The 286,432-nt window shown below is 43.3% G+C and overlaps 9 protein-coding genes across 18 annotated transcripts; 5 read left to right on the top strand and 4 right to left on the bottom strand.

Annotated features, from left to right (window-relative positions):
- Positions 1-3,569: 3,569 nt before the first annotated feature.
- LAS1L (LAS1 like ribosome biogenesis factor) lies at positions 3,570-16,677 on the top strand. Its single transcript, XM_056491755.1, has 13 exons — positions 3,570-3,804; positions 4,508-4,633; positions 4,820-4,889; positions 6,125-6,206; positions 7,294-7,491; positions 8,085-8,131; positions 8,505-8,614; positions 9,282-9,367; positions 10,265-10,480; positions 11,635-11,770; positions 12,357-12,736; positions 13,645-13,786; positions 16,291-16,677. Exons 1-13 carry the CDS (start codon positions 3,608-3,610, stop codon positions 16,379-16,381), a joined length of 1,881 nt encoding a protein of 626 aa, XP_056347730.1. The 5' UTR covers positions 3,570-3,607; the 3' UTR covers positions 16,382-16,677.
- Positions 16,678-18,769: 2,092 nt separating this feature from the next.
- ZC3H12B (zinc finger CCCH-type containing 12B) lies at positions 18,770-43,501 on the bottom strand. Its single transcript, XM_056491754.1, has 6 exons — positions 43,190-43,501; positions 28,283-29,048; positions 26,422-26,561; positions 25,478-25,712; positions 25,282-25,388; positions 18,770-24,719 (listed from the first exon to the last, which is right to left on the bottom strand). Exons 2-6 carry the CDS (start codon positions 28,882-28,884, stop codon positions 23,299-23,301), a joined length of 2,505 nt encoding a protein of 834 aa, XP_056347729.1. The 5' UTR covers positions 28,885-29,048; positions 43,190-43,501; the 3' UTR covers positions 18,770-23,298.
- A 3,439-nt stretch (positions 43,502-46,940) lies between these two features.
- ZC4H2 (zinc finger C4H2-type containing) lies at positions 46,941-59,267 on the top strand. Its single transcript, XM_056491760.1, has 5 exons — positions 46,941-47,153; positions 50,014-50,185; positions 51,520-51,692; positions 52,844-53,006; positions 54,836-59,267. Exons 1-5 carry the CDS (start codon positions 47,101-47,103, stop codon positions 54,947-54,949), a joined length of 675 nt encoding a protein of 224 aa, XP_056347735.1. The 5' UTR covers positions 46,941-47,100; the 3' UTR covers positions 54,950-59,267.
- Positions 59,268-78,495: 19,228 nt separating this feature from the next.
- Positions 78,496-122,556, top strand: MAP7D3 (MAP7 domain containing 3). Its single transcript, XM_056491752.1, has 20 exons — positions 78,496-78,603; positions 91,454-91,549; positions 92,344-92,424; positions 93,808-93,971; positions 96,668-96,782; positions 97,678-97,710; positions 102,106-102,207; positions 103,919-104,017; positions 104,391-104,489; positions 105,538-105,663; positions 107,470-107,615; positions 108,010-108,140; positions 109,524-109,768; positions 114,062-114,197; positions 115,298-115,478; positions 116,596-116,700; positions 116,934-116,987; positions 117,760-117,853; positions 118,264-118,462; positions 119,557-122,556. The coding sequence occupies exons 1-20, from the start codon at positions 78,525-78,527 to the stop codon at positions 119,864-119,866; spliced, it is 2,595 nt and encodes an 864-aa protein (XP_056347727.1). The 5' UTR covers positions 78,496-78,524; the 3' UTR covers positions 119,867-122,556.
- Positions 122,557-123,304: 748 nt separating this feature from the next.
- FHL1 (four and a half LIM domains 1) lies at positions 123,305-153,140 on the bottom strand. 4 transcript variants are annotated; one of them, XM_056491758.1, is made up of 6 exons: positions 153,021-153,140; positions 127,518-127,699; positions 126,433-126,610; positions 125,773-125,942; positions 125,049-125,235; positions 123,305-124,281 (listed from the first exon to the last, which is right to left on the bottom strand). In XM_056491758.1, exons 2-6 carry the CDS (start codon positions 127,671-127,673, stop codon positions 124,127-124,129), a joined length of 846 nt encoding a protein of 281 aa, XP_056347733.1. In that variant the 5' UTR covers positions 127,674-127,699; positions 153,021-153,140; the 3' UTR covers positions 123,305-124,126. The 4 variants fall into 4 exon arrangements, with proteins under 4 accessions (XP_056347733.1, XP_056347734.1, XP_056347731.1 ...); XM_056491759.1 differs by having other exon boundaries at positions 123,305-124,284; positions 153,021-153,122; XM_056491756.1 differs by lacking the exon at positions 153,021-153,140 and adding an exon at positions 133,661-133,814 and having other exon boundaries at positions 123,305-124,284.
- Positions 153,141-167,056: 13,916 nt separating this feature from the next.
- On the bottom strand, positions 167,057-191,848 carry SLC9A6 (solute carrier family 9 member A6). Its single transcript, XM_056491455.1, has 16 exons — positions 191,573-191,848; positions 185,054-185,253; positions 184,612-184,689; positions 183,892-183,968; positions 182,865-182,977; positions 181,235-181,340; positions 178,352-178,493; positions 178,020-178,125; positions 177,712-177,800; positions 177,382-177,495; positions 175,706-175,817; positions 174,510-174,663; positions 174,356-174,386; positions 173,133-173,212; positions 172,459-172,564; positions 167,057-171,259 (listed from the first exon to the last, which is right to left on the bottom strand). Exons 1-16 carry the CDS (start codon positions 191,832-191,834, stop codon positions 170,987-170,989), a joined length of 2,043 nt encoding a protein of 680 aa, XP_056347430.1. The 5' UTR covers positions 191,835-191,848; the 3' UTR covers positions 167,057-170,986.
- Positions 191,849-192,836: 988 nt separating this feature from the next.
- MMGT1 (membrane magnesium transporter 1) lies at positions 192,837-197,531 on the top strand. The gene is made up of 4 exons (XM_056491304.1): positions 192,837-192,941; positions 193,375-193,427; positions 194,255-194,358; positions 195,375-197,531. The coding sequence occupies exons 1-4, from the start codon at positions 192,860-192,862 to the stop codon at positions 195,535-195,537; spliced, it is 402 nt and encodes a 133-aa protein (XP_056347279.1). The 5' UTR covers positions 192,837-192,859; the 3' UTR covers positions 195,538-197,531.
- Positions 197,532-207,249: 9,718 nt separating this feature from the next.
- On the bottom strand, positions 207,250-246,703 carry LOC130253055 (integrator complex subunit 6-like). 4 transcript variants are annotated; one of them, XR_008840503.1, is made up of 19 exons: positions 246,457-246,703; positions 246,288-246,365; positions 228,418-228,567; positions 227,909-227,998; positions 227,425-227,608; positions 226,514-226,642; positions 224,590-224,753; positions 223,366-223,518; positions 221,663-221,795; positions 215,775-215,869; positions 214,907-215,017; positions 213,016-213,231; positions 212,416-212,539; positions 211,712-211,854; positions 211,166-211,397; positions 210,146-210,538; positions 208,680-208,773; positions 207,881-208,255; positions 207,250-207,520 (listed from the first exon to the last, which is right to left on the bottom strand). XR_008840503.1 is itself a non-coding variant. In XM_056491309.1 (18 exons), the coding sequence occupies exons 1-18, from the start codon at positions 246,700-246,702 to the stop codon at positions 208,156-208,158; spliced, it is 2,835 nt and encodes a 944-aa protein (XP_056347284.1). In that variant the 5' UTR covers position 246,703; the 3' UTR covers positions 207,794-208,155. The 4 variants fall into 4 exon arrangements, 2 of the variants coding, with proteins under 2 accessions (XP_056347284.1, XP_056347286.1); XR_008840504.1 differs by having other exon boundaries at positions 207,956-208,255; XM_056491309.1 differs by lacking the exon at positions 207,250-207,520 and having other exon boundaries at positions 207,794-208,255.
- A 20,559-nt stretch (positions 246,704-267,262) lies between these two features.
- On the top strand, positions 267,263-281,469 carry MOSPD1 (motile sperm domain containing 1). 4 transcript variants are annotated; one of them, XM_056491088.1, is made up of 6 exons: positions 267,263-267,676; positions 272,581-272,837; positions 273,017-273,092; positions 275,759-275,985; positions 277,899-278,060; positions 280,425-281,469. In XM_056491088.1, the coding sequence occupies exons 2-6, from the start codon at positions 272,684-272,686 to the stop codon at positions 280,454-280,456; spliced, it is 651 nt and encodes a 216-aa protein (XP_056347063.1). In that variant the 5' UTR covers positions 267,263-267,676; positions 272,581-272,683; the 3' UTR covers positions 280,457-281,469. The 4 variants fall into 4 exon arrangements, with proteins under 4 accessions (XP_056347063.1, XP_056347061.1, XP_056347062.1 ...); XM_056491086.1 differs by lacking the exon at positions 280,425-281,469 and adding an exon at positions 278,617-280,418; XM_056491087.1 differs by lacking the exons at positions 267,263-267,676; positions 280,425-281,469 and adding exons at positions 268,510-268,685; positions 278,617-280,418.
- The last annotated feature ends 4,963 nt before the right edge of the window (positions 281,470-286,432 follow it).

Raw genomic sequence — 286,432 nt, 5'->3', positions numbered from 1 at the left:
CTGACAGTATTCAGGGTGGGTAAGAATATGGATTATTTGTCTGAAAGTGCTCTGAGTGTCAGTGGCCCCTCTCATCCATTTCATGGCTACAGGAACTCTGACAATCCCTTCTGTGAGCAGTATTCACCTCTGTCATAGCCTTTGTAGGGAAAAACAGAACAGTGGATCAGGTTTGGCTCTCCCCATAATGAAACATTTGACTAAGAGTTTTCTTGAAGGGACTTAAAACTTTTTTGTTCCAGCCTGGAACAGGTTGGGTGTAATAACCACACCATGTTCAGAGCATAGGAAGCACAGATGGATGCTAGGGAGTTAACATGGCTAAAATCACTGGAAATCCCAGCCCACTGAGTGTAGACAATATTAAGAAAACAGAAGAGAGGGAAAGGAGTACTGAACTTCTGATTGCTTTCAGGATGTCACTGGCTGGGAAGCAAGTAGGAGGTAATATTATTAAACCGTGATGAATGGCCACAGTGAGCAGTCCTCTGCCTCAGTTCAAATTCTGCTCACCTCACAAGCTCTGCAACTGAGCTGAAGTCACAAGATCAAATTGCATCAGCCAATTTGGTGCCACTCTGTGGCAAAAGGGGTGTGAGATGGAACTGCAAATCAATGCAAAAAAGGATGTTGGACACAGCACAGTTAGTTACCTTAGTCAGGCTTCCACTTGCAGTAGTAGCAAAGTACCTCACTCTGTGCAGTTACACCCTGAAATCTCATTTGAACAAGAAGGCTGACAGACAGTGTAGCTCATTATGTCTTGTTGCAGAAGGCTTGAGTCCTCCTCTCTGCTGCTGCTGATGAGCAGACAGTGCTAGTCTGGAAGGGCTTGACTGGCATGGGAAGGCAAAAAATTCACTTCTTTAGAAACCTAGATAGGAAATCAAGCTCACAAGGTAGTGCCAAAGGGTCTAAGGAACTAGCAGACATCTCACAGCTGTGAATTTATTTAGCAAGCTGGGTATCAGAAGCAGCTTAGTCCTTAACCCACTGTGAGACAATTTGTATTAAATATGTCATTTTAAGTGAAAGAGGACAGAGTTTTGGAATAGGGTAAGAATAAAAGGATTGGGGGTGAATGTAGCAAACTAGGAAGATAGTGACTTCTAAGCACAAAGTGCATGGCCTGGTTGATTAAGGAAACCATACAGCTAAAAATCCCATCTGGGGACCCAGTATCATTCATTTTCATGCCATTGCCTACCTACCCCTAGCTTGGATATCAAGAAAAAGCTTTTCACCCAGAGGGTGGCTGAGCACTGAACAGGCTCTCCAACAGGCACCAGGCCTGTCTGAGTTCAAGATGCATTTGGACAATGATCTCAGGCACTTCCTGTGGTATTTGGGGTGTCCTGTGCAGGCCTAAGAGTTGGATTCACTGATCCTTGTGGGGCCCTTCCAGCCCACTGCATTCTATAATTCTATAATTACAGCTGTCCAGCAGGTCTAAAGGACCCAGTCATAACCACTAAGTCCCTTTCTTTCCTGGGCTGCACTGGAGTCATCAGGGAACCATACCACAAACTGCTCTCATAATGGGTAATACCAGCAGACAGCAGCACTTTTCCCTTATCATTCACTAAAGCAAAATACCTCATAGTGCTCCTCTTGCTTGGGAAACATGCAGCTAAGAGACTCCATGAGACAGAAGTGTGGTTTAGAGAAAGGAAAGACTCACCTTCTTGGCAAAGCCATGTTGCCAAGCACAGGCCCCATCTCCCCATCACTTCTGTGCTCTATGAAGCTGTGTTGGTGTTTTCCAGTGACAAGCAACTCCTCATGCTTCCACACTGGGGAGTGCTGGCAACATGCAGAGGGAGGGGGAGCTGTACTTATTCTGTGCTGATACACAGGTTAGTTCAAGTTAGCAGGACTGATCAGCAGGCATGAAGTAATTTTTTACTGAAAAATCCTAAGCCATTTTGCAAGAATGTTCTTTTTACTGATACTTTCATTACAGGAGGCAAAAGTGCTCTTTATCATATGGTTTAGTGTCATATGATAATCCTGCAAGGAGCAGGGAGTTGGACTTGATGATCTTTATGGGTCCCTTCTAACTTGAGACGTTCTATGGTTCTATGAAAAGTGGGTTTTTTCACTTACTAACCAATAAAGAAGGTAAGATTTTCATGACCTAAAAACACCTCATTACATCTTTCTTGTTTTGGACATTACTTCTGTATCAATATATTATTGTATTTTCATCCTATTACCAACTATCATTGCCTCTTCAACTTCTCATTTGCTTTGTGCCTGAAATGTTTGCAGTGTTTTTTCTTTCACTTTAGACAAAAACTAATTCATTTTAATTGCACTGGAATAGAGGGAAGTTACCTCATGTTTCAAAAAAAATAAATCAGCCTTAAAATGCTATTGTGAACAGAAACATCATACATATAGACAAAACTTAATCAAAACTGAAATAAAAATACAACTTTCATTAAATATAAAAACTTTCTTCCTAAACAAAATAATCTGAGCACATCATCTTGCTATATAAACAAATACTCTTCTTGTATCTCAAAAACTTCAGTTATTTCAGAATTAAACATATGTAACAAGATTATCCAGTTAAAAGAGGAATATTCCTAATTTGTATCTATGCCTCAAGAAAGTCAATTACATCAACATAGTATTGAGTAGTATAGATTATGTTACTTTTTTTTTAAGAAAACACCCCTCATAGATATTTTGGCTAGTAGCCCAGTGACTTTGTAACATAAAAATCAAGAACTGGTGAAGGGCCTTGAGGGGAACCTGGATGAGCAGGGCTGAGGTAATTTCGTGTGTTCAGCCTGGAGGAGACTGAGGGGAAACTTCATCAATTTACAACTTCCTCATGATGAGAAAAGGAGCAGGCACTGACCTCTTTCCTTTTACCAGGGACAGGACACAATGGGATGGCCTGACCTTGCGTTAGGAGAGACTTAGGTTGGATACTAGAAAAAAGTTCTTCATTAAGTGTGCTTGCCCCACCTTGGGTACTCTGTGCTGTTTCGGGCATCCAAAGGAGGACCAGGAGGAAGGGGAGAGGTCTGGAGGGGAAGCCTCGTGAGGAGTGGCTGAGGTCACTTGGTTTGCTCAGCCTGGAGGAGACCGAGGTCAGACCTCACTGTGCTCTTCAGCATCTTCATGAGGGGAAGTGGAGGGGCAGGTACTGTTCTCTTCACTCTTGTGACCAGTGACTCAAGGAAATGGCACGAAGATGAGTCAGGGGACGTTTAGGCTGGCTATTGAGAAAAGACTTTTCACCCAGAGGGTGGTTGAGCCCTGAACAGGCTCCCTAGGGACGTGGTGACAGCATCAAGGCTGACAGAGTTCAAGAAGCGTTTGGACAACATTACGGGGCACATGGTGCGGCTGCTGGGGATGGCCCTGTGCTTTGTCGCAGATTCAGGACACACCTCGCCGTCCCTCAGCTGCCCGCAGCCGCCCAAGGAAAGAACGCGCCTGTTTTGCACTGCCCGGAGCCGCCCTCCCTCAGGCGGGGGTCAGCCCGGCCGCGCCCAGCCCGCGCGGCGGGCGCAGGAACCGGAAGCGGAAGCGGCGCGGGCGGGGCGGGCGCGGCCCGCGGGGAGGCGGAGCGAGGAGCGGCGCTGGCGGCATGGCGGCCCAAGCGGGCCCGGCCTGGAGCCGCGGGCAGCCGGACTCGTCCCCGGCTCGCAAGCGGCCGAAGCCGCTGCGGACGGTGGTGGCGTGGAGGGGCCGGGCTGAGTGGGACCAGGTGATGGTGGGGCTGTACTGCGGAGACAGCCGGCTGCAGCAGGACGCGCTGGATCGCGTCTCGGCGTGGAAGAGCCGGTACGGGCCGCGGGCGGGGAGCGCGATGCAGCTCTCAGGGCCGCCCCTCAGTCAGTGAATGGGGCTCTCGGGGCCGCCCCTCAGTCAGTGAATGGGACTCTCGGGGCCTCCCTCAGTCCGTGAATGGGGCTCTCGGGGCCGCCCTCAGTCCGTGGATGGGGCTCTCGGGGCCGCCGCTCAGTCTCTGGAGCGGCCGCTCTGTGCTCCTCTCACGGCCGCCGAGCCCAGGACCCGAGCGCTGCTCCCACCGGAGCGGCTCCGCGGCCGGGGCTGTGTGGGCGGGCCGGCGGTGCAGCCGGGCAGGCTGACCGGTCTTGCCGGGCTCCTTCACTCGGGAGTGCTCCGGACACGTAGGGTGATGCCGAGAGCTCGGTGGCCCCGTGGGAGCAGGGGAGGCAGAAGCCGTCCCTGCATGCCCACAACTTCACGCGCTGATTTCTCGTGGCAGTGAGCATATCCGGGTTCCCTGAATTGCCTAGGTAAAGCGTCTTGTGCTTAGCGTATCAGTAAGTGCTTAGGAGTAACCATGTAACCACTCTGTTCCAATAGAAGCTTTCTGGAAAGAGCCTTTGATGCTGTCTCAGTGTACCATTTCTTAGGCATTTATGTACTGCAGAGCACAAAATGTGTAGGGAAAGTTGCCCTTTTCACAGCATGAGTATATTTGTGTGAGCCTCCTCACCTGGTTTTCCTTTGCCTCCAGGTACGGTATAAAAATGCCTCTTGCAGTGGACTGCACGGCAGAACTGATTCGCTGTAAGGTCCTTGATTCATCTGGCAAATTGAAGTCACACGAGCTCATCCTTTCTTATGGGCTGGCCATTGTAAGGTAAGTGCTCTCACGGCCCTTGGGCTTTGAGAAAGATCTGGACAGATGTCATTATTCTACTGCCTGAGTTCACTTTACATCTCTGGGACCACAGGGTTATACAGCATATGGGGAGTTTGTCTCTGGAGTTCTGAGTTTCTCTGCAGCTCTGGACAGTAATTTATCCTTTCTGTAACCTGCATGCAGATTTGTCAACTTGATCACGGAAAGAAAGCAGAAGATGGCCAACATTCCTCTGAGACAATTAGCCAAAGAGGTAAGTATTTAATAAGAGTTGCTTGATAATTTATATCTATACAGAAAGCATATGCATGGGTTATTAGCAACACTGAGTGGATGAAATTGTGGAGTGTCATTCTTTTGTAACCAAAATAACAGATATAGATGCTTGTTTATTCCAGGTGCAAAGTTTTAAACAGGTTTATTGCAGCTGGATCTAAAACTTTGTTCTTTGGAGTCACAATAAGAGTAACAAAGGCTGATGATCACTAAAGGTTTTTGAATCACATGTGATCAAAAATCTTGATTTATGTATGTGGAGTCCCACCTGACATACTGTCATACATTTTTCTTAGCTACTGAGGTAGGAAAAAGCTAAATCTGTGGTTTATAAATCCTAGTCTTTGACAAGCAAGGCTATACATAAAAAACACTCACATTTGCAGGTATTTTCATCTTGTATCCCTTTCTTTAGATGAGCTCTTCCACTTGTGTGTGGAGGAGGAAAGGTTCAAGCTGTAATTGTAGCAGGACCAACCTGGGTCCTTTTACTGCCTGTTGCACTGAACATCATACTTGAGACTGAATAAGTTTTGACAGTGAAGGACAGACAGTATTTGAGACTCCTCTGTATATGTTTGGGCCTCTGTGTAAGAATGATGAATTGATTTTTATTTTTTTCCTGGGTTTTTGAGAAAAGTTCTGCTTCTTACCTTTTGATCAACCTTAAAAGCAAAGGTCTTGCATAGTTAAAGGTAGTTGTCCTCAGGAAAGTTGCAAAACTGCATGCAAATTACCATGTAAATTTCAGTGTTATATATGATATTATTTGTATCTTTGATATATAGTTATATATGTCTCATCCATTTAAATATAGTTTAACTTCTTCTCAGTATCATTAAATCACATGTAACACCTCTGTCTGAAAAGAAATCTCTTGTTGCATGTAACACTGAAGAACTTAAACTGTAAAATGCAAGTATGTATGAATCCTAGGCCACAGAAGGAGTGGCATCAGAGAGCTGGGAGATATTGGTCCACTCTTGAAGTGGGAAGCAGAGGAACTACAGTTCAGGAATGGCCAGGAAGGTGCTGTTCCCAGGGGAACTACAGTGTAGGAATGGCCAGGAAGGTGCTGTTCCCAGGGGAACTGCAGTGCAGGAATGGCCAGGAGGGTGCTGTTCCCAGCTGGCAGAGGCTCTGTGCAGCTTTGCAGTGCTGCCTGCAGGTGTGGCCTGATGCAGAGGGGTCACATGCTGGCTGTTTTTGCAGGTGAACATCCCTGAGTGGATTGTGGATCTCCGCCACGAGCTGACGCACGGGAAGCTGCCACGGCTGGCCCAGTGCCGCAAGGGTGAGTGCCACCAGCAGCTGCATGGGGAGGGCTGGCCTGAGGCACATTGGGGTGGCAATGCCAGTGCTGCAGGTCCTGCAGGGAGCACCCCTGCTCTGTTTTGGGGTGCTGCAGGTCCTGCAGGGACCACCCCTGCCTCTGTTTTGGGGTGCTGCAGGACACGCAGCGCACTTGTGCTGGCAGGGAGAGTTGTGATGTCAGACACCGACAGAATTTGCCACTGCCCTGTCTGGACAGCTGAGCTGTGTCCAGTGGCTCCAGGTTGTGCCTCCTTACAGGGCAGATGTTCAGATGTTTCAGATGTTTTCTCCTGTCCCTGAAAAAATCACTTGAAACAACAGCTTGTTGCAATAGTTTGGTGCTTTTTCTTTTTTACAGCATGGGAAGTTCATCTTTGGGAAATAGGTGAAAGCTTTTCCTGATAGTTTAGCGATACCTAAGACTCTTAAAATTTCCCAGTTAGAGAGAAATATGGATACTGCAAGCCCAAGTGAATAACCAACTCATAGCATTGAAAAGATTCCTGGGAATTTCGGGTTAAGGCTTGAGAATCCAGTTGCATAATCTTCAGAATGGTCTTTAGATTGAATTGGGAAAATGCTGATGGAAGGCATTTTCTTTCCATTTTATCTAATGTATGTATAGTGTAGTCCCTGCACAAAAAAAAATTGTTATTGTTGTAGATGCTGTGTTGACCATGGTGATGATAAAGTACTGACTCATTTTCTCATCAGAATGCCACTGCAGGGACCTAGCTGCTGCTTAAATTTGACTTAGCTTGAGCAAGGTGCAGTGCCATAGCAGTGTCCAATCTTCTGGTTCTTTTCCCTCCCAAAAAAATGATAGGTAGTTACCATGCCCATGATACTGGATTTTTTTTTTTTCCTAGTTTCTTTCTGGAGGTTGGTTTTGGGGGGGTTTGTTTATTCACATTTTCATTAATGGAGTTTTTTGTGCTTTCAGGGTTGGTTCCTAACTGTTTTAATAGCACTTACTTTCATAATACAAGTTAGCAATATGCCCCCTGTTATTTTTTGCTGTAACAAAGAAATCCTCATTGAGAAGAACATTTTCTATTCTCCATTAGGTTGTGATGTTGTGCTGGACTGGCTACGAAAGATGTATTGGAACCGTCAGCTGGGCAATAACTTGTGTGAAGAAGATGAGGATGAGGATGAGGAAGAAGAGCAGGAAGAGGTGGAAGCATATGCAGAGTTGGACAGTGATGCATGGGAGATTCAAACCCCACAGCATGAGGCCTGTCAGAAACACAAGGAATTCCATGGCAGGTGTTCCTAGAGCAGTAGCTGATACAAGGATTAGATATGCTAGAGAAAGCAGATTAAATGTATCATTTTCTAGCATAAAAATATATCTTCAGCTCAGGTTTTGGGATTCCTCTTTGGGTCCTGGTTGATTCCTGGGGTTTCCTGACTGGTTTGATAGTATTTCTCCAAATTTTTAGCACTTTGGTTTGTAAATAGTTGTAACACTGTTGCAATTGATGCAAAATGCAAGTATAATGCATATTTATATTCCTTAGAACATAAACTGCATATGGGAGCAATTTCTTCCTACACTGATCTATTTAGGAATTTGTTTTGGAGCTGTCTGGGTTTATCCAACTTACCTGTCTTTGGCTACTGGTAGTGATAAAATATGGAAATTGTGGCTCAACCTTTGAGAAAATTTATATTGCTGGAAAAATCTCAGAGTTTTGGGGGTCTTCAGTGTGTTGTCTGAGCTGAATTGCTGGCTTCATTTGACTGATGCCTTCCTTGAGTGTAAATTTGGCAAAATTAAGCAGCTTCCTTAGATAGAAAATTCTCTTACATTGTTGATCTTCTGCTTAAATGATATATTTATGTTTATTTCTAGAAAAAGTCAGAGATGTTCTGATGTCTTACAAGAATGAGCAGTTCCGGGTAAGTGCACTCTGATGATCAGCACTTTCATTAATTCTCTTTTCTTTCTTGGGCAAAATGTTTTCCTTGTTGCCTTGGTTAGTTCCTTGCTCAGGTCTAACTGCTAGTGTTGTCATATGTGGCTTGCCAGAGGAAAACTTCTCTAGAGAGAACAAGCAATTTGAGCTGTGGCAGTTCCTAATGTGGGCACTTTGTTCAGGTTTATAAAGGAGATCTGTACTTACTGGAGATTCCAAGAAAGGGGAACATTGGTGAACTTTTCCAAGTGCTGGTGATAAGTACATGAGGCGTGTACATCTTGTCATAGCAATAATGTCTCTGTGTTTGCCATGGGAGTATATTTTGTAAATGCTTGAATTTTTCCTTCACTCAGCTTATGCAGTCAATGCCATCTCTTTCAAAGTCTCGAGAACTGTGGTCTGATTCCTCTTCAGAAGTGGACTGGATTTTGGCTCAGATCAAAGACCTGAGGCAGGAAAATAGGTATGTCTCTATAAAGAACTGAGGTGAAAGGTATGGTGCTGAACTGGGCTGTAGACCTGTTAAGCTGCCTTTTCATGGTAGCTGATCATGGAGAAAGAAGTTGATTTCCTCAGCATCTTTGAGGACTGAGTTGTTGATCTGTGCTAATGATAAATGGTCCTTGTGCCACATGGTCTCCATGGTGTTGTCCCAGACTTAGCAATGCAGCATCTTCAGTGTCTTCAAAAGCTCCCAACAACCCTGTAGAGATTTTGATTTCACAGTAACCCTTAGAATTCTTAAACATTGCAGGGCAATACTTGGCATTTTCTGTTGCTACTTGGCATGTTCCATTACTACAGAGCCTCTAGGACCTAGTGTATTGAGACTTCCTAATTACCATATAAATTTGCATGGAGATCTTGACCTGCTTTGAGAAATCTAATCAGTGTAACTGCAGAGGGGAGAGAGTATCATGTTACAGATAGGAGCTATAACTCCTGATGTTTGAATATGAATATATATGCCATACAAGAACAGCATTAGCAGGTCTGTTGTTCAAACAAAAAATTCTCCATTCCCTCCTCACAGTCCCAGGTATTTGGCAGTCAAACTTGTTTCAAAACTGTGCAAGAGGTGTTTTGATACATAAAGGAAGAATGGGCAGTAATAAGTCTCTCTGCTCTAGGGAGACAGTGGCTGAAGCTCTTCTCAGTGATGGCTTTCTCATTCCAAAGATGGATTGTCTGAAGATGCTAAATATCAAGTATGAAGGTGAGTGTTTTATGCATCACCCAGGTAGAAAATGCATAGCGAGTGTTATGACCAAATCTGTTCTTTTTTTCTCATTGTATTGAAATCTGTAATTTGCTGCATATTTTTTATATATCTGGATCCTTTTGCCCTGTTCTCCAGAACCCCTTATGGCCATGCTTAGCTATTGCTTTTACATAAATCTCTTGGGATGGAAGGATAGCTTTTCAGCACTGAGTATCTAGCCAAAATATCTTTCAAACCTTGCATTTCTACCCTTTTCTGCAGTAGTTGCTAATTTCAGGAATTCCCACTAGTCTCTCTTCTACACTGAAGATTTGAAGCAAATCAAAATGGGTGGGGTTTTTTGAACCTCATTCACTAGCTGCATCTTAGTTCCAAGCTGCTGTCCATATGTGTGGAGTTGCATTTATTGTTTGCAAGAGGACTAGGCACCTAGAGGGAATGAAAAGAAATAAATTCCCTATTTCACAGCCAAAGAAGTTTCCAAAAAAGATTCTCAAATTTCCATGACTATATTACAGTAGAAAAACTTAAAAGCTTTTTGATTTTATGTTGCTTTGTTCAATGAACCTACTCTTTGCAGTAATTTTTTAGATAGAATAGCTCTTAATTATGTGTGAAATAAGCTGAAACTGGAAAGGGATTAGCAAAACAGATAGATATTCCTGTGTTAATAATTTCCTTGTGCTGATTATCAAATTGCTACTTATTTTACTTGCCTAGCATAAGAAAAACAATAGTTTCAGGTTCAATGAGGACTTCAGGAAATATCCAGTAATCAGGGATCTGAGAACAAACCTCTTTAGTTTGGAGCAAATGTCACACCTGTATTTCATTAAAAAATTTCAAAGCACCAATTTCTGTCTTCTCTCTTTTGTTTTTTTCTTATTGCAGCAAATAAAGAGGTATGGCAATTCAAAATTCCCTCAACATTTTACTGCTTTTGGCAGCCTTTGCTGTCAGGCCTCCTTTCACGAGGTTTTACACAGATCCTAATAGAGAAAATGTTTATAGAGTTGAAGGAATGTTCTGACTCTTCAGAACTCCGGGCTCAGTTCTTGATCAACTGGATTTCTGAGTTGCTGAATGGCATTGCCAAAGTAAATGCTGGTGAGTGTGTCTGGAATTTCTGTGTTCAAAAAGCATAAGAGTTTCTTTTGTACTAGTGTGAAACTATACTAGTGAAGTGGTGGGATCTTCATACATAAAATGCAGTAGCCAAATTAGTACATTTGGTCATGTGAACATAAAGCTTTTATTGTTGCATTTCTTAGACTTTTCAACCTGCAGCTTGTGCATGTCATGTATTTCCTAGCAAAAAATTGAAATTGTTATTGATAAGTTTGCTGCAGTCTCCTCAAGATAGGAAAAGCAAATCTCTCATAGGAAAGATCAGCCTTTAAGTGTTAATTTCTCCAGATATCAATACTTGTAGGAAATAACATCCTTATATGCTATCTGCTACTGTTTTATGTGGTGTGTTATGAGATCCCTGGTCCCAGTTATTTTCTCCCTTAACAGAAGCCTGCCTTTATAAGATACTAAGTAGTGTTGCTGTCCTTTATTGATTATCACAGGATTTTTATGCCTTCTAAAGTTATACACAAGTAATAAGTAATATTTTGCTTTCAGTTCCTGACTCTGAACGGTTAAAATTGACAGACTGTATGTTTCATACCAGATGGACACTGAAGGGCCCTAGTTATTCAGTGTCACAGATTTCTGCTAATAGGATTTTTATACTATGACATACTCCATCCTTGCAGAAGTTTGCACCCCTTAATTTTGGTGCCTCTTCTGTCCTCTCATGGTCTAGCTCAGAGTGCACAAAGATTCTGGCAGAATCTCAGTCATAGGTTAAGATTTGGTGCTTTCAGTCAGTGCTGAGCTTATCTATGATGTACCAAGATCCCTGAATGCTGCTGGTTCCCAGCTGTTAAATCTACTGCTTGCAGAGCTATCTGGAATGGTACTGGGTCCCAGATACAGCACAGTGCATTTATTTGGGATAAGACTGTTCAAACACATCTTGTGGCTTTCCTGTCTGGGGTGAAGTGCACGGCTTGGGAATGTCTGGACTTCTTTGTCCTTTATAACAACCTTTATGTATTTTGTTGGTACCTCTGGTCATGCACTTGGGTTAAAATTAGAGGATTAGCTAATTAGCTTATTAGAGGATGTGTTCCAGTTAAAATGCAGAGGGATGAAGGGTGTATTTTTGATGAGTTTTGAGCCTCCTGTTGTTTTCCTTATCTTCTTTGAAGGGAAGAAAAGACAACGGTGCAGCAAGCAGATGTCTGTGAAGGAGCTGTTCCTCCGTAAAGTTCCTTTGCAGTGGCTAAGACTGACTGACAGTTGCTTGCAAGCTCCCTGCTGGGCAACCCCACATCTTCTTCAGCTGTAAGTTTGATGCTGTGACCTAGAAAAGGAGCAGCAAACAGTGCTTTGTAACAGCTTTGGTTCCCTAGTGATACGCTGAGCTATAGCTGTGTTCCCTTGCCTTTCTTTGCATCTTGTAGAAATTGTAACTGGTGCATATAAAGCCATGTTTGCTGCTATTCATCTTCCCATTGAATACACACAAGAGAAGAAGGAAAAGAATTTAAACAGTTGCACCTTCAAAATGAAAGCAGAGGTTATCTGGGGAGGTATTTAAAGAAGCATCCTGTTCAGAAGCAAAGTGACTTGGTAGAGATGAGACCCTATTCAGGTCTCATAGGATAGGAATTTACCACAGCTCTTAACTTCTATACATGAAAACAGCAAAGCAAAATTCAGTTAGAAGTAGCCCAAGTCCTTAATATTGATCACAAGGACAGAGTATTCTAGCATCCACAGACCAGGGAATAATCAGATTTTGCCTGTTAGATGAGCTGTGTGAGTCACTTGTCCTGGAGAAAACAAACACTTAAAAGCAAAAAATGCTCCAGATAAAGATTTATCAACCCTTTTAAGACTTTTTTCCATTGTTCTTTTTCCCTTCTAGGATCCTCACAATCATGACACCTCGCTTGCGACGTTCTTCTCAGAAGAACCTTCTCTATCTTGCTTCCATTTACACAGAAGGAGGTGCCTCTTTGTCCAGTCCAGGCCTCTCTTCAGATGGCAGTGAACAGCCAATTTATACTCTAGAGAGCTTACAGTGGAGAGCCAGGCAAGAAAATCAGGTTAAAAATCAAGGGCAGACTACAGAGAAACAAGAAGATGTGCCAGAGAGAGACAATGGTGTAGAGGAAGTGGAAGAGGAAGAAGAAGAGATGGTGACTGAAACAAATCCTTTGGAAGGACTTGCTCATTCTGGTACCATGGTGGCTATTGCTGAGAAAAGGGCAGCACTGCAAGGGTCTGCCTGGCAGATCACTGCAGGTAAAAAGTGACTCTAAGACCTAGACAGTCTTCATCACTGACAAATGTTAATTGAAATTGAAAGACATCTCAGCCCTTTGGGCCTGGATACAACTAAATTCTGCTTCAAAGTCATCTAAATGCCAGATTACTGAAAAATGTGGGTTTCCCAGTATTTTGTTTATGTTCAGGAGTCATTTCTCTTAAGCCTGTAAAATACTGTGGGTGTGTTTTCCAGGAGCATGCTATTACTGTCTTTTTTTTTTTTTTAATTTGGCTTTTCCAAACTGTTTAAAATTTCAGTTGTTTAAAATTGAGTTGATGGGGCAGCATATAGCTGTGGATGGTGAAGAAAATATGGGTATTTCTTGGACTTCTGTTTGTCAGACTTGGGGGTATTTGAAAGCACAGTTTGTGAACCTGAGTTCCATGCTCTGGGAAAATGGTTGTTATTACATGGTGGCAAACAAAAGGAAGGAGCAAGACAGGTTTTTAGAAGGAATAAACAGTATATCCAGTGTTTGTTAGCTTTGTTACAGTAGCTGCACTTTCTTATTGAGGCTGGAGGTCTCTGTAGCTAAGAATTTTGGATGAGTCATGGAGGGACTCAGACACAGGAGGAGGAAGTTGGTGGAGAGGAGTTGGAGTCAAAATGACATTTAAAGGAAAAAAAGCATCCACTAGAAGACTGAACTCTTGTACTTCATTCACTGGGAAATTTTCTCAAGAAAAAACAGACATTTTAGGTATGCTGATGTGAACAGCTTGTTAGAACTGGGTGTTTTGAGAACAGAAGCAAAATTATCCTCTGCTTCTGTGACATTGGTTCAGGCTGAGTTGCAGGAGGCAGTGTTTGTGGACTTGGGGAGGGTGATCTTGTGTTCCAAAAATCTCTTTGAGAAACTCATTTTTTTACTGTTTTTATCTAGATGAAGTCCGATGGAAAGACTTCCCTCTTGGGAAACTGCCAGGTCAGACAGATGACCCCGATGGTCTCATGCTGGATAATTATTCTATGATGTCCCTGCTTGATCAGCCAGTGAGGGATGAGTGGAAGTCTCTCAACACAAAGTGAGTAATGGTGTGGGTGGGACTTTGCCCTTGAACCATGAAATGCATTTCTCTCTCTGTGCCTTTTACCATGTGAAAAATTAGGGCTGAGATTTCCTTTTTACTTTTATTTAAATAGTTTGACCCAAATATCTACTGCTGTCTCTAAACCTAACCCTAATAGTATCCTTTGAGGATGCCATCTTCTATTATTGCTATCTTCACTTCTGCTTTTTTATGAAGGAAACCATTCCAAGGATTATGAAATGCTGCTGTTGAGCAGGTATCAGCACAGCCCCAGCAGGCTTGAAAATTAAAGTTTATATTTCCTGGGGCTTTGATCATCAATATGGTGGCAGTGCCCAGTGACCTTTTAGAGCTGTAGCTAATAATTTAGAGCTGCAGATCTGACCTCAGTCAAGAAACACAGATTGTCCTGGGAATAATGGGGGCATTCTAAAAGGCATTAGTCAGATCACCTTTGTTACTAAATGAAGCTTATCCAGATAAAGCATCCCATTAAAGGTGTTTTAATAAGGTCATTATTTCACACTTTGAAGTCATAGAACTTGAATGCTGTAAGCTGTCAAATCAGTTTCATCACATACATGTAAACCCATCTCCTGTTATTTTAATCCAAGGAATGCTGCAGAATATAAATGAATTGTAGATATTTTCCTTAACATTTGATTGGACAACTTTCTAGTCACTGATTCTTTTCTGTGGTTGGTGGGCCTAATCTAATAGCAATATGAAGAACTGAGAATTATGCAGCCTGGTGTATTTCATTGAGAGGAAATATTACACATGTTCATATTGTCACATATTCAGAGTTGTGTTCAGATTCCCAGCTTCCAGTTTCAAATCTGACAAGAGAAGGGCTTCCATTTTTCTCCATCCTTTTGATCATCCTCCCTGGCATCAAATTTTTGACATTCCTTTATTGGTAACATTCTGTCCCTTTGGAGAAAGATGCCCTAGACTGCATTTTGAAATATGATTTAGTCATAGTGAGGACTGATAATATATTAATTGCAGACTAAAAAGCTACAAGCCACATAAGTAAATTTCAGGCTGTGTTTTGAACAGTGTAATTTTTCATGCAGCTCATATTACTAGAAAATACTCATGTAGAAAATGAAAAAGCACATACCTGGCCAAAAGTAAGATGTGTTTCTGTATTTCTTTGTGTGGGGAAAGGGGCAGACAGTTTGTTCCACTCAGATTACAGCCTGGCAGGATGCCAAGGGGAAAAAAAAATCATAGAAAGAAACATGAGGAAAACCTGTTGCTATCACAAATAGAAAGGAGCAGAAGCTAATTTATTCCTGTAGCTGTGCCAGGTTTCATCAGGAGTGCTACAGTAGCAGCTTCTCCATTATTCTTATTTCCCTTGCACAGCAGCTTTTGCATTTGCCCAAGGACATGTGGTATTAGGAAGGTGGTCTGACTTCCCCAAGGCAGAGGGAAGAAGATTTTCTTGACTTGCTTGTTTTCTTCTGTGTAGAAACCTTGTCCTTTGTCTTGTAGCTACATGGGTTTTTTGCTGCCCCCATCAAAGGTGTTTGTATGGCCTGTTCCAGAAGGGGTGTTTGATATTTACATTTTGGTATTGCCCTCTAAGTTCTCTGTCTGCAGAGAGCTATTCTGCCAGGTTCATAAAGGAAGTACTAAAGGATGGTATGAGAGATTGTGAAAACTTGATGTTTTACTTTGAAAATATCTGTGAAATGCTTGAAAAAAGTATCTGCAGCATAGGCAATGGGACACATCCTTTCTAAAAGCAATGTTCTTCCTTCTTTGTTTTTCTGCAATTCCTTCCTCCAAAAGATTGTGTTCATTTTTTGGTGGGTGTTCTGGTTTATGCTGTGCATGTTTTTATCAACATTCATGTTTAGTGTTGCTGAGGCAATCTCTGAAGCTTTGGATAGCTGCTGTCATCCCTCAGGCAGGTGGTTTGGGTTTTGTGATAAGCATATATGCTTTTTATTGGCTCCCATTGTCAGTTTTACCTAACAACAGGAACAAATTTGGCAAATAATGACCACTTGGAGAGTTTCCTGAGGGTGGAGTTGCTGACATGCTGTTGCTTTTGGGGTTGCATCCTTGAATGTCTCTGTAAGTCCCATGATTCATTCTAAAGCCATAGAAATGGGTAATATTGTGAGATTAGTAACTTGTGAGAGGCTGTTCTCACATCAGTTGCTTGCTGTGTTAGCATTTCACCTGAGCTTGTAGTCCTTGCAAAGGACAGATGAAGGTTCAGATGAGAATTGTTCTCTGGTTATTTTTGCAGTCATTTCTCCCTCACAATTGTTAGTACCTGGTCAACTTACTTTTAGTTTGTGCCTTGTACCTTTCATGTTTCAGGACTATTGATTAAAACTGAAGAACATCTCAGCAGATAAATGTTTCAGAGCTAAAAATGAGAAATGTTTTGGTAATAAAGTGCTATCAAAATTACTTTGGTGACATGAGCTTCTGAATCAGGCCAATGCTAATGTGCTTTTTTCTCTTCCTCACAGCTCTGCAGAATTGAATAGTCCCATGACAGGAGGATTGTTCTGGACCCAGAATGACTTCCATAAAATAAAAAGTGGCCTTCAACTTTTCTGAGACAGCAGCAGAGTGCTCTGTGACTTTTACTATTGCACAAGTAAAGTGGCATAGAAGATACACTAATGGTGGTGAGAAAACTGTCACTCCAGGAGAAGTTGTTGTTGCTGTGATTTGATTTTTACCATGTAAAATCAATGTTTTATACAGGTGCTGTGTTTTAAGTTGCATGTACAGTAACTATTGTCTTGCTTAACCAGTTGAAGTTTGCCAAATACAGTTAAGAGTACTTTGGAATCCCTCCATATTCCTTAACTTTTTCATAAAGAAATACATCTGACTGAAGGCAAACCTTGCTCCTGAATGCTGTTTCCCAATTTTCACTCTGAAAAGTGTGCTCTGGTCCTCACTAGTGACACTATTGAGCCCTTCTTATTTCAGTGATGCTGATACTGTCCTGGGGGAGTGATTGTGCCAGGATAAGATTGTGCTGCAGTTTTCACCTGCCTACAATTTCACATGAAGCTTCAGGGATCAATCCTAGCTCGAGCATGGCTGAATGTACTGTGATACATAAATACCTTCAAAATGTTTTTGTCACGATGTTTTTCAAGTGATAGTCCTTCAAGTCACTACTGTCTCTTTTTGATTGAAGTGTTTGGCTTCATGTTACTTCTGCTCATGATTTTGCTGATATTCATAACCAATACTGTGGTGTTTGCTGAGAGCTGGTCTGATTACTGCAGAAATGGACTGAACAAGTACCTTGCTGGAAAGTTGTGGAGAAAAATGGCTTCCAGATAGTTCTTCTTAAATTCAACTTTCTTTACCTGTCTTAGAGGTTATTGGAACTTAAGAGGCTTCTGCAGTTACAAGGCAAAAGCCCCAGGAGTTTATTTATTGCAGGACTCCTCAGTAAGAATTTGTTAAAGTGCATCTGCTAGAGGGTAAAATAGAGGCTTTCTCTGAGTCCATCTAGAAATTTTCAGATTTTACAAACAAAAGAGAAGTAATAACACGTCAGTAGGAAGGGATATAAAAAGGGATGTACAACTTCAGCAGCATATTGCCTGGGGTTGAAATGCATGTTTAGAAGAGCAGCTTCATGGGTGCTTTGGACTGGCTCTGAAGTAAAGGCTTAGCTAGCTGTCCCTCACAACCCGAGGTGTCTCCTCAGACCTGAGATCACCTCAGGAGGACATGCAGGTGCTTTGGAGCCCAGTTCTTTCCCATGCCTGCTGATGAGAGACTGCAGGAGCTGTTCTTAGAGGTTTTCATGGTTGTTTGTTGTTTCTTATCTCAGGAATGCTTTGTCCAGCAAACAGCAGTCTGCTCGCCAGACCTCCAGGGCAGAATCTGCCTGAGAAAGGCAGGACTTACCTTTTATATTCTGAATTATGTACTAGGTATTTACACTTGACTCCCAATACACTTCAGTCTTATAACATGGTCCAGCTTTGTTCACATCCAATCTGAAAGTGCCAGCATGTCACCCAGCATGGATGACACGGAGAAGGAGGAAGAAGTATCCACGCCCCAAATTCTCCATTGGCCACGAGCCCCGTAATATAAACATTCTAGAAATCTACTAATTTTACATTCTAACAGTCTAATTTACACTCTATTTATTTTTGCAGCTTGCATTTCTTCTCTCAACGTTGGTAAATTGTTCCAAGGAGCTAAATCCAGCCCCTGAGACACCTGGGTCTCATTCGAGGGTCTTTGGGGACCCTGCCAGGGGGGTCTTAAACCTCCCAGGGAAGCCAGAGGAATACTCTGGACTCTCACAGCTGTCCAGAATGGAAGTATTATTTCTTCCTTCCTCCTTCTTTAGTTTTTTGTTATCCTGCTCTGCTGCAGTTGCTTGTTACCACACATCCAGAAATGGAACATATGTTACATATTTCCTTCTGTAAAACCAAGCAGTGCCAATGCAAAAGGAAATGAACTTTCTGTTACGAGGGATTTTTCATGGAAGCCCTTCCCCTTTCAAGTATTTTTAGAAATACTTATTTTACCCAGTAGTTAATTAGGCTTATTTATGAAACTGAGTGAAAGGGATTTGTTTCTCTATTACTGCATTTAGCTGAGTTTGAAATTACTTTAATTAAAATACTGTATTTTGTATTGCAAACAAGCATAACAGTTCAAATAGGGATGTGTGGTGCTGGCACATACTGTACCATCTGTAACTTTTTTCCTTCTTGGAGGAACTGCACTTGGTAAAATCATGTGCTGCTACTACCACAATACCTTGATCAGCTGTAGTTACTGCCCTCTGTCTCTGTCATTACCCCACTTAGAGAATCTGGGGGTTTTTCTGTCAATCAGCTAAAAAAAACCACCAAGAAATAACTTGGATAGACTACAACAGTTGTTTTGGGCAAAAAGGCTTTTTGGGGGACTTGTCTAAAGAGGGTTGAAAAATAAAAAACTAGAAGCAAATAATCCAATGGCTCTCAGTTTTATTAAATAAGCAAAAATTTTTATATATATAAACTATAACATATTTCATATTATTAAATAATTGTGCAAAACATTTACATAGCACAGAGGGGAACAGGTGATAGCCTACACTTCTTTTAGATTCTTGCAATTCTTTTAACACATTTACAAACTTTAAATACAGCCCAAAATCAGCAGTATTGTATAATGACTCTTCAAAGGCTAACCAAACACTGGCAGAAGAATAATTTATGTGATGGTGCAATTGTATTTTTCCAGTTGAAATATTGCAGGAAATACACTTAATGAGGGCTCTGTCACACAAACAAGCAGTAGGTACATCAGAGGAGTGAAAGCTGAATTCTCACCTGGAGGTAACTGTGACAGATCTAAAGGTTTGAGTGTTATGAGGTCTGGAGTACTAATGCTTCAGGTAAACTTTCAGCAAGTCAAGATCAAGTAATATTTCAACTTTGTAACAAAGTTTCACAGAAATTATGTGTGATCCTTCCCCTTAGCGTGGAGTTTTAAAAATTACAATAATTGAATGTTCCTGTTTGCAGGTTGATATAGATCAGGTCTGCATACATGTCACCAAGGATTTTTAACTTTATTATTTGAACAGAATGCCAAAATGCATAATTTGAGACAAACTGGCATTCCAAGTATGTAGGGGGAAACTCACCTACTTAGATGGTTTTGTTTGGTTTTTTTCAATGGAGCTCCTTCTACTTGTTCTAAGCAACCATACTCCACACCTATTTTTAACTTTACAGCTAAAGCATTTTTACAAAAGCTGAACAGACTCATGCTAGTAAATAAATTACATGCTGCAGCAACTCGAGCAGTGCCCACTTACCACTACAGAGATTTAAGAATACCACATACTGGTTTAACATCCATTTTCACTCATTTTGTCATTAAGACTTACATTATGTTTGGGTCAACCAAAGAAACCCAAAGAGATTTATAAAATTTTACAACAATTAAACAGTAATGTTTAATTCTACAAATGAATAAAGCCAACTACTGCAGCTCAATATGACAACAACAGGACTAACAGCAGTGAAATCATGTACAATTTACTATATTACTGACATGTAATTCTTACAAAAAACATGAAATAATTTAGACTGACATCCCATAAAACATTTGGTTTTTGATTTATGAATTTAAATTACACACTTTTTAAGTGACAAATTATGTGAAAGTAATATAGCTGAAGATGAAAGATAAGTAAATCAGAACTCCCAGAGAATGCTCTGGCCCCAGTAAAGCACTAAAATCTACTGCTCAACTCTTACTAACTGCAGTAGTCCATGATTTTACCTTCACACCTTTTCCCCCCTCATCTAGAATTGTTTTTTTCATGGATTTTATTAAAATATAGTTTCTAGAACTGTTCTTTTACAGTTTTAAAAACATTTAAATACCATGCTCTAAAAAAGAGCATTTATACAAAGTCTTTTATTTACAATATAGACAGTTATGATCAGGTGTTAATAAGATCAACTCTTCCATGTAAGAAGAAATCCAAGCTTATGCGCTAAAGATTAATGAATGTGTCAGTGTTTTGAACTGTCTTGTAAACAAATCTGAAAACAGGTGTGGATGACCAAATTATCACTTAAAGTAGTTGATCAGGAAAGACTACATCACACAGAAAAGTTTCATTACCTCTAAGGAGGACTAAACAAGCACAAAATTTGCAGGTTATTTCCACAAGGCCGCACTGCCAATTCTGTAACTAAGCAGGACAGATGCCAATAGCTTCTCAGAATAAGACAATTTGCCTCTGAAGTGCCTTAGGGAAATAGTATGCTGGGTTTGTATTCTCACAGCATTCCCGTTGTTTGAAAAGGAATTCTTCCATCAGTAAAACAAAGGTTAGTGAAAATTAAAATGACTGGACAAATCCAACAAAAATGGGTATCTCCATAAGCCACTCAGCACTTCATACAGAAATCTCTGTTGAGTTTTCCACATTAGGAAACATCAAAATCACCCTCTCTTAAAATAGCTTATCTTTATAAATGGAGAAAAATGGAACAAACATTTTTCTGCGTACAAATATTTAATTCCATGCAAGATGGAAAACATGAGTGCACAATAAACTTCATCTCATACCTAAATAATTTATAAATTAATTGGTTAGAATAAAATAGGGTCTATAGCAATTACTGTTACATTTTAAACACATGCAGATGAGTTAACAGCAACATTTTTACATAAAGTTTAGTGCAAGAATGTATCTGCTTAATAAATAGACTGAAGATACCTATGTAATGCTTTGAGGTGTACACACAGTATTTGTGCACATAATAACCTGGTTCTGAAAAGTTGTCCCTGTTTGTCTATAAACTACAAGTGCCCATTTTAAATAAAAAAAATCCATAATTACTCATGGGCTACTTCCCTGTGACACATGGTGTCACAAACATTGTGGTGAAAATGTAATACTGAAGTTAATCTAGAGATTATTTTTTTTTTATACACAGTTTTTATACAATCAAGAAAAAGAGATACAATTTGTATCAACAAACAAAAGGTCATTTCTGGTTATTTGAGGCATTGCTCTCAGCTGCTTATACCATGCAAGAGAAGAGAATAAGAATTAATTGCAAATTAAAAATATGAAATGTTTTTGAAAACTGGTCAAGAGTTAAATCTGTTTTCCCCCAGCTATTTAAGTGTTTGAATTATTCTCCCCATGAACAGAGTGAATAATTAATTAAAACTTAAATTATTTTTAAACACCAAGTGTAAATACAGAATCACCTTCAAGTTACTTCATTTCAAATACATAATGACATAGTCATTATATACATCACCTGTACCAACACAAGAAAATTTATCCTGTGTGAAATGATACAGTTATCAAATGTCAGTAAATTAACTGTAGTTGCACCCATAATTGTGGTTTCTTCTTGGTTCACTTGGTGGGATTTTTAATATGACAGGAACCTATTTTGCACATGATAAAGAGCCCACAAGATATTTTGAATCAAACCAACCACTACAGTAACACAAGTGGAGGAAATGATAAACTTTGTTTCTCAGACAAACAGATAACTAGAAAGCAGCATGCAAGCCATTATCAAAACACCAGAAACAACCCTGACTGCAGCCTCACGTTCTGTGTGTTTCACAGTAAGAAACATTTAGGCAGTGTCACACCTTCTCATGAAGAAACAAAAGGCCATAAACCAGGCCTTCTCAACTTTCATGAAAAAAACTACAGTAGAAGTCAACAAGTCCTAGCTCGAGACATGTCGAGTTAGTCATGGTTCAAAATGCTGAAATATACAGTGGATTCAAAAAAGGGCGTACAGTCAGTGCAGCTTAAAAAAACCAATAAACGCCTCTTTTGGAGACATTTAGCTACAAAGGTTCCCACCCTGAGCAAGATACCAGTTGCGCAAACAATGCCACACAAAATTATCTCACCTGTTGAAACAGGAACTCTAAAAGCCTTCATGAGGCAAATGCACACCTTTGCGTGGATCTGAAGAGCAAAAACCAGGACAGCTTTGCCACAAACCCAAACTGGAGCATCTCTTTTCAAGAAGCAGCCTTCCCCCTCCACCCCTTCTCAAGTTGTTCTTGTACAGCCACCTTGAATGTCAGGCTCACTCAAACATCATCCTAGCTCCCAGAGGAAGGGCTGCAGTTAGTGATGAACTTCCATGTTAACATCTAGTTTTTGCTGCTTCAAGTTGAGTAATCCAGTTTACGTAATACTGACAATTTATTTTCAGCTTGTTTAGTCATTTGGGCCAGCAGCTGCTTACTGCATGTTTGAGAGGAGATTCTGGAGAGAAGCTATGTTACAATTTCAGTTTACTCAATGGCACTCTTGCCTTTACATTCCTTAATGTTTTGGTCCTAATTTAATAAAGTTTTTGGCTTCTGTTGGATTGAACCAACATATTGAACAATGTAATAGTTACTAAAACTCTTGAGAGACAGTTCTGATGTTTAAGTGCCAACAACCATGTTGACATTGAAAAACTGATATCAGTTTTTCCTTTTATAAACAATTTTAATTTTTAGCAAATTTTCTTTTTCTTCAATACTTCAGATGCCAGTAGGCAGTGTCAAATGACAAAGCTGAAACCCTAGAAGTCATCTGGGTGTGTATTGAGCTTACTTTTAGAGGCCGATTAGGTATTCATAAGCAAATTGTAAGTGTACACTAATACATGCAATATAATTGCTAACACTAATTTTGTAGTAACAGCTTTGAGACACTGATTGTGACATTATAGTTCTTAGTGAGCTATCCATGCAGCAAGGTATGCATTTCCTATAAAATACTATTAAAAGTCCCTATATTTAAAATCTTAAAATTTGCAATACAATCAACTTTTATATAGTGCCTCAGCATATATATATGATTGCTACTGTGTACAGAATTTTAAACTATCTTAGTAGAAAATATGTACAATAGGTTGGCCTCTTCCTTCACGTAAGTTTTCCTCTGGGTCCTATGTGCTGTACAGGTTCATTTATCCAAAAGAGGCTGTACTGCTCTAACGCCCTGTTCTTAATTTGGCAACAATCATAGCTGCCAGCTGTTGTGCATCTGTCATGTGGGGATTCTTTTCCATCACAGAAAGGACAACGCTTGGAGGGAAAATATTGCAGAGGTTCTTGTATGTTTGATACTGATGTTCTGGGATGATATGAGGTTCCCGTGGCTCACCACATATCCCAATCCAGGGGTTTCTCCAGAGTTGCTCCATCTTCTCAGGCATGCTTCTTACCATGACAGGCTCGTAACAAGGCTGCATGAGGTTGTTACTCAGTGGGTACGAGTGGTAAGTGTACGAGTCTGATGCACAGGGTAATGGATCCCAGCTGGCGTGCTGCTCTCGACAGAGAGGTGGTCGTCTCTGCCTCGTGGGGTTACTTTCATAAAGCCGTGAGTCAGAAATGCTGTCCATTCTCGTCATCACCAAGGCACGGCTTGGCTGTGCAGTTGATGGATGAACGTTTTGAGGCACAGGGTATTCTCCTGGACAACTGGACCGTGCTCCAACAACTGGATGCTGGGCATGTAGGCCTAAGTGGGAAACTGACTGTTTGCGAAGGGATTGCTTAGGCTCTTCAGTTCCGTAACTCTGACCTCTATTTAAGGCTTCATGGTAACCATGAGGGAAAGGCTGAAGACGATTTTTCGATGGCAGTCTGTGGCTCTTCACATTGTCTTCTGGACTGGCATCTGCTACACCCAGATACAAGTCATTGTAAGAGGAATAAGAATCATTACTTGTATGGCTTAAGCAATTGTCAGGACAGGGGCTTGAGTTTCTAGAATACATCCCCTGGTCCATATCAGCCCCGTAATAATCTGAGTTACGGATACTACTTATGCTTAAGTTGGAGAAATCACTGAGTAAGGAGTAATAGCCATGGTCCCCCAGTGACTCGTATTTGGGATACTGGTCAATATAGCTAACTGAGGTGCCATGGCTATTGGTGACTAGTATAGGAGGATATTGCACACTGGACATATGTTCCAGTGAGGATTTCTGATGTACGAACTGTGAGGAACCTGGCACCGGACTGCTTGCAGAACGAGTATTTAATGCACCAGCTGCATGGCTTTTTGGTGGAGGGAGCGTTGGTACACTTAATGCAGAAACCAGAGACGGGACTGAGCTGGCCTCGGACTTCCGGGCTGCTGATAACTTTTCCTCAGGCTCCACAGCTACTGACCTAATGCTTGGATCTGACTGACGTTTTGGGGCAATGCGTTTCACTTCAGAACTGATTTCTCCTTTGGAGCTGGATGGCCCTGTGCCACATTTGGCCAAGGCTCCCTCACTCATAGTTTTCACAGCAGATAATTTGGCACTTATTCGAAGCTCATCCGCTACTGACCTTTGAGGCTGGTTTGCACGTTCTGGGTGGTAATATTTACATTTGTGCCCATAGGTGCACTTTTTACCTGGAAGAAAAGGGTTTACAGGTTAAATAAATTAAAAACTCATTAATACCACCAGTTGCTATCTTTTTTTCTTTACATCTTTCACCACTTCTCAATAGTAGTATTTCTATATTAAACTCCTAAAGAATAATGATGTATTTGATATATACAGGCAGTCACAGACTCTGCTGTCTGTATACATGTCTATCTACATCAAAGGCAAGACATACCATTTTTCTTCCTACTGGCTCATGATTCCAATAATGACAACATACACACAGTGCTACATAAAACAGAACAGCTTTAAGAGAGTTTTATTAATTATTAATCTCCTCCCTCGAATACAAACCAGAATAAAATAGCAAAAGGATGTATTATCCACAAGGTGTATCTGGTAATCCTTAATTTTCTGCTACACTATTTTTATAAAAATGTGTATGAAGGATATAGAAGTGGACATTGTGCCTGGATGGCAACATGAAAAGTGGTAAATTTTTTTTGTTCTGGTAATGACAAGATGTTAATTAATTGCTTGCTTCACCTACCTTTAAATGCAACAAATGGATCTGACTTGGCTACTTACCATAAGGACACGGTTGTTTCTTATGTTCAGGAATAACAGGCCTTTTTCTTAAGAAATTTTCAAGGCTTGGACCATGGCGTCCTAAAGGATCATCTGGAGGCATAAATCTAAGGTAAAAGAAATGAAACATGATCAGTTTTTTTCCTGAGAATGCCGAATTAGCAAATTCATTTACTTTTGAAGGAAAGCCCCATACTTGTCATTCACAAAAGAATACATTAGCAGCCGCTCCTCTATGAACTTCTTCCATTCTGGTTTTTCATTCTGAAGATCACGATAGTTATCATTTGACACAATGATGCCATCCGAGTCGAAAGCGAGTTTGACAATGAATCGATCATCATAGCAAACTACTCTTCTTCCCTGAACTCTTCGAGACGGGGTGAAAACAAGAATTTTTTCTTTCTCCAATTTCCGTAAGATTTCTTGATCTGTAAAAAAATTTTAGTTGAGCAGCTTTTTAAAAAGCTTTGAAAGAAAGAAATGCAACCTTTTTATTATGAAAATTCATGCCTTTTTTTGTCTGACAAAGTATCTTGCAGTTATATTCACACACATTCCTGATTAAGATTAAAAAACACCTAGATGTGGATTTTATTTCTGAGGTTTCAAAGCTCTGAGTAAATATTCAATATTTGAATTTCATAACCACTCTGTAGCCAAGTACCTTGGCTCAGTCTTTCTGAATATGTCAGGAACTCTGTATTACAATAGCCTTGCTAGCCTGCAGTAAAATACAAGGACCTTCTATGGGTCAAAACACATGCTGCCTTTTCAGTGTTCAAGATAACCCTACTAACTGAGTCCCTGGCCTGCTACTACTTATTTTATGCTCACCCAGCAAATAAGACTCAGTTCCTGTATGCTCAACAATGTTTGCAAATGGGGAAATTGCAACTACTGCTTCTCAAAAGTGTTGAAACCATCCAATAATGTTACAAATCCCACATCATAGTTTACACATTCAGATATTTAAATGCTTGTTTCCTCACCAGTGAAACTGTTTTGCTTTTCAAACAAACAGTTGAGTGCAACATAATCATTACCACATTCACAGCCCAGTACTGGCACCAATCAGAAATATGAAAATAAGTTTTTTTTTCTTTTTAACCAAGGGGTTGAAGAAGATTTTGATGTTACCTGTAATTGGTGCATCAGGTCGAGACTGTTCTTTTCTCCATGCAGGTACAAACACAGTGATATCTTTATGTCCTTTTTCCAGAAACCAATCAACAGCTAGTTGAATTCCCCGGCAGGAAAATCCTTCTTTGTTCCCATGGCTGAAGAACATGCAAGTTTTAGAAACAGCAAGGACAAAAGTTACATTTGGTTTTGGTTTTTGTTGTGGTGATTTGATTTTATTTTTCTTCTAAAGCTGCCATGGTCAAAGGACATAATGAAAACAAAGTCTGTAAATTTTTAATTGGCCTCCTTACATAATTGGAAAAAGACAACCACACAGAGCTATTCAGTCATCAGATTGCAGCAACCCTGCTATGTAAAAAGTCTATAAATGGTGAAATTTTACTATCCCAGAGCAAAAGCAAGTAAACATGAAGTTTTTCAGTTTTTTTTTTTCATTTTATTAGCTGACTTAATGAAAAATATCACTTTCCTCAACAAACTGAGCTCACCTTAAATAGCACCATAAAACGCTATCAAAAAATAGGAATGAACAATGCTGACTTGCCATGGATGATAAGTGCTTTTAAATATCCATATTAATAAAATATTTTCCTCTGATACTAAATGTTCTGCATCTTTATTAGAATTTTTTATAGGAAAGAAATAATTGTGTCAAAGTTTAAGTTCCGTCCCCATCAAAAATTTGTTTTCTGAAACACAAAGGAGTCTCTAAAACAGCAAACAATTCAAATAAAATAATTTAATTTTTCAAAAGGCCTAAGAAGGCCTTTACAAATCATTGGCTAGCTGAATTCTGTACTCTACAGACATGCATGGGACAGGTATCTCTTGGGTCACTGTTGACCTAAGCAGCCAAGTGTACATAGAATATCCTGAGTCAGAAGGGACCTACAAGGACCATCAGAATCCAACTCCTGGCCCCATGCAGAACATCCCAAGAATCCCACCATGTGCCTGAGAGCATTGTGTAAACGTTTCTTGAACTTGGACTGGCTAGATGCTGTTACCACTGCCCTGGGAGCCTGTTCCAGTGCTCAACCACCCTCTGGGTGAAAAACCTTTCTCTGAGATCCAACCTGAACCTTCCCTGACTCAGCTTTATGCCATTTTCTCAAGTCCTTTCACTGGTCACAAGAGTGAAGAAATCAGTATCTGCCACTCTACTTCCCCTCATGAAGATGTTGAAGAGCACAATGAGCTCTGACCTCGGTCTTCTTTCCTCCAGGCAGAACAAACCAAGTGACCTCAGCCACTCCTCATCAGGTTTCCCCTCCAGACCTCTCCCCTTCCTTGTGCCCTCATTTGAATGCCCCAAACTGCACTCAGTACTCAAGGTGGAGCAAGCAGCATAGCTGTGCAGGTCAGCAGGTTTAGATCATGCATTATCACTATTCTGACACAGCTAAATTGCTTTGAATACTGAGCAGGCACAATCATCAAGAGCTCAAATATCATGAATTCACTGTATTTCATTACAGTTTTCATACAGTGCACGTCACTTTAGAAAGAACAAACCTATCCTACTTGGTTACTTTCCACTAATGTCCAGAAACAATTTTCAGTATTCAGTTCAAGGACTTCAAAATACTAAACCCATCCACACAAAAGCACATTGCTTGAACAAAAGATTCTAAGTGAGAACTTGGATTTAAAACAAGGGCAGGGGAACTGGAATAGGGATTCCATATAAAGGAGTAGCAGCATAATTAAAAGCCTAGACTAAAGAGTCCATAAAGTAGATGTATTATCAGTATAATTGTCTATATGACTTAAAATTACTTTGCCATCAATATTGTTGTTTTCTTAAATATTTTAGTGATTTATTATTTTCGAATATCATGACAGGGAGACCCACCTCATAGCAACATTGCTTCCATCAATGACAATTGGCCTCAAGTTATCACTGTTATCCACCACTTCATCTTCCAGTGACAATTCAGGGCTTGCTATTTCCTTTGGGCAAGGGCCTCTTGGCACCAGAGTACCAGTGGTACTGCTGGCAGTGCTTTGTCCCTCTGATTCACTTTTGTTGCCAAGTCTCACAAGCTCTGCTAGAACATCATTGATGAGCGCATCTGCTCCCAACTTGTTCAGTACAGCCTGGATCTGATCTCCTGCATACCCAAGCTTTAAAGCAAAATCCATTTTAGCTTGGTATTCCTTGTCCAAATTTGTTTTGCATTCATCTAGCTTCAAGTCTTGTGTGATACTGCTCTGTGAAAAACTTGGGCGATCCAGACACGGGGAGCGGCAGAGCGGCCGATGCGGTTTGGTGGAAACCTCCTTCTCTCTCCACTGAGTACTGCTTCTCAAGTATGGTTGCTCAGGCTCACTTTCTGAGCTCGTCCATTCCTCAGATTCAGCACTGCATTCCCCTGCGTCTTGTTCCACATTTCTGTCTTCTCTGGAGTGCCTCTTCTCCATTTTTAGCTTCCCTACCATAGACCAGGCCGTCATCACGTTCAGCTTCCAGCCAGAGCGCTCAGTTCTCTTTCATTTCCAAAGCCACCTGGAATTCATGCTCAATTGCATCATGTTGGCCAATTAAAAGTTTACACAAGGCTGGAGCTAATTTGCCTTGCTTACTATATCCTGTCATAAGAAACACCAACATGAAGTTCCTTTAAAAAAAGAAAAAAATAATAAAAATTAGGTTTTGATCAATTCTGCAAAATACAATCAACTACAATGATTTTGTTTACAAGTCAGTAGATGTCCCTAGTCATTCACACTTTTATGTAAACTGATTGTAATAAGGCATATAATTTCACTGTCTCTGTAATCACAAATAAAACTCTCTTTCCCTCCCTCAGTTACTTTACCTACAAAAAAAAAAAAAAAAAAGGACAATTCCCATACAATATACATAGAGCTGGAACAAATTATCTCAGTAATAGTTAAAGATAATAGAACGGAAAAGGGTGAGCCACCATTTCCACTAGAAACCTGTCTTCTCCTGGAAGAACAGCCTGTCTACACTAGGAAGAGCTGTGCAGTGTTCCAGTATGCATAAAATTTGACACGAACCATTTCAGCCTCTTTCAGTAGGATTTATCAGAATCAACAAGTTTACCTACCAAAAGTATCTTCTGAAAACAAAACAGACATTTAACAAAATAATATAAGCCACAAAAGAAAATTAAAATTATCACCAGTATGCATATAAGTCAAAGCTTATTCTTTTTAAGTTTTCATATCCTTTTGGGTTTAGGTAATAAGATGCAGAAAATCACAGCACATAATATACCACCCACAGAATCACAGAATGGCCTCTTCACCATTTGTCAGAGGTCAGCCCTAATTCCTTTGGGATAATTTACAGGTGTTTCCTGGGTCCTCTCTGACACTCAGAAGCACTTCCCTTCCCCTGATGAATCTAGTTCAAAGCTCTGCTAGTAAGTCTTAGAAAGGTTTCTTTCTTGACTATTTCCCCACATTAAATGGTTTCTGTTGCCTATGGTAATATTTCAGAGAGTCTAGAAGAGTGATAAAATTTGATAAGCAAAACCATACAAATGTCAAAGGATCTCTGAGACAGGTCCATATTAGCCTAACAACAACCAAACCCCCTAAAAATGCCTCAAAGTGAAACTAAGATTATTAACCTGCAAAACCTTTTTACAGTAATATATAATTATCATAAACAGGCAAACCAGTAACATTCTACCGGACTGCACTCCAATTTATGCAAACAAAAATATATACGTGCAGAGACAGCTGCACAAAAAGGTGTTCAAAAAATAACCAGACATGGCACTCAATGCTCTGGTCTATTTGACAAGGTGGGGACTGGTCAAAGGTTGGACTCTACGATCCTGGAGGTTTTTTTCCAACCTAAAGAATTCTGTGATAGTCTAAGTCCTTTATGCCATATGAAATAAAAACACAGTTTTCCTGCATTTGAATGGAATTTCCAATCTTGATTAGTTAGGTTTAATTTAGACTTTAAAAACTGCTGTTCTTTCATGTTATTTATTCAAAGACTATCCCTCTAAATACTCAGGTATTATTTTACAGTACTCTATTTTCATTCCAAGTGATTTTTCTCTCACATAGCACTAATAGCAGTATGTTTACAACCCAAGTACTTGCCAACATAGATGTATTAATAGCTTAACCTGGAATGGATTTTAATTAGGTCTCATGCATAACCTTGTACTTTGACAAAACTTAAAAAAAAAAAAAAAAAAAAAGGATATATAAAAGTGATTATAAAAGAAGGTTAAAAAAACAGGTTATCAGCACACTGCACCCACAGCTTACAAAACATTGCAGGAACAATTGAAGCAGTGAAGGAACACTTTACAATGCATGTGGTAAGACTAATTTTTTTCTGATTATTGAGACTGTACTGCTTTGGCACTGGACAAAGAACAGCATGATTGTGTTCATCCAAGTTTAAAGAGCTCCATTCTTCTTTCCCAGTTGTCTAACTGCTCTCTAAGCACAATGTCACAAGAATGTTTTTGGCTTTTGTCAAGCTTATCATCGTGAAACCTTCATTCTCTCCCCTGACCCCTCCAATGCCTTTGATGCTTTCCCAGACTATCCAAGTCATAAGAAATCACGAAACACTTTTTCCTTGCATCCCACACTCCCTGTCTCTGGGAGATGGCCCAGGCAGCCCCAGGCTCAAGGTGTTGGGTGCCACCCCCATTTCTCTGTGTTACTGGAGTTCTCCCGCTGGTCATTGTAACCCCAAGCTCCTTTGTGGTTCTGAAGGTGAGTTTTTATCACAGACTGTATCAGTTTATTACAAACATTTCAGGCAAGATGCATTTTTATTACTATGTGTAGAAAAATATCTGCATTTCTGCTACTTGAACTTCTTAAGGTAATTTGTTACAAGTCTTTCTCTACAATGTTTTCCATACAGGTGAATGAACTGTGACTGAGAAGACAATCAAATTATATTCTAGCATCACAATACATAAGAGATGAGAAAGTTCAAACAGCCAAAGCTTGATACACATAAAACTTTATATTTCAGTTCTTACATATAAAATGAAGTATTACATTAATATTATACACATTTCTCAAATATCATGTTGTGCCCAAACATTGTCATTTTAGCTTTAATTGAAAAAAGACTTAATAAAGTGCAGAATGCAAAACTACAATGTAAAGAACTCAACATGTGAAATAATGTACCCTTTTATTGAGTTTAAATCCTCTCTTTGTTTGTAGTAACTGTACAGAGCATTCATTTCATGCAGTGTCCTTAAATCTTCAAATCTTCAAATTACATCTTTGGCTAAAGCTATATGTATTCAATTTCTTTTCTAACAATAACTATATGACTTAATGCTTTTAATTGGCCAAATCACTTCTAAATTTTTAGACAAAAAAAGAGAAGTGATGGTCTACATGTAATATACTTAATTTGTATACATACAATCTGAAAGAAAATATTTGCAAAAATAGATATTTTTTTTTTTAAAGATTATTTGGTAGTTTGTATTTTCCACACCCAAATGAAAACAACTCCTGGTTATTAATATTCCTCCTGTTTTCCACTTTAAGTGACAAATTCCATAATTCCTTTGATACATGTGAAAACAACCACCACAATTATAGACACATCTCTGAGAGTACTTCCAGTCAGCAGGAACACATTTATGCAATTAACTCACTGGCATTTAGACTTTAAAAAAAAAAACAAAAAAGACCCAGGAGCAACAGCAGTACAGTTTGTTTGTTTATTTGCTTTTCCACACTGTACTTGTCAGTGCAGAGTACTGAGAATAAGAGAGAATTTCATTCCTTTCTCATTTATATTATTTAAATACCTAGGGATCTCTATCTGTTCCAAGCCTATTCTAACCATATAGTCCCTTGCACAATGAACATACAATCTGGAATTATGATGGAGTATCACTAAAATCACATGGATCAGTTTGGTACTGCTTGTCCAGACATCTTTAGAATGTAGTACTTTGTGGGCACACTAAGGGAGTTTATGGTGGGAAAAAAGCCCGGTAATTATCAGCTAATAGAACTACTCTTGTATATATTTTTCCACTTTTTTATTTTCTTACTGCTTATACTGAATACTTTTTAAAGTTAATACAGATGCACTAAGGGGTTACCACAGTGGGTAAATTTTTTTTTTTTTAAATCCTCTTACAACCAAATTCAGAACAAAAATTTAAAAACATAAATAATTTGAGTAATGCTTGATTTTGCTGATATCTACAAAACTGAGAAACAAGTCAGAAAATATTTTCAAAGATAGAATCAAACTTCATCTTGCAGATCATGAACAGCATCTTCTCACTGAAATTTCAGAATTTGTTTATTATGAGTTACATTTCCACCCAAAGACAGCCAAATATGAACACACACTTAAAGGAAAGAAAGCTATTACAAATTTCTAATTTAAAGCTACTACAACTCAGAAATACAGACACTGCAGCTTTAAAATTTTAATTCTCATGATGCTTGCTGCTAAGCAACCAACCAAGTTTTCTTCCCAAACACCTCTTTCAGCACAGTCACGAGCAACTAGTAGAACTGATAAGTGATTCAGAAAAAAGAGTCAGACAAAATCATGTATATTTTGTTCATAAGGGGCCAAACTGAAAGCATCTCTTCAATTTTGATGATATTAAAACAGAAAGGAAATATCTACACAGTAATAAAGTACTGTAATATAAATGAAAACACTTGCAAATTATTCAACAATCACTATTCAAATGACAATGACTATTACAGACTATTCCTTGTTACACACACACCAACTATTTTCTAAAGAGTCCAAACCCACAGAAACAATATAAAGTACCGACAAAGAGAAAGAGAATACTTTCTAAAAATTATTTTAAATTTTGTTCAGGAACACTACAATCAACAGGACCTCCAGCATTGTACTGTGCTAGAGCACAGACCAGTGGTTACTCTAAAGAACTCTAAAGCACTTCCAAGTACTTTTTTTCTGAGCTTTAAAAACTTCCCCAACACACCAATTGCTATTTTAAAGGCATTGTGATTTGAGCCTGCAGTGCCCATATACAAAACCCTGACAAAGCAAGCAGCACCAAAATGCATTGCACACATCTCAGGAATGTGACAGAGCAGTATTTGCTAGGCAGTGTTATTGTCAGGGGACACAGACCAGGGGCAGCTCAAGATGCAGAAATGGCCCTGGATTTGGGATTAGCCCTTGATTTTAAAAATCAGTGCTTATGAAAAAGGCAACACAGCTCAACATCAGTGTTTTCATGGCATTGAAGCCACAACTATCTTGTTGTATTCTTATCTCAGGGGCAGCACAGATATTACACACTGCTGCCTTCTGCTTCGAGTATATTCTGAGGTACCGAACTATTTTATCTAAGAGAGTGCTCAAATCTGACAAAGTATATGAGTCACAAATGAAGCCAGTAACTTTTTCTCATTCTAATTATACACTTAGGTGGCACACATCTGCTGGGACAGAGTCACAACTGAAGAAAAGCAGAGAAATATTCTCAAATTAACAGTTGAATATTTCAGAACGAATTTAAAAATTGGAAGAGCTGTGCTGCATGACATTACTGATGTCGTTTAGGTTTTGCCTTTTTTTCTTTTATATGTTCTCTGTGTTCTTCACTCATATAGTTGTAGCTCTGTAGCCTATTGTATTAGTGACTAGTTTTCCCAGTACTTTTCCATGGCCTTTCCTTAAGCAGAAAGACAAAACAAATTCCAGAGCTCCAAGCCCCAGAGGGTACAAGACCCATGTGCTATCTTGGGTCTCCCTGGGAACCAAGGCTGAGAACAACTCTTGGAGAGACATTCTCATGGACAAAGCACAGCCAGTGCTGAAGGGGGGCTCCAGACAAGGGGCTTGAGCTGGGGAGGAATTGCATCACCACTTGTCCTCCTAATTGGTGCTTTTTATCAATTATGCTAATTTTCTGAAACCTATAAAAATGTACTCACACCTGGGGGGATGGGATGTGCTTTTGTGGACATCTTTCCATAACTTCCCCTGAAGGCCTTCAAATAAAGATCTCCTTTTATATTAACTCTGTACTAAAATTGTCTCAAGTTTCATTTCCAAGTTGGGCAAAAGGCAACATTATAGGCAATTATCTCCTGTCCTTAATAAAAAGGCAAAGAGCTGGAGATTAGCAGCATTTTGCCTATATGTATGCACACTTTGAACTACTAGATTTTCATACTTATGATTATTTTAAATAGAGGTAACAAGAATACATTACAGTTTACATATGCATATACTAATACTAATACTAATAAATACATTGCAGTTCAACAGGAATTAATCACTGTCATAAATTTCTTTTTCTAACCTTAGAATGAATTATTTTCAGTACATAACAAATGAGGTAGCTTCGCATATTTTTCATTTGCTGTGTCAAATGTTGCATGACTGTAGGAAAGTAGGACAAAATAGGCTTTTTTAGAAAATTTTCCTATTTAAGTTGGCCATTTGGAAATTGAAGTGACACCAAAATTTGGTGCTTTTAGAAAACAACAATATTCAAAATTTGTAGTCACAGTTTAAAACTATTTTATATCATTTGATTAAGACTGACTTAAGAGCTTCCATGCTTAGCAAACCACTCTCATATAAGCAAATCAGTGAAGATGTATAGCATATATATTCTGATATAGGCTTCCATAAAAAGTCCAAAATACATATAAGTGAAGGAAAACAAGTATATAAGGTTTTAAAAGCAGCTGCTTTTTGATGTAAATATTTGGCATTACCAATCCTTACAATACCATGCTTGCTGAGGAATGAGGAATCTTATTTAAAAGGAATCCTTTAATTTTAAGATGCTTAAAATGAATACATGTTCAAAGAATTCTTGTATTTTTTAATCTAATAAATTAGATATGGTCTAAAGTAAGATCTGAGCACAGATCTGCAGCTCATGTATACATTTAGAGACATGTATAGTATTCACAGAATATGTGCTAAGTCAAGCTGCATTTTTAACAGAGGTGTTAAAATGGCAGATCAGGCTTTTCAGTCCCTTGATAATTAGAGCCATATAAATGACAGCATTTTGATTCAGATTAATGGATTTTTTTTTCTTATCTTACTATGCAATGTCAGTCTCAACACATTCCTGGGAAGTCTCAACACTGTCATTTTGATGAACAGAGAAACCTTAAATTTACACAAATCAAAGGCCTAATATTGTATAGTCTTTTATCAAGTGAAATTCAGTAAATGTCAAGAAAAATATTTTACCTTTTTTACTTATTATGGCTTCTCTGAAATAAAACACTCATATACATTAAATCTAAAGTACTAGCTGTTTGCACCAGCAGTGAACACAGTGTCCTTAAAATTAATATCAAAACAGCAATTGAAAATAGCCTGCTAGCTATGGCTAGTAATCAATTTTATTTAGAAGCTTCCTATTTTCTGAGTCAATTCAGATAAAGTATTTTAAAAGAAAAACAAATTTGCCATTGCTGTTTCTCCATCTGTCTCTCTCCCTCCCTTAACCATCTTTGGAGAAGAACTATAAGGAATGTGACTTAGCATTCTTCTATTTCAGAGGCAAAGGACAAAGGAAGATTTTCAGTGTTGACTCACCAGTCAAGCTAAATGTAATTGTTACCACCACCCATCCCTGAAGGGGATGTTCTTCTTGACAAATGCTGATGGAACACTTGTAATAGTAGGAAAAGTTCAGTTGTGCAGAGAGGGTTGAATTTCAGGAATTCATACACCAGAATATATAGAACTGGAAATTACTTCAGAAATACCACTAGGCTTTACCTTTCTGATCTACAATCTATATTGTAGTTCCTGTCTACACTGAACAGTGATGGAAAAAACCCACCAAATGCACACACAAATAAATACAGATAGATAGAAATGCCCGTACATACATAAATGTGCAAGTTCTAATTCTGCCAGTGTATCACTCGATACATTTCACAGATCAGTTCAGAAAAGTGAAATAGAGCTCTTACTCCCCAAATGCTGCAAACACTAAAAAGTTTGGTTGTTCTTCCCCCACCAAGCTCTAGCCCACAGTTCCTGAAATCCTGTCACCACAGTTGTCTCAGTGTAAGAAAGTTATGAATGCTGTTTGAGAACCATGGAAATGCAGGGCACTGCCAATAATGTAAGTAAAACCCTGAGTCAGCAGATCAAGTAATTTTCAAAAATCATGAGAATATCACTGAGTGGTATAAAAAACCAGATTCATGAAATCATGCCATGGACTCTTCACCAAAACATTTAATTAACTAGAACCTACTAATTCATGACTCCCTAGAGTATGAAGAAGCTGATGGGCTCATAATGACAGCTGGAAAAGGGATTGGGTGGGAATTTTTTGAGGGAGGAATTAGTTTGTTTCTTAAACACAGATCAAGTTTACAGTGCACCTCAAAAAATAATTGCACCTGTGCAAAGGGGAACAACATCCTGCAACACAAAGGCAAGAAAGAATAATCACGACAGACAAAAATATATAAGCATTGTCATGCAATAAAGTTATTGTGCAAGTACCACTCTAAGGACCTAAATTTCTCACTTCCCTTTTCAACACTGCTGAATGCAAGTTATTGGTGTTTGGCTGGATTATTAAACAGGAACCAGAGAGTGACAGCATCCTTCAGCAATGACAAGACATTCAGCTGAATTAGATTCTTCAGCAATGACAAGACATTCAGCTGAATTAGATTCAAGAGCCAATCCTTACTCCCCACGCTGTGAAAAGTAATGAGCCCAACTCTGCCTTTTAATGGTCTTTTTATTTCAGGAAAATTAGATTAAATACTGCATTTCTAGTGATCACGACTTAAAAAAGATCCAACCCAACAACCTTAAGAAGAACATCCCATATTTGCAACTGAGTTGCCACACGTTTCAAATTTAGATTTTTTTGGGTTTTTTGGCTGACCTTGATGAAAACTTCCTCATTCAGCATAGCAGAAATTGTAGTGAGTTACTATGTTACTATGCTCAACCTCCCGATAACAAGCAAGAAACTAAACAGAAAAGCAGAGTACTTTGCTGCATCAGAAATAAACCTCAAAGACGGTTCAGAACTTCACTTTATTTTTCTAACTCTGCTCAAACTGTAAATCTGTACATCAAACACTAGGTGTTTGCCCTGCAAGATTGACAAGAGTATGACTAAACATTTGTGGCACCTCTCATAAAGGTACAGAAATTAACCCAGAGACCTTTTAGAAAATGCCAGGAACAGAAAAACATCAGCCTACCAACAAACACCAGGGAAATGAGAACAAGCATTTTGATTAGTTATATGTTGGAAAAATCATGGCTATTTCTGAAAACCCAAAATAAAATATATGAAATACTAGGGTCACAATAGATTTGGAACATGAAATAAAACAATGTTTTCTTTGCTGTGCAAATACACAATTAATCCCTTGGCCCAAATCCACAGCTTTTACCAAATCTAAACTTGCCAAGAAGTTATTTTGTTTTTTTGTTTTGATTATGACTACATAATTTAACTCAAACAACACCATCGAATAGAAAACTTGGTAGGAGAGAACCCATTTTTACTGCACTCTTAGCATATTGTGGAGTTTTGTTAAACTGAAAAATTGTTCTAAAGAACTACAGCAACACCTCAATGTTTGAGGTATTTCAAACTTACTTCAGCAAATACTTTCAGTGATCACTGATATATGTATTGGACTATAGATAAAAGCAAGCTGTGTCTAGCACATCACATGGAGAACTTGAAATTGCTTGTGAAGGAGTCAACAGGGGAAGTTTAGGTTGGATGTTAAGAATAGGTTCTTCCCCCTGAGGGTCATGGTACCAAACCCCAGAGCTCAAGGAGCTTTTGGACACAGTGGGATTCTTGGGGTGAAGGGCCAGGAGCTGGACTTTAATGATCCTTGTAGATCTCTTCCAACTCAGTATATTCTACAATTCTGTGAACTACAAATCAAGTGTGAACTGAAGAGAAATGCAAAAGTAGTATAAAATTTAAATACCTTGCCTCAAAATTCATTAATTTTGTCATACTCTTAAGTATGAATTCAAAGGCATAAGATGGACATGGTTGGAATTATAATCAGGAAGCAGCATTTTAGCTCTTTCCTAAGTTACATGATTCCTGTTTGGAGTTAACCTAACCTAGAAAGAACAAGTAGTGCTGAGCACAAGACAAGCACCAAGTACAGGCCTTCTGAAAGAAAGGAAATGGAGTATTTCTATTGCATTAGGTATTTAATCATTATTTCCTAAGACAGGAAAAAGAAATAATTATACAGTACATATACATTTATAAACAGGTGGTCTAACAATTATATATAACAACCTTTTCCCACCAATTTTCCCTTTCAAATAATCTTAAGGAGCTACAGCTAGCATTATTGCTACTCAAAAGTAAATTGTTATCCTTATTAAGGCAACACTTACACTTCAGTTGACAATATTACATAAAATAAGAGCAGACATGTAACTCCTAAAGCTTATTTGTGGGCAGTTCCTTATAAACTGAAAAGATTTATTTGGATCTGTGACCAAAGGAATACACTAATTCTCCTAATCCACATTCTGATAGGAGGCCATTTGGTACTACCTACTCTGCAGATATAAATGACTCATTAATGCTCTGTGAAAGGAAAAAAAAAAAAGTTGTGATTGCAGCTAAGTCAAAGACACATCAAGGATGTGATGCATCTTATCATCTTATCTTACACTAATTCAATTTGTAATTGAATATTTAGAATACTGCTCTGACAGACTAAACCAAATGTTCCTCTAACCAAAACTCTCACCCAGAAACAACTCTGAGAAACTTGAAAAACAAAGGGTATTCAATTTCTAAAGACCTCAATATACTGGATGGACAGTATATATATATATATATATATAATATACCCTCACATCCTATGTCATCCAACAAGAGGCAAGATGGACTCACCTGTTAGGACAGGTGGTTTCTGATAAACTGAAACAACCCCTTTATAAACTACTAAAAAAAAAATCTGAAACTGAGAAAGACCCCTCACTCAGTAAGTATCAAACCTTTATGGAAAGCAGCAAGAGAAGCTTGAAGGCATCTTGCGACTTTATATTTTCACTGCAATTACCTTGCTTTTGCAAAAACAAAGTCAGTACATGGCTAATTAAGTCTGCCTTAAGCATGGTGCTGGACTAAGTGATCTCCTGAAGGAAGTCCAACACCAACTAATTCTTTTATGCTAATATTCCTTTATTCATATAAGGACAACACTGCTCATGTCCAAGGTGAAGAAGCTGGAAAGTCATCAAGAAAACCAAAAAAAAGCCTATCACTCTGCTTTTGAAAATGAAAAAGCAAATCCCTATGCTCCAGCAACTTCATCACTCCCTTTCTAAAGGGAGATCTACCTATGGACAAGACCTGAGGAAGGAAGGTTTTTTGGTGTGATGGATTATTTTGTTTTGTATTATTTTGTATTTTAAATCAGGACAACATAGAAATCAGAAAGGGGAAAGACTTGGTGAAGAGATGGAAATTAGCATTTGATCTTACAAAAAAAGAAAAGCATTGTGTTAGAGGGGGCAATAGCACGTGGTTTTAGCTGGAAATTGTCAGACTTAGGACTTTATGTGATTTGTCTGAGGTGTCTGTGGGCTCATTAAAGGAGTGCATATTTCTCGTGGATGTCTTCACTAAATATAAGAGTCTAAACCTTTGGCTTTAGCCTAAGGTTGATACTTTGCCCCTGTTACAGCATTCAACTAAAATAGAAGTTGAGTCAGCTAATGAGAACAGATATTCATCTTGATGAGGGTCTCTCTCCAGACAGAATGAATGCAGAAAGGGACTCTTAAATTTGTGTAACAAACAGGTGCCTTGGCCTTGGTGGGATTTGTAAAAAGCTTTAGTTCTACTGTAGAATGATTTCCTAATGAAATTCTAGAAGAGCCCCACAACAATGATGTAAAGCCTGGGTTTTATTTTGACATGGTAAATCAATCTGCTTTCTAGCAAGCCATGTCAAAAATAACCCATGAAAGAAAATCAAATACAATAGCTACCTTTACAAGTCAAAGATATTTAGCTAAGTACTTATTTAAATATAGAACATATATATTTGAATCAAAATTGCCAGCTAATGAAGAGTTTTTCTTATTATGGCCAGTCTCATGAATAAATTTGTCACCTCAGAAGAATGAAGCTACATTTCAGATGTTAGACTGCTTAGCTCTGCACTTCCAAATACGTTTCCTAACTCTGAAATATATCTCATACATTACTACATATCATGGCACCAGACAGCCTGGATCTGTAAAGGTGACCATGGTATTCTTATTTCCACATGAATTACTTGGGACACCACAGATATATCATATAAAATACAGCTTTTCAACAAAAAGGGACAGTTCACAGGAAACTAAAAACACCCCACATTAACAGATGGTAAAGCATTTTAAAAATACCTGTATTATTGCTCAAAGAAGCTTTTTATTTACAAGGTATAAAAAATAGTATTTTATAATAAAATTTAAAAAAAACAAAACCTTGATATATTAAAAAGTACATAGTTGCCCAGCCATGAAAATATGGCTCTTCAAAGCCCTTTATTGTCTAGCAGATTCCATGATGCAAACAAGGACAGCATTCTAAGTATGTGCAGCATTATAGAAATTTGATTGTTTAAATTATTTTTTTCACATCATGAGATGGACAAATCAATATATCAAACTAATTTCCAATGTGGCAATAGCTGGAAACTTCTTCCAAATTTATAAATTGCTTTTCTTCATCTCCCCAAGCCCTACTTTCATACCTGAACTTAGATGCTGCCTTCCTTATTCCCAGAAGTCCCAGTGCTTCTGCTCTTGATTCAAATAGTAAAAAAGTGCAAGTGATAGAAGCAATTTGTTTTACTTCTATTATTCACAGATTTATAGCAGAATTTTAAGTGTTCAACAAAATAACATTTCAGTTGCAAACTATAAAATGGCTAGGAAAGTCAAAAACCAGCAGATGTCTGGAATAATATGCATTGGAAAAGGCTTCCAGAAAGACCAAAGAACAGAAAGCCAGGACTTACCTCATTTACAGCTGGGTACAGTAAGAATTTACTTTCTTACTAGTTCATCAGCATATAAAGTGTTATTGGTATCCCTTCATCCATCTCAACCCTTTTTCTTGTCATTCTTTCCAAATAGTGAGTTTGAGTTAGATTTAGATTTAGCAGTTAGATTTCCTTTTTTTTAAATACTTTTTACTGAGATCAGTCAAATGAAATTGACTTAGGAAGCTTTATGGATCGCTTCTATTAAAACTTGCTATACATTAGATGATTTTAGAAGGTAAACAGATCCAGAAAATGTTAAAAGTGACAGGATTGATATATGGAAAACATGACATTGAAGAAGAAAAAACATATTCCAAAGACAGCTAAATTGCTCTATATTTGAAGATGACCTTGAAATTCCCACTAACCCATTTTTCCATTAAGAAGCAAAAATAATTTCATCAGTGACACTAGCCAAATTTGTGAAATATATCTTCCAGTCCTACATACCATAGTTCAGTTATAACATCTGGCAAGCAAAAGATATATCAACAGAGGATCCCTCCTACACAAAAAAGACTACTTGACAGGCTCTTCCATTTCAATAAACAAACATACCAAGCATAAGAAATCTGATGGACTGGAATGCTGCATATTCCCAAGCACTCAGAATTACTGATATGCATAATGCAAGTTCATAAATGACCAGCATTTTAATATGCTTCCTATTCTTACTTCACATTTATGGCAATACATACTCATCACTGCAACAGATCGTAAAACTAAAACAAAAAAACAGTAAAACAATATCAGATGTATCTCAGTAAACCCAAATAATTTAAATTCACGTCTATTAGAGGACTCAGTATAGCTTTTGGTTCAATTTTACTGCTTTGCTAGGTTGTGAGGTAAACGCCTCCTGTGAAATACAATTTCCAAATGATTTAATGACAATTAGAAAAGCAGACATCTATGAAAAAAAACACTTTCAAATGAACTGATTAAAAAAGTGTCTCAAACCTCAAGCATACTGCATGAGTGAGCAGTTCCTTATCCACAGTTGCATTATAAAGCAAAATGGAAGGATGCAAGTTGCAATCATCAGGTATCCTCTACAAAAGTATTTTCCTTATTTCACCACCTTTCTTCGTTAACGCAAGTTTTTTGCATTGTTCTTTTGTTCAGACGCGGAACACCTTCTTAAACAGCGTGCTAACGCAGCCTTTGCGATCTCTCCTCGGAGCTTTAAATTACTAAATGACGCCAGGAGAATTTCCCGGCTCCGTGCCCCACTGCCCAGGCCGTTCCACCTGCCCTGCCCCACCTCCAGCAGGCTGGGCGAGGATGCAATGGGTGCCCCCAGGGCCTGGCGTCCCCTCGGCCAGCGCGCCGCTGCTGCGGGGCAGGCGGCAGCGACCAAGGGCAGCGGCCCCGCAGCGCGGAGGGACGCGCCGGACCAGTGCCGGTGCGCGGAGGGCGGCGGGGGCACCCCGGGGAGCACCGGCAGCAGCCCCGGGAGCACCGGCAGCAGACCCGGGAGCACCGGCAGCAGCCCGAGCAGCGGCTCCCCGCGCTGTCCCCGCAGCGGAGCGCGCTCGGACAGCGGCCCAAGGCCGCGCCGCGGCTGCCGCCGGGCCCGGAGCGCGGCCGACGAGCGGCAGGGGGCGCCCCGCAGCCCCGCTCCCCCCGCCGCGCGGACCCCGGGGGAGGGGAGCGCTCCGCCGGGCGCCGCCGCTCCCCCGCTCCGAGCCGCCCTCGGCACCCCCGCCCCCGGCCGGGGCCTCACCCGCTGCTGTCGCTACGGACACCCTCCGCGGCTCCCTGCGGGATCTGGCGGCGAAGAGGCGAGGGACGGCGGGGCTCGGCGCGGCCGCGGCACGGGCCCCACTCCGGCCGCTCCCGCCGCATGGAGGGGGAAGGGCTGGCCGGAGCGAGGGGAGATGAGGGGGCGTGGAGGAGCAGAGCCAGGACGGGACGGGGTGGGGAGGGATGGGGGAAGTGCGGGCGCGGAGTTCAGCGCCGACGGGAGCGCGGGGGCCGCTGCCGCCGCCTCATCGCCGCCCGCGCCGCACCGGGCCCGCGCCGCCGCCCGGCCGCCGTCGCCCGGCAACGCGCGCGCCCCCGCTGCCGCAGGCGCGCGGCTCCGCGCGGCGCCCCGCGCGCTCCCGACCGCCGGCGCACGCGCAACCGGCGCGCGCCGGCCTCCCCGCCCCCTCCCGACGACAGGGGGCGCTGCCGGCGGGAACGGGAAACGGGGAACGGGGAATGGGGAACGGGGAATGGGGAACGGGAACGGGGTACAATGGGAAAAAGGGGAACGGGGAATGGGGAACGAGAACGGGGTACAATGGGAAAAGGGGAACGGGAATGGGGAACGGGGAACGAGAACGGGAATGGGGAACGGGGAACGAGAACGGGGTACAATGGGAAAAGGGGAACGGGAATGGGGAATGGCGAACGGGGAACGGGAACGGGGTACAACGGGGAACGGGGATGGGGGTACGGGGAACGGGGAATGGGGAACGGGAACGGGGAATGGGGGATGGGGAATGGGGGACGGGGAACGAGGAATGGGGTACGGGGAATAGGGAATGGGGATTGGGAACGGGGATGGGGAATGGGCTACGGGGAACTGGGAATGGGGAACGGCAACGGGAAATGGGGGACGGGGAATGGGGAACGGGTAACGAGGAACGGGGTACGGGGAATAGGGAATGGGGATTGGGGAACGGGAACGGGGAATGTAGCATGGGGAATGGGGAACGAGGAATGGGGACAGGGAACAGGAACGGGGATGGGAAACGGGAACGGGGAATGAGGACGGGGCACCGGGCACCATCAGCTGACCGCTGGGGAGTACCGAATCAGGGCTGGCTGTATGGCCGGGCTCGGGTAGAGAATGGGAAAAGGGAGACAGTTTCCCATGGCATTGTCCCCATTGGACACCGATCCCCCTGCTGAAACAGGAGGAGGAGGCAGATGGGTGCCAGGCGGTTTATAAAAATATTGTGTTTTCCCAGTTGTGCAGGTCACGGGGTTGGAGGATGAAATAAAGGACATGACCAAGTGCAGGTGTATTTAGGCATACCTTTGGGATGGGCCAAGATCAACATATGCAGGCACTTAAACCTTTAGCTAGGTAGGATGCTCCAGCAAAGGATTAAGAAAATTTGCAAATACTTTAGGCTTTGCTTAAAACATTGATATTTAAGGACTCAATCTTTGAAGATCTCAGGGCTAGCATGTAGTTGTTCTTACCAGTTTCAGTGTTGTTGTACCTTCAGCTTCCCAAAGCATTCTGAAACCAATACCACCTGTCTCTTAACATATGAAATGGCCAGTGCAATTGGGGTGACCCATTCATAGTAAAAAACCTGGCAAATGTGAAGAGTATATGTTGAAAGCTCAAAAACCCCAATGGGATACAGAAAGAATCTGTTTCCATTTAAGCAACTCAGTAATCTAAAGCAAATTTCATGACTTGGGATGCACCACCTTGACTCATCCATTTTCTGATATTTAGGTTTTACAATATTGCTACACATTCTGCTTATGGTGGTGACTTATACCTAATCCAGCAGTATATTAACCCAAGTTCAGTTCTGTTGTGTATTTTACTGGGGGCTCTTCTCCACTAATCTTTAACCTCTAATATTTCTTTAAATGCTATTTATTTCATAAAACATGTTGCACTTTTTAAAAAATGCAGTTAGAATATTAATATTTAATAGTTCAGTTATAAGGGCCCTACATTGCATCACTACATCCAGACTTGTAGAATTAATTGCTGTAGCTGAGATGTTTATCTAGGGAGAAAAAAATTCTTCCAGTTGGAATTGTTCTGAACTAGATTTGTTGTCCTAATGCTAAAGTCTGTGGACTGATGTTAGACTGTTAAATGGAAGCAGATGGAGATTTTTGCACAAAAATTCAGTCCTGTGCTCAATGAAGTAGGGGAGTATTTTAGCCTTGGCTTCGTTCTTCAGAGTACTGCAACTTGTTTTGAAATCTATTTACCTGTTAACTTTTGGTTTTAAAAGGATCAAACAACAACAAGGTTGAATTTTTCAGGATCAGCTGAAATATTTTTCAGTGTCAGTTTAGTCCTAAATCCTTTCACTTTCTTTGAAAAATCTAGTCTGCATGCTGGGAAAAACAGATTGTTATTTGGATCCCACATATCAAAGTTTATAAATAGCTCTAGAATAAATAATACATATCAATGTGGTGATTTCAGATCATATACAGAACTGTCAGACCCACTTTGTTTAGGAGAAAATACAGGCATTAAAACACTCAACCAAAGCCATGAAGCACAAGTTGAATGCAACCAATTTGTATGTGCTGGGACTGCAAGTGTCAATCTTTTTGACCATTTTGAAGTGCTTTGAAATGTGGAGATGTAATATTTTCTCTCCTTTTTTTAAACATGGAGAGAAAAATAACTGCTAAGGCTTGTGGGTGGGTTTACTTCCTAAGAACTTCCAGCTGATTTATAACAGTTTGTGAAGTGGTTTTCTTGGTGTCATTCAAAGCAGAGTAAAGGAACAAGTTGAACTCGCATTTTCATTTTCTGCTCTCAACCTCCCAGCTTAGTGTGTAAAAGCAGGAATCAAAAAATAGGATAAACAGTGCAAAAGTAGGCTGGGATTCTCATCACTCCTGTTCAAGGGCATTTTCCTTCTCTCCCTCTTGTCCTCACCCTGCCTGCTCTCACTCCCTCACCGTCTTAGCAACAGGATTCACTGGCTGACTGTAGCTAACTTGTCTTCTACCCCCTCAAACCAATTAGTTCATCTATTTAAATCATGCACTGAAGAAGCCTGCCCCCTTTGAGCACACAGCTCACTTAGGGCTCTATCTTACAATCTTGAATTTTTAAGACATCGAGAGTTTGCAGTTGACTCAAATTACATGAGGATAAGACCTTTTATGTTCTAATTTCTTTACAAAAGCTGTAGCATGATGAAGAAGGTGCTGGTGCTGTCACTGTTTTCCTTCATCTACCTTTTTCTTTATTTGAAGAACACAACAATATAGGGAAAAGTCCTTAAATAATGGAGGAAGTAACTAAAACATCTTCTATTCACAAAACATCTTCTACTCACAAAACATCTTTTATTCACAAGTGCTGCTTATTCATTATCTGTTCCAGAAAATAGCAAAAATTGGATTTGTTGAGGAATTAGAACATTCTGTGAGAAAATTCAGATCATCCAGGAGAAAACAGCGTTGTAGTAGTGACTACAGCATGCCTTTTTGTCAAAGCTTTAAATCAAAATCATGAACCCATCAGCAGTCTTTTAGTGCATATTTTAACGAAATGCTAAACACTGCACAGATCTCAGAAGGAAACCTTCTGCTCTTTTTGCACTCCTAACAACCTCTGGCATAATGAGGTGTGACAAATTGATTTAAAGTGTAGTTGCAGGAAGAAGGGCAGGCGAGCTTTGCTCTGCCTTGTGGGTGTTGTAGTCGTTCTGCAGCCTCTGTGCCTGGGCAGCAATAGGAACCTGGACTCTAAGTCCCACAGCTCCCACTAGAGTCTGCCGCACAGGCTCAGAGCCCACATGCGAGGAGGGGGTGACTACATTGTGTCTATTGTATGTTTTTTTGTTTTGGTTTGGTTTCGGTTTTTTTTTTACCCCCCTGACATTTTGCACGTTTCACGGGAGGTGTAAATCGGGAATAAAAAGCATGGCAGATGAGCAAGAAATAATGTGCAAACTCGAGAGCATCAAGGAGATCAGGTATGTTTGCTTTGTGCCCCATCGGTTTCATGAAGCAGCTTTTTCCTCGGGGGAGCGGAGGAGTTGCATCGATCTGAAAGTAGCTATTGTGCTACCGAGGGAAAGAAAACTACCGCTGGCTTCACGATGAGAGCTCAAAATACATTTTTCTAAGCAAGGGAGGGAGCATCTGCTGCTGGGAATCGCCGCTGGAATGCGTAGTGGAGGGCGGTAATGGTCGTGCATTTGCAGAGCACCAGCTCGGTGATAACACGGGAAGGCGGAGTGCGCGGGTGGGAAGGACCGAGCGGCCCCAGCGCACCGGGGGGAGTGGTGTCGGGCACGGCTGCCGCAGGGGTTGGATTGTTTGTTTGTTTGTAAGTCCTTTGAATTAGTATTTCATATTCATGAGGCTCTGAATCTGTTATTTTGCCCCACTCACTCCCGCGCAGGAGCCTTGTCGGGATTAGAGGAAAGGAGGGGATGGCGAGGAAAGCAGAGTCTGACACCCAGTTCGAGGGCGGACGTGCCCTCGGGCAGGACAGGGCTGGCAGAGCCCCACCAGAGTGCGGGACAGCCATCCATCCATCCATCCATCCATCCATCCATCCATCCATCCATCCATCCATCCATCCATCCATCCATCCATCCATGCCCCGCGGAAAGCAGCCTTAGGGCGCTCCGGGGGGCGCTGGGTCCGTGCGGGTGATGAGCGGGGAGTGGCTGAGCCTTAGCGGCTTCTCTGCCCTGCCCTGCCCTGCCCTGCCCTGCCCTGCCCTTGGGCCGAGAAAATCCCGCGGAGATCTCCGTACCTGCCGCTCCTGGCCACCCCCGGGGCCCTGGGGATGGGGACACACGGACCGGGGCTTCTTCCCCCATCCCCTCCTGCCACAGGGCCCGAGCTGCGGTCCATGCAGTGCAGAACACCAGGAATTTGTCCATAGCGTCCTTTGTAGGGTGAGTTGCAGGATGCTCTGGAAGAGGGGGCTCATGAAAAGCCAGGCAAGGTACAGCACATGCCCACCATCAGGAATGCTTTCCATGATTTTGGCTTAGGGCACTGATTTTCAGCTTTAGGCCTGAGCTGTCTGTTTAGCTGGAAAGCCAAAACACCTTAGGACAACAGCTGATTTTGAATGAGGCTGGGAGGTGGAAGGCATCCTGACTGGGAAACCCCAGAGTGATGAGAAGTGTTTTGGGACATGACAACCAGAGAGGGGCTCTCAGAGAGAGAGGAATCACAGTTCCCAAGTGATCACAGGGACTTCTGGTGGTTCCAGCATCTCTAAGAGGCACAATTTATACATGGAACATGTGAATTAGGCAGCAGAGTATGGGCATCAGCCTTCTTCACACAATACCACAGAGGTGAACAAAGATCAAGCAAAAAATATTTGTCTATCCTCAAACTATTCATAGAAAGACATGTGACAGTGTAAAAACAATGATTTTCTACTCGGCTGGTACACAGGCTCTGTTTTAGAAAACAGATCCAAGTATGGCCTACCTACCCTGTGTGGTCCAATAACACATAATTTAATTTTACTTTTTTTTTTCAGTGAGAGTGGTATCCTATATTTGGAAATGTACAGTGCATTCAGTTTTTTGATCACATATTCAAAGGTGATGCATAAACTGCACTTTTTTGTGCAGATTTTTGCTATTATTTTGTGGCATAAGGTAGAGCAAGGGTGATGTTTAGCTTTGGTGTACAATGAAGTACCAAAAAAGTTGCTTGAGTGTATTTTAAATTTAAAAAAAAATCAGTGTCAAAAAGCCAGTCCTACTTGCAAAATTGATGTCCATTTTAAGTCACCTTTAACAAAATCTGATCAAATAAACCTATTTGTTTGTTCTCAAAACTTTTAAAAGAATCTTGCATTCTATGAAGAATTTCCTTCAAAATAAACTTGAGATTTCCTTATGTTTACAGATTCACCTTTGACAGATTTAGCAGACTTTATTTTAATCTGCAGAGATTAAAGGGGACAGACAGAGGGGAAAGAAGTCTTGCTGAACAAAATCAAAGAACTTGCACATTTGTGTAGTTGATCTCTATCATTTATTAAAGGCAGCTTAGCTGGATTTTGAAGGGATATGGGAATCTGATTTCGAGTCTGGAATCTGGTATCTGTATCCATATCTGTATCTATAGATAAATACATGTAATTTGTAGTCAAGGGAGTACTGCTTTCAGTAAATCCATTGTATGCCCACAATCCAAACATATATGCACATGCATATGCATTAAATGCTTCCACAAAAATAGCCCAGTCATAAAATTAGGTAAATACCTAAAGACTCAGTGTTCTGACTGAAAGGAAATAAAAGAGAATGAGAGTGAATTTACTGATGAGAGATGCAAATGCATATCGTAAATAAAAGAGAGGAAACAGGAATTTTTAAATTATTCTGTTTAAAATGTCCTTTATTCATATTATCCCTGCCTAGACTGCCCACTTCTGAATACAAATTATAGAAGTTATTTATGATACTGTTTTTATCTCTTGGAGCTTTATAAACTCCTGAAGTGAGAGAGGGAGGAACCCAGGTCATATTCCTAGCTATGATACTTGGAATATGTATCCATAATTAATTGTCCAAGTGACTGACCCAGCTTTCTGCCATTCTCTGTTAAAACCTGACAACATTCTATTAATTTCATAATTCAGTACAAGAATTCTCTTACCTCTGAAAAGTTCAGCAGAAGGCCTGGCATTAGAATTCAGTATTCTCCTTGTACCTCACCTTCTCTCAGACACATTTAGTCTCATTCTTGTCTATTGCTGCTATTACCTTTCATCTATCTAACCCCATATAAACTGACACCTCACAAAAATGTGACTTACTGTTTCCCTTTTTAATTATCACTGGGTTTCAGGAATAAGACTTTGCAGATGGAAAAAATAAAGGCAAGACTGAAAGCAGAGTTTGAAGCCCTGGAGTCTGAGGAGAGGCACCTGAAAGAATATAAACAGGAAATGGACCTGCTGCTGCAAGAGAAGATGGCCCATGTGGAGGAGCTGCGGCTGATCCACGCTGACATTAATGTGGTATGTGAGAGCCCAGCTCAGTCTGACTGACACACAGCTGGATGTGAATCATTCCACAGGTTGTGGAATTGCTGACATTAATGTGGCATGTGAGAGCCCAGCTCAGTCTGACTGACACACAGCTGGATATAAATCATTCCACAGGTTGTGGAATTGCTGACATTAATGTGGTATGTGAGAGCCCAGCTCAGTCTGACTGACACACAGCTGGATATGAATTCCACAGGCTGTGGAGTTGTGCACAAGTGAGCTGTCACTGGTTCAATAATGTGAACTTTACAACACCATCATAGGGTCCTACAGAGTGCAAAGTAAATTTACCTCAGGATAATTGTTTTTTCCCTTTGTAGGGCAGGATATATTGTCATAATAAGTTGTTACACAAAGAGGATAGATGACCAAGCCTATTGTGGCTATGGCTTACCAGTAGCCACAGTGATACCACTCCAGCTGTCTCACAGAAAACAGTTCCTCCTGTTAGTCTTTTCTCATTTAGCACCCAGAAACAGAAACTTTGGCAGCTAGGGAGGACTTAGAGATTTTTGAGACAATACATTCAAGCCAACCTTCATCACTGAGTGAAATTACCAAACATCAAGAAGCACCAGCCTGAAGGGAATTAATACCAATAAGAGAAAAAACAATTTATAAGCAGGGAAGATTAGACAATTAGAGGGGCATTTTTTATGTCATGTTAGGGCACTTACATGGGGTTTCTAGCTCTGAAGGTATCTCTGCATTGCACTGGAAGAAAAAAGCTCCAACAAGTAAAAAAGTCCAAGCTATGTACTGTGTGCAGACTGCATTTATTTATGACTTCAAATGTCTGCTCCCCTGTCCAGCTGCATAACCTCAGCCTCTGTTTCATCCTCCTCTATTTTTTCAGTCAGATTGTCTTTTTCTCTGCTGCTATTCCCACTTCCTGCAGTAGGAGAAGCAGAAACCTTTCCTTAGCTTGTTTGTTAACTTCTGCCAGTCAGTGTTCAGGTATCTCAGAAACACAGAAAATTAGTTTATGCTACTTTAAACTTGAGAGTTTTCCATAGCTCCTCACTTGCTGACTTTATTCATAGCCTGTCTCTCTGCTTTTCCTGCTGTTCAGAAGGTCCTATAGGTTGAGTGCACCTTCTTAAAATTCAAATGCATCTCATATGTCACTTTTATTGCTTCTTCTTTGCTCATTTTCATCCTCCCAATACCTTAAGTCTTTGCTTTACTCTTGCATTGCCTCAAATCTCTTCCAACTCGAGTGAGAAAAATCTCTTTTGTGGTACAATCTGTTGCTCAGTCAGAGAGGAACAGTTCTTTAAAAGCATGCCCACCTCCTGTTTCAGATGGAGAACACTATCAAGCAGTCTGAGAACGATCTTAACAAGCTTTTGGAATCTACTCGCCGGCTCCACGAGGAGTACAAGCCCCTAAAGGAGCACGTGGATGCCTTGAGAATGACTCTGGGGTTGCAGAGGCTGCCAGACCTATGTGAAGAGGAAGAGAAACTGTCCCTTGAGTAAGTCTCCAAAGCAAACATTATATGGCTTTACGCTTTCTTTCAATTCTACTGCTCATTTTCTCATTTTAATTTTGTTGGTAGGCAGGAAAAAAAAAAACAAAAAAAACAAAAAAGCCAAGAGGTAAGCATGAAAAACAGAAGTTAACAAAAAAGGGATGTGGAGGACATGTATTTGATAACATTCAGTCTGAATTTGTTCCAAGTTAAATTTAGGTTATTCCAAGCTACAAATTCTACATACCACATGCAAACATTCAAGGGTGATTGGCCTTCTAGGTTCTATACTATATGTTGCTTTTTCTATCTTTTTCTTTTTCCCTAAAAATTGCTTGTTTAGCAGGCAGTAGTAGGAGGCAACACATGAGAGGGATACAAACCAAGTATTCTTCAGCGGGGTTGTGCTTCTGCTAGTCAGAGTTTTACTTTTTGCTGCCTGCACATGGGAGTGGCTTTTAGCCAAATACCTGTGACTGTCAACAAGTTTCCCTGAGGCGTGGAACAGATTTGGATAATAAATCACAGTCTCATTTCTACATATGTTCTAGGCAGGGGAGAGTGACAGAATTAGCTACTATTCAAAGAACAGTGTCTTTTGTTTAACAGATCAGTTTTAAATGCAAGAGATGTTTTAATAAGCTTATATTTCTCTTATTGCCCAGCATAATTAGCATAGTTTTCACAGGCACACACAGTTTTCAAGATTTCCTTTGTATTTCTATAGAAATGTTGCTTTACATTCCAAACACCTTGACACTACAAAGAATGTATTAATCTGTTTATTAATCTGTTGTGTACAAAAGTTACTCATTTTAACAGAATAAAACAGAAAAACTGTTTGACAGAGGTGCATCTGAAGCTACTGTTGTCTATTTTTCTTCTACACAGGTTGTCTGTTTTTCATCTTACTAGTTTTATATCCTGTCTGGAAACTGGCTGAAGTGTAGAAATGCAGAATAAAACAGAACATATTCTGTTTATGAGCTAGTCAAAGTGTAGGCAATTTGGCAGTTGACTCTAGTGGAGGAACATGATAGTGAAATGTGATCCAGTGTATTTTAACACCAAATATCCTTTATAGAGTAATGAAATACTCCAGAAGGCGGTTACATTTTTTTTTTTTTTTTTTTGTTTGTCATTCCTTTGTCTAGCTACTTTGAAAAGCAGAAAGCAGAATGGCAGACAGAACCACAGGAGCCTCCCATCCCAGAGTCTCTGGCTGCAGCTGCTGCAGCTGCCCAACAGCTGCAAGTGGCCAGGAAGCAAGACACAAGACAGACAGCAACTTTCAGACAGCAACCACCTCCAATGAAGGTCAGGAGATGGAATGTGCTGGGTTTTCTCTTTTGTCATTGGAATGCTTTATGTTTAGAAAGTGATCAGTTTGTGAAAAGGAAAAATTACATGTCCTGATTCAAATTTTCCTTGCAGTGGTTCAAAACAAGAGCAAGCAGTAGACTAAAGTAGTAGCACCAGTCATAAAATGTTGAGGATAAGAATCTTTTAGGACTTAAGAGTAACCCTCAGCAGAGATGCAAGCAATTCCCACTCCTCTTGTGTTTCACGTGGGAGCAAGGCATGTAAGAAAGAAAAAAATCTTGGCAAAAGAAAAAGTAGTGGCTCTTAGTTAATGCCATATGGAGTCATATTAAAAGCAATGCATGTATTTTATGAGGCAAATTGCCAATGGTATAAATTACCAGGGAAGGTGATTGCTTCTTGGAAAGAAGCACTGCTTCTTTGATTGCACTTGGGATCTTCAAGAGTGGATTAATGTAACATAATCACAGGCACTTCAGTGACAGTTCTACTCAGCTCCTTATGTAGTGAGAGGAGTTAAGTAGGGGTATTCATCCCACCCAGTTCCAAAGAGTCACTAAGAAAGCAAACTGATGTAGGTACACCCTAAAGTAATACATTTACTATCTGTAGTTAGGCAATTGAAAAGCCTTTCTGCAAGTAATAGGCTTCAATCAAACATAAATTAAAGGGCTTAGTCTGGAGCAAAAGGGCAGAGTTCTGTACCTTGTGTTAAATATGTGGAATTCATCCAATCACCTGCTCCTGCCTTCAATTCTGTGACATTGCAGTTGGCCATCACTGTAACTTCTCTGACTCAGTGAGCTATTAGGCAAGTAAACACCTCTAAAACATCACTTTAACATTTAACACAAAATAGAATTTAAAGTTACTGATCCGTGTATGAACCACGTCTGTGGAAATATAGTTTTAATTCAATGAGAAGCTCCTGTTTTTCAGTTGGCCTGAAATTACAACCCACATACCTAGATGGCACAGAATGTAGCAGCAGTTTGCCTTGAAGGCAAGGAGCCTTGTTTTTGTCTGTACTGTAACTTGGAATGTGATACTCAATAACCCCTTGTCCTGGTTTGAAGGATAGGTGTCTGTCAAGAAAGGGAGGAGCTTCTCTTTGAAATGGAGAATGTAAACCCCCTCCCTCCAAATTATTATAATTTTGATATTAAGGGGCTCTCAGGCAAAGATATGGGAATTAGGAATAACAGTTCTTTACTAGGAAAATTAAAATAGAAATACAGTGTTACAAAGAACAATCCCAACACTGCCAGAGTCAGAATCCAAGCTGACACCCGTCAGTCAGTCAGGGTGTTGGCACAGTCCCATTCAATGGTGGCTGCATCCTCCTGCAGTGGCAGATGTGGTTCAGCTGGAGCAGTGCTCCTGGAGAAGGTGCAGTTTCCTCTGAAGGTGCAGGGATGATGTGGAAAGGTCTGGCTTTCCTCTGGAATCCAGTGGAAAGAAGGTCCCTTGGTGTCCAAAATCTGAGTTTTTATCTGGGTAGGAAAGGCTTGGTTCCTCCCCTGGCTGGAGCATCTCCCAGTGGGATGATGGAATTTTATCAGTCATGCCCTGGGACTGAATGGGCCAGCAGCAGATGATATCTCCTGGAGGGAGGATGGGCTGTGGGAAGATAAAGATGATTGCCCCAGCTGGTTTAAAGATGGCCCATTAGCAGATAATATGTGCCAGGAGATCAGGGTCATTGCCCCACCCGGCTGCAGCAGATGGTGACAGAATTCACATTTCTGGCCACATCAACACAACACACCCCCGTACCAACCCCACTCTGATGTTTGTAACAAGAGGCTGCAATTGCATTTCAGGCGTGTTTGTCGTGCCACCAACAAATCCATCGGAACGCGCCCATCTGTCCACTCTGCAAAGCAAAGAGCCGATCTCGGAATCCCAAAAAGCCCAAGAGGAAACAGGATGAATGAAATCCAGAAGACTGACAAGTTGTGTGACCTGTCCCAGTACTCTTCCAGTAGAATGGCAAATTTGCCCAGACTTTACTGAATTGCAGACTCAAGTATGACTGTCTCATTGTTTTCTATTTAAATGCAATGTAAGCACAATGTTCCTGCTCTTAAGTTCCTTCCAGTCTTTAGGATTTGGTTTTAGGTACATTAGGTATATATTACTGGTGCTACAGTTTAACATTTCAATTGTTCCATTTTTTCTACATCATTCTACTCCTAGACAAACTGGAATTCTTTGTGCAAGTATCCAAAATGTTAGGCTATTTCTATTGATCAAGTGTGATTACCACAAATGCTTTTATGTTCTCTTTTTGAAAAACAGATGTTACTAAAAGATTGTTCTGTTTTCTCCTGATGACAGGAGACTATTTGAAGTTCTGAAATAGCAGACTGCCTGTTTGTTTCACTGAAGAACAATATGTTTTCCAGTCTCATAAGACTGGGTAGGTTTGGGTATCCAATTGAACTTTTAAACAGGTAATGTTCAGGGAAAACAAGATTTGTTATGGAGAAAATCAGTGCATTAAGAACACACATGGGTTTTGATTTACAGAAGTTGATTGTACATTCCCTCAAACTTGACTTAAAACTTGGAAAGGTGCTGGCTGTGTATGAAATTCTAAAAATGATATAATTTCTCATGCTTTAACATCTTAACAAGTTATTATTTCCAGCAGTCAAAAGACTGATTGACTTAAGGACAAGGCTGAAGTGAACTGTATTAGTGGTCCTCCTAGGCTCTATGGCTGACCAGCACACTGTGGTTCTCTAGGAAATATGCATGATATAGCCCAGATCTCTTTGTTCACAGACTGCACATCAGCTATTCTGCATTCTTCTGTTCCTGGTTTCTTCTGCCAAAATCTGGCAGACACATCCTCCACTGGAGCAGAGGAAAATTCAGGAACATGTATGAGGAACAGTTCAACTAAAAGTTATGTATTTCACCAGAACCAACGAGCTTTGGTGTCATAGTCCTCCCTCAACCTTTCTGGGGTTTTGTCTTTTAATAGGTCAGTTTCAAATAAGCTTTACTTCAGGTCAGTTTGTTTTCTTGTTTCCTGTGTGCCTAAAGAATCCTGACTAAAGCATCTGGAGTAGATCACTCCCTGTATGTCTTCCCTTTGTTTCATGTAATGTAACAGCAGTTCTTGCAATGGGGAAGATGGCAGTGATTCACTTGCAGAACTGGCACTTGGAATTTACTCATTTCTAATCCCAGTTTTGTGACCACCTTTGTTGCCTAAATTGATCTCAAGTGTTAAATATTCTTTTCACTAAGCAGGAACTGCTTGTTCACATTCTTCTCTCTCTAGCCCAGGTTTGTGTCTGCTATTATGTTAGAGTGGTTATATTGAGAATTTGGCTTGTTAGATAGGAAGAACAGGGAAGCCCCAAGTGTCTGCTCCAAGAACTTTGCCAAATGTTGACAACTGTAATAAATCCACATAATGCAATTTTGTCAAATCATGTACATCACCATTAATTTCCTAAGTCTGCCACAAAGAACATGAGTGATTTACTGAATATAGTCCTTAAACTTAAGCCAGGTTCAGGAGATATTCCCCCATTTTAATGTTACATTGTCAAATCAACATCTGTCAATAGCAGACAGAATGTGGACCACTTGCCCCTGAAATTATGTGAAGAGCAGATTCTGCTAGGTGAATTACAGGGATTTGGTCTCTCAGATAGCAATAATGGAAAATAGTCTCCATGCTCCAAATGGCAATAGTGTGTTATGCATGTTCTGTAGCACAAATACTGGATTCTACTGTTTTAAATATCAGAGTGGTCACATGCTGTGTGCCCTGTTCAGAGCAATTCCTATGGAGTTGAAGGGAAAATGCACAGAGTTCAAAGACAGCATGTGGACTTCCCAAAGTGCAGACATGAGAGCAGCATACTTTGGTGGTAGTTGTACATAAATGTAAGAAGTAGTGCCAATGGAGTGGGCGAGTGGTCTGCAATGAAGTAGTGTGAATAGAAGGATTGATTTGTAGAAACTTTGACTTACAGCTCTGAAATAGGTAGGGTTAGTCATAGCTGTTCTCACTTCACTGTTACTTTGCCAGGTTTTTTCTTTCTTGGGAGATCCCTTAACTGAAGCATACTTAAGGATGCACCATTTACTAATTTAGTACAACAGTTTTGTATTTTTACTTTTTTAAACTAGTCTCATGTGCTCTTGTGTTTTACAAGGTTAGGGTTTGTTTTTGTTATTTTAAACTGAACGTGACATCCCGTGTTTGGATCAATTGTACTAGTATTTACAAATTTTCATGTCCTTTATGAAGTTTTGCCATATGAATAGCATGCATTGCTCAGAGTGAGTGTCACTGGAGATAAGTCAGCAGGGCCAAACAAAAGGGCCAAACACAACCTGGGGTACATCAAGCACAGCATTTCCAGCTGATTGTCTCACTCTGCACTGCACTGGTGAGGACTTGAGCACTGGGGGCACTTTGGGATGCCTCAATGCAGGAAGGACATCAGACTACTACAGTGTCCTAGAGGAGGTGTGTGATTGCAGAAGGTCTCAAGGACAAGATCTCTGAGGAGCAGCTGAGGACACTTGGCTTGTTCAGTTTGGAGAAAAGAGGGCAGAGGGGTGTCCTCATCACAGCCTACAACTCCCTCGAGGGGGAAGCAGAGGAGGAGGTGCTGATCAGCCTCTGATGACCAGCAACAGGATATGAGGAAAGAGAATGAAGCTGCATTGAGGGAAGCTCAGACTGGACACCAGGAAAAGCTTCTTCTCTCAGAGAATGTTTGGTCCCTGGTGCAGTGACCCAGGGAAGTGGCCAAGGCACCAAGCCTGTCAGGGTTTGAGGAGCACCCAGGTGACACTCTCAGCCACACAGTTTAATGCTGGGCAGTGAGGAGCAGGGAGTTGGACTTGATCATCCTTATGGGTCCCTTCATACTTAAGATATTCCATGATTCTAGCCATTTCAAGGAGATAAAATGTGTATTATGCATTAGGGTAGCATGGGGGTGGGGGCAGGGAGGGAGGCAGTGTCTTTCATAGGAAAGAATATTCTTCTCTCTCACGGAATAATCACAGAAGTTTAACTGAAGAATTCTTCTCGTGACAGCCCCAGGCTTTTCTCTCCCAGGCAACTCTCTCAAGAGACTGGAGGAATCATTATGAAATATTGATTTCTTGGTGTTCAGACAGAAGAGGAAGCTGTCTGAAGTACTGCTCTTAACACAAGCCTACTGCATTTTTGCTTCATGGAGCAACAATGGCTTCTTCCTTTGTATCTAAAGTATTTGTGGATACTTCTTCACTTCGCTTAAATTTATTCATATTTGGGTCAAATTGTCTGAATAGGCACAAGGAGACCCTCCTCAAAGCTTAGGAGACTTTAATATTACTGAAGTCTGGTTTAACCCTGTCTTTGTCATTCTGTTTTTAAAAGGGTATCCAAGTAACAACAAAATAACTCTTGGATTCTCTTGGTATAGATGGTTTCCAGGGTCTTTTCCTGGTTCATCACTTGCCTCAAAGGATGATCCTGTTGTTCTGCAATCAAACAGAAAAAAACCCAAATAAAATTCCAAGTCTTTTGCCCTGCCATCGACCTTAAGCTCATCAGTAAAAGGATGCAAACACTGTACTGTATTTAAATGCTTTACTATAGAAATTTTCATACCCAAGCTGGGGTGGATCAGTTGTCCAAACTTTAGTGCCAAGGACACCATTAACTATAGAGAAAATGTAAGGCAAATTTAAATACTTGCACTTCCTGAATTCAACCTTAGCTTTTTGAACAGGACCCTGACTGAACCTGACCGTGGATTCAACTTACATAATCTAAATTTGAAAGAATAGACATTGATGTGTTACTTTAAATAGCATACTATTCAAGAAATTGAGACTTCACTAGCACTTTAAATAAATAAAAAGTGCTTTATTAATTTCTTTTACAGTTTTATAATTCCTCCATATACATTTTCATTTTAGTATTTAGGTATTCTAGCAATATCTGGTGTTTTCACTGACTTCTGTGTTTTAAGTATTTTACTCCTGTGCCTCATAGGAGTAGCAGTGTGAGATCTGTTTAATTTGTCTGTACAGTCCTTTTTAATAAATGTTTGTTTCACGTCATGCTTTCCTCCTGCAGAGTATTTTCACACTTCTTATTTGCTTATGCTACTAAGAAGCCCAGGTGGTAAAACTCAACTCTCTGATTTTACAGAATACACTTACCCATGATTCTATTATACCATTATAGAAACTTTATGGAAATAAACATGGGGAAAAAAGATCCCTTCTAATGAGCTTTAGAGAATAGAAAGGAAAAGGAGATAGCTCATCAGGTTTTAACCTAGCCAAATTCTGAGTTTTGCCTTCTAAAGTTAAATTTGAAAGCAGCAAGAAATAAAATTCCTTCTCCAACTTAAGGTACAGGTTAGCTGTTTTCTCCTAATGCAGGGGCACTGCTTTGCCATTAGGAGATAGTATCTACCAGTGCTTGCTAGAAGTTGTTTCTCTCATCAGACCTGGGGACTGAGGAGTTTGTGGGAGCACTCCCTAACCCAAGTCTGTCAGGAATGCCCACATATAATGCTGTATAATGCTGTGTAATGCTGTATAATGCTGTATACTGCTAGCAAAGGAGGTAACCTACTGCATGGTAATGAAAACAGTTCTGAGAAGCAGCACAGTCCATTGGCTGGATTCAGAATGTCCATCCCAGACCTCCCAGAGCCTGGAACCTGAGACTGATTAAATATAAGAGGCTTTTTATTTTATTAATTCATTTTTAACAGTGGTGCTGTCTTCAAACACACATTAACCACAAAATCAAACAAGTACTCCAATCTACCATAACTAATCCAAGACAAAAGAAATAATTTTGATATCCGTTCATTTTGTTTAGCAATATGACTTGTTCAGACTTTGAAACAACCTGTCTTAATTTCTGTTCATCCTGCTGCTTTTTTCAGTTCCTTACTCCTAATCTCAGTTTTAGTTTACAGCTTATATTTACATTTAGTTTACTGTTACATTACTTGTAACAGTAGTTGTAAAGCCCATACACATTCATACCTTCCTAAGAACTAACCCTGAAATATTCCCTGTACCTAACATCAGCTTCCATCACATTTTCCTGAGCTTAGCAAGATTCTGCAGTAAAATGAGCTTCAAAGCCCTGTATCTTCCTAAACCTAATATTCAAGAGTAGCATTAAAAATCTCCTAATATATTTCAAGGGAAAAAAAACCCAAACAAAGCACCAAAGCTTGTCCCGCCCTTAAAACTACTACTTATAAATTCTTTAGTGTTCTTCAGGCTTTACTCTCACCAGCCTTACTCTTAACTTCCCCTCTTCACTCTATTCAAGTGAAGTGGTTTAGTGCTGGACTTAGCAGTGCTGGGTTAATGGTTGGTCTCTGATGATTTCACAGTTCTTTTCCAACCTAACTTATTCCAAGGTTCTTTATCTCTGTCCTGTTCTCTTTCCCTGTCACTTGCTGTTCCTCTCTCCTTTTTCTTGTCTGTATTTTCTGATTTTCTCTGTCCCATTCCCAGCCTTGTGCTTTCCCTGTACCCCCCCACCACCGAGCTGGTTTCCTCTTCCTGTTTCTTTTCGTCTTGCCCTGGCCCCTTCCCCTTTTGCCTATCCTTTTCCCCTTCCCCCTTTCCCTTTCTCCTTACCATTCCCCCTTCCTCTTTCTAGTTCCCTTTACCCTTTCCCCTTCTCCCCTCTCCATCCCCTTTCCTCTTCTCCTTCCTCTTTCCTCTTCCCCTTCCTCTTTCTTTTCCTCTTGTCCTTTCCCTTTCCCTTTCCCTTTCCCTTTCCCTTTCCCTTTCCCTTTCCCTTTCCCTTTCCCCTTCCTCTTTCCTCTTTCCTCTTCCTCTCCTCTTCCTCAATGGCCTCCTGTTGCTGCTGGGCCCAGCTGTGAGGCCTCATGGCATCTCTGCACCTGTACTCATTGTTCTTAGACTTTTTATGTCTCTGAGTCACTTTTTCTTTTTTTTTGGTTGCACAAATACAGACACGTAGGGGCTTGAAAACACAGATACAACTTTTGTACAGGTTAATTGTACAAATGAAACAATAAAGTGTCTGAAAACGGAGGCCCTGGATCGCTGCTGTCCCCTGCTGACAGTCTGTGGTACTGCAGTGCCATTGGCACTCACTGCTGCCCCCTGCTGACAGTCTGTGGTACTGCAGTGCCATTGGCACTCACTGCTGCCCCCATGCTGACAGTCTGTGGTACTGCAGTGCCATTGGCACTCACTGCTGCCCCCCTGCTGACAGTCTGTGGTACTGCAGTGCCATTGGCACTCACTGCTGCCTCCTGCTGACAGTCTGTGGTACTGCAGTGCCATTGGCACTCACTGCTGCCCCCACTGACAGTCTGTGGTACTGCAGTGCCATTGGCACTCACTGCTGCCCCTGCTGACAGTCTGTGGCACTGCAGTGCCATTGGCACTCACTGCTGCCCCCACTGACAGTCTGTGGTACTGCAGTGCCATTGGCACTCACTGCTGCCCCCACTGACAGTCTGTGGTACTGCAGTGCCATTGGCACTCACTGCTGCCCCCTGCTGACAGTCTGTGGTACTGCAGTGCCATTGGTGCTCACTGCTGCCCCCCTGCTGACAGTCTGTGGTACTGCAGTGCCATTGGCACTCACTGCTGCCTCCTGCTGACAGTCTGTGGTACTGCAGTGCCATTGGCACTCACTGCTGCCCCCACTGGCAGTCTGTGGTACTGCAGTGTCATTGGCACTCACTGCTGTCCCCTGCTGACAGTCTGTGGTACTGCAGTGCCATTGGCACTCACTGCTGCCCCCTGCTGACAGTCTGTGGTACTGCAGTGCCATTGGCACTCACTGCTGCCCCCACTGGCAGTCTGTGGTACTGCAGTGTCATTGGCACTCACTGCTGTCCCCTGCTGACAGTCTGTGGTACTGCAGTGCCATTGGCACTCACTGCTGCCCCCACTGACAGTCTGTGGTACTGCAGTGCCATTGGCACTCACTGCTGCCCCCACTGGCAGTCTGTGGTACTGCAGTGCCATTGGCACTCACTGCTGCCTCCTGCTGACAGTCTGTGGTACTGCAGTGCCATTGGCACTCACTGCTGCCTCCTGCTGACAGTCTGTGGTACTGCAGTGCCCTGGATCGCTGCTGCCCCTGCTGACAGTCTGTGGTACTGCAGTGCCATTGGTGCTCACTGCTGCCCCCCTGCTGACAGTCTGTGGTACTGCAGTGCCATTGGCAGTCACTGCTGCCCCTGCTGACAGTCTGTGGTACTGCAGTGCCATTGGCACTCACTGCTGTCCCCTGCTGACAGTCTGTGGTACTGCAGTGCCATTGGCGCTCACTGCTGCCCCCCACAGGCCAATAGCGGCGCTGCAGCCGAGGAGCGGGAATGGGACCGTCACAGCAACCAGGCAAGCGCTGGGAATTCTTAGACTTTGTACACTTTTTTACACTTTGTACACTTTTTTTTTACACCTTTTTACTCTTTTTTCTCTCTTTAACCTTTCTACAGTTTTTTACCCTTTTTACATTTTTACACTTTCAACCCTTTTATCACTTTTAACACTTTTTTACCCTTTTTACCTTTTTTACTCTTTTATCACCTTTTACTTTTTTTACCATTTTTACCTTTTTAACGCTTTTTTACACTTTTTATGCTTTTACCCTTTCTACACTTTTCAAAACTTTTCACCCTTTTTCCACTTTTTACCCTTATTACACTTTCCTTTTTACACTTTTTTTACACTTTTTTACATTCTTAACCTTTTTTACCTTTTTTCAATTTTTACACTTTTTACCTTTTTTACACTTTTTACACATTTTACCCTGTTTTTCACTTTTAACCCTTTTATCACTTTTTACACTTTTTTACCCTTTTTAGCCTTTTATTACTTTTTACACTTTTTTACCCTTTTTTTATTTTTTACCCCTTTTACGCTCAGCACTGCCGCCTGCAGAGAACCCCCTGAGCCGGAGCTGGCCCTGCCCTGCTTGGGATCAGCTGTGGCAGCGCCACGTTCTCTCTGAGCAGCAGAAATCCAGCACCCAAAACCCACAACTGTCCCCTTCCAAAGCCAGGCAAAAAGTGACCACCCCCAGTTAAGAAAATACCAGAACAACCCCGCTCCCCATCTCCCCCAGAACCATTTCAAGGGTATATCGAGGCACTTGGCTTCCTCTTTTGTCTGTTGATCGCTATTTTCCATCTCCCTGACAACAAATGCAAAGAAATTTCCTGAAAAAACCTAACCCCCAACACACAGAAACTCACATAGAGAAGTGCCTTAGCTGAGATTTTTTCCACAGCTTGAATTCAGTGTGTCACATCATCACTGCTTTTATCATTCCCTGTGCCTGGGGAACTTCTTAAAGCAACATTAACATTTTCACTAGATAGGAGCAACAACTGTGCAAAAGCTTTGCAGTTACACATGGCAGGATGAGAATGAGCTCCCATAAGTGGATTTAAACTGCTCCCTGCCACTAGACCTGGTTGTGCAGTCAGGGACCCAAATCCCAGGGAATGTCACCAGCAGGACACTGAGCTGTCACACCAGCCTTTGCTTCTCCCAAACAGCTGCTGAGATACTGTAACTCATCTAACAGGCTGTGATTTATTACAAGGTTTTATTTTCTTAGTGAGCAATGATGGGTGTCTTTCTTGCTCATGTCTTGCTAAGAGGGAAGCAATTTTGCTCATTAATTACAGGTGCTAGATGTGAATGGGAGGAAGAGCTTTTGTTTTCTCTCTGTTCCAGCTAGTTAACCACATATATCTGGTGAAAAGAAAAGGAAAAGGACTCATGCAGAAGTAGATCCTGGGAGATTGAAATGCTGCCTTGTTGCCTGCCTTGAAGATGCTGGGGATGCTGGTACACCTCTGATGCAGAGAGCACAAACTGACACAAACTGACAGCACATCCCAGTGAGTCCCCATTTCACAAGCTGGGAAAAGGAGCCATGTCTTCACCAGGACATCCTCCAGATTGGGCATGAAGTGGCCTTCAAAGGTAGAAAAAGAAGATGGGATCCTGCAGAAGAATGGAAGGATGAAGGCCAGAGCAGCTGGATGTTCTTCAAGTATGTCTCAAGCACCCTCACCATCACACTGGGAAAAGGGGTTGGTCCTGGGCAGGGCTCATGTCCTGGCTGCCAGAGGGATTCCTTCACCCAGAGCATGGCACAACAGTGCCCACATCACCAGTGTCTGCTGAGAAGGGTTTGTCCTGTGGCTTCTGATTCCTGCCTGTGGCTGTGGCTGTTTTATCCCAGCCACCCAGGGCAAACCTCAGGCAATTCTGTGGTTCCACTCAGACACAATTGTTCTAAGTGCATCCTCACGCCATCCACACTCTGCTGAGGATATTTTGTTTGGGAATTTCTCCTTTAACTATTTGAATTCTTCTGTAAATAGGCAGCTGCCTTTACTTAGCGACTGCCTGAGTCATTTCCTCTCTGAGCAATCCTCTGGGTTCACTCTGCTGTACTTCCTCTTCACATTTTCTGCATATTCTGATATTTTTCTTTTTTTAGCTGAGGTAGGCTGTTAAAAACAGCAACAGGATTTCACTGTGTATTTGTAAAATCGATACAACTACCCCAAAGATCTCTGTATGTCCTTTCTCAGAATAATTTCCATTTTCAGTTGTATAATTATTAAGTCTCGAGGGAGGAGAAAGGTTGTATTTCAGTGGTCCTAAAAAACCCCCCATCTTAATGAAGATATAAACTGCTTCAATATAATTCAGGTTTCTGTTTTGAAATATTACTGAAATAATATTCTTGTCAGAATAGGAAAAACAGACTTAAGGGATGAAAGCTTTTTGCCACCTTTTCATTTTCACCAGATGCCTGAAGATATCAGAGAATCATAGAGGTTGACATTTTTAGGGCTGGAAAAGACCTCTGAGATGAGTACAACTGTTAATCCTGCACTGCCAAGTTCATCACTAATCCATGTCTCCAAGTGCTACATTCACACATTTTTTAAGAACTCCAGGGATGCTGACTCCACCACCGCCCTGGGCAGCCTTTTCTGGTGTCTGACAATCCCTGCAGGTAAAAAAAATTCCTAATATCCACTCCAAAATCTATATACATACATTGGATATATTGGTTTTCAATATACTCTTCTATATTAATTGACATTAATTATCACCTAGATCTGTCCTAATATGAGTTCATTTTTCACTGTAGAGACATACCAAATACCCTGTAAGTCAGTGAAATGAGATGTGCTGTGCCAACCAAGAAAAAAACATTAAAAATCCCTAGTTTTAGGTAAAGGAGGAGTTTGAGATTTACCAGCTGCAGTAGCATTGCTTTAATGAAAAACTGTCCCTGTCCCATTTCAGGGCAAAGACCTTGCTCAGACTATGGAGAATAAGGATTAAATATGAGACTTCCCAACATACATCCAGTAAAATGTCCTTCCTGAAAGAGGAAAAGCCACACCTGACAGGCAGTGGCACTTCTGCTATCACCATCCATGCTGCCAGAATCCCCCCTGTGCAGGTCCTGGGTCTAACCCTTCCTCAGGAATGGCCAAGGAAGCTTCTCTGCCAGGAACACCCCATCCAGCCTGTCACTGCTCTGGGCAGAAACAAGCCATGGCCAGAAGTGTGTCTGGAATTCCTGGGGCCCAGGAGTTGCTTAAATCTAAATCTGGATCTGACCCCTGCTGAAGGATGTCCCATCTGCTCTGCTCAGGGCATTTGGGAACTGAAGCAAGCTTTTAATTGTGCTCTTCTAGCTCACTTCTAATTGAGTTTTGCTTTAATGTTTGTACATGAGAAGGAGTGATAATTGAAGGGGTGGGGATGCTGCTGGAGTCAGAAAAGTGTATGTTCAGCTGATTTATAGCAGGTATTAACCAGGGCTTCACTAGATGGTTCCTGCTGGGAAGGGAGGCTAAAAAAAAGGAGATTTTTAATGATACTGAACCTTTCCTTGAACACAGAAGAGCACAAAGCCCTATTTCCAAACCAGGGTCATTACACCTAAGTCTCTCCTCCTGTTATTTCAGGAGTCCATTAGATGATTCCTTTTCTCACTGACATAAACCACCCAAATCCTCTACCCTCTGCCTTTGCAAGTACAAGCTTTGACATGCAGCCCATTGTTTTGGCTGGGAAACCAAAGAGAAACATCCACCCTCACCTCTCATTACAGAAATAGGTGGTAATTCGTCTTTTTATTCAACTTCCAAGATCCCAGTGGTAAGTAAACCACCAGCTTTAACCAAGTCTGCAGTCAATGCACCCTCCTCCTCACTTGAAGCATTCATAATTCCTGATTTAATCTGTTCTGCCACAGCCCACTGGAGCCAAATTCCAGGTATTACATAGCATCCTTCTGTGCTGTATCCTACATTTAGTCACTCCACACAGGCTTGCATCTTATTTCATTTCCAGTGTTCAACTCTGCAGTGTGTTCAAGTGGATGATTTCTGAAGGGCTGTACTGCATCAGAGGCTTTTAAGGAAAATAGTCCCATGAAAGCAGGATGAAATCTGAATGTAGAGGACAGCTTTGTGCTTGTATCACCTCTCTCTGGAGCTGTTTGTCAGAAAAGCAGCAAACAGGCAGGAGTAGTTCTCCTTTTATTTCTGCAGGTGGCACCAAGCATTTAGTTCTGAGACATGTTTGCTCTTTTACAGCTATTTTGAACTCCTAAAGGATGGTCTGCTGCTGTGCAGACCCTCTGTGGCTGCACAAGGCCTCTCTGCAGCTCTGTGAGCTCTCTGTGCTCCAGGGTCAGCTGGTCAGTGGTTCACCCATCCACCTCCAGGGTCAGTTGGTCAGTGGTTCATCCATCCATCCCTCAGGGCAGCTGGTCAGTGGTCCATCCATCCATCCATCCATCCATCCATCCATCCATCCATCCATCCATCCATCCATCCATTCATCCCCCAGGGCAGCTGGTCTGTGCTTCATCCATACATCCCCCAGGGTCAGTTGGTCAGTGGTTCACCCATCCATCCCTCAGGGCAGCTGGTCAGTGGTCCATCCATCCATCCATCCATTCATCCCCCAGGGCAGCTGGTCTGTGCTTCATCCACACATCCCCCAGGGTCAGTTGGTCAGTGGTTCACCCATCCATCCCCCAGGGTCAGTTGGTCAGCGGTTCAGCCATACATCCCCCAGGGCAGCTGGTCAATCTTTCACCCATCCATCCTCGTTGTCTCTGGTGGTGGGAGCTGGGGTGTGAGACATGGATAGCCCCAGACAGGCTGAAGACTGGACAGGAGCCAGTGGCACGAGTGAGTGTGGGATTTCAGCTGAAGCAAGCCAAGAGCTTGGCAGGGGTGTCACTAACCAGACCCCTATCCCAGCCCTCTAGCCCTACCCACGTCCCATCCCATCCTCCCAACTTGTCTGAGCTGCTGCTGTGCCCTCACACCGTTCTCACAGGGCCATTTTTCTGCTGACTTCAGAGACAGAGACACCAAAGGGCTGGTGCTGCATGGCCAGGGCACCCTTTGAGAAGTGAGGTCTGCAAAGCAAGGACCACACCTGAGAGCCCTGTTCTGTGACAGCTCTGGCTAATCCACACCCACACTGGTCTGGTGAGCCAGGAAAAGACCCAGGACTAAAGTGGACAAAACACAGAAACTAAGTAACCATATTCCTAATCACTTTCCATCGCTGTAAAATTTCAGTGCTGCAGTCACAACTCTGAAATTCACCAAGTGTAAGCTCCCACAGGCTGGGTGCTTTGAGTTTTTGGGGTTGCTGGGGATTACCCAAGTGAGCCAGTTACTTTTTTGGGTGCTCCTTCCTGCAGATGCCCTGACTGGCTGCCCCATGCCCCATCCTGATTGCATTTCACCACAGCCTTTGGAGCTGTCACTCTATCCCCAGGATAACATTTCTGCCCTGCTCACGTGCAAAGCACACAGTGACAGCTCCCTGGCCCCAGCCCAAAAACCTTATGACTTATTAATTTAGCAAGGCTTTTAATTCACCACTGGCAGCACTGGCTGAAGAGCAGAATGAGGAAGTCAGATTCATCCTTGTCTCCAATGCATCAAAATAAAAAAACATCTATAGTGTGCACACCACATTCTTAGCAACCAGGAGCTCCTGGGCTGGGCATTGGAGGAAATAATTGGAAATCAATGATGCTATCAAAATGATAGTAATAATGTAATCAAAACCTGCTCCATCTGCCTCCAGCCCTGCCCTACACTGTCATCAGATTGTGCAGAGGTTTTGCACTACATCAAATATTGTTATACCTGGCAGCTATTTTGCACTCTGTTTTTCTTATCTGGGCTATCCATGCTCTGAAGGTGCACACACTATAAATTTAAAACCGATGAAGATTTTTCTTGATTTCCTTGCGCATGGGGAAAGCAAACTCCTGGATTATTTCCCTTAGGAAGCATTTCTGGCCTACCACTGAGTGTGCAGCTGTGTACAGAAGCATGTACTTGTTAGAATATGTTATAGAAACATCATAATACTTAAAAGGTAGACAGTCTTACAATTTCAAAGCACTGTATAAGCACTGACTAATTCAGGTTCATGGCATCGCCTTCAAGCAGATAAGGAACTACTACTGAAAAGTAAGCAGCAGCCAACACTTACTACCCTGAGGTCTGAACTACAGTAGTTATTTTTTCAGGTGTGGAAAGGCAAAATATTTTAATTTGCTCAGATGCCACAGTACAGTAATAACTGGCAAATATCAGTATTTAAATGAAATTTCAGATGGAAACCCCCCACCTCCATCCACTCCCCCACCCACTCACCAGCCAAATTTGTACAGCTGAAGTGCTGCCATGACAGGATTTGTCACAACTTGTGTTCTTTTCACATAAGTTACACAGTCTCCATACTCCCCTGAGCAGGCTGGCTGAAAATCCTGCCCCCAGGAATTGCCTGAGAAAAGACAAGGCTCCAGCCCTGGTAGGATGAGCAGGTTGTTGTCATACTAAGAAGAAGAACCAGTATTGCTGGTGGAAAGCCAGCACCTCATGCTCAGCCCTGCCGAGGCACTGGCTGCTCGTTTCATTTTCATTTCCTGTAGCAGAACAAGCTTCAAAGGGCTCCTCTGACAGCCAGCAGCTTTGATCCAGGGTAAAACACCTTGGAGGTGGGAATCTCCAAAGCAGGTGCTGCATCACCATAGTCAGGCAAAAGAGAATCTCCAGGGCTCTTCAAACTTCTCTGCTTTTTCTTTCTTCACTGAACAAGCCATTCAACCTCACCAACATGCTTGCAGCCCAGTTCATGCACACATGGGTATCATCACACAATGCTCACAGCCATTTATACCAGGCCTCTCACCACAGGATTTCAAACCACTGCTGACTTGAGACAGAAACCTTCACACGTGAAAGCTGAAGTTGTGGCGAAGAAACCAGTGGAAACTCAATTAGCAATGCTGTGACCTGCTAATTAGCAGTCATACTAAAAGCCATTAACTCCCAGAAAAAGAGATCTAGAGGTTTCTTTTAGCTGAATGTGAGCTGGAGAGTACCAAGACTGAAGGGTTTGCCTTGAAAATCTCATAGAGCATGTGCTCAGTGCTTGACTGAAGCTGTTTTTCTGGTGTTCAGGTGGTTGGTGGCTGCTGTGCCTAGTTCACTGTGCAGGAGTATGGAAGAGAATTTCCCTCTGAAGGGCTCTTCTGGACATAATATAAATTATCAACCAGCATTACCACAAAATGTATCTGAAGGATTCCTACATGCTATACTACATCTCATTTATTTCAGAAATACTTAAATGTCTTGCTAGTCCGGCCCTTAAATTTCTACAAGGAAGAAATCTGTGTCATTGCCAAAGTTATAAATAACTAGATCTAGAAGACACCAGACTGCACAGAGTGGATTTCATGGGGGGCTACAATCCTTCATGTTGCTGCCCACAGCATCAATTTACTCATCATGAGGAACTTACCTATTATTTTACACTCACAGTGTTTCAAGAGCCAAGCCAGTGCTCATTACTGACAGCTACACTTAATTTGCAGAGCACATCCCTGATTGCTTTTGAAGGGCTGGATAACTGACTGGCTATACAGGCACAGTGCCACTGCCAGACTTCTAGCATCTGCAGGATTTGTGTCTCTGACTTCCAAAACTCCAGATTACACAGGAAGGACTCACAGAGATATATGGCCTCAAATTGATCATCTTCACACAGTCCACGTGGGGACCTCTTGTAACCTGCCCATTAAAACTGATCATTTCATAATAGTAATTTTGATTAATTAATTTTCTTTTTCATGAATGGAGAACATGTCCTTTTTCTCTGGTGTAAACCTAACTCTTTTGCAGCTCATAGCCACATTTTGAAATGTGTTCTGCTAGAAAAGCTAGAAAATGCTTTCTTAGATTTTAATCTTGAAGACGTCACAACACTGACATGAAAGAAAAACATGAAGCCAAAGGAACCATGGATGGTTAACTTTTTAATTTTGAGGGAGACAAAATCAGAAAATGCTCAAGGAGAAACATCTAGCCTTTCTCTTCCTGCCCCATGTCATCAGTCAGAGCTTTATATGAAGAGTAATCCAAATGGGAAACCTGCTTGTGACAGATGCAAGTGATTTGTTAGGGCTGTCCCTGCAATGCAATCCACAGTGTCAAGAATAAATGGCACTGCTGTGATTCTGTAGAAACAGCACAAAACAACCCCACCAGGCAGGGAAACTGGCCACAGATGGGCTGATGCTTGTGTTTTAAGGCTCTCAGCTTCAAATCTGGCCAGCAATCACTCCTTCTGGAGTCTGAGGTCCTCAGTAGCACAGCTCTTGTTGGGCTAGTGTTTACAAAGAGCTGCCTAGTGGGTCCAAAAGTGATTTATGGGTGAAATTCAGAAAATAAAAAAGTGCAAAAAGAGAGTTTTGTATGCTTAAAATGATCAGAAGTCTGATCAAAATCTGACCCTGCATCTCTCACTGTGTGTGCATGGATGTGTAGGAGCAGGGAGGCAGAGGAAATATGTGAGAGAAGCCATAAAAGCTCCCAGATAATGCCTCCAAAGTATTTCTAAGCCATTGCACAAGGAACAATATACAGAGACTTAAATTCAGACACAAGGGATCTATTTAGGTGGATAGAAGAATCCTCATGTGGAATACGCTTACAAAGAACCTTCTTTAGGCAAAACAAACAAACAAACACTGCAGCCATTTATCTCCTTGCCCTCTTTCTGTGCTGGAACACAGGAGCTTCACAGTGTTACAGTCCCAAACCGTGGCAGGGGCCTCCTGCTGTCCCTGCAGAATCCCACTTCAGTTCATTCAGCTGGGCAGGAGCAGAGGGCTCGTTTCATGGGAGGACAAGGTAGGGCCTATGGTGAAGCAGCCTGTGAGACCAGGGTCTTTCCCAGCCATGTAAGGAGCCAGTGGGAATTGCCAAGGCAGCAAACTCCAAGCCAAAACAGGAAGCAACACCATAGAGTTCAACCACACAGCTAAAGCTCTTCTCCAAACACATTTTCTTACAGAAAGAAGAGTTGCTGTTTGCCTAAACATTATTTCAGTATTTCTTCTGGAACTGATTAAGTACTCCAAGAGTTGAAAATTTTTCTTGATGCTGCTGAATAGGACCCAGAGACTTTACTTCATAGTGAACTTGGTAAGACTGGATTAATTGAAGGGGGGAGAGGCAAATTCAGCAGCAGAATTAACAGGTTGTTAGTCCCAGGTGAGAAATGGACTCACAGCTTCTCAGCATGGTGAATGCAGCCAGCACTTCCCTGTGCCAGACTCTCTAGGGGCCTTTATGGTGCAGCCCCAACAGCATCCGTCCCACACCCAGAGCATCTCTGACCCTGGGGAGAGAGGAAAGCAAACTGCAAGAAGTCATCCTAAAACACAACTTGTTAGTGCCCACCCTCCTTACAAGCTGCTTGGAACAGTAGCTAGAAGGCATTGGGATAATTGAGGGATTTGCTGGTATGTAAATGCCAAAATACTGCAGAAAGTCAAAATTTGGATTAAATTAGCTCCAGCTATCAAGTGCATTCATAAAATCAATATTAGATTTTTGGTGGATTTTTGCTGCTGCTGAAAAGCCATTTCTTTGTCCTCTCCTCCCTTGTGAGCAGGACAGTGTAACCATCATCTCCAGGGCTCTCCCTGGCTGAAGTTCACTTTCCTTTGGAATGGGAATGGCTGGCCAAAGGCAGCACATTGCCTGTACCAAACCTCTGCAGGGAACCCAGACAACAACAAGGCTGTTAAACCCAGGTCTGTCAGGAAATGTAGGGAGAGCAGAAGAAAAAGTCTACACTGAGTCTGGGAAATGGGAACTCTTCCTGACATACCTCATTCGTACTGCAGGAAGAGCCACTCCTCAAACCCCAAGCAAATATCCTACATCAACTTAGGGAAGAAAATACTTCAGACCAAGTTTCTGTCTCCTTGTGCCAAGAACCTGCCCCATCATCCCTACAACCTGCTCTTTATTCTTGCTTTTTCCAAAGGCAGTGAGGCAGTTACCAGGGACTTTCCTGTTCTCTGCCAAGGAGCTCTGCACAGAATAAAATTTGTATTACTGGCTTTTCTTCTTTTTTGTCCAAGGAGACTTCCTGGACAACTGATCTTCCAAAAGCAGCGACCTTCAAACTGTTACAAAGAAAAACATCTAAGCATTGCTAAGTTACTTAAAAATATTTTCATGCTCAAACAACTGAAAAATTATTCTATATTCTCATATATCCCATAGGGGAATAATCTAGGCAGGGATCAATCAGACAGATTTTTAGATCATTACATAGATTTGAGAAGTCATTTGAATCTTCAGAAAATGTCCTCTCAGTCAGATGCACAGCACTGCAAATAAAATATTATAACTCACATCAGAGATCTATCTCAACAGCACTTGGAATAATAAAATATTCATTAAAAGCCCTACTGAAATATATTATCTCATCAGCACATAGTGATAAGATTAAATTGTTTGGCATTAGAAGTGATAAGGATTACCATATCAGTGTTTAGCTTGTTGAAATCATATTACCTAGTGCCATTGACGGTAATCACATTGAAATTCTGGATAATTTCAAATGATTCAGTAATAATTACCACACTGTGCTGTAGGCAAAGGGAGATGCTGGAATCTGCACAGCCAGTGCTGAATTTGTACAATGACTCAGTGTGATGGGATTTGTACCTCAAGAAAATTGACTGAGTTGATTCCCCTTAGTCTTTCCTTTGGGGAATCTATTGCTCCAAATCAGAGCAGGACAGGAGGGAAAAAAGTATGAAAATAGCTGCTCTACAGTTCCTGTAGCAAATTCAGGACCAGGTTTGGGCTCTTTGGATTAGGGAGCAGCCTACTGTGGTTATTATTCCTGCAGGCTCCCAGACCATGTGGCAACACAAATAAATAGCCAGTGATGACACATGCAGTGAGAACTTGAGCACAGAGCATCTCAGTTTGGTTGAACAGATGCAGCTTTGACACACACTGTTAGGCAGCCACTTTCACAAGAAGTGGCCTAAGAGCTTAACTTCTATAATTTATTTTTATTTGTTTACTGTCTTCAGTGTGCTCAGCCTCCCAGGCACACCCCTACACATGTACACAATACAGCAACTGCCAACCCCAGAGAGAGCTTCTGCTTGATGGAAAGCCACAGAATAAATAAGTAGATACATAAACACTGAAAAGATGAGAGATGGTGAGAACAGACTTACTTACCTCTATTTTGACCCCTGCAAGAACTGAAGTTTGTATGGGAATATGTTTTCTAAGACAACACACAGGTGTAATTCTATGAACTAAGAACTGGTAGGCAGGCACAGGATGGCAGATAGGAAAGCAGAGGATCTGTTTCATATGTTACATGTGCCTGTTCTTTCTCACTTAATTCCTTTCTGTATAAGTTGGTCTCCTGCCCTTACTAAACCATTTTACAGAAAGGATGATCTCAGAAACAGAATTGGTGTCAGATACTGAAGCATCATACCCTTTCTGCCAGCCAACCAAGCAGCCACATGACCACCATGTCTACCCTTGAACTCATTTATCTTTTGTCACTGCTTAGAACACTCTGTCTAATTTTAGAAGGCAGTTCTGCAACCCTTGCAGCGAATAATACTTGTTCTGGCCAAAAGTCCCAAAATGCACAAGTAGGAATGCCAGAATCACAGAAACACAGAGCTGAGACAGAGCTTGAGGTCATGGGGTCCCTCTGATCAGACCTGTCTTTCTGGGCTGACACTCACTAAGACAGAGAACTCCCATGCTGGAGCTTTACTGTTTGCCCAGCAATCTATCCCTCTATTACTTCCCTACCTCTACCTGATAATATTTTCCTTGAAATCAAATAATCTTCCCTGATTAAAATCATGTCAGCCATCTTTTTATTTTTTCTATTAAAAAAAAAAAAAAGCCAATTCTTTAACTTTCTTCATTCATCCTCTCATTATTTCTTCTGACTTGCTCTAGATTTCAGTTCCCCAGCTGGCTTGTATCTTCTCAGGCAGCATCATGCCAGGCTGATCCCCAGCACTGCTGAGAAAAGGGGCTGTGTGTCCCAGAGCCCACCCTCTGTCCCTGCTCTCGGGCTCTTCCCTTTTCACAACACCAGGCCAACGTTGACTCATGCTCAGCTTGTGACATCCCAGATCATTTTCTGCTCTATCTGCTATTTAGCAAGCTGTCCTCTGTCATGCTTTTCCACAATGAATTGTTCTTGTCTAAATGTTTTCTCTTGCATCAGTCCCTATTTACCCTCATCTTCTCCTGGACTGTATCTCTAATTTTCAGGATCATTCTAATTCTCTGCTTGTACTCTACCGTATCAGCAGTGCATATAAATGATAAAGGAATGCTTCCCATTCTATCATCCAGATAACTAATAAACATACTGGGGCAAGGACAAACTAACAGCTGGATTCTGTATCTATTCTGTTAGGCAATATTATCTGATAACTTCACATCTAAAGAGATATTTACCCAGATAAATAGAAGTGAACTTGAGCCAGAGCTGAGAAATGAGGTCCTAAGCGTACAGATGTATTAGTAACACCAAGGTTTGGAGGTATTTGTCCCAGTAGGAGAGTAATAAACAAGAATGTGAAGTTAAAGCCCATTTGGAAAGAATATTGGGCAGCTACAGTAATTTTCATGCCATCAATTTTCTTTCCATCAGCCATGACAGTTACATTCACCACAGGAAACCCACTATAATCTGTCACAATACAGGCCTTACACTTTTGGACTTAAAACATTTTGAAATACTTGTTTATAATTTTTCAAAATCCTACATATGGATATAAATATAAAAATACATTTTATTTCCCTGATTTCTTATTTTAGCTCTTACTCAGCAAGACTGACACTAATAAAGTTGAATACACACAAATATTTTACTGTTAGATTCTTCAATGACTGAAGGAATTAGGTTCTGTAGTCTCACAGAAAAATCTGGGGGCTGTTTTCTTGAAGTAGAATATAAAAACCATTATACCAGATTTCAGACTGAATCCAGACAACCACAACATCTAATACTGTGTAACAATGGATACTTTGGAAAACAGGCTAAGGAATAAATTAATAGGTGGGTGCTTCTTCCTCTGACACCCTCCCCAGATAGATCAGTGGCTTTTCTGAGCATTTCTTTTTGCACCTGGGTCATCACATGTGCAAGCTTCTACCTGACTAATTTCAGCCACTATTATTCCAACTACTTGCAGAATTCCTTAAACTGAAATGGATAGTGTAACCCCCTGGAATCTTACATTGCATGCAGTGCCAGGGCTCTATTGATTCTGAACTCACAATGCCAATACAAAACCATCAGTGGTTGGGCCTGAAACATCTTTGAAAGATTTGTCAGAATCCATCACATGGAAACTAAAAGGACAGAAGAAATGACTGTAAAATTAAATTATTCATTTTTCCACGGGGATGTGGAAAAAAGGACAGTCTTTCAAGGATTAGGATAAATCAGCTACTACAATCAAATCTGCAAATGCTGCAAAATTGAAAGGCAATTCCAAGTGCTGCTGAAGCCACGTGAGGTCAAAATTTTAATGAAGTTCCACCAAAAATGCAAAAGCAGTAATTGCATGACTGAACTAAAAATCTGAGAAACAAGGTCTAAAAAGAAATAAGATGGATGTCACATTTGCAATTGCTGCACCATTAGCTCAAACATTCCTAAACTGCTCATCAAAGAAAAAGATAACACATTTTCCACATCGGGACAGATTTTCTCTGCTGAGTTCCTGTGTGCCTAAAGATAAAAGATGTGCTTATCAAGCAGTATGTAGATACATGGAGAGCAGGGAGGGACAATGCCCCACTTCTACCTCAAGAGTCCTTTTATCTCTCATGAATTTCTGTGTGCTTGGCCTTTTCATTTTAACTTTACAGCCTCCACTGCACCACCACAAACATCCTGAGAGTGCAACACTTGGTTTATTTCCCTTCCTGTAATTCATACCTTCTATTCTGAAGCTTTGCACGTGCAGAATATCAGGCGTGTCAAATTGCAAGGAGTGAGACCACTCATAGATGTGTGAGTTGAAATGGAAAGAAAAGAAAATGCTATGTTGTTTGAAAGTGAATTTTAGTTGCCCATTCTGTTTGCAAGCATCCCCTTCAGTGTGATTCCTCCCACACCAGTTGTCTCATCTTTCTCAGAGGAACAAAAATGTATAAATAGACTCTGACCCCTTTTATTGTAGAGTGTAGCAAAGAAATGGGAAAATTAGGGAAAATAACTGTAACCTAATAAAAATTCAGAGGCACCTCAAAACATCAATGAACATTTCATTATTACAGATGCAGAAAGTGCTAACTTTTAACATAACTACACATTTCTTTTGGGGCTTGCAAAACATAAAAATTACATTCTATCAGTAGTTTGACAATTTCTTCATACTACACCTATTGTAATTTATGCTGTTAAGAATGAACACAAACCATTTTGGCGATATTTTCTGATAGGTGCTGGTTAAAGGAAGATGGAAAAATACATGAATACAGAACAAGGAATCACAAAACCTGGGCCAGGCTTTTTTGCTGCACTGCTTTTTTCATAACCAGAGTCTTTGATTTCCATGACTCAGTCTTCTCATCTGTAAAATGAGGATAACATCTGAATGTCTCTCAGCAAAATGGTGAAATTTGATTTCAGCATGTGTATAAATGACATGGAGATTGCTAAGTGGCAAGGTGTTATTACCATATATTATAAACACAAACCTAGGAAATTTGGCATTGAATGTGTAGGGGTTTTTTCCCCTTTAGATGCCCTTTTGTTTTAAATACTACTGCTAATAATTGACATTCTATTAACACTGGGAGGAAACAACAGACAAAGGATTTTCTGCACACACATAGAACAAAAATAACTAAAAAAAAAGAAACAAAGAGCAGGGTAGGTCTGTGGTCTGAATATTCAAGCTAAAATGGAGCCCTGCTTGGAATATTTAAAAGGTTCCCTTTTTGTTCTCTGGAAATACTACCTGATCTTACTGCTACTTTTCCTGCACTCAGCACATTTATGGGATAATTTTTTGGCCCACTGGCAGGCAAGCATTCTGTTCATGGTTGCAAAGGGACTTTCCTGCACAAGGCCCAAAGAGCCTGTCCTTTAGTATGGCCATGGATGCTGCTTCACCTTCACTCTGAGAAGAGTGTAAATGCAGAGGCAAAATGAGATTATTCCCAAATTTATTGATAACCAGCCAGAGCAGCATCTCTCCTTGAGAACTCTCCAACAGAAGGCAATTCATCATGGTTAATAACACTTTAGTTTAGGCTGGAAGGGACCTTAAAGACCATCCAGTTCCAAGTCCCTTGCAGTGATGGGATGACATTTGCATTGTCAAATGTGTTGTGGGGACACAAATGACTCCTGGCCCGTGAGGTATCAGGAGTTGTCCCATGGCCACCCAGCCTGGAGCAGCAGCAGTGCCAGGCTCCCCTCAGCCCCGGCCTCGTGGGGTGCGACGGCTCCCGTGGGGTGGCCGATCCTATCGGCCCCTTTGCCAGATGTTCATAGAATATTCAAAGTATTCAACCCCTAAACCACCAAACCAAAGGTGTATTTAAGAGGTTTCTGGATCTGGCACTGGGTGATGTGGTTTTGGGGTTGCATGGCAGCGCTGAGTGTTGCTGGACTCGATGATCTTTAAGGTCTCTTCCAGCCCTGACGGTTCTGTGATCCTAAACCGCATCACTGAGCGCCGGATCCAGACACCCCTAAACACCTCCCGGGATGGTAATCGCACCTCCTCCCTGAGCAGCCTATTCCGATACCTGCCCACCCCAACGATGCCTTTTTTTTTTTCTAGTATCAAATCTGAATCTGCTGTGGCAGTTTACAGGTCCTCTCCCTGCAGACGAGCCCGGCCCCACCGCACCGCACCCTGTCAGGAGTGATGAGGCCCCGCTGAGCTCCCCACGGGACTCGCTCCCAGCCCCTGCAGGAGCCCGCTGTCCGTGCGGCAGCGCGGCCCGGCGGTGGCGGCAGGGCGGGAGCGGGCGGAGCCTGCGCACTGCGCCCCGCGCCCCGCGGCCCGCCCGCCACTCCCGCGGCCCGGCGCTGAAGATGGCGGAGGGCGGTGCGGCGCCCCCGTCCTGCGCTTCCTCCTCCTCCTCCTCCTTGAAGGGGCTGCGGGAGCAGATGGGTGAGAGCGGGCAGGGAGGGGTAGCACGGGGGGTGTGTGTGGCGGGGGGGGGGGTCCGGCGGACCAAGGGCGCGGCTGGCGCCGGCTGCCCCCCCCACTCCCGGCCGTCCCGCTGAACGTCCGGCCCCGTCCCGGGGCGGGGAAGGGGCACCGCGAGTGGAGGCCGCCGGGGCTGCCCGGCCCAGCCCCGCTCCCCGGCCGGTCCCTGCTTTTCCCGCAGCTCCGGGCGAGGGTTGCTGCCTCGGGAGCTCCCGCAGCTCGTGGGCAGCGGCAGAGGCGGCTGCGGGAGGATGCGTTACACGAGCCGCCCGTTTTTCACCGGTTCTCCGACTTGTCGGTGTCTGGGCTTGCTCCAGCGCTGTGTTGGGTCCCGAGTACAGAAGGGAGACACAGCCCTTGGTACTGATTTCTAATCCAAGGTTTAATAATGCCCTAGTTTATTTTTTACTTTTTTAACTGCTGTTATAAGAGGGCTAAAGAAACTCTGATTTGGTTTGGTCTTTGGTTGTGTTTATGTGCCTATTTTTATTTAAGGTCCTTAATATACTCTGCAGCGAGTATTGTGCATGCACTATAAGTGTTTGCAGCAGAATTTCATGTGCATCTCCACGAGAAAGCTTTGTGGGTGAGCCATTAGAAAAGATAAACATTTTCTTATCCCAATCACAAAAAAAAAAAAAGTAAAGAAACTTGTGGTTTGATCTAAGCTAACTAATTAGGACTAGGTGCAGCAACTACTCTTGAGAGCCTCTTTCATGATGGTTTTCAGTGTATCTGTGTAATTACATAAAGAAGAGTCCTGAATGCACAACTCTCACCTGGCATTCTTCAGTGTGTTGAGTGCTGGAAACACTATTTAATTACCTCTTGTTTCTGTTTCAAAACTAAGACAGTTTAGTGCTCCAGAAGGGTAAAGATCTGCCAAAAGATAGCACTTCTCACCTGCACAAGCTATGCCTGTTTGAACCTTATTCTTCCTGCTAGAACTGCTGAATTTTATTTTGCATATTGGATGCACTTTCATGGTGGCTGCTAAGTTTTTCTAAGGATGGGTGCCCATATTTGCTGACAGTTGTCATGACCTAGATTTAGTCCCAAAACCAGAGAGGAAATGCTCCTTGGGCCAGGCAGCTCCATCTCCCTTCAGATATGCACACGCTGTAATATGCACATCATGTTGCAAAAACAACCCCCCCTCACTCGATCCTGGAAAGGCTAGACCTTGAATTTTTTTTCCCTGGGGGGGGTAGAAGTCACTGAACCAGAATCTGAACTTTAGTGTACATAGAATGCATTTGTGGCAGTTATGTGCTCAAAGATAAACTCAGTGCTAATGTGCAGTGAATCAATGCTGTCTGTGAGCTCACAGGCCACTCTGCAGCTCTGCTCCTGACTTGTAGTCAGTAGCACTCCCTGGAGAGAGCAAATAATGTTTAGAAATCATCCTTGCAATCCAGTGGTTGACAGTGGAATTTGCAGGATAATTTGCCACACTGTTTGCTGCTCTTTGGAGAAGTTGTGAGCAGCAACCAAGTCTGATATCGCAGCTGTTTGGAGAAGATACAGAAAAAAAAAAAAAGACTTGAAGGAACCTTGACGTTCAGTCCCACGCTGCCCTTCAGCATGTTTGGGGAGGGATATGACTTCCTGCTTCTCTGAGCTCAGTTGGCTGTGTGGGGGGACTCCTCAGTTCCAAAATACCTGCTCACTAGAAAGCTTGCACCCAGTTTCTGCTGCTCTGTGGGCAGTTGTGTACTTTGCTGTCTTAATCAATCTGGAGAATGAACAGCTTTGCAAAATAAATACAGTGTTGTATGCCTTCAGTAGTTTGTCAGTGAACTTCTGTCTGGGAATCTCACATTTAAAGATAATAAATAAAGAGCATCTTGCTGAGAAAGCACAGCTCTTTCTGGCAGCTTGGCTAAGAGGTGTGTATACATAATGTTTGTATGGTCACCTTCTGCATAGGTACCTTTGTGGGTCCTTATTAAAGGACACCTCTGGGTTCTTGTTCTGTTCACTTTTCTCTGTGACCAGCCTCTTGATACTGCTTTTCTCTGTGATTTTTCTCTGTAATTGGTAGTTGTTAATTTTTAGGCCTTACACACATGGATTCCCATGGTGTCACTTGTAACTAACTTCCAATTTAATGTGTTTGACAAGAAAAATATTCTATTAAATTCAGTCTAGTGTTGAAGTAAGGAAAAGGTGTTTCTCCTTCTTTGAGTATCAACTGTAATTAAGATTCTGCAGCCAGCTCATGCCTGCAGTGCCAGTTCTACAGTTCCTTTGTAATAATTTTCTGTCCTGACACACTTGTCCAGCCTTATTTCCTTTATGTGGATGACAAAAAGCAGAATTTGCTACGACAGCTAGAAGGCAGTTAAAGTACAACTAGAATGCAGTTAAGGTTTCTGAATATCACTTAACATTAGAAATGAATTTCAGTTTTACACTGAACCAGCAGTGCATAGATGGCAGTTGCTTACCCCATTTTTGTTATCCATGCTTGCTGCTGTCATCCCTCAGGGATGAAGAGGAATTTTTGATCCTATTCTAATGCCATAAGTACTGCTGAGCTTGTTAAGATGTGAGAAGAGGAGAATAGTCGGGTACTTGTGGTTTATCCAGTAAGTGAGGTTTTCCTTGAGTGGTGTGGGTAATCAGAGGAAAAATACCTGTAATTTAAACTTCTGTAGCCTACATTTATTGTCTTTATTTTCACTGGAATGCTGAAAACTCTTATCTTTTGTAGTGTGGGTGGTAGAGAATGTTGGGGGTTTTTTTACCAGAGCTTGGTAAGCCTGTGCTGTTGCCAGAATTTCCACTCCTGTATTGAATAGCTGTTGCAAAGGTTGTCCAAAACAGTGTATTTAAGTGCTGTTCATATATATCTTTTCCTTTCCAAGATTTGCATAATCTTTTGGGAAACCTGTCTCAGATTTGGGGGGAAAAAAAATAAAGTGCCTTTTCTACAAATCTAGCTGCAGGCATAAATCCCATGACCTGCAGGCCCTGGTTTGATTGGCAGTTTTCTAGTAAAACAACAGCTTTATTCCATGTAATCAGTTTTTTCTCCCTATGTAAGTGACACTGTCTGACTGTCCATCTTGCCCAGACGACAGTTCTTAGCAACAGCTTTACCAAGTGCATGTACACAGAACTGGCATGAAAAGAAAGCTGGATGGATAACTAACAGTGCAACTTCATTGCTCAAACAAGTAGTCAGGGACATGCACAGATTTACCTGGTCTCTAGGTAACAGTTATAAAACATAACTTAAGGATATAAGGTTGTACCAACACCTGTAGGAGTACCAGAGAACTCCTGATCCCACAGCAGAAGATAGTCAGAGCTGTCTAGAAGAAATTACTTGGGATCCAGAAGCATCTGTCAGTCAGACAGTTGTTGAATTGACCTGTGTATCAGAGCTGCTTGCTGGAAGAGAGAATTTACTTAAAAATTTGGATCCTTGAAAGCCTTTGGGATTTGCAGTGTCGGTAGAGGTGGGCTTCAGATCTTGCCCGGGAAGCAGCAAGACCAGGAAACCATTTCTTTGCCAGATTTCTCACAATGTGGGAGTGCTACATGAAAAGCATCTTGAGCATTCAGTTGTTATCCTACTTGGTGATGTTTGAATGAGTGACTGGTACAGGTTCCATCTGCACAGCAAAGGCAGCCCGTGACTGGCTGATGGTCACTGGGGCTGGCTTCAATTTCTTGTTTTATCAAACTCCTCAGAACTTCGGAGAAAGTTTTAAGGGTTGTTTTTATGTTTCATCTTTTTTTCCCTGCATAAAATTAGTAAGACTGCTCTGCAGAGTGCCAAGGGGATAAATGCAAAGAACTGCACAGAAATTGGATTTCACATAGATCTCAGTGGTGAGAGAACATTCCTAAATCAGGCTGAGAACTTAATGTAATTGTGATGGCTATGAGCCCTAATTTCATTTTCTTTTTGTTCAGAGTAATACAATCATACAGGGTAGGGATAATTTCATGTTGATTCATAAAGATGAATGCTATGTATTTAGATGCTTAGCATTCTGAAGATTACTTCCAGTTATAAGTGATTTATAGAAGTTTTTATTCAAATTTAAAACTTTAAATTCTTGAGATTTCTCCAAATGCATTCAGGAGAGATATCCTCCTTGCTGTAATGGGAAAAAACAAACAAAAAAACCACCCAAACCATGTGCATTAACAGCATTTTTTTTTCAGTTTCTTATGGAGAGTGTTCCATTCTCTGCATATTTCTTCATGTGTTGAAATTGCAAAATATAAATTTGGCTTCCATGCTTCAATTGAGATGAAACTATTTAGCAAATAATGACTTGCAAAGGTCATAACTCCAATGGTGAGAGCCCAGAGATGCTGCATAGTCTTCAAATGTGACTGGAATTAAGGACTGCTTCTTCTTCATACACTTGTGTTTTTCAAAGAGGAAATGGGAATATTTAGAGTACTGATATGCTATTATTATTTTTCAATTCTTAAGGGTGATAAGAGAGTAAAGAAGGGTTACTATGGGTTATTATAAGATAAATGGAAGAAATAATCTAGGTTAGTCATAATAATAGGGGTGTCAAAAGCTGCTGGTGGTCTTGAAATTTGATTAAATAATTGGAGATGCTTGCAGGCCTCTTTTGAAAGGACACCCTGACAAATAAAATTCTGAGCATGCAATTTTAATGAGTTCTGTGAATATGACTTATCAGATTACTTGTGGTACTTTAAAATCCAACTGGGACTGCAAATTTCTTGTCTGCCACAAATAAATTAGTGCCATTTAGCTTCCAATTATGCAGCTTACAACCAGGTTAATCTTAATTGATTATATGCTTTCAGTGTTTGCATATGCCTGTCCAATAGTCAAAACCTTTCTAGATGCTGGTGTTTAAATTTTTTGGAGTGTGGGATTCATGGAAGAAAAAAATTTTGCTCAGAATTGTTTTTGTTAGAAGGAGACAGAAGCTGTGCTACATAATGCCTGTGCATAAAGGGACACAAGCCCTTGCTTTTAAGAAAGGCTGACCTAGTTGCTTGACATTTGTTTTCATCTAAATTATTTTTATATTCCAGTCAGTTTGGAACTTCAGCTTTCTAGGTGGAGAATCCCCAGCTGATGTTGCTTTTGAAGAAAACAGTTACCAGTAGCCATGCTCAGAGTACCTCTCTCTTTTCTCATAGTGTTTTTTGCCTTCATAATTCACAGGGAACTTCTAAAATACTCTTTTATGAGTACTTAACTGACTCTTAATTTACAGACACTCTCTGTTGTTTAAATGCACTGACCTGAATCTTGGGAGGGAGCATAGATATTGTAGTGGCTTGTTCTCTGGGCAAGTGTTTCAAAGCTTCCAAGTGTTAAAATTCCTCTCCCAAGCCCAAGAAGGGTTGGCTGCAAGAATCTAGAAATGCTGCAGGGATCTTTATACTTAAAGAACATAATTTAATAGAATTCATTAATTTATTAATTTCAAACTTTATCCTCTGTTTAGTTTTGCCAAGAGAACTTCTTAGAGGAAAATTTTTGCAGCCAGAGTTGATCAATAATATGTATGTTGTGTTCTGGACATTAAAACCAAGGACATTCATTTCCAGACCAGATCAGTGAGTGTCACCTTACTCACTTTGAAATTTCTTTAAAAGACTTTCTGCCACTGAGTAATGAATTTAGAAAAAAATACAGTCTTTTTGTTTGTCTCTTTAGCTCTTTTTTCCTACTTGCTTTTTTTACACCATTTGCCACTTTTCACTTATCCTTCAAGCTCTTTGGGGCAGGATTGATTCATGGTTACTTTGCTGGAGTCTTATATTGCATGTAGTGGAGTGTCCCAGAGCTTTCATTTTTTAATTAGCTGGGTGAGCTGTACAGCTTTAAGAAATTATTTCCTTTTACATTTTGCACCACCCTGTTCTGCTTTAGACAGAGGTTTTGCTGGATTAAACACACTGTGGACCTGTCAGTGTCCTGCAGCACTTTTCTGTATTGAGTGATTTGATTTGAGACTGGCCTGTTGGGGATGAATGCCAACACCAGTCTCTCTTCCTCTGAAACACACAGACAGTGTTTGAAAAAACTCTAAATTTTCCATGAGAAATTCACAGAGTGTAAAAAGCAAAAGCAGTAGTTTTCACTGCTGTCTTGTAAAGGAACTGCTATCCTTCCACCAAAAGAAAGCTCAAAATGCTGTTTTCACAGGGTTTGTCTCGAGTCGTTGTGACTCCAGTGCTAGGCTGTGGTCTGGGCTGGCATTGTTTGGGCTGGGTGAATTAAACAATGGCCACAGACTGCAAACAAGAAGACAAAAGCGTTTTCAAGGCCATGCTTCTAGCAAGCAAAAAAGCTCAGACTGTTCAGGAAAGAGGGAAGTCATGGAGAGAAGTTAGCTAAAGCCAGTGTTAGGGATAGTCTATAAGAGAAAGAAACAGTACAATGACAAAAACAGATGTGAATTAAGAGAAGAGAGCAAGAGTTTGTCTTGAAGTTACTTTTTGCCGTGGCTGTGCAGGAGTGTGAAGAGGAGTCAGCATTAGGCAGCCTCTGGAGCTGGAGGAGTGAAGCAGAGATTTCTGTCTGTAGCTTTTGCCAGTGCTTGAGCTAGAATTCCAGTGGGAGCAGAGCTGTGCACAGGAGGTTAAAGTGGGACTGCACTGGCATCTGTGAAGCCAGTCCAGCATTGAGGGACAGCATATGTACTCCTGAGGCACTGGACAGTGCTCTTGAATAGAGAAAATTATTTGTACAGCAGACTGGTTACTGGTAATCTTCCACTCTGTTTAGAATTCCATCATTTTACCTTTTGGGTTTTTCTGTAGCTGTTAAACCTGTGTCTAATTCAGTCTGGTTAGGAGTGTTAAATCTGTATACACATATATATAAGCATTTATGCCACATAACTAGTAAAGTTCACAATGAACCCACTTGAAATTATATAAGGGCATATTCATTGCATAGACTGCTTTCATTTTAGTCCTGTGTATTAGGATACTTTGGAATTTCCAGTTTGCAGAAACAGGTAAATATTTCTGCTAAACTTGAGAAGATTCACAAGGGTCTTTGTGAGAGTAGAGTTTCTGCTGCCATTCCACATAATTTCTTTCAAGAGATTAATAATAATACACCTCACTAATAAAGAACCCCAAATTGTGGAAGCCAGTGTCTTTTCTAGAGAAGGGGATAGGTTTAGCTTGTCAGCCCTCTGTGCATGGTGCAGGCAGTGCTTCTTACTTATGATGGCTTCTGCAAGAGTTGGTGACATGTCTTTGTCTTTCTAAGCATTGTGCTGGCAGCTGCTTTTTCCATTAAGTAGCAAGAAGCATAACTCATGGCTGAGCAGTGTAAGTGAGGTTAAAATAACAGAGTACAGTGACAGTGGGAGTCAGTGAGACTCCACAGGTGTGTTTTCAGTAGTGTTCAGACAGGTGAAGGTAGCAAGGATGGTATGTCTGATGTGGCTGTCAGGGAATGGTGTAGCATCCCTACTAAAAGTTTCTGGAGATGGTTGCCAATTCTATTAAGGACAAATTTCAGTGCCTTGGTCTGTGCTTGTATTACAGTCAAGTTTGGTTTAGATTATGTGCTTCCCCTAGGGCACAGTGTACAGAGATCAATCAATGCAAAAATTAACTAGCAACCTTCTTGGTGCCTTTCTGGTCATGCCCTAGGCATGACCATAATATGTCTTTGAGATTATTTCAGCTGTATCTTCGCAGGTTTCCTAATTTTGTTAATTATGTGAGTTAAAAAAAAAATTCTATGTCTTAATCTGAATGTGGATTTTTACAGATAAGTAAAAACTTAAGTTCTTGCAAATATGTCTCAAATGCTTGTGGAGCTGCTAATTCATGTACTGCAAAGGAATGCCTGTGTTGGGTTTTCCAGTGGGATCAAAACATTGTGATGGACTGAAGAAATCACCCTGAACTGCCTTGAACTTTGGAAGCAAAACCAGATTGTTGTACAGAAATGGTCTTAAGTGGGGGAAAGCACATAAAAGTAGTAAAATAGGTATCCCATGTAAGGAATAAATATAGGACAAAATTCAGTCTGGGGTAGGGATAAGACAATGGGAAGCTCTTGTAGCCTGCTGAAGCATGCTCTGCTTTCTGGAGATCTGTGTGTTTTCCATCTGGTGGCTGCCCAGACAAAACAGGAGAACCATCTGCCTTCCAGCTGGTCTGTCAGAAGGTGCCTACCAGGAAGCTCACGTGTTTGCTTATGGAGCCTGTCAGTCCTTGCAGCCCAAAGATGGGATGTGAGGATCAACGGGGAAAGACAGAAAAGGGGAAAAGAGGAATGCACCCAGAGAGGGCTTTCTCTTCATCATTAGAAACTTTGTGTTGTCCACTTGTCTGTGTGAAGGTGCATCTGAACAAGGAGTAGTGGTGTAAAAACCAATACCTAATTTTCCTTAAAGCTTCAAGCATATGATCTTGCATCCATTTGTCTTAAACTGTGTTAATTAATTGAGTGGAGATCAGCTTAAAAGGCAGTGCATGGAAATCTCGAATATTGACCTTGCTCATCTTTCCTGAAAATATGTACAAAACTTATTAAAAGGATCTGAACACTTGCTGGCAAACAGTAGCTCCCTGTAGTGGAGCAAGACAAAAATGGTATCTTGCAGAATTGGCACAGTTTGCTATAAAATCAGAGGTATTTTGCTGGAAAGTTCATTTTTGATTCATGGATTGCTTATTGGCTTCTTGTTGCCTGTTTTAAACTTTTATGGAAACACTTAAAATCATAACAATGGATAACATTCAAGAACTCTTCTAACACCCCCTGTCCCCCTGTTTCAGAGGCTTAGTCTGGGATTTCTTTGTTTGTTTGCTTTGCATAACAAGTCATTAAATCATAAGAAGCGGGAGGATTGCTGTGAAAGTCAGCACATTCTGTGGGAAGGGAAGGGAAGGGAAGGGAAGGGAAGGGAAGGGAAGGGAAGGGAAGGGAAGGGAAGGGAAGGGAAGGGAAGGGAAGGGAAGGGAAGGGAAGGGAAGGGAAGGGAAGGGAAGGGAAGGGAAGGGAAGGGAAGGGAAGGGAAGGGAAGGGAAGGGAAGGGAAGGGAAGGGTGAGTGGGGCTGGATCATGGACACTGGGGAGATGATGGGGTGGGAGCCCTTGGGAAAGGGACAGAGCCACTTCAGTCCCTAATGAGGTTTACTAAGAGCAGCAGCAGGTTCTCTGCCAGCCTTGGCAGGGACCAAGGGTATTAGCTGTGTGCAGGGGTTGAAATAGAAATCAAGGTTTATTTTTAGCACCGGTCTCTTCAGGGCATATTGGAAACCTGATCAGGGAAGTGCTGTGGTGCTCAGTGTGAGGGAGGCACCTCAACACCTGCACTGGCAGTGGATCGTGAGCTGGAAGTGAATTTGGAGAGTTGGATTTATCTAGAATGTCACTTCCTAGTGCTTCTGTGGGTTTGGTTTATCTCCAGTTTGCTTGGCTAGACCTGGGGTGCTAAATGGTGATGAGGGCACAGAAGGAAAAACTGCTTCCCAAATTACCTAATCATTTAGTGGTTCAAATAGCTCTATTTTATTATGCATGAATGCAGACATTATTGTTGGCCTCATGCATGGCTTATACTTTTATTGATTTTACCTGGAGCGTTTCAAGGTAGAATTCTGTAAAATAAACACACACATTATGCTGATCACAAAGTATTGTTGTGAAAGGCTACTGTGGGAGGGCAGGCTCAGAATAGAAATGAGATTTAATTTGACTCTAAGTGAATTTTTCTTCTCCAGGGAGTTTGCTGAGTATGTCCATGCAGGCACCCCCCAGTAATGCAGCATGTGACACAGATTTTAGTGAAATGGTTTTTAACTGGTTTCCTGTTCTGGGGTATTCTGATTCATTACAGAAGTATTAGGCTTATTTTACAGAGATCTGTTCTGTGGAAAATTCTTTTCCATGAAGCTTCACTCCATAGCAGACTGCTACATTCATTATGGAAAACTGGGCAAAGAAGTTATAGGTATCTGTGCCAAAATACCATTTAAATATATTAATTATTAAGGTTTCTTTCATCATAATAAAGCAAAATAAGACAGACATTTTTTGAAGATTGTGTAGTGCAACAATATGCAGTGCATTTTCTTTTACAATAGTAAAATGTGGACTTTGAAAATCACAGTTTGTATTGTAAATTTTCCATGAAATTGTCAAGGGCCATAAAACCTGTCTGTTGATCAGGGACTTGGTGAAATTGAGCTCACATATCTCAGGGTTGTATCTAATGTGATGTATGTTCCCTTTTTATTCATCTTTTTTCCAAATCACCAGTTCACATTTGATTCTGGCTTTCTGTTGGTTAAATGGATCATGTCCATGTGACACAAGGGTGCACACCTTGTGCCTTAAATCTGCTACTTTCAAATGTGTAAACACATTGTTTCTATGCAAATAATGAAGCACTGAAGGAGTGAACATGAAATATTTTATCTGACATACAGAAAAACCCTTGATGTGCAAAGTCCTCTGGCTGGGTATTTCTAGCCTTTTTTCACCTCTGTGTCCTCTGCAAGCTGAACTGTTTCTATAACCCAGTTCCCTGTCTTATAAAACCTCAAGTCATCTTTTGCAACCTTAATTAATTAAAATAAACTGATTAATTGCTTTGCAGATGTGACACATTTTTAAATCAGTGCCTTCTAATCATGAACATTATTCCAACTGTATGTTTATTTTTGATTGAGTAAATAAATACATAATCCCCCATATCCATCATGGCTGGTTTGTTCAGCAAGATTTCTAATAGTAAAATACTTCTGCAAGGAAAATACAATTAATATTGTACCTGTTTAATTGCTTCTTACTATAACTTCATTATGGAAATTTGGATATTTAGACTTGGAGTTGAGGCAGAATTCCAGTGTTGGTCTTAACTGAAGCTGGTTTAGGTGCAGAGTGAATTTGTTCTGTGGGGATAATGTCCTGTCTGGGTTGAGTTGGCTCAGGCTGCCTGAGCCTCTCTGTCTCCTCCCTTGAGGAAAGATGTACCTGGATTTCTGTATTTGCCTGAAAATCTAAGTGGTGTTTGAAGAAGCTTGTGTTCCTTCAGCCCTTGTGATGTGTAAAGGTGTAGTTGGCTGTGAATGTCCTGGTTGTGCATTTCTGCTCTCAGAACACCTGCAGTGAGCTGCTTTTCCTCTGTCTCTTTTCAGTTTTATTTGTGTTAGAATAGATAATTCTGTTGTACTCCATTTGGTGTTTTTTTGGGCTGGATTCCCATCCATGTGACATGCAACAGTGTACAAAAATCGGATTTTTGTCTGACTTGTCTGATCTAGACAGTGAAAATACAGTGAGCCCTTTTTAAGCTGGTTTTTTTTTGCCAATTGGTAATCTCATCCTGTTGTAGTATATGTGGTCTCTGACTTGTTTGAAAAGAACCTCAGAGATGTATAGGATGGGATTGAGGAAGACTTTTGTTTGCTGCTGCAGTGAAAAATTAATTCAAGACATGGCAACAGCTGCGGGTGACAATTTAGAGTTGCTGAATAAGTATTGTAATCAGCATTTATCACTGAAATCACATGGGATTAAACACTTTGAGGTGATTGTTCTTGGGCACAGCCTTAGGGAGGGTTATTACCATGACACAACTAGTTGTCATGGCAATGCATGGAGAAGAGGGAGACTCTTCCTTCCTCTTTTGCATTCTGCACTACTCCTATTAAAGGGAAGTCAGATCATTGGCAAAGTTGTAGTCTTCTTTTTTAAAATAGAACAGCAATTTGTACTATTGGTCCTTCATGTTCTGGTTGAGATCACAGCACATTACGTGTTCCTTTTGTGGATTTGCCTTTTCTGTGTTAAACTGGCCCCAACTTTCTCGTGGGTGGGTGGGTGTGTAGTGTGTTCCCTTGCTTGGCCTGAAGTTGGGCTTTTCCATGGAACCCAGCTGAGCTCCCAGTGCCTGTCAGCCAAGGTGAGAAGAAGGTGGCAGTGGTGAGGACTCTTGTGTTTGAGCTGTGCAGGGCACTGGCCAGTGCTGTCCTACAGGTTGTCCTGCCTGCTTTCCCTGCAGTGCTTCACCTTCACACCCTGCAAGTGATTAGTGAAGGTTGATACAAAAACAAAGAAAATCTGGGTAAAGTGATGCAGTAAATTAGTCTCCCTGACTTGTTAATGGGTTTTGTTATTTAGTGAAATTAATATTGGTAGCATTTCCTTTCTGTGTGATTATCTGTGGGTTGTGGCCCTGCATTTTGCTGAAGTTAACTTGGTGGAACTCAGATAATGTGAATGGGTCTCTGCAGAAATGCTCAAATTATTGTTTTGGAGTCTAATTTATAATTAAAATTAATTTTTGAGGATCCAGTTTCAGAAGTATGTTGTAAGCATCCCTTAATGGTATATTTTATGCAGCTAATCCCCTTTCTCTTTTATGTCATGAAGTAATGACAGGTCTTCATAAACCTCTCCCTGCTTGGGTCTCATCAGAATATGATTGTAGCAGTGCTAATGGACTATTACATACCTCTGTCCAGCCCACAAATGTTCATGTGGTAGTGAAGAATTTTTATTATTAAGTGTAAGTCAGACATAACTGCAAAATAATGGGATTTGTCTTAGAAGAGTTATTAAATAAGTTTCATCTTTGAAACTCTGTAGTCTTAAAACATAAGGTTTGGTAAATGTTTTTACAATGAAAAGCAATTCCAGGTCTCAAGTCTTATTTGACAAGTTTTTCCTTACAAGTTGAGCAGCCCTCACTTAGTTATTTAACAAAAGCATCAGCAACCTCAAATAGAATTTTATGTATTTATTTTAGATATTTATTTAATGAATTTTAGTTGTAGAGCTTTTCTTAATATGGATTCATTCTTTTCACAGTTGCTGCAGCCCAAGCCATAGCAGAAGAAAGAAGAAGCCAAAGTGGCATTAGCCCCCTTACAGTCCAGACCTCAATAAAGACAGCAACTAAACCAGGTAATAATTACAGGTCATTGCTCTTAATGAAGTGCTGTGCTCACAAGGGAGAGTTAGTAGGAATTTAAAAGAACATATTTAGAGAGAAGTTAGTTGCTTTTTCTTCAGGAGGCATCAGAGCACCTGGTAGATGGTTTGTAGGTCTGGTTTTGATGACAGATTTCTGCTTTTGACTGGCTTAGAGTTCAGTTGAAGTTGCCTGTCTCGTAAACAGGGCATGACAGCAAAGATAAATGATGGTAGCTGGGCAAGTTACCAGCTTATTTCCTGCTGAAATTCAAGTTTTCATACCTGCAAAGACTGCTTAAGTCTTGGTTCTGCTTAGTCTGCAAATGAGCTGTCCTACAGTGCTCTGAATTTGTCATGAGAAGTGAATTATCTGTTCCCAGATGACATTTTCCTAAATTCCTGTCATTCTTGTTCATGGGAGTTAATATGTACAAGAATGAGGATCAGAGCTGAGTTTGAATAGGATATGTTCTCACACATCTGACTTCTTAGGCTTTCTTTTGATTATACCTATTGAGCCTTTAATATGATGTCTACTCTCTCTTACATCTATTAAAAATAGTGTTATGAGGGAATGGAAAGGGGAAAAAGGAGGATGTTCAGCTTTCTTTCAATTTTTCAGATGGTATATTTAATCTCTATGTAGAATGTGCAGTAATTGGGTGGTGTGTGCATCTCTCAGGAAGTTTCATTCTCCTTTTGATAATAAAGACTTTCAACTTTTTATTTAAATTTGAATGTTCAAAGTCATTGACAATTATGTGTCTTCAATTTTGTTTTGACAGTGATAGATGGTTCCATGCTAAGAACAGAAGAAAGGCAAAGACTGGCCAGGGAACGTAGAGAAGAGCGGGAAAAGCAACATGGTATTTTCATGTTTCACTTAAAATATAATTTTTTAAAATATTTCTGTTAAAGGAATTACTGTCCCCCTTACTCCATGTTCTGTCACTTTTTGTCAACTTGCTGGGGCCAAGAGACAAGGTCTGCTCTTGGTCTTGCATCAGTGTCCATCTGTGAACCTGAATGAATTCTTGATTTGAGAGGAAAATGCTGTGGAGTGTTTAGCTTGTTGAAGCTCTGTGTCATTTCTGATCTTCTATTTCTTAGAGACCACCCAGCAAATTTAGTTAATTCCTTATTGAAGGTCTTAACAAAAACACTTTGGAAAATAAAACTTTAACTTAGATCTCCTTCCTATAGCCCTGAAGACTGATGTTTGGAGAATGCTGATTCAGAGAAAACAAAAAAGATTTAGCTACTTGAATGGCCTGTTTGCCTTGAACACTGCTTCCCTTGTTTCCCAGCACACTGAAGTGACTCCTGTATTGAAGTGTCAGCAGTATACACTTTATCTTAGCAGGGAATCTGAGACTAGAGAACAGCAGAAAACTCTTGCCCAGCTTTGTGCTGTTTGTGATGTGAATCAGTGCATGTGTGTAGCAGGAGATGAAAGGGTCACAGTGTGCCCTGCAGTCCTGGGTCTTGGGCTCCCAGCTTGTGAGGAGAGATGTCTCTCTGAGCTGTAAGTTTGTTTCTTAACGTAAAAGCAAAGACCCACAAGAATAGGAATTGTTGTGTTATCCTAATATGGGAGCAGGGTACATATAAAATTTAGAAATATTTTGGGGGTCCATGTGTAGAAGCTGCCTGTACATTGTTGTTGTGATTATCTGGTCTCTTTGTTCATTTCACCTGTCTGGCCATGGAAAATACCCTGTGCATTCTAGCTTTGTGTCACAGGACATGAGGCTTCCTGTTGAACTGCACACAGCTGTTCCTTGGTGGAGGCTGCAGAGAATAGTGATACAACCATTTTGGACTCTGATGCAGGAACTGTTGGGTCTTCCCATCTTGTCACTCAGTGCCTTAAAGAAAAAAAAGTGCAACAGAGAAAATTCTACTTTTTGATTTTTAATTTACTGCTTCCTTACAGAGACATCACTATTATGTTGATAAGAGAAGTGTATGCTTAATATAGGGAATATACATATCCTGATATTCCTGTCTAGACAGTAAAGCCTAGTGGCAGGCAGAGTTCTAATTCCACTTCCAGCCTGGGGACAGAATTAAAGATGAATCTGTTGTCATGTGTGATGCCATCCACCTCTGCAAGCTCATCTTCCTGTGCATGTTCACTTCAAGTGTTAAAAATTTTGCTTGGATAGTCTCTTGCTTGTAAGTTGCCTTGCAATATCAATGAATGGCTAAGTTTGATTTTAATTTTTTCTTAAAAATAATTCTTACAGCTGCCAAAGAGACACAAATCCTTGAAAAGGAGAGAAAAGCAAAACTCCAGTATGAAAAACAGTTAGAAGAAAGGCAGAGAAAGCTAAAAGAAATGAAGCAAAAAGAGGAGCAACGGAGGGCAGCAGTAGAAGAAAAGAGGAAACAAAAAATAGAGGAGGAAAAGGTAACACACATCCAAGTTCTATAGTTTAAAAGAACTACATTGTTTTCCTACATTACCATGCTCTGAAGTGGTGTGAATGAGAAACTCAGGGAAATGATGAATGTGTTAGAACATAAAAGTGTTTTCCTTATTTACAGTGGTCTGTGTAGGCACATGTCCACCTTCCTCACAGAGCTTTAGCCGCAGCTGAGGCACTTGGGATTTCAGGAATGTGGCTGTTTAGCCACTGGCTGTTTTTCACACGAGCAAAACCCCACTCCATATTCCTAGATGTCCAGATGCCTTCAGAGCACTTTATAGAGTCTGTCTGTAAATCAGCATGGGTGACAAGTCTTAGATTACTTCTCTTATTTCTGTCTTGCTTCCTTGGAGCTCTGCTGAGCCTGACTCACATTCTCTTAATTTTTCTAAATCAGAATTCATTTCTGTATGATGAAAGGTGGTGATGTTATCTGCATATTTGTCACTTGCTGCTTTGAACTCTGTAGTGACTGTTCTCACTGGCTTTTGTTCTGACTGCACATGGATGGGCAGAGTAGTGTTTGAGTTTGGGACTCACTGCAAATGGATAGAAGTTGACAACAGAAACAAATACATGAAGTTATTCCATCCTTTTGACAAGTATCTCTGTTAATGCATATTAAATGTGAAGGTTCTGAAAAGGTTCTTTTCCAGGGTGTCAGCAGTGGTAACATCACCCATCTGTGCTTTCATAAGCTGGTTGTAAGAACTTGCTGTGGGTCTGTGGTGAAGAGCTTGTAAGCCTGGCTGGCTGCTGCTTTGGAGTCCAGTGTTGTTATACTGTTCTAGCAATCCATCTTTGCTGCCCTTTTTCACTGGCAGTATTCTCCATTGATGTTTGGTGTTTTGTAATCAGCTCCTGGGTGTGGTCAAATTGATATTCCATTTGAACTTCATAGAATAGTTTAAAATGCTGGAGAACAGAAATGTTTGGGTGGGCTGTGACTGCAGTCTGATGCAGTGTCATTTCTTTAGGCAACTACTTTATGCAAGAAACATCCCTTATGCTTCAAAAAAGATGTTACATTTGCATTTATTATGTTTATTCATGTAGCTTTGAGGGTGGTAGGTATGTTTAAGTGAATAATCAAGGATGACAAGGACTAGCAATGAGGTGTTAACCTTGTCTTTTGCTCAGTCCCTGGACATGACCTACATGGAGAGTTACACGTGCAGAATCTGGAAGGTGGGAGGACAATATGGATTTGACCTGTAAAACCTTGTCTTCAATCAGAAAGTGAAAACAGATCTTGAGTTTGGTACTCTGACATGAGGAAAAAATACCAGCAAGATACCATATACAGTTGTAAATTTGGTAGATAGAAGTGCTCAAAATACATGGTCCCCAAAATTATTACTAACTTATTCAGCCAAGACTTCTTTAGTTAGTTACCTAATCAGGTAGAGGCAGCAGCACAGTAGCAAATACTGTGGGAAAGGAAGTGGTTCTAAGAATCTTGAAGAACAGTAGCCATGGTGAGGATTCAGAAGCTTGTCTCCCCACAGCTCCTCAGTTATTCTGCACATCTCTGCAGCTCACTGTATTGAGACCTTGAGCTCATTTCTGACATTTGTAAAGTGAGGCCTATGTCTTTAACTCTGACTGAAGAATTACTGCACTGCAGATACTTCCATGGAAATACAATCTACAGATTACATAATGTCTGGGTACTTTGGCACCTTAGGTAAACTCTAGTTCAGGTTTCTCTAACAGAGGGGAAGCTAAGCTTTATATTTCAAACAAAAACTTTTACTTTTATCTTTTTTCAATGAGCAGAATCCTCCCTTTCTTCCAAGTTTACATAGTGTGTTTTTCACAGCAGCTTCTTTAGTTTGTATTGTGAAATGGTGTTGAAAGAAGGTGAAAATCTTGTGTCCCTAAGCAGGAGAAATGGCTGTATAATGAGTTCCCTTGACATCTTACTGCAGTGTGTCTGCAGCAAACAGTGCTTCAAAAGATCACTTGGGATATAACTATTCCAGAAGAGAAATGTGTTGTTGACACGTGTGGAAACCTGGCTGGCAAGAAAGAGTCTAGCATGGTTACAGTTCATCTTTATGCACAAGAGCTAAAGCTCCCCTGCTGGCAGTTACTAGTTCTGGAGACAGCAGCAAAAGCTTCTTTCAGCCCCCTTTGTCCTGTCAGCTGTGGTTGCTGAGGCCTGAAGTTGATTCTTCCTTTGCAGTTTTGACTTTGTCTTCTTGTTCCTGGTTTCATCACATCTCTCATAATGTCAGTGTCTGTTAAGACCTGAGTCATTGTTTTTATACTTCTTTGAAAATACAAATAACTTTATACTTGGTATATTATAATGGAGAAATTTTATCACCTTTTAAAAATAACTTCATCATATAAATAGTTTCAAGGGTAACTGATTTTTTTTGTTCAGTTTGGGGTTCATCCCTGTTTAGAAAATAAGTAGTGCTTATAGGAATAGGAATCTGTTTGGTGGCTATTTTAAGTAAAGAGTAGAATAGATTATCTGTGCTTTAGCTCTTCCTAATCATGTCTGCAGTGTTTTGAAGCCATTAATTACCTTCAACATTCTTTGCATGATAATTTTTGCAACAAAAACCTGGTAAAACAGCTTATAAATCATACTGGGGGGTCTGTATTTTGTTTCCTGGTGTGGCAGTGGTTAACAGTGACAAGCTTCACGAGCTGTTGTTTGTAGGAGCGCTATGAAGCAGTTCTGCATCGCACCTTGGAACGGAGTCAGCGGCTGGAAACACGCCAGAAGAGATGGTCATGGGGGGGCTCTGTAACTCCAGACTCAGAAGGCAAAACAGGTAAGCAGCACTGTTTTTAGTAGGACAGAAAATCACACAGTATTCTGTGTCAACACTGGCAGATGCAGCAGGGACCTGGGCATCCTTTCCTGTCTTGGATCTTAAAGCGGGATCTATGGGTAGCTCATGGGAAAGTGTCATATCTGTACTTGGCCTGAAATGCTGCTCAGACTTAGAGCTATTTTTGACCTTGGGAAGAGCTGGAGAGAAGCTCCATGGGAAATACAACACATGACAGCACTGCCACTCCTCAAACATCAGATGAAGGGAATTACGAACTGTAATACTAATAATTCAGCATCCTTCAAATGCAGTCCATGCAATGGGGTGCTAAGACTGTGATAAAACAAAAAATACCCAGTTATACTCTAATGTCACATCTGAAATGTTTTAAACACACCCTTGGAGTTACAGAATGCTGACTATGTGAATACCCAGTAATGGGTAAGGAGATGTAGTGGACAGTTTTGGAGCATGGTTTCTGTTGTGGGTTAGGTGATGCATTTTAAGAGTATTGAATTTGAGCTCAGATATAATTTCATGTTTCACAATTAACTGTTTCTGCTTGTAAATATTGGCTGGTCTGATGTCAGAATGAAGATTGCAGTGGAAGGCATCTTTTCATGTACTTCCTAACCACCAGTAAATAACATAAGTTAATGGCCAGGAATAAAACAAAACAAAAAATGCTTCCATTCAGCCTGTCTTCTGTATTGATGGAATTGTACAGAGTGTGGTACTGTCATTTTCTGTCAGCTTGAGTGTGTGTTTGTAACATGTTTGAAAGTGCTCTGATATTAGTTGTCATGATGTGCAGCATCCCCATTTTTTGATTAACTTGAATTTTTTGCTCTTTGACCTCATGACTTAGCTTACAAACCTTCTTCTTCTACAGAACAACAGAGCATGGATGAAGGTGGAGCTGGTGGTATTGATATCTAAAATTTTCTTTTTCTGTTATTTTACACTCACTACTAATGTTTTAAACTTGAGTTCTTCTCACACTAAGGAAAACCATCTTCTAGATCTTTTCCTGGATCTTGGCCAGCTGTGCAACAAATGTGATCCCTAAGTAGAAAGCAGCCCCCCTCATTTTGGCTATCCCTCCCAGCTAATTCAACTACAGCTTAAGTCATGGCATCCTGAGGGAATTTTCAGGCAAAGGCTATGTGCATTTGGGTTTTTAAAGAGATCTGGATACAGCACAGGGAAATGAGGAATTCCTGCTGGCAAGTATTTGAATATAAATTAGTTCAGTGGTCTAAGATTTGGAGGGCTTAAGGGCAATTTCAGACTGTTTCATTGCTTCCTAATTTGCAAAAAGGACATGATATGGCTTGGTTTGTTTCCTTCTTGCTTTGGTTTACCAGTAGTTGAAGTAACATTTGCAAAATCAAATTATATTTTGGTGAAACTTTGTGAAAGGGAGTGAGTTTCTTCCACACTTTGATACTTTTTCCATGATCAGAGCTGTTCCAATTATCTAAAGATAATTCTCTACATTAAATGTGTTCTTATTGAATTTCTGGGACTTCCCAGTGCACAGACTGAGCCATTCATAGAAATGCTTTGGATCACTGATGCATATGTTTAATATGCAGAATTATTTCTTGTAGCTAGATTGAGATGAAAACTCTCAGCTGAGACCCAGCTGAATCTGAATCCTGACAGTCTGTGCATGCCCCCAGCGTTACTAATGCAGTGCAGCTGTCTGTGACACAGACAAGTGAGACTTGAAAATGCAGTGAAGGTCTGACCAAGTATGATTGAACCACTCTGGCAACACAGCAGAAGCATGTGTATTTTAGTTGACTTTTCCCTTGCCCTATCCCTAATTTTCTCCAAAATCAGCCAGTTTGGATGGGATGGTTTATCCACTTTACATGTGTTCCTTGGATACATATATAAATCCATTTACTGTATCTCCCACTACCAAATATCATTTAACCTTGAAGCTGGGAAATCACATTTTCCTTACATGTTTAGGAAAGCACTAGGTTTTATTCTACTAACAAACACAAAATAATGTTCTTTGTTCTCTCCTGATTTATGTGAGAAAATGAGCCTTGTCTGTCCTTTCCATTGTGGAGGAAGATCTTCAGTGCTGCTGAAGCACATTTAAGATAAAATATCTTCCAACACAAATGCTCCTGCTATAATAATAGGTGCTTAAACTGTGATTTATGCATCACAAAGTAACTGTGCAGATAGTTCAGCAGTAGTAGATCAATTTGGATAACTTGGCACCAATCTGGAAAAAAAATTGCTGCAGAGATAAACAGGTAAAGCAATGTCCTGGTCAAACTCTTGTGCACCCACATTGTTTTAAAATTGTGTTTGAATTTTATGTTAATGTTTCAAACATGAAGCTGTGATGTGTGGGGTGGATAAAGTGTAACCATGACTGGTTTTACATTTCTCATATTTATTCCTATTTCGGGGTAGCTCTTTTTAACTTTGAGAGCTCATGACTTAATTATTATTAAAAATCTGCCTAAGCCACGTGGGGTACTTAAATCCCGCTGGCTTTCTAAAAAATTCTTATATGGTCCATTTTGCTTTATATTTGCATATTTTCTGGAAAGGCAGCAATTACCTTTTTATTTCCACTCTGAAAAATGACACCATATGAGCTCTACTCCATTACACCATTGTGGCTGAATAGTGCACCTTCTCTAACTGCATGTCTGGAGCAAATTTCAATGCAATATTATATTTCCACTATCAAAATCTGTGGCAGATTTGGGATTAAAGCCCCATTTCTTAAAATGAGAACCATTTGGGGAACTGATTTCAAATATTCTCTAATTATTTTAGGACAAAAGGCATTTGTGTCTATTGTAGTGCTGTGCAAAAAAAAAATGCAGAATCAAATATGTCTTCCATGAACTGGGTGTGTCAACAGTAATATTTAGGAACATTGAGTGGCAGAGCAGAGGTTTGGGTGATGGTGTGCTCTGGAAAGTGAAGCTTGTGTAATGGAACATTTCTCCAGCCATCAGTGGTTCTGTGGGTTGTTGAGTGTGATTCATGAGACCACAGCAGGGATCCTGCTGATGGTGAAATGTAAAAATGGATGAAAGCCCCAGAGTCAAGTGTTACATTAATGGCATTGCTGTCAGTGCTAAGATGAAGCAGGCAGGGTGTGGGTCTGCCAGGAGAAATGGCCAGGCTGTGCAATAAAGCATCCTTGATGACAGTCCTGGTAAAGGGAGTGTTTTAGTGGTGCCTGCTGAGCAGAACTAGAGGTTCAGGTGCATCAGGACTGGAGACATGCTATTAGAATAGAAATGGGGCTGCCAGAGTCTCTCCTTGCTGAATAAAGACCTTCCTTGTCCAAGTAGAAATTCGGAAGGAAGTGAGAGACAGCTCTTCTTATTTCCTGTAGCCTCAGGCAATGCTGCAGCACCCTCTCTCAGTGAAACCCTGTGAGGATTGAAAGCTCCTCACTCTGAGTGTTTTTCTTTTTTTCCCGTTTTTTTTTTTTTTTCCCGTGTTTCCCAGCTCCTTGCCCAGTTCCAAGTCCTGGTGCATGGCAGACATGCTTTCTTCAGCTCTGCTTCCATTCCATTAGAAAAATAGAGAAGTTGGTGTCACATGGACTGTGCTTCTTGCAATTCAAACCATTTGATGGAGATTTTCTAACTTTCCCTCAAAGAAGATATTACTTTTTCAAATGATGTTTCATAAATAGATACATAACCAAACTGGCTGGTTATACAGGAATATCCTGCCTTTCCTCTAAAGCTTTTTTTCTCGAGAAAGGAGCTTTAAAGTTTGCAGAGGCTGTTCTGTGAATGAGGTAGGGAAAAAGTTGAGGGCATCTGATCAGGCAGATGTATCAAAAAATCACTGACCTCTGTACCTGGATCCAGTAGGTGATAGACCAAATCACAGATTTCATGCAGATATTGAAGTGCTAAATTGAACCAAGAGAAATTTGTGTGAAGTGTCTCTGTGATGTTTGGAGGCATTGGACTCAGTTGAGTTCAGGCAGGAGCCAGGATTTCCTTTCAAGAGCAGACACTAGAGGGTAGCCTTCCCCTTCAAAAGCACCCAAATACATGAATTATGAGCTTCCTGATTTTCATATATAAAACCTCTTAAGGCTGTTTAGTTATCCCAGTTCTCAGACTCCATTCATAAAATGCCTCCTTTTTTTCTTCCCCCTCTTTTTTTTTATGTTGGTAAAGATCACTAAGATCAGGTCTTCATTTCTAAACTAGTTTTAGTAGATCCCCCTCTTATCCCATGGAGACTTTGCTCTTGTTCACTGTCACAAGAGCTTCCCCTAGGGCTGTCCATAGGAATCCTTACATCCTGGCTCTGCCTGTAAGGGCTGTTGTATCATGCTGGCAAAGGGAAAAGATGTTGCCTCTCTGGTGAGTAGTGCTGCTGTGTCCTTTGGTCCTTATGCACTAATGAGTTCAGATTAATCATCTTTGCTGTGCAGCATGTCAGTAAAATCAATTACTTGTGTTAGATGTATAGAATTTCGTGTGTTTGTTGTGCTGGTCTGCACCACTCTGTGTACATTAATGTTTTCTGCTTACAGAGTTTCTATAGCAACAGGTACATGCTTTTCCAAGGCTTTCACACTCTGGAGTAGTGTTCATCCTGAAAGCACATTATTTGAAATTAAAAAGCAGGTATTTATCTGCCTTGTAATAAACTTGGAGTTCTGCCACGTGAGATGTGATTTTTGTGTGTGTATATACATACAAAAAGAAATTAATGCCTCTTGTGGCAGTTTTTTTCTGAAAAAATGCAGATTTGATAGGAAACATTAACTAAAGAGTAGCTTTTAGAGAAAAATTGGCAATTTCTAAAATACAGCAACATTTGTGAAGCAATCAGAAATAGGAATGCTTGCTTTCCTTTCCTTAGGACTTGGTTTTATTCTTCCAAAATAATTTGTTTTTGTATGGATTTATTAACTAGTGGTTAAAAAACTGTTTTGACATACCTATGTGGCAGGAATGAAGAAAGAAATTTTCCAGATTCTGTTATCATTTTCTGTGTCTTGCCAGTCTGGTAACAACAGGCAACCTCAGTGGCTTTTGTGTTTGCATGTTAGGGGCATGGGGTTTAAAAATCTCTTGTTTGCACACACGTGCATAAATCCTGGCATGACTCCACTAAACTGTCCCAACTGGTGCTAAAGGTATCAAGCCTGTTTGAAGGAAAACGAAATAATTTGTGTTTGTCATTGAACAAAAGTGGAAATAGCTTTCAGGATGTAATACTTGGAGAGTGAGCTCTCAGCAAAGTGCGAAAGGCTCAGTATGAATAAGAGTTCTAAAGTTGTCACTTCTCTCCACAGCCAGCAAACGTTCACCCTCCACAGCCAGCCTCAAACAGGCAGAGGCTGCTGTGAGCAAATGCCTCTCATCCTCTGGAGCTCTTGGAAATGCCTCAGATAGAAGTAAGTGTGGGTGTGTGGCTGCTGGGAGCAGGGCACTGCTCAACTGTGGCTGGGGAGGAGACAGGAGGTGGAATGAAACTCCTTCCTCCTCCCCTGCTTTGTGACTCACTTCATATTTTGATCTCAGATGCATTTCATGCAATTTGTTAATCCAGCTTGACTGCTCAGGGTTTTGACCCAGTTGATGTGATCTCTGTTAGAGGAGAAGAGCAATGGTAAAAACTCCTGGTTTTTTATTTTTTATTTCTGTAATTCTGTTACTAAAGTCAAATCTCGGTCAATGATTCACAGATAATTTCCCATCATCTCTATGGATTTGCATGCCTTAATTCACACCCTAAAATTTCAGCAAAATATAAATAGTTTGAAAATAAAGTTTACCTTGTTCTGTTAGACAGCTTCAGTCATTTGATTGTCAGTGGGAAGGAAAAAAATCAAATTTGACAAGGAATTGTCCTAACATACTTGTTAAGATAAATTAAAACTATTTGTAGGGGCACATATTTTGGCTTGTTTTAGCATGAGATTTTGTTATTTGGAATCTTCCTAGAGTTTCATAGGAGCCTGCCTGTGTTGCAAAAATGGAGGTTTTTGCTTTTGTTTTTTGTTTGCCTAAAATGATGAATAAGCTAAAAGCTGTTTAATACAGATCTGTTTAAAAGCAGATTCAGCTAGGTCTGTGCTGCAATGTTCTGCCAGTCTGCAGCCTCTGATCAAGCAAACTGTGCTAAAAGAATTCCTGACATAAACACAGCTAAAGGTGGTTTTGCTGGTTCATGTTGGAAGGTGATGCAGCAGAAAAATTTGTGCTCATACACTGTGTGCCTGGTGGGGAAATCAGTGACTATATTTATACTGGCAGGGGCTCTGAGTCACTGAAGGCTGCTTGTGATTTTAAATTATATTTATATATTATGTGTCTGCAGGGTTCAGCTCTGGATATGAGTCAGAAGCAGGGCTGTAAAGTACGAATTAAACCTCTTACAAAGGGAGTCACTAATTATCAACTAATTGGGATTGCTTTCAAACTTATTGTCATACCCTGAAATCCTTTGTGAATCCTTAGTCACTTTGGAGGAAATATTCTCAGGTGACCTGAAATATAAGAAATTTGAGCAGGTCTCCAAGTGATCTACGTGGTCAGGATGTAGAGGTTGACTTAGAATGATCCTGTGCTCTCAATCTGATATTCAGGGAGAGCTATCTGTTTGGTAAAATGATGAGTAAATTCACAGGACAATAAATAAAGTCACAGAATGAACCACATTGCTTCTGTTGTGCATGTGTGCCTGGGAGGGTGAAAGAGCAGAATGTGGAAATGAGAAAATGATGCTTGTCCTGGATCAGTGAAGTATCCCCACTTAACCCTGTGTTCTGTGTTAATTCTAGGCTCACTCATACTCATAGAGAATGTGAGCAGTTGTATTTTACAATTCTCATGTATTTTAAAAGGTGTACAAGGATGGCCTCAGTAGGTCTAGCAAAAATCAGTTGTGGCTGACATCCTGCTGCTGTGATCAGAAACATGCAGAAATAAAAGAAATAATGCTTTATATAAAGCGGTTCTTCCCTGATCCAGTTTTTCTGCTTCTGAGAATTCAATATTATAAAGCAACTTAATCATTCCTCTCTCTCTTAGGGAAGTGGGGCAGGTGTTGGAGGGGACCTCTGAGCTTTTCAGCATAATTAATCCATGCACTTTCACTTCCAGGTACCACAAAGAGAAGTGCCTCATTAAACAGACTGAATAACAAAGTCCCTCCACATTCCCAGCAGTCAGCACCCAAAGGTTCGCAGGTGGAACAGAAAGGTGCTAGAAACCAGTTTGTTTTGAGAGTTGGGAGGCAGTAAATGGGATATTTGAAGATTACTTTAAACCATGTCCCAGTTCCATTATGAATGTTTTCACTCAGGCATTCATTCAGTCTGTGCACTAAATATCATTATGCACGTTGCAGTGCCAAGTATTGGGTAACTGTGTCTAAACCAGCTTTATTCCTCTGAAAAGTGGAAGGGTGGGGGGAAAGTAGACAAATGGTAGCCAAACCATTTAACTCATGAGAAAATAGTGCTTCATAATGATACATTGGTGGTTTTAGCTGATTAGTAAAAGCAAAGCATGGGATGGCAATTCAGAAAATCATGTCTTGTTAAAAATAATCTTCCTTGCGCTTGGTCTCTAGGAGGAACAGAAAAGAAGAGGAGCACATCTTTGAGTAGAATGAGTAGTAAACCCCAGTCCTCTCCAGAGCTAGAAAAAGTGAAAAAGGAAGAAAAACCAGGTGGTTGTTTCATAAAACTGAATATTTTTTTAAAGCCTTTAAAGTTTGGATGGGCTTGATTTCACTACTTTCCTAGGTTCTTAAATTTCTAGGACTTTTTAATGGCTTGTTAGTTACCCAGTGTTAAAGGTAAAATGGACAAAAAAAGAAATCCTCTAAGAGGGCCTTTGTTAAATGGCACTACATGTAGATAGCAACTTGTCTCTCTGCTTAGTAAAGCAATCTGTTTGAGAGCTGGTAGGTTTAAGGGTCAGAAAAGGTAAAAATGTCACTGATCTGTTCACTTCTTCATTAAATCTTACCTTTGCTTTTTAAAGTTCCCTTTCATTATTCAGTTTTAAAGCAACTTCTGTGTTCCTGCTGCTGGTGTAAACCACATGCATGCAGAAAGAAGAAATCTGCTCTCACTTCAGTCTCTTGTGGTCTGTGTATTCACCACTAGGTTACAAATAACCTCTTTCCTAGGAACTCCTCCTAAACCTGAAGAATAGCACCTTGTCTAACGTGTTTTTCTCTCTGAGTTAACAATTCTGAAACTTTCCTTTTTAGCAGCTGTTGCCAACAGTTGAAATTACTTCTGCTTCAGAATCTTTCCTGTATGAGAGAATGATGGGTGCTGTCCATGTGAATCTGTGTGTGCAGGCAACGCTTGACCATAACTGCTCGCTTTGACTTGCAAGTCGTCTGTTTATTAAGTCAAAACAGCTTTTCCTGCAATCTAGAGAATGTAGCTCTGAAGAGCTCAGTCAGAAACATCTCATACTTTGACTGCATTCAGCATTCACCTCTCTTGTATATGTGCCAGTCTCTGCACATTAAAATGACTTGTTCTAAGCAAGGCAAGAACAAGAAGTGCAACATAAGCGATTGCAGTGTTTAACCCTTCTATGCTTTTCATTTGGAATTCCCCCTCCATGACTTCAAGTACTGTTCTTCCAAAACTGTTATAATTTGCAACAATGCTCAGTCTTCCTTTGCTTTGTACTGCTTGTCTTTTCCATGATATGATTTGATGTTGGATCCTTTTTGATTTGTCCCTGTCATCCAGCTCGTCGCTCCCAGCTCAGTCCCCTGGACAGTAGCGTAATCAGCCGCCTCCTGGCCCCCACACAGGCCTCCCTAGCTAGGAGTAAAAGTGCTGCTACCTTGTCTGCTGATGGACAGGACCCCTCAGGTAACAGGAGGGCAGAAAAGCCTCAAAGTCTTACACAGTTGCTCTTCAAGCAAGAACTTAGATGACAGCTGCTAACTGTGCTACACTTTTGTCTGAATCAGACAGTTAATACGTGGTTATGTGTAATACTACTTACCCAGTATTTTCTGTGGTCATTAATACCCAATTCATATGCTATGTTGCATGTTTACTTTACAAAACCATAGAATAATACTGGCTTTTAAACTCCAGTGCTGGTTTACTTGCTCTGCAGAGAACCAGATGCTGGTGTTCGTTCAGGGGCTTTTGTATGTGTTTTTTTTAACTGACAGAGATCTGCATTTGTCAATTTGAGACATTTTGGTTAGAGCAGTACTAGGTGATGAAAGGAAAACAAACAAACAAACCTATAATTTCAAAGTGCAAAAAACTTATATTTCTTTAGGGAAGAAACTCTTGCAGGAACATGACAATAGAGTTACCTTAAGATAAGTACAGGGAACCCTGAGCTGGCTTCGTTCAGCTGATAGGAGAAGTCAGAGTATAATAGAAGAGAGAAACCCTGGCTGACTCAAGCAGTTTTGTGTTGGCCCAGACTGACCTGATATTTCCACACCAGGGCTCAGTTTACTAGAGCAGGAATTTGCATTGAGGGCAAGTCCCTCTAGCTGCCTCCCACATGTCCTGGAGTTGTTACTGGTTAATTAATAATGTCCCAGTAAATGCATCTCTGGAACCAGTGTGGAATCCTTTCTCTTCTTTTACCTTACAACTTGTGTTTCTTCTTAAGTATGAAATCCCATCTTTATTTTTTATCTTACACCATTTTACTTGGTCCTTGTCAGTACCGGGGAAATTTCCACACTGTTCCCCTTGTCTAAGTTTTTATATTTTGGTTTGTATTCAGTAGTCATATTTTTACACACCTGTGTATGTGCTTCTCTTATTTTACCATGAATACTTCAGTTCATGTCATGTGGGGAAATGCCTTTTTTTTTTCTGTTACTGTTAGCATGTGACACTCACTATTGCTGAATTAGATATTTTTTAGAAGTTTACTTAGAGGTACTTTTTCATTTCTGTAGAAAAGTACTTGTGCTTTAACACAAGCTGTGCACAAACAGAATGCAGGTCTTCTTGCAGAAATGCTGCAAATACAAAAATAAAATGTATTTTCCATAACGTTACAAAACCACATGCTGCATTTGTCACAATTTATTTGAATTATAGAATCCAATATCTAGTTTAGAATATTTTTGCATCATGTTAGTAAAAAAGTAATAAGATAAAATTTCTTTCAATATATTCTATGTGAAGAGATTGACACTTTAGATAGTAAAGGTATCATAGTTAAATAGTTGACTTTTTTTCTTGATAGATTGCTTTTACACCACCTTTGAAAAGAAAGGAGGTTTCCTCCTTGTTGAGGAAACATGCTTAAAATCTGAACCTGTCATGAAGAAATTGTCAGGAAAGATGCTAGGCCATTAAAACTGAAGCAGTTGTGATCAAATGCAACTTGACTAAAATTAAAGTAACGCTGGTGTACTGCAAATTTGGTCCATTTTTGGAAAAGCATTTTATTTTTATCTGCTCCAGACTGCTGCTTTTGGAGTGTTTATTCTTGGTGCTGCTGCTTCCCAAGTACTAATTGTGTGGTGGTGTCTGTCCCTGCCCCGTTGCACTGTGCACTTCCTGCGGTGTTTCCCTGTATGGTTTCTAACACACACAATCTCTCTTTCTCTTTTTCTCCCTTTTCCTTCTCTCCTGTTTTTATGCTGTGCACTTGGTTCTCTTTTTGTCTTGTCAAATTCCTGACTTTTATAGAATCTCACCTCTGTCCTCGTTCAGCTTCAGCCAATTCCATCAGTTCCCCAGTCCCAGCTCCTAAAGTGCCGGTGCGCAGCCGTAGCATCGACAGGTTGAAGTCCTCTGTGTCTTCATCTGATGCAAGTTCACCTGATTCAACCCAGGTTTGTTGAAAACCCACAGGAATTAAGTTTCTATTAATCTGGGGGGTTGGAACAGCTCAGGATGGGATCCTGTTTCACCTCTTTGCTGTTGCTTTCAATAAGCATTAATGAAATGTACAATAGCATTTGCCTAAAAAATACAGAGTATTAAAATCAAATTGGAATTCTATGATACTTGATCTCTTTTGTATCTTGAAGGCATATTGTTTGCTGCTTATGGTTCCCAAGTTTAATTTATGTAACAATTAAACACAGACCAGGTCTGTTTTTTGGAACATAAAAGAAATTCAAAGTGCATCTTGTTGAGCACTTGCTTGTTTGTTGGAATAGCAGCTCTTCTGTCTGCAATGTATTCTAGAGAGTCAGCAGTATTTTGTTTTTTTGTATCTTCTAGAAATCAGAGACAGAAAAACCATCCCCAGGTTCTGGTTTGAGGCGCCCTCCCTCACCATCCATGTCTGCCCGTAGAAGATCCCCCTCTCCTGCTAATTTGGTGAAGCGTCCTCCGTCCCCTTCTGCAGTCAGGTACGTGCCCAGGTTAAACATCTGCAGTCAGGTATGTGCCCAGGTTAAACATCTGCAGTCAGGTATGTGCCCAGGTTAAACATCTGCTGCAGTCAGTTATGTGTCCAGGTTAAACATCTGCTGCAGTCAGTTATGTGTCCAGGTTAAACATCTGCTGCAGTCAGGTATGTGTCCAGGTTAAACATCTGCAGTCAGGTATGTGTCCAGGTTAAACATCTGCTGCAGTCAGTTATGTGTCCAGGTTAAACATCTGCTGCAGTCAGGTACGTGCCCAGGTTAAACATCTGCAGTCAGGTACGTGCCCAGGTTAAACATCTGCAGTGAGGTATGTGTCCAGGTTAAACATCTGCTGCAGTCAGGTACGTGCCCAGGTTAAACATCTGCTGCAGTCAGGTACATGCCTGGGTTAAACATCTGCTGCAGTCAGGTATGTGCCCAGGTTAAACATCTGCTGCAGTCAGGTACGTGCCCAGGTTAAACATCTGCTGCAGTCAGGTACATGCCTGGGTTAAACATCTGCTGCAGTCAGGTATGTGCCCAGGTTAAACATCTGCTGCAGTCAGGTATGTGCCCAGGTTAAACATCTGCTGCAGTCAAGTATGTGTCCAGGTTAAACCCGTTCTGCAGTCAGGTATGTGTCCAGGTTAAACCCTTTCTGCAGTCAGGTTATGTGTCCAGGTTAAACCCCTTCTGCAGCCAGGTACATATCCAGGTTAAACATCTGCAGCCAGGTACATGCCCAGGTTAAACCCCTTCTTCAGTCAGGTATGTGTCCAGATTAAACATCTGCAGACAGGTATGTGTCCAGGTTAAACCCCTTCTGCAGTCAATTATATGTAAACATCTTTTATTCAGCATAAAATAAAGGCTTCTTCCTGTCTCAATGAGCTGTTGGATGACCTATGCTATGCCTTGTTTGTACAGAAAATACTTAATTTTGGGTCCAATTTCACTTTTTCAAAATAGGGATGCAGCTTTTACTTCATTCTTTTTTGGGCAGACAAAATACACCCTAATTTTCTGTGCAGTCTGTGCACTGAAACTGACAAATCCTGCGAGCTTTTGAATGAACTGATCCAGGTGTATTAGCATAGGGAGTTTATTGGATTGAAGTCATAAGGTTCGTCCTATATGTGGAGTAAATGGAGATCTGGACTAGCAGTTCTGTTTTGGTGTTAGGTCCCAAGTAGCTAGGCTGGGTGCCCAAGGTGTCTTGGAATCCTGGTTTGAGTTTTATGGGGAAGGTACCAGTAAATTGTGGGTGGATTTATTTTTAAAAGAAAGGTATGTGATATAAACTAAATAAAGGAGACTAAGGATCTCCTCAGGTGCGTGGTTGAGGTTTTCATTGTTAGCACTGAAAAATTTTCTTTATTTCAACAGACAGAAGACTCGCCCACCTTCACCTGGTGTGTCAAAACAAAGGCCACCATCTCCTACTCCAGTCTCTAAATCAGCACCCATCCAGCGTCCATCTCTCACACCAGGTGTTATAAACATTACCAAAAAGAAAATTGAAGCAGAGAGCAAACCAAAGGATAAGAGCACAGAAGGAATAGGACAAGAGCAAGGTGCTTCCCCAGCCTTGGAGAGGGATGCAGGAGCAGCTAGCACAAAGACCAAAGAAGGTGGGTGTTTCTCAGTGTCTGACTCACTCCTTCTGAGGCCTTTCCAGTGTCTGCTGGGACTGGGGAAACAACTGGCTCATGAAGCAGAGCACTGGAGGATAGGATGCTTTAAGGCAGAAGCTGTTCATTGCTGATTAAATAATAATTTTACATGGTATGATTTTGGGATGTGAATTTTAATGCAGTAGTTGGTTTATTTGACTTGGAGATTTAGTCAGGAGCTTTCAATAATACTGTTTGTACTGCAGTTTTAAGAAAAGCAGGAATCCTCTTTGCCTTTTGGACTTCAGCTGCTCTGGCTGAGGGATCTACTAGCTTAGGTTTATAAAGTCTGTAGTTAAACTACACAAAGGTCTTTCAGTTCAGTTGGTAGTTCTCAAAATGCTTCTGTAGAGACCTTCTTGGAGGACAAAATCAGCTCCTGTTCATCACAGGCTGAGAGAGTTTTCAGAGTGCTTGAAAGCTGCCTTGGCCTAAGTTCCAGTGAATGTGTCATCATTGCTGTCTTGAGAAGAGTGATCAGTTCACAAGTCACACTAAAAAATTATCCTGGTAGGGTAAGGAGAGCCATATACCAGATAAGCAATTAGTGTTCTAGTCCTCTTCGTTGTGCCATGTGGGCCCAGCCTCTGTCCCTCACTGGGAAAAATGCCAGCTGCCATCTCCAGCAGAATCTGGGAGAGCCTTCTGATGAGGTCTGGCAGGCAATTCACTGTGCAGGACTTAGAGGACCCTTGACAGGAAAAGGGGGGATCTTTAGGATGTAGGATACAGCCAGTGGGCTGAACTGGGGGTGAATCCCTCAGGCTCAGGTAAGTGGGAACGTGTGCTTGCTGCATGTGACTGCATGTGCGGTTCCTGTGTGCTTTCCTGGGCTGCTCCTGGTCTCTGCCACTCCTGAGGCTCCTCCTGGTACTGCTTCTGTTGGATGTGAAGAAGTGTTATTCAGCTGAAGAACTCCATGGTACAGCTCTCTGGGCATGTGTTCCTGTGGAAGGAAGCCTGGCTGGCAGAGGTGGATGTTTGTACAGTCTCACATCCCTCTTTGGTGTCACGTCCTTTGTCTTTGCAGTCAGAATGTCCATCCCTTGATGTGCTGCCATACTGTTGATAAATGTCTTGTGTGCCTCAGAGCATCATCACTTCTGATCAATGTCATCAGTTGGTTGAAACCTCCATAACAGTGTGTCCTAGTCCTGTATCTTCCAGGAACATCTGTCCTTGTTCCTTGGATGCCTGACCTGTCTCCTCTCTACACTGACTTCTGAAACTGTATTAACCTAGTTTATCTGTTTCCCTTTTAGTTTATTCTTAATCTCAAAATAGTCATCTTTGTAGTGATTCCTACTGGGGCTGAGCAAAGCTCTTTTTCTTTGACACATAGAACAGAATGAAGTAGTGGGCATGTTCTTCAGAATAAGAGATTATTTAATTTCTCTCTTTGAATGTTTTGGTACACTGCAATCTTGCTATATAAGGCAAAATCTTTTTTCTTAAGGAGTTGCTTTCAGTTTTCAAGGCAATTTTCATTTTAGACATCTGTGTCAGCAGTTCACCCCATGGGTTGGTGCAATTCCCTGTCCCAGACAGCTTCTGAAGTCAGAGCACACCATGAATGGCATGTGGCAAACCAGTCTCTAGATCTTGTAGGTTTAGCCTAATTTTAGCTTTGTGCACTTGTATCTTCATCCCATCTCTTCTTCAAACTGAACTTGTTTGCCTGTTGCTGACAGCAATCAAGTTTTTGTCTTGTTTTTTGTGTCTTCCTACTGCAATATACTGTTCCGCAGTAAAACACTTTTTATTTTTCAGTGACTGGAGCAGTTGTCATTTCTGGCAGCAGCCTCTGCAGCTTCTCAGAGAATTAAAAGGCTTGTTCAACTTAAAGCATAAGAAGTGCTCCTTCATGAGCTCTCACCTTATGCATGATGATAGGTAATAAACTATCATGGAGCCTCACATTTTCTATCTGGGTATTGAAGGCTTTGAAATATGATTCCTAGATTAATTGTGAATTAATTGCTTACCTTGAAATCTGTTGGAATCTTCCCTCCATTCCAGCTAGTACTACATTTTGCACGTGTTCAGAGATTGTTTCTCTTGCCTCTTTCTCTCTTTCCCCTTCCCTTACAAAAAGATCCTTTGATAAAAAGACTGTTCTTACCAGTAATGACTAGGAGTACAAGGAAAAGGAAACTGAGTGCAAAAGACTGTCAGAATTTTCTTAAGGTGTGTTAGCAGTCGTGTTGGGAAGTCTCATGTCCTGCCCTATGGAAACAGGCTTTACAGGGCTACATGGAGATGAAAACAGTATTGAAGTATCATATGGAAATCATCAATAAAACTGCAGAAGTAAAAATGCAATGGGAAGATCCCAAACCCTTTCTTCTTTTCTTTTTGCTCCCTATTCTTTCTGTATCTGCAGTGTTCTGAACTGTTGTGACTAATTTTCTTCTGTCAATACCACATACCGTATTTGAGCTGTCATTATCATGTTCTAACCCTAGGACTTAAGTCTAAAACCTTTAGGCTTCTTGCTGAGCATTAGGTTGTATTATTTAGGTTCAGTTTTGAGGAGGGGAAATAGGCTAAACCTGACATTAAATGTCAACCAGATTTGATACAACAGAGATTGCAAACAAGCATCAAAAAGTGACCTCTGCTGTAAAAAGTGAGTAGTCTGAACAGAAAGTACACTCACATGGCAGAGGAAGAGAGAGACATTTTGATTTCTTCATGGCTGTACACTGGCAACAGTAAATGAAACCTAGGAAGTTACAGAGAATAGGAAGAAAAGCATCTACCTGTCTTGAATAGGCAGATCTGCTAATGGTTTTTATAAATGCAAAATGCTCTTGCTCAGGAGGAGGAAAGCCCCTTTTGGCTGAGTTCAAATTTGGAACAGTCATGGCTGATTTTTGTTAGTACCAACATGACTGCAACTTTTTCCCACATCTGAAGCAATGTGTTGTCTGGGGAGCTGGTGTTTTCTCAGCTTTGGATAAATCTAAATGTTAGAACACTCTCTATGCCTGCACTACATCAGTGCTGAAATGCTTTTCCTAGGACTGCAAGAACCTTTTTTATGCACAAAAGACAGCCATGATTCAGCTGCTGAGAGTTTGCTGTGTGTAGTTATACCCTGCAGCTGCAGGTAGTGATTACATGTCCATAGGGCCTAAGCAGCTTTTCAGGTGTTAAAGTTCCCAATGATGACTTTGTGTTTCGAATGATTTGTCTTCAGGTCAGAAGTAAAACAAGTGGTCAAATCCTGGTGTTATAGTTCATTAAAATTACCTTGTCTTCAAGGCTTTATAGATGTTAAGCAAACATGAATGTGCTGATTTGTGAAATGTTCAGGAGAAAGGTTGATCCTCAACACATTACAATGCTGCTGCTCTACTGACATCAAGAGCTGATTCTCTGAATATTCAGATGATGAATTCTTAAATTACATTCAAACAGAAGTGTTTCTAGGGGTTAGGAATAACTGATAGGAATCAGAGTTCTTTCAATATATATATTGAGAGCAGCTGGATGGGAAGATAGTTCTGTTTTGAGTTTTTTCCTGATGTTAATTTGTGATAGTGCCTCTGATGTTCAGACACCAGAACACCAAGCAGGGCATGAAGAAAGATAAACAGCAAGACCTGCAAAAATCCACTTGCCTGTTGGTTGAAGCTGTTTTGATCTCCATGTAAATTGGAAATTGATTTGTTGCTAATATACAGGAATATGGTATTACTGAAGTCATTAGTATATGCCTTCAGGGCCAGATAAAATGATGATTATTTGCACTCCAGCATACTCCATGAATATAAAGGCTTGAATGTTAATGTTATGAAAAAAGAAAAATAAAAGAATGATAATTGCTTCTATAGGGCCCTGTATGTTCAGATTTATTAGAAGGAAGCAAAAGATATTTCCTGAAGCCATTTTTTCCCAGTTTTCTTCTCAGTGTTCAAGCAGAACAGAAATAAGGGTGTCTTGTCAGAGACATGTTTTTAAATGCTGTGATAATTGGAGAGCATCTTTAAGTGTATCACCTGGAATATGGCTGGATCAGTGTTGAAATGAGCTGTTGCTATTTAGCTGTTACTAGTGTCAGATATTGTGGCTTTGCATCTTCAGGGTTCTTGCAGGTCTTCAGATAAGGGTGCAATCACTGTGATGAGCACTGATTGAAAAGACAGTGAATCAGTTGGCCATAAGATCTCATCTCACAGAGATAACATCTTTCCTAATTTTAAGTTCCTGGAGCTTTCTAACAGCAGATTCTTTTAACCTTTGCAGAATCAGGTAGCAAAGCAGTAGCAGGGACCACCACAGCTGAAGAAGCTGCTAAAATCTTGACAGAGAAACGACGTCTGGCACGGGAGCAAAGAGAGCGTGAAGACCAAGAAAGAATTCAGAGACAAGAAGAAGAAAGGTAACAACTGAGGGGAAGAAAGGGATGCTTTCAGTGGTGGGGTGTGGCTGGAAGGGACCCTCCAGCTGCATATGTTTTCTAAGTTTTAATTTAAGTTCCTGCAAATGTTAATACAGTTCCTGAAGCTGAGAGGCACTGGCACTAACCTGGGGCAGGTTGCTGTGTGTAACTTGAGTTTATATCTCAGTATATATATATATGATTTCACAATCCTTGTGAAATCACTGCTTCTTTTTCCTTCCAGACACCAGTGGGGCTTTTGTTTCAAAACTAGAATGTACTTTTTGCATCACATGTGTTTGGTTTGTTTGTATTTGGTTTGAAAGAGTCAACCTCTCTGTATTAAACTTTCCTTTGATCAGCTTAGGCAGTGGTTTGATGGTACATTAAATCCCACTTTAGTGATATGAAATATGGATCAGGAGTATTGCAGGCAAGTAATTCAAAGTGTTAAGTCAGTGTGCATTTGGTTCACTGCATAGAAGTTGTTAAAAATAAATGGCTACATTAGTGCTGACTAACTTTATTCAGATGAGGGGTCACTTGTCTGCTTCTGTGAACACAGTGGAATGTCAGATTTTGTTTGTTTCCCAGTTGTGGATATGAAGCTGTCAGAAACTTGCATATAATCTGCTCTAGGTATTTTATCAGAAATATGTCATCAGATCTGCTCTGTATGTCTGCAAGAGCTGGCAATGTGCACCTCATTGTATCTCTGAATTCAGGCTGTAGAGGAAACAGTCTTTTAGAAAATCCCACTGAATTTACATTTGACAGTGATTATAAGCTTCGTTCATGTCATGGTTGCAAATGGCTTTTGCTAAATGGTCGTTGCTTAATCCAGTTCTCAATCAAACATTCCATTATTGGAACAACCTGCCTTGACTTAATCAGCAAGGAGCATTTTCTCACAGACATTTTGTTCCAAGTTATTCTGATTTTCCCTTTGACAAGTCTGGATGGTGGCATTTGTAAATCATCTTTATGCAGTTATTTTTTGACTGGACTGCCTAGAACTTTCTTGCTTTCATTCTGTCTCTTGTTTATGCACACTTTTAAAGAAATAAAATACCCAATGATCTGTACCTTGGACACTCTAGAATCAGAGAAGAAGAAATGGCCAGGAGAGCAAGTGAGGAAAAAGCACGACGGGAGGAGGAGCTGCGGAAGCAGGAGGAGGAGAAGAGACTGACTTATGAAGAGCAGCAAAGACAAGCTGAGGAGGAGAGGATCCGCCGGGAGCAGGAGGAGCAGGAAAAACTGGCAGAGCTTCAACAGCAGGTCTGTGGCTCCAGCTGGGTTCCTGCAAGAAGCTGCTGCTGTGGTTTCAAGAGGGTTGTCTTGTCTTTGATTCTTCTTTCACAGAATGGTTTTGACAAATCTCTGTCAGGCATGCTGTGAGGCCGAGTTCATCCTGTCTTAGATGGATTTGAGACTGTCCGTAGGTCTTTTCCTTGCCCTGGTCTCTTGATTTATTTTTTGTTTCCTAGCATTTAATACATTCAGGTGTGGGCAGAAGCAGCTATTTTAGAGTATTTTTTTTTAGCCATCAGGAATGCTTCTTTACATATGTAAAATATTTGTACTTAGCCTACTTTACCAGTGGACTGCTATGAGTTACAGGGAGATGGTCTGTCTGGCTTACTCTGATTCCTCTCAAAGAAAGATTGGTAGTGTTTCCAAGTCTGCTTTTCCTGTTGCTGAATAGTCTTCCACAGCAAGTATCCATGTACCTTTACAAAGGCATCCTTTGAACTGAAGGGAGCAGTTCTGCAGAAAGCAGGCTTTCCTTAAATTAGATTAATTCTGAAAACTAAAGCAGTTTTACATTGAAATATTTGTGTTCAGGGGGCTGGAGATTGGGAATGGCTTTGCTATATGTCTGGATATTTCTTTAAGTGTTTGTTAACAGCAGTTACTCTGAGTGTTAACTGTGTTTCTATCTTCTTTCCAGTTATACTGGAGAAGATTTCCTAGTGTAGAAGGCACAGAAGATGTTCAGTACCAAGTGTCTTGGTAGCAATACCTGACTGCCAAGATTTTTAAGTTAACCTTGACACATTTAGAATTTAATTGCTGTCTTGTTACTTTATGGATTGTCCTTGTTAGCTAAATGTTCATCCCAAAGGATAGTCTGAACAACAACATTCAGTAGCTCAGCAGCATTCAGAACATTTGCATTACCTCAATATAGTTGGTTTCACTTTCTGAATGTCATAGTAATATATGTTTCTTATCAGTAACTGGGTAATTGACATTTATTTGTAATGTGTGGTCATATTAAATAGTGATTGTCTGATGTCTTTCTGTGTTGACCCAGATTCTGCAACTGCTTTGCTTTTTACTGTTGGGAATGAGTTATGCACTGGGTGCTCTCTTCTTTTTGTTTTATTTTCAGAGAGAAGAAGCTGAAGCAAAAGCTCAAGAAGAGGCTGAAAGACAGCGACTGGAAAGAGAGAGGATTATGCAGCAAAATATGCAGGAAAGGCTTGAAAGAAAAAAGGTAGCCTGTTTTGAATTCTCAGCCTAAAATGAGCAGGGAAATGGTCTAAGATGCAATTAGATTGAAGTGTATTTTTTTAAAGACTGCCAACTCTGGTTTGTGAAATTTAAAAACAGTGATAAAAATAGCACACAAATGAAATATGAAAATATATTGTGATTGATGAATTTTAACCAGAATGCTAAAATAGAAAGCTCTGTATGTCATTTTAAATGTTCTCCATGTTTTAACAGAGAATCGAAGAAATAATGAAAAGAACACGAAAATCGGATCAGAACGAATCCAAGGTACTTTTTTGTTTGGATCTGTATAATGACAGAATAGGATTTTTTGCCTTGTGTCCTGTCTTTCTCTGTTACCTTTACACAAAATGTCTTCCACAGGAAGTGCAAAGTTCTTGTGCACCAGAGTAATTGCCAGTAGTTTTCCATTGCACAGATTATTCTGCTTGGCTTGCTGTGTGAAAAGTCTTTGTTACATTTTTGTTCAAGGCCCACAGACACAAAGTTATCTGGTGTTACCAATTCCAGATTGGTTTTTAAACTACTGTTTTAACCAAACAATGGTTAGTAATGGATTTTTTCTTTAGCTGAATGCATTCTGTTTTTTACCAGAAAACTTAAATTTCTGGCATCATCTGTTTGCTTAAAGCAAGTCTTGGATTCTCTTTGGATTGCTATTGCTGGAGTAAACTGGATGTATTTTTGTTAATGCAGTGACCTAAGTTTTGTGAAAAATTGTGCACATTGAGGAATAGTTGTTCTTCTTTGAACATTCAAATATTCAAGTCTTCCAGTATCTGAAAATCAATAAAAATTTAGCACACACCTTAGAGAAATGAGGGGAAAAGGACCTCAGGAGTAATAGGTAGGAGGTGGAAGTGGGTCCCACAGGCTCTGGCTCAGCAGAGCACATGCTGGGTGACCTGGTTGTCTGTGAGCCTTTGAACTCATGTGGCCTCACTTCTGGGCACACAATGGTCTTGTGTGGGAGCTGTGACTGAATTTGTGAAACTGGAGAGGACAGGGAGTTGTTCCAAGTAACACTGTGGCAATTCAGTTGCAGAATGAAGGGAAGTCTGCCTCGGAGGTGATGGAGGGAGAGGATATTGAAGAGGAGGAAGAGCTGGGTCTTGAGAAGACTGATCAGCCAGGTAAGGAAGCTGAGTGAGTCAGGCCTGGGTGGCAGTGAGTCTCAGTGATGTTTAAGCTTTGTTGAAAAGGTCAGTTCTAACAGCACTGGTCTGAGACACCAGTCCCAGAGATGCCAAGGGAACTCCTTTCTTGAGCAGAGAATCAAGTCTAAATGATTTGAGAGTGAAATGCAGGCAGCATGCTTTCATTTTACAAGTGGATTTTTAAAGGATGAAAACAAATTTCCTGTTGGTATAGGCAGTTTGTCTATAGACAAATAAATCTGATGAAGCCAAGTGCCTCGGGTTTTGGCTAGGAAAGGTTATTTTGGCACTTTTATTTTATTCATTCACAACAGCAGTTCTGCTACTCAAGTTCTTTTTTCCCTTGTATTTCATTTTTTCTCTCCCCCTCCCCCCTCAATGTTCAGGAAAGCTAAATGGTGTTGACTTGCTCCAGGAAGTCAAGGGTGAGGCAGAGGATTGTTTAGAGACTGCACAAAGCATGATCTCTGCAGAATCTGAAGCACAAGATGAGCCAGACTTGAAGGCCAGTGAAGTGTTCATGAATGGAAGTGACTTGAAAAGTGATGAGGGGTGTCTGTCTGTTACTGAACTAAAGGATTCCAGGTGAGTCTGCTGTACTGTGGGAGCACCTAGCTGTCACACAAGAAAGCTCTTGTATGTTAAAATTAAATTCAGTGCTGTCTGCAGCACCTTGCTGGCTTTGTGGTGTCTGTTTGCCTTTCTCCAGCCTTGTGCTGTGTGCTGTCAGCTCAGAGCCTCACACAGAGCAGGCAGCTCAGGATAATTGTGTAGATGGCACCATTTTAACAGTGCTGCCTTTGCTGAGAAGTGAGCCAGCAACATGGCAGTGTTGATTATAAAAACTGACATTGGCTCAAAACCTTTTCCATTGAAATGCCTTGCAGTTCTTCTCATTAACAAAACATTAAACAAGAGGGAGGAGGATAACACTGGAAAGGAAGAATAATCTACAGAAAGCTCTAGAATGCTTTTGGTTGTGCTAAAACATTAGATACAATGCAGAAGCCTCCCTTACTGAGGAATTTGGTTCTTTTACTATTTTTAATTTTATTTTTTTTCATCTACTAATGGAAAATTTGTCCTCTGATGCTTGTTCCATTTGCTCATCTAAATGCTAATGATTTAGAAATGACATTGAGAACACTATTTTAAAGTGATGATAAATTAATGTCATTCCTCCAGTGATAAAGACATTTCCATGATTGTCCTAAGCATGAAAGAAAATAGATCTTAATTTGGGTTTAGCTTTTGAATCTGTCTTAAATATTGCTGGTCTTCTGAGATTTAGTTTTATGCTTAAAAAATCATAGCTGGAGACAAAAAAAAAAAAGGAAAAATGCACCCTATAAAAATGAATACTCGATGATCAAGGCTTTGAACTTGTTGCTTTCTTATATCAAATTTCTAGAGCCAGAAGCCTTACCTGAGAGCTGTTAGTGTGGTAAAAAGTGGATGTATATTGCTGAGTTGTTCTTCCCCATTGGCTCTTGGAGGAGAAATCCTGTGTGGCAGCTGGAGCTTGTCTGGGAATGCCCTGTGGGCTGTTCAGAGCTTTGCAGAGTATGCAGACTGTTAATTGTCTGTCCTGGAATCAGTGTAAAGGTTAAACATGTGGAAACTGCAATACAAGTACCCATTATCTTTTTTTTTTTTTTTTTTTTTTTTTTTTTTGGTAGCCATCCTGCAAAAGAAATGGTTCTTGATGACTCGCGGAAGTTGGGTGTTCATGAAGCTGATCATACAATTGGACTCATTCAGAACCTCAATGGAAAATCTGGTTCATGGACTTTTGAGGAGTTCATTGATGTTGGAGTACATTCCAAGTCAACCAAACTGAGCTCGGACAGCATCTCTGCTGGTAACTGTAATCAAAACTTGAATGATGCTGCTACAATACCTTCTAGTCCCAAATTGGTTTTTGAGGAAGATGGTTCAGTGAATTCATTGACCAAACCTATAGATGCTTCATCAGGTAATCCAAGCTGACTTCCCTGTCTCTCTTCCCCTGGCTAGGCAATTCACTTCCTTGCATTTTGCTCTCCTTGCCTTAACTACAGCTTCTTATTTTCAAGGCACTTTTTCCAATGTGTAGACTGGAGAGAAGGCTCTTTAGTGCTTTTAACTTGAATTCTGTCAAAAGGAGTCACCAACTGATGCCTTTTTAGGGACTTGATAAGGCCCAACATTAAGGCTCTTCCAAAGACACAGCTGAGCCCTTGTGAATTTCCAAACAGCATTGAAGCTCCTATGTTGTACTTTAAGGTTTTTCTAAGATATGTTAAATGGCACATGTTACTTTTGAAGATACAAAATAGTTTGAAAGGTGTCTGATGTAACTATTCCTAGGCATGTTCTGGTTTTGATGCTGACCTGTGTGGTCTTACAAGGTCTCTTCAGGCTCTTAGCAGTGTGTTAGCTGCCCTCTCTATTTACTGTACAACAGTCTTTCTCTTCACTGAGGCAAGTAACACCAACCTGAAATTCCACAGATGGCTGTGTTACATTTTGGGAGGAGTAATAAAGCTGTACACAAAAAATATTCTGAATTTTCTGAAAGAGGCAGGGCTGCATCTCAAGCCATACGTACTTGAGCAGCCAAGCCCTGAGGCAGTGCAGTGCATAGTGTGTCAGAGCAGCTTCAGGAAGCCAGTTCATGTCACACTGGACTTCTCTGGTGTTGGAGCCAAACCCCAAAGGGCTGTTTTCACAGGAGATCTCTTTCCATGGGATAAATGACTGTGTGATCAGTTGAAGTGAATGCTAGTGGAAGAACAAGCCTTGCTATCCACATTTCCTTCCAGTGATGTGTAGCACTTTCTTTGATTAAAGTGTAGCACTTTTCTAGACTGAACTGTTTCCCGAGTCTCCTCTGTCACTCTGCGTCTTGTGAATTTTAATTCCATGGGCACACCCTGATGGAGGCTTCCCTTGAGGCCCCAGCAGACTGGGCCATGGGAATAGACAAATTTATTGTGGTTCTGCTGATCACTTTTTGTTGTGATCAGACTCATTAACTTTTTAGTGAAGGAAGTGTGGCCTTTTAATTTTGAACTTGAAAACTTTTAGGCATAATACAGTTTAAGAATTCTGTACATAACTTGGAAAACTAATATTCCTGTACAATTAAAGAAAACCTACTGTGCTGGTTTTGGACTGTGAGTGACCAAGTGGTTCTGTGCTCACTCCTGGATGTAGACTGACAGTGATGATGGATGCATGTGGCATAAACAGTTATGATGGTTAAATGTTTTCTTCTCTTTGCTCTTTGGACAGAACTGTGAACACTAGAGACCTGGAAATAATCTGATTGCACTTCAGTAATCCAGTGTTTTCTCAAGTACCGAAGGCCTTGTTTTGAAAAGCTGCTTGTTTACTTTTATCCATCTTCAAGTTTGCAAAAAACACCAGGGGAGGGATGACAGACTTAATTTGCACCTTGAAACATTTCAGGGAAACTGTTGTGCTAATGTTCTTTTTTTTGTTCGTTTTGCTAATTGTTAGATAAGGTTTCCTGGTTCAAATATTCCTTGTTTCCCCTTTGCAGTAACCTGATTGAGTCTTTTTTTCTTTTTTCATATCAGTATCATGTAGAACATGCCACTAGGGGCTCCTCACTTAGCTGCAGACTTTGCATATTTCTAAAATGACCTTGATGAAATAAAAGACTCACTCAGTTTATGTTAAAGCTGAACTCCCTTTTTAATGTCTAGAAAAATGTTTTTGCTTGTTGGTTCATGTGCTATTTAAAAATGCAAAATTGAGTATTTTGGTTTTGAATGAAGAAAAGCTCATTATTATCTAATATGAAAATATTAGCAGTTTCAAAATGCAAGTGTTGTACCATCACTAATATGTTTTAAACTATTGGCAAACATCAAAACATTTTTCAGCATGTGCTCTAATATATTACAAAAATGTTAAGTCCCTAGATTTGTCTGTTGGTGTAGTTTAAGGTGTCAGGTTTTTAAAAATGCTTTCCTTTTGAATTACTTATTTATCTACACTTATGGAAGTATTATTTTATTGTGTACATAACAGTATTAGACCATTGAAGTCATGTTTTGTTCTTGTTAATTATTCTAAGTGTTCCAGTTCCAGCTTTATAACAGTGGCTGCAAGCTGCATATATGTTTCCCTTCCCCTAAAGTCTGCATTAAATAATCTATTTAACCTGAACTTGCCTGCTTTTTTCAGCATGAAGAGATTAACGAAGCATCTTCTGAAAATTGCTACTAAAAGTAATAATGCAGCCTTGTTCTGATGTCTCCTGTACCAGATAGACTGGATAGGTGATGACTTTAAAGAGCAGCTGTCTCAAAAGCTGCTACAACCCACTGGCTGATCCCTCAATTCCAGTGATGCATCGAGCAGCAGCTGTTTGCAGTGGGTTTGCTGGAACCACACCTGTTCTCTCCTCGACACCTCAGTTGCAACAGGAGCCCTCAGCCTTCTCCCTCTTGCTGTTCAGAAATACTGTAGAACTGTTTTAGACTTTAGAGCAGTGCCTTAGGTAAAAGGAAGACCGTATTTTTGTATGATAGCTGTTTGTTCTGGCAGAGACAATCATTCTAACAAAGATGCCGATATTTTTTCTGTGCTGAGATTTGTTGGATGATCTGATCCAGCCCTGTGTAAATATGAGTGCACAGTTAAATAAACTTTGCAGTTGAACAATGCTTTATTTCTGGAATGTTAAATGTGACCTTACTAGGCTTCTCCACCCCTTGCCATGCTGACCTGCCTTGGGATGCACTCTGGTGCTGCTCTAACTGCTCCAGCTGCAGATTCCCAAACTAGCAGCCTCTGGCAGCTGCATCTCTGTGGTTGAGAGGGGTTTGCACTAACACCTTCAGCTCTTGCTGTGTTGGTCCATGTTGATGGCATGATCTGAGCTGAGGAGGAATTCTTTAACCTGCTTTTCCCTGCCAGCCTTTGCCTTTCCCCTGCAGCAGCAGCAATATCTCTGTGTTGGGAGGGTGAGTCCAGCAGTGGAGCAGGGACCAGCAAGATGCTGCCTTTTCATTTTTTGCAAGGGTTCTCTATCAGTAGTTGAAAGGGAATGGCTGGAGAAGATCCAGTTGATAAAATTTTACTATTGTGGAAAAAACCCTTTCCTTAAACCAGCATTCAGGTTGCTGAAGCATGGTAGATCTGTGCATGAGCAGTGGCTGTACATATGCTCTCCAAAGGGCTTTTTCACACAGGCTGTTTCTGGCAGATGGTCCAGTGTCAGTTATATATTAAAAAAATTAATTAGTTTATGGAAATTGTTCCTTTAGTCCTCAGATATTTAAGGGTGCAATGACAGCTGACTCTTACTTTGCCAGTATCAATGTAGTAGACTTGGTCTCAGTAATTCACCCCTTAGGCACATCAATCATGTAAGAAGGCAAAATGAGAAAAAGGAAATGTCCAGACTGTAGATTCCAAGCAGGCACTAGTCTCACTTTTATTCAGTCACTAAACATACACTGACATGATAGGAGAGCTAGCCTTGTCTAAGCTATTTTTAAGGCACTTGTAAATGCATGTGCATGTTGTAGGTGAAAGATTTACTACTTGTTAAAGGATTAATAATTGTACATAGACAGCCTTGTTTAAACAATGATATAAAAAAGCTGATGAGGAAAACTTGCAGGCAAACCATGCGGAAATCAAGACTGAAACAAGTTTATGGAAACTTAACTAAGCTAAATGTCACTGCCAAAACATTGTTATCTGTAAGATGAAGCCATTCCGTACATGTGCTGCAATGTGGTGTTGTAGAGTAAGCTAAGGTATTTATTACTTATTAATGATGTGGTGTTTGTTGTGTATCTGTACTTGTAGAAGCATAACAATGGATCCCTCTGATCCCAGGTACAATCTTTGCACCTCTGTGTTGGAGTTGCATGCCTTGTCAAACCCACTTCAGTTAAGTGCCAAGCTTAATCATATACCAGATAAGTTTAAAACTAGATTTGTTTTAGTTTAAGCCACACACAGATGATGCAGTGTGTGGATCTCTAAATCTAACAGCATTTCAAGCCTTTATACTAGGAGTTACTTGGAAACAAGGTTAGATTTTTGCAAGGGTACATGCTTTTGTACTGCAGGAGCTTCAAAAGTCAAACCCAGTATATTGAGGCTAATTTAGTTCTTACACTAAAATGGAAAAAGTTAAAATTCTCAACATGCAAAAACCTGCTCTTTTACCAGGACTGTTTGGGAAAGCAGGGCTTTAAAATCCATCTTACATCTGCTCATTTACAGTCGTTTGGGACACTCAGCACAATAAATTTTTCCATTATGGCAAACAAAGCGCTTGTTGGCCAGACCACGGGCACACTTTGTGCATTTGAAACAGTAATCGTGCCAGGATTCATCCTCGTAGTTAACCACACTGGTTCCTCTTCCAAATCCTGCTAGGAGAGAACACAATTATAGGACGGCGATAGTAGCTTTGCCTTGGCTGGGTTATCCCACAACCAGCACAGGCTGCTCCTGCTGCCCCAGAGTCTCCCAGGCCTGCACCACACAGGCTGCCTGAAGCACCAAAGTGGCAGCTCAGGCCTGGTTTTGTTGCATTTTGTTTCTTGGAGAAACAAGTATCTTAGCATAAGGCTTGCATGGCTTGTCTCTGCAGTGAACTCTTTCCCTTGGCTCCTTTCTCCAGCAAACAGTCAAGGAGAGATGTGGAGCAATAAGAGGTTGGGCTAAACACTTGTGGGCTCTGAAATGCAGGAATGAAGGTGAGCCTCATGGGACTGGCAGGACAGTGCTCACATTTCAGGGCTGAGCTCTGTAATCCAGTGAGTTTTAAGTGTAAAATACATCTTTTTATTGAGGAGTACAAGGGGTACAAATGTCCCTTTGGGACAGTGAAACACCACTCGTTCTAGACTTAAGGGTTCCAAACTAAGATATGGGTGGGAGCAGTTCTGGCTGGGGGAGTTTTGAAGGAGGTAAATTTGAGACAGGCAGAGGGTGAAGGGCTCGGTTACTAGCTCAGCCTCCATCCAGCACAAGCACGTGGCTCAGAGTCAGATCACATGTAAAATGCTGGGATTGGGCTTGGGTTACCAGACCTGCCTCTGATGTTACCCATCCCTGGGCTCCCTGACTTTGGGGGATCACTGTTCTGACCTTCAGCACCCACTGCCCTCAAGCTGCAGTTAACCCAACATACCTGTAATAGGATTCTTGCATCCAGCACACTTCTTGGCAACACACTCCTTGTAGCATTCAACGCAGTAAAACTGATCCTCCACAGCTGTGAAGCGCTTCCCACCCAGTTGCTTCTTGCAGTTGGAGCAAATGAAACACTCGGAATGCCAAGGCTGTTCCTGGTAAGTGAGGCCTCCAGAAGTGATGGGCTGGGAGAGAAAGAGCAGAGGTGTGGTTTAGAATCAGCAGGGGAGAAGAGAGGTGACACAGGCACGGGGTGTAGGGTAGGAAAGCTTTGTCATGGAGACAATCTTTCCAAAGTTTGCATCAAAATTTAATTTCACAGTGTACTTGAGTCCCTCTAACCTGAAATCCCACATACCTGGCACTTTCATAATACTTTCTTTTACCTGCAGTAACTGAAATTCCACACTAATCAGTTGCAGAAGTTGTAAACCAGCTACTGTTTCACTTCTTGACTATTCATTAGCACTACAGAGCTTAACTATCCCCAAGGCTGGTATCACTTGGTTTCAGCTACCCCAACCACCCCTGCCCAGATCCTGCAGTGCACAGGAACCATCAGCTCTCCCATCATTCCACCAGCTGCTGGCACCAGTATCTCAGGAGAACATCAGCATTGCTACAGCTTCAGCATGGTCTGCCTGCAGGTTCACCCTCCCAGCTCCCAAAAGGCAAAGGAGGGCTGGTTCTGGCAGCTGCCTCTGCAGAGGGGAAGGACTTACATTCTTGCACTTAGCACAGGTCTTGGCAAACTTGTGCTCATGGCAGGAGACACAGTAGAATTCATCACCCTTGGGGAAGAAGCTCCCAGATCCAATCACTTGCTTGCACTGGCTACAGGTGAAGCAGTCCTTGTGCCAGACCATCTTCTTGTACTCAACATTTTGGTCTCCTGCAGCAGATAAAAAATCATTTGTGAGATTTGAGGCCTGTGGCAAACCCTTCCCCTTGTACAGTGTAATGTCTGTGGCAAGACCTGTTCATAGCTATGCCCAGGATTCCTCTGGAATGCAGGCAAGGGATGAGCTTGTAGTTTCTGTATCTGATTTTAGCCAGGGCCTGCTAGATTTTCTTTAAAAAGTTATCAGATCAGCTGCCTCAGCCTTTTAGGAGCTTGGTTAACAAGCAAAGCTTTTGGTAGAATTGGTTTAAGACTAACATAAGAGCAAATTATCCACATGAGGGTTAATTACAAAGCAGCCTTTCAACACCTGAATAAAGTGGACAGGTGAGAGCAACAGTCCAAATTTACTACTCTGAGGTGCCCCAGCCTCCCACTGTGATGCCCAAACCCTTAACTGCACCCTCCACACCTGATAAACCACCCTGGTTCTGGCCTAGAGCACAGCATGGCCCTCAGCCCCCTGCCACTGGCACAGTACCTGCAATAATGGGCTTGAAGCAGCCCTTACACCTGGGTGCATCCTCAGCAGCAGTGCAGTTGCTGCACCAAACCTTGTTGTTCTCCCTCAGCATGAAGGGCTCGTTGACCAGGGACGTGTAGCACTTGAAGCAGCGGAAGCAGTTGTCATGCCAGTAGCGGTTCTTGAAATGCAGCTCCTGGAATGAGCAGAAAAAAAGGGACAAAGGGATGAGAAGCTTTTCCTTCCCCCTGAGCAGCCCTAATCCACCAGCCTGGGCAGTAAAGGATGGATTTGTTGTTCCTAAGTTTGTCTGATTCAGTGGGTAGGGCTACAGCTGCTCTTCAAGCACTTAAGGGAAATGCATTTAACCAAACTGACACAACCACATTCACTTTGGACTTTCAGGGGGGCAGAAGATGCTTCAAACCAACAGCTTGGAGATTTGAAGTTCTGCAAGTGTGTGCTTCTCAGGTTCTTACATTCCCTCTAGTTCAGATGTACATTATTATTGCCATAATAGTTTATTTGGTCCTGAAGGTACATACTCATGACTTCTGTAATAGCATATTTCTACACATAAGCAACAAACCAGTTTCCAGTTTTCATGGAGATCAAAAGTTTCAACCACTAGGCTTGCAGCTATTTGCAGGTCCTGCAGTTTGTGTTTCTTCATGTGCTGCCTGCTATTAGGGTGTCTGAACATCATAGATACTATTATAAATTAACATAAGGGGAAAAAACCCACCAGAACCATCCATCTTGCCATCCAGCTGCTCTCTCTCTATATATATGTATAAAGAACTCTTGATTTCCATCATGAAGCAATAAGCATCTGACAAACTGACAAAAATCAGATGAGTTTTGCAGGCTCTATGCAGGCTGGCTCCCTGCAGTTCTCTCTCCAGGACAATTCAGCATTTGCAGCAGAATCTAGACCCTGAAACGGGCTCCTGTGCCAAAGCAGCCACCATGAGCATCCCAGCAGCGATTTTGCCCGATGGGCACACAGCTGGACTCCCAAAGAGCTGCTCTTCAGCAGCTCAGAGCAGACAGGAGGGGCTCAGCATTTCCCTCTCCTCACCCCCTGAGGTGCTCACACTGACCTTGGAGTCGGCCCCGATGGGTTTCTTGCACTCGGTGCAGGTGTTGGCGCAGAACTTCTCGAAGCACTTGACGCAGCAGTGCCTCCCCTCCTTCTGCACGTACTTCTTGCCCTGCAGCGGGTCCCGGCAGTAGTGGCAGTCGAAGCGCTCCGACATGGTGCCCACGGTGTAGCTGCCAGGACCTGCGGGAGCACAGCAGCTGAGGGGACAGCCCTGAGCCCTGAGCTGCTCCAGCTGCCTGGGGCTGTGCTCAGCACTGGGAGGAACGTGCTCAGGAATGAGCTAGAGGTGCTGGTGGTGTCACACTCCTCAAGGGCTCTTGGATAGAGCAAGCAGCTCCAGTTGAGGACAGCAGACTCAAACCAGATTTTTCCACATCCCCTTGTTAAGTGCAAGGATGCTAGACTGTTTATTTACCAAAGGTAATGGCACCTAAGCACTCCCTGGGAGCCCCTTAGTTCATTACCACAGGCCTCAGTGAGCTCCTGCTGAGGCACCACATCTCTTGTGTGCAGAAATCACCAGCAAACATGAGCAGAGTGGAATTGTTTCCATGTTTCCAGCCTGAACCCGCAGCCAGCTGCAGCCCTCCAAGGCCTTTTGTGCTGGATAGTTGTGCAGCTTCCAGCTGCCTCTTTTCACCAGGCTTTCACATATCAAATCATAAGGGAAAAAAAAAAATCTGCCTCCATGGAGAGATATTTTTCAGTTCACACCATCAAGGCTCTGCCAAGGTCTGATGTTCCACCATGGCCAGGGAGCTGTCAGCGGGTGTGGGGAATCTTTGCTGGAGGATTTTCCACTTTGGCTCACACTTTCTCCCCAGACACCCATCCCTTCCTGCACTCCCATCCTCCTGCTAATGGCTCCCTCCATTCCATCCCTTCCTCAGCAGAAGCCACCAACACTCTTGTGAGGGGCCTACAAGGGCTCAGGGAATCCTGGACTGGTTTGGGTTTGAAGGAACCTTAAAGATCATCTTGTTCCAACCCCCTGCAATGGACAGGGGTGCCAGTCACTACATCAGGTTGCTTAAAGCCCCATCCAGCCTGGCCTGGAGCACTTCCAGGGAGGGAACATATGAGTTACAGAGGCCCACAGAGGCATCTCTCCATCTCTTCCTCTGCCACTCGTGTCCCCAGCACTGCAGAGCCCATTTCCCAACACAGGGGACACAGCCTTGAGCTTTCTGCATCATCACCAGCTGTGTGGGAAATGTGGCTGTGGTCTGGCTGGGATTGCCAAGAGGAAAGGTCCTCTCTTCCTGATAGAGCAGCAGCATCAGCACAGAGCAAGGAAGGGAGAGGACAGAATTGTTGCTGCGTCCATCACCTTGGACCACCCCACCCAGCCCTGGGGGCTGCCTTGGAGCCTGTTCCTCACAGAGCTCATGGACACTTCCCCACCCCAGTAATTCCAGATGTACCATCAGCTATAGGGCCCAGCCTCACCAGACCACACCAGGAACAGCCCCACACTGCTGGGTACAAACCAGAGGACTTTGCCATCATAACAGAGCCTCTTCCTTATCTGGGCCCAGGAGGAGTGGGACTCACACTGTCACCTTGCAGGCTTTAAAATCCAGGAGTCCTCACACTGACTCCTCTCAGTAACACAGGGCCACAACAAGTTGAAGGATTTATATTTCAGAAAGTAGGACAGAGAGCCCTAAAGAAAAGCATCACATGGGGAGGCTGCAGCAGAGGTGGAGGCTCTGTTCACACCCTATTCCTTCCCCTAAAGCTGACAGAGGCAGCTGGTAGGAATTGTACTTTGTGGTGGGGACAAGGTCTGGAAATATTCCCTTGGCAAGGCCAGGGAATGCCATGTCCTGCTGACAACTACACCAAGGGCTTTGAGGTACCTGCTCAAGCAAATGAAACAGATAAACAGCTGAGAAACATGGAAACTATGTGAGCCACCACCAGCTCTGCAGGGCTCTAGCAAGCAGGTGGGTTTTATTTGGAAGAAATGCAATTGCAGAGTCCAGGGCAAATGTTACAGAAATGTCCCTGATCTCAGGTTTAGGCTTGCTTTCATCCTGAACACATAATCTTGAAAGTATGGCTCAGGGAGCAACACAAGCCTGTGTTCCCATGTAACTCACCATGTGCTAATGTGAGACACATTTATCACAGCAGCTCTGGAGCTCCACAGGCAAATTAACACTGGGGCTGGCAGCCCCCAGCCTGGGCTGTGCCACAGCTCCTGCCTGCCTCCTGCATCTCACACACCAGAAACTCCTCTCATACTCAGGCAGGAGCATGAATTTGCTCCCAGATTTCCAGAGGCTTTCTGCCCTCAGCACTGTCATTCCTGAATTCCTGATCTAGAGCCAGGAAAGGCACCTCTGCCCCCTTGCCTGCAGTGAAGATGCAGTGGTGGCACTGCCCCTGTAAATGTGCTGGCTGCTCATGGCTCTGCTCACCTGTGCCAGGTCTGGAGCTCCCATCAGCCAGACTCCCACAGCAGCAGGACCAGCCCACCCAGGGTATGGTGCACAAGAGCCCTGAAAGCCACCAGAGTGGAGCCCCAGGCCAGTAGCAGCTGTGCTGGGACCACCAGATTATTTTCTCCAAATGGAGTAAACATCTGTGGACACTTCAGAGCTCAGCTTCATTTAGTATCTCACAGCTGGTCCCCTCAGCAGTCCTGTCCCCTCTCATGGAAGGTAAACAGAGCAGATATTTCCTGTGCTCTATATAAAAATAAATGTATTTCTAAAGCCTGCCTGGCAGCAGGTCATGGATTTGGAGTTGTTTATCTCTTTAATAACCTGTTCACCCTCCAGCTGCACCAGGTCCCCACAGCATAACTTTTCAGAGTTCCAGGTATAGTAACCCTGGCCTGTCTTTACTGTCTGAGAAGTAGGCAAGCTATGAAACTAAGGGTACACTGGGTATATGGGAAAATCATTACTTCCTCAGGGTCTTTATTTAGTGCCCTCATCATCCCTTCCTGTATGAGCAGTGCAGCAGCTGCTGAGCACAGGGTAGGGATCCACACCAGGGTACAACAGTGCTACAGCAACCCAAAACCAGGGAAGACATTCACCAAACTACCACTAAAACCCAGAGCACTGAATCTCTGTGCCTCTTTTCACACTGCTGTGTTTAAAATGAGAGTGGTACACACAGATGTTTTAGCTTGGATGTCACCTGAACATGAGTTTCTGTGGCTGCATCCTCACACCAGACTATGGCCTCTCCAAGGTGATAGCCTGGTCAAGTGTCTCTTGTTTAGCCCCAGGAGAATCACATCCCCTGAGGACATGCACGGATCCAAACCCCATGTCAGCTTGACACTGAGGCCACAGAATGGGATTTAGAAACCAGGGAAGTATGGACAGGCTGGAACTATTCCCCCTGCCAGGCATGTGCAGGGATTGCTCTGCTGGAGAGAAGCAGGTGGAAACAGAGAGCAGAGGCAGCTGGGGAGAGGGGTAAATGCAGAATGTGCCATCCTAAAATAGCCTAGAGGACCCTCAATAAGAGGTGAAGTAAAACACAGCCATACTTCCAGAAACTAATCTCTCTCTAAGCAAGGGACCCCTGTCCCACCAGCCCTGGCAGGCTGTTCTCTAAATGTAGCTCCCTGATGGATTTGGCTACAGCTGGAGGGCAGAAGGCCAGGCCAGTGGCCTTCTCAGATATCAGGGTGTTTGGCACTAAGACCCACTGGAATACAACCCCAACATTTACCTGACCACAGAGGTGCCAGTTTGCCACTTGTCCCCTGAAAGCATCTTCTACTTGACAAAACCAGCCCTTGGACAGCCACACCTTCCATCCTGCAGAGATCTCAACACCCAGGCTCCAGGGGCTTCCCTGCACCTCAAGTGGTGCCAGCACCAAGCAGTGCCAGGGCTCACTGGGGGCCACATCTGCACCCTGCAGCATGGCCAGCTCTGGGATGGAAAGGGTGCACACCTAGGGGGTGCCACCCCACACAACCCCTGCCTCCCCCTGGGCTCCCATCACCCTGGCTCATCCCACTACCAAAAACCCAAAGCAGTATCACAGTGGTTTGCACAATAAATGGAACCAGAGCTTTCAGGGAAGGGAGCTGGAGCACAGCTGATAAGCAAAGCACTTAGCACAGGCTCTGTGTTAATGTCTCTGGGGAATATGTTTAAATGTGATAAACCACTAAGGAAGAACTTGAAGTGCAGTCTCTAAACACAACCAGAGAAACTGTACTTACACTTTACAGATTATTCTGCCACTTAAGAAAGAAGATGAGCTTGGAGTTGTTAACCCTCTGCCCTACACACAGTTGCACATGGAAGAAAAAGTGCTTTTTCACTCTCCATTAATTTGCTTTTTTCTCATCAGACTGAGTGCACAGCCAGACACTGCCAGGCACTGGCTGCACCTGCCTGTTCCAGATCAGTCCTGGCAGCCCTGCTGTCACCTGAGTTACTATTCTTAGCATTCCTCTATGCAATGTCTCATGGTTTGCTATAAATACCTGGGAAACCCTTAAAAGAAGGGCCCTGCTAATCCCAAATGCAAAGTGACACTCAGGACTGAATTGGCACAAACATTTGCAAAGCCCAAGGAAAGACAGAAATCTCTTGTAGTTCGTTTTTGCTGGGAGGGCTGAAAATACCAGAGCTGTGCTCTCCCATTGCCAGGCTGGGGCACGTGCGAGTCTCATACTCTATAATTCAAAAATTAATCTCTTGATAAAATGAAAGCTTCTTTTTTTAGAGCAAGAACAGCTCCAAGTTCCTCAGGCAGTTGCCAAAAACATTCCCTACAGTCCTATTGCCACCATGTCTGAGCACATCCCAGTCATTACTAAATCTTCACAGTTCCCCAGGGAAGTAGGGACATGCTGTTTACTAAAAATCACTGGCCCAGCCCCACAAACACTTCCCCAGGGATTGCTTTGGCACTCAGTGCAGAGCCCAGTGAAGGCTAACAAGGCACCACTGCCTCGAGTAAGGCTGAGCACTTTAGGCAGAGTTTAAGCAACAAAGTCCAAACCTTTCAAAACTGAACAAATCCTGTTCAGTGACTAACTGTGGCTGCATCAATTTTTTTCTTTGAGACTCCCCTATTATGTTCCCAGCCAATGCCCCATCTCAGCAGCTGGATGCCCTTCTCTCACCCAGGTGCTCCCAGATGCCAAAATGAGATTTCCTCCTGCTCTGGAGGATTCAGCCCCACCCTAGCAGGCACTGTGATACCCCCACAGCTGCCCTGGGGTTCCCAGTGGTCTGCAGGATCAGACACCATGCTGTGACTGTTTGGCAGCAGCACTCCAACCTCAGCATCTGCTCAGAACACCCTGCAGCATTTTCTATTACAGCACAGCATCAAGTCTGTGAGTTCTTGCCCCAGGGGACATCCCCTGTGGAAGATGAGAAAGAAAAAATTATATAGCAGGGAGTATAATGGAAGGATGTTACAGCACTGGTGAGTCTTCTGGGCTGAAGTTAAACTTCTTCTTACATCAAATGACACCACAGATGTCAGATTTTACTCACAGTGGTGCCCTGCATAACAAGTATGGGCATCCACACAAATCCTGAGTAGTTATGTGCTCTGCAAGCAGCCTCACCTGTGTGCCCTGTCCTGGGAAGCTGAGCAGCAAGCTGAGCAGCAAACTGCCTTTTCTCCCCAGTTTTGAGGAGGCTCCATGTCCGTGTTAATGGAAAAATTAACATTTTCTTATCACTGATAAGGGTCAGTCCAAAAGACAAACAGACAAGAGAGACTAGCCACAAATTTCCCACCAGAGCAGAGCAAACCTTCAAGGTTTACATGCTGATCTCCCCTCTGCTCTGGGTTTTTCTGCTCACTGCAATAAACTTGAAGCAAGGAAGAGCATTGTCCCCCCTTTTCACCAAGTCTTGCTCAAATAACAGCTGAGCCCAGCCTTCCCACAGCAGCAGATACAAAAACATTTACCATCCAATGCATTTTACAGAATAACCAAGGCCACCACCACCACTCCTCCAGCACCAGTCTCTCCCACTGGTTATCAGCCCATTTGCCATCAGGAGTTACAGCTGCAGGTTTCTAGGTTTAAGTTGCATTCAAAGTTATTTCTCTGACACAGGAGCCTCTTAGCAAAACCCTCCTTCCCATTTACCAGGAGTACTCCCTCAACACCTGGCAGCACATCCACTCTACCTGTGTGCCTGTGGAAAGCCATGGTCAGCAGCCCAAAGCCACCAGCAGCCCCTCAGGTAATGGAGTTCAGAGTCTCCAGGCTGATAAGGAGCTGCCCCATTTGATAACATACATTTAAAGGGAGGCTATTAATATGGACAGACTCCTACCAGATGTCCACTCCCCTCCCCAGAGATCACAACCTTAATCCCCCTTGGAAATTCTTACCATTTTAGGTGATCTGAGAGAGAAGAATAGGATCCTGAGACCTCTAGGTCTCTGCAGGCAACAGTCAAATACCTGCCCAGCTACTCAGCACCCAAATTAGTCCCAAAGGCAGAATGAACTCATGAACTTGACCCCATGCTGGTAGTATTTGGCCTTGGCTTTAGAGTGAGATTGTGTCCCCTAACAGTCCTGAGCTAAATTACAGACCCAGCATTGCTGCTGCTCTGCCATGGCTGAAGGGAAGGGGAGGATCACAGCCCTGTGGGGGCCTGCAGCCCCAGGAGCCAGCAAGGGGATGTCTTCTGGCCCAGAAAGGATGTGGCTGTACCCCAGGGGCTCAGCTGGCAGCCCACAGAAGTACCAGCACATCCACTCATGGTGGGTTGGATTTGCTCTTCAACATGGAGGCCGTGCTGAAGTTTCACTGCCATTCCTGCTCCTTCCCCAGCTTCTTCCTTAAGGAAGATCACAGCAATAACTGCTCAAAGGGAGAAAATCCCTGAAATGCAGCACTTAGGGAGATGGGTGCCATCATGTGGGGCTTCTCCAGCATCTGGCAAGGCTTTAGAGGAGCTGGCTCGTGCCTCTGTCCCCTTGGCTCAGGGAGATCCCAGCCCCACGGCTCCAGCTGAGCTGTTTCCACCCAAGCCACAGGAAGGGAGGGAGCTCTGGCTCGGGGTCCCTCCTGTGGGACCCCCAGGCTGCAGCAGCTCTGCTCTCCCTCTGGATTATGCAACTGCTGCTGGCAGTGCTCAGGGCTGGGGGCCAGGGACGCCCAGCTGCTAATCCTGCCTCCCCACTGACACGGGCTGGGAAAGTCACTGAACCTCCCTGACAGCCACTGGGAAGAGCCCATGTTTATCATTCCTTCCAGGGAGCCCATCCTGCTGCTGTCTGGCCTCTGAAGAGCAGCCCTGCTACAGCCAGGAACAGCTCTGGTCCCAGGGGCTCCTCAGCCACACACACGTGCACAGTCCCCATCCTCAGTGCTGGCCTTGCTGACCCTGAGCCTTCACACCCACCTTAGCACCCCAACTCAGCATCTCACCAGCATCCTGGTGAGAGCATCCTCCAAGTTCCCAACATGGCCTGGAAAAGGCTTCTCTTGACAGGATGCCATTCCAAAAGAGCACAGCATGGATCCACTGGTGCAGCAATCGAGGCTGGGAAGCATGCTAAAACACTAATGCACTGAAACACTATGGTGAGGAAAAACCCAATGTTATTCTGCCCTGTTATTCATCTATAAACTCCAGCAAATTGTTTGCATAATTCAGATGGCAACAGGAACCCTAACAACTGGTATTTTCCTGTTCTAATCTTGCTGTGCACAGTGCAATATTTACAGACATGAGTTCATTTTTGGCAATGCACATAGAGTTTGCACCATTAACCATCCTCATTCCTTTCTAGCTCCCTGCACAAAGCTCTGGCACCCTCCCACCCAGCTGCCATTTCCTGCTTTCCCCAGAATCCCCAGGTATTTCCATCAGAACCTCTGCTCCCATCCTGGTGATGGAGCAGGGCCAGCAGTGCCACGCCCTGACTGGAGGTGGCTGCAACCAGCAGTGGTTTGGCAGCTGCAGAGGGGTGTGGAGAGCAGGGATGGACACTTGGACATCACAACATTTCATGTGCACAAACACACGTGTGTCCACGGCACCACAATGGGATTGGGCTGGAGGAGAGAGGAGAGGGAGAAAGTTTGGCCAAGAAGCAGGAGGGAGACCCAGACCTTTGGAGCTCCCTGGCACAGCTCACTCTGCAAAGCCCCTGCTGATCCCCCAGAGCAGACCTGAATTCAAAGGCCATTTTGGTTGAATCTTTGACCTCCTGGTCCAGCAGCAGGAATGGAACAACCCTGCTGCTGCTCTTGGTTTCTTGCCTAGTTTTAAGCAGATAACTTTGGGCAATTTCCCTTTCCTTCCCAAGCCCCTCCTCACCCACACAAGCCCAGGTGATCAAACACAGAGGTGGTGCAGGTGTAGCCCAAGTGCCAAGGAGGGGCATCAATGCCCCATGAAATGTATCAAGGAGCAGACACCTCCAGGAAGGAGAGGGTGCCCCAGAATGGAGCTGTGCCAGCCCTGCCTCAGCCCTTCTCTGAGTCCCAGAGGGAAGAGTGCTACAAATACACCAGTGAGTGCACAGCAGGGCATAGCAGGCTTGGGATGTCATGTTTTTAACATTAAACCTGTCCTGTAGGTTTTCCAGGGAGCTGCCCTGGACACACTGATCCCACCCAGCTGCAGAGCAGCATGGCTGGGGCATAGTGTCATCCACTCTGATAAACAAATGATTCATGTTGTGATTTCCAGAGTATTTTCTTGCCCTAAGAATCCTGCCAGAAAAGGTCTGGGTCTCTCTCATCTTGCTCACACATCCTGCTGTCATTCAACAGGCAGAAACTCCTAAAGAGAGCTGTTCTAAGCCAGGCATTGATGAACTATTAGTCACCAATATCAAAGAAAGCAGCAGTAAATACCAGCAGCAGAGCACCTGTGCTCCTCCTAAAGTAATGCTGTGCCTCCTGCTCCCATACATGCTGCTGGCAGTGCTCAGTGCACCTGCACAGAAGAGCACACTGCCATTCACCAGGCTCCCCATAAAATGAGCCCCACACTGCTCCCTACCCTTCCTGTCCTGAGGCCAGATCAATTTTTAATTTAATATTATATGTCTCAGGTTGCATGCATGTGTCTTCCCACAACAGAGCACTCCTGCCCAACAGATCTCAGCTATAAATTTCCTTGGCTCTTCTAAGGCAGAAATAAAACCATTTTTAAAAAGCATTTCTCTGTTTGTTTTAGTATAAAGACAAAGTTTGCAGGAAAACTGCTATTTAGAGAGTTGGGTTTGAGAGGAGAGAGGACACAGATCCAGCTGTCTCCAAAGAAAAGATCTTTGCAGTTGTAGCTGATCCATCAGAGAGGCATAAGAGGCAGCAGTCCCCAGTGGCTCAGAAATGCTGGGCAGGTTTGGCACAAGGACTGACCCTGGGGGCTGGTGCAGCTCTCCCAGCACTCAGCATCCAACTTGCTCCCTGCTCCCAGTACTGGCAGTAGGCACTGCAGAGCAGTGTTTGTGGCTCAAATCCAGTGTTTGGGGCTCAAGTCCAGTGTCTGTAGTTCAAATCCAGTGTTTGTGGCTCAAATCCAGTGTTTGTGGCTCAAATCCAGTGTTTGGGGATCAAATCCAGTGTTTGTGGATCATCTGGAGAGGATTGCCAGGGATGACAGCCCTTGGTCCCCCCAGCCAGAGACCCTGATGACTCAATCACATCTGAACCATATTTTCCACCTCATCTTTTCAAAACTGGACGTTTTCTCTTTGAAATATCCCAAAAATGCTCCAGAAACCTCAAATCCAGCTCTGTGTACAAGGATGTGCCTCAGCACCCCTGAATCCTCCCTCGGGCACTCACAGGAACCCAAGGCAGAGACAGCCAGGGTGTGCCACATCCAGAGCAAAACCAGCAAGGACATCACTGCAGTGACAGGGGAGCTCCTGGTGTTCTCAGGGAACCAGCTCACAAGGATAAGCAGAGAAGGAAAGTGGCAAGATGTGGCAAAGGCAGGATTCTTCCATGCTGAGCTGAGCCTTTCAGTGCCAAGGGAAGATTTTTGGATCAGCTGTGAAGGCTGGGGTAGAGGAGCTGGGAATAGATTTATAAGGAAGTAGACACAGGGTGGGCAACACTCAGGAGCTCAGATGCAGCATGAGTAGAAACAAAAGGTGGAAAAGAAGACAGGATAAGAAGAGGGGGGGAAATGGGATAAGGGCGAAGTTATAGGAAGGAATGGTCAAGAGACAACAGAGCTGGAAATAAAGGCACCTGAAAAAAAACAAAACCAGGAAGAGATATAAACCAAATCTTTCCCATCTGCCTCCATCCACAGGCTGGACAGTTTCCAGGACTATTCCCATGGCAGCTCCAAATTTATTTCCCTGCTGCCATCTGCTCTGTGGCTCCCCTCCACACACGCTCCCGACTGGCACTTCTTCCATCACCTGTTGCTGACATGGCAGACCTCTCACTGCTGCTGGGAGCCAAGTGACACTGAGCCCTGGGGGGAGTGGCTGTGCATAAATCAGGAGCTGCTTTGTAGTCCCAAAGCTTTGTTCAGCCCCTGTTCCCATCCTGGCTGTGGCAGAGTGGTGGGATGCAGGCACCAAACAGCCCCATGGCAGCCCCAGGCTCCAGAGAAGACTGGGGAGAGGAGAGGCTGCAGCAGGGGCTGGGCAGAACTGGTTTTGAATCAACTTCAAAATAAAGGCAATTTCCTCCTACCCCTGCTCCTCTTTCTTGCATTACAGGTAAGATGCCAAGGCTGTATCTCCCAGCACCAAGGATGTTCAGTGCCTGCTGCAGTCCCAAGAGTCAGAATTAGACCTTCAGTGCAAACTCAAAAAGGAAGAGCCCCAAAAGGATGAACATTTTTTTTTAAAGACAGTCTCAGTCTTTAAATGCTCTTCTGAAAGGTGAGCTGTGTTTCTCTTCCCAGCTCTGTCTCCCATGTGCTGCTGTGGGTGTGCAGGCAGTGCTGCCCACATCACCCTCCATGGACTGCAAGATGAAGACCACAGGTGTGACCATGGCCATGAAGGTCATACAACCCTAAAAGGAGACAAAGACTTCTTCTACTCCTCTTGGAGACAGGTCTGCATGTAATGCCAAGACTGGCCTGATGATTCAGAAGCCTCATTAGAGCACCAGGCCCATAATTGGGCTAAAAATCTTCAAATACTGCATTGACCTCTTCCTCCCCAGCAGCCCTACAAGTGGGTCATGCACAGACCACCCAGCAGGGCTGTGGTGACTCTCAGTCCTTCTGCCAGGTGATGTGTCCTGGCAGGGGCCATGGGGCCAACCAGCTGCACCACAGCTCAGTTATTCCCAGTTTATTACCCCAAAGCTTCACCCTTAGGGCACTGGAGCTCCTTACAGCCATCTTGGCCATCTTTAGGTCTTTCTTTGTTCAAGTTTAGTTTAGCTCTCATGTGAGAGCCAAACATGAAGCAAATATTTGCCAGTCACAGCTTTCCCCTCATGGCTTAGCCCTGGCTTCAGAGCTGAGAAAAGTAACTCAAGTCCCTGTCAAATAAATACCACAGAGATCCAGCCAGGCAGCACAGCAGTCTTTCCCAGGACAGATGAGGTGTGAGGAGCAGGCACAGCAATATAATCCTGCCATACCCACACAATAAATGCTCATGCCAGGGCTTCACCAAGCAGTGAGTGAGCCATCACTGAAATAATATTTCACAGGGTGCATCAGGCTCTCTGCACTTGTAACAGCTCCCAGTTCCTCCTCATGGGCACAGCAGCAGGCTGGGCAATGCTCTGCCTCAGTGAGGTTAAACAGCTCACTGTGGAGCTCATGGAAGGAAGTTCAGCTACCAGTTTGTTTCACTGCTTGAAAAATGGGTCATTCCTTGGAAATCTACCCACTAGGAGTCCAAAATTAGCAGCTACCAGACATCAGCTACAACACACACACTCTCCAGCATCCCCTCCTGCTCTCATTCAACAGGACCTGGCACAAGGAAAACTCACAAGGTGGGTGCTGCAGGCTGTGCCCAAGCTCTTCCTCCAAAGCCTGGGAATGCTTTCCTTGGCATGTTTTCTAGCAAAATACCAAGTTCCCAGGAAGCTGCTGGGCAGGTTGTTCTGCAGACCTCCATCCTCTGCCCACACAGGACAGTGGCCAAGCCAAATCCCCCACCAGCAGAGCTCTGTGGCACCAAGGAGCTTGATATTTCCCCTTTGAGATCTTGATTTTCAGAGGAGGAGAAAGGCTGTTTGTGGATGGATTGTGATTCTGGCAAAACATCCTCCTGAAATTCAGCATGTGAGAGATAGAAAACTTCAGCTCAGCTGGTCAGAGAAGGGCAAAGCAAAGCTCCCAGGAAAGGTTTGCCTGGCCAAAGGTGAAGACAGGCCACCTCTTTGATGAGGACATGCCCTTCCAAGCATTGGCATGCCAGCTGGGAAGACTCCCTGGCATCCAGCACACCATCAAAGCACTGCCTGAACTTGGCACAGGCCTCAGCACTGATTTAGAGCTGGCAGAGCCAGCACTGGCACATGCTTTTAGCAGGAGAAGCAGCCCAATACCCTGGGCAGGACAGTTGCCTCGAGCAAGATTAACATTTGGCTGTGTGCACCCTCAGCTGATAGCCAGAGCTGGTGGCTGAAAGGACCAAATCACCCTTGTTATGTGGGCATTTTAAAAATAACCTTTCCCAAAGCCCCCCAGTGCATAGCCCTGTGTCTGTCTCAGCTCCAGGAGCTGAAGGGGATCAGCTTGCAGGGCTGAGGGGTATTTTTGGGCACTCTGACTAATTGTCAGGACATATGCTGAGCATTCTTTACAAGGAAAAACAAAGCTGCAAAGTCTCCTCCAGCAAGGCCTAAGGGGTTGGATTAGTCTCCAGAGTTATTTTCATAAACCTCTGCTTCAGGAAGGTTTGATTTAACCTCCAGCTTCAGATAAGTTTAAAATGGAAGAAGAGATCAACTTCCTTGCAGCCCAACATTCACCACAGAGGCTGGGCCACATTGCAGCAACAAGGGCAGGAGAAGTGGAAACTCTTCACCTTGGAGGGGCTTGAGATTCACAAATGCTTCCTTGGCAGCACACTGAGCATCCTGCCAGTTGTCCCTCTGCCTCCTGGCTCTCAGGAGGAGGGTGCCAGCTCTGCCAGCTCAGAGGCTCCAGACCTGGTGTTCTGCAGCCCAGTGTGAAGGTGATTCTCAAAGGCCACATCCCTGAGAGGAGCAGAGATCAGCCAGCTCTTGCAAGTTTTCTCACCATTAAATAACTTTTGTTCTAAAAGCAACCTGGTTTGGGTGGGTTTCTTGGTTCCTTGGTGCTTCTTTCACCAAGCTGAGCACCTCAGCAACACTTCACTTCTCTCTTCTCTTCTCTTCTCTTCTCTTCTCTTCTCTTCTCTTCTCTTCTCTTCTCTTCTCTTCTCTTCTCTTCTCTTCTCTTCTCTTCTCTTCTCTTCTCTTCTCTTCTCTTCTCTTCTCTTCTCTTCTCTTCTCTTCTCTCTTATACAGCAAATAAAGTACCTGTGTCCAGCATCTCCATAACAGCCTGGGACACAGAAGCCAGAGCAGCCCATGTTTCCCCACCACTTTGCTCTCCCTTTCTAGCCCAGAAGATCTTTGGGGTGTTTTGAGCCCCACTGCTGTCTCAGCCCATGGATTTGTGCTTTTCCCTTTCTCTGGCATACATCAAACTTGCTCTTCTCATTCAGCAGACACACTGCACCACAAGCACACACATCTCAAGATGACAAGAGCTCTCTGAAGTCTCCACCAGTGCTCTCTGTACATTTTCCCCTGAGCTGTAGAGCAATTTCCACTGAGGATAAGTGTTGTCAATTCAATTTCTAATAACTGCATTAAAATGTATGAGCCATTTCTCTGGAGTCAGGGATAATATTTTCAAAGTGCCTGTGTGATACAGGAATGTAAATCTCATTTTTCATAAAGTGATAAGGATCCTGAGTCTCTCTGGAAATATGTCAGATCAGAGCTGGGCAAGGACTGCACAGAAAAGCTTTACCTGTGGGGTCGGTTAGAAAACACAGATCCAAATGTTTAAAAAAGGAACAAATATCTTTAAATCTTTAATCAGGGTTAAGTTTCAATTTCAGCCAAAACCCCAGAGTCCCAGCCCAGAATGGTTTTCAGAGCCCTGCCCTGGTTTGTGGTGTCCAGCTGAGTGTCATTATCTGCAGGATAGAGGCTGTTTTGGAGAGGGGAACAGGGAATTCTCCTCCCCAGCATGCTCCCACTCTAGTTTTTTGGTAACCTAGCAAAATTTGAGTTCCTTTTGTGTCTTGGAAATGTTAAGATCAGTTCACTAACACTTGGTAAGAGACAGCTCAGGGCAGAGGAGGGTGGGGAGGGGAGGTCACTGAAACTGCTAAACTTAATTCCTTCATTCCCCTCCACCAGGCCAGGGCACTCAGAGCCAAGGGAAGATCTCCTCTCCTCTCCTGTGTTCCTCCAAGAAGCATTTCTACCAGTGCTTGGAGCAAAGTCTGTGTGTGGGTACACAAACACAAACTCTGGAATAAGTAAAGTGAGATACTTAGAAGAGTGTTTGATTTTAAACAGAAATAAACCAGCTGGAGTTGGTAAAAGTGCTTGTGTGTTTGATTAAGCCATCCCAACTCTGGGACTGGATTCAGGCCCAAAAAATTATTTTGTTTTCTTCTTCAAGTAGCAAGGACATAATAAATAATGAATAAATTCAGGGACAACGAGCAACACAGTCTGCAAAGAGAAACAGCTCTTCTCAATACAATCACTGCAAGCTCTGCAATTCCTGCCCACATCCAGCTATCAGAGGATGGGCTCCATGGGACAGAAAATGGGTGCTAATTGCACACAAAAGCCAGAGAAAACTGTCAAAGAGCTAAACCAGATGTGAAACAGTGGTTTGCTTTCTTTTAAAACCAGCTTGTGCAACCACATTTCATGAGATCCCACAAGCTCCACGTTCCTCTGGGAAAGCTGCAGGACAATGGAGAGAGGATGAGGTTTCCAGATCACTGGAGGGCTTTTCCTGCAAGGACTCTGCTGTCCCTTTGGTAAAGTTATTCCCCTTGAGACAGTTTCTCAGCTATGCTGGAAAAGCCTGGTAGGAAGCCTTGCCTGCTTTGTGCCAGTGCTGAGCAAGGTTAGACTTGGATCTGCAAAGAGCAGCAGTGGGTTTAGTCACCCAGAGACAACCAAAAGGCAAACACACCTTGATACCAAGAGGGTGGAACACTGGGGGAGGACACAGGTGAGAGGAATGTCACATTTGTCTTTACAAACCAGCTGTGGATCTGCTGGTAGATAAAGCTAGCACTGAGAGATAAAAGAAACAATGGGATAGATTCCACTGATTGATGAATGGGAAAAGAGATTTGCCTTTACAATGGAAATATATATTTGCCTTTACAAAAAAGCTGTAGGTTCACTGATAAATGAAATTGGATATTGGGAGATTAAAGAAGACGGGGTAAAACTATGAATTGTATAAGAATTAAAAATTAAAAGGGAGGGTTATACGTTAGAGGGGAATCTCAGGTACCAGGCATTCTGGGAACTCTGTACCTCTCAAGTACCTCAGCTAATGAGGAAAGAGAGAGGGAAAAGCAGCTGGGAAATTGGGATAAAAGGAGGCTGCATCCTCCAAAAATTTGAGAGATCCCAGGGGAATGCCCCATGGCCTCTCCCTTTATTCGAATAAAGCAAAAAGGACTCTTCTGTCTCCTTTTTGGACACAAACCTCGGGTGTTTGTGGATTAATTTTCCTGGCACAGGGAAGACCTGCAGAGATGCCTGTCCTGCTCCCAGATGTGCTGCACCCCACAGAAGAGAGGTGGCACAAAGGAATGTCCCTCACTGCATGCAAACAATTCACACCAGACAAGCAGTGCCTCATCTCCACAGAGATGCTGAAAGCAGAAGATAAAATGCTCCACGTGGCATTTTTTTTTAAAAGTATTTCAGCACCCTGCCCAGCTCAGTTATGGCAGTTTGGTGTCCCAGTGGCTGGGGCAGGGCTGTGCTGTGCTGCAGGCTCACACAGACTCAGCCCAGGCACACCAGAGCTCTGCCACCTTGCAGCTATAAAAGGTGAATTCATATCTGTCTCACCCACATCTCACTCAGCTGTAAGCCTTCCAAATGCCAGGCTGCTCCAAGAACCAGGCTTTCCTGAAGCCTGTCCCAGAAGCTGATGGCTGAATGCACTGGTGGCACTGAGAGCTGCCTGTGATGCTGAGGGGCTTGGTCATGTCACCAAAGCATCTCCCACATGGCTGCAGAAAGGAGCTGGAAAAAATCCACCCACAGCCCTGGAAGGGACTTGTAAGAATACATAATTTACAGATCTCTCATGATTGCAAAATTGTAATAAAAGACTTCCAAAATACAAAATACCCCTGCTGAAACCAATCTCTTTTTATAGATGCAACCTCCATTCCTTGTTTCAGAAAGCTGTGAAGTTAATCCAAAGAAAGGATCACGTTTTTTCATCATGTGAGTGGGTTCACAAATCACTTTTCAGGGCTCAGCTTTCATTTGCTTTTGTGCTGTTGATAATTGTTCCCTGTTTTCATTCATTAGTAATTATGTCTTAAAAGATTTGCTGAAATCCATCAGTGGTAAGGGGCTCATGCATTGTTTCATCAAGACAGCTTCCAGGTGATGTTCTCAAGTATTTCTACACAACTTCATGTCTTTGATAATTCAGCAAAGGGGACCAAAACCCAAGCAGAGACCACTGCCACAGCTTTGTCAGCCTCCCCCTGCAGCAGTACTCCCTGCTACAGACAGAGCTTTAGAGTTAAAAATTGTACTTCTTCAGAAGATGCAGCTCCATTGAATGAAGTGCATGTGGAAACATCTCTGTCCCAGCAGAGAAAGGTGCAGGAGGATACAAAGCCCTTCCTGGGCTGCCAGGAGACTGAGTGCAGCACAGCCTCCTTATCCTGCCTCTCTCAGGCACAGCTGGCACTCCACGAGAGCCCCAGCCTCCATCACCTCAGAAATGGCACCTCTGCTCCACAGTGCCCTGGCAGGAGGTGCCTCCAAAACTCCAGCCCTGACCTGCTTAAACTGGGGTCACTTCAGGGCAAAATAATGCTAGAGTCCAAATTTTCAACCTCCTGCCCCAGGTACATTTCAGAAGAGGGTGAGGTTTTTCCAAGCCCTTGCTCCAGCCCCTGGAGCAGCAGCAGGGAGAGGCTTGGCCTGTCAGTTGTCCTGCTCCACCAGCTGCTCAGAACCCACCCTTACCTACAAGTCAAGCATCTCAGTTTCCCCACAATCCTGTCACAGGGATAAGTTTCCAGGATGGGGGGATGGCAGAGAAGGCCACCCTTGCAGCATCTGAACCCACCCCAAGGCTCTCCAGCCCACAGTCCCACGAGGAATATCACTGCCTTACTTCCAGGAACTGTAAATCCCTGTCTCAGCAGGCAGCCTCACACACCATCCCCTGCAGGATCTCGTTTACAAGGCAAAGGCTGTTTGGCAGAACAGCTCCCAGAGCATCCAGTGTTGGTGGGGCAGACAGCATTCCTGCCCCTGGCTCCCTTTCCACCCATTCCACCAGCATTCCTGCCCCTGGCTCCCTTTCCACCCATTTCACCCATATTTCTGCCCCTGGCTCCCTTTCCACCAGCATTCCTGCCCCTGGCTCTCTTTCCATCAGCATTCCTGCCCCTGGCTCTCTTTCCATCAGCATTCCTGCCCCTGGCTCCCTTTCCACCAGTATTCCTGCCCCTGGCTCTCTTTCCATCAGCATTCCTGCCCCTGGCTCCCTTTCCATCAGCATTCCTGCCCCTGGCTCTCTTTCCATCAGCATTCCTGCCCCTGGCTCCCTTTCCATCAGCATTCCTGCCCCTGGCTCTCTTTCCATCAGCATTCCTGCCCCTGGCTCCCTTTCCACCAGCATTCCTGCCCCTGGCTCTCTTTCCACCAGCATTTCTGCCCCTGGCTCCCTTTCCATCAGCATTCCTGCCCCTGGCTCCCTTTCCATCAGCATTCCTGCCCCTGGCTCTCTTTCCATCAGCATTCCTGCCCCTGGCTCCCTTTCCGTGCGGCTGCTCCGGCTCAGGCACCGCCCCTGCTCCAGGGATGAGCTCATCCCTATTTCAGGTTGGATTTGCACTTGGCAACCTCCCTGGTAACCAAAACAAGTTACTCCTCGGTTTATAAGAGATGTATTGGTTGTTTGGTTCAGTGTCTGGTGGAGCACACAGAACTTCCCTGCACCAGAGCAGTGGGACAGGCTGGGAGGGCAGGACGTGCTCACAGCAGAGCTCTGGAGATGGCAGAGGGAAAGGGGAGAGCTGCTTCGACATGGAACTGAGCAGAGGAGGTGTGAGGCACTGCTTTCACTCACACACACCACAGGTGAGCCTTTATGGCAGCCCCCTGCCCCCCCAAACAAGTGTTACAGCCTCCCCAGCACAGGGATGCTGTTTGCAATCCTCTCCAGCCAAAAATCAGCATATCTTTCCCCAAACAGGAATGGTGTGTCCCTCACCCACTGCAAGAAACCCACTCTAGTCCAGGGACAGATCCAGTGTTGAAGTTTCCACCTTTGGCTATAAATCATTAAGGTGATAATGGCTAAGAGAGAAGGGAATATTGTGACAAGGCGTGGATGACATGTTTTAGCATCCACCAAAGAAAATCCAGACAGAATTTGACAGATTTGCATTCCCACTGGGTGTCCTTGTGCTGCTGTGAGGTGAACATGGGCTGCTCTCCAATCCTGATCCCACTCTGGAACCCTGGCCATTTCCAGAGGCAGCACTGAAATAAATTAGACATCAAGTGGCATTCACCTGGCAGGCTGTTTCCTGGGGAAGCATGACTGGCTTTCAGTGGGCAGAGCAAGAGTAGACAGGAAAGTGTATTTGCTTCTGTGGAGTGAAATATCTAGCTGTGTGTATTTTTAAAATTAGATGAGACCAGACAGAGAGAGGGAAATCCTTGCACGCTGGGAGGTTCATTAGTGCCTCTCCAGTACTGTCAGAAGCAAGATCACATAAGGACAATGTTTAGAGATCTCCAGGGAATTTCTAAATGGAAGCAAAGCCACTCAATCTCAAATTACTCAATCAGGACCACACACCTGTGTTCTGGAGGTCTGTGTTTGCATTCCCTCAGACCACTGACTGCCCTGTGGTTAATGCTGTACCAAAGAGCAGGACATGGAGCCAGGCCCCTGGAATGCTCTCAGGATCCTGACACTGCATCTGTGGGATCTTCAACTGAACAGGCATCAGTCAGAAACTCATCAAACTCATCCACTGGGTGAGGTGAGTCAAGCTGGAAAAATCTCTGTAGCACACAGCAAGAGCATTGTGAGTGCACACAGCTGTCCCAAGGCAGCAGTTTCCTGGGATGTGCAGCCCTGGGATGACACACCTACCAGGAATTTTAAAGAGCTCTTTGCTATCTCAGTGCAAGGAGAAAAGGGGAAAACCAAGAGGCACAGAATGAAATGGAAAAGGCTCAAGAGTCCAAAAATGAGACTCTAAGACAGAAGCTGGGAAGGGAGGCAGGCAGTGCCTCAGAAGTGACTAATTCCAAACCTTTGCTCCAGTGTTTATTATAGAAAAGAACAGATAAGAAAGGCTGATGGTAACAACTGCCAGGGGCAGCCAGTCCCAAGGTAAACAAACAGCAAATGCTTTGGGAGCAGCCTGCCAAGTCCAGATGGTTCCCACATCTTGGGGCATTTCTTTAAAAGAAAGGACATTATTTTCTCCCACCCCAGCATCCTCCAGCAGTGTGGGGGCTGTATTTAGGATAGTGGCATGGTTAAGGGGATCTTTGGTCAGAGACCACTGGAAGCAGATGAAAACTGAATATTCCCATATGAAGGCTTTGAGGGAGAGCTGGGAGCCAACTCCCTGCAGGAAAGTCAACTAACAACCACTGTGGGCTGGACCAGCCATGGCTTTAGTGTGATGAACCATTTCTGTTTTTCTTAGCACAAGAAGAAAGGCATGTCCAGCACTCTGGTTCATATGAGAGAGCTTTGGAGGGTTGAGTGGATTTTTTGCTCAGTCCAAGCAAAACAGCAAGAGCAATTCTTGCTCTGCCAGAAGCTCTGAACTCCTCTGCAGCTGAGAGCTGGTGTAACACAAGAACCCTCACACTCTGGGACAGCTGCTGCAGTGCTCAAGGGACCCTGAAGCAAAATAGGTGGATTATAAACCCCTGTACCAACTGTGCCTCCCTGCAGGAGTCCCTTGTAATATGAAGCACACACAATTTCTTGTGAACAGGGGTCTTTTTAAACCCATCATTTCAGCAGACAGACACCACTGGAACCAGCCAGTGTCCATGTCAAAGCTTCATAAAGCATGAAGGTCTTGAAGACCTTCTTGAAGACCTCCTTCATCAAGACCTTCTTGATGTCTTGAAGACAACTGGGAGGACTTCTAGCAGAGAAAGTTTTCTATTCCATTCAGTCATTTTAGCTATTTTTCCTGTTATTTTCCTCCCCATCCACATCACAATAAAAGCAGAAGAACAGATTCATTTCACCATAGCTCTGCAGTTCACCAGGTAAATTGGCTCTGAAACATTTTGATCCAAACTATTAAAACTTGAGCTATGCCTGTTAGACAGCCTCTTGTGAGGCAGATTTTAGTTTCCTCTTTTCCATTCTACTCATTTCCCCTTTCAAGGGGTGGAAAAGGATTAGAAACAAGGAAGCCAAAAAGCTGCCCTGCAGTGCTTCTTCCCAGCAGGAATAGTTTTCCCCTGTTCTTCATTAAATGTGACAAGTGGCATTTTATATTTGACCCCAACAGGTCACAAATGCAGCCCTGTCCCACCACTTTCAATCCCTCAGCTCCTGGCCCTTGGCTGCCAGCTCACACCCCAGACAGCTCTGCAGGAGGGATGCATCCCAAATAACACCAAATCACTGGGGTCAGCTCAAGGAGCAGAAAAATGATGAGGCACATCTGTGGAACAAGTGGCTCTTCTAAAAACATCAATCCAAAGTCAGGAGGGTTTGAATTTCTTATTTACAAAAATAATGCAACTCTGTAACAGCATCCAAACCAAAATTGTAACTCTGCCTGAAAGTTTCCAGGCAAAATAGCTGCCCTGCCACCCTGGATTGCAGCTCCAGGAACTGCCAGGAACCCTGCCCTAGCTCTCCAACTTCTTCAGGGAACTCTAGCTCAGCCTTTTTTGAAAGAGTGCTTCCAATCCTGTCTGTACCATTCCAGCATGGCTGTAATGCAATCCTTGCCCTACTTTGATTTTCTGCAAAGCCTTAAGTGCAATTTTAGCCCTGGCTTGCCATAGGACACAAACCCCATTTCCCATCTATTCTGATGAAGCTGGAGAGGCAGAAGAGAAGCATCCATCCATCCATCCATCCATCCATCCATCCATCCATCCATCCATCCATCAATCCCTTTGTCCCACAGAAAATGCCACAATCTGCTGCTCTGAGAGGAGGGATTTGCTCTGGCAGCACTATTGGCACTACCCAACCCTGAATCACTCTGGAATTATCCAGGGCCAGCTCCTGCCTCACTGTGCTGCAGGGAGGGCAAGCACAGCCCCATCAAGGGTTTTTCTGTGGCTTTCCAACAGCAGCTTGGAGCAGAGCAAAGCCTTTGCAGGAAGCACTCAGAGCACTAAAATGAACCATTTCTGGTAGGAGAGTTTTGCCTACAGGCCTGGGGAGGTTTTGCAGAGAAAATGCTCATCATACACCAGCCTCAACCTCTTGGCTTCAATTCATTCCTCCAGAAACCACCTGGGGTGATATTCCCAGAGCTAGCTCTGGGCTGCTCAGCTGCAGGAAGTCCCAGTTTAAGCACACTGGGGAGAGGAACAAGCTGGGCTGTGTCCTGTCTCTGAACCCCAGGGAAACCCCAATCCCTTGGACCTACACCCAGGGCAAGTGGCTGGAAACAGGGTTTTTACTGGGCCCAAGGAGAAAAGAACTGAAGCCAGTTCTTCACATGGCACAGTCCTTCCAAAACCACACTACAGAAGTAAAAATGCATTTATCTAAATAACATTTAATTCTTTAGAGTCCCAGTGTCACAAGAGCCATCTGCTTGAAACTTCTCTCCAAACAGAGTATCTAAGTGAAATATGAGGTCTCTTTCTTCCTCCAACACTCCCTGTGCCAAAATCAGACATGAAATGGCTGATCTCAGACATTTCTGCTTTGTTGCTTTCCCTGTCTGCATTTCTGTTACAGAGAAATGAAATAAAAAGAGATCCTAGAGAATCAAGCTGCAGTATTTTGACTTACAATGAATTTTTTTAAATGAAATCACAGGTCAGTTCTGGGAAGGTTCATTGCATAGACATGATTTCCATTACCTTTTCTGGTAAAAGTGAGTCCACCCTGCTGAAGCTATAGAATTGAATCTGAAATCTCAGCTTTGCTACCTTTGCTCTCCTGCCAGCAGGGCACAAGGTGACAGTGGCTGGGGACCATGAGGGTGACAGGCAGGCAGTGGCTGCTTGGCTCAGCTCTCTCATCTGCATCTCTGTGTGACCCTTGTGGGGTCACAGCCCCAGAGCCTGCCCATGGCTCTCCAGGGAGCTGCTCTGATTTAGGAGCAATCAAATCAAAACCAATCCAAAGCCTGAGCAAACTTTGCACCTTGCTGGTGGTGAGGCTTTTCTTGCTGCATTTAATGCCACTGGGACTTCAGGACTAAGCAGACCACAAAAAAGGAAATGTTAAACACAGGCTGGGGTGATGCTTGTCTCATCAGCAAAGATCAGAGGAATTTTCCACCTAAATCCCCCAGTGATGGTGAATAAACTTAAAAGAACAGGATTCACACAGGCTGTTGATGAGGGGACAGTATTATTCCTGGCTGGCATCTGCCTCTGCCCCATTTTGTGAGACCTGCAGAGCTGCAGCTGCCCTGGGTCCCAGCACAGGGAGGACAGGGAGCTGCTGGAGTCAGTCCAGAGGAGAAAAGGATGATGTGCCCTGGGGGATGGAGCATCTCTCCTTTGGATTGCTCAGCCTGAAGAGGAGAAGGCTCTGGGAAAGCCTTATTGCTATATGGGATTTCAGCACTTCAAGGGGGCTCACAAGACAGATGGGAGCAAACTTTATCAGAGCTCACTGCAGGAGGACAAGGGCAAAGGTTTTGAACTGAAACAGGTTAGATGTAGACTAGATACAAGGAAGGAGGTTTTTACACCGGGAAAACCAGTAAGACACTGGCACAGATGCCCAGGGAGGTGGTGGATGCCCCATCCCTGGAAGTGTTCATGGCCAGGTTGCTCAGAGCCCTAGATGAAGAAGTCCCTGTGGACTAAGTGGCCTTTAAAGCTCACTTCCAACCAAACTATTCTGTTTGTAAGGAAGGAAGTTGCTTCTTGGGGGCAAGGAGGTCAGTTCATTAAAGCTTTTGTTGCATCCTAGTGCAGTGGGTGTGGACTGCAAGCCATATTCACGTGAAAGGATTTAGATTTCAGATTAAATGCATCCCATAGCACCACTCCCCCATCCATGGACATGAACAGGGACCTGACCAGGCTCCCCCAGCTGCTTCCTGCCATATATCTGGATTTTCCATCCAGGGTACAGTCCAATGGAAAAGCTGCTTCCGAAATAAAGGCCAGCCCAGAGAGGCAGGAGAGTGTTTATTTTCAAGTGTTGGAGTACCCTAAACATTGCCTCCCTTTGAGCAGCTGCCACTGTTTACATCCAAGCAGAGAATTATACCAGCATACAGGGAGACAAGCCATAGCTCACAGGGGGAAAAACTTCTGTTAGAAACAGTTCAAGGACCCAATCCTAAAAACCTTCCCCAGCCAAAATTCCTGAAGAGCAGTGAATGTCAGAAACCAGCTGTAAAATCCCAGCCCTGAACTTGTTCCTCAGAGCCACAGTCCAAAATCTGAGCAACTGGCTTTCTGCTGCACTGAGATCTGGAGGGGTTTGGGGTTTTCTGCACTTGTGGTGCCAGCTCTGAAACACCTACCCACATTTTTCTCTCAGGTATTAGTCAAGAAGGAATTTTTATATACTGAACCCCTTAAGGAAAAATTAGGAACTGGTTTATATTCAAGAATGCTGTGTTTGGGAGAAAGGAAAGGGTGTTGTCACTAAAGTATGTGGGTGCTTTTATCATTACAAAAGAAAGTTGAAGTTTCAAAGCCATATTTGGTTGCTTGATCAGCTATTTGTTTTGTACATCATGACTTAGGCATTTAATCAGTTTCCTTTTGGAAGTTTTTTTGTTGTTGTTTTTAAAAAAATCACTCTTCCTCTCAAAACAGGGTAATAGGCTATTTGGTAAGTGCATTGTTTTTATAATTTTCCCCATTCCACGTGCTAGATTTCAGTAGTTTAAAAAATAATAACATCCTATTCTCAACCACAGACAGACTCCTGCTTACACAACATGAACTGGACTCAAATCCCATTCATTAACTTATCTTTTGACCAATTACTAAAGAAAAGATTAATGACAGAAACACCCATCTTACAAACACAAATATGGGCAAATACAACTTCACTGATGCAAGTGACTTCCCAAATCTGTATTGATACAGAGGTGCAGCATTTGTACAAAGCTAAAGGTGTTTGCATCCACATGGGTGCAGCTGCAGGAACTCTGCAACTGCCTGGTATTCCATAATAAACAAAGAAAGAGGAAAGCATGATAATTATTAGGTAAAACTTGCATTTCCATATTCCCCAACTCTCTTACTGCCAGCCTGCTCCCAGGATTGCTCCTCACATCACCTGAGAGCCCACAAAACAGCCTCTGCTTTAGTTATTTCCTCCCCAGCACTCATTAAAAGTTTCAAAGAGGCACATCTGATCACCTGCCCAGGAAAGCACAGAGCTGACAGCTCTTACACAGCTCAGGACCACTGCAAATGCTCCCTAAGCACCAGTTCAACTTGAAAGCAAAGAGAAAAGTTGGATTTATACCCCAGTGTTTCAAAGCAACCACCTTCCAGGGGGAAACATGCACATCAGAAAAAGAGGATGCAAGAGAAATCAGGAGCAAGAATGCAGATAAATCCCATTTCCAAAACAAGCAGTTCCTGAGGTTAACTCTGTGAGCCATGGAGAAGTTGCTGGCTGGAGATTGTTTCAGAAGTACATTCCACACTCACAGGCTCCCCAATCCCCATCCCTGCTCTCACAAACCCTTCAGAGCAACCACAAGGCAGAGAGAAGCAGCAATGAAATCTGAATATTCAAATGTATGGGAAGGGTGGGATGCTGAAAGTCTCCGTGCCCTGCCGGATGAGAGGATGCTCGGGAGGGAGAGAGGGGAAAGAGGGAGGGAGAGGGAGAGAGGGGAAAGAGGGGGAAAAGGGAGAAAAAGGGGGGGAAAAGAGGCGGAAAAGGGGGGAAAAGGGGGGAAAAGGGGGGAAAGGGAGAAAAGGGGGAGGAAAGAGGGGGAAAGAGGAGAAAAGGAGGGAAAAATGGGGAAAAGGGGGGAAAAGGGGGGAAAGGGGAGGAAAGAGAGGAAAGAGGGGGGGAAAGGGGAGAAAAGGAGGGGAAAAGTGGGGAAAGGGGGGAAGAAGGGGGCAAAGAGGTGGAAGGAGGGCGAAAGAGGGAGGAAGAGGAGGGCCACAGGGGGCTGTGCTCACTGTCTGCAGGAGAGCCCGGGAGCTGCAGGGATGGAGGAGCGCTGGGACGGGCACGGCAGCGCTTTGGGCCGGGATGTCCAGCGGGAGAGACGCGGCGCCCACACTTATAGCAGGGAGGTGCACGGCAAAAAAAAAAAAAAAAAAAAAAAAAAAAAAAGTTAGTCCAGCCCAACCCAGAGCTCCTCCCAGGGTCAGTGCAGCATCCACGGGGGGAAAGCCCAGCCTGTGACTGCACTTTGTTCCCAGGGTCCCCACAACACAGCGCTGTCACTGGAGCCGTGGGGGGCAGCAGGCTGGAACAGCCTCTCTGCCCCAAAAAGTGCCCAAAAAAGCTGCACTCCCAGACAAGGAAAATGAGGAACAAAGTCTTTGCAGGAGGATGCCTCACCAGGGTCCTGTCCTAAAGACCCTCTCCCAGTGCTAAAGCCTTTCCTGGAAGCTCAGTTATCACGTTCAGGTTCAGAACAGGGTTTGCAGGACACAAAGGGAGCTGCAGGGATGCATTTCAAGTGAGAAGTCACAGGGAGGGAGGGGACCCAGCTGAAGAGAGCACAGAGAAAATTATGCCAAAAGAGGAGCATTTTCTTCAAAGCAGACGTGAAAAAAGTACTGTCAGGCAGCAATTCATTCCTATTTTAAATAAATCTGCCTGCCTGTGCTGCACCACACCAGAAAAATCTCACAACACTCACATTTGTTTTCTTTCCTCCCTTTCTCCATCCCTTATTTTTTTTATATTCTTCTGACCTTATCCCACTTTCTTCCATTCATCTGCTGTTGGATACATGGCCCAGCAAATAACTAAGATTGTTTTGTAACAAGAGGTGCTGGTCTTGGAGCTCTTGCTCTACAAAAAGGCTTTTGTGGTGCCTTGGAGAGTCACCACAGAGCTCCTGACTGATGGCAGGAGAGGCTGGTAGGTGTCCTGGACACAGCATCTGCATCCCTGGAAAGCAGACCATTATACTTGGGCCAAGGAATTTCTCTTTGTTAGTAAAACACAAACATTGTGTAAGAGCAAATACACTCTCTTTATAAAAACATTCATATTTTCCTGTGTCTCTGTTCATTCAACAGGTAAGTCCCACAGATTCCTCCAACACTGCATCATCCATATTAACAACACCCCTAGCAGGGACAAGAACACTGGGCTGCCTTGAGCTTCAAGGCTCAGACCAACACCACTTGCCAGAAACAACTTCAGGCATGCATAAAACACAGATGTGAAACACCAACATCATTTATCACCACGGACTGAAGTTTACACTTGATTTTCAAAGGAATCCAAATACCCATTTCCAGCTAATTTTTCCAACAGCTCTCCCAGCAAGCATAAAGCTTACTCACTGTTAGCTGGAATTTTCTGTAATAGCTGCAATGAGCCATCAGACTTACAAGAACATTAGCAGAGCCCCCTGCCACTAAGGTGTGGTGTTTGCTATATATTTGCAGCTGCAGAGCTCTAATATTCATGAGAAGCAGCAGAGATGAGACCCATCCAGGATGGGACATTCAGGCACAGCATTCCCAGTTTCATAAATCAAGCCAAGAGCTCCAGGAGAAACCAGAGTTCAGAGTGTGAGGATACAAAGATAAGCCAGGTGCTGCACAACTGCAGGAGAACATCACCAGGAAAAAATACACTGCAGCAGCTCCTGTGGGGCTTTTTCTTTCAAAAGAAATTCTCCTGCCTCTGGCCATAAATAGAAATAGGAGAGAGGAGAGAGGAGAGGGAAGGGCACTGCTCCAGGGGTGTCTGTGCTGATGGAGCCCCTTCACCAGGGACCTCACAGGAGTATTTGGGGACTAATCCTGCACCTCTGCAGTTGCATCTTGGAAGATTCTCCATCCTGGAGAAGCAGAAGTGCTCTGATAAATGCCTGACAGCAGGCACCTGCAGCCCAGCAAGCAGCCCAGCTGCAGGGAATGTCATCAGGCTGCTACCAAGAGCCTCTGCCTCTTATTTAAAGTATTAGATGCCTTCCACATACAACACAAATTTGAGATTTCATGGCCAAATCCTAAACACCATCAAAAGCAACTCCTAGGCAGCACGTCTGTCAGTTTAATAAGTAGCAGCTAAATAATAAATTAATTTATTTAATGTGACTCTCACTGGTTACAGCAGAGCAGGCTGTTATTTGAGTAATTCATTGTTCTCATTGTGTTGCAGCTCAAGGCCTCATCCTGCAATTGCTGCATCCTCTAGGTCCCTGCTGGATTCACCTCCCATCCCCATGTGCACAGTGCCACATCCAGAAAAAAAAGCAGAATAAAGGTCTGCAAAGGCACGTGGCACAGAGCAAGTGCTTTATCCCATCTTCAGTGTGGCTGCTCCTGCCAGAAAGTGAGTGTGTGCAGGACCAGACCTTAAATCAGACCTTAAAATGACCAGTATACCTGACAGAGAAGAATTTAAGCACTCCAAAGCTTGCACTTATCACAGCAGCAGCTTTATTCTGTTTGGAAAAGAGCACTGGATGATTTAGAGAGCAAGCACAGCACATAGCAAGAGTCAAGGAACAGGCACTGGGGCACTGCCACATTACAGATATGGTAGAGCACTATAAAAATCTCTGCCAAAACACTGGATTAAACAAGAATAAAGTGCAAGAATGACACAACTCATTGCAAAGGACTGAGTCAACTCTGAGTCAATCCCCTGCTACCACCAGTGCTTGCTAAGGAAGATAATCAATTACCCTGCAAATTGATTTTTGGCAAACACAGTAAATAAATCTAAAGAAAAGGACTCCAATGATCCAATACATCCCTGACTAGTTATCCAAACAAAATGAACTATAAGCAGAAGCACTTAAAACTGAGTTGGTTGAATTACTCACTCAAATCTAACTGCTAGGAAACTTTATTTGGAGATGGTAGAGCTTGCAGAGGGTGTGGGGAGGCTGCTCTACAGCCAAGTGCTCTCCAAGAAACCCCAAGGGCAGGACACCCCCAAAACCAAGGGCTCACCCCAGAGCAGGAATCCTCTGCAGCAATAGAGAAAAAGATGTGTTTTGATTCATCCTGTGGATCTCTGTGCTGATTCCACTAAATCCCTCTGCAGCCACAAAAGGGGAACCCTCCCACACTGTGGGGTTTGATTTGGCAGTGGGAGGAAGCCAGTGCATCCTGGGGTGAGTCCATGCAGAATGCCCTTCCCGTGCCCCAGGGGTGGGCTTGGCTGTCCTGCTTCCCACACTCCAAACTGGGGCTGGGTGTGACACATCCTACCCGTGGTGTCCCCTAGCCAGGGCTGACAGTGGTGACAATCGCCCTGTGTGACACAGAGCTGCCCTGGGTGGGACAGCATGGCCACACAGAGCCACAGCAGCAGAGATAATCACACACAAACCCTCCAGAGCCCTCCTGTCCCAGCGAACCACCCAGCCCTTCCCTCAGCTCTAGGTGAAAATCACCAATCCCCCTCATTAAAGTAATTATCAGTCATTATCCTCTCTCTGCCCTTTGTGCAAAACAGCTGGGAAGGCTCTTTTCCCCTTCCAAGAGTCCAAAACAGCTGGAAAAGGTCTTTTCCCCTCCCAACAGCCCAAAACAGCTGGAAAGGCTCTTTTCCCCTTCCAAGTTGCAGTCTGAGTGATGCAGCTATTTTAGGTTTAAGGTACCATCACAAACCCTCTTGAGTCCCTATCCAGGCTGACTCCCAGGGTGACTGCCCTGTTAATTCCCTAATTGACAGGCTCCATCCTCCTTTCACCACCAGCCACCTGCTTTCAGCAGCCTCTGGGAGCAGGAAGCCTTCCCAGCAGAGGCTGCTCCTGTGACATCCATGCCCCTGGCTGTGCAGGAGTCATTCGTGCCCTGTTTTGGATGGGTTCCTTTCCCACTGGAATATAAAACACCCATGGCTCTCACAGAGCCTCCCAGCTGAGAGGAGAACTAGCATGTTGGAAAGCTGATCCCTTTTCTGTTTTCAGCCCCAGGTGGACACCTTGCCCCACAGTGAGTCATTTCAAGAGATCTGAGAGAGGAAAAAGAATAAAACAGAGAAAGAGATCCATCAGACTCCACACCCTCAACCATCCCACCATTCTGCTGCCCTGGGGGATAACTGGTGGCCAGATGGAGCCTCAGCCCTGCAGGCAGCTGGAACTCACCTGACATCAGCTAATTTCCTCACAGCCATCAGCACAAAGTCTCCAGGCAGGCAAAGTAATGGAAAAGCTGAAACACTTCAGAGTTACTCTCTGGGAGTAAGGGAGGGGCTATGGAAGGTTTGGAATGGTGTGGTTAAAGCATTAGTGATGCAAAGCCTTTTCCATGGAGTTTAAACACATAACACACTGCTTTCCAAACTGATGCAAAGGAGAGAATCACAACCTGTCAGCCACACACCACGGGCTGTGATCCCCAGTGGGAGCAGCCAGGCTGCCAAAAACCAGACATCTCTGTGCTTCTGCTGCAGTTCTTCCCATCAGTGTGGTTTGGGAATCATGCACATGCACGGGAGTGAGGGTGAAGCTATTGAGGGGCATCAGTGGATTCCTCTTCATCCCTGGTTGAGCAAACCAGAAAAGGACCAAGTTGTCCTGGACTCAAGTTGGAGGTTTAGATTGGATATTAGGAAATATTTCTCCTCTCAAAGGGTGGTCAAACATTGGAACCACTGTCCCTTTGAGAGCTCAAAAACCATATAGATGTGGTTCTCAGAGACATGGTTTAGAGCTGGGATTGGCAATGCTGGGTTAATGTGGGACTCAATACAAGCTTTTTGCAGTCTTTATGATTCTGTGATTCTTTTAATTTAGTGAGCAAAACAGCAAGCCACAAAAAAAAGGATTATGATTGTATTAGGTGACATGCACAAGACTACTCAGCTTTCCCCAATTTAATGTCAAAATATTTCTGTAGCATAGCCCTAAGATACCATCAGCAAACCTGGATCAACAGATCAAAGGAGATTTCCAAAAGATGGACAATCACCTGCTGGGAGCCTGCAGTGAATAAGCCCATGAGTAATTACAGTGGCTGTGTTATTTGTGACATCACTGCTACTCAGATTTTCCTGAGTGACACCAGAACTTGCACATGGAGAAGGGATCTAGCTAAAGATTGTTCCCACCTTTAAAAAGCAGCTGCAGGGATGGCTCAGCTATCAGATTAAGAGGAGCAGCCGTGTCAGCCCTCTTGGCGTCCTCTGGCAGAGTCCAAAATGCTTCTCCCAGGACAAGCTGCTCCTTCTGTGCATGGAAAATTACAAAGGTGACTCCCATTTATAAAAGATGATGCACCAGAGCCCTGCAGGAATGGACCCATCTGTTGACTGTAGCAAGGCTACATTTGGAAAAGGCAAGAGAAATGAAGGTTTCCAGCAACAATTTAAGTTTTCAAGGCGTGCTGGCAGCAGTCACAGCTGTCTATCTGCAAGGGGCTATTCAAACATGCCAGGTTTTCTGCCAAGGGTAGGGATTGAGGTTTTCTGCTCTATGGTCATTTGAACTTCAGCATTTCCACCCACATTCATGTGCTGGCTCCTGGTGTTTTTCCTGCTGGATCACAGCAGGGGTGTGGGAGCAGCCACGGGCATGGCCCCACATCCCTGGCACAGGGCAGCCCTGAGAGTGCCCAGCTGTGCCCTGCATCCCACACACCCACTCATGGTCTGTGCCAGCCCTGCCTAACCTGAGCACAGCCACAGACTGAGTGGGGAGCAGCCTGGCCAAAAACCAGCTTTGCTCCTGCACAGCTACTGCTATCTCCAGAACTCTTCTGCTGAAGTCAAGTAAATTTCCATTGACTTCTACAACTGCTGGGGCACAGTTTGCTTAAGTGTTCCCAGACTTTGGCCCTTCCAGAAAACACCTTGGCCAGACATAAAACAATAGCAGGAATCCATCAAATATTTGAGTATTTGCATAAGCCAAACAGATAAAATTTGAGAAAGGGTTTGGTTCTTGGTCCTTATCAGTTATCAATTCCTGGGTGGATACCTATTGAGAGACATTTAATAAAGGTTTATAATAGCAATGAGGTAAAGAAATAGCAATATAATATATTCAAACAGAGCTAAGGGATATGTGATGAAATATACTATAGACACATGTATATCTTTATCTTACCATACATAATTACCCTAACCTTAGTCTTTTTCCTTAGTGTGAGACTCACCAGGAGTTTCATATCCCAGATTTGAAAAGATGGTTTCCAGGCATCAGACCAAAATTAAGCTTCTTTATTAATTTTAGCTTTAGATTTTAGTCTAGGAAAGGAATCATTCGAGGTACCCACAGTTTAACATAAGTAAAATACATTTTTTAACAGCAGAGGAAATTTTCAAAGCATGACAAATTTAATTTTGCTTGAGTCTGCAGCTAAAATCAAATCAATTAGAAAGCTGAGGACCATGAAGAAACACATACAACTGGATTAGATCATTCCATGAACATGAGAGACAGCAGGCACAGAATGGGCTGGGTTGTTTGTTACAACTCAGAATTAAATTCCTCATCGTGGCACAAACTGCTTGCTTGACTTGGGCTGATTCACATCAGCCCCTGAGGCAATACCTGAAAGAATTCCCAGGGTGCAGGGAATGCTGTGGACAGGCTCCAGGAAGGAGCAGTGGTGCCCTGTGCCTGCAGCCCCTTGTTGGTTCTGCTGTCAGCATGACCAGGATGGAGAGATTTGCTCAGTGTGCCTCAGGTTCCTGTGTGCACACAGACACACAATAGCATTTTTTGCTCCCTTCCTAGGGATATGTGAAGGTTTAAAATGCAGGCTCACCCAAAGCTCCTGTGCTGCCACAGCACCTTGCAGTCCTTGGGATGGGGGGCAGAGCCACCCCAGCCCCTCCAGCACCTGCCTGTCCTTGCCTCTCTGGATGCAAAGCCTCGAGCTGGGGAGTTTAATAAATGCTCTGCTGGCTCCTACATAGTGATTTTCTGTGACTCACAATTAATGCCAGTGAAAATCACATTTAATGTCATAGTTAATGGCACCTGAATCTGTGCAAAGGGTTAAATTTGGTGTGCTCCAAGGTAGCAACCTAAACAACCCATGTGGTGCCCAGGGTTACACCAGGAGCAAAGTGGAGAAATGACTTTGTGACGTTGAACTGTATCCCCATTCTCCTGTTTAGCCCAGAAATAAGTTTTGTAAACCAGGACAAGAAAGCAGCCACTTGTCCAAGGCTGTGGATGAACTCTGTCCCAGGGCTGGAACTGAACTCCAGCTCACCACACCCAAGTGCCTCTGCATAAATCAAAGTCTTTTTTCTTTCACACAAAGGCACTGGAAATCATCCTTACTGCTCAGACCTGCACTGATGAGGATGTGGAAAAGCCAGATCACACTTTTCCCCCTTTTCTGCTTTCTTCTTCTTTCCAACAGCACTGGCTAGATGAGCATTTTGAATTTCTATATCAGATCAATTTTCCTTTGTTATAAAAAGAGACTGTATTAAAATTATAACAATATTGATGGAAAACTTAGTCACAAAGGAGGTTGGGGTTTTTATACTTTGTGCCAAACAAATCAAGGGAATGGTATCCCATTAAATTATATACTCCATGTTAGCTTCATACTTAGGCAAAGAGTAAATTTGTGCAAGATTTCCAGAGGCTTTGTTTCACAAACAAAAAAAGAAATAGCCATGGGAAAATTACAAACCATTTGGCACTAAGGAAATTATGAATGCAATTTCCTGAGCTCAGTGTGCTGAAGGAGCTGCAGTAAATAGCTGTCAGGCAGCTTTCTCAGACAAAAGATTTTAGACTTGATACCCAGCTGTGAAGGAGATTTGTCTGTGCTGGACTTTTGTTCTCCTTCCAGTCAGATGGGATTTCAACTGGCTCAGTTCAGCTGGCATGAAGGGAGCATGGGTGTGTTGCCTTTGGTTTAAACCAAATTTTCTGAGAATCATCTCTTAAGTAAAAATGACAGAACTGACTTCTTTGCTGAGTTCTGCTGAAGAAAAGTAATTTAACCATGATTTGAAGTCAAACTGAGAGACCCAAGAGAAAGATCTCAGACACATGCATGGCTGCAGAGAAGCTGTATTTCTGCCACTTCCAAACTGAAATAAATCTCTTCAGTAAAATCAGATTGGATTTTTTTTTCCCTCCTCAACAGCTCAAATGAGAGTTGGGAACAGAAGAAGAAACTGAACCAAAGGCAGGGGATAATATTTGGCATTAGATATTCTGGATCTGAAGAAGAATGGAAAAATTGTGCACAGATTGCTTAGATTTTGATGAAACAACATCAAAACTGCATTTTTGGAGAGCAGCTCTCTGCCATGAGAGGTGACAGAGGCATGTCCCAAGACAAAAAGGGCTCTGGGTGCTGCTTTTTTCCACCTCCCTCGCACAAACCTGAGCTGGGCAGTGAAAAATGATGACAAATTTGGGGGCTGTGAGTGCCTTGTGTCCCCCCTCCCAAAGCTGCTGCTGGGTGCAGTGGGTGCTGCTGTGATGTGGCAGCACGTTGGAACCCTGGAAACTGGGAGTTTTAAACATTAAACACTAACTCCCAAAAAAACACTGCTTTTAACTTAAAGCCATGGAGAAGGCTGCCAAAATTAAATAATAAAATTAAAATCACAAGTGTGTAATTTAAATAAAAGTGTATACTATCACCTAATAAAAAAAAATTTAGAATTTAAAGTCTTGAAGTATAACAACATATAAAAAGCAAAATAAAAGTTTTAAAACAAAATTTTGCCTTTCTTCTTAATAAATTTAAACAATATTTTGCAATTAAATAAAAAATGCACATTACAAGTCACAGATAATTAGTTATTAAAAGTAAAAATAATACAGGGGTCTGTTCTTAATTGAAACATTTAGCCTTAAAAAGCCTTGTAAAAAAATAGTCTTAATTTTTAACTTATTAAGTAGAAGTACTTTAGCCTTAAAAAGGCTTGTAAAAAAAATACATCTCCATTTTTAACTTATTAACTAAAAGTACTATAAAACTGGCTATAATATAAATAAAAATTATAATAAACATCTAAGTCCAAACAAAAAAGTCTTACACATTCAATCCCAAACTTAACAAAAAAAATAAAAGCAAAGCACAACAGCAGCAGAGCAGCAGCAGCTCTGGCTGCAGAAGGGTCAGTGAGAGCCTGGCTGTGCCTCTGGCTCCCTGCAGAGAGGATCCTGCCCCTGCCAGTGTCCTTGGCAACTCAGAGCCACAAACATCAAGTGGCAGGAGCCAGGAGGGACAGAGGGCTTGGCCAAATTTGAAACCTGGTAACTGGCTATAAATATTTACACACTGAGCCTCAGCTTTGCTCCTTCTGCTGCATCAGAGGCAGGGCAGCCATGGAGCACAGGTATTAACTGAGCTGCTTGTGCTGCTCCAGGACTTCCAGCAGCTCCAGGATCTCCAGCCAGTGTCCTGAGTGCTGGAGATGCTCCTTCTGCAGAGCATCCTCTGATGGTGGTACCCACAGCAGATGTGCAAACAGAGCTGCCCCAGTGCCATCCTGCAGCTCTGCCCGGCCCCCAGCTGGGCTCTTCTCCCTACAGCACAGGAACTCAGCCAAGTTCCAGCCATGGAATCTCAAACTAAATATCTGTAAAGCCAGGATGATCCATTTTTTCCAGGGAGCTCTTTCACTCAGCCCCGACACTGTTGTCAGTCTGTTCTCAGCTCTGCCACGGGAGCACAGATTGCAGCTGAAGCAACAGGTCTCTGATGGAGCTGAGCTTAGGAGTGGCACAGCACCACTGGCCTGGCTTCTCTAGCAGGACAATAGCCCTGAGCCCTCTCAGGCATCTGAGCAGAGCTGAGATTTTATCCACAGCAAATATCTCAGCAGCAAAGCTGCAGCCCCTTCAGAGCAGAAAGCAATCACAAGGAAAATTTGTTTGCCTTTTGTAAGAATTTGGACATTTTTGTGTGAGCAGCAGACACTGGTTTGGGGTTGCAGAGTAGAAAACATACCCCAGACATACCTTGTGCAGCTGCAGAACTGTGTCACTTGAGCTGTCCCATCAGAGGAATCCTTGATTTTGGACTTTGAGAAATGGACATCAATGCAAGTAGTGACCTCAGACCACACAGACATCATCTAGCTAAAGAGCTTTATGATGCTCAGGGCTATTTCAAAGCCAAAAATTAATGGCAGAGTACATGGAGAGAGGGAAGAAATTTGTATTAAACCTGGCCCATCTGTCTCTGAGATACACAGACATTTCCAATTCACTCTTATTGCAGATGTCAAAAGCTTCAGAACCTGGGAGAATTCACACAACATATCCAAAGCACCAGTGATTAATATTAACTACCTGAAAAAAAGGGGAAAAGCAACCAAAGCTGCATCTCTTATTCTTTTTCCTCTTGTACCTGTGGGAATTCTAAGAGTGAGCTGTATCACAGAAGAGCAGATTCAGCCATCCATCATCAAAGGGAGCAGAGGAGATACTTCAAGGCTCTGCAGAGAATGAAGGTGCTGTGAGGATGTGGAGACCTGCCGTCCTTAGCTGGTTTTAAGGTCAAACCCCTGGAGTTACTACCCAGAAAAGGTGAATTTTGGTTCAGACCAGTGCTGAGAGGAAGAAGGGCAAGAGAGAAATCTTTGCTGCTCTCAGCCCAGGCACATTTACATTTTGAAGTGTTTCCATGCTCAGCCAGTTGGTGTTTTCCTATTCTCAAAGCATCCTTTGCCCTGCAGTGCCTGCCCTGCCCAGCCCAGCACCCATGTGGGTAGGCTGGCATAACTACCCTGGCTGCTGCAGGTGGAGGGGCTGACATGCTCTACAGAGCTGACAGCTTTAATTCATGCACATTTTTAATCTTTTTCCACATTCCTGGGAGCTTATGCACACAGGGAAGGGAGCAATGTTCACACATATCCTTAAAAGTAGCCATGACCACACTACTGTGGAACAAGCAGGGTTAGGAGATTGCATCCATATATGGGCTCCTTGGGGCTGGAGCATCCCTGGCACCCCTGGGAGGAGGAGAGCTGGTGGAATTTCCTACAAAAGGACAATTAATAAAGTACAAATCCTTTTGTATATACACATGTCTAAATATTGGACAACAGATTCAAGGCTTTGCTACCCCAGAATCCTGAACCTTACAGGACTCCTGCACTCATTAAGAGATTTGTAGCTCTGACCCAGGTTCTAAGTGCAGGGACTGTAAGGGCTGGAGATAGGAAAAGCATCAAGAGGGGGTGGTTTTTGCACCACTTAATTCTGGTTTCTGGGATCCAACAGGGCTGTTTGAGGACTGGAATGTGCTCCAGAGCCCCTGGTCCCCACACACTGCTCTGAGAGCAGACCTCCAGCAGCCCTGAGCAGTGACAGGCTGGAATTCTGCTTCCCCTGGTTTGAGCTCTGCAGTCACAGCCTCACCTCTGCAGCAGCCAGCACCCTGAGACTTTGCTTTTCCTCTTCTCTGTGGTTCAGGAGCTTCCAGGGACATCAAAGCCACTGTGTCACTCCCTGCTCAGCCATGGCAGGGAGCAGGGCACCTGGAGCCAGACTGTCCCCAGCAAGGTGCAAACAGCTCTGATGTTGATGTGGCTGAAGGCACCAGGTGTGCTGCAAATGCCTTTGGGATAAATGAGACACACATCACTGCCAGCTGCATGGGGGAGGTGGAGAGCAGGGGGCACACACAGTGTTTGTGCTGCTGCTCCTGCTCTGGGCACACAAACACTCCCAGTCCCTGGGTTCCCTCATTGGCCTGGCAGATTTTGTGAGGGTTGTCAGCAAGGACACCATTTCTTCATTTCCACATTACTTGCCTTGTCTTCCAATTATTCTCCAGTCACAGACACATGTGGCCAAAAGAGTTTTATGCAATTGACTGTTGTGAGATTATATTTGGGCACTCTGGCATTGAGAGGCACTTCCACCTCCATCTCCTCTCTTCACCTCACCAAGAAGTTTCCTCCATAAAACTCCCCACATCTGGTGACAAACACTCTTGTGGAGTTGTGACAAGAGAAAGTGCCATGATGACCACAGATTGGCTGCAGATGTCAGCAAAGCCCAGTGCTAGGAATGGCCTGGTACCAGGTGATGTGACACAGGGGGCTCCTGGGGAAGGTGTCCTGGTGGGCTCAGAGCTGGGGGAGAGTTTGAATCAGCTCTGAGATCTATCAGCAGCTCCAGCAAGGGCTGCAGCTCATCTCAGACCAAATTCATCCTGCTTGTGGCCACTGGCCTTAAACTCCTTCTGAAAGCTTAAAAGGGGGAAAAAAATGGCCAACAAGCAGCTGGGCTTAAAGGGAAAACCAGACACAGAGGAGATATCTGTGAGCACCTCCACCCTCCCAGGTGTTTGAGGAGGTGGTGGCTCCTGCAAGGGGCTCAGGGTGTCAGAGCAGTCAGTGCTGGAACAGGGTCTCCTCTCCTTTGTGCTGGATGGGGATGAGGTGTGGGGATCCCAGCAGGGCATGGGGAGATGCTCTGGAGCTGGCTGGGCTCTGCATGGCCCACAGGGACACACTGGGATGGACAATTGCTGTCCTTTCCAATATTGCCATCTAGAGGACCCAGCAAGGACCAGAGCTCCTTGCAGGCCATGATGAGATAAGGAAGAATCAAAGCCTTGCTTTTTTTCTGATTTTTCTTCATAAAAATGCTACCCCAGCATGATGTGGAGATGCTGAGCCAAGGGTGCAGAACTGTGACTTTGGGCATGGCAATACAGGATTGCTCTAAAATCAGCCCTGTGATTTTTTTGAGGCTGTAGATACCCAGTGTTGGCCCATTTCCCAGCAATTTACTGATCCCCACATGAAGGTGGACAGATGGTACTGACTGAAAGCTGCCCCTCATCAGCTCAAACTGAACAGAACTAATAAAACAGGGACTAATCAGCAAATGACAGCTCTGTGCACCTGACCATGCAGGGATGTGCCTTGTCCATGCTTGCTGTGCCTCTGAACAGCACCTATCCAAAATATGTTTGATGTGAGATGCCAGCTCCTGGCACAGCAAGCCCAGTGGGTGCCCAGCTGCAGCTGCCTGTGCTGGGCAGGGTGGATACAGAGCAGAGCATCCCAGCTGCACTTTGGGTGCTGGGGATACCACTCACACAGGTGAGGAGCCTGAATCATACCTCGTGTCAAGGAAACAACTGAAGGGGTCTGCTGCACTTCTCCTGAGGTTTGGGAAGGTGAAGGGCTGCCAAAAGGCATCTGCTCAATTGCTAAATGATGTCCTTGTTTGATTTAGTTGTGTGCCCTGGTCCAACCCAAGCCGGGCTGGATCCAGTGGGATTAGTGGTGTTTATTCTGACTGTCAGGATGCTGAGGTGGGAGTGTAGAGTGGAATTAGCATCATTTCATAGCACGAAAATAATGTAACACCTTTGTCTGCTGTCCCACTGCTGTGACTTCCAGTAGCACAGGCCACCCACCAGCAGCATGACACCAGGCAAGCCCCTCTCACTCAGGGCTTTTGTGAGCTGCAGTCTCAGTTTTGGGACAGCCCAGAATTCACCACCCCAACGGCCACAGTCCCTTTGGAAAGCAGCAGAGACAACCCCTTGGCTGCCTGCTGCTCTGGGTGGGAGATAAGTGTGGTAAACAGGTGTCAGGGTTACCCTGAAGCGAGGCAGAGCTGGAAAAATATGGTTTTACACCATCCAAAGGATGAAAGCTGATTCCTGAAGAGATTCCTGAATTTTTCAGGTATTCTGTACTGAAGGATTGAAGAGCATTTGAACAACTTGCCTTTTCAGCACATAGCACCAAAAAAAAATAAAATGGTGCAGGTGGGAGTGAGAGGGCAGAATCACCAGCCAGAAACTCAAATTCAAGTCCTGGGGGATATAAAAGCCTGGGAAAGCTCAGGAACCTTGATTTTGCAAACACCCCATGGTGATGCCTCCATGCAGGTCCACTCAGTGCCCCAGGGCTGGGAGTGAGCAGCACTGTCCCAGCTGGATTTGCTGCTCCTGGAGGAGCTTTCGGCAAGCAGAGCTGTTCCTGCAAGGAAGGTGTGTCCCAGAACTGTGCACCCAGCCCAGCTGCCCACCAGTGCTGGGGTGCAGCACCCCTGGCTGCTGCCAAGGCCATGAACAAACTGCTCTCAGGAGGTCAAGTGGAACGTCGTCACTTTGCTACAGATTTATTTCCGTGTGAATTAATGAAACGGTACACACAATTCCAAAAAAAAAAAAATAATCTTTTATAGGCCCATAATCCTTCTTTCACAGTACAATGCAACAGTAGAGGATTTAGTCAGTGTAAACAGAAGGTCCAATAGTGATCATCAGCTATCACAGATCAGCTGCACAAACACCACAGCTACGGGGTTAATGCCATTACCACACAAATTGACAGTACCAGTACAAATCATAACTTTACCTACAATGCTTTTTCATGTGCAAAAACCATGAAAATTCAATTTACAGAAGAAGGGCACCTTCTCTAAATCTTTGTGGGGGCTGTAAAGTGCCTCCTCAGGGCTGTCTTATCCATTTGGCAAAGGTCTCAGGCCCTGAATCTCCAAGGTTCTCAACTCCATCTGCAGCACAAAGCATCAGGGCATTCCTGTGTGCTCTGCTGCAGCCCAGCACAGAAAATAATCAGCTGAGGATGAATCTCATTCATTTGTGAAATCACTCCTGAATTTACATGCATTGACTAAAGCTATTCAAAACAGTCCTGGTTATATTGTATCTGGATCATAAGGTCGTATATATGGATCATAGAATCATCACTGGTGTCTTGGGGTGACTTTATGATGCTTGTATCCCAAACTGTCTGTTCTAATAATGTTGAATATTGAGTTCTGCAGCTTTAAGACTGTTTCCAGGGGTGAAGGGGGAGAGAAGAGGTGCAGAGTTTACCAGGACTGCACTCTCTCCTCCTCATCCTTCACACAGACTGTGCTGTCTGCAGTGGAAGCAGGAGACAGCTCTCCTTTGCTCTTGGTTAGTTTCTGGCTAGCTGAGGCAGAGAAACTCCCTGGACTGTGGGGTTTTTTTTTTTCCCCCCTTTTTCTTGGAATTGTTCAAATCTGCTCTGGACTAAAAAACCCAGAGGAGCACCAGGAGCTCACACCTGTGGCCCACCTGGGCTGTGACATTTCCCAGCACTGGAGGGACTGAGAACAGCCTGAGTGAGCTGGGCTGTGACCCACAGAAGGGACTCCTCTGAATTTGCCATCTCTTCAGAGCAGTGAGAAGTTTTGCTGTTTAGTATTGTTCATTTTTGTGCTGGAAAGTGCTTTGCCTGTTAAATAAACAGGTTTTTTTCCACTTCTCTCCAATGAAATATTTCCCTGAACCAGCTGGGGGAGGGACTGCTTGAATCTGTTTCCTAGAGGGATCCCATTCAGAGGTTTTCTCCCAAATTTGCCCTGAACCAGGACATACTCTTAACTCCATCTGCAGCACAAAGCATCAGGGCTCTGCCTCTGCACACCAGGCATTCCTGTGTGCTCTGCTGCAGCCCAGCACAGAAAATAATCAGCTGAGGATGAGTCCCATTCATTTATGAAATCACTCCTGAATTTAATCTTAGATTCATTCATTGACTTAAGGCTATTCAAAACAGTCCTGGTTAGATTATATATGGATCAAAATGTAACCCATAAAATCATCATTGGTTAGTTTCTTCTCCTTTCATGTACTATCTAAACTGTTACTGGTGTCAAAAGTTGAAGCTTATGGGTAATGTGTTGGCAAGATTACAGTGAGTGGATAAATTACTGAAGTCAAAGGGTCAGAGGAAGAGAGGAATGCTACCACAGCCATGGTGAAACATCAGCTTGTGGCCACCTTGCAGCAAGTTTTCACCTCAGCTGGGAATGCCTGGGAGGGAGCCCTGAGGCAGCAGAACTGTCCTGCACCTCCAGCTGCACCAACTCTGTAAATTGAATTCATAGTCAGGCTATACAGGAAAAAACAAGAGGTAGTTATTTATCATACCTCTTCAAAAAGGCAGAACAAACAAAAAACAGGATGTAGAAGTGATGCAGTAAACCTAAAATCAACAGGTTCCTACTTTTTTTTTTTTCGTTCTTTTTTTGTTTTTTTAAACACATGAAGTTAAGTTACAGACATCATATAAAATGCACACTCACTTTATGGAATTCCTGCATAGTAGGAAACAAAGGCCAGTGCTAATCCAACAGCTTTGTTAACAGCGGGATGCCATTTACAGGTGCAAGGAAGATGCCCCAAATATATCCAAATATAAACAGAGCATTACCCCCCTTCTAGGGAAGTCTTATGGCAACACTTACACATTTTGTTCAGAAGGAAAATGAAAGCATTTTCTTGGGGATAAACTGCCAAAATAATTATTGTTTCACATCCATAAATTTAAGGCAATGTTACTTAGACCTGAGAAAATGAAAATAAAAAACAAACCAAACCGTGTAGATTTATTTTCTCAACTATACATATATACTTGAAACTTCAGGATTTTCTGTCTCCTCCAACTCTCAGGTGGTGCTGGGGAAAACAGCTGTGGGGACACTGCTCTGAGGTCTCAGGGTCAGATCCTGAGAGATGCAGAGTTTGTTCCAAAGACAGCTAATGTGAGCTGTGAGTGCCCAGACTCACCTGGCTCTCTTTCATGTATTTTCATTTTAAATACCTCTGTTTAAGCCCTCTGGAGAGGGTTAACCCTCTCTCCAGAGAATGGGCCTGTAGTGCACCAGTAACCCTGAAAGGTTTGTATAGCAAAACTGTAGATAAAATAGACAATAAAATTACATACAGTAAATTTCCATGATTCCCCCTTTCCTGGAGAAAAAAGATGTCAGGGTTAACAGTTTCACTGCACCTTCAGCCATTCCCATAAGTACAGAATAAATCCTTTAACACTAGTGTGAATCCTAAATTGTTCTGTGCTCTTCCTCGAAAAACAAAAACGTAAATTAAAAACCAAAAATCAACTCGCAAACATTTCTCCTTAAATGATAAGAGACACAAGAAGGGTTGGGTGGGGACTGCAGACACACAGCATGCTGAGGAGTTACCAAACAAAGTGCAATGGTTTCTGACTGCGGGAGGACGGACGGACGGACGGCTCCCCTTCAGTACCAGCTGGATGCCCTGCAGAGCTCTGGTACCACGTGGATCTGCAGCCCTAAAGCTCGAGTTTGAGGTGGGCTGGGCTCCACAGCCCCAGGTGGGGTGTGCCCCCTCTGCACACCTTGGCTACATCTGTGACTGCAGGACAGGAACTCGCCCGCGCAAAGACACGGCCGCTTCCCAAACGTGAAATTCAGTTGCCAAAAGAGGATTTGATGGCTGGTTCTAGAAAGCTGCTTGAGCCACAGCTGAAAGATGGACTCAGACCTAAAATCTGTGCACGCCTGGTGTAGTTTCTGTGGGATTGCCTCCTTCTCCTGAACACAACTACAGACACCAACCATCCCTCTCTCCTGCTCCCATCCGAGCAGCTGGACACCGCAGCCCTCGCTGTCAGCTCTGGCTGGGTCTGCCATGAGCCCACTAAAGCAGGGCTTGGGCAGAGGGTCACTAAAAAGCAGAAAGTCTCCAGGTTCCCACAGTGAAACAAGTTTATCACCATCCACTGCCTGGCGAGAGGGTCTGTGGGCAGATTTTTTGCTGATATTTCAAACGTGACTATCCAAAGATCAGAGACCAAAAGAAACTCAACAATCCTCATCGGACCAGAAAGCAATTTCCACTGCTCACCAGCAACTCCCTACCCTCCTCTCCCAGGTTCAAAGGATGAACAGGGAGTCACAGCTCCTTTACTCACCCGCTGGGAACTAAACCCTTCATCAAATCACACACTAACGAAGCTCACTGTGTGCAAAAGACTCTGACGCTAAAACAGTTCCACCCTACATAGTGCAGTCAACACAGTTTTTAACTTAAATTTGCAGCTTGTTCTTTACAAGTGCTTGGCAGAGAATATTTATATTCTTTTGACACCATATAAATAATATTTATACAGCTTAGACATTTTGAGACATGCATTAGACTTTAGGTAGTACATACTCCTTGATCATATATGCAAATATTACCGTCAGCCAAAGCGAGCAGCCTTATGCTGGGCCGTGTCTGGCGCTATCCAGGACGTTTGAGGGCGGCTCCGAATCGTCCATGGGCAGCACCAGGCGCGTCCCCCGGATCACGAGCTCGTGGTCCCCAAAGGCCAGCTCCCGGTCCAGGGCGTCCTCCGAGCTGTTCCCCGCCAAGCGCCGGGCGCTGCCGGGCGCCGCCGGCTCCGTGCTCACCGTGGAGTCCCCGTACGTCAGGCTGATGTCCCCGTCGTTCAGAATGAGGTCGGAGTCGTCGTCCTTCAGCTGCTCTTGATTCTGGGGAGCAAAGAGCTGTTAAACCCCCCCAGAATGGCTATGGTGACTGAGCACAGAGAGGCACCCAGGCTCTCCTGCACTGTGACTGTAGCTGTTTCTGGGGGGCTGGATGCCTTCCAACCCCCGAGGTAGCTACACAAAGTCCAGATAGCTCAGAACTTGGGTAGCAGAAGCATTCAGCTACTCGCTAGCTAAGGCTTGAGGCTGTGCTGCAACAGTTCCAAAGATAACTTTATTTCTCCGAAGGGGAATTGCTAGCAACAGTCTAATTACATCAGACAACAAAGGGTATTTATAGGTTTCTAGAGGATTGAACTTCTAACCAATACAATCTACACATTACAAAGTAACCAATTATCTTCAAATCCTAAGTAAGAAAAGGATCAATTATTGTAACACTTTAAGAACCAATAGAAATCCTAAGAGGTAACAGGAGTTTTGATAAGGGAAAGAGGCCCCTGTCTTTAGGAATTCCTTTGTTTTAAGGGATAAAATCCCAGGGGCCTTTTTTAGGGGAAGTAGAATCTTCTACATGTGACCACAACAAGACGTGGCACACACACATCTCAGAGCCCAGGTGACTCACACTATGCAGAATTTCTCTGCAGACTGCCTAAAAGGGCTCTCCCAGCTCTCTTCTTTCTGGTGCCATAGCCAGGTGCACAGGGAATACAGCACTGAGTGGACCAAATACTCATGAGCACAGGAACTGCACTGCTGACCCACCACAGCCATTTCTGGTTTGTCAGGGAACCTGGTGCTGAGACAGGGCAAGAAGATTCCTGGCATGCACAGCTGCCACTGCAAGAGACCCCTGGGCACAGCAATCCTGGCTACTCTTCTAGTTGTGAGTAATGCAGGAAAGGCTGCAGGAATGGTTCAGCTGTAAGGCTGGAAGACAGGATATCCAGCTGGGGATAGGGAATTGTGTGTCGTCCCAGCTGGGCCTGAGGAAGGACAGCTGTGACAACTTCACTGAACCAGTCACCGAGGAACCACCATGAATACACCACAAACCCTGTCATGACCTAACAGCAGGCTGGAAAAGCAAAATGCTCACGGGAATTAGCTCATCCATCAGCCCCAATATCTGATTTCCCTCATGCTTCCAGCTTGATGCTGTAGAGCAGCATCCAAAAGAGAAACATAAACACATGAACCCCACAACACTGTGACACAAAGGACACTAAAGGACTCACCTCGTACGCCTGTGGGCTTGTCAGGCACCGGGCAACAGGCCCACAGCACCCTGGGAGTGTGGTGGTCAGTGGGGGACCACTGTGTGTCAGGAGAGGCTTTAGATAGCTACAGAGAGGGTTAAGGGAAAAGGAGGAACGGGGCCATGTCAGTGGGGGTAGCACTGAAGGACTTGGCATTGAAAGGAAATCACAGAAAGAAAAGAAACACCAATGTGTAATGGTGTGCAAGGAGAATGCAACCAAACAGAGCAGGACACAGTCCTGGTAAGGTGCTCAGCAGCATCACTTGTCCCACCACCTGTGCCCCTCAGCCTAACATTGCTCCTCCACTAATTCACAGCACAGCATCTGCAAGGGAGGAGAGGCACAGATCTACCAAGAAGGACTGCTAGTAAGAAAACCCCCATCCCTTCCTGCCCACCTGCCCCTGGGATCAAGGACCCCCAGGATTCCAATCCTGGAGAGCCCAGCTTTGAACAGAACTGCTGCTGCATTCTCACTGACAGAGGGTGGGAACTGTTGCTTCTCGCAGCCACAGACGGGAGTAGGTGCAAACCAAAACTGCAATGTCATGGGAAAGCAAACATTGGTTCCCCTGCTAAGCAGGGAACTAGTCATGGTGCCAGTGAGGGGGGCCTGGGCAGTGGGACTGACACAGCACACACCAAGGATACTTGTGGTCGAAGTTGTACCACATGCGGAAAAGCCAAGCGCTCTCAGCCTTCGTGCTCCTCCTCTCGCTCTCTGGGACACCCTGTGGGACAGCAAAACAGTAAAGAGGGGCAGGACAACATGCCATGAACTGGAGCAGGGCCAGGAGACCCCATGGGACACTGGATTATCCCCAGGGGACACAGACACACAGACTTTCCCACTGCCTCTTCAGAAGAAGCCTTTGGGTTGCCGTGTGTATAAGGACGTTCACACCACAACAGGCTGCATTTAGCAGCATTCAACTGCCTCAGGGAGGGGGTATCAAAGCACAGAGTGACCATTTTGCTGCTAGAGCCTTCCAGTGTCTGGGCCCAAGGTTTAAAGTGTCTCAGAGCCAGGAGCTGCACCCACACATCACATTTAATAGTGACAGACAGATCCAACCTCCATCAGATCTCGCCTGACACTGCTGCATGCAAATAATTGTGTGTTATGGGAACTCCAGGCTTCCTTTCAGGCAGAGAAAAAAATATAAAACTGTTTGGAGTGGACTACGAATACAACTAGATATTTCATAGAAATCTGGCTTACAGATTTATGGCCCTGGGCTGTCTGTCACATTTGATGCTTTCTCTCCAGGAGGTGAACAGCCCAATAAATGGCTCTGAACCAAATGAATCTCCAAGGTGCAGAATCCTCACTGAAACCAAGGAGAGCCACAGCCACAGCACAACCAGGCTGCAGACACATGAATGAGACAGCTGGAACTGCCAGGCAGGAAAACTCCCAGGGCTGTAGGGCTCCAGCACTGATCTCAGTGTGGTCAGTGGTTCCAGGGCTGTCCATAACCACCCACAGGAAAAGGGGGTAAGCAGGGGCTGAGGGTACCACGGGTAAAAGTGGAGCAGAAGATGCTACATAAAATGAGTCAGTAAATGGTGTTTCTGTACTGCCCTGGACACTGGGACGAGGCACAGCCTCCATGCCATGCTCACTTTGGGATTTATCTCAAACCCAGCAAGGGAGAGACTGAATCTATTGCAGTAGCATGGACTGACTAAACAGTCCAGCATTGCTTCTGTGCCCTTCTTTCCAGCTGAGTCAAAACAAGGCTCATGAAAACCAGAGAGCACACAGAAGCTGTGACTCCACTGACTGCAAACAGGGGTGCTAAAAGCTCCTGCAGCTGGAAGGAAGCAGAGCACAGCCAGGCATTGACAGGTCAGGCTGTAACCACACTCACCACGTTCTCCTGATCCGCATCCACACCGACCCTGTGAGGAGAGAAGCAGCAGAGTCACGCACCCAGCGCAGGGCTGGGACGGGGAAGGACGGGATCTGAGCTGCTCCCTGAAACCCCAGCTGGGAGCAGCCCAGGGCAGGAGCCCTGCACTGACCTGATGTTGAGGCAGGACAGCATGGCCGTGGTGCCCCCGCCGAACACCCACACGGTGAAGAAGACGATGAGCAGGGTGGTGCTGAACATCATCTGCCGCGCGTACGTGGCCGTGTCGCGGATGGCCAGGGCGAAGGCCATGGCTCCACGCAGCCCTGAGGGTGGGACAGCACAGCAACTCTCTCAGCCCCCATCCCGTGGCCAGCTTCCCTCCTGGGGCTCACACCCTGCTGCCCCTCTGCTGCCACATCCACCCCCAGGGGACAGCAGTGATGATTTGCTCACCCCTCCTCCCGAGCCCAGAAAGGCAAACCCTCCTCCTGCCCCGTGCCATGCCTTGAGCCAGGACAGGAGGAGCCCATTGCTACACCTTAAACCAGAGTCCTACCCAGTTGTGTTGTGTTGATGCGGCCAGAAATGTGAATTCTCTCACCATCTGTTGAAGCTGGGTGGGGCAGTGACCCTGATCTCCTGGCACATATTATCTGCTAATGGGCCATCTTTAAACCAGCTGGGCAATCATCTTTATCTTTCCCACAGCCCATCCTCCCTCCAGGAGATATCATCTGCTGCTGGCCCATTCAGTCCCACTGCATGACTGATAAAATTCCATCATCCCACTGGGAGATGCTCCAGCCAGGGGAGGAGCCAAGCCTTTCCTACCCAGATAAAAACTGACATTTTGGACAGCAAGGGACCTTCTTTCCACTGGATTCCAGAGGAAAGCCAGACCTTTCCACATCATCCCTGGCAGCTTCAGAGGAAACTGCACCTTCTCCAGGAGCACTGCTCCAGCTGAACCACATCTGCCACTGCAGGAGGATGCAGCCACCATTGAATGGGACTGTGCCAACACCCTGACTGACTGACGGGTGTCAGCTTGGATTCTGACTCTGGCAGGGTTTGGGATTGTTCTTTGTAACACTGCATTTCTAATTTAATTTTCCTAGTAAAGAACTGTTATTCCTAATTCCCATATCTTTGCCTGAGAGCCCCTTAATTTCAAAATTATAATAATAATTTGGAGGAAGGGGTTTACATTCTCCATTTCAAAGAGAAGCTTCTGCCTTTATTGGCAGACACCTGTCCTTCAAACCAGGACACCAGCCTCTCCTCCAGACCCTGCCCATAAAAGATTTAGAGTTGAATAAGGAATATTTCCAGGCTCTCAGGGGCATGAAGGATGCAGTAACTTACCAGCAAACATCATCATGTGCTGCAAATTCGTTCCAATCTTATTTCTTCTCCCAAGATTCAGTAAAAATGACAATGGGTAAATATTGGCAGCTCTTCCTAGGAAGATAGCAAGCTGTATTTGCACATGTTAAGGAAATTGCTTTTCCTGTGTCTCCCATTACATTCCACCTGCACACAGAGCCAGTTTCTATTGCCCAGAGGAAACTGGGATCTGCAGAGCCAGTGCTCTGGCTGAAAAGAAAATAACCCAGCTCTGAGTGCTACAGCACTGTGAGAAGAGCAGGCCACTGCCTCACTGAAACACAGCACACACTGCAATTCAGGAATATCACACAAGCACAAACAAACAAGGGTAATGATGACAGGACATGTTAGACAAGTGAGAGGAGAGAAAAAACCACTGTTTCCCACAGCATGCTCTCTGCTGGCAGGTCCATTTTGCACCCCAAGAATTATTTGTCTTCTGTAAAGCTCAAGTTATCACAGCTATGACAACCCCTCTGACATTCCCCAGCATGCCACACTTCACAGCTGGGTTTGAAGCCTTAAGCCAAGTCCCATTCCCAAAGATTATTCAGCAAAATGAAAGCAGCAGCCGTTGAGAAGGAAAAAAAAAAATCCAATACTCTTTCTGTTTTCATAGCCTGCAAGATACAAGAATCACCAGCCCCTTCATATTGCTTTTTATCTTTGAAGCTGTGTCTTTTAATACCAGCACCCAGATGGCAAAAATAATCTTGGAGCCAGTATTCAGCACAGCCTTGAATAATACAGAAAATGCTTCTAGCTTTTATGTTCTTTCCTGAACATCACAATTTGCATAAGAGACGTATTTCATGATCTCTCTCATAAATGAGCTATTTCATCAGTGAGTTAGCCAGTTCCCACTGAAGAGGCACAGCACAAAATTCCAATATAACAGCCCAAGTGACTTTTCTCTGCTCTCCACCCCTCCTGCCCCACTGCCACCCCACAAAAGCTGATGAGGGAAATTCAGCTGAGCCTGCTGCAAACCCACAGACCAGCACTGGCAAAAATGCTTTGTTTACCAGTATAAACTGGCATCAGTGCTAGCAAAGGGTGAAAATAATTCTGCACATTTAAGTGGCTTCCCTGTGATGTGAAAAAAACTCCTTCAAAATTCTTGTTTTTCTGAGACATACCAGGACTCTTGTTCCCCTTAGCATCAGCCTGCAGAACAGGAAATCCTTTCTCATGACATCATTCAGAGGCATCTACTGTAGCTCTGTTTGTGCTGTTTGACCAAAAAAAGGCTTTTTTTTCAGGGTTAACCAAGTGCACTAGCAGAGAAAAGAGGAAATAAACAGCTAGACCAGGCAGCCCCTCTTTGCAAAGCCCCTCCTGGTGCCACATGACAATGCCTGGCATTGGCATCACAGTCACACTGAATGATGAGTCCCTGCAGCAGCTGATTCAGATGTCCACAAGAGAAGAGAAGACAGGAAAAAAAAATAAATAACAGAGAAGCTGGGAAAAGAATCTCCATCTTCTTAAAATAACCAGCAAAGGCACCACTACATGGCAGAAATCCCCTTTTAAAAATAAAGCTAGACTGATTGAAAAAAAACAAACCCACTCATTTGAATGAAAAACACAAACTGGGAATGAGGCATCTCTCCCTCTTTCTGTCTTATAAATTGGGCTCCAAAGGATACAAAGGCCCCCACCACAAAGGTAGGGTTAAAGACATGGTTCTGGAAGGTGAACAGTGCAAGTCCCATGTAGGAGAAGATGAAGTTTTCTGCCAAGAAATTCAGAAGCTCAAACAACTGAAAGAGAAAAACAAATTAAAAGTGAGTTAGATATAATATAGATTTAACAAGAAAAGCATGTTAGCCCATCCATCATGCAATAAATACTTCTGCAGAAGCAACCCTAGTGAAATGCAGCTGCAAGAAGACAGATGCCCCTAATTCTGGCTGGAGGGAAGAAAAAATATTGAATTTAAAATTCAAAGAGGCTGAAGGGGTCTGAGGAGTTCTCACCTGCTTAGTTCTGTGTTGGGACTCTGTAGATAAGTTGTTATAGGTATAATGGGCCTGTGTGATCCCGCAGAAGAGCACAGCCACCACACCTGGGGAGCAGAGCATACATTAGACTCCTGGTCAGGAAAGGGGAGCTGAGCTGCACCCCAGGCCTGCAGGGCCCTTAATGCAGTAACCCCAGAACCCAGAATCATTAAACTTCTGCAAACAGAGGGAGAGCCCTGGCTGCAGTGGATACTGAGAGAAGCAAAACTCTGTGGCCCCATCATCCCTGCAGGTCTCCATCCCAGGGGCAGGGCTGTGCTTGCCTGTAAAGCCACATGCTTCAGCCAGCAGGAAGGTGCTCCAGGACATCAGGAAGAACAAGCCAGTCTCCAGCAAGGGGAACTCCCGGAGCTTGGTGAACTTGGTGACGTTGAGATGGTCAAGGACAATCTGGAGAGACCCTGCAGGCTAACAGCCTATCAAATGCAATTGTGCATCACAGCTACACTACCCACCCCTAAAAAGACAATGGCACTGTCCTTCCTTAATTTAGGGGGAAAAAAAATTAAACATCTGGGTGAAATGCAGTGCAGCAAAATATAAATAAGCTGTTATGCAAACACTGGGGGAAACAACCAAACAGTGAAAAGGATATTAAAGCTGTCACAACTCCAGTTGCTGCTCCCATTGCAAAAGATCCACTGAATATCCCCAGGAAGATCCCGATGGACTTGAACATCGCTGTGACATCAAACGTGTGGCTGTTGTCACCCGCTGGCTGATATGCAACTATTGAGCTGGAAGAGGAGGGAAAGCACAAGAACTGCTTAGTCTGGAGGGGGAGGCACCTCATGGTGCTCCACAAGCCCTGCAAAGTGCTACAAGTGCTGCAAACACCGAGCCTGAGGAGCCAGGGAGACACAACCCCCTGGGATCACACCTCCCTGCCCTGGGGAGTTTGGGATCAGCCACCCCACCCAGACCTGGATGTGCAGCTCCCCCTGGACATTAGAGAGCAGGGAAAGCCCGTGCCTCATGTGACATGTGGGATTTATGGAGGTATTTGGTATTTATGGTGGTATTTGGGGGGGTTTGGTACCAGCTCTCTGTCATGCCAGGTGCTGTGGGACCACAAAGCACTCAAGCAGGAAACCTCCATTTCTCCACCCAGACAGCTGATGTGAACACCCCCTGGAGAGCTGTAACTGCTCCTGTTCTGCCACATTAAACATGCATACATTTAGTTTGCACTGCTCTGAGCTCCAAAGTGCAATACCACAGGTAGCCAAGGCAGACAGTGCCATGCACAGCAGCACCACCATTCTCTGCATCCACCAGACCTCAACAGACCTTTGTGATGAGATGGCAAACAGGTCTGCAGTGCTGATCCCATCTCTCAATCCTAACTCCTGATGAGCTGAGCCTTGCATTAGTCATTCCACTGTTCTACCTGGAAAGGCTGAGATACAGGGGGGCCCTTACCAGCTCCTAAATTCCATTTATCAACTCCTTACATCACTTTCCTTGATGTAAACTTATTGAAAACATTAACTTCCTAGTTAGCAATCCCTTGGCTTACTCTGTTACAACTCCTGGATGTGAACTTTAAACGTTTGCTGTTCAATCTGCTGAGAACAAACACTCGCTGCCTTGCACACATTTCCTGCAGCTTTCTCCCCTAACTATACACCAACATTCTTCTGCAAAACAAATTACAAACCTCCCCTTTTCAACACATCACAGGTAATTTCCCTTGCTAAACTTCCCTGCTTTTAATACAGGTCATTTTTCTGCATTGTCTTTTACACTGCAAGCTGCAGATTTCTCTGTGATTTAATTCCTTTCATCAATTCCATCTTACACTTCTCATTACCAACATGCTCTTATTCTGGGTTTTCAAGTTTGTTTTTTTCTTTAATCCAGGCAGGTTTCACTTCCCCTCCATAACTAACTCTTTGAATGTTGGTTTTTCATTTTAACCTCTTACAGTACTCCTGGCTTTGTTTTCTGCATTGCCAATAAGACATTATTGCCAGCTGCCCTTTATTTCCCCTGTTGCTGCCCATGGGGCTTCCTGTGGTGTTTAATCCCTGTGAATCCTCCCTTTGGAAGCAGCAGGTGGAGATCCTGCAGCTGCTCCCAAACTGCAGCTCTGGCACCTCACTGCCCACCAGCTTTCAGTTCTGGGTTCAATTCCTCCTCCTCCTGTAACAAGTTCCTGCTGCCAAGCCACACCAGGCCAAGACAGGAACAGAAAGGCACAGATCCTGCTCCTTAAGCACAGGGGTATTGTGCCCAGGGCTGAAAGCAGGCAGGAGAGGAGCCTTGGGTACCCAGACTGGGCAAAAGTCACTCAGGAGCTCAGCTCTGCATCCTCCCCTGCCCACAGTGCTGGGCAAAATAAAACAACTGCTGAGTGAACTCAGAGCTGCTGCCTTGGTGCAAATGATCCTGCTTTGGGCAGGGGGTGGGCTGAGCTCAGCTTGTGGAGAGAGGAAAGCAGGAAATCAGAGCAAGAGCTACAGAGCTGGCACTGAAGCAGAGCAAGAGGCAAATCACTGTGGGTGGTGGAATCACCCACACGTGCTGAGATCCACCACGAATTCCATTACTCTGAAACTGAATCCACCCACTCCCACCAGAACCTACCAGCACAGGCTGGAAGACCCCATCCCCTCCTCACTCATGATCACTTCTGAAACACAATCTGGCTGTGCAGTGTTTCCTCTCACACCAGCAGTGACACATCCAGCAAAGAGCCAGAGTTAGCAATACAAAGAGCTCCACAAACCTCAACAGAAACACTAAGTTCAGTAAATACAACACACAGCTCACAGTGTGCTACTTGCTGCCTCCAGTGAAACCCACACAGCCAGCATGCTGGAGTGACAAGTATTCCAGAAATATTTTCTCCATTAGCCTGAGCTATATGTTAAGCTGTCACCATTGCAGGTATTATATATTACTGAACAAATTCCCATGATGGCAACACAGTGAAAACGCAGATAAAATACGTCCTGCATGCAAAGGACATAAAATATTAAAGAATATAAAACATTCTTTAGAAAAGCAGCAAGTTTCCCAAGTGTTCAGTCAAGGGCATTAACACCAGCTGTAAGAACATTAACTCCTTGAAGTGGGGAGAGAAAGGAAACAGCTGCTTCACCAGCTATTTCCACCTAAACAAAAGCAGGGATTTGTGGGTGGGAAGCAATGCAGGTAGGAGCAAAGCCTTCAGCAAGGGGTTTCAGTGGGATCTTGTGGCTGAAAAGCAGACCTGGTGCTTTTCCAGTTTCAGAGGGACATAAAAACTTTCCTATGGGTGGGAAAACCATCCATCATGCAGGGGCAATCCAGAATCCCAAGCAGTGGTAAGCAATGAGGACATGCACCAGAATGTCACTGCAGCTTTTTGGAACACTTAGAAGCTCCTGCAAACACCCATGTTCCCATTTTACAGGGGCAAGGCCGAGTGTCTCCCCCAGCTCCTGACATGTAACACACACAACAATTCCAAATAAAAGCAGAGGACACTTACGAAGACAGCACTATGGCAACGGCATCGTTGAGGACACTCTCACCAAAGAGGAGGGCATACAGCTCAACATCGACCTGGAGCTCATGGAATATGGCAAGGACAGTCACTGACAAATAGAAAAATAGGTGCTGTTATTTCCATGTAATCAAAGACTAAAGGTCCTTTATAGAAAGCTGCCTTCCTGCACATCTGTGCCACTGCTGCTACGGTGCCAGCTGCCCCCCGTGCTCCCTTTGACAGCCTTCCTTCTGCTCTTTCAGATTTGGATTTGATTCATCATTTCCCTCCTCCTTTTTTACTAAAACACATCTTGGCCTATTGAATCTTTTGCAGGCAGACATAAGCAAACTCTGCTCTGAGCTTCCCAGGGTCTGAGCTCATGGGCTGGGCCACAGTAGCAGGCTGGCATGAGCCACCCAGCTGCAGGGATGCTGCCAGCTCACAGCATCAGGGAGAGCCTTCCTCCACCTGCAGAAGGATCAGGCTTGTCCAGGATGATGACTGCCTTTTCTTTCCATTCCTGATACTCTGACAGAAATCCTTGGATTCAACACATTCTAAGTGCCAGCACAGACACTCAACGTTTCAGACCTGACTGGAAACAGCCAAGCATCAGCTCAAACCCCAAGTGGGGGTTTCTGTGATTTACAGCCACAAGGCAGAGATCAGAGTTCCCTCAAGCTCTTCAGTGATCCAGCAGCTCCAAGAAGATAATGGAAAGCAGCAGGTTTTGCACATCAGCCTCGCAGGAACATCACAACATCCAAAGCAAGCAAGATGGAACACATGGGGCACAGTTCAAGCTGAGGGCTGAGCCAATCCCAACCAACTTCTGTGAGTCTTTTCAAACAGCACTCAGGGCACACTGAAGGGATTTTAACCCATTTATGCACAGGGAAATGCTCCATTTCTACCTGTGAAATCTTCTTGTTTCTATTTCAAGCCCAAAGAAGGGACATGACACCAACAGCTCATCTGCAGCATTTCTAAGCATTAGAGGATTTCCAGCCCTGCTCAGCAAAGGACAGGAGCAAAGAGAGGCCTTTCTGTGGCCCTATGTTTTTACATTAAATGAGAACATGCAAGTAAACAGCTACCACATACAAGACATCATGAACTAACATCAATTTAGTTGAACAAGGCACATTTTTCATAGTTTTGATTTATAAAGTGCATCAGTAAACCAAGGTGTCACTACTGTCCTCAAAGTGTCTCATTAATCTAATTTCAATTAGATTAGCCTCTGTCAAAATCCAACCAAACTGAAAGGAGAAAATAGCTAAACTAACTAAAACTAGCAACTGAACCCTCCTACATTACACGTCTTGTTCTGCAACAGCTGCTGGCACAGGCTGGCAGACACACAATGCCAAACCCCAGCAGAGTCAAGAGGGAGGCTGCTTAGGACCTCACTGCAAACAAGGATTCAGGAAAGCAGAGGTTTGGAAGCTGTATTGCACATAACTGGAGAAAATTAAAAGGCACAGAGACAAATCTGACCTCTAAGAATGTCACAAATAAATTAAGCTGCAAAATTCAGAAGGAGGGAACTCACAGGGGTTTCAGACTTTCTTCCTCTCTGCCCCACAGCTCAAACCAGGCCAAAATGTAGGGAAAGCAGGTAACATACCTGGGTCAGTGGCTGACACAATGGCCCCAAACAGGAGGCAGTCAGTGAAGTAGAAATCTCCCCCGAGCTGCCCAGTGACTTTCATCAGCGCCACACAGCCGTACACGACAGAGCTGGGGATCAGAACAGGCAGTTACATCTCTGCAGTGCATTACAACTACATTCACAGGGGCTTGGATTCCCTGAATTTACCAGATTAAAGCTATCCAAATGCCAGAACACCAAAGCACAGCATGGGATGCACTGAGCCTGGTGAAACCTCAAGGCCATGATCTTGGAGGTGAGTGCTGGACCACAGACACCAAAGCACCCTCTGAACTGGAGCACAAACATGGTGCCAGCAGGGATGGAACCAGAACTCCTCCAGGAGCTCAACATGGCTAAAGAAAAGCAGCAGCCAGGCTGACAGGGTCACACAATCACTTTGCAGTGCTGCAGATTAACACAGTTCACTGAAGTCACCTTGGACTGACTCTGAAATGGCCAAAACTTCCAGTGAAGAGCAGATAATGCAGATGCTGAGTTTGCTTGAATCCACTGGACTCCATGGAAAACACCCTATGTCAGCCTGTGTGCTACTATCCAGAGTGGGAACCATCCAGCAGCCTCTGCACTGATGGATAAACAATTTGAAACACTTCTGTGCTCACTAGACACTCACCTTTTATGATCCTGCCCTCTACTCTTGTGCCTCAAGTTTATGAGGGCTTATGCTATCAATAATTTGAAGTTGCTGATTTATCAAGACCATTTCTCTGAAGTGTGAAACTTCCCTTGCCATGAATAACTATGCTCATGGGATGCTCAGATGCTGAGAGAGCACTTTGTAATTAGACAGCAGCCACCCTGTCCAAGCAGCAGAAGTTTGCACAGTAAATAGTATTATTTGCTGCTGCTGAGCAGCAGTAGCAGAGTCTGTGTGACCTTTCAGAGCTGGGATTAGCAGCTTCAGCTCCAGGCTCAGAACACTTCTCCCAAGCACAGCTCAAACCCCTGAGGAAGAACCAGCCCAGCTCCATCTACTCACCCAATCATCAGGCAGGAAATGGCAGTGCCAAGGAAAGCATATGCCAGGATGGATCCCAAGTTTCTGAAGAAGTGCCTCTAGCAGGAGAAAAAAACCAAAAACTGAATTATATTTTGCTAACAATTGATTTCAAGCCTGCACAGGCACCCACAGTGTCCACAGCAACTTGGACCCAGCTCAGACACCACGAGCTGGACAGGCACAGGGTGCCCAGCACAGCCCAGTGCCAGAGCAGCAGTTAATGCAGCATTAATAAACATGAATGTGCTGTTTTCTCATACCTGGGTGTTTAAGAAGGTGCTATTCCAAGTCCTGGGAACTGATTTCCTAACCCAGCAGCATTCCTCCTTCCTCCTCCCGCAAGCTAAACTGCATCATTCTCCTCTCCTTCCAAGTCAGCATTTCAGAGAGCTGCTGCTTTCTAAAACCTTCCCACACTCCCATGTGCTTGGAAAGCTGGGATGGCTGAAATGGCCTGGCTGACCCCAGAAACCCCTGCTGGAAACAACTGAAGAGGCTGACCCTTCCTGGGGCAGAGGGGCAGATGAGAATGACAGGGGCACTGTCAGCTCTGCTTCCCACAATCCCACATTTGCTGGGTAAAACCAAACCCACCCCCACAGCCTCAGCCTGCTGAGCAAGCATTAAAGCCCTCACAAGTATTAAAAATTCTCTGGAGGCAGAGGAAACTAAAAACATCGGCACTGTAAAGGCACGTACCCTCTTCAAGCTGTAGCCTGCATAAAATATAATAGGAGGAAGCAAAATGTTGAAGAATACTTCAGGATCAAAAGTCACCTGTTAAGAAAGAAAGAAAAAAAAACAACAGTAAAATGATTTGCTAAAATTTTGCAAGACAAAACACAAGTAAGAAAGTAATATATGGAGGAAACCCTGTACCCCCAACATGTGAATCCTGTTGGGTCAATGCTGAGGATGTGTCTGGGATCTTCTGGAGACAAATCCCAGAGTCTGAACAGCTCAAATTAAGATGAGCTAAAACTAGAGTTTCATTACATTGTGTTCAACATATAAATTACTGCTCATCACAATCACAAGTTAAAAAACCAAAATAAAAACACTTAATCCAGGAGATCCAGAACCCATCATCACGGAGGGAGTGGGAAGCACTGCTCACCTCCCCAGTCACTGCCCCCCTTACCTTCCTCAGCATCTCATTATCCTGGACATTGTTGAGCTCCTGGGCACTGATTTCCCCCTTGAGGGTGTACTCGTAGAACTTCCCACTGACGTTCACCAGCAGCGTGGCCGGGCTGGTCTGCACCTGGCAGCTCAGGGTGACGTTGTTGACATCGCTGGGGACATGGATGCCGTAGCGCAGGACCACACCCACCAGGACACCTGGGGAGGGACACAGCTCTGAGACACAAACCACAGCACAGCCCCACAATGATCCTCCTGAGCATGGATGCAGCACCAGGATCCTGACCCCTGCCCAGCTGCTGAGCACAAGCACAACCCAAGAACTGCCTGTGTGAATTGAACCACCCTCGTCCCCCGAGAGCCAGGTGAATGCTCTGTGCTCATGGGGAGCTTCTAACACAGTCATGGACAAGTCCTGCAGGATTTGAGCCACCCAGCAATCAGTCAGAGCCTCACTCTCACTCCAGGGCAGCCAACATCGAGGGCACACTGGGTTTTTGAAGGTGAGCACCTCGCTCACTTTGCTCACACATGCCCAAGCTGTGTCCCATGCACCCCAAAACCTGACATCAAACTCTTCATTTTGGCAGGGATTAAAGATGATAGCCAGCAACCACCCTGAACGCTGTGAGACTGGCAAGCATCCTTCCTAAGGTGCTGCAGCACCATACAGTCTCCTCCCAGCCCTCTCTGTTTTTATAAAACCACATTTTGAAATACAAACATAGAAACATATAAAACTATTTCCCAGTAAAGACCGACCACCCAGATCTACTCCTTGCCTCTGCAAACTTCAGCTCTGTACCACCAGCAGCAGCCCCAGGGCAGCCCCATGAGGCAACTCTGCCTCCAGCCCAGCTGCTAAGTAAGGTTATTTTAGGGTTAATTTGCAAGTCAGCAATTTATAAGACATTTTTCTTTTGTTGTCTGAGGTCTCAAATCCAGATTCAAGTGTGTTGAGTGCTCTCCTGGCAGAGTGTTTTGACATCTGCAGGCTGGGGAAGAGGGGTGTCCCACAAGACACCTTTCCATGTAGCCTTCAGCACAAAAGGGTTTGGAAACTGCTCGATTAAGGCGGCCCAGAGCCACCACAGAAATCCTGGACCTTAACCCCATCTCTGAACCACACATTTCTGAGAAGCTTTCAGACACGTGGGAACTAAACACAGACCACAAGGCTCTGGAGGCTTCTCCATTTGCCTCCCAGGACGCTCCTGTTCCTTACTGCTGCCTTAATTAAAGCCTTGCTCTGTGCTTTCCTACAGGAGGGCACAACCCCAACTGATGGGAACACCCAGCTCTTCCCTGCCACCACCTCTCAGGCAGGACACTGTGGGGCCACAGCCCATTCAGCACCTCCTGCTGATGAACCTGCTGAACTCAAGTTCCTGATCTGTGTAATGGTTTGGAAGCAAAACCAGTGAGAGACTCCAAGTCAGAAATAAAACTTAATAGGAAAAAAAGAGAAAAATAAAATACATGCAATACTACAAAAGAAAAACCACTGACAGAGTCAGAATACAATCTGACACCCCACTAGTTAGGGTGGTGGTAGCAGTCCAGATGAGGTGGCATTGTTGAAGTAGTGATCCTGTAGAAAGCTCTGGTAGCTCTTGTCCTCTAGAAACCATTGGGTAAGGGCTGCCTTGGTGTTCCAAATCTCAGCTTTTATCTAGGTAGGAAATTCTTGGCTCCTCCCCCTGGGTGCAGAATCTCCCAGTGGGATGATGTAATTTTATCAGTCATGTAGTGGAACTGAATGGCCCATTAACAGGAGATACCTCCTGGAGGAAGGATGGGTCTTGGGAAAGATAAAGATGATTGCCCCACCTGGTTTTTAACAGGTGGCCCATTAGCAGAGGATATCTCCACAGAGATAAGAATCACTGCCACACCTGGTTTCAGTAGGTGGTGACAGAGTACATACTTTTGGGCACATCTTTACATTGTAACCTAGAACAATCTGCCACCCTTGACTTCTCCTCCCTTGGACACAGTTTTTCCAGGACAAGATTTGCTATTTTTCCCCATGACAAAAAGAAAAGCCCCCACCCCCAGAGCACATGCAGAGGAGGTGGCTGCACACAAAGTCACCACTGCTGACCTAGAAGAGCTCAGCTCAGGGACTGCCCAGACCCAAAGCCCTGGTCTAGTACAGCACAGCAGTACAGGTGAGCTAAAAGATGCTTTAACAATACAGATGCTTACAGATGCTTTTAAGCCATGCACCATCAAGGAGGCGCTCACCTCTCTGAGCTTTATCTCCCTGAATCACCCCAACAATCACAGAACAGTTGCCCCTGGGCACAGCCAGGCACTGTCAGCCCCAGCAAGGAGACTTTAGGGCAGTCACACTGTGCAGAGCAGCTGAGGGCTGCTTTTACACCATCATCACCTAGAGGGACACCATAAGGAATTCTTCAGCTTACTTTTCTGCCAGACTCTGCTCCTGTGATCTGCCAGTGCTCCACAAATAAAAGTAGAGAATGAAAGCAAGTCAAGCACTTCATGATGCCACAGCATGTATTAATTAACAGGAGCATGTGGCATGCATGGCACAGCAGTGGGACAAAACACCCCATTTTCCTTTCACCCAGAAGATGACAATCCTGGAAGTACCACAGGAAAAAAACAAAACCCTTCACTGGGGTAAAAGGAGTTTCAAAGAGTTATTTACATCTGCTTATGGCTATTAAGGTACACCACACTTTGCAGCCCTCCAGAACTAAATGGGTGACTTTTAAAACATTGCTTCTTAAAAAAAAAAATGCAGGAATCAGAAATAAGCAGCTGCCTGCCCTTGCTCAGCTGGAAGGAAACCCACTCAGTAACCCCTTTAACACCCAGACTAAGCACTGTGAGATGAAAGGCCCCACGGGAGGAAGGAGGGACAGACAGAAGGAGTCACTGCTGTGAATTCAGAAGGGATCCAGATTCCACCTCTGCACTCTTATTAACCCCTGTCCCAAAGCAGTGCTACATCTGACAGCACCCCTGCTCCTCTGCCATCTCCTTATCCAGGCAGCTGTTCCTGGCCCCTGTGCCAGTCAAGCTCCAGACAGGGCCAAATTCCATTCTGGCCAGGAATGGGATAAGGAAAAAGGGACAGGTAAACCTACAGTATCTGAGAAGGACCCCCATTTGGGAGTCCCAAAATCAGACCTTTTGTCTTGCTCAGTAATAGGCTGCCTGGGAGGCTGCCAGGTGGGGAAAGACACCCATGTGCAAACACACAAATGCACAGATTGCTCCTGGGCACTGAGTGTGACCCTGCCAGCAGCCCTGACACAGAGACACTGTCAGAGTCACTGCAGGGAAAGCATCCTGCTGCTCTGCTGGAAACCAGTTATTCCACCAACATTAACTGGCCCCACAGCAGCCCCTCCTGCCCCATGGTGGATCTGATCAACCCTCCCTATCCAACCCTGCTCAGGGAGGCACTTGGGACAAACCTGCCATGGTTTTCCAGACACCAAGCCCAGTCCTGAGCTCAGGCTCCCTGGACCAAGCCCAGGGGACCCTGCAGGTGCTCCTGGTTCTGAGAGGCTCTTAGGAAATGGTTCAGACTCCTGGCACTCACAGGGCTGCCCCAGCAGCAACCTGCGAGCCAGTATCGACATGCTTCTGCTGCCAGAAGTTTTACAAAACTGAGCCCTGGGAGGGAGCTGAGCTGAGCAGAGGGAACCCGACACCGAGGAAGCTGCCAGCTGAAAGCTGCAAGGAGCTGAGAAGCTGAAGGCAAAGCCGGCAAATTAATTGAGTTCTTTTATGCAAAGTGCAAGAGATTATTTTCATTGCATTTCTCCTGACTTCATTAAAAAGAACAGAAGCCCATGGGCTTTTTTTTTAAGGTGCTGTTGAACATTTCCGAGGTAATGTTTTAAATGGAGACTAATAGATTACCAAACCCAGCACTTAACAACAATGGAAGCAGACAGGAACCCCAGGCGAGCATTAATCTGGACACCAAAAGGAAAGAAAAATGTAACAGCTGAAGACATCCTGACAACAAGCAGTTTAGACACACACAGTCCAGGGGCCAAGTGGGAACAAGTACAAGGAAACTAAACTTCTAGAGAAGGTCCTGCACATCCACCATCAGACTCTGAGAAGAACTGAAACAAAACTGTTCAATAAACCATCCTAAATGCTGAGCACCTCAGATTTGGGAACCTCATTTTAAACACTGAAATGAAGCTTAAGGGCTACTAAGCACCTATTGTCTGTCACTGTGAAATTACTCCAGCTGGTGTCCAGCTCCTGAACATCAGCTCTGAGCTGACAGTGTGAATTGGATAGAAATCCACCTGGAGCAAGAGCTTATAACTTCCACTAAAAACAAAGACAACAAGGAAACTGAAGTGTTTTGCCAAAAGAGATATATAAAAAAGTTTTTACCTAATTATTATCTGGCTTTTTAAACATAGAAAGACAAGTTTTTGCAAATTGCTTCTCTTGTTTAGATTTCAGGGTCTGTTTTGCACCCTTTTCCATGTTTTCAGTGAACTTCCTTGGAGCTAAGAGCATCCCAGGGAGCCAGGAACAGTGATACCTCCTTTTTTCCCTGCAGATTTTAAGTTGTCACAGTAAAACACCAACATCTCACCACTCCTTGGGAACTTCACATCCCGTTTCCTATGGCACCTGCCATTACCTCAGAAGCAAATGCCAAAAGTTGTGATACCAGGGAAAACTTGGGATTTTCTGCATGATCAGACAGGCGACATTACCAATTTCACCAGCAATTCTCTAAGCACAGTCTGCAGAAGAGCAGACAGAAAAGGATCAGCAGGAGACTGAAACAACCCAGGTTGTGATCTGAGAATAAAGTGAGCACTCAGGTAGGTCAGGGAGAGAGGATAATCAAGAGGAAGAAATGTCCAGGAGAAGAAGAACAAGTGTGAAAGAAGAACAAGGGCAAGTGTGAAAGCATGAAAGGAATAGAAAGTCACATGTCAGGAGCTCTGGGGCAGCAGGAGAGAGAAGACCTTCCATGCTGTCCTCCCACAGCACAGCTCCTGTCCCAGCAGGTGACCATCCCCACCCTGGGCAGGAGCCAGAAACATCTGAACCCCTGAGCAGTGGCTGGAAGAAATCTGAAAATTCAGAGCAGTTTGTTGTGCCCCTGAAAAAGCAGCCCAGGATTTTGTGCCTGTGGGCTGACACAAGTGTTTCCACCCTTCATATGGAAGGACACTTCCAATTAACTGAAACTTGGGATCACAAAAGCCAGTGGCCCAAACAGGTCAAGCCACAGCCTTCAGATCAAAGCTTTCTGCTGGGTGGGAGATTCACTCACATCTGACTCTGTGTGGTCACACATCACCCCCAGCCAGCAAGGACCACACAGAGGACAGACATTAACTACAGCACACAGCAGGAGCTGCCTCCTCAATCCTAAATTCAACAAATCTTCCCTAGATACGGATCCATGGCCACATTAACCACTTCCCCAGCACAGCTCCCAGTCCTACCTTGGCTGAACACAAAGTCATGTCAGATAACCCAGGGAGAGCCATACATGGCCCCTCCATACCCTGGTTCAGGCCTCTTCACGAGACCCCATTCCACTGACTCAGCCTCACTGCACTTGCTGTGGGAACAAACATGGGGATCCTCTCCAAGAGGTCCTGCCACAGCAGGAGGAGGAACTCTAAAGGTTCTGTATGTGCTTGTGCACACAGGTCCCCAGGCAGCAGGATAGAAGGCTGCTGGCTCTGCAGGGCCCTGAGCGTGGCAAAGGGTGGGAGAATCCCCCTAACAGCCTCTTCACGCTTCTTAGGCAGCTTCTGGAAATCTGGATTCTCTAAACACACGCTGGAAGCAGAGCCTCTGCCCCCAACATGTGGGATCACAGAGTCACAGAATGGTTTGGGTCAGAAGAGGACCTTGATGATCACCCAGTTCCAGCCCCCCTGCCATGGGCAGGGAACCTTGCACTAGACCTGTGCAGAGCCCCATCCAAGTCGGGATGCAAAGCTCCTGGGCAGTGCAACAACTGGTCTGGTGCCCCAAGTCCCCACTCTCAGCCCTGGAACAGGTAAGAGGGACCTGCCAGTGCCTGGTGACGTGACAGCCCATGACCCTGCCAGCTTCACCCCGTGAGGCCGTCTGGAAAAACCCAACCAGCTCCTCACTGCCAGAGATTTGGGAGTAACTCCGCGCTGGAGAGCCCTCCATATCTAGGGCTTGGAAAACAAGCAACCCTCCCTCCAGCAACGCCCAGATAAGGCTCAGCACGGGACACAGCAGGACGGCGCTGTCCCGGTGACACAGGGAGGATGTACCGTGTCCCCCTGTCCCCTGCACACACCGAACCAGCGCTGTCGCAGCCCCTCGGCCAGCGGCTCCGGGCACTGACCCGCAGCACGATGCGCTGCTGGCCCCGCTCCTGCTGCCACGGGAGTGGGAGGGCGGGCAAGCACCCAGCCCGCAGCTGGCCCGGCAGAGCCGGCACTGGCCGGGACGCGGCTCCCGGAGCTCCCGCACGGGATTCCCCGGGAAGGGCGCCGCTCACCGTAGATCATGGCCAGCCCGGTCTCGTGGAGGAAGCGAGCGCGGCGGTGCTTGAAGAGCCAGATGGTGAGGATGGTGAGGGTGAGCAGCAGGATGAAAACCAGCAGGTTGGCGCTGTCCTGACGGTGACTCTCCTCCGCCGCCTTCTCGGACACGATCTCCTCGTCCAGCGCCCCGGGACGCGCCGCCGCCACCTCGGCGCCCGCCGCGCCCCGCGCCCACAGCGCCGCGGCCGCCGCCAGCACCGGCCCCGGCCCCGCCATCGCCCCGGCACCGGCCCGGCCCCGCCAACACCAGGAAGCGGCTCTGGCGCAGGCGCCGGGGGCGGGAGCAGCGCGGGGAGCCCGGATAGGGCCGGGCCGGCGGCGAGCGGGGCCGGGGCGAGGTTGGGAGGGAAAGGGAAAGGGGAAAGGGGCTGCCTGAGCCTGCGAGTCCTAGGGAACGGGGTGCGAGGCACGCAGAAGGGTGCGGGACAGAGTTCAAAGGGGTTCGCAAGAGGGAAAAGAAGTGCCCAGAGTTGGTGCGGGGTGGATTGGCAGGTGCTGTTGGTGCGCAGGGCGCTCTGGAGGGATGTCCTGCAGGGCACACCGCGGCTCCTGGGGACATGGGTCCAGGGGACCCGGAGCCTTCACATCGTGCCAAGGCTGTGCATGGTGCCAAGAGCCAAAGTGGGATCAGGGTCAACTTCCCACCTGTTTTACCAAGAAACAGAGGGGCGATGCGTGGAGCCGGTGGGTCAAGGGTTGCAATAATTGCTAATGACCAACTTAAAGGTAACTTATAGGAAGCGTTCCCAAGGAATTGTCTTTGTGCCTTTGGGACATAGAAGACCCAGGATGCTTGGCTGTGTGGGACTTAGGTGTTTCCTTGCTTTGCCCCAAGCCTGGCTCGGCCAGGGACGTCCCTCCTGCACTTGTTGTGTGCATCACTTTGCCCAGTTTTTTCATGCACCGATTTCTCAATCTTTGAAGTTAAAAACGTGGAAAGCGGGAATTAACTCGGGCACCACTAGCCTTACGCTCTGTTTTCACTGTAAGGGATCCAGCCTGGCACAGTGGAGGGGAAGGGTCTGTTCGAGGGCTCGATGGGTCCCCCGGAACCATCCCTGGCTCCCGGGGTCCGCTCACCCCCTGGCATTTTATCAATGGCCGCGCGTGGGAAAGCGGCGCCGTGGCCCCGCCCCCTGCGCTGAAGCCACGCCTCTCTGTCACACCGCGCGGCTCGGGCGCGGCCTGGCCCCGCCCCCGCGTGACGCCATCATCGCGCGCCCTGGCGGCGGCGGGCGGCGATGGCGGCGGGGTCGGTGTGGAAGGGGCTGGTGGGGCTCGGCCTGTTCGCCCTGGCACACGCGGCCTTCTCGGCGGCGCAGCGTGAGTCACCGCCGGGAGGGCGGCCCGGGGCAGCGGCACCCCCGCACGGCCGACGGGGAGCTGCCGGGGCGGGGGCCGGCATCATCATCGTCCTCAGCCGCGAGCCGGCGGCGGGGGCGGCCCTGCCCTTGGGGGCCGGGCTGCGGGCAGAGCGGAGGTTCCGGGTGGAGCGCAGCAGCCGGGAAGGGAGGGAAAAACGAAGGGTGGGGAGGGGGAGCTGCCGCCCGCCGGGTCGCGGTTTCAGCCTGGGTTTTGCCGTCCCTCTCCCTGGGGCAGCGCCAGCCGCGCTCGGGGCAGCGGAGCCTCACGGCGGCACCAAGGAGGGTCGGGCTGACACGTGTCTCTGCAGCAGAAACACGTTTCTCTGGGGTTTTTTGTTGTTTTATTTGCATATTCAGAGTGTTTGATGCGTGCGTGTGTTTCTGTTTCGTAGATCGTTCTTACATGAGGTTGACAGAAAAGGAAGATGAAACGTTGCCCATAGATGTAAGTTTTTGCAGCGTGTGAAAGGTGTAACTGTGGGGTGGTTTAATCTCTCAATTGCCTCCTTTTAATGTGCTAGACAAGCATAAAGGTAAAGTAGTTTTTAGGCTGTGTTTTCATTGGAACTCCCACTGCTGAAAAGAACCACACTTTTCATCCAAACTTCATGAGTGTGTTATTGCCAGTGAAACCAAGCCCCAGATCCAGACCTCCCTCTCCTTTAGAACTATCCTGGAGAATCTTGTCCAGGATTCCCTGAATGTAGCTCAGAGAGCTTTTATATCCATCACCTCCTTTGCAGCATAAACATCCTGCACCCTCTGACTCTGGTTGGTTGACACATGTTTATTCAGTGTGACTGCTTGATCCCAGCACAATCTGCTTCAGGAAGGGGGGTTTGTTTATTTTATTTGCTTGCTTTTCAAATTTCCATTTTAGTTATCTGTTCCCCCTTTCCTTAATCAGAAGGGCAGGGAGATCAGGTGCCCGGAGAGCCAGCACAGTGCCTGGCCCAGGGTTCCACGGTGTGTTCCTGGCAGGAGTTTGGATCCTGGAGTGTACAGAACACAGTGTTTGGTCTCAGGCTCCCTGCTGAGGAGCCGTGGGAGTCAGTTCAGTTGGTGTAACCCACACCTGTGCTGGGGCAGCTGGAGCTGCCAGAGGGAATTTTAGTTCTCCTGTTCCTCAGTTTCCCCACTACTGAATTGCCCACCTCTATTTGCTGTCCCTGCATGAGAAGCACAAGAGGCACTGTGTGAAAGCTGAAGTTTTTGGCAAAGGTGCAGAACACTTGGTGATGTGTGTGTTGCACTGTGCTCCCTCTGTTGCAGATAGTCCTGCAGACTCTGCTGGCCTTCGCAGTCACCTGCTATGGGATTGCACATATTGCAGGAGAGTTTAAAGACATGGATGCCACTTCAGAACTCAAAAATAAGTATGTTTTATTTCTTCTTTTTGCATACACTGTTATCTGCTTCTCTGTACAAGCTGAAATCACTTAGCTTTAGCTCAGTCCTCCAATGCATCCTGTAGGCAGTGACCCGAGGGGAGCAGCCACACTTGCAAAAGCCAACAGTGTCTTGAGTTTCAGGGAGAGTTAGATAACAGGCAGAAACCAATTAAACTTCTTGCTTTTCTTCATCTGAAATCCTGCTGTGCAGAGTTGGTAGAGGAATGAAATGTGCAGGTGGGAAGTAGAGCTCAGGAATCACCACCTGCTGTCAGGACATGGTCTCAGACTGCAGGGTCTGGTTCATACCCTGCTTGTGTTTGCTTCCTCATGACAGCCTGAGTCACTTGAATCTCACACAGTCTATTCAGGGCAGGACATCTTAAAGACTTTAAGAAAATACGGGATTTTGGATCAAGATTTTGAAGAGGATAGCTGGTTAGAGCATGCCAAGGTCATAGTTTCAACTGCTTTATGAGCTGTTCACTTCAGAGTTAATGATCCTTGTGGGTCCCTTCCAAGTCAGAATATTCTGTGATTTTGACAGAAAATTGGATGGGTAGACCTTGCCTGTCTGGCCATTTCCAAAATCACAGAGCAATATGGGAAGTGAAAAAGTTGACATAATTGTATTTCAGAGTGTTCACCTAAAGTCTTCAGCATGAGGCACCCAGGGGGATGGAAAGCTGAGCATCATCAGGGTGTTAACACAAGTGACAGCTGAACAAAGGCTGGCATGTGAGGGTTCTGCAGGCAGCATCCACAGGCTGCCCTGAGCTCCAGAAAAGAAGGGGAAGTTTATGATGTGGACATCTCGTGTTCTTTTTCACAACTGGCTCTGTATTTCCTCAGTGTTTTAGTTTAGGAAACTTAAAGCAAGCAAGGGTTTTGGATTGAAAACTTGTATTTCTGTGTCTGAAGTTAATACGCCCCAGACTGACTGTTCTAAACTCCCTGCTCTGAGAGACTATTAACACTGGCTTTTTACATTTATTTTGAAGGACTTTTGACACATTAAGGAACCATCCATCTTTTTATGTATTTAATCATCGTGGTAGAGTATTGTTCCAGTCCCCAGACACAGTGAATTCTTCTTCAAACCAAGATGCTTTGTCATCCAGCTCGGCACTGAAATTCCGAAAACTTGAACCTCTGCGCCGCTAAGACTTTTACAGATGATACCAATAACCCAGGACACTGAGATGTAATATTCAAGTCGGGGATGTAAACACTTTTTTAATTTCTGGAGCAGTATTTATATTGATCTTCCAGACTTTATAAAATATATATATATATAAAAATATATATATATAAAAACTAATGACCTTCTTTGTACACTGTTAATGAGAATGACCGAATTGTGGATTGGCAATGCAGTGTAAATTCTACAGTTATGCTGTGAAACACATCTTCAAAGTTTCAGATATTAAAACAAGTTGCAGCTAACTTAACTTCAGTTAAAACAAAAAGCAAGCTAGTTTTTCCTGCAATTAATGTTCTTTGACAGGAGGGAATGTTTGAGTGTATTTATTTTTTCAGTTTGCTTGCACTACAGTCTATGGACCCCGTCAGAAATGCTGTGTGCACTGCATCACTGAACAGCAGGAAAAGGGGCAGCATCTGACCCTAGAATGCCTGTGGGACACCAGCATGGTGTGGCAGGGGAAGTCAAAGAGATTGCTTTCATTTTTATTTTTTTACAATGCTGAAAAACAGGTGTGTGAAGGGTTATTCTTTTTATCCTGGTTTCTCACTACCATGTTATTTCCTCGTTGCCCTCCTTTGTTTCATGTAAGTTGCCCCAGGTTGCCTGGGCTGTGGCTGTGCATTGGTGCTTGTGTGGGGGAGGCAGCTTACTTAGAGAATCTGCCACACTCTGTTCTCCAGCTGTGAACTGGGTTATGTTGAATGTCCTGTACGTGCTGAACATGGTGTTGGCACCAGGTACAACCTCCAAGTCATCTTCATATTTAAGTATCAGTAAGAACTGTCCCTTCTGTGAGTGATCCAGGGGTAGGGTCCAGCAGCTTGCTCTGTTTTCTGGCACTAATCCAGGACAGCTACCCCTTTTCTGCCTACAGAGCCTTCCACCTTGATTTTTCCAGCTGAGCCCTTTGTTGATTTGAGATTACTGTCTTGATTTCATGTATTAGAACTGATCATACTGTCCTTAACTCTTACTTATGTCTAAATTCTTACCTCCCCTCAGGGGCTGAATGAATGCTAGAGTCTCTCTTGGTCTGGCTTTTCAGCTCCCTGGTGCAGCAGAGGGAGGGTAGGTCGAGATACTGGTGGGGCCAGCGAGAATTTGGCCTGGTTGGAGGATGTTTCACTGGCACGGTGGAAACTCAGCCTTTTGTCTTGGCATCTGTTGAGTTGTGTTTGGTATTTTTTTTAACAGTTAGGAACTGTCAAAGGCAAAAAGCTTGGCAAAAATACTGTGTAAACCGAAGCCTCTTTTTCTAGCTCTGCCCGTCCTATGGAGTGGGTGCCCCAGTGCTCGAGCAATATCCATGGCTGCTGCTCTACAATCACTCTTAAGCATCTGGGTTTGATTAGAAAGGGTTACTCTGCCAGCTGAAAGCATCTGAGCTGCAGGATTTGTTCCTAAAGTGTCCTGGTTCCCCTCTTGCTGGTGTCACAAATCAGCTCCTGCCAGCACCAAAGGCCTCGGAAACAGTATTGGGTCATCTCCATTGCAGGAACAGGGCTGCTGTGCTGCAGCTGCTGCACAGAGGAGAGGCTGAACATGGGCCAGGTCACCTTGTGGGGCAGAGGAGAGACAGAATTAGCAGAGGGAGGGAGAAGCACAGCAGGAGCTCAGTAACCACTGTAGTAGATGGGTTCTGCAGCCATGGTTGCACTGAGCCCTTTGCAGAGGGTCTTAGAGCAGAGCTGCTCATGCAGAACATCTGAGAAGCCCTGTTTGTGCTGTTGGAGGGCTACAGGGACCTGCCCAAGGTGGGAGGTGCTGGGACAGGGAGGTGGAGAACATCACCTGCTGCTGGAGCAGGTCCTGCTGGGAGCACCCTGTGGCTGTGTCAGGGCCCTTCTCGTGAGGAGCAGCCTCACTCTGCAGCAGCAACGGTTCACAAAGCTGTACAAATTATTTTTTCTTATTGATCTCACAATGTCAAATAAAAATTGATATCCTTAAAGTGTTTGTTTGTTTATTTCTGACCATCTTGGAGCCTGCTGCAGCAAATCCCTGGTGAGTGACTATTTAAAAGTGACTGCCCAGCACGGACATTAAGTGATTGCCTTAATTATGGCATCTCTGTGTGAAAGTGCTGTCTGGCCTGGTATTCATTACTGGGAGATAAGATCAGAAGGGGGGATCAAAATAGCTGCAAGTAGCTGAGTAAAACACTTAGGAGGAAAATATTACCAGCCTGGGGATCTGCTTGCCTTTGAGGCTCCTCGTCATCCTCTCTGGCAGAGCTGACATATTTTCTGTCTTCAATTTAACCACAGTAAAGGCTTTTCTGCCATGTGCTAATCCCCTGCCAGTCCACGGGACAGGCTCCTGCAAGGTCTGGTGTTGCAACAGTCACTGAGGGAACGCTCAGGCTGCTCTCAGGGCTGGTGATAGTTAAAATCCTGGACTTGAGCAAGATCACTTTTCACTCCTTGCTCTGCTTTTCCACTGGGGGAGGTTGAAAAGTTAGCAAAGCACTGGAGGAGTTTGCTCAACTGCAGCATCCATCAGGATTGCAGCAGACTCACCCCTCATCTGCTTTCTGTGCTGCTGCAGTTCTGCATCTAGCACAGAACATGAGGGGGAAACACAAAGTCAGTGTTTTGGGATGGGGCACCTTAACCAGCTCCCACAGCCACCTTGTGCTTACCTTGCAGCATGGGGTTCTTCACAGATGAGCTTCTCTTCTTCAAAAGCAAAGCAAGAGTTGAGCCAAGAGTTGCTTGAATTAGACTGGAGAGTTTCCAGCCTCGCCCAATGCACATTTGCAGCCGTCACATCTTGAATTGCTTTGGCTACCAGCCGTGATATTTCTACTACATTAAATAGTAAAATAAAAAATATGTGCTGGTAATTTCCATTCATTGCTGAAGTAGCAGGTTTAATCTGCATTAATTTTGCTGGGTTTTTGAACTATTCCAGTGAGAGCTCAGTGGGGAGTTGCTAAGGAGGGCAGGAGTCATTCACACCCTTGCAGGTGAGAGGATGGGGACCATGGTTTGTGTTAGTGGTCACTCGTGCAGCCCTTCTGTGTGAGGCCAGAAGGGGAGTGTGATGGCAGAAGCACTTATTCTACAGGTCAGTGAGGGCAGCACCATGTGTGGAAATCCCTCCTGGTCACACATCTGATGTGTCCCCTCTGCGTGTCCCAGACAGAGCCATCGCTGCAGTCTGGTGCCAGGACCCGTGTGCTCCAAGCCCCACTGCTGCCCAAAGCGGGAGCAGCTTTCTTGGGAAAGCTGGCAGCTACTGGCCCCTTCCAGGTGCTCTGGAGCACCCACACAGTCCCCCTTGCTGAAGAAAGCAGAGAATGACAATTACTGTCTAACCCTAAAATCATTTTTGGCTTCCTTTATCACTTGCTTCCCATGCGGGTTCTCTCACACTTCACCACACTGCAGTAGATCTGCCCTTCTCCATCTCTGACACCTTCAGCAAGGACATCACTATGGGGACATTCTCTAGCTGGATACAGCCCCCACAACAAGAGTGGTGCCATTTCTTTCCCCTTTTGCCACCTGCACCAAACAGCAGCAATTTCCCACCAGACAATTTGGGAAGGCTGAGGCTCACCCTGCAGCATCCAGGGCCACGGTGCTGCCCCAGGCTCCCTGTGGGAAGCCCCCAGCTGGGCAGGGAAGCTGCAGCTCTGCAGTTCTCTGCTGTCCTGGCCATGCTGTGCCAGACTGGCAGGCTGCCTGCAGAGGGGAAGGGCAAAGCAAGGCTATTTTGAATGTTAAACAAGCAGAAAAGACTTTGGTACCAGCTTTCCACAGCCAGTACTAACAGAGAAGGCAAAACACTCCTTGGATTTGGCCTTGAGGTTCACCTTGAAGCCATAATCACCAGGGGCAGAACCCTGGCGGAAATAAATCTGATACTCTGGCAGGTAAAAGCCTTTTAATCAAGCCCAGGTTGGTCTCAGTGACACAATGCCATTTCAAAACACTTCGGGCTGCGACGAAAGCTACATCCTTAAAATGGCAGCTAATTCATTTTCCTGTCCTGCTAACTTAATCCTTTTTCCAGCCAAGAAAGGCAAGTGGGAGTTCACAGAGCAGCGAGGCAGCCGGGAGCCTGGCAGTGTGAGCAGGAACACAAGCCCCAGGGCTCCTTGGCAGGGGCCCAGCCTGTGGTGTCACAGCTTTCCAGGCCATTTTAGTAGGAAGGGAGATGGAAAAAAATATAAATAAAAGGTGGCATTTGGATTATCAATGGCTCAACCTATGCCAGTGGTCCCAGGGAACCCACAGCACCCCCCACACAGAGATGTGGCTGTTTATTCCCAGTTCATACCCCAGTGCTGCCAGGCAGAGCACCCAGCACTGGCACTGCCCACCCTGCCCACACTGGTGCTGGCTGAACCAGCTGCCCCAGGACCTGCCAGAGGCAGGCTGTGCTGCAGGGGCACTTCACTTCGGATTTCAGAAAAAAAAACAAAACAAAAAACAGAAGGAAAGAAAATATTCCCCTCCTCCCCCAAGGAATTTCTGCTGTGTATTTTAGAGCAGTTCAGAGCCAGCCACAAAAGGCCAGTGCTGATGTCCCTGGAGCCCCAGGCTGCTCCAGGATCCCTTGTCCCTGCCCCAGGAGGTTTCTGCTCCAGTGCAGGATGCAGGAGGAGCATCCTGTGTGCACAGCAAAGGCTGAAGCAGAGATTTATTCCCCATCCCAGACACAGAAGTGCACAAAACAAGATGCAGCCCAAAGCAGTTTTGGAGTCTGGCAGGCAGTCCAAAGAGGGGCTCCTCTTCCCCACATCCACACCAGCCTGTCAGTCCCTGGGCCATTACCAAAGCCTCCAAGCACCCACAGGCCTGGGGCAGCCCCCAGAGAGGGCAACCCCAGTGAGGCTCCACCTCCCCAGCACAAAGCACATGGAGAGAAGGGGCCAAATAATGTCCCCTCCCTTCCCGAGGCCACCATGCAGCTCTACAGCCTCCTACACACACAGATCTCTGCCAAGGGAGCCTGGGGACAGTGGCACCATCTCGAAGTCATCACCACCATTCTGAAGCTGGAGCTGGCTGCTCCTTCCATGTCTGTTTGGGAAAAGCCACAGCAGAGCAAGGGCCACGTTCATCTCCCGTGGCAGGGACCCACACATCCTGCAGGATGCACCAGGGCTGGTTAAAAACCCAGGTCTGCTGGTGGGCAAGCACAGCCACAGCCCTGCTGCTGCCTTGGGTTGTCCTGGCAGGAAGGACAACCTTGGGAACAGCTTGAGCTGTCTCCCAGCATGGGAGCAGTGGGCAGGGGAGCTCTGCAAGGCAATTCCTTCTGTGCCTTTGCTTCTTGTGCTGCAGAGCTTGAAAGGGGCAGACCTGAGGCTCAACCCCACCACATTTGGGGAGCAGAGCAGTGAGATGCTGCACAGAGATGAAGTGCAAGCTAGAACAGGAGCAGGGCAATAAGGAGTGAGTCACGACAGAGGAGCTCCAGACAGAGCAGAGCACTCCATGAGCACAAAACCCCCTGGCAGTGCCCCATGCCAGACACACTGAGCACAGCACCGACCTCCCAAATTCACCAGTGCCCAATCCCTCAGAAGAGCTCCTGCCTTGTGCCTGAGCATGAACAGGGGAAGGTTTTCAATCTCTGGTTTCCTATCATAGCAAGAGCTGTCCCTTTCATCTCCTTACCTTCCCAGCCTCTTCTCCTTTCAATAAGTGGCACACCAAGCCCAGGGGTGCAAGGCAGACCCTGGGAAGGAGAGCCGGTTGTATTTACATTTGCAGGAATTCAGCTTTGGCCACCTGGAACCCCTACAGAAAACAGCTTTTGGCTGCCCCACGAGGTCAGAGCCTCCTCAGGGTCCTGATGTGTGAAGAAAAGCCACCACCATCGCTGAACTATTATCCAGCAACCATTTCCCATCACAGCCTGGCCGTGACTCACCAGTGCGTGCCTTTCCTGCGGGGATTTCACAGCCAGTTCCCAGGAGTCGCCCTGACCCCGTTTCACCTGCTGCAGCCGCAGGGGCTCGGTGAGAGCCTCCCCCGCCCGCCGAGCCCCGGCACGTCCTGCGCACATCCCGCTCCCAGCGAGCGAACACCGCATCCCTGCTCCCAAACTCCTGCGGGAGGGAGGGCTCGGTGGCTGCCACACACTCGCAGAGCTCCCCACCCCCGCCGGCTCCTTTCCCGCTCATGATCATTTCGGATAGCGCCTCTAAGGTGTGAGTGCAGAGGGAGGAGCGCTGAACCCACGGATGCCAGCGGAATTTCAAAAGGTGCTTTCACTGAGCTGGGAAAGGAAAGGTGCTGGAGCAGCTCGGGTCAGAAGCCAAACTCCAACCAAGAGGGAGTAGCACCACAAGTGCCTACAGGCTTGGGCAGCTTCTCTGCAGCCTTCCTGCCTTCCTTTCCAAGCTCCTTTTTTCCAGCCCCAGAAGCACTTCCAGCCAAAAGGCACCCACTGCAGCCACCTCTGTGTGGCTCCTGTCTCCAGCTCACCCTGCTCCCATGGCAGACCCAGCTGGCAGGTGGGACAGCACGGGGAAAAAGGAACCCACTGACAAGTGGTACAAGAGCCCAGCAGCCAGTTGTTGGTTTGTGGTGGGATTGTCCACACCAGGGAAACAACTCAAGTGTGCAAGACCAAATTAGGGCACAGATTTTATAATCATCTTTGCTAGTGACATGCTGTATGACCTTGGGTAAGTCCCTCCATCCATCTTTAAAGACTCTCTCAGAGGAGAGCCACAAGACTTTAATTAGCAGCCCTGAAAGTGCTCGAGATAGTTTGTCTCTCTTCCAAAATAACCAACTGCAGATGAATTGGAACAATCTTATTTTCAAATTCTGCAAGCAACTGGGATCCAGGCTGCTCTCAGATCAGTCACTTCAACAACATAATCAAAGTTAAATGTGCCAGCTGTGCATGAAGGGTTTTAATATGCTGTGCAGACTGGAAAACAGCTCAAAGAATCAATGTTATTTTTCCATGGCTGGGATGTCAGTGTCGAGCAGCTGCATTATAATCATCTGCAATCAGCAAAATGCCTTTTTTTTTAATCACTTTCTAGTTTTGGGGAACAGGGCTCATTTTTATTTCTGTCCTACTTAGGAAAGCACCCTTGATCCCTGTGTCAAGGGATCCCAGTGCCAAGGGATCAGGCAGCCACTACAGCAGCATGCCCTGACCAGACTGTGGCTGCTCAAACCCCAAATACCCTGACAGCCTCCTCAGCTCTGAAAGCTGTGCCCAGACAGGAACTGCTCACACTGCTACCAACACCTCAAGAAACAGTAAGTGCATTTCCACAAACCCAGCAAAAATCAGCTCCAGTTGCCTATTGTCACTGATGCAAGACCTGGGATGGTTCCAGAGCAGTCCCTCCCTGTGGAAAACCTGAGCACAGCCCAGCATCCTTCTCTGCAAGGGCCACCTCTGCACAAGCACCTGGGTCACACCTGCAAGATGAAGCAAGGGGGGAAAGTCCCCCAGCTCCATCCTTTACAACAGACTGAACCCATATTTGATACATTCTACATATTAAGTATTTACAAATACAGTTTAACATTAAAATATACACCTGCTCTGGAGTAAATGACAACAGGCTGACCACACAAAAAAGAACTTTGCCCTAGTAACTACCAAAATGCTTTATAACCCTCTCCTCCTGTTCAGCATCCTGCAGGGCTCTAAACACTTTGTAAATGACATACACCATGGGGATCATTCCCAAAAAACTCTGTCCCTCCTACCAGCTGCTCAGCAGTGGAGAGTGGAGCACTGGGATGCAGCAAATTGCCAGAGGTGTCCCAATATTTTAAGGGACATTATGCAAGACTGTTTGCATTAGAGGAATGACAGTGACTGAGATGACAGCAAGCATATACAAATGCCAAAATCCAGCTACTTCCATTGCAGCTGGAGCTGGTCCAGGACTGGGAAATAGCTGTCAAATTCCCATTGCAGATGTAAAGATAAAACTTCCCCAAGCTCTCAAAAACATCATCTGAGGTTTCTATTCCACCATCTTTCCCAGGCTAAATTATTCCCCTGGACTTCAATATAAATTGTGTGAGAGCTTCATCCTGAGTTCAAAATCTGAAGAAATATGCATCTGCTTTGAGCACTTCCCAGCTCCTGGTAAAGGGCAATTTTCCTCATTCAGTACCAGCAGTCCCCATTCCTGGCAAAGCCATGTGGCTAGAGGCATGTGCAGCTCAGTTCTTCCACTGCCTATGGAAATATCCTCCAGCATTTACCACAGGGCTGTACAAGCCTGTACAATTTAACTCCTTCCTTGGCACATCCATCCTCTCAACTCTGAGTAATCAGCTGCTCAAGGAACCAGATCTGTGCTCCTAGCCCTGAGAAGCATCTTGTGCACTTTTAAAATGAAGGCTGTGACATGGAAAAGGTGAAGCTGAACCACCTCCCACAGCACACAAGCAGCAACTGCCTCTTCCACCACTCTTCCCACAGCCCCTGTCTGTGCTCCCAGCTCCATGGACAATCACAGAGCTCCCCTGCCATGCTGCTTTAGCCACTACCAAAAGACACCACCACATCACAGACTGAGAGAAGAAAAACACCAGTGACAAAGCCAAGCCAACAGTCCTTCAGTGATGAAACAAGCCAGGTTGCAGCTCAACTGAATGGATAATTTGAGGAAAGTTCAACATTTTTTGTTTAGTCCATCCTCCTTGAAATGATACCAAGATTCAGATTTAGAATACAGCTTAACAATTCCTGCAGGCCAGAAGATTTTTGCTAAATCCCAAGGCATTCTTTTTCTCCAGTTTCTTCCTTTTCCACTTAGGATAGACTTCAACTTGTTTTTGCAGACCTGCAAGCAGCAGCTCCTTTTAATTCCAGTGACTAACATCCTTCCTTCAGATCTCTGCCAAACCTCCTGTCTGCCAGATCTGAAGTGTCTTTGGCCTTGTTTTCTGCTTAACTAGGTTGCACATTCTCAAGACAAGCACTCTCAAGTCCATTTGCTAAAGGTGTGATGTTGCCATGCTGCTGGTATGAAACATTGTAATTGAGCTTGATAGGGTTTTTTTTAACCATTTGTTTCTGTTAGGTAATGCATTTCTTGTATTTTTCCATCAGTTTTTTAGTAGATACTAAAGAACAGACCAAAAGAAATCAAACTCAACAGCCTACACTGCTGCCATTTCAGGCAGCAGTTTAGAGGAAGAACCAGGAAAAAATTACCAGATTTTAAAAAAAACCCAAAAAATAGGTCTGGTGGGTTTTTTTACAGCTTCCTGCAAAGGGAGACATACAATTGCTTGACCACAGCACAGTCAAGCACAGCACAGTAACAGCCTCTGCAGCTACTATTCTGGAAGATGACAATCTCTGATGCTGGTTAAACCTGGACAAGAATACACAAGCCCACCATAAATGCACTGTGCCCCCAAACTGGGAACAGCAGCACCCAACAGACACCTGCCACAGTGACCAGCCTGGAGCTGCACAGCTTAGGAGGAAAAACCCTTGATGTCCACAAGGGAAAAAATAAAGGAAACATGCACTGAGGAGGCCTAGCTAAGAGAGGGCCAGAAAACAGATGCAGCAGAACTCACACTATGCAGACTCCAAAAGCACCTCACAACCCTTCCAGCCAAGGAAGGCAAGTGCTAAATTTGTTAATTCAGATTGTTAAACAGGGCTCCTTACAGGAAGCACAGAGCTGTATTTCTTCCCTACTTCCCAAAATTCAACTGTGCCACATTATTTCAACCTTACATAAACAAGGGCTCAAAAATACAAGTTTGAGCAAAGAACAAATGGCTTCCAATTCCAGGATGCATCAGTGGACTCATCCTCTCTCCTGAGCCCTTGCTGAGGGACCCTCCTGCTGTGAGAGGTTCACCTGTCACACGGGTCACAGCCCTGGTGACACAGCTCTTGCTGCTGGGCCATGGTCTGTAACAAAAAAGGCAAAGCCTGACACCAGTGTGCCCTCCTGACTGTCCCTGAAATGCCAGCACAGCTTGGGACTGTGTTTGTTCAAGGCATGTCCCACCCACATCCAGCACTGGGATCTGGCTCACAAGGAATTCTCTCCATTAAGAATCTTCTTAAACCCGTTGTGGAGCATTTTCTGCTTCCTAAATGAGCCATTTCCATGTGGAATTCAGGGCTGTGTGTGCTCTTCATCAACTGGTGTTGCTCCTTTTTCTTCATCTCTGCACTGACACAACCCCTGAAGAAATCTTCCTTCCTTCTTTCTTATGAAGACTCATGTCCAGTTCACTATGGTTTCTGCTGCTCTAATATTCTAACCCAAATTCAATCTATTCAGATAAAATAACGCTGAGGTAAAGGAAAATTCTCACTGCTTGCACTTGAGTATTTTGTAGCTTCTGAGGTGCAAGATTCCAAAGGAGTGAATGGAAGTTACCAGCTCCCTGCAGCTGATTTGGCAGCCAACTGCATCCCACCAAAAGAGCAGGTTTACACACTAACAAGGTCATTAGTTAAAAATATGGCCCCTGCTCAGACACACAATAATCAAGTGAGTGTCTCTGGAATTGGTGATGAAAATTGAACAGCCATTAACTATATGGAAGAAAGCTGTCTCTTCTTACCACCTACTATTTCAAGAATAGCACATTACATGCAACCTGATGCATTTAACCAGGCCATTTTACAACGAGGTATGCACAGTGTATCTGACCCTCTGTAAATAAAATCTCTTCTAAGAGTCCAACACTTGGCATGGGAGGTCCATCACAGTGACAAACAGCTGCCATGTGAAATTCAAAGGAGTAAATCTTCCTTTGTATCACTTCCAAGGTATTTGTAGGGTTTTAAAAAAAAACATTCCATTTTATTCATCTGCACAGATGAATAAAAGTTACTTCTAAGAATCAGGGTACATTTATAGTAATGCCTTCCTCTATGCCACTTCATTCATATACACCACGACAGAGATTTGCTGTTGCTGTATTTAATTTCCTTCTCAAATTTCATTTCCTTCTTGGATTTCACTGGTGCCATTCCAATGGTCAAACTGCATCTTCCAAGGAAACCAAGGCCACTGCTTCAGAGTGGATGGAAAAGATGTTTCACAGGCTGGTTTGTACTAAAAATAACAGCAGGAACAGAGTACAGGGTCACCACAAGAACCTGTTTCCCTGCCTGGCCTGTCCACTGGAATCCCTGGGATAGCTCCCATACGAGGCCAAGAGCACAAGTCAGCATGAGCACAACTTTAACCTGTCTTTTAAAGAAAGCTGTTAGAGGATCAGAGGAGGTTATGAGCAAACAACTGAAAATACACACTCATCCCAAGAGCCACTCAATACTGGCACGTTACTGGTACTGCTTTAAAGAGGAAAAAAAATTACATGCAGGTGGCTTCAGTCTTCTTTGTATGTCCTGTTATATAAGGAATTGCCTTTGGACAAAACAGTTAAGAGGAATAGAGGAGAGGATACCAGCTCAGGTAACCTAGGGTTTGGTAAACTGGAACTTATGGCCCTCAAAACTGAGTAAAAACGTGCACCCCAGAGGCCAAGCTGAGTGACACCTGGGCAGGTGCTCCAGGGTACAAACACATTCTGCAGCTAACACCACAAGCTGTGTTTGAGAATGTGAAACACCAGGTTCAGCTGGTTTTACAAAAATATCCTCAGTCTGCTGGTAACAGACAACTAACTGGAGGAACTCAGTGCTGCCCGCTACAGACTCCTCAGATTAGCACTTCTTAAAAATTAATAAAATGGTTTATTTTATATATACATATGTTCCAAAAAATTTATACAGTTAAAATATCAAATTAGTGATCTGGTAACAATACTGTTCAAAATAATCTCTTTTGTATGAACATTAAAATACACGTTTTTAAAAGCGTTTCCTTTTAGTGCTTCCAAAGCACAGCGTGTGCCAAGGCCACCTGAAGAATCTCCGTCCTCCTCACAGGATGAAAGAGAACTGAAGTCGGGGACCTGGGAAGCCTCAGGTGCACTTTCATAATGTCTGCAGACAAAACAGAAGAGAGTCTGAGGTAGATTGTTTAGTGACCATCAGGTGGTAACAGTCACAGGGCTGTCTTTAGCTTTCATTAACACAATAGCAGTTTCTTTACTCTCAATCTACACTGAATCTCAAGTAAAAGGCATGGCTAGCAGTTCTTGGGAACAAGACCCTTGTCTCTGTGGTGGCAACATGCAATTTTACCAGTGCAGGTGTTTCTGGGAGGGTTTTTTTGGGAACACACGGGCTCTCTCCACGATGCAGACAGTGTGTGCATTTGACAGTGCCCCATTTTAGTGCAACCTGCTGCCTATAGCACGTAAATGTCTAATGACAGCGTTCAAATGAGTAAATTCTCATCACCTGCAGGAGGGGCAGCAATGGTTATTTTCTTCCGCCTGTTGAGCAAAGAGCACCCTCCACAGGAAAAAGCCACACCTTTCATAGCAAATCCTTAGTTATAGCCCAGCTTCTGCCGAATCAGGCTCTTAAAGTTAAAGCTCCACTGCTTCTTCTCAGACTGTGACAGTAAAATCACTTGACTGCCGAGATGGTGAGGGCAGCAGCTCCGTCCTCTTCCACTCTTCTGTGGCACAGCAAACTCGTTCCTGGTCCGCATTCGTCCGGCTGGTACGTTATTATCTACTGTTGACATGATTAACTCTGTTGGGTGGGCTGGTGAAATCTAGTTCCTCTAGTATTCTCTCTAAGTGTTGTATTAAGACCCGTTTTTTAAACCTGCAGAAGAGAAGGAGAGCAATATAAATTTCTTCTTCCAAGAATACAGTTGAACAGCTTAGGAATATTCAGCCATGACAAACTGTATTACCAGAGGCTCTCTGTTTCCAGTAGGGAAGAGCTTGCTTTATTTCTGGCATTAGAATGGCAAGAAAATTTAATTTAATACATCTGCCCCTCCCCAACCCAATCATATTTTGAATTCTTCTTCAATAACAACCTGTTATCTCTCTAATTCATATTTAAATTTTATGTAAAGAGCATTTCTACATAAAAATGTAATGGTAGTTTGACCACTCAATTATAATTTAAATACGTCAAACCAGAAAATCAAAATACTTGCACTGATAAAGTTTGTTATGTACTACCATGATCTAAATTAATATTTAATTTATGACTCTGAGTCACTTCTATCTGTACAAACCTTGCTGCTTCCTTGATAGCAAATTCAATGAAATACTTCTGAATTTCCATAGGTCCTTGCACCTCCTCAAGAAGAGAAAATATTTTTTCATAATCTAAAAGAAGAGATAAAAATTCAACCATGTATTAAAAATGAATGTTGCAGATGCAATTTCAGAAAAGCTCAAGAGCCAAAAAGGAAAACTAAAGCCCAGTTTCATGTATCTCTGTATGGTAAAACACATAAAGCAAGAAAAACACCTGCATTAGCTTTAAGAGCAGAACACAGGTGATAGAATAATTTAAAGTAATACTGATGATCTGAGAATTGAAATGTGGCACCAAAGATCAAGGTTCTCTTTAAACAGCAGAAGCTAAGAGCATTTATCTTCAGAAGATGCAGGCTAGTAGAGAGAAGCCTCCCATTTCCATGATCACAGTTAACATGCACAGGGCCACCAAACCCTGATCTGGCCTGAAGCCATCACTTCTGAAAGCAGAGGTTGCCATTAGATCTCTAAAAAGACAAATTATCAACCCTTAGTGTGAGCACAACATGACTGTCCCATTGGTACAAGGTAAATATGTCCACTGCAAAAGAAAAAACTGGACATATTAAATTGCAAACAAATTTAAAACCAGCATTGTTTCACTATTTCCCATAACTGACCCCAGTATGAATACATTTATGGTGCTGTGACCAAGAGTCTGCTCAGAATGATGCAACAGGTAGAGGGAGCATAAATGGTCAGACCTCTGAACAGATATACATATTCAAACCACTACAATTTAGCTTCTACCTCTGATGACTGCTTGAATTCTGCAGCAAGACAGGTGACTCTAACTGAACACACCGTTTTATTCTACATCACCACTAACTAGGCATGAATTTGGTATAAAATTGGACGAGTCCATTTTGCAGAATGTCACTTGTAGTCTTCAGTTCTTAAGAGTTTGCAGTTCTTAGTGTCTCATCACCAATTAAAAAATTAAACACATCACAAAATTAAAAAAAAAAAAAATCACTTGCACTAAACTGCTATTCCCTCTCAAGCATATTCCAAGAGATATGCCTTTGCCCTGAAAAGGGAATTTTGATGGACACAGAGCAAGAAGCACACTTTGTGTACACAGGAGCAATGCAGCCTAAGGCAGATAATTCAGTCTCATTATATCACTGGTAACAAAACCAAAACCTCTGAAAGGTCCTGCTTTCACAGGGCACCTCTTACACCAGTTAACATGTCTTTGAAGGCAAACAGGGTGACTTGGCACTCAACCTCCCAAGCACAAGTCTGAACTTCAACTCACCTGCCCAGCATTTCCTCTTTTTTTGCCCCTCCATTGCTCATTTATGAGCAACCAGAAATTAATCTGAATCTGAAGTCGTGTGTATATTGAAAATAGCTCCTTCCTTCCAGGAAAAGTCTTCTCTCTCACATCACTTATGATATATACTACTGAAATAAAGAAACCCAAATAACTTACTTCTTCCAGGCTTGCGAACCTCTTTCATCACTTTAATTTTGATGTCAGCATTGCTTCCCTCCAACATGGTAGGTGTTATTTTAAAGGAATTTGGCACAGATTCAGAAGTAGACTCCATGGCCCGCTTTTGGTCATCTCCACTCACACTGTAATTCAGAGGCCCTCGAACAATCGCGTTGGTACCAGGTTTATGATCCAGCCCATCTTCACTTAAACAATTGAATTCAACAGGTAAGGAGTCTAAGTCGTTGGGTAACATCTCATCCTCTCCCACAGCAGCTGGAACCACAGGAGCCATTTGCACAGGCAAGCCATCAATTTGCTTCTCCATTGACTGACAATTTTCTGCTTTCTTCTCTCCATTGCCATCTTGGACAACACTGTTATTGGTATCTACAAGTGAAAAATACGTATCTTACTGGTGCATAAGTGCAGCATCAAAAGAACCAAATAGAAGTAGCTCTGCATCCTTTCTGTCTGAAGTGCTGTGTAGCAATCTGACAGTGCTGGACAACACACTGATACTTTTATTCAGCTGTGGATGTGACCAAGGGAATACTTCCCCTTTGGACTGTTACATCTCCTATCACTGTTGCAAAGCCACTATACTCTGTATTCCTAGTGCAATGTCATGACTCCTAAGTAAACTCATGTCTTCCTTCTCTTCCCCAAACCCAGCTAATGGAGTTTTCTTCTGAATCCATTTGATGAAATAGGTGGGTATGAAAATTCCCATTTGTGGGAAATAAAACAAACATTATTTTAACTTTCTTTCTTTGCCACAGAATATGCAAAGAAAACCTAAAACCTGATCTATCTTCTAAACCTTATCTGAGATACTTTCTACCTCCATACAGTTTAATTTCTGATTTCATTAGCTGCAGCAGCAGCCCGTTTATCTAGGCCAACAAAAGAAACCCACTCCTACGTGACAGCGAAGCACAGATGCGCTGGCAGAACCTTTTCCCTTCCTCCCCAGATCCCCCCACCACCCCAGCTGCTGTACCACAGCTCATATACCTTTATTTGCTGGGACACCCTTGAGGCTGAGGGAGGAGGGGGAGCCAGGAGCAGCAGGAGGCCCCTTGCCACCCACGTGGTTGGTGACGACGGGCGGTGACTGCGGGCGCCGCAGCAGGGGGGACATGCTGCGCCGCCGCTTCAGCGACGCCGGCGTGTTGGGCTCCCCGGGACGCTTGATCTTGTTCTGGGGCCCGGCCACAAACTCATCAGCTTCATCTATCATCATACCCTGAAAAAAAAAAGGAGTAATTTAAGTAACAGTACAAAATAGCAACTGTTTCACCAATCCACTGATGAGTTGAGTGCCTCTGTGTTCAGACTCAAGTGGCTTTCAAACACTTGACAGCTCTCAGAACTGAGATACCCAGTAACCAGTGCCACTCTAAACCAGCACAATTCCATATAAATTCCTCTTGGGAAACATCCCTCCTTTCCACAGGCTGCACAGGTTAGCAGTACATTATAGTTGTGGGGAGAAATTGTTCTCACAAATTATTTCAAGTAGCATCAAATATACACAGCAGCCAGCAAGGTCCCCCCTACCTTCTTGTCCTGTTTGAATGGATTGCCAAATGTATGGAGTCTTTTTGGTTGATCTGGGTCAATTTCCCGAAGAGGTGAAGGCATCATTTTCAGGTATTCCTGGTAATTTCCCATCTGAGCAACAGGAACACTATGAAGGCAGTCTGCAACAGAAAAGAGAACTTAATTTAGTCTTAAAATTGAGGCGATACAAACGTCACACCTCAATTTCAAGTGTTAGCATTTAAGAACTAGAACTGATTATTTCTTTTGACTACAGAGAATGAACTGAAGACTACAATTGTGGAAATAAGCCTGGCAAGAGCGGAGCTTAATTGGCAGAAAAATAAAAAATAAGCAAGTTTAATTTCTATGCTGACAACTGCATCTTTAGACCACCAACACCTCACAAAAAAGCATAGAGAGCTCCTCTCTGCCTTAAGCCCCCATTACTTTATAACACATCTACAGAACCCTGATGAATGTGAAAGCCCTCCCATGAAACTTATTTTTAAATTTCAAAGCAAGCATGACATCTTGCATGACAGAAGGCAAGGATTTCCTTCCTTCCCCTTCAGAGTCAAGAAAAGGGCATTGTCTGACTCAGCAAGACATGCAATGGCCACTTCTGCTCCCACACCAGAGACAAAAACCACTACCTTAAAAAAATAACAGAATTAGCTATATTCTCTTCAAGCTATTTATGAAGAACTGTGACTCCTTACCTTCATCCTGCCCCAAGATAAGCCTGTGTGTTTTCAGAAGATTGGTTCTCATTCTAGTTAGCTGGTCTAGAAGACTGCGACGAGGAATATCATATGCATTTCTGAATGCCTGTGGCTTCAAATCCTAGTTTTGTAACAAAACAAGTAACTTTCAGTTAATTCATCAGTTCTCATGCATGGAGAAATTCCACTATGAACTGTAATAACATTAACTTTTAAAAAATATTCTTAAGTAACTTTAGACTTTCGTAACTGGCTACAAGCAGCTGTCTTTCCAACATGACCTTATTCAGCATTAGCGCTTTCAGCTCCATTAAGAGTAAGCACATTAATTCATGGATGAACAACAATAGCTGTCTTTTGCAGAGACTGGCACTCAGAACACAGTAATTTTCATTTACTACCATGGGGTTTTCAAACAGTATCCCAAAATCAAGTGCAAAAAAACTGCATTTACTCTTCTCCCTCTATGTCTATCCTGTACTCATCACAGTTCAGCAAAGGTACTTCCTTTCTACACTAAAAGTTATCCATAAAAGCTATCCATTTAAAACAGATAAGAATAACTGCTTAATCATGCAAGATCACAGTGCTGTTTACCTTGTTTAAAAGTCCTATGTGGAATCCAGCAAATTCTTTAACATTCATTTCCGACAGTCTCAGAGGAGATTCCCCAGTGATCCCTTGCAGCAGTTGTTTAAAATCCCTACTGTGTACCAAGGAGAGGCCACTGGAGTGATTTTTCACTTTTATTCCAATTTCTTGTGGAACTTTCTTACCCACTGAACCTATTATCCGTTCCGATTCTATTTTTGTCTAAAATGGAATCATACCGTGAGTTAAAGAATCAGCAGGCATTGCACATTTCCAGTACAAAACACACAGTACATTAGCAGAATAAAACTATGAATTTAGTACCCTACTACCTACCCAGGGATATATTGGATTACATAGATTAGATCTCAAGCATAAAGAAATCCTAATGTGCTAGCATATGGAAAAATATTTAGCCAGTGTATCTAAATTTATATGCCAGTAGGAGGTCTGTGAATATCCCTCATTTTGCTGCAACTCTGTGACTCTCCTGTGTCCCTGAAGAACCATTTTTAAGAGGAAAGAAAAAGCAAAATGGAAGGTAAGATGCCTTAGGTTACAATAAAATTGCATCTAAAACAACAGTATTTTTTGGATATAGTAATATAATTTCAGTTTATTTTTGAAGCAACCTATGAACTAAGGTTTGCCTTGCATGTTTGTATCAATATAAGAAAAGTGGCAAAAGAAATCTGTTTTATGAGTACATTTCTAAAAATGTATCACTTCTCCAATTAGAACAGATTTCTTATTACAGCTACAGAGAATTTTAATGTATTAAGCTCTAACTGTATTCAGAGTTAAGGTTTTTTTTACCCACTAGCAATACTTTCCACAGGAAAAAAAAAAAAAACCCAACCAACCAAAACCCCAAAACCCACTGTGATTGTAAGCCACTTCCCCCAGATCTCCTCCTCTGCAGAGTTTACTTCATTATCTGTGGGAAACTGAATTTAAGGACAGCAGGAGCACAGCAGAATTCTGGAATTGCCTGTGCCTATAGAGGAGTTTATAATGCATTCCACACACTCAAACTGTTCCATGTGCTGAGAACGTCTGTGAGAGCCACAGCAGCCATCTCCAGTCAGTCCAACTCCACAGTGCAGATAAATCATATGAATTTGCATAACATTAGATCACCAAAATACCACAGCAAGTTTTATGTCTAGTAGATTCTCAGTCATTCAGAGGCTTTGGGATGTATTTTGTGCATTCTTTAAGGCGGAGGATTTTTTTCTTTGTAATTTTAAAGGCTGCACTGCTTCCCCACTGCCTTCTAGATATTGAACTGCTGAGTTTTAAGAGCCCCTCATGCTAAGGAGGAAGAACTTCCAGGCCCTTACACCTGGAATGGCAGTCTTAGCAAAAAGATCCATAGGACTATTTCCCACAGGTCACATTTAACACACAGAAAGACTTTGACCTGAAGGAAACAGGAAGCTCAGATATAAAGCTTGGACTGTGATTTTATCCCCCCAAGGACAAGAACACTTTTTTTTTTTTTTTTTTTGGAAAATACACATTGCCAAGGGACACATGGAAATAAACACGAGACTGAAAGCAAGCCTCTGACTTCAGCTGTGAAGAACAATGGCAAGAGCAGCCATAAAACCAATTAGTGATTATCTTCAGAGTTTAAAGTCTAGCAGATATTCAAAGTACAGCTGAAGAACGTTTCATTTGCATTCCTCTCCACCACTTACAGAAGGCACAATCACTGGCTACAGAACCATAATGGATTCATCCATATTTGCAGTGGAAATGCTCATCAATCTTCAATTACAATATTTGCTGCACACCCATATGAACTCCCACAGGGATTAACTGCTTTATAATGAGATTACCACAAACTAAATAATCAACGCACTTCTAATTGCAAAGGTTTCATCAATACTACCTGTTGGCTGAGTTTTTTAAGGTAAGAGATAACACTGTAACTAAGTCCACAATCTAAATTATCTGATATCAGATTTGGAGCTCCCATCATCCTTAGGGCTTTCTTTAATGGCTATAAGGAAAACAAAATACACAATAGTAAGAGAATAAGTATTTAAAAAAGAAATTTATAAGCTCAATTATAGGAAGCTAAGGCACATAGATTAGTGCTCTAGCTTTTCCACTTTTGGCCACTAAAATTCAAGTCTATTCAGATAACATGTGACATGAGTTTGGTGTCTAACTAGCTCACAATGGACATTATGCCACATCACCAAGACACCACACAGCATGGTGCCACTGGCAATTTCCACTCAAAGGCTCAGGTCCAGAATAGCCGGGATGATGCAAGTCCATATTGAGGTGCATTGTCCAAGCTACACATAGAAGGTGACACAGTGCCTCCCTCCACCCTTTATTTGGCCCAGTCAATATCAGCTTCCCAAGTTCTAGCACTTCACCCACATTAAGAAAAAACCTAATCTGCACTTTCCTTATCCAGTTACAAAAATAATGCCAAATTTGGCTTCTCTGAATGTTCTGAAGTACTTTTAATCAAAATAATTTAATATATAATGATCAGAAAACACATTTATTAAACACTTAATATCTTAACATAGCTACTACTACTCCTCAGTATTTCTACCAATTTTTTAAAATTCTTAAAAATGTTTGCTCTAATCTACATACCTCTGAAAGGCAGAATGTTAACTACCTATAATGCCATCATAATTATGTTAAAAAAATTTACTAGGAAGAGGTATGATGCAAAGGACTCTGGTCACACCAGCCATTACACCCCAGAGGATGAGATGAGAAGAGGAACATACCAGTAAGTAGTAAGGAGGCATTGTTTTTAAGTAGTTGTCAAAAGCCTGTCGCCACTTCAGGTTTGGCTTAAGTTTGTGAACCTTAAACAAGTCATCTGCAAGAAGGAAAACAACAAAAGAAAGTGTCATTTATGGAGTCCCAGAACTTCAGCTTTTTCCAAAATAGTTTGTGGCAGGTTTCCCCCCATTTTCTCCCCTCACCCATCTCCCAATGGGGCTTCCCCCCAAAACCTGCTCTTAACCTGAGGTGTGAAGGATTGGGAATCCCCAGTCCTAGCTGCAGTAGGCAATCCAGAGCAAGTCCCCATTACAAACAAACTTACAAGGTACACCAGACTTAAACACTGCACACTACCAGCAGCATGGAAGGTGCAACAAATCCACCTGTTAAAGAGTTTCACCTCCCTTGCCTCTCTCTTGCACATCAGGGAGTCCCTGTATCTGATTAAATCAAACAACATTAATTTGGTTCAATTTCCATTTTCAAACCAGCTTTCTTCTGTTCAACCTGTATGATGAATTCTGGTCTCCGGTAAAAATATTCTTTGGCATCAAAGAGAAAGAATAAAAGAAGTCAAATCAGGGAATCCTTCTGGTCAGCTTTGCTGGACTTGCTGCCATCAGCAGCAGCTGCACCTGGCAGACAAGGGGTTACTTCCAGCCAAAACACCTGCCTCATGCCAGGGCAGCAAAGTCTCCCATAGGTATAGACAAGAGACAGAAATTAGCTACAAAACCTGCTGTCCTTTAAAAAGAGGGGCAGCCAGATGTTTCTTTCCTTTGGGTACTGTTTCAGGCTCCAGGTGTGCACCTGGCCGTTCAGGAATGGCTGAGGTGAAGCCTATTTGCTGTGCACACTATGAACTGTGACTGTGGTCTCTACACCCAACACAGCATCCTGCAATTTACCATTTGCAATTATGAATTATCCACTGAAATAAAGGTTCTTCTTAGTAGGATAGTAACACGCTGGCAAAGTGAGGCTAATGGAAGGATATGCAGGTCTGGAGAAAGGGATGTCCAAAAATTAACTGGGGAGAGCTGCAGGAGACAGAGATGCACAGAAGAGGGTGTGCAAAAGACAGATGCAGCAAGGAAATTGTTTTCTCCACAGTGAGTTTTCAGGAAGACGTATATGGAGAAGAAAATTTGACTTGCACAGTGCTCTGCACAAATTGAACAGATGTTATGATACTATTTTCCAAGTTCTCATAGACAAACCACACTCAATTACAGGTATTTTCCAATCTAAATGAATTCTGGATTACATATAAAAACCATACTACAGATGCTACTTCTTTTCTTCCCTAGCCTGAAGAAAGTGGGCTAGAGTTGGAGAGGACAAATTAAAATTCAATTTAAAATCTCAACATGCTTCAAGCTTAGCACTATTATCCAAAAAATCCTGGGATGATATAATGACATATGGCAAATATAAAATAACATCCATTCTTATCTCACAGACCTATTACCTTTTTGCAGCAAAATGCAACTTAAACTACACCCCTCTCAAAATTCAACATAAGAAAACCCCCACAATTTAGAAAGCAACATGTTCAGTATTATAGCATGTCCTAATATTTTAGTCTATTGTTGGTTGAGCACAGCTTACCCCTTAAACTCCCTATCAGCACTTGATTAGGGTCTCACCTGCTGCTCTGAGGCTGTACCAGTAAGAGCACACAGGCACTGTGACATGGCCCAGCCACTCTCAGCTCAGCCAGCTGGGGTCCCAATCCACAGCTCTACTCCCAGACATCAAATGAAAAGGCACCTCCCTGATCTCTGCTATCCTAGGAAAAAAATCTCAAACTTCTACAGAGCTTCAACTTTTTAAAATCAGTCTCCCCACAGCACAAACCCACTGCAGGAACTGCCACCCTCTCAACAGGGTGGTAAACACAGCCACAAGTTTCAAAGAGAACTTCACCATCAGCATCTTACCTGCCTCTGCCTCGAGAGTTTGAGACACACACTGTCAGCAGACTGCAACACAGCCACATGAAGGGCACTTTTTCCCCTGTGCCCTGGGCTGCACATGATGATTTATACAAATAAGCAGACTAACAATAATGCAGTTAACTATGTATTTCACAAATTAAACCCCAAACTTTTGCAGATAAAAATCAAGAAGTATTGAAAAAAACCCTTACATAATTTAGTTTTACTTCTACCTAATTATTTGCACATACTAATTTCTGCATAGTTTACTTAATGCAGAATTCTTTTTACTTCTGAACTCCGAGGGAGTTAAAAGCACTGTATAATTGGAAACATGGTATTAAAAACTATCAGGAACAGGCTGCAAGCTGCAACAACTCAAGGGATCAGGTAAAACCACACAGACCAGTTAACTGCAAACTGTATTGCAAAGTCTTTATCCACTTCAAATTAATGTACAAACCTACCAAATTATGACAAACAGGACAACAATACACACTTTTAACACTCAGTACTATAGAAAGGGGCTGGATTCACCCTTTAAGATCAGTGAACAGCTTAAAAAAAGAAAGCAAGAGAGAGAGTCAGCAGGTAATTTAAGTAGTTCAGCTGGAGCCTAAATTACAATAGTTCATGCACCATGTAACCCAAAGTAAAACTTAAATTTTTTTTTTTTTTAATCACCACTCACATTAAAGTCCACCTGAGCAAATATGCCACCATTCCCTCTTGACCCCTGTAATTCTCCTAATTATGCACTAATAGAGACACTCTTCTATTCTAGGTAGTAGATTCCTGATTTTATATTCACAGGAAACAGTAACCTTTCCTGCGAACAAACCACCTAGCCAAAAATAAGGCACTGCAATGGAAAACAGCATCCATCATAACCTAAGAAAGGCATTGTGTCAGTTTCCCCATTGATACAAAAGGTATCAAAATGTATTTGGCTGTCCCTCCCAGAGCTACAGCATGCTGGGTGAGAACACTGGTGCGAACATAGCCCTTAAGTTTCCAGAACATAAAATCATCACTTGCAGGTTCTCTCACAGAGCCTGTAAAAGCATCAAAGGAAACTGTCCATGCTGCAGTCCTTCACAGGCAGACATTTTCTAAAGCTCATCCTGTTGCATATTTAGACCCACAGAAAAAGGGTATTTAACCATCTTCTCAAGGCATTTCTGCATGGCTGTTTCACTGCTGCTTCTGCTGACACTCCCAAAGAACAGTCACTCTTACTGCCCAGCAGTGCTTGTCCTCCCACCCATGCAGCTAAAAGGAGCCAAGGAAACATCTCAGACAAGGCAGAAGCATTTAGAAACATACCTCATCTTTACTTAGCTCTCCCTAAAACCCCTCCTTCAAGTTCTTCTTCATGAACTTGGCCGTACAAATGTTTTTAAACAGAACAGCACCTGAAGTATAACAGCTTTGCAACAATCCTTCAAGAGGAAATTTCTAATCATCTGTGGGCCAAGCATTCAGCATTGAAGAACAGTAGCATCTGCCTGTGAAAAGCTCTGCCTTCAGCAGCCTCCCACTGAACAGAAAGAACTGCACTCCACCTCCTCAGTTCTGGGAGCAAACCATCACCAGGCTAGTCAGGACTTCTCTCTAGCATTCTGAAAGCAAACTGGAGCTGCTGGGAATGGACCCGAGACCAGTGTTTTCATCAGCCAACCAAACACAATGCATGAGTCCATTAACACACACGAGTCCATGAGCTTCACTGTTTTATCCAGTCCTATTAATTGGTTCCTTTCCCTTACAAAGCTTCTGAATGAAGGCTCTGTAAGTTAAAAGACAGCAGAAGCTACAGCATTCCCAAATCCACCCTTGCAGAAGCCAAGACATAAAATCATCAAAGCTACAGTATGTGGTACAATTTACCTCCTTCTGCCACAGACCATTACAACTTGTTTCAGTTTGCATGAGTACCAGTTGCAAGCTGCCTCATGCCTATCTATCTTACCTGTTTTTAAGGCTGTCTTACACTGCTTTTCAAAAAGAGAATTAGAACTTTGCCTGCTCAGGAATGTAGGAGGAAAACAAAAATGTAAACAAAAAAATCCTTAAGAATCTTACTATCTGTTTATAAGGTTGAACACATCTGATAATACAGTACAAATATACAGTTGTAAAGTGGTTTTGTCTTTGAAAGTCACCAGAAGGAACAAAGGCAGACTATCCATGGTACTGTCCCAACCAGTCCTCCAACACAACATTCTATCAGTAGGGCAGAAGCCACTAGAACCACACTGATGCACCAACATGGGAGGTAGTGGCTGAATGGAGCAGATTTCTGCTCTTGGGAGCTCTCACATCCTTTTAAATCTGGGTGAGAGTAATGAAAAATTGGTTTTACACACTCCAATCAGTCCTCTGTTGAGCCATCAGTATCCACTACTAGTGTGTATGAAGGAGAACACAGTTCCTACCTACCTACAGAGCCAATATTGCTAAAAATATCCACAAATAATTTACCAGGTATGTTGCTTATCATCTCACTCATTTTCTGTACTGCTAAGTAGATAAGGGCCCAGATCTACTTTTGTGTTGAAGGTATATTCCACAGAACTTAATTCTACCATGTCTTGGAGACCAAGGATAAACCAAATCCTGGAAGGAGATCTGAAGGTGACACTGTGTGTGTTTGCATGAACAATATAGAATGCATGTGATCCATGCCCTCAAGAAAACATCCACTCTACAACTCAGGCAATGTGGAAGCTCTGCATTTTCCTGTGAAGAGCCTTCAGAAATGTAAGAAATGGATTATCAGGTGACTAAACTGCAGAATAGCACTACACACACTGGAAGTGCCTTTCCTCAAAGAAAAGGAAGAGCTTTACACCCCTGTAAAAAAAAAAGCAGGGGGAAGACAAGAGCTGCCAGAGAAGACACAGCAGAACTGCAAATGTCAACATCAAAATGAACAGGGAAGTTAATTTAGGATCAGTGATGGCTTTTTAGCTAGTGGATCTGCTGCAGTATTTTAGGAACCACAAATTCACCAAAACGCTCATCCTCCTTGCACACTTTGGGACAATTATCAGGCTATACAGATAACTACAAAAGACAAGCTATCAGCAAGCAAAAATTTCTTCTTTCTTGGTTATGACCAGGATTATGAAAAAGCATTCCTGAATTGTGTTCTGATCTTTTTTTCCTAGAAATTAATAAAAAAATCCTGTGTAAGACAGTAAGACTCAATTCTCTTGGTCACTGCTCTTCTGTGTCATTAAAGACACCCACAAAAACCAGAACAAAAAAGCCTTACAGCATCTGCAACTGAAAGGGTTAGTGGCACCCTGGAAACTCCTCTCTGCCATTACCTTTATGTCAGATCCCTACCAACCACAATTACTGTGGCAGTAGATCACACAGCACCTTCTCATATCATCTTTCCTTAGAAAATAATTTCATTGTGGGAGTAAAAAAAACAAAAGCAAAACCTGGTCCTTTGGGCAGGAAAGAAACGCAGACTGTTCCACTGCTCAATTCCTTCTTACTGCTCTAAAACTGCATTAGGGAATTCCCTTTTCCCAACACCCGTGACAAACACTGCATCTCATCTTCCTGTAAAAAATAAGCTGCTACAAGAGCAACTGCAAAACCTGGATACACCACACCCTAAATGAGGGAAAAGAATGGAGGTTGAAGCTTACTCCAGGTTAAGGAAGAGGCTACGTGTCTAGGAGGTGAACAGCATCAAACATGCACTGGAAGCAGGTAGCTCTCCTCCTCTGCTGGAGAGAAAAAAAGGGAGAGGGGGTATGAAAATCCTCTCCTCCCAAAGTAGGTTAAAAGAGTTTGCAACATTCTCTACTCTCTGATCTCCATTATTTTATAATGGCTCAAACTAAGGCAGAACACCAACCATTATTGTTTTGCTTTTATACTCTGAAGCAGCTGCACTGGCAGTCCAGTGCAGATGTGTTACCTACCTAACAGTGGAAGTAAAACAGGGTAGTTGTAAGGCATCACAAAGAGGTTTACACAGGTTAAAGTAGTGCTTGCTTTTAAATACCCAAACGGGTGGCCAAGTTCGCTGTATTTTCCACTGCTACTCACAAATACCTGACAAAGAATAAGAGAGATCATTGTATTAGAATGAAGAACATGAAGAATATTAAGCATGGGATATTTAAAAATTCAAATCAATCTGGACCCAACTGCATTAAAGACAGCAAATTACCAAGCACAGACAAACCTGAACACATCAGGGTGAGTATGGACTCACATTCTATAGTCACAAAACATTTAGTGCACACCCAGCAAGAGTGGAAATGCTCTTCAGAGTAATCTTTACTACTTTAGTGAAACTACTGTGAAGTGATGCTTTGAAGAGTTTTTGAAATTATTCAAAATAGGTTAGGGGACATATGTTGGAGGAATGTTAAATAAACAAGCTCTTTGAAATCAGTCTCCTGACACAAAAATAGCATAACTAGTATTTATAATAACAACACTGATAAAAAGAAATGCAAAACGTTTTTAAGCATAGAAATTAAATAAAATAACCATTCAAGAAATGTCTTGATTATGCCCAATGCCAACATTCTTAAAATTTTATTTTTTAAGTGCACATATATGAGGGTCTTAACCCTGAAAAGCAATATATGTAAACAATATTTCAACAGGATAAAAATGGTAGATGCTGTTGACTGAGGCAAGCAAAATAACCCACATCTAAGTCAAAAATAGTTTTCCTAGAAAAAAATAAACCTTGCAGCAAATAGCAAGTGGTTTTCCTCTATTTTTTCAGGGCATAAGGAACAGGGTTTGTTACATGGTTTCTATGACAATGAGCCTATTCCTCTGATTTGTAAGGGTCTGATGTGTAGCTGGAAGAAAAAAAGCAGTTTTTGAAAAACAGCGGAGTAATTTTAGTAACTCAGGCAAATAATGTACCTATGAATATTTAAAGGACATTTCTGAAATCAGGTTTTTTTAAAGTAACTTTAGTTTTTCTTCTGAATATGGCATGACGTATTTTCAACTAAGTTGTAGTATTTATTAGGAATACAAAAACAGAGACACCTCCAAATTCACCTTTCCAGCTAAAGAACCATATCAAGCATACTCCTGGTGTACACATTGGGCTAATATTTAAAAAAACACCACAAAGAAGGGAGCCTGATTTTACAGAGGACACAGAAACTTATAAAAAAACTACAAAAGGAACATGTGTCAAAGAATTTCAGCAAACAGAATTTTGACCTCTTCAAGGCAAATCTAGTCAACAGGATCAACAGCTTCCATTCAATTCCCATCAGCAGCTTCAACCATCTAGTGAAAATGATTTGCAGCTGTTCATTAGGTAACATGATGGAAACTAGTGCTGGGTTTTCCCTGTAAGCAAATGGAAGCCTGCAGAGAATTTCAATTTAGCCAAAAATGGAACCTGGGGGGCATATTTCTTAGCAAAATGAGATGGACCTAGAAAGAGAATTAAATGAGATTACAAAGCCTGTGGAGGGAACACCCAATTCTGACTCCTGATAATTCTCTTAGAAAGGAGGTAAGTGAAACCTTGACATGTTTCTTCTCTTCTGGTGCAGAGTTTGAACCAGACCCCAATTCTCCAGGCTTGCAGAGACTGAAGTACCTCAGATTACATTTCTAGAATCAAAAAAAGGGCAAGTACCTGCCAGCAGGTATGGGGAGACTTTCGTTCCAAGATGTACTGGGTGAGGGGTGAAGGCTCAAGCTCGTACTTGTCAAAAGGAAGCTTGTCTATGACCATGGGCTCACAATCCACACAGGAGAACCTCACCACGGGGTGAGCTGTGCGTGGAGGCTGAAAAGGGGGAAAAGGTATCAGTTTTCACATATTTATGGTAAACAAACCAATTCTCTTAAAAACATCCATAAGTGGATATTTCACCATCCTATAAGTCTTAAAACACTTAGTTTCCATAATATTCCTTCAATAATATAAATACAAGTTCCCATAACAGAATATAGATTAACTAAATATTTCTCTAATTGAAAAAAAATGCTCACACTGATACATTCTTCCTACCAAGACAAAAACATGGTCAATATGCCACTATTTATCTCTATGTTAGAAGCTTCATGTCCATCAAGCTACAACAATACAGACAGGTTTAAAGGAAACTTCAACTCTTCTTCCCAGTTTGAAGTTCACAGAAAAACAGATGTGAGATGGCACTCAATTCACAAAGAATCTCACAAAGAATTCTCCACAAATCTCTTTTTTTTCCCCTCCTCTTTAATCAGGAGGTGAGAGCAAGGGGAATGGACAGACAGTACCTTATGCACTTGCAAAGTGCAGGAACAGAACATGCCTAACAAAAGAGAGATGTTTAGAAAGGCTAGTAAGGCATGCCAAATGTGTCATCAATTCAGTAAGAAAAGGAGAAATTAATACTGCTTTCTCCTTATTTTCTGCAGGGAGCAGCTCTTCTGTTTCAGTTTTAATTCTTCCTACTAGTGAAAAAAAGGAGTCCACACATAAAGTAATACTGAGGAAAAAAACCCATGGTTGATTTTCTTTCAAAAACAATTACTCCTTTTTCCATGTAAATGAATTTTATAAAGCTTTGATTAAAATTTAATAGGCTCACTATGATTTGTGGTACGTGAAGTAACTTACAGTTCATTTCTATAATCTTTAAAAACCATTCAGCAAATTAACTAACCATATACATGGAAGTGAACTTTCTGGATACAAGAAATGTCACAGGTTACAGTATCCACATCACTCTGTTAAAAACAGTTTTAACCTTCTCAAACAAAGTCACATCATATTATAAAAGAGAAAGTAAAAACTACTCTATCCATTATCTATTTTCAGTCTGATCAACTATTAGTGCAGAATCCTTATTTCAGTTCTTATTTTACTTACCAGTGTTGGTGAATTCTGATCAGGCCAAAAAGATTCTGGGATTGGCCAATGCCCCACAGGAACACCCGTTTTAGGGTTAGGCCGTACATAAATGAGTTTATGACAACTATGCCACGGCTGAGAAGCAAATGAATTGATGGGCCTGGATGAATCAACAAGTCCATCTAAAATTTAAACAAAGCAAAATAACAAACAAAAAGAAAATGAAAAGCTACATGCATGCATTTGTCTGATAGCAAAATTTCTGTATTAGCAGCTAGTACGGCATTTCATTACTCTTGTTCCAAAGACATACAGATCTTTACATCAGAGACTGAAATAACCTATGGATCCAGGGGTATCACACAATCATCTGAGAAACACTTACAATATTTGCCCTGATCTCCCTTCTGCTCCTGTAGCACAGCCATTACACAGTGAGTGCAGTGAGGCATACTCACATATTATGGAAAATATATTTGCTTAAGCTCAGTGTCTGAGCTCCCACAGGCAGCACCAAGCTACTGCTGCTGGTTCTGCTGCACCTAGAAAGGCTGAGAATTGGCATTTTCATTTCTACATGGGCTGCAATGCTCACTGACTGATGCTGACCCTATTGCAAACTTAAAGAGGAGCAAAGTTTCTTGGAGAAGCTGGATCCATCTTACAATAGGCAGCTTTTGCCACATTTTTAATTACAAGAATTCACAGATCACTTGAACTCCACAGTCTGCTGCAAAGGCCAGCACTCCCTGCCAGTCCACCAGCACAGACACCCCTGCACACTGAGGACAAAGAACTCATCTGTTCTAGTTTTCAAAGACTGCTCTTCAAAGCAAACAGCACAGAAGACATCACCCACTTAACCAATCTTCCTTCTTTTATAAAAACTTTACATTACTGGTTTTCCCTGCTGTAGAGAATTGGCCAGTAATACTGTGGAAACCATGTTTCAGTGACACATCAGTTTGGTTTCTCTGCACTATAAAAACAGTGATTTTTGCAGCTTGGGTAAATCCTATTGTATTTCTCTCTAGTTTAGGACTTCCTCAACTCCCATAGACATGAAAAGTCTTGACATTTTTACACATTCATATCCACAGTCCATCACCATTCAAATGTGACAAAAATGAAGCAAACAAACCCACCCCTCCAAATTTCACCAGTTTTTTTGCCACATAGAAGAGAACATTTGGCCCACCAGAGACACGGGAATTTGCTGCTGTGCTGTCTAGCACAGCATTATAGGAAAGCATTCTTTAAATAAGCAAAAGAAGAAAAACAAAAATGAAAGCAGGAATAAAGTTGGCTTTGCTAGAATGTTCAGGTGATGCTAAAAGCTATTATGTTTTCTGATATTCCAGGATCCTAACTTCCTAAACTGGAACTAGTCAGCCCTCTCCTCTTCCTTTAAGCCACAAACTTCTGCAATCTGAAGATCTGCTTCACATTTAGAGTACAATTCCCTCTTCCCTCTTATGCACTTGACTCACAGGGAGCAAAGTAATTCCTTGTTCTTAGCACATATTTTCACTTGCAGCTAAGACCATTCACCTGAAACTTACTGTTCTGTGATCAATTAGCAGAATGAAAATGTACAGAAAATTAAGCATTGAGATTGCTTCAGAGATGTTTAAGTGTTTAAATACACTACTGTTAGATTTAATTAAGTACAGTCTTGACAACACTGTAATTCAAACTTAAATGCTTCCTGCAAACATTCACTTTCCTCAGTCATCCAAAAAAGAGGTAAAAGGAGTGACACAGAGCCAGCCAGCAGTAGATGATCTATACAAGCATGTGCAGACATATGGCATCATCCTGTACACTACAGGGAAAAGGTGGCAGGAAGGACATGGAACACACTTAAGGATACCTACATACAAACAAAACATTTTGTCTTAAACATTAGGAGCAGGGGAAAAAAACCCAGGAATTACTGTACCTTCTCCAATAGGAGCTGGGTCTGGTCCTGACTTCTCAAAGTTAATAACAACTCCACTTTGGACTTTCTGAACTAAAGATTCTAAACATTGATTCAACATTCTTTGTGTCCGAACGCAGTACGAACGACCTATTCAAGAGAGAAATTACATGGGGAAACAGAAAAGCAAATTTTGAGTACTCTTACTTTAGATGTTTTATTACCTAAGTCATATTGCCAAGGCTTGTAATTTTATCTGAAATAACAGCAACAAACTCTGTACAAGTTTATGTAAAAGGCAAAGTACTTTGCAAATGCAATCCAACCAAGAAAAAGCACCAAACCCTACAACCTGCTGAGATTTTACTTGTTACTAAAAAGAGGTCATTAAGGCTGGACCAAGGCCAAGTTTATAGAGGCCCTTAGGAAGGCCTGATTTCACCAAGACTATGTAATCTATCTTCTTTTGTCTAACCAGACCTCCTCCTCCCACACAACAACTTCTCCAAGCACCAATTAAAAAAAAAATTCTAATCAACATATCAAGCAATAGGCTCCAGAATTATTTTTTTAAAGATTAAATTTAGCTTATCAGCCCTGCAGCAGAATTAATATCTCACTAATAGCAGTTCTGCCCAATTCAACTATTAAATAAATAATTTTTTTTTAAAAACCTCTCATGATGAGCAAAGCCAACCTCCAGAATAACTAAAGAAATTTTCCAAAACCTGCTGCATTTAGAAAATGCTCTCACATCTAGATCTGAAATAGAAGTAAGTTCTGCTATGCTGCTGGAATCCAAGAAAGCACCACATGGATTCACATGGACACAAAGCAAATCAGAGAAAGCAGGAAGAGGTGAAGGTGAATTAAAGGAAAAATATTTCAAGGCAAATGCCAAATGTGAAGCAAAGGAAAAAGCATCCAGTTACCTCCTGTAACCTCACACATCTGTGTGATAGCAGATTCATCAGTAGGCACACTCCCAAGCTGCTCTGGCTCAGCAGATGCAGCTCCTGGCAAACGCAGTACCAGAGCAAACAGCCTCTGATCCCAGCGGAATGGTTCTTTGGTTAGTTCACTTCCAGGCAAAGGAGAATTCAACGGAAGATGAAGCTGGGAAAAAGAGATTTAACATTTTACATATCTGACAAACCAGCTAAAAACATCATATCCAAATTGATTCATTTATCTGTACAAGATCCTGTTTCTCTCCAGTCCACTAATTTATCTGAAATTCTCATCTCAAAACCCTTACAGACTATGAACAGTGATAAGATAGCTGGTTTCTATTCTCTATAAAAACAAGTCAACGATGAAGGGGTACAATTAGCAGGAAAAAAAATTATTAATATTCATCTCAGCATAGCACCAACTTGCACAATCATAACTTGAAAGAATTTAATGTAAGTTTACCTCTTCTTGGACTCCAGCTGTATTTGTCAGTTTGTTTCCATCTGTGATGGTAATCAAAATAGATGGCTCCAAAAAGAACGGATTCCTTCCCTACAGACAAAAGCACAACAATGGCAAGAGCACCCTTAACACACAGGCTTAGAGGCTTGTATTTTTGTCACTATAAAATAAAAAGTAAGATAAGCAATCTTTCAAAATAATCCTGTAATTTTTTATTAAATAGGTGTGGAACCACACAGAACTACACAAAATGGGCTACTCCTGTGTGTCTGCAGTTGGGGCACTTATACTCTGCCTCTTTGTACTTCAGCAAGGAAAAAAATCCCAGGGTCTTTTCAGTAGCCATAATAATAAAAGAAGAGTTCCCAGTTCAAGCTCTTATACAGAGCTATTCATTATTAAAAAAAAAAAGTTAAATGCAAAAATGAACCATCAAAATCCCCCACCAACTGTTATTTAAAAAAACCATAGAAATATAAAAGACAGAAGACTGTAGATAAATTTGTTACCTGTCCATAATTGTCTATTCCAGACACTAATCTATTGAGATTTAACAAGTCAAACGATGACCTGAGTGCCTGACCAAGGGTTGTTAGTCCTGAAGCCTGAAGGTTTTTCAGTTCATTCATGAATGTTGCATGGTTTTCCTTCCATCCAGCCTGTTACATAAAACAAAAAAGCTTATTAGTTATTCTAGCAGCAAACTGCAATCAACTGCAAGTTGGCATTTATCTCTCTTCCCAACAAAAATTAATTATATTCCTGATTAACGGATGAACTGCACCATTTACATGCTGCACACACCTAATCCAGGTATGCACAACTTGATTTGAAACATTGTTACACCTACAATGGGAGACTTAAGAAATACACACACTGTCAAGCACTGGAAAAACTTTGCATTACCATGAAAACTGTTGTAGAGATGATGCTGTTAATAGAAGTATTTGGATTTAGCATGTGAATATTTTTTTAGGAGAAACTGCCAAGTTTGGAAATCAGAAATGCAGCTGCCAAAGTAAAAGCAAAGGTGAAACCAAGATTAAAGCAGCATAATGTCACTACCTCTTCTGGCATATACTCATTCCCTTTTTGTCCTTTTCTCCATAAATTAAATCTGGAAGGGAAGAAAGGAGTGGCTGCAAACACCCCATGTGAGAACTAAATCACCATTTAGCGTCTCGGTGTAACAGCTTAAAATTTTGGAGGTATTTAAAAAAATTATTGCTAACAAAGCCTAGGATCAAAGGAACAGCAAGTGATGAGGATGGATCAGTTCAACCAAGCACTCAGGAGCTGCTGGTAAGCAGGCCCAACAGGTGTAATTCACATACCCTTCCCTTAAAAGTGGTTTGCTGCACAGTTGGGAGGCTATTTTAGAGAAGACCAGCTCACAGGGAATTGGTACAGGATTTAAAGTTGGCTAAAACAACCAAAGCTTGAAAGTGCTGGATATTCCCATAACTCTCAGCCTTGCTATTACACTGTACTCTCCAAGGCACTCCTGCAGCAAGCAAGCAGTTATTCAGCCAGGCTCACTATCATCTGGCACCAGAGACACTCCCATGCTCCACCAGAAATCCCAGCCACGCAGACATGGAGAGGATCATTTCAGACAGCCTGACTTGTGCTGGGACAATCTCTGAGCAACACATCCTCCAGGTGAAGCAGGTTCTCCTCCCTGTGTACTGGGATCAGCAGCAACCACCTGCTGACTGTGCCAGCTGTGCAAGAACATGAGAGGACAGGATTTTCCTGGGCTTTTTTAAGCAGCTGTATCCCATTGCCAACCTTTAGTACACACCGTGGGCTCTGTAAATGGTCTTAGGATAGTCATGTTCAGAACTGTAAAAGAATATAAGAATCAAATAGAGACATGTGATGTTCAATACTTCTGTTGAGTTGACAAGTCTAAGCTGGGTGGGTTTCTTCTCAGAATGGAGAATTATCATAAGATGATACAACAAAAGCATTTTGATCAAGTTTAGCTCCCTTAACCAGTTCTTCAAGCTTGAGATTCATGCAAGGGATACAAGAGAGAAAACTTTGCAATGGGACAAAGAAAGAACAGACTTTCAACAAGAGTGGTTCAGTTTCATGATTAAATTGCCCTGGAAGCCCAAAAGAACCAGGTAATTCTCAGTAAAACACCATCAACACACACACAATCACGACCTAAAATAAAGCATCTCATCAGCAGAGCCACAGCAACCTCCCACACCTGTGGTCAGCTCAAGGCAAAAATGAAGTGCAAGCATAGGCTCACTGTTTCGGAGTAAAACTGACCCAGCTAATGGTATTTTTTCAGAGTGAAATAGGACCAAATCCCAAACAAGATGGTTTGTCTTATCCGAAAGAAGCTTCTCTTAAATAATTTTAACTGAACAGTTACCAAAATAGTTTTGTCAGAATTCTATGGACCCATAAATATAGGTGAGATTGCTCCCTTTTGTCTGGCAAAAACACCCATCAACGTTCTTGGGAACAGCCAGGCTGGAGTCCAAAAAGTGTTTTCCAGCAAAGACCATTTGTGTTATGTTGTTACAAAAGCACATGGGGGAACAAAACATTTACTAAAGAAACACTATTCCCAGCCTACATTTCTTGATTTGAACTCCAATGAATATAAGAATATTCTTTATAAAATAAACAGTAAGAGTCTTCACTGATATTTGGAGATTCTGCTATTTTCCCATTGTGAAAATGTTTGCTCAGCTTCCAGCTCTCTGTTTGATCTCACTGCAGTGTGGTCAACTGCCTGCAAAATAAAACATGCACCATTTCCCCAGGCAGAAGTAGGAAAGCTGAAGGTACAAGGAGCAGCTGATCACCATAGGTTGGCTGTCCAAGAAAACTATTTTTCATCTTACAGCTCTTACAGATCTTTAAAGATAAAGCCAAGGAGAACTGTACCTTTGAAATAACAGCAAAATGGAAGAACTCATAACGAGAACAAGAGCAGCAAATGAAAGATTTCCATATTCAGGTTTAAATAAAAATCTGATTAGTTAATGTACTGCATTCTCTACCTTATCCTCAAAAAGATTCTTGAATCAAAAACACTTCAATCAATGACAAGAAGGTCTATTTCTTTAAAATATTTTTCTCCAGAAAGACTCAAGCCAACGTATATAATGAAACATGTATTTCAGGGACAGAAACTCCAGCCCTAAAGAAGTCTGTACATTCTCCTTTCCATATATACAGTAGGAACATTCTTTGGGCAAAACAGTCAAGTACCCAACACCAAGCAGATGCACAATGAGTTCATGTTAAAGTGATTAAATAATAATCCTTCCTAAATTCAAAATACTGCCACTAAAGCTGCTTACAAAAAAAAAAAAAACAAAACAAAAAAAAAACCACCACTGGCTCTATTTGCCAGGAGAAACACTAACAAGCAAAAAAAACCCAACCAAAATCCCACAACCTTAAAGGACCAAACACAAATATATTACACAAAACTATGTATCCTCTACAGGTCAGTAACTAGGAAGTCAGAACTGAGTATTAGTTATTTCAGTTGTTTATGAACCAATTTGAACAGTGAGAGTAGTTTCTTCTAATCTTCAATATTACATTCCAACTTAGTCACTTTTATGCCCAGAATTTATTAATAGCAATCTGAGCAGCCTTTACCTTGCCAGTATGTTACTGGCCTTTCCTTTGATAATTTATATGAACAAATAATTTCAGACTCTAAACACATACCAAAAGACTTTCAAAGACAGCTAAGAAAAAAAAAAGTACTAAACCAAAAAATCTCATCCTCTTTGCTTATGCCAACAACAGGCAAAAATGCAGTGTCATTTGGCCTTCTGCAAGCTCTGGATACCATCCTACAAACCACCCAGAGATTTGGAAGCATCAACCACCTTCCAGCTCCTGTTTCAGCCTTTGCGAGCAAATCATGCTGACAAGAAATAACATACTTAAAAAGTAACATTTTCCTCTGGTGACTTGGTTTTCAGACAAATCCTTGGCCTGCTCTATATTTCACCACACAGCTATGGAAGTATTTCAGCTGCTTCAAGAAGCAGGTAAGGTCAAACCAGCTCATTTCGGCAGGAGAAAGGCCGAGATTAACACGAATTCAATCACCAAGGTGAAAAATCCAGTGAAGAAAAGGAGGCCTTACTTAGGCCAACAAGAATCAGGACTAACTGAACATCAAAAGAGCAGAGCTGAGAAGCAAAAGAAAATCTTGGTCATAGCCAGTAGATTAAAAAGACCTTCAGGACTTAGTAGAAACAGAAGATTTTAGCTGTAAGACACTACAAAGAAAATCTTATAAAATGCTGTATTGGGAGTTAAAAAACAAAAACAAATCACTCCAGCCCACCTCTGTCACATAAAAGGGGCAATATCATACAAGTAAAACATCACCAAGTTTTGAATACCTGTAACACACAGATCTTGAAATCTCAGCTACACTGGCTTATCTGTCAAGTTAAAAGGTCTTATAGTAGGTTTTTTTTTTTTATTGGTTTGTTCTGGCTTTGATTGGTGCAGTGCTTTTTTTCTTTTATTCTTTCCAACTATTTTTTGGCACAGTTTGGTCAGTTGGTAAAAAAAGGGGCAGTGCCAAAGGCTGGGCATTAGAGCACAAGAATTCCAGGTCCAAAGCAGTTCCCAGTTTTACCAGCTCCAGGATGTCAGGGACGTGGTGCTTTGGAGGTTCCAAGTCTTCATCTTTAGAGCTTCTAATGAGCAATGCCATAACACTGAGCTGCATAGTTCATTGTTCACTGGACTGCTTTCAGATCTAATTCAAAAACTGCAATATTACTAAAAATAATCTTCCAAGACAATTTGCAATCCTGCATGCCAATCACAACAGCATGTGTTACAATAAGTACTCAGTTTTTCATCAAACATACAGATTTTTAAAAGTTCTGCTAATGTCTCCCTAGAAAGAACTACTACATTTCAGATATTACAACTTGTTTGAGTATTTAAGTTTCTCAATAATTCAAACTATTATTAAATGCACCCATTTTAGGAAAACAGACCCTAAGACAAAATGCCTGTGACTTGTCAGTGGCAATCATTTGGAAAAACTAAGGTAAGGAAAAAAAACCAGCTGTTGAAATCTGAAAACAATCCTGCTATGGAATTTCCCAGTACCACAGGAAGACAGTGAAACCAGCAGAGCATTCTGCCTCCCAAATCACCAGAATGATTCCTTTTTAAATTACCTTTCTGTTCACTGGTGACTGTACACATGATCACAACTCAGACCTGCTCACGTCTGAGCCAAATCAAGCAGGCATCTATTTTACACAGAAGTGAATTATTCTTCTGGACACCCTAAAATGCAAGGGGCTGCTTCCCAAAAACTGAAACCTCTTTGTACTCCCCTGAACCCAGCCCCAGCACTGCAGTTTGTTCTGCAGCAGGGACTAACCTCATTTGCAGCCTTGAGCTTCCCTGCCTGAGCATCAGCAACTTTGGGATAGGAGTTTTAGCAAATCAAGACTCTCTTGGTCACCCCAGTTCTGCCACAATAAAACTCAGCAAACAGGGAAAGGGAGAGGTGCTGGCACCATGTGTCCCCTTGCCCATAAAGGACAGGGTAAGTCTTCTCAGTTCAGAGCAGGAATGCCCACGCTACCCCCATGTGTTTGATTTGTTGCTCAAAGATTTGCCAGCTAAAAATAGCACACAGGAGAAGGCACGACTACACTATGAACACCAAATACATTTTTATTTAACATTTTTCACATCCTAAAATGATTTCCAAATCATATGACCTACTAATCACCTACTAATTTAATCCTCACAATTGTCTGTGCAAACAGAGCAGAAAAACAGCTCTAAGAGACTCTTACAGACATTGACTCTCCTCCAAATACTTATGAATGCCATTTTGGAGGCAACAGAGCTCTCAGGATTTCTGTACCTTCGGCTGCAGAACTCTTCTCTCCTTTCAGCACTTATACTTTCTTGTTTGTTCTATGCAACACACCTGTTCTGTCACTGCACAGCATCAAACAGCCCATAGCAAAGAAACTCCCAAGATCAATTCTATTTTGTTCTTGGCACAGGGGAGCAGAACAGCACCCACCTCTGGTATCTGAGATCAGCACAGCTCCAGCACACAAGGATCCTGGCACACAGGGCTGAAACCAGCTCAGCACTGGGGCGGTGCTGAACACAGGGAGCAGCCAGGGCTCCCTGGTTGCTCCAGCAGGTGCACACTGCTGTCTGCTGTGAGACCTGGCTAACAAACCCTCCTTCTCAGTTCTCATCTGAGCAGCATTTTAGCAGGTAACCAATTCACAGGTTTAAACTACTCCCTCAACAATCCCACAGAGCAGTCAAGTACAATGAAGAGTCCACAGAAGCATCACTTGGTCCCCCTTACATCAGAGCTAGTGAGTACCAGATCAGAGTGCTAAGGCTAAGTATTGCGAATAGCAAGTTAATTGTTTCTTCCTGTAGTTATTTCTGCTGCTTTTGTAAGACACTCAAACTGAAAACTATCCAGCAAAAGTGCTTCCTTAAATCCAGAGGGGATTTTATGAAAATTTCATTTTTTAAAAAGCACTAAAATTCCAGTCAAATAAATATCACAAAAGCTTAATATACATAAAATGTCTCCAAGAGACCAGATAAGCATAAACTGCTTTAAAACATCTTTAGCAAAAAAAAAAAAAAAAAAAAAAAAAAAAAAGTCTTAAAAAAAGAAGAAACTGGAATGGATGATTCCTTCGATCCCAAACAGCTGATACACTCTGACAGCAAATTTTTAGCAGGAAGCTGTCACTTTGCACACCCCTCTATGTCCATCCATCTGCAGGCACCACAATTCTTCCTTTTTCTCTGGGACACACTATGTACCTTGGTAACACAGAATCTCTCCTCCCCTCACCCACACTGATTTTCCCCACACAGCTGGAAACAGTGCAGGGAAGGTGTCATGCACCTTCAGGCCCATGGGCAGTGCACACAAACAGGGCAGCTGTCCCTTGGGACACAACAGCCACACTATGTCCCCTCCTGGACACTCTTCACTCAGTGCCTGGGGAGCATCCTCCAGCTTCACTGCCCCCCAAAGCAACCAGGCCTTGCACTCCAAGGAAGGGCTGCAGTGAGAACTGAGATGCCCAGGAGACCCCCTTCAATTGCACATTTCTAAGCTCAACTTTCCTGTACCTGCACCCATCAGACTAAGCAATTTCTAAAGACAGATCCAACCAGTTGGTTTTCTAAAGCACATTAGTAAATGTGAACTGCATTCTAGCAAATTATATGCCAGTATTTATTACAGGCAGTCAGCTACACAGAAAACCATTTCTTCTTGTATAGAAAGAAGTATTTCTCCATGAAACCTTAATATAAGAAAATCCAAAGAAAGCTCAGCCACTACACCATGTGGTTCACTGTCCTTTCAAGATAACTTCACTATTAAATAAGACATAGAAATGCTTTTCCTTCAAGAAGAATTCAAGATGTTTATGTTAAGAGCAAATCAAATAATCTTTCAGCACAGCACCCCTGCAAAACACTAGCAGAGAGGTTCCTAAGCTCCAGTTACAAAACGAGTTCTGGGGCCTTTTGTTAATATCAGCACTCAGAGAGAAGCAGCACCTTCTCCTATAGGAATTCCAATGCAGATGCTGTATGAACAACTCAAAGCTGGAAACTGCTTGGAACCAAGGGATAATAATCAATGACAAGCAGAAAGGAAAAAGCCTACACTACCTTTTTATTTATTACCTGCTGCTCCTGCTTCAATCCATCTCTGGATTAAGCTTTTTGGTCAACAGTATTTCATGTATTTTGACAGTTACTGTCACTGCACTTTTTCCTTTACAAGGATAAAAGGAAACACATGAAGAAAGGAAAGTATAAATACCAAAGAGATCATGGTATCACCCTGTTCCAAAAAGCATTCTTATTTAAAAACACTATCCAGTTAAAAAGCACCTATTTCTGAGGAACACTCCAGAAGCCAGGATATTTCAGTACACAGCTGAACCAGAACAAGCTACATTTCACACAACAGCTTAATGGAGAGGGAACACAGAAGTAATCACAGTTTGCAGCCTTAGCACAGTAAGCTTAACAAGAGGCTCCATGCTCCTGTTCAGCAGCATAGCAGTCATTTCAGAAATACCATTATAGGTGCATCTTATCCAAACACTGTAGAGAGGGCAACTGCTGAAATGTAGAGGTTTCAATCAAAGATTTTCAACTACTCCCAGAGCCTGTTGCTCTTTCAGCCTATCAAATCCACTTTCAATACCAGTCAGCCCCAGCTCTGTCCTTCTCCTGGTCCCTTCCTACACTCAGCATGACTGGAGAAGTCACAAGGAATAAAGGCAATAGCTAAGAGGTAACAGAGCAGGTGTAAATTGACACAAGAGATTCTTCACTGCACATTTTTGGAAATCAAGTGGGAAAGCCTTACTGATGATACTCCAGCTTTACACCCCAGAGCTGAAACAACACAGTCTGATTCACGTTAATTTTGCAAACTGACACATTCCTTACTTCTTCCTTCCAAAAGCACATCAAAGAACTAGAGCAGCACACCAAAGTGCTACAGGTATTGCAAATTTACTTCAAAACTCAAGAAGGTAAATCTAGAAGGAGTCATCTAATCACCAGCTTTCCTCAATTAAATTATAAAATAGTGTTCAAGGCACTGCTGAGGAAATGAAATGCTTTAGATGACCATTAAATTCATATACTCACTGAAATATCAACTAGCCAGCTCTGGTCCCACCACATCCCAGCCTGGGAGCACCATCAGGGGCCTGGCAGCAGCTACAGGCACCAAGTGCTCTGCCTCAACAGATGCACATTATCCCACAAAGCAGAGCTTAACTTTTTTTTTTTTTTTGTCAAAACTCACTGGCTGAACCATGAACAAGCTATGAAGACCAGTGCTAATGCATTATATTCACTCAGGAGCAGAGCATGAAAACACCAGCTTAACCACACTGTAGATCTTTGTTTTCTGTCCAATTAATTGCTCAACAACATCCATCTTACCAAGATTCTTACTTTTTTAAATACCATTTCACACATTTAAGATCTTAAAGTCATCTGTGAGAACACAGACAAATTAACAATTGCCTTATCTTTAAAAAGTAATATTAAGGAGTTCTGAACTGTTAAATTTTTTTTTAGTCTAGAATAACATTTCAAAAATCTAATGCTACTTATCCTGAAATTTGCATAAATACTTAAGGAAATTATCATAACTGGGTAAACTGTGAGACAGAAAACTGTAACAACAAAAGTAACAGTAATAGCTATTTAAAAATAAAACAAGACTTTACTTATCTGACAATAAGTTTCGGGGATCCTTGTCAATCTCAGTTCTTACACCAAAAGAAATTTTGTTTTTCAATACTCTGCAGAGTGAATATACAGATCAATACAAGTCTATGGGCAACTACAGATTCTGCACAATAACAGTCTCTTTACAAGAATGTACTTTTTTTTCTTGGCACATTCCTAAAACCTTGATCCTAGAACATGCTGCTTACAGCTGAAATTGATTGCTACATGTATTCTAAGTATTCTAAAATTAGCCAGAAAAAAAAACACAAAGCAAAAAAATTCCTTGCAATTATTGCCTGCTATATTTTTGGGGGGTGTAAAAGCACAAGAGTTACGTTATTAAGAGGTGCTCTGTAAGAATAAAGTTTAAGAAAGAAGAAAAAATTCCATGACTCAATCTACAAGAGTGCATTACTTAAGCAATAATCTTCATTTAAAATTCAGAACAGCACCAGCTACTCTTTCCATAGGGATTTTTTGGTTGGTTGGTTGGCTTTTGGGGGCATGTTTTGTTGTTTTGATTTTTCTTTCTCTTTTTTTTTTTTTTTTTTTTTTTTTTGTGGGTTTGGTTTTTTTGTTGTTGTTGGGGTATTTTTGTAGCCTATGTTAAATTAAATAAAATCAAGGATATAGACATTCAAAGTACAGACAGTGAAGAGAATCACTAAGGCTGAAGCCATCTGGAACCTTGGAGCTGCACTGCTCTCCCCCACAACAGACCACACGGCGCAGAACCTGCTTTTTCCCACTGGATCCCAGCTGGAACACTGCAGGAGACAGCACCAAGTTACATCTTTTCTAGATCACAGCAAGCTCAAAACATCATTGTTGCACCAGCACTGCAAATCATAGTTCCTCCTGGCAAGCTGTTACAAAATACACAAGGGTGAACAAGGTAGAAGTGTCTGCAATCTTAATTACCTTTTCCACTGTTAAAATGTGAGGCAATCAGCACTCAATAGTACATTAGCTCTCATCAAGTTAAAAAAGGATGAATGCCCATTCTCATGGTACCACTGATGTACCTTGTGCATATTTTTAGCCACACCACATAGCCAGGGTGCAAGGCCCAGGCCTTTTTACACATATATACCAACAAAAAAGACATCATTCAAAAAAGCTCCTAAGTGAAACTGAAATAGTAACAGCACAAAAGGGGAAGAGGCAGACCACAAAGATTCCATGTGCCAGGAACCACTAACTTCACAAAGCACCTTACTCCTTACAGAACATCCCCTCTATAAAAACCCAACTCAGGAGTAAACTCAACTGTTTGATTCCACATTTTAAGTTTCTATTTTTAAAATAAAAGTGACCTTTGCACTGAGGATGAGTAAAGCCTCTTAATGCAAACATATCTACTTTTGCCTAGTTTATCCTGTAGTCTTAAGGGCTTACATCTTTGAATGTGCCCAAGCCCAAATAAAGAACCAAATAAAAATATGAAAATATAAATTACTACAGTGGCTGTAAACAACAATTATGGTTTCCACTGAAGGTCTCTGGCATCTCATCTACTGCACAGTATAAAGCAGAAACCCAGCTCACATGAAAAAGCAAGCTTTTGCTTTGCAGATTCCTGTAGGAGCAGAACCAGTTAAAATATTTTCATTAAGAATTAACCCAGCTACACACCCTTGCCCTTCCATGAAGACAAGCAGCAGCTGAAAGCACAAGTTCAAGTATTTAACTACCTCAAAATTATAATAATAAAAAGGACAGATAAGCAGAGTTCAGTCCCTCATATCGATCAAGTTAGTTTCTATCTATGTTAATTTCTGAACTGTCCTTCCATTCAAATCGATTCCTTTCAAAAATTTAACTACCACTTTTAAGTTCTTGCATGAATTTGATTTTTTACAAAATACCTCCATTTCAGAAGGCACAAAACTACCTTTTAGAAGAATGAATCACCCTGATTACTACTGCTTTGTTTTTTTTAAAAGCAAAAGGTACACTACTTTTCACAGAATTCCTCATTATAATGTTCTGTCCTCATTACACCAGTTCCTGGAAAAGGTTGCTTACTACAACTCACAATCAGGACACAAAGAAGTAAGACAGCATGCTTATGCATGTTTAAAAGCATTTTAACATGTTTTACTCTACCCAATATGATGTTTCTCAGGAATGGGAATGTGCTTTTTAAAGGATACTCTCTTACAGGAATCAATTTAGTACCTTTATAAGCTCAAAGGGGCTACAATACTTCCTTGCCTGCTGCAGGGATACCAACTGATAATTCCTAAGATTTTAGAAAAGTAGATTTTTAGGTGTTTTCAGATTCTGAGACACATACACTGCAGTGTGTAAAATATAAACCTACCACTTGCACCAACAAGAACCTTCTGCCTATGGCTGTATTTAACCAATTTCAAAATGGATGCCTAATTTTAAAAAAGGAACTTTTTGTACACATTCTTCCATCAGATTTAAGTGATAAAGCAGTAAAATCAAAAGGAGCATGTAAAAACTGTTTGATGGTTATTCCCAAACAGTATTAAGTTGATTTTGTTTTGCCCTCAAAAAAAAACTAGACTATCTGATTTGCATGAGTGTTCCTTAAACAGTTGTCAGTTAAGTCAGTTAAATCAGTTGATTTCTGTTTCTCTTCCTTAAGTCACTGCATTTAATAGAGGAAAAGCAACTGTTGGCTTTAACCTGCCAGTCATTTCTCCTCAAAGACAGTCTTGTGAAAACACACAAATTTCACAACAAAGTCTCAAACAAGCACAGTAAAAGATGTGGAGGAGAGGTGTGTGTAGTACTTCCCAGGTAATGGAAGATGTTGGTGCTCAGAAATAAAAAAGTGTATAGTGCATAGTGCATAGTGCATAGTGTATAGTGTATAGTGTATAGTGCATAGTGCATAGTGGAAGAACAGGAATGGTTATCTCTCTCCACTACTCAAGTACAGAATACAGTCTCCTGAATCAGTTATCAAGAACAGACACTGTGTGTGCTGCTTATATTTCATCCAGCCCCTCAGTACTACATTCAGCACCTTTTTTCCCCCCTTTCCAATGCCTGGCTAGCGTGTTCACTAAACGTGTACATCATATCTGGAGAGCAAGATAGGCCTCTCCCACTGACCTCGGCTTGCTTTCCCTTTTGCACCCCTTGGATAGCAGCTTCCCTCTTGCCCCTGCAGCTGCTATCTGCCTTGCACCAAAAATTCTGCCTGCACACCCTACTGCCAGCTTGCAAAGCTCCAAGTGTATTCCCAGCTGTCCACACCACTCCTTCCACAGGACAGGCACAAGTACTTGTGCTTGCCAAAAGTCAGACCTTTTGCATAAAAAACCCAATGATTTTCACTCTCTCAAGATTCCTGTAAAAACTTAATCAACTTAGGCTTATTCTGTGGATCTGTTACAGTTAAGCTTATTAGGTATTCCTCTGGTTTTCTTCCTTCACAAAGGTGATAAAACACACTAATGCATTTCCTACCACCTCAGGCAGCATTCCTGCAGATCTCTGCCTCAAACCCAACAGGTCTCACGGCTGGGTTTCTCTTTCTCCCTGCAGCTCAGGGTCAGGAGCTCTGATCTAATTTCTTCCAGAAACAGACAAACAGATCTCACATCTCTCTTTCTGTAGCACAACCTATTCATCTGCCTCTGCCCTGTGCAGAATGAGTGGTAATCAGTTCTATTCTGCATAGGTTCTCCATGAAAGCAAAATTTAAAAATGCTGGCAGAAGTTTCTGTGTCACTGAATTAAGACAGCAAAGTTAGTCTCCTCGAGTGTGACCTTATGAACTCCCAGTTTTGAAGCTATTTCAATATCATAAATAAACAGGTTATTTACATACAATAAGTATTCTGTGACTGATGTTTAAAGAAGCCTTACACAGATTCCTACTCTAGCCTCTAAGAAATCCCAATTCGACTCCAGAATTTCAGGGGAAAAAAGAAAAGGTTGCTCAGAGTCCATTTCGAAGAGCTGCTCCCACAAGGGAGCTCCTTAGCACTGAAACATATGTTCAGGCTAGCAGGGAACAGCAGTAGAACTGGAAGGCATCCTATCCATCAGTCCCAGTTTGCACATCTCAAACAGTGCAGTGTTTCACACACATTGTATAAAGTAATTTGAGCTACTTCTTAGACAGCTACATACGTATTTCTGCACTCAAATTCATGGAGCCTATTTCTGCAGTGCAGTCACAGCTGACTCTTGAATTCGGTATAACACAACAGAAGGAGGAAAATATGTATTTCAGAATATAACTTATGTTCTCTCAGTCCTCTGACTTGTGACCAGATCATTTATGAAGGTCAGACGATAGAGTCTCACAAGAACATAAAACAGAAGTCATATTTCTGTGACCATATCATAAATAATATTCCTTGAGCCCTGAGGAAAGACCATATCACTGCCAGCAGCCAGATACCAGTCACAAGGGAACAGGGCAGTCCAGTTAATCAATAACTTCACATAAGGCCACCATTGTGTTTTTGGTCTGGGCCTGAACTCGCCATTTGCAGCCCAAGTCCACAAGCAAACCACAAACTGCAGGATGTGAGGTTTCACAAAAATTGAGAATGGAAAAAAAAAATAAATGAAGAATTAAGCCTTGCTTTCCTTTTAAAAAACTTCTTAGGTTAAGATTTTGGTATGAGCTCCATTTTTAGACACATCTAGATAGATCTTGATGAAACATCATCACTGGAAAATAGGAAAAGCTTGGGGGAAAAGGGCAGGTGAGAAGACTGTTCTCTCATCCTTGTACTTTTACTCTAGCACCATTAATTCACAAAAAAAACCAAAAAAAAACAACAACAACAACAACCAAAAAAAAAAAAAAAAAAAAAAAAAAAAAAAAAAAAAAAAACACACACAAAAAAAAAGACAAACAGCAAAATTGGTTAAGATTCTGGCCACTTACACCACAGCATACATACAGAGAAACATCTATATTTGACAAAGAGTGCCAAAATTTATGTGATTTAAAAAAAAAAAAAAAAAAAAAAATCAGTTGGGTAAATATACTAAAAAAGCCACAGAAGACCACGAGGGCCATACCAAGAGCTCACCACAGGCCCCTGAGCCACAAACCATGCAGAGCTGTCAGTACCACGCCTGGCCTGTAACCACCCCCCTGCCCAGGCATTCCGGATCAGCCACGCTGTGCAGGAAGGGATGAGAAGGGTGGGGCTGGCTGGCACTCAAGGCTTGGAGGTGCTGCAGCACCAGGGCACAACACGGCTGTGATGGAGCAAGATCCGGGTTCCAGCCATCCATGGACACAAAGTCCTCAAAACAAGGACACATCAGAACTCTATTCCCTGAATAGGACAATGCACTTCTCTTAGCCAGAAGGCCGTGAATGTCAAATACCCTGCCAGGCAGCAAGGCTGCTCTTGAACCCATTTTTCTTGCCCAACTGGAAATGAACTCCTTCCATATCTAAATTAAAGCACTGGTGTTTTAATAGTAATAGACACCTTTTACAAAAGTGCTTTACTATACATATTTTTACCTTCCCACGCATGCCAAATACCCAAAATCAGGTACCCTAATACCAGAACAGACTGGTTTACTACCATGTTAACATACCACTAACCAAGACTCACTTGATAGCACCCTATCACAATTTTAATCTAAAAAATATACCTAAAAACATTAGGCTGAACATTCTTACTTCATTAAATAACATTTTCCCTCCTAGTTCATAAATTGAGAGTTTGCCCAAACATCCAATGAAATGTACAGGTATTTTTCCACTGACCTATACAGGATCACATCACTCAACAATTACAAGGTTAATACATTTCATAACATGCTTTTAAAATATTAAATATTTGTCTCTTATTGTAGAGTACTTTGGAAACAAAGTAAGAGTTACAAATGGTTGCACCATAATTGCTGTCACAAATCACCACCTATACGTTATATAACAAATAGAAGCCAAACAGCTGACAAGGTTCCAAGAGGCATCTGCTGCCAGAGTGGGGCTGAGATTTCTGCCATCCCCATCTTCCCAGGACAGCACCCTGACTCCTCTTTAGACACTTGTCATCACAGCTTTTTGCAGAGCCCCACTGCAAACTGAGAGACTAAATAATTCCGTTTTTAAAAATGAAACAGCTAAAAGCAGTCAAACAGAAGCAACAGGTCCTGTAAATAACTTCAAACCATCTATACTAAAGACAGTTTCAAAAATATCACATTACTTTCAGATTCTGGCAAATCATTTGTGCAATAGCATGATCCTTCCACTTAGCACAATATGCATAATACTTTCTTGATATATTTTTATCTATCAAAAGTGAAGCAGCGCTGTTGGCTTGAAATACTTTAATGCCACAGGCAAACAAATTTTGAAACAAACCAAACCAAAGCATGTATCTCAGCTACTCCTGCTCCAAAGCTCAGGTTCCTGTAATTCCTCTGCCTCCCTAGGTGGTCTCAACTCCATTACCAGATTATTTCCCTCAAGTGCTTCGCTGGTAAACCATATGAGAGGCTATGTAATTTAATTAGTATAAATCATAAAGAAAACAAGAGGATAAAGCAGCCACTGCTGCACATACTTGGAAAGCAAGCCTGCAAAATACATTCACTTCCCAAGTTTATTTTCATCTTCTCTAAATCAAGAGAAATAAAGTATTTAACTGCAGTTGCATGAGCAAAGAAACCAGGTTTTATATCTTTTACAAGCATGTTCTGAAAGACAGAGAGAATCTGGCCTAGACCAGGAAGTTTTCCTGGCACAACTGTGGTTGTTAGAAAATTCAACAGAGGGAGCATCATAAATACCAGTGCAGTCTTGAGAACAAGTCTTCAAACAAGGAGTCATCACTGCTGTGAGGCTTTCTCTGCTCAAGGAGCAGACACCATGACAGCCCAGGAACACTCATTTATGCCATGAAGTCTTTATGCAATAGTTGAGCTGCACTTGTGATCATAATTACTATAATCAGATATTTACTGAATCTGCAGCCTGTTCCTAGGAAAGTTACTAATTTTTGAAAAAATATTTTAAGATTGTTTAAGGTCCAATTTAAGAACCACCATGCTAAAGGCAGAAATATAAATTTCTAAGAGATTATTAGTAAGTTACAATACTTTTCCTTGGCTATTCAACGTGTACTAAATATGATTGAATGCTATGATGGGTATCACAGTCCCATTTATTTCAATTACTATTTACTAAAACTGTGAACAGTCAGATGCTCATTAGCTCATCAGAATGTACACAGATGTTCATTAAACACAAGGATCTTTCTCAGCAAATCTGAGTATAGATGTGGCAATAACCTGTAGCATTACCACACAGACCTCCAGCAGCAAAGTCATTTTTTTATTAAATCACCAGTATGCTTGCTGTCATTGCAGGGAGCAAGCTCATTTCTCAAACATAAGATACACTTGTAAAATATTTGACACAAAACTAGAAGAAATCTAGGACACAAGAAAACCAGTTAACACTGGCTTAACAAAGATTTGAGGTTTGCATAAATTTAGGTTCTCCAGCACAAACATGGATGGGACAAACAGTGTGTACATAATGTCTAAAAAATACTTCTCCTAGGCAGATGTAGGATTTTTGACATAAGTTTCTGTAAGTTAAGGATGGTTTCAACTCACAGAAATGACTTCTACACCTTCTTCTGGGGAAATGAAAGGTGCAATACCAAATAATAAATACTTACTCTATGACTTGCCACTTCAGAAAGCTGTGTAAATTTATTACTGATGAAAGGAGCCAAGATTCATAGCTCGTAAGTACATTTCCTCACTATCTAATATGTGAGTAAGAGAATAAGCTCACAGCACCAGTGAGCCCACTTACTTTTAAAATGTCTCAAGAAGTCCTAGCTGGGAGATCTAGAATATTTTGCTGTCTAGGATGACCAACAATGTATTTTAACTTCTTTGGCCTTCATAGCCTGTGTCTACAGCCCAACAGTTATGATAAGCAGTGTATTTCTCTGAGCAAATATAGTCCCAATCCAGGAGGATTCCAGAACTCCCACAGCAATGCTTTCTGTGACACACTTTACCTAAGTATTTTAAGTTAGGACGTTTCTATCAGCAAGCTGCAGCCTACAGGATAAGGGATGCAGCATCGCGGTTTTTTTTTTTTTTTTTTTTTGCCTAAACCTCGTGGTGCAGACGATGTGATGTGAACAGCATGGCTGTACTTGCCTCAAACTCGAGGAATGAGAAAACAGGGACAAGGGGAGCCAGCCAGGCAGACTTGTTTACTTTCAAGGAGGCTCAGGGCAAACCTCATCATTCTCTACAACTCCTTTACAGGAGGCTCTAGTGAGATAGGGGCCAGTCTCTTCGGCTGTGCCTGCAGTGAGGACCAGAGAAAATGGCTTAAACTGGGACAGAGGAAATTCAGATTCGATATTGGGAAGAAAATGTTCATGATTCAGGAGGTTAGGCCGTTTAGGGAAGTGACAGAGTCACTGTCCCTGGAGGTGTTTAAGAGGCTGGCACTGGATGATGTGGTTTAGTGGTTTAGGAATTACAGTAGCAGTACTGGGTTGACGGCTGGTGATCTTAAAGGTGTCTTCCAACCTCGATGATTCGGTGGCTCCACATCCAGCACACCACAACCCTGCACGGAGTGGCGGCTGCGAGCACCTTCCACAGAACTGCTGCAAGATGAGCGGGGCGGGGGAGGGGGACAGGGGGACACACAACCCCAGCGCTGTGGCTTCTTGAATGGCAGCGGCGGAAAGAGCCGCGGGTGCTGTCCCACACCCACAGCCGCGCCGGGGCCCCGCGGCCGTGCGGGGTAACTCGCCCTGCCCCGCCCCGCCCGCCCCGCCGCGTGTCCCGGGGGTCTCGGGCCCGAGCGCGGCGATGGCCCCGCCGGAGCCGCCGCCCCGCGGGGGGCGGAGCGCGGCCGCCCCTCGTTGCGCCGGGGCGGTGAATCACGGCCCGCCCGTCTCCTCCCCCCCCCTCCTCCATCTCAGCAGCGCCCTCAGCCTCTCTCCTCCATACAAAAGCAAAATGTCCGCCATCTTCACAAGCTGCTGCTGCCGCCGCCGGGCCGGACGGGGCCGCGCCGCGCCAAGGGCGGCCCCGCCGCGGGGCCGAGGCGGCCGGGGGGGGTCATTACCTTGATGCAGTAGGGCGGCTCGTCGAACGTAACCAGCATGTACCTGTCGCCGCGGCTGGCCGGGTCCCGGGCCCGCAGCTGCGGAGAGAGCGGAGAGAAGCGGCGTGAGCGGGGCGAAGGGGGCGAGGGGGGGTGGGGGGCGGCGGCTCCCCCGGCGCCGCGCACTCACCTTCATGAAGATCTCCACGGCGCCCTTGGCGATGTCCAGGTAGCTGGTGCCCAGGTACGCCCGCTGGTTCATGGAGGCGGACGTGTCTATGAGGAAGAGGAGGATCGGCATGGTCCAGGCAGAGCCCCGGCCGGCGGGCTCCCTGCGGAGGAGGCGCGGCGCTGCCCGCGGCTCGCTCGGCTCTGGCGGCGCTGCCCGAGCTCGCCCGGACTCAACTTCTCTTCCCTGAGCCTCCACCAGCACCATGTGACCAGCGCGCACGCCATTGGCTGGCAATTATACCGACATTTGCATATTCATGGCGGCGCGCGCGGGGCGGGGGGGAGGGGGGTGACGGCGGGTGCGCGCGCGCCGCACCTGTCACACACACACACAGCGCTCGCCCCGCCCCTCTGCGGGGTCCCCCGCCCCGCGCTCCAGGGGCCGCCCCGCCCGGCCCCTCACGGGCCGGTCCCGGTTCCCCGTGTGCCCCCGGTGGCTCCCGGTAGCCGCAGCTGAGTCACCGCTCCGCCGCCTCGCACAGCCCTCCATGGCTGCGGAGCCCCGCGGCGCTGAGGGGAACGTGCAGGAGCTGTGTGCTCTTCCCGGGGAGCCTAGCGAAGCCTCTCAGCTGCTCACCCGGTGATATAATCGCCCCCGTTCCTGGTCTCCAGAGGTTTCCCTTCAGCACTAAATCCCCAGCCCCCCACGGGCGATCCTTTCCCAGGTCAGGTAACAAGCATCTCCCACAGGCAGTGCCTGCATCTGGGCATCACACACTGGCAGAGCACCTCAGTGTACTTGGGTCACGGCAGGATGGCAACAAATTAATTGTGGCAAAATTGAAAATATATAAACCCTGTAATATTGCCTACCACTCAGATAAAGGGGAAAAAAATAAAAATATATATATATTACCTGAATGGAGGGATCACAGAATCAATTGGCCTGGAAGGTTTGAGCTTATCGAGTCCAACCTATAGCCCCACACCACCTTGTCAACCAGACCATGGCACCGAGTGCCACATTCAATCTTCCCTTAAACATCTCCAGCAATGGTGGCTCCACCACCTCCCTGGGCAGCCCCTTCCAATGTCTAATCACCCCTTCTGTGAAAAAATTCCTCCTAATGTCCAGCCTAAACCTCCCTGAACTGTTCAAAGCCACGTCCCCTTGGCCTGCTGCTGGTTGCCTGGGGGAAGAGTCTACAACATCCTTTCAGGTAATTTTGGAAAGAAATAATGTCCTCCCTGAGCCTCCTCTTCAAGGTGTCCTGCTGCAGTGGGCCTGGCAGCCACCACCAACAGCAGCCAGATAAGGGGAAGGAGGCTGAGGAAGTATTTAGCACTATGTCCACTCATGAATGCTTGTTTGCTTCCAGGAGCAAATCCAAAACACACAAAAGCAGCACTGCCAACATGAATCTTGCTTTAAAATAATAAAGAAACTGATAATATTTTCCAGTGCTTTTAAATTCAAAGGCTTTTTCCAGATATTTTTTTGCCATTCATTTCAACAGCAGGCAGAATCAGTTTCAATTCTCACTCTGTTTTTGTGAAGCATTTGGACAATACTGTTGTTGCACAACATCACAGGTGAATGTTAATGCCCCATTACAAAGGATTATGAAATACAGTTGTTGGTAAAGATATCATTGCCCATTTTGATCTGAATAATCAAGAGATGCAAACTCATTTGATTCAGGCATGTACTCATCCCTTTTGTCACCAGAAAAAGCCCAACAGCTGCACACAGGACTTGCCACATCTCTATACTGCCTTTAGAAAGAAGTTTATATTTAAAAAAAAAACTTATGCAGGTATTTTTCCAATAACATTATCTCAGTAATTAATTCTACTGAACAAAAAGTAGGTAAATTAATAGTTGAAAAGCAGTGTATTTTGAAAAAGAATCCTGTCAAACTTGGAGACTCCATTCCGTTATCCAAGCCCTCCATAAGTATGTGCATCTGCAATTAAGGTTTCTGAATTTTAACAATCATAGCAGAAATACCAGGAGGGATAAACAGATAAATATTTTTACGCAAGTGCTTAGTGCACACGAATGGAGCCAGACTGAAACAAATGGGATTTGAATCTCTATAGATAAGATAAAAATGCAGATACTGTATTTTTGTACCGCTGCATATTAGTCTGGAAAGAACTCCTGGACAGGAACAGATTTGCAAAGGCCTGAATGGAAACTGAGCTATTGGTAGAAGATGGCACCTAACACTGCCAGGTCCTGGGAACTCGATGAGGCCACCTATGCATTGCTGTCATATCAGCCAGATGAGGTCAGAGACTCCCTTCTGCCTCCAGCTGACCTCAGCCAATTCCAGCTGGCAACCCAATGCCCCATGTCCTGCAGCCTCCTTGACTGGCTGTATGAAATGCTAAACAATTACAAGTTAATATCCTCACCATTTATTTTTATTTAATTCCAGACCTCCAGATACCTAAAAGCTACTCTTTTCCCATCCAGACATAGTGTTTAAAGGTCAGGATGAAACTTGTTTCCCATTCCACAGACTGACCTTTCCAAGGGCAGCAGCAGGCAAGATTCACATACTCTCCCCTCTTTCTCTCTAGAGGATCTTGTTTTTTTGATCCTGCTCCAGCTGGACACTGCAAGAGCTAAAGCCTTGCAATCTTCTAGGCACAATGCAAGACATTTATTTAGTTTAACAAGACACTTTTTATTCCTGAAATTGCAGACACTATGGTTCCTAACCTGTGTGAATGCAAACTGTTTGTTTTTGGAGTGCTGACTACCTGGCAGCTGTGGCAGTGGACATTCATCATCTATAAAGTTTAAACTTTTTTTGGTTTTTAATTGAAAATACACTCATCTACATTTCTTCGACTGAAATAGTTAAAGAAATTGTCTTTATGGAGAAATAAATCACAACAGCTATAGCAGGTTAAGCTGTCTATAATTAAATATTTTGAAATAATTTCTATGTAGATATTCTATCCCATAGTAAAAAGGAATAGAATTCAAAGTTAGTAATTCCAGTCAATTTTTGTACCAAACAGATCAGTGGTATTTTTCCCTGTTGTGCTGATAAAGTATTATTTTTCTGTTCCTTGTCCTAACACAGCTTAACATTTAAGCTGTTGCCTCCGACAGGATTTTAGCACTAACAGTTCATTTCTTAACACTTTTATATTGCTTCATCTTACTGTTTTCTCACCTAGCTGCTTTCTGCCCTGAACAAGTAATACACCTGTGAGACAGAAGCCAGGCTGCTTTAGACACTAAAGGTGCTCAGCTTTGGCACCAATTAGCCACCTGAATTTGAGGCACACTGGATACACTACTAAGAAATTATATACTTAAAATCTAGATCAACAGCTAAACCCTTCAAACCTCCCTCTGCTGCTGTGGCTCCCCTATCTTGTCATGTAATACAGCTGCCCTGATGACTTTCCTGCTTAATTTAAAACACTTCCAGCCAGAGCAGAAATGGTCACTGCTAAATCACTATAAAAACACAGATTAATCCATGCCGTGAGCTGGAAAGTATGATCTCTATCACACAAAAAAAGGGGCTGCCACCAGAGCTAAGGGACTTGCTTGGCACCACACAAGGTGCATTTTTCAGTACCACAGTGAGAATTCAGAAGGGTTTAGCTCTTAGGCAACCATAGATCTCTGCTGTCCCTTTCAGAAAGGTGAAATCCCCCATAAACTTAAAGAATTTGTGTGCAGCTGCACCTGGGTGTGGAAGGTAAGAAAATGTTCTAAATAACAGCTCCTTCACAATTATGTTCAAAATGGCAGAAGCTGAGCAAATTCAAGTGCTGTGATATTGTGTGCTGTATCAGGGCAAAATATTCTCCCCCGTCAGCAGTTAGCTGCTCTTAAGCCAGACACTAGAAAAGGCCAGGCTGCTTCTGCCAGTGTGTCACGCAGCCCCTTCTGGAAAAATAAAACAGAAAAAAAAGAAACCCAAACCAACAAACACAAACAAAACCCCCAAACCAGTATTTTCCAGGATATTGCTCAGCAGGACCTTTTTTCTATTTTGTAACTACACTACAAACTTCCATGAAACTGTAACTCAGTCTTAAAGATATCTACCCCTTTTACTTGTTCCATTTCCTTTCTGCAATGATTCCACTCATGAGTTTGGGAGCCTGATCCAAAATTTGCCTTTTTGCTGCTTTTCAGGAATCTGGGTTTGCAGATGGGAGAACAGTAATGGAAGCTGAGGAGGAAAGCCTGGTTGCTGTGAGCCATGAGACTTTGTGTAAGTCTCCAGTGGAGATGTACACCTGAATTTCTTTTCACAAGCTTCAGCAAATTCAGGAGTTCCATTTTCAGCTAAAATATAAAGAACAGACTATGGATACATGCTCTGACTGCAGCACGTTCTCTGCTGATTTATTGACTGTGCATAAATACTGCACTATAACTGTCATATTTAACTACAAAAAGAGAGAGCTGTATGCTCAGGAAGATAATTCAGGGCAACTCTGAGGTTTTTCATCTGTCTTCCATGTACTTCAGGAAAAAGCAGCCACTTAGCAAAGGGGCAGAGTCCAGCCATCCTGGTTTTCTCCTCTTTCCCCCTCAGACGTGTTAACCCTTTGCTGTGCACAGTTGAGCAAGGTTTCCTCTTCCTGCAAGGACAACTAATACTGCCCACAGTCCAAAGGTGAAAGCCAGATCTACAGCCTGCATAACAGCAGACACAGTTTAATTTCCATTTTGCTTTAAAGACCAATGAGAAGGGGATGAGGAAGTGATTGGTTGCCTACGATGGGGGATCGTTTTGCAATACTGGTAGATAAGCAAAATTCTGACAAAATGTCTCCGAGGAGACATAAAATGAACCCACAAAGCAGCACTTTGAACAGCAAAGCAAGACAGAACACAGTTCCACATAGGCAAGACTTTCCATATGAGAACAGGTTTCAAAGTCCAAGAGTCTCTCCAAAGAAGAAACAACATTCAGAATAAAAGTCTGAAAAATGTTCTGACTGCTGAAAAAGAAACTGAAACCTTCTCCTGTTTAGCAAACTGGAGAATTGAGTTACTTCAAACCTCAGAAGAAAAAGAAATTAAAATTGTGCACATACCTATGCAGGGAGATACAAAACTGAAAGCATGTGCTTTAGCCTAGTGCGTGTTTGTGATCCAACAGCAAATAAGATCAGATTAATGGCCCCAGCTCCAAGCCCCCATATGTCCTGCCAAGTTCTCCCCTAAGAAAGATTTATTATCCTACTGATAAATGCTGGGAGACAACAGAGCTTGTTCTGGGGGGTAAGAGAAAGGGAGAGGGATTTGTGGCCGAGACAGGAGCCTTGCATCAGGCAGTCACAGCCACGGGAAGCAGGGGCTCACAGGCCAGGGATGCTCTGACTGTAGGTGCATTTGAATTGACATCCAGCCAAGAACTGCATGAAATTCCCTGTTACTTCCTTTTACTGGTCTTACACTAAGTGTTGCTAAGCTGTACCTGGGAATCAGGCCAAATCAGCTTGGGATCTTGGGATGAAAAGCATTAAAAAAAAGCATTTAAAAAAATTAAAATTTTAAGAAAAAAAATTAACAGAAAAAAAAATCCAGAGTATTATCAATGTGGAAAGAAACAATATGAATTAAATGAATGCACAAGTGGCAGGATTTGGATTTTATTATATTCTACAATGTAAAATGTAAAGACAGACTAAAAAATTGCCACTTCTAAGGAAAACCACGTCCTTCTGCCTGGGTTCCTGTGAGAAAGAGTCATAAAAGCAGCATATCGTTACCAGAACTGAAACCTGAAAATACATATGTTTAAATAGAATGGAGCCAGCAGGAACTGGTTAGGAGAGTTGTTTTCCCTGGCTATGCTACACAGATTTGTGCCACCAAGTGAGAAGTTCACACTGTTTCATCTATTACCTATCAGCATTTATTTTATGAGAAAGAATACTTATGGGCTGGGGACCTGCTCTGAACTGACAGGATTTATCATAAAGCAAAAGCCACACTTGGCTGTTCCATTTCTGGACACAGTTATGATTTTTCTACTTATACATGGCTTGCCTGCCCTTGCAGAGTTCAAAGTATCTCCCACAGAGAAAGTTTAGCTAGCCTGACTGCACTCCACGTGCTGCTTGTGCCTGATCCAAAGCAGACCAGACCCTGCTGGAAGCCTCAGGTAGCCTCAGCCTTCTGATTTCAGCTCAGCAAGTCACCTTTCACCCCTTACCATCATTTCACTGCTCTGCGAACACCCACTGTCCCTCACTGGCATGGCATCCTGTGTCTTAAAAGAAAAGTTAGGGACAGTGTCCAAAATATTGATAGGACACCACTCCATGGTATGTTAACTCTGTGCTGAGGATACCTAAAGTAACTTACTGGTCCCAAACAGAAAATATTATTATCATTTAAGTATGAATATAAACATTTCCAACATATCCTTAACAGATCATCATAATCTTACTGAAACCAAACACTTCCATGACATGAGTATGTTTATCATTATTAAGTTCCCCAAAAATAAGCAAAAAAGATACAGACAAACACTGTGCCATAAAATCATTGCATTTTACCATAGGCAATTTTCACAAAATATTTTTTCCCCCAAAGGAATTCTGTATTTAATCCTAAAGACAACTTGTCATAAAAGACAGTTACAAAAGCAGACAGAATTATCTACTTGGAGCACAAGGCTTTGGTGCCATGTGAGCTCTCACTGGCTCTGTTACAGACCTTAACCAGCACTTTCCATGGGTACCTGGGCACCTACTTTTGTTTCCCCAATTGCAGAAGTGCTTATTTTGTTGTGTTCACTTTTTTTTTAAAACAACCTAAAACCACATCAAGCCTTCACTAAACAGGAAAGAGGAATCAACCCTGCCCAGTAGTTCTCACCAGCTAATTTCAGCCATGATCTAATGAGTGGGTGGTAACAGGACAACAAGGCAGGACAGGAGGGAAAGGCCCAAGCAGCACTGGGAACTTAGCAGGAAACTCAGCAGAAAGCAAGTGCGTGGAAAAATAAAACAAAGATATTTTCATTCTTCAATATTTATTTTTTTTAGATAGATAATGAAGAAGAGGAAGTGAAAGCTCATCTCTTGAGCTATCTGGTAGGTGTTTGGAAGAAATAAGTTTCCAGGAAGACCTTAGGCAGGGACGCAACCTCATCTTGTGAGAGCAGCTCTCTGTGTAAGGGCACAGTGCAGGGCAGCAGCACTGCCAGCAGCACACAGCAGATGGGAAATCCAAAGAACTGAGACACAGCAGGAAGCAAAAAGTAGGTTTACAGAGTCTTGAAGAGTCAGCTCAAATGCGACAAGGTAGGAAAAAAGGGCACAAGGTGGAAGAGCTTTGTGACTTTGCCAGACTGAAAGGACAGCAAGGTGCCCCCTGCAGATGTTTGTGCTCAGAACAGAAAACATTTGCATTTGCCTCTCTCAGATGGAGTATTTGTGCCAGATAGGAACAGAGAAACTTAAAATAAAAATGTGCTCTCCTCCAGTCCTCTGTCCCTTCAAATTTAGATATAACAGAAGATACCATGCTTATTTTGTACTAAGTAGAATAAAACTGCCCCACTCTCTGTGGAGCTGCTGTGTCCTGTTAGTGCTGCCGACCTTGCTCCATAGAGACTGAATTATTGAACTTCCTGAACTCTCCGGTCCCAGTTTTGTCACTTCCTTGCACTCACTCCATTTTATGTATTAAGTTGGAAGGTATGTTGGCAACAAAGGAGAACTTCAAACCCAGACACTCTGTTTATTTGCTGCATTCTTACCTACTTTTGGATATGAACACAATCTCAAACTGGAGGGGGTTACAAGAATATTTTCTCTTCCTTTCAGAAGCTTCTGGTAATTTCCAAGAGCCAAACCTAATTATATTGGCACAAAGAAGCACCAAATAAACTTTTAACCATGGCATTTCCTGTATAGGGTTTTCTTGATACTTTTGTGTGAGAGGCAAAAAAAAAAGAGAGGAGTAATAAAAAGAAAAAAAAAAATCTTTTTTGAGATACAGAACAGTTTCACTGCAAGAAGAAATTAAATAGACAAAGGCTCTTCAGGTTGAAAAAAAAGATGACTGCAGAGGGAAATGATGGCAGTCTGTAAAATGCCGAATGGAGAAGGTAAATGCTGAGTAATTGTTCAATTTCTCTTGTAGTACAAAAGCTGAGGGGGCATTCAACAAAGGCATTTAGCAGCAGGTTTAAAACAAACACACCCAAAAGGAAGTACTCTTTCCTACCATCCATAATTGCATTGTGGCAGTCAGTGCCTCAGGAGGTTGTGCAGACCGAAAATGGATTTTAAAAGGCATTAAACAAATTCATGTGGGACAGTGTGATCAACAGCAAATAAACATTGTAGTTTTGGTGAAACTTTTCTGTTTTCAAACCCTTACCCAGAGCTGGGAGGAGGCAGCAAGTCAAGATGATTCGGTCTGTGGCCTTTTCCTCCCTCCCTGGGCTCTGCGGGCTGTTCCTGGAAGCAGCGTGGCAGTTCCTGTTGCTCTGTGCTGAGCCCTGAGCCGGGTGTTGCACATCACTAAGGAGCAGCAATCGTTCTCTGCTTTCTGCTGCCCGGCTCTGTCTTCCAGCAGACTCCTCAGAGGGCAGGAGATGCTTCTGGCAGAGCTTTGCAATCCAACCCTCCCCCCATTTTCCCTAGAGCAACTGCACTTGTAATTGTGCAGAGAGAGAATATTGCATTAGCTGTTAGCTCAGGTTAAACCAAGGAAAATTTCAATCCTATGTTTTGGCATTTAATTGTAGCATTTATCTCATATTTAAAGGGTAGAAAATGTAGCTACCCCCATTATTGGTCAAAATGCTGATCTGTCCCCAGTAATAATAATTAAGTACTTTCCAAAAAAAAAAAAAAAAAAAAAAAAAAAAAAGACAAAGCAACCAAACAAATTGTCTCCATAGCCAAGTGAAAGTAACAATTTACCTCAGACAGCAAGGAAAACCAAACAAAAAGAAAAAAAACAGAAACTCCACCCTGAATTTACTCAGTTTAATTTTTGAAAAGAGTATCTGCAATAAAAGATTTTATATTCATCAGTCATATAAAGGACAACAATTTCCAATTATGATTATGCTCACCCTTTTATTTTAAAAAGGCTGTAATAATGCCAATTCTCATCCAAACATTTTCAAACTTCAATTATTCCCTATTCAGCTAAACCCATTGTGTTTGCAAGGAAAATCCAACTGAACTGGGAGCTTGTGCCAGCCCTTTCCTATGTCACAACAAGCTCGTTCGTCACCCCAACACTTCTGCAGCCTTGCACAACACACACTCTACATCACCACCAAGCCAGGGACAGGCAACTTGTCCCTTATCCCCAGCAGCCCCACCCTCCTGCCACCCCCTGTGCAAGCTCCCCTTTCCTCCCAGCACACACATCCTGCTCCCTCGTTTTACCATCCAGCAGAAAAGCAAGAGAGAGAAGAATGCAGCAGCAAGGACGAAGGGAGAAGGACACGGTGGGTAATCAATGCTAGGTACAGGCTTTATATATATTTTTACAATACATGAAATTAAAAATTCAGGGGGGAAGACCACAAAAGCCTAGTGACAGTCTGGGGAGTCTGTGATGAGCTACTGGTGAATCAAGGTTTCCACAGCACTTGTATTCTCAGCTTAGGAGCATATTAAAATGAAAAATGAGGTAAATGGTTACACTTGCACTAAGGCAAGGGGGTCCTGAGTTGTTCAGCACCTGTTCTCCTGGGAATGGAGTCACTGAGATGGGACTGTGCCCCTCAGGGGTTTGTACCTCAGCACAATACCTTGGGGTTTCCAGCTAAGTGCCCACAAAGCTTCTCCCTTCTCCACTTGCTCAGGTCTTCTCAGTGCTCACACGTTAAGGAACAGAGATAACAGAGAAAATAAAACTCAGGGAAATGGATGGATAGAGGCAAAATAAAGGAACAAACCTTTGAAAAGTAGTTATGAAAAAACAAGCATAGATCAGAAGGAAAACAAGCAAAGAGAGCAGTACAGTTCTACAAGGCTCCTGCTGTTCTTGAGGATGAGCCACCATGATGCAAAATACATAATTTAATGCATTGAAACCATAAATTACCCTTTCATATATATAACAGAATCTTTCCTGAATCATGTCTCAAGAAATAATCATCTGATAAAGCTAAAATCACCATAAAAATAGAACTTATTTTTAATTTAGAAACTAGAACTAAAGAGAGTATCTAGCCATCAGATAGCTTAAAATAAAGTAGAAAAAAAAAAGAAAAAACAAAAACAAAAAAAAAACCACAGCACATATATCTTTGTCTATCAAGGCAGAACACTTCAGAATAGTGGCAATAAAGGAAAAATTAGCCTCAGCTTTCCAGAGACTTTCAGTGAAACACAAATGTTTCAGTTAATAGGCTTTGACTGTGGGTATTTTAGCTCTAGGCAGTCCTGCCTGGTGCACTTTGAGCTTAATTCTCTGAGGTATCAATCACTTGAAACTCCAGATGAACTCAGGAAGATCAGCAGCTGATGCTGGTCAGAGTCAGGCCCAGCTGTCCCAAAATGGTTAATCAAAGAGGCATAAAAAATGTGAATCCTACAAGGTTATAGTAGCCAGGAGTTCACATACTAAGAGGGCAGCAGGACCCTAAATTTGATTATATTGCATGTAATTGTGGCAGAGCAAAAACCAGAAAATAGAAAGACTTCTGGCCTGATAGTGATATCCAAATGTATTCTTTTTTCAAATGCAGCACAAGCTGCAACATGCAGCTCTCCTGCCTGAGGAAGAGCAGTCCCTGGGCCTGAGGAGCAAGCAGGACAGCACCTGTAGCCATGTGGGTTGTGGCTCCAGCAGGGAATGCAGTTAGAGCTGGTGCATTCCTTGCTAATTAAATACAGTCCTAGGCTGCCAGCCAATTACCCCTGCAACCTCCCAGAGCCACGTTTGCAAACCTTTGGTCAGATATGGGATATGTGGAACACTTAAAAGGTAAGTAAACTCAAATTTAAAGCCTTATTTCATACCTGCTACAAGGATAACATTTTTCTTACTTGTTTACTATTTTCAAGCAAAAGCAGCAAAGGCTGTCTGGACTCTTAACTTCCCATTGCTTTCAGAGACTCAGAAAGCCCTGCCATGAACCCTTTGCTTCCAGGCTGTGGGACTGGCACATCCACAGCACCCCCAGCTCCCTGGAGCTGGTGATGTGGCAAACAGGGAGGGAAATAAAATGAGGTGGGGCAGTGCTGCAGCAACACATGGAAAACTGCTGTACTTGCTGTGAGTGTAACATGGAGACTCCTGCAGTCAGTGCAGCTTTGTCAAAGTACAAAATAAGAACCTTATCTTTTCCAAAGCTTTCCTTGAAACACTATACAGAGCTGTCTGCATGCATGCTCTAGCCTCAGCTGCTTCTTTCCCAGTGGATAGGCAAAAGAGTGTGATCTGATTTCAGAGGCCAGGGCTATGCTGCCTTCTGCCTCCAAATAGAGCTTTTCCTCAGTGCTGTTAAAACAAAGCCAGCTCATCTAAGAAATGGGACTCTGCAGACAGTGGACTGTAGGGGTTTGGTGACAGTTCTTTCTCACTAAGGTTTGTTTCCTGGTCAGAGCATAATCATGAGTTTTCCAGCAGTACAGAGCATGCACATAAATCAGCAAAGCAGCTGGCAGTGGCCACGTCCTTCCAAAATCCAGTGATGAGGATTAAACAAGCTTGGTAAAAATCCTCATTTTGTGATTACTCTGCAACCAAGAAAGCAGCTGGGAATGATTCTGTCACTACCAGGTCTTCCCACACATCCTGCTTTCATCTTAATTTTTATTCATTGGAACATGCAAATTTCCTGTGACATGGGCTGGAAATTGCTTCTATTGCATTTCCAAAAACATCAGAGGATTTCAGCATCAGTCACTGTGACACACAGGCCATTAAACAAATTTTAATGGACAATAGTGGAAAAAAATTCTGAACTAAGAACTAGCACAACAAACATACAGAAAAACACAGTTCTCCCTCTGGAAACACTATTGTTTATTGCTGTCAATGTCAATGAAATGATAAGTGAACTGCTTCAGCAAGCCCAGCAGATTTATGTGTGCTAACATTGTTAGTGCAGAAATATTTTAAGAACAGTTAATATCAGAAGTAGGCAGGCCTCAAATACAGCAGCTGAACAAAAACTCTGTTGGCCTGAGTGGCATTGAGGCCAATCTGCTGCCTCTCCAAAAGAGTCCCTTCCTTTTTGAATCTTGGGAGAGAGGGACAAATAGGTCAATTTTTGCAAACTCAGTGAAAAAAAAGTATGAATTTCTGGCCTCAAAGGCTGGGGACTCTTTGCTGCTCCCCCAAGTTTATCAAGTTCCTTAAGCCATCTCAGATGTCTTCCTCAGAATCCTGCAGAGAAAGGAAAGAAAGTCCTATAAAAACCAAGTATCACTGTGGTGGAAGAAGCTCTCCAGATGAGCTCAGATCTCATCTAGGATCATAACAAATGGAAACACTTCTACCAGCCATGGGTATGGGCATGTCATACATCTCTTGTAATAATTGAATTATTTGTTTGTTTGAGAATGGAGCCTTTTGCATGTTAGCAAAAACTAAAGCAGGGAGCATAACCAACCAGCAAGACTGAGCAACAGAGACACTTTCCTGTTACTGGTGTAGTTGCCAATATTTTAGTTTAGTGACAGATATTAGTCCCAACTGTTAACAGTCATATAAACCAACTCACATCCAACATGTTTCACGTGATGTCAGTGTTTTATCCTCACTCACTGAGGAAGAAATCAGTATGTAATAAGTAGAACCCAAAAGCATTTTTGTCATTGAAAATCACCTTGACTGCTGCATGCCTGCTTTTCTTCACCACCCAGCAAAATTTTGACTATTGGTAACAGGTTTGGTTTTGTTCTTTTTAATTGTGTGCTTTCTGCCTTTTTAATCTAAATCAGGTAACATTTGCAGTCTGGTCTTAAATGACTTACGGCAATACAGGGAATAAAAGGCAGAAATGAAAAGAGAACCTCCATTTTTTTACTTAAAGTTATGAGTTTTACCACTCTCCAGTGCTGCCTCCCTCACTGAAATAGTAAAGTGTAAGTGCAGGCAGTTCTGGTGTTCAGATTATACGATCCCAGCCTTCCTCTTTTGTTGTTGCTCGTTCATCCTTTTTATGTAACTGTTGCCTTAGCTGTGAAACCCATAAAGGTCAACTTGACTCTGAACTGTATCATTGGGAAGAGTTATCAAAATTGCAGACAAAGCATACAAGGTTGCCACACATTTTCTTGATTTTTGGGAGAAAGTAAGTCGTTAACTTATTCTAAATGCAACAGCTTCAGTAAAAATATTTCTGCAATTGAATTTACTGCCTAAGATTGGGCCTGCAATAGGAGGAAGCTGTAAATAAATGGCACAGTCTTGCTAATGACTGTGTAGAGGGCAGAAATAAGGTCAGACAGCAAGTGCTGTTGTTTTCACAAAATTCCACAGATCTAATTTTTATCTCCCATTGCTATAATTTCAGTGGTATTACTTTATCAATTCTTATCCTAATATAATTCAAAGGATCCCAACTGTTCATTGTTTCTCTTAGTAAAATATTTCTTGTGAGTGTAATAAGACTTTGGTGAACTTATCAGTATTACTACAAAAAATACAAGAAATTGAAAATAAGAATACACCAACTGCAATATGTATGTGCTCTATACTGAACTGTTCTATTATTGCTATATTGGGGAAAGACTGCACAAGACTGCACAGGAGTTTTATAAGGATTTTATAAGGATCTGTGCTTCATTTATGCTGGAAACACCTTTCCCAGATAAAGCCCACTTTTACTGTAATGAAATGCTTCAAGCAATCAATAATTTTCTCAAATTTTCATTTTAGAGGGAAACTTCTGAGATCAGCTGGTGTCTTGTTTTAATATTTTCTCTCCAAAATAATTTTCCTGTGACGGGTAGCACAGTGCCTATAAAGAGGGGGCACACCATACTGCAGTGCAGGGGATTCTAAATTAAATCCCACGTTTCAGTCTAACCATCACACCTTTATTTTCTGAACGCTGCAATTTCACCCAAATGAACAAACTGAACTTCACAAAACAGGTGAAAGAGATCTCTCCCTCCAGCATTCAGGATGCTGTTCCCTTCTTTCCTCCACGCCTCCCTGGAGCGAGGTGCTGCAGCCCTGCAGGGAGCCCGTGGCAGGAAGGCTGGTTTGGGGCTCGCTCTCCAGGTTTGCAGCTCTGGCTGGCGTCACCCGCTGTCCCCACGCTCCTGCCGAGCTGGTGCTGCCGTCTGGCTGGGCACAGCTGAGGGGGAGGTGGGAAGCAGCACGGGGCACTGCAGTGGGAAGGAGAAGGGCCGTGGGGAAGGCAGCAGGAGAGCTGCTGGTGGTGGCACAGCGGGCAGTGCCACTGGAACCTCCCTGAGGCTCCCAGCACCTGCTGAGCTCAGAGTCTGGCTCTGAGCGTGCCAGAACACTTTGAATGAAAGGTTACAGACTTAAACAGACAAAGATTAGGTTCCCAGGTTGTGGCCAGGTGTAATTTAGACCCCTTACAATGAGCCATCACTCTTGAGCTGAGCCTGCACTCAGACCACGTAAGCACTGCAGGTCTGCCATGAAAATTCAGGTTATGCAGTGGTTCTCCTACCAGTGCCAAAGGAAATCTGGGAACTTCACTGCTACCCTTGTCCCCACTGACATTTTCATGACTTTCAAGAGGGAGATTATATCTGAGAGCTGGTTATTACATGGGGGGGAAAAAAATGGAAAACCATTTAAAGTAAATTTTGTTATGCTTGCGTTTCAGAATAAATGTAAATTTTCACCAGAATTGATGTGGAATGAGACTTACAAATGTGTTGGTACAAAGCTGCACATGAGGTAGTCACAGATGATTGATACAATGACTGATGCTATAATTTAGCTTTTTATGCAGTTTAAATGAGCACTCAATTCTGTACCCTTTAATCACAAAGTGGCATTTCATCTCAGGAGTAGCCAGCTGTAGTTCAATAAAAGAAAGGCTGCCCAACAGGAATAGGCAAAGTAGGCTGAGGCCTCCAAAAGAACCCAGATCAAAAACATTATTTGAAAAATGAAATATTAATATGGGCAAGATTTCCAACTAAATGTTTCCTTTGGTATTTGTTCAAGTGAATGTTATACCTCTAGTGGCAGCAGAAGTGAATTATTTAGCATAATAACGATGGAAAATTCAGACTACGGTTAAGGAGTTTCTACATCTTGGCTATAGGTGCATACATATAAAAATGTGCATCTTTTTTGAAAAATTAAACCTTAAATCTCCTTGTCAGAAATTCACACTGCTCAGAGCCTGAAAGGGGAGCAAGAGAGGATGAGCAGGCCTTTCCAAGTTAAATGCAATGATTTGTCCAAGTAAAATGACTGAACTCAGGCTTCCACGCGGAGCTGGGATGTACCCATGGCTGGTGCTGAAGTGAGCAGGTCTGTTGCCATTGCCTCCCCTCAAAGGAGAGTTTGTTATAAAAATGTTAATGTACAGCCTGTCCCTGCAGGCAGGAGGGAAGGCAAGGTGCACGCTCCAGCTGCTCCGAGGAGGCACAGGCAGGCTGGGTGAGGCTGAGACTGGGCTGCGACTCAGGCTGTGGACACTGCTCTCCTCCCCAACCCAGCTCTGGTGACAGCACCGTCCTCCCCCAGTCTGCCCAGAGGCTGCTGAGCATTGCCCAGCAATAAGTTACCACCCCTCTGATCTGGATATACTTGTTTGAACACTCCCTAACCTATTTCAGAGAAAATCAGCTGGGCCAGCAAACCCCTATTACTTAAAATGTTAGGCCACAGACATTTTTTTTCTTCCCTGCAAAGCAAGCTCCAGCTTTTTCTACTCCCTTTCTTCGGGTCTGCTGTAGCTCTGCATTCCCCACCCCACAGGTCTATGCACTATTTTGTCTGTTTCTATAAGCTGAAGTTATATTGGGGGTTTTTTAAGTTGATTCACCCAACACTCCTCATTCACTTAACTAAACATTACAGTCTATGCCAACACATCAGAGGAGATGGTGAGGGGTTGGAAAAAATCACCAGAACTTTCCCTATATCATGTTTGTCTTCAGAACAAATGTCTTAAAGAAACCGTGGTCTGACGCTCCCTAATCCTCTTCTGGGTTTGGCCTTTGGTAAACTACATGACCCTGGTTATTTTACAATCACAGAAACAATGATCTTAACCTCTTCTAAGTGACCTCCCCCACATCCACCAGACTTGGCAGAATCTCCACAGTCAGAGGGGAGTTTGGCCTGGGCCTTTACATAAGCAATTCAGGCTGTTCATGAGTGACACCCTTCCATACACAGTTTGGAATATGCCCAAGGCAGGTTGCTTCTAGTGCTTGGAGGCAAAGGGGTCACTGTAATACCAGATGAAGAAATAAAGCCTAACCACTGTGTGTGCAAATCAGGCACAGGTAGGATCTGCATGTCCTCTTTGAGCCAGAGCAGGTAGATTATCTGCACTCTAAGCTTCTCAATCATTGGTGGCAGCAAAGCCCAAATCCAGAAGCATTTTGAATTTCCAGGTCAGAGATCAACTCCAGCCCAGTTTCCTCCCAGTCTCTCTTTTCTGCAGCATGTTTGGAACATGTCAGAAGCTGCACAAACTAAACACAAAACCATCTGCTTAGCAGCAACAGCAGCTCCTTGTCCTCAACTTCTAGCCTTTGCAAATCCCTTGCCTTGGTCCTGCTGGCCATACCAAAGAACGAGTTCAGCAGGAAGGACAAGTGCTCTCCAGAGCAATTCCCAGCAGAACTCCACGAGGAAACCTGGAGCCTGCCTCGGCTCCATGCTCAAGAAACAGAGTGTGCAGTGTGGAGAGCCCTCCAGGGAGCAGCCGGGATCAGGGAGGGAAGGACAAACGGACCTGCAGTCAGCTTGTAGCAACAAACCCAAATATCAGGGCAGGCGTTTGCTGAGGCAACAGCAGAGCTGGGGGTGAGGCTGCCCTGCCTCCCCTCCCTACAGCTGCACAAAGCCTCAGTAAGTCACACACAGAGAATGCTTGAGCAGTGGAGGTGCAAAATGGAGCATATTAACTGAAGCTTTTAATAAGATTTTGATAACAATGATTTTTATGTTAATCTCTAAAGAGTTTGCTTTTGTAACATATAACTGATAAGCATATAATCTAGTTTTAATTTAATCTCTGCAGGTGTTTCCCGATGGTAAATGTCAAATTTTTATTGCTTCCTTAGGCAGTAATAATAGGGGAAATGTCTGTAGGGCTCCCACCATCCATTTGTATGCAGATAGCATCATATTTTATAATAGCTGTAAATCTGACAGGATAGACTCTTACTGTTGAGATGATATTATAAATATGTGTCAACACTGAATAAACATCTTTGAAAGGAAAATAAAATAGAGATGTTATTAGAGGTCTAATGAAACATCCATAACTGCTTATTTATAAGAGATGTATGTGCACATCCTTGGAAAAGAGTAGAGCCCATGCTGGGTTTGCAGCTTTCCAATGAGCAGGACATGGAGATTCCCAGCAGGGTCCTGCAGACAATGCAGAAATAGATCCTACACTTCATAAAGATGATGACTGTCTATAAACCTCTAAATGTTTGTTCTCTCAGAGGTTTCAAAATGATTATAAATACCACGGTGTCTAAGACTCAATTATGGCTTCTTTCACACAGTTTAGGAGCACAGCATGTCAGGAGCTCCCACATGAAAAGCCATAAGACACCAAGTACAAGGAAGTGAACCCTGATGCCCATCTGAAGTGTAATACAAACACATTTTGGGCAAAATTCACTCAGGGTGAGACCTGAAAGGGACCTGATCTCTTAGATCTTACACTTAGCCTTATTCACTGAGCATGCATAAAACCTGCCCTTGTTTACATTTAGTATTTTAAAGACAGCGACACTTTAGGATGTATTTTCCTCAAATAATTTTATCTGTTCTGCAGCAAATGTGGCTCTCTGGCATGCTGTGCTCACTGTGCCCATAAGCACATCCCAGGGACCCAGCAACACAGGCAAAGAGCTGAGCTAAAAGATTCCTAAGATGGAACTGGCTTGCCTCCAGCCAGTGGGGAGCATGGGCAGAGAGAGCTTTGAGCTGTCTTTAACTCTCCTGTATAGGCATGCCCTGGAAAGGATTACACTTTAACAGAAGTCTAGATATTTCCTCAACGGTGCTGAGATATGTGGCTCCCAAGGTCCACATCATTAGTCATAAAAACAAACAGTCTAACCTCTGAAACAAAAAATACACACGAGTCTCCAGTGACAGGGAATGGGAATACAGCTCGCTGCCACTGGAGGGGGGAAATTTGAAAATCTGCCACATAAGCAAGTAAAAAAAAAATCAAAACACTTTTTCAGAAGAATTAAATTTACAAGAACAACTCAGACAATTTTGGTTAAACAATTCTTGCTTTTATTCTATACAATGCTTCTATTGTAAGTCAGAACATGTATGCTGCTTTAAGGTGGTGATTTAAATGCAGTATTGTTTCTTCTGCTAGTCTTTAAAAGTGGAAAAAAATATTTGTTATGGAGACTTTTTAATAAATTGGTATTAATTAGAAAGAAAACTCCAATAATTTTCTGCAGAAAGACAACATGAGTACAAATGGAAAGGCAGATGTGTCACTCCCTTTCCTGAGTTACTTCAAAGCCAAAGAGGATCTGCCACAGCGTGCCATGGAGAAGGAAACTGCCAAGAAAAACAAAACATAAAGTTTTCAGCTCTCTCCTATCTGCTTATTTGTTGTTTTCATATGAAATTTTGCAAACATACAATTTAATTTGTGTGACTTCTTCAGACTGAGGATTCATTAAAGGAGGCCCCTCATTAAGTGTTTGCAGTCAGGCTCTTCAACTGCACAGGCCAGCACACATGTGCCAATGTTCCAGGCCCACTGGGCTAGTGGTGGACACAGAACCCAATATATAAATATATAAACTATAAAATTTATATAAAAATACATAAATATATAAACTCTAAATATAAATAAATGCTACATTATGTCTTTATGCCATGACAGATAAAATGCAATATTTTGCTATTCAAGTGTGCAAAATTACAGGAATCAGGCATAATGCTGTGTTTCTCACCACTTAAGAAAATCTTTTCCATGATAAATGAGTTGTGAATCTCCCATATGAAGTATTTAAACAGATGGATAATCACCACAGCAACCAAAACCACCACAGAGTCATCCAGGAGCATTTCATCTCTGCACACTCCACTGTCAGGTTTCATGCTCTAAGGAGGCAGGATTTTATGTAACAGAAGAGTAGCCAATGCTTTTAGGTAACTCACAGCAGTTTCTAAGGTAGGTAAAAAAACAGAGGTCAAATTATAAGCTGCAGAAACAGCATTCTTTTACACCTTGGTTCACATTTAAGGTGACCTGACAAACTTGTTGCAGATTCTTTGCTGTATCTTTCATCTCTGCTCCTTTGCATTTTTGTTGTCTTCTTCATCCGTATTTTTCTCCTCTCATCTTTCCCCAGCATCATAACAAGGAATGTAACCTCAATCTCCCTCTAATCACAGAAATAATTAATTATTTGGGCAGAATAAAGCAAATCTTATCAAATGTGTTACAGAAAAAAATTTGGATCCTGGGAAACTTACAGAGGCAGATGTAACACCTGCTTTTAGAACTTTATTTGTAAATTAACTGGATGAACTGGAAAATACCAATTTGTCTAATTAATGTGCTTTTAAGTCTAGCCATTTGAGATTATGTTTTCATTTGATCATTCTGGTTGTTATTAATTTGAATGTCTCTGAAGCATGTTTATGTCTGCTGCTTCTTCTGAGATGGGTTTCCAAAATGAGGAACACACTCCATTGGATTAATATTCAGTAAAATCATAATAATTTTCTGAACATATCCTGAAAGGCTGAAGTCTGATCATCTTTTTAAAAACAAGAATTCCAGTTTATTTTTAAACATGTTAAAATCTGAACTGATTAACACTCATCAAGAAACAAAATATTTTGCCAGTTTTCACTGCATACATTTTCAGGAATTCTGACAAAATTATAATTTCTCTATATAATAATTTTAAAATATTATATAATTTGTGGCAGTAAGACTGAACTTCTTAATGAACCATTAGATCTGCAGAAAAAGATGAGTGCTAATAACACACACCTTGCCTAAGCTGGAAAAATATACTTTTTAGAATTTCTTTATTTAATGTCTTCCGTGATTTTAAATATGTTACTTCCTGTTCTGGATGATGTTATTGTGAAATACTCGTGGCTGCTGTGTTTATTTCACCACGGATGTGCATTCATTTCACTGAGGGGTAAAGCTTGGTAATGGCTAAAAGATTTTGCAATCCTGTACTGGGTGGCTCAATACAAACCTTAATTATCCACCTGACTTGCAACAAAAACATTCTGCTGCATTAAAGATCTTGAAGTTTGGGATAACACTGGGTGGTGATTACGCACGGATTTGTTTGTATTACACAGAGGGGAAGTTGGGGACAAAAAACAAGAGAGGATGCATAGTAGTTAAAGTCCACAAACAGTTTAATTGAATGAATGCACATGAAGTAAATAAGAGGAATAAAGAACAAAGGTAAGAGCATGGAAGCGTTCACAGGGACAGTGTGTCCCGTTTAAGCCGTGCTGCTGAGCCTGGCTGTCCGGCTCGCTGGCCCTTCCCTCCCGACTGAGCCCGGGGTGACACTCGCGACCCTTCCACCCAGCGGGACCCGCCAGCGATGGGCGAGCCCGAGCTGCCCCGGGGCCGCGGGCACAGCGGGAGCGGGGCAGGAACCCCGCCGGGACCGGCTCACACTCGGGAACCGTCACAGGAGGTGAAGTGTTATTAAAAAAACACCGCCCGCAGCTGAGAGGCGCCGGGCCGGCCGCACAGACCGCGCTGACCGGGGAGCCGGCGGTGCCGCGGGGCGGCGGAGCGGTGCCGAATGCCGCGGTACCGGGGCTGCCGGGCGGGGGAGCGGGGCTGAATTCCGCGGTACCGGGGCGGGGGAGCGGTGCCGAACGCCGCGGTGCCGGGCCCGCCGGGCAGGGGGAGGCACCGCCGAATGCCGCGGTACCGAACGCCGCGGTGCCGGGGCAGCCCCGACATGGCGGCGGGGGCGGGCGGCGGGCGGGGCGGTGACGCGGCGGCGGCCGGTCGGTCCCAGCAGCCCCAGCGCTGCCCGCAGTGACGGGCGGACAAAGGGGCGCCGCGCCAGCCCGCACCAGCGGCCCCGGGCGGGTGAGTCGGGGCGGGGGGCGACGGACAGCGGGCACGGGGCGGGCGAGCGGAGCGACACCCGCGGCCTGACCCGGCCCGGCCCGGGCTGCGCGGCGCCGCGGGCCCGGCCTCACGCTTTGCCCTCCGCAGGCCCTGCGGGAGCGCGGCGGGGCCGGGACGGGGAGCGGGGCGGCGGCCGCGCTCCGAGGCCCCGGCCTGGCGCCGCTTCCCCGCGGGGCCGGGGCTCGCTGCGGGGCCGGTGCGGGGCCGGGGTCGCTCCGAGGGACGGCGGTGCGTTGCGGGGCCGGGCCGGGCCGGGCGGTGCGGCGGGGGCGGCGCGGAGCTGCCGGGCCGGCTGCGGGAGGCGCCGTTATCGTGCAGCTGCCTCAGCCCGTATCGCTGCCGCTCCTCGCCCGAGAACAAAGAGGATCAATTAAGAGTGTGCAATTACCGCCGTGCCCTGCCGGCAGCGGGCACAGCTCGGAGCCTTTCCTCCCGTCGCTCTCCCGGGCAGAGTGCTCCCCTCGGTTACTCTGAGGCAGTGTGGGGCCACGCAGCTAATGAGCACAACACACGTTTAAAAATCAGCCAGTTTAGTGCGTTAAACATAAACTTAAAGTGAGGAAATACAGACTAAAGCCCACGTGCCCTTGAATGTCTTCTCTAGGATCCTTGCGAGCCAGAAGCAATGCACAGCTGTCACTTAATTTTTCACTGCTTTTCATGCCTTTTAGTTGCATTTAAATATTTCCTTTTGTTAGTCAGCATTTAAAAAAATAATGTTGCCCTAATAAATCTTGCTGTCAGTATCAGCATGATTTATATGTGTGGTCATCCATGCTAATAGTTAATGCTCGGAGACTATTTCATTTTGCAGCATCCTGGAGACAGTTACTGATGACATTTCTCATCATCCTCTGGAGGGGTAAACAGTAGCAAAGTATCAGAGCAGCTCTGCTGGTTCAAAGGGAACTGTCCGCCTACTGAAATACTTTGCAGAATGTGTGCCTCCATAGATCAGCAAATTGAGGTGAGGTTAACCAACTTGCTCAAGGTCATGGAGTGTCAGTGGCAGAGTTAGCAAGAATGGAATCCAGCCATCCTGGCTGCTGGCTCTGTCCTCTCATCCTTGGGTGACGCTCCCAAATAATTGCAGGTAGTTTAAACATTAGTTTGCGTAAGGGCACGTTGAGGCCTTCAAAACATTTTGGAGAAACAAAATGTTTATGGAGTGCTTCAGATCCTGTGCTGCATTTGCATGTAGCTTAAAGTGATTGCTCAGCTTGGCATAGGAGGGAATTTTAAATAAGACTTTGTGGTTTATTTTGTAAATATGTGCTCAAAATGCATCGGTTTTACTGAGTATGTAGTGTAGAAAGACTTGTGTAGATTTAGGGGCTAGATTATGAGACGTGACAAAAGTAGATTACACTGTAATTAGTCAGCTTTTAAAACAGCAGTGTGGAGACATGACTGTAAAGAGGTTTTCTTCTGAATGAAGTGTTTACCCGATGACATTCTGTAGAGTTATTTGCAGTTGTTATGAAGAAAAACAACCAACAAATGCACTGGGAAGCCATGGTGATGAGTGTGTTGGAAGTTAAAATGGGAACAAAAAAGTTCCTCAGTTGATTTATTTATTCAGCAGATACTTGTTAAGTAAAAACAAATCACAATGGATGTTATTTCTGACCCTGGAGAGCAGTACGTTTCACTTCGTGTTTTTTCTCTGTCAAGTTAAATTTATGAAGAAAGGGATTTCAGAGGAAACACTGGCAGATCTGTGCTATTGTGACACCAGCAGTATATATTTAGTAACTTCAGGGAGGAAAGATCCCTATTGTGCTGAAAAAATACCAGTGACAATTGTTTGTCAGGACTTCAAAGGGCGCTGGGAAGTGAGCAGGCATTGTTCAGGTGTTACCTCTGACAGATCCCTGCTCCTGAGGGAATTTCATCCGTGCTGCTGGGAGAAGCCCATCTGTGCAGTGCAAATCAGAGGTCTGAGACCACAGATCCTGGGTTGGGACACATTTGCTTGTGCTTACCTTTATGTGCTGTAAATATTGTGATGAGTGTTGACCACAAAATTTAGTGGTTGTGGTGCAGTGGAAGTGCAGAAGAGCAGCAGCTGAATTTCTGTTCATGAGCTGTCTGGGATACGTGACCTTATTCTCACTGCTGTGGGGTTAATCTGGGCAGAGAGGTTGTGGTGATACAAACTTCCTCTGTAAAATTTGGCAGTTTCTCCTTGATGGGAAAGGTGTGCTGCCATCAAGTATATCAATACTAAACCATCACATCTCCCTAGCATATGTGTGGTTTATCAATCAGTCTTTGGAAAAAGTGCTTTTGTTGCTGTCACTTGTCCCAGCAAGGTGACTTCTAAGCTAAACTGTTGTCTTGAAAAAGATGCTGGTTGCTTGTTTAGGAATCTAGAAATTTACACCCTGAATGACACTGCTGTGTCAGCAGATGTGTCTACTATAGTCCTGCCAGACGTTCCTTTTGCAAGTTTGGGCGGTAGCTCCTCATCCAGCCAAGTTAAATAGGAAAAGGAAGCAATAATGGGATATACTTTTTTGAGATTGGTGGCTTTCTGCATGCAGGTTTGGAATCCTGGGAGGTTTGCATGCTGTTTTTCACAGATGGGTAACAAAAATGAGCCTGTTGATAGGTGTAGTGATCCCTTCCTCCACTGGTACTGAGAATTGTGGGGTTTTGGACACTGAGCACTTGCCACAGACTGAGCTGAAGAAACTGGAGATATGGGATGGAGCCAGGAATTGGAATGAAACGTGCAGTGTTTAAATAAAAAAACTAAAGCATCAAAATAATACTGATTATTATAAACAATACTTGAAAATTTTGTTAAACATAATCAATTAAGTTGTCTAGCAGTAGCTTGCTGTTGGTTTATGGTAGCTTAAAACATTTATTTGAAAAAAAATCCCTTTTGTTAATGTCAAATTTTGCCTGTATTTTTGTTACACAGGATGTTCAGAGTTTAGACATGAGAACCAAAGATTCCAATATATTCTTACTGTATACTGCATTGAGCTAACTTTGGTAAAAGAAATTTAAATTATTCTAAATCTTCTGCCTATGACAAGCATCAAAAGGTATTTTGTGCTCCTACATGCTGGCAGTTTTTCCACATTAGCTTTTCATATAGATTTAATATGTTTGAATGGAACAATGAAACTTACTTTGCAATAATGCATGAAGTTGTTCAAGAAGTAATACTTACACTTGCTGTACAAAGTCATTCCAGAGTTTGGTGATTCTTCTGAAACAAAAGGGATTCACCATAATTCCAAGAAGCACTCAGAATCCAAATTGCCACATAGAGAGCCATTTCTTTTTCTAGACTCTTCTTAATAAGGTAACAGAACATCAGCTTGGAACACTATCATTGGGGATTTGTTTTCAGAATATTATTAGTAGCATTTCAGTGAAGTGGAAACAAACCTGTGCTCTGAAAAGGAACTGGATCATGGGGAAAGACATTCCAGTGAGATCCATGAATTTGAATTCCACAGGAATAATTTGCTGTTTTAATAACTAAATAAATAAAATTAAAAGCTTAGTTTGTGAATAAAATCAGAACCTGTAAATCTGATGGTATGACAGATACACTTCAGTAAACACATGAATGTGTGTCATGTTTCAAGTATGGAATACGTATCTGGTGCTTGGAAATGTGATCATCATGATGTTTATAATGCAGAAACAAGCATTTGTTTTTGATTGTTCATAATGTTTGGGCTGCTTGCTGCTAGAAATTTCAGAAGTTAAATCCTTTAAGGTGCAACTATGCATTGTATTGAGCTGGAGAACAGGTAGAATGGGCCTTATTTTAAAAAGCTTTATGGTAAGTGGAAATGACATCTAATGAGTCAATAGGAACTTTTGGTTGTTTTAATATTTTTTGCTATAAAGTTAGATCTCAAAGGACACTCTCAGTTTGATAATTAATCTCTAGAAGCTGCAGTAAAATATGACGTTCTTGGGGAGGAGGAAAAGACTTTGTTCTCTCTGTCATGTGTTAAGTCAGTGGTATGTGTGCTGAGGAGTCTGGCCTTAATTTTATTTTATGAATTACATTTGGGATTGTTTCTTGGTTGGGTCATGGGTTCTGGTTTTAGTTCTGGAATGTCACTCAAAATAAAACAGAACTCTGGGGGGTGGCAGAGGGAGAATTGTGACTTTGGTTAGAGGTAGTGGTGGTAGAAAAACCCATCATCTCTTATAAAATAAAATAAAATAAAATAAAATAGTAAACCCCAAATCTGTTTGGTGTTACTCATCCCAGTCATTTTTCCATTCATTGCCTGTAACTATGCAGTTGGAACAGGGAGTTTGGTTTAAACAAGACATGAAGGTGTTCCCCATTCCTGTGTTCTGAATCCCTGGGATTTGGCATACCTGGGTGCCTGGGTGAGGAGATTCCTGACTTGTTACATCTCATCCGGGGAGGCCATCCCCATGGAAAGGCTCCTCCTGAACAGTGACTCCTCCTGCCTCAGTGTCCTGTTGTTTCCTCATTTCTGCCCTCGTGTTTCTGAGGTGTTGCTGTCCTGAGGCAAGGATGGGATTTCTTTTTCCTGTCCTTGTTTGGTTTGTGTTGCAAAGACCCAGCATGAGCAGCTGTAGTCATGGGCTGGGCCCCCAAATGCTGCCATGATACACTGGGCAGGTGTTTATCCATTTGTTTTGTAGCAGTTTGTTAAATAGATGGAAACCCAGTGCCAGTATTTTTTCTATTTCAGTATTTTTGAAGGAGCATAAGTAGAGGTAGATTCATAACCAATTCAAAACCAATGTTTTATATTTTTGCACCTTTATTAACTGCCTCAGTCTAGTATAGACTCACAGAAATAATCTTCTTGCCTTTTCTCTTTTTTTCCCGTTTTTTCCTTTAGAATTGCCAAAATGCTTTGGAATTCTTAAACGATTCAAAAACTGAAGTCTCTGAGGATACAAAATCATAAGAACACAAGAAGCAGCAAGGAGGATTCAGTGCCAATGCAGCAACAAAAAAGACAGCCAGAGTTAGTGGAAGGAAATCTTCCTGTTTTTGTTTTTCCTACAGAACTTATATTTTATGCAGATGACCAGTCAACACACAAGCAGGTGTTGACTCTATATAACCCCTATGAGTTTGCCTTAAAATTCAAAGGTGGGTTTCTTAGGTTAAGTTCTATTTAAGGGTTAGTTGATGATCTTGAACAATCCAATTATAATTCATGTAACCAATCGTATCTGTGACAAAACCAAGCTCTTGTCTCTACGTGTGTCTGTTGATGAAGCTGGTGGTGTATTCATGATTTGTTACCACTCCTGTCCTTTTCGTTGCAGTTCTTTGTACAACTCCAAATAAATATGCAGTGGTGGATGCTACTGGTGCAGTGAAGCCTCAGTGCTGTGTTGATATGTAAGTAGAAGTTGTAACACATTTTATTACCTTTATTTCTTTTATTATTTAAGAGGTTGTACATGACAGCATGTGTGTTATATATTATAAATTGGATAAAGATATGTTTTCCTAATCTCCTATATACTTATGGTTCTGATTTTTTGTTCCTTCCCTCTAAAGCAGAGGTATTACAATATTGGAGATATGTCCTTCTTTAATTTTGCCTTTGGGCATAAATAAATTGCGAGTAAATGCATCTTGTAATGGAGGTTGTAAACCAGAAACAAGAGTAATATGAGCCTCCTCAGAGCACCTTTTATTAGAAATAACAAGAAAAATAAAACCCCCAGGTTGAGATTTGTTCGTGAGAAATAATTGTTTGGAGATTGGTAAGATGGAAATGTATGCAGTTATACTGAGCACATTTCCCAGGGTCAGTTAATAAAGGTAGTTTTGCCTGCCTTTCACCCTGACCACACATCTCATTCTCAGATCTCTGTGTCTCCCCTTTGTCTCTCCTGTCAAGTGTCAACCCAGTAACTCAGAACAGGAGGAGGCTGCTTAGGTGACCACAGTAATGTACAGGGTCTGTAGGCTGCTGAAAGCTAAAGCAGAGTAGGTGTATAAGCTAAAATAAACCAACTCTTTTTATCTTCTATTTGCCACATCATTTCTGTGCTGTTTACAGATACAGCTGAAGAAAATCTGAAGTACCTAAAAGAGCAGACTGAACTTTTTGAATAGAAACTTTCCAAACTGTAAAATACCACAAGGAATCTCTGGCTAACAAATGGCCATGTACAGAAATCTTTTGTCAGATAAATAACAACTGTTCTTGGGGAATGGATCTTTATTCCTATAGACTGTTTTCCTTAGGTGCAATTTGAAATGTTCCAAAGACTCACCAGATAGAAAGGAAGTTTAGAACATGGAATAGGTTTCAGTAAGCAGGGGTAACACTGCTAAACTAAACAGGTCAGAATATACCAGTGTACCAGTGAGCTGTTCCATTCTTTAGCAGACATTTACACAAGCTTGGTTTCATTTGGTTAAACAAATGGGTTTTATTAAGTAAAGGAAGATAAGACATACATGTGTTCCAAGGGGATTTTTTTGTGCAGCAAAACCCCCTATCCCATTCCAGTGGTTGCTGTCTAAGGACAGTGTTTACTGCTAGGATATGAGCAGTACTATGCAAGTGTGGCCATTTGCCAGATAAACAGATATTCTACAGAGCTTCCAATTATGCAATGATCTCTAAAAAGAAACAGGAGAATGTATCTGTTTATAAGGGTCTGCAGAAAATATCTCCTTGCTTGGCAGCAGATACATGTTCTCCTAGCACAGTGTTATGTAAAGATTCTGTTTAGGTTGGTGGTTGGTACCATGGTACTAGGAGTAGGAACACCAGTGTGAAAGGAAGTGTTAAAGGAAGAAATCAGAGTTGATGTGCTGTGCTGATATGTTGAGAGCTGTATGAATTAGGGTTGTGGGGGGAAAAAGCCTTTTGTTTTAAGTGAAGGCAGTTGCCCAGCCAACACTGCACTTGCTGAAAGCCTGTCACAGGAACACTCCTTTGCCTCTGAAGTGACGTAGAACATCACTGCAGCCTCTTGCTGAGGGGATGACTTGGTCTCTGTTCCTGTGTTGAATAGTCTATTCAAACTAGATACCAGTTGCAAGCACTGGCTACGTGCTAATGCTTGTAGATATCTTAATGTGATACAGTTCCTTTAAATGAAAACTGAAAAACAAAAATCCCATTTCTTGCAGCATTTTAGTGTGCATGTTATCACAAAGATCAGTAGTCTTAAAATTGCTTCAAGAAACTGTTCTGTGTTACTGAGGGTACAGTCATTTTTCCCCCTCATGAGATGGCAACCTTTTTATTTGTACCTATATTCTTCAGATTAGCTGCTGTTATCTTGGAAACTTAGAATAACCTTTCACAAAAAAACATCTGGAAAAACAGTTGAAATCCTTATTTACCCTAGGAGCTGATACCACTTCAAACCCTAAATGTTGTAGCTTTTCAATGCTAGGTATGTATTCTCATGATGAATCATGAATGCAGAGAGGAGGCAGTTGAGCACAGCACTGCTCAGAGGTCTGTTTTGCTGTTGATCAGTGCTATTTTAAAGCTGTGCTTTTTATAGGTTCCAAACATGCTCTCAGTGGTGGGTTTCTGATTTTGAAAATCCCTAGCTGACTCTTGTCTGTAGGGGGAATGAGTTTTGCTCCTGAGAAAGTAGAATTGGAAAGGTTTGAGCATGGTTTCCTCAAGAAGCTGGACTGTTGCTTGCCAAACACCAGTCCAGCTTCCTTTCCCTGTCCATTCCAGTCCCCTCATTTTAAAATCACTGAGCATCAAACAACTTTGATACATGAGAAGGAGGCATCTTTCAGATAATTGATGTTTTGAGGTAAAAATGGGCTTGAGGTAAAAACTTAACTGTCCTCTTTGGCCAGGAGCATTTATATTTGGGAATTAAAGCTAACATAAGGAGGGGAGAGAAGAGGTAAGATCAAGTCTTCAAGAACATCGAGTGATGGAAGAGGTAGTGGAGGTCTGGATTATTCCAGTTTATCTGGAGGAGAGGGCAAACTTTGTGATATAGGATGTAATTCCACAACAGACATGGTTTTTAGTAGTTCATCTGTTTGAAAATGTTGTTTTTCTACAGTGTGATTCGTCACAGAGACGTTCGGGCTTCTTACTATGGTGTCATAGATAAATTCCGTCTCCAAGTGTCTGAGCAGAGCCAGAGGAAAGCATTAGGGAAAAAGGAGATTATTGCTACTCTGCTTCCATCTGCAAAGGAACAACAACAACAAAAGGAAGAGGAGGAAAAACGAATAAAAGAACACCTGGCTGAAAGTGTCTTTTTTGAGCAGACTTTGTGTCAACCAGGTAGCTGAAATCTTTTACCCCTCCTGTGTTCTGAATCGGAATAGGTCAAGTGACTAGACTTAAAATATTTCTTAAATATAAACAGAAATAAATTTTAAAATAATTAATTTTACTTACCTGTAAGACTGTCTCTATCACTTGAGGATGACAGTATACAAGAACCCAAACTGTTGCTATTCTGTTTATGCTGTCTTGATCAACCAAGACCCTTTGCTCCCTTTGCATGCCATACCTTGGAGAGTGCATCCACTGTTCCTCTGGAGCAGGAGTTCTACAGACAATGGGAATCAATCTGTGAAAGGATGGTAGTTATTTTTTCCCTTGGGCTCTTTCAAAACATATGCCCCTTCTGAGTTTGTTCCAAACCCTTAATCCCCCATTTCCTGATGAGCAGAAAATATTGCCAGAACATCTTCTAAAGTACTCCTTGTTCTGTGCCCTGTCCTTTGTCTGTCCCACAGTTGGTGGCTGAAAACTCTGTGTGTTTCATACACACAGTGAGGAAGTGAATTAACAATCTTGAAAACCTGGGCCAGGCAGTTAAATTGAAGGGGTAGGATATAAAGTGTCAAGTTGTACCTGAAATGAATCTAAACTGATTCTTGATGGTCTGCATTGTTCTTACTTTTACTGATTTATACTGGAATGTTCTTGTCACTGCTACATTTTTCAGGACAACAAAAATCAATTCCAGAAAATAGAGGAACCTCCTTGAGAGTGTTCATGTTGTTAAAATGAATCAGTTTCACTATTTATACTTAGTTTATTGGCTGCTAAAACACTTTTTATTTAAAACCCCTCATAATAGATATTAGTAGGATACACAGTTAAAGCAAACCTACAGAACAAAATGCTCCCCTGATAGTTGCCCCAGGACTGAAGGCCTGAGCCATCCTGAACAATCTGATACTGGTCTTATTCCAAATGCTGTTTCTCTGCTTAAAAACCTTGTTAGCTACATTATATTGCTTACTTACAGAAAAGCAGTAAACAAAGAAACTGCAGTTTTGCATGTAACCTGCAATCTGGAAATAAGAGATTTATGGAGTTAAAATGCAGCACATATTGCTAGTCACTGAGGATAGGAGAAGGTGATAAAAACATTGGCTATTTTCAAACGGGTCTTAAGGATTTGGTTAGAGGTATTCAGCTAACATGTTGACAGCTCTTTTCAAAGATGACACAGTGGGCCTTTGAGTAAGTTCCAGCTGCTAAAGTGCAGGACAATAAAGACTATGAAGGACTCTTTATTGTCTGTGGTTTGCATTGCCTTATTTTGGTAATACTGGACTGTCAGAGTGGTTCACTATCACAGTTTTTAAAGTAAGATTCAAATTTTACTGATTTGTGGCATCTAAAGTGACGCTGGCTCAGGTGTAGCCTGAGCCTGTAAAGAATGAAGGGAATGTACATTCCTGTAAAGAATGAAGGGGAGCTCATCTGGCCCAAGAACCTGCTCCTGCTGCAGACAGCTTTTGTTCAGGAGGTGTGAGCAGTTACCTGCCAGTGCAGGTTTTTTGGGTGCTCTTAACTGATTGATTACTGATCACTGAAGGAACATATCAGGAATGGAGTCAGGATGCACAGGGAAACCTCAGACATTGCTGAGACATCCAGCTGTCCTCTGTGTGTATATATAGCAACTGGGCCTGGCAGACTCTGTTCCTCCAGAAGGGAGGGGTTTGGGAAGTCATGTGAAAACAAGTTCCAGCATCAGAACAGGGAGCAGCCTCCTCCACTGCAGAATGCAGAAGGTTTAGAAGGGTGGGTTTAGGAGTTGTCTTCCACCCCATGCAAACTCTAGAGCAAAAGGAAAATCTGAGGGTATTTCAGCTCCCAGACATTTTTGCAGAATACTTGATGTTTATATTATTTAGATCTTCCTTATAATTGGGGCTGTCTTGCTTTTTCAGAAAACAGAACTGCCTCGTCGGGACCTAGTTTACTCACAGTCTTCCTTGGAGTGGTGTGTGTCGCAGCACTAATGCTACCTACATTGGGGGAAATGGAATCCCTGGTGCCTCTCTACCTCCACTTAAGTGTGAATCAAAAGTTAGTAGCTGCTTATGTTTTAGGTGAGTACTTTGGATGCTATAAACATTTTCGAGTTTGCAAAGCTTCACCTGTCTTTGCCAGTGGCCTCAGGAAACTGGATGGAGACAAAGCACCACCTTAGGTTTTGCATCTCAGCTTAGATCTTAATTTGTAGCCATGGTGATAGCAGGGTAAATTAGTTATTGTAAGTGTTTTAGACCAGATTTGAGTTGATAACTATTGTACACAGGCCCCTACGTGCTAATTTCAGCTTTATTTGGTGATGGGCCAACAGCAGTCATCTGCCAACACACCTGAACGGAATGTGCTGTTTCTTACTCTTGCATTGCAATAGTTCCTCTGTTGCAGAATGTAGGTGTTATTGTGTTTCTCCCTCCAGCCCCCATGAGCTGTTTAACACTTCATTGTCAGTTCCTGTTTAATTAGCAGTTTTGTGTAGCAGTAAGTTGTTGTAAACCCTGTCTGAGACCACTACCATCCACAGTTCTTCCTGATGTGTAATTTGCTCCTGCATTAATTAGCATAGATGAGTTCAACATTTCATTTGTTATGACTATTTCTCTGTAAATATTTCAGATTTGAAGAACAGTCACACTAAACTCAATTCTCCTGTCCCACTACCTGGCAGAAATGAGGATTTAAAGGAAAAGAGCTAGGCAGCTCCAAACTGATAGCTAGAGGTGAGGTAGTGATGGGGAAAGGTGCAAGTTTGTGATGGTTCATGCACACTCTGCTGACTCACAAAGGTCCATCTGCTGAAGTGCTTTGAAATCTCACTTGTGGTTCTTTGCCCAAGCTGATGCTGATGGATTCTCAGACCAGGACCTTGCAGTAATCCTCACTTTGTTTTTATCTCTGCTTTTGAAAATTACTCCAGGTTCTGCTGGTGCCAGCTGCAGTTTTAAGCCTTTTGACTTTATACATTTGCAACAACTGAACCTATTTCTAGATTCCTCATGAAGTTTTGAGAGGTTTTGACTTCTTTGCTGGCAGCATTTTTAGTGTTTTCATGGACAGATTTTTTTGTGTGCAACTCTTGCTCATGTAGAAAGTCAATTGCTCTTGAGAAATTGAAACCACTTTTTTCCACAAGGAAGTACAACTCGATTGTGGAGCATTTAATTGGAAAGGGTTGTTATACCACACCAGCAGCACTATATGATATTTGAGAAGTTTTTGATTTACAGAAATGAGTTAAACTCTTTATTGTCTGGAAGCCCCTGTACAAGTGGTGCAGGCTGTTCTCCAGAAGCCTCTGCTGTTCCTCTGTGATGATGGAATTGATCCAAGCTGAGGATCCAGCAGCTGTGGGAGCACTGATTGTCTGAACCAATACAGACCTTAATAAATAGCTGAGCTGTAGTTCCTCTTTAAGGGATAAATTGCTGTTCTAATGGAAGGCAGTGCTGCAGCTCTGTTCTGTCATGCCTTCACTGTCTTCATAAAGTAGCCAAGTTCCATCAGTATGGAGGGGCAGGAGATGAAATAGTCTCAGAAATGTCTTTATCCATGGTGAGATCTGTAGGCTTTAGCTGAGCTTTCTGCAGTGAAAGGCTGTTACAGTGACATCATCTGAGCCTGCAAGAAAGTGAAATTGCCCAAGAACTGATAAATTGTTATTTTGGTGTTAAGTAAGGCTGGAATTCAAGGAGCCCCTATTATGTTCTTCCATCTACCTCCCTTACCTTGTGCAATATAACCCATTGCTAATAACTGCAGATTTGTACTTTCTCCTGTATCAGCACATAATTAAAATGAACTTTTCAGTGTGTCATGAGAAGGTTTATTAGCCCCTGTTTCCTGTTTTCATCTGGTTTTAATTGTTTTTAACCTCTATCAGAGCAGTGCTTTTTTTCCTCCCTCTCTAAAGGTCACAACAAAGAGTCTGTTGAAAGCTCCCTCTGCAGACTGACAAGGAAGCTTAACATCTTTGTCTAAAACTGGTCTTTGATCAGTTATTATTCACAGAGCAGAAAAAAAGCCTTGGAGCCTTCAACTGATCTGCCTTACTGATGATTCAGCATTGGAATGACATTGCCCATAACTGGCCCCCATGAGAAATGGGGCCTGGGTGCTAGTGTTACACTTCCCTAAGTCAAGACTTCAATGTTAAGATTTTCCAGCAGAGAGATCAGTAATTGTTTGGAGTATTTCTATCTTCTTTGACATTCAGTTATTAGATGCACCACATTTCAGCATTGATTTCTGACTATATCAAAATTTGAAGCCATACTTCTACTATTTAAGTGTGTATATAAATGCATTCTGTATGTATTTATGCACTTTTACCATGTTTTCTGGCTTTTGACAGGGTAAACTCTTTATTTTAAATGTTTTATTTTGAGTGAAATAGAAGGGTTTAGTTCTTAATTTTTGTCTTTCAGGTCTCATCACCATGGTTATTTTGAGAACATGAGCAATGAGTTCATAGGATGTCAAACACCTTACTGTATATTCACATCATGAATGTGGACTGCCTTTTACTCCCATTTGGCTCATTCAGATGCTAGCAAAACTGTTCAGTGATTTAAGATATCTTCAGAAGTGTAATATATTTTAACTGTGTATAATAAATGAAAGACTCAAAGCACTTTGAGGTGCTTCTGTAACAGACAGCTATGAAATGTTCAGTGATACCTGTGAAAATAATTTGAAAAAACTTTTATATCTATGCCTACTGTAAAAAAATCCTTATTAAAACAACATTTGTTATTTTTAGTCTATGTTCACATCAGTGCGTGATCACTATAAAAGCAAACTGTCTTCTGTAAAAACACTCATTTGGTTTGTGGTTGTACCTGCCAAGGCTGGCACATAACACTTCTGTATATCCATACCAGAGGGGTGATAGTCATGACTGATCATTGAAGAAAATGAAAAATTCCATCAGTGGAACTATGAAATAAACCATGATTTTTAGGTGAAGAAGTAATTCTCAAATTTCTTACTTCATCATTACCAATGTATCATTGAGTGCTCATTTTCTTAACTGGGGAAATAATTTCTTGCAACAGCCATTTTGTACCACAATTATTAGACAATAAAAACAAGTTTCTGTAAGCAGATCCCTTCATTTCTTAGGGATGCATGGAGGTTGCATTAACAGAAGCTGAACTTGCATTAATTTTTTTCTATTTTAGAGACCAAACTAAGTGAAATAGCAAAGGCATTTCTCTACATCCCTCTCCCACAGCTACCACTGAGACTTCTGTCAGAAACTCCTGCTTAAATGCCAGTTTCATATTTGAGGTGAACATTAATCTTGTTTCATACAACAAGTATTTCCCTTCATTTGACATTTCATTGTCGAGGTGTAATTCTAAAAGGGCAGCTATTACTGCATTGGATTCATACAGACAAATCTTTGTTTGTAAGAAGTCTATAGAATATGCTCTGATATGAATAATAAAGTTTGGAAAACAAACCTTCTTTCCCCCTGCATGTTATGGGTCACTTTTCTGCTTACACGTGGAAATACAAAGAAACATTTCAAAAAATGTGTTTCTTAAGAAAAAGGAGAAAGAGAAATTGAAGAAAGTTGTTAACCACTACATTTTTTCTCATATACTGCTACTTCAATTTGATTCCCAGAAGAACTGGGATTGTGTCATCCATTGATCAGCATCAGATGATAAAGTCAAACATTAACATTCACTAGAAAAAAACCAAAAAAGGTTTCCAGCTGCTTTATAAGGCTGAGTGCCAGGGCCTGCTGCAGGCACAGCATCTCCCTCCAACACTGAGCTCGTGGCTGGCTCAGAGTTTTCCTGCCACTGCAGGGCTCTGTTCTTGTGGCTTCACTGTTCCTCAGTACCTGCACTGTGAACTCTGATTTTCACCAGGTGCTTTGACCTGCTGCTGCCTGGGGAAAGGTGAGGGAATGGAGCAGAAGTTACGGAGATAAAAGTGCCATGTGGTGCCTTATCTTAGCACCCAACAGCCAGGCTGAACACTTTGTTGTGCCCGAGCTGATTAAAAAAGCCCAACACAAACCCTTTTCCCCCTGTTACCTGGTGTTCCAGTCATGGACCAGGATCATGTTTTGCCAGGCAATTGCAGAAGTGGCAATGTCACCTGTAGGAACTCATGAGTGACTGTAACCAGGTCTGACACCTGCAGCTGCCTCAGTCCTGCAGGACAGCACATGCATGGAGAAGGGAAATCACAGATGCCAGCAGCCATTTTTAAGGAATCTGAAGAGAAGTGATTGGGTTAGAAAAACACCTTGACCAAAGAAATCAGGAACCAAAAGTTATCGTCAACTAAAAAGACTAAAAATTTCTTTGTCAAGGCAACAGAGGAGCAATACACAGGAAAAAAAAATACACAGAGTAACTCAGCAGATGCAGATAAAACTGGTGCTTGGGTGAAATAAGGATGACAAGTGTGAATTCTGACTTCTTTCTCCTTCAGGGAGGTTGCAGCACACTGCAGAATCACAGATTTATCCCAATTGGGAAAACAAGACCTGAGGACTGTTTCAGTTCAGCACTGAGGGAGAACATATCAAATTATGTTACAGCATAGTCATAGCAGGGCACCAGTAAAGTTTTACCAGGTGGATACACAAGATTTGGAAGATACTTCCTGATTTTATGTATATTTATGTGCATGCACATACCTCTAGCACTTACATACTAGACTTTCAGAAAACACTGAATGCCTTTGGAAATAAGACCTGAGACACTGAATGTACCTCTTAGAAACACCAGGAAAAACAGTTAAGTGTTCACGTCATTTCCCATTCCTGCCTCCTAACACAAACAGTCATTTCCTTGCAATGGGCAAGTATTTTCAGCAAACACTTGGGAGGACTTCGAGATCATCCAGCAGAAACAATCCTGGTGTTTACCCAGCACTTGCCGTGGCACCGATGCTGATGCTGTGCTGGCAGCAGAAGGGGCAGAGCTGCTGAGATGGCTCTGGGCAGTGTCACTCCCAGTCATGGAACACGAAATTCTCTAGGTGTTTGCATTTGTCTGGATGAGAAAATCTTGAGCTGATCTTGTTTCTCTAAAGGAGAAAACTTGAAAACTTCAGTAGACAGACCCAGTGCACTGTTGCAGAGCTGCAGGGGCAGAAGGAGCTGCCAGGGAATCAGTGAATGGCAGCAGGGATCACAGGTGATAATGGAGCCCAGGGAGCAGGGCCACCCCTGGAAACAAACCAGCCCCTGCAAAGGGAAAAGCTGAGCTGCTGCTGCTGCTGCTATTGCCGCAGGAGGACAATGGGGCGTTGCTGTCAGATGGGAACAGTCACTGCTCCTCTTGAAACCGTTCCACGGGGATGTTTGCAGCAGCTCCAAGAGGAGCCCATGCACAGAATTGTGCCTTCAACAAAAAAAGCAGAGAAATCCTACAGTCAGCTAATTAAGAACTGTCAAAGCCAATCATATGTTATTTCATCTTATGCTCATACATATAAGTATCTGATAATCAACAAGCCTAAACTGCAAAGAGGCTGCCAAATAGGTTTGGCAATATATCATTGTATTTTAGCCCTCATTTAACGCACATTTAAGATACTACACTTTCCTTATAACAGCTGTCCTTGTAAATGCCGAGTTCCATCACTCCTTTGTCAGGAGTGTGAATCTCACACTTCAAACTTACACTCAGGGCAACATCAAATTTAAGGATTAGGTCTTAAAAACCCTCTTGTACAGGAGGCCTTAAAAAACCCCCTAACCTTGAATCATCTTGTCTGTCAGGTGGGTTTTGAGTTGTTGGGTTGGAGCAGCTCAGGTGCCTTCCCCTGTGACCTTGCATGAGCCCCTCTGGGCAGAGAGAAGGGAACCCACTGCCCTACCCAGCAGGCAGGGCTGAGCAGTCCTGGCAGTGACCCTCCTGCCAGCTGTGTGCAGACAGAGGGGCCAAGTGGCCGTGAAAAACGGGTCCTGAGTTCCTGGGAAACACAAACTCACCTGCTTGCTGCAGAGTAGGGAAAGCACCAACTCTCACAGAGAAACAGCCCAAGTTAATAGTGCTGCAGTCTCTTTCCTGCAGGCATAATGTGCTGCCTGAGGAAATGAAATTAAGACTGAAACCACTGAAGGAGAGTGAAGTTCACTGCTGCCAGCAGCCCATCACTCACTTGTTAGTGCCCCACAGGAGCTGGTGAGGATTGGGAAACCAGCGCTGTGCAGTCAGCAAGAGCCATTTACAGATAACAACCTCAGCGAAAGGAGCCTGGAGAGCAAGAACATCATCCCAAAAGGAGAGCTGGAGGAATGAACTCAGGCAGGCAACACTCAGCATCTCAGCTAAAGCCGAGTAAGGGGATACACTCACTCACTCACTCACTTTTGGGAGTATTTTTCTCTCCTTTAGAAGCTCTCCACTGAAAGCTAACGAGCTGTTTACTTTGGATAATGAGCTGTGGCTAATGCACATCAGCTCTAGGAAATCTGCAAAGCCGTATGACCACGCTGACAATATAATGTGGAATTACATGCAGCAAAGCCACCACGCTGGTCTTCAAAACAGCAGAAACTGCAAAGAAATAACTTCAGCAAGAGCACAGCCATGATTACAGCTATGGGTGTCCCCTCACTGTGAGGAAAAAGGCTGGTAGGAAGGTACCTGAGTAACAGGCACCCTGTAATAGAACTTAAATCCATGTTTACAGTTTAAAAGAGAAAAAATTAGCCATAAAATTTTCAATGGCAAAATATGATTTACAGTAACAAAATGAGAGCATTGTTCTCTAGAAAACTGCACACTCGGTGGCTTGAGGTATGAACGTGAAGGCATTAGATGAATAATTGCTTTGACAAACAAAAAACCACCATCCAGAGACAAAACTGCAGTAGGGCTCTGGAAACCCCTGTTCCATCAACATCACCAAACCCATTAGCGCCTTTCCCTCAGGAATCTGCCAGGAATCTCCACAATCCAAACCGACTGCTGAAGTGAATGCACTTAAAATGAAAGGATGTTGATGTATTTTTAGCAGGAAGCCTCTTGCAGTGATTTAAACAGGCTTGAAAGACAGCACAGTACCTGATTCCTGTGCCACAAACCCTGACGTGTGCTATGCACATCAGGGATTTGATTTCTCTCCACATAAGGACAAAAAGTAACCAGGAGAACCACATTTCCAAAGATTAGTCCCTGCAGCAAAATCTGTTTCCTCTTGAGCAGCTCTTCCTACCTGGGTTGACATCCAGCAAAATTCTAAACATTTACATACAATTATTTGTTGTGGAAGGAAGTCTTAAAATAGCAAGCATTTTCTAATTTGCTTCTTATGAAGCAAATAAAAGAACAAGAAACCAAACTAACAGAAGAATTTTTAATTTTATGAATGCCACATTTGTCTGAGGAATCTTTGTGGCACTGGGGATGTCTCACCAGTTCCTTGAGAGACACAGGGGAGCCAGCACCAAGGCGTGTGGAGGCTTGTTTGGTTTTGGTTTGAATGCACTCCACTCCTCCCTTCTGAAATTTCTGCTCCTGAGCCAGCTACTGAAAGTCAAACAAGGTTACTCTCCTTCAGTGGCTTATTTTTTTTGCCTCCTCTCTTGTGCTTCTGCCACAAAGCCCCAGTGGTGGAAGCAGTCTCAGTGTGTGTGTGGGGTCTGGGTGTTTGGGATGCAGGGTGTCTGCCTCCAGTGCTCCATGCCAGAGGAAAAGAATCTCCTGAGCAAGGCCTGGGCTGCCTGACAACTGCTCTCAGGTTTATCAAACAAGGATGCTCCCACCAGATAGGCAGAAATGGGAAGACTCCACTGGTACAGATAAAAAAACCTCCCCTAGAAAATGAATCTGAGGTGACAATTTTTACACCCAGTTATTGAAAAGGATTCTTGCCAAGCACTCCTCTCTGTGTCAGTAAGGTTTTAATTACTGTACTGTTGCTGTAAATATTCAGTGTCATTTACAAATATTTTAACTTGTTGATTCCAGGAGAAGAGGGATCAACTTAAACTCCATCTGCCTGTTGGTGATGAGAAAGGTTGCTTAAAACAGGGTAGGAAGAGCTCACACAGTTTAATTATGACTCCTGAAGCTCTCTGTTTTAAGTAAATGAGTTATGACTCCAGCATATGCAAGAATACAACAGCATAAAGTGAACATTTCTGAAATGACGTTTGCTAAGGGAGGCACAAGCTGTTCTCAAGCTCATGGAGTGCTGGAGGTGCCTCCAGTCACTTCACTGGCAAATCATTGCACAATAGCAGGGCTGGACTCACAAACAGCACTGATACTGGAACCACAGCACACATCTATAAATGGAAATATCTCAGCCTCACCAGACTTTGCAGACTTGTTTTGTTTCTATGGGTTGGTATCACTTACATTCAAGTTTTCTGAAAATAGGTGAGAAGAAAGAATTTAGGATTGAGTTCTTACACTGATCTCAGGAGGACCTTGGGCAGTTGCTCAGCTGA

This window comes from Oenanthe melanoleuca, chromosome 4A (assembly GCF_029582105.1).
Source record: "Oenanthe melanoleuca isolate GR-GAL-2019-014 chromosome 4A, OMel1.0, whole genome shotgun sequence".
Classification (NCBI taxonomy): Eukaryota; Metazoa; Chordata; class Aves; order Passeriformes; family Muscicapidae; genus Oenanthe; species Oenanthe melanoleuca.
This window is presented reverse-complemented; position numbering and strand designations above follow the sequence as displayed.

Coding starts and splice junctions, on each gene's coding strand:
- LAS1L (XM_056491755.1), top strand. CDS start 3,608: ATGGCGGCCCAAGCGGGCCCGGCCTGGAGCCGCGGGCAGCCGGACTCG. Junction 8,132..8,504: donor ACAAGAATGAGCAGTTCCGG/GTAAGTGCACTC, acceptor TCCTTCACTCAG/CTTATGCAGTCAATGCCATC. Junction 9,368..10,264: donor GCTAAATATCAAGTATGAAG/GTGAGTGTTTTA, acceptor TTCTTATTGCAG/CAAATAAAGAGGTATGGCAA.
- ZC3H12B (XM_056491754.1), bottom strand. CDS start 28,884: ATGACGGCCTGGTCTATGGTAGGGAAGCTAAAAATGGAGAAGAGGCAC. Junction 25,713..26,421: donor ACCTGATGCACCAATTACAG/GTAACATCAAAA, acceptor ATTTTTTTACAG/ATCAAGAAATCTTACGGAAA. Junction 24,720..25,281: donor GAAACAACCGTGTCCTTATG/GTAAGTAGCCAA, acceptor CTTTTCTTCCAG/GTAAAAAGTGCACCTATGGG.
- ZC4H2 (XM_056491760.1), top strand. CDS start 47,101: ATGGCAGATGAGCAAGAAATAATGTGCAAACTCGAGAGCATCAAGGAG. Junction 47,154..50,013: donor GAGAGCATCAAGGAGATCAG/GTATGTTTGCTT, acceptor ACTGGGTTTCAG/GAATAAGACTTTGCAGATGG. Junction 50,186..51,519: donor TCCACGCTGACATTAATGTG/GTATGTGAGAGC, acceptor CTCCTGTTTCAG/ATGGAGAACACTATCAAGCA.
- MAP7D3 (XM_056491752.1), top strand. CDS start 78,525: ATGGCGGAGGGCGGTGCGGCGCCCCCGTCCTGCGCTTCCTCCTCCTCC. Junction 91,550..92,343: donor AAAGACAGCAACTAAACCAG/GTAATAATTACA, acceptor TTGTTTTGACAG/TGATAGATGGTTCCATGCTA. Junction 93,972..96,667: donor AAAAAATAGAGGAGGAAAAG/GTAACACACATC, acceptor TGTTGTTTGTAG/GAGCGCTATGAAGCAGTTCT.
- FHL1 (XM_056491756.1), bottom strand. CDS start 133,682: ATGGCTTTCCACAGGCACACAG. Junction 125,236..125,772: donor CCTGTGCTAAGTGCAAGAAT/GTAAGTCCTTCC, acceptor TTTCTCTCCCAG/CCCATCACTTCTGGAGGCCT. Junction 124,285..125,048: donor ATGCAAGAATCCTATTACAG/GTATGTTGGGTT, acceptor GTTCTCTCCTAG/CAGGATTTGGAAGAGGAACC.
- SLC9A6 (XM_056491455.1), bottom strand. CDS start 191,834: ATGGCGGGGCCGGGGCCGGTGCTGGCGGCGGCCGCGGCGCTGTGGGCG. Junction 177,496..177,711: donor CCCAACACAGAACTAAGCAG/GTGAGAACTCCT, acceptor TTTCTCTTTCAG/TTGTTTGAGCTTCTGAATTT. Junction 174,387..174,509: donor CTGTCCTGCCTCAACATCAG/GTCAGTGCAGGG, acceptor CTCTCCTCACAG/GGTCGGTGTGGATGCGGATC.
- MMGT1 (XM_056491304.1), top strand. CDS start 192,860: ATGGCGGCGGGGTCGGTGTGGAAGGGGCTGGTGGGGCTCGGCCTGTTC. Junction 193,428..194,254: donor ATGAAACGTTGCCCATAGAT/GTAAGTTTTTGC, acceptor CCTCTGTTGCAG/ATAGTCCTGCAGACTCTGCT. Junction 194,359..195,374: donor ACTTCAGAACTCAAAAATAA/GTATGTTTTATT, acceptor TTTATTTTGAAG/GACTTTTGACACATTAAGGA.
- LOC130253055 (XM_056491309.1), bottom strand. CDS start 246,702: ATGGTGCTGGTGGAGGCTCAGGGAAGAGAAGTTGAGTCCGGGCGAGCT. Junction 246,366..246,456: donor CCGTGGAGATCTTCATGAAG/GTGAGTGCGCGG, acceptor CTCTCTCCGCAG/CTGCGGGCCCGGGACCCGGC. Junction 215,018..215,774: donor TGCCTCCTTACTACTTACTG/GTATGTTCCTCT, acceptor TTTTCCTTATAG/CCATTAAAGAAAGCCCTAAG.
- MOSPD1 (XM_056491086.1), top strand. CDS start 272,684: ATGCAGCAACAAAAAAGACAGCCAGAGTTAGTGGAAGGAAATCTTCCT. Junction 273,093..275,758: donor CCTCAGTGCTGTGTTGATAT/GTAAGTAGAAGT, acceptor GTTTTTCTACAG/TGTGATTCGTCACAGAGACG. Junction 278,061..278,616: donor AGTAGCTGCTTATGTTTTAG/GTGAGTACTTTG, acceptor TAAATATTTCAG/ATTTGAAGAACAGTCACACT.